At 43.3% G+C, this 288,358-nt stretch overlaps 7 protein-coding genes and 3 long non-coding RNA genes across 14 annotated transcripts; 7 read left to right on the top strand and 3 right to left on the bottom strand.

Annotated features, from left to right (window-relative positions):
* Positions 1-30,905: 30,905 nt before the first annotated feature.
* On the top strand, positions 30,906-41,140 carry mmp9 (matrix metallopeptidase 9). The gene is made up of 13 exons (XM_061257219.1): positions 30,906-31,252; positions 31,860-32,098; positions 32,526-32,674; positions 33,314-33,442; positions 34,017-34,190; positions 34,668-34,841; positions 35,962-36,135; positions 36,599-36,754; positions 37,232-37,427; positions 37,913-38,046; positions 38,626-38,776; positions 39,538-39,641; positions 39,997-41,140. The coding sequence occupies exons 1-13, from the start codon at positions 31,118-31,120 to the stop codon at positions 40,119-40,121; spliced, it is 2,040 nt and encodes a 679-aa protein (XP_061113203.1). The 5' UTR covers positions 30,906-31,117; the 3' UTR covers positions 40,122-41,140.
* Positions 41,141-57,120: 15,980 nt separating this feature from the next.
* LOC133138612 (polymeric immunoglobulin receptor-like) lies at positions 57,121-249,664 on the top strand. The gene is made up of 21 exons (XM_061257520.1): positions 57,121-57,246; positions 57,736-58,062; positions 58,392-58,655; positions 58,750-58,843; positions 62,257-62,351; positions 64,461-64,498; positions 65,026-65,220; positions 65,934-65,998; positions 73,606-73,688; positions 75,381-75,707; positions 76,113-76,424; positions 156,863-157,195; positions 157,312-157,408; positions 215,522-215,622; positions 240,120-240,157; positions 240,681-244,261; positions 244,353-244,661; positions 246,110-246,242; positions 247,053-247,162; positions 247,731-247,777; positions 248,897-249,664. Exons 1-16 carry the CDS (start codon positions 57,213-57,215, stop codon positions 240,882-240,884), a joined length of 2,607 nt encoding a protein of 868 aa, XP_061113504.1. The 5' UTR covers positions 57,121-57,212; the 3' UTR covers positions 240,885-244,261; positions 244,353-244,661; positions 246,110-246,242; positions 247,053-247,162; positions 247,731-247,777; positions 248,897-249,664.
* LOC133138753 (uncharacterized) lies at positions 78,280-81,672 on the top strand. The gene is made up of 3 exons (XR_009709761.1): positions 78,280-79,466; positions 81,007-81,044; positions 81,575-81,672. It is a non-coding gene; the product is annotated as an uncharacterized LOC133138753 (long non-coding RNA).
* Positions 96,465-104,245, top strand: LOC133138213 (uncharacterized). The gene is made up of 3 exons (XR_009709695.1): positions 96,465-96,555; positions 96,911-97,021; positions 104,068-104,245. It is a non-coding gene; the product is annotated as an uncharacterized LOC133138213 (long non-coding RNA).
* Positions 111,848-117,094, top strand: LOC133138227 (uncharacterized). The gene is made up of 3 exons (XR_009709697.1): positions 111,848-111,940; positions 116,395-116,432; positions 116,960-117,094. It is a non-coding gene; the product is annotated as an uncharacterized LOC133138227 (long non-coding RNA).
* On the top strand, positions 139,259-153,586 carry LOC133138752 (CMRF35-like molecule 5). 2 transcript variants are annotated; one of them, XM_061257765.1, is made up of 8 exons: positions 139,259-139,359; positions 139,853-140,179; positions 140,734-140,805; positions 141,182-141,296; positions 144,935-145,010; positions 145,786-145,977; positions 148,449-148,486; positions 149,031-153,586. In XM_061257765.1, exons 1-7 carry the CDS (start codon positions 139,326-139,328, stop codon positions 148,455-148,457), a joined length of 825 nt encoding a protein of 274 aa, XP_061113749.1. In that variant the 5' UTR covers positions 139,259-139,325; the 3' UTR covers positions 148,458-148,486; positions 149,031-153,586. The 2 variants fall into 2 exon arrangements, with proteins under 2 accessions (XP_061113749.1, XP_061113750.1); XM_061257766.1 differs by lacking the exon at positions 140,734-140,805.
* Positions 197,173-204,567, top strand: LOC133139442 (CMRF35-like molecule 1). Its single transcript, XM_061258992.1, has 6 exons — positions 197,173-197,304; positions 197,798-198,124; positions 198,651-198,722; positions 199,085-199,157; positions 199,586-199,696; positions 204,219-204,567. The coding sequence occupies exons 1-6, from the start codon at positions 197,271-197,273 to the stop codon at positions 204,232-204,234; spliced, it is 633 nt and encodes a 210-aa protein (XP_061114976.1). The 5' UTR covers positions 197,173-197,270; the 3' UTR covers positions 204,235-204,567.
* A 2,674-nt stretch (positions 249,665-252,338) lies between the features above and the next one.
* Positions 252,339-265,349, bottom strand: LOC133138329 (pepsin A-like). Of its 4 annotated transcripts, none has more exons than XM_061256972.1 (9): positions 265,280-265,349; positions 257,296-257,437; positions 256,454-256,571; positions 255,943-256,061; positions 255,335-255,531; positions 254,732-254,848; positions 254,222-254,366; positions 253,713-253,811; positions 252,339-252,595 (listed from the first exon to the last, which is right to left on the bottom strand). In XM_061256972.1, the coding sequence occupies exons 2-9, from the start codon at positions 257,434-257,436 to the stop codon at positions 252,461-252,463; spliced, it is 1,071 nt and encodes a 356-aa protein (XP_061112956.1). In that variant the 5' UTR covers position 257,437; positions 265,280-265,349; the 3' UTR covers positions 252,339-252,460. The 4 variants fall into 4 exon arrangements, with proteins under 4 accessions (XP_061112956.1, XP_061112957.1, XP_061112953.1 ...); XM_061256973.1 differs by lacking the exon at positions 265,280-265,349 and adding an exon at positions 259,984-260,205; XM_061256969.1 differs by lacking the exon at positions 265,280-265,349 and adding an exon at positions 259,218-259,946.
* Positions 265,350-266,032: 683 nt separating this feature from the next.
* LOC133138349 (pepsin A-like) lies at positions 266,033-271,645 on the bottom strand. Its single transcript, XM_061257003.1, has 9 exons — positions 271,509-271,645; positions 271,042-271,183; positions 270,563-270,680; positions 269,981-270,099; positions 269,278-269,477; positions 268,785-268,901; positions 267,899-268,043; positions 266,881-266,979; positions 266,033-266,360 (listed from the first exon to the last, which is right to left on the bottom strand). Exons 1-9 carry the CDS (start codon positions 271,598-271,600, stop codon positions 266,211-266,213), a joined length of 1,182 nt encoding a protein of 393 aa, XP_061112987.1. The 5' UTR covers positions 271,601-271,645; the 3' UTR covers positions 266,033-266,210.
* Positions 271,646-281,029: 9,384 nt separating this feature from the next.
* LOC133138354 (pepsin A-like) lies at positions 281,030-286,720 on the bottom strand. The gene is made up of 9 exons (XM_061257007.1): positions 286,584-286,720; positions 286,086-286,227; positions 285,611-285,728; positions 284,784-284,902; positions 284,091-284,290; positions 283,611-283,727; positions 282,725-282,869; positions 281,727-281,825; positions 281,030-281,179 (listed from the first exon to the last, which is right to left on the bottom strand). Exons 1-9 carry the CDS (start codon positions 286,673-286,675, stop codon positions 281,030-281,032), a joined length of 1,182 nt encoding a protein of 393 aa, XP_061112991.1. The 5' UTR covers positions 286,676-286,720.
* Positions 286,721-288,358: the final 1,638 nt, after the last annotated feature.

Raw genomic sequence — 288,358 nt, 5'->3', positions numbered from 1 at the left:
ACTTCACACCTAGTAAAGTTGATATGCACGGGCATTATTAACTGAGCACACGTCCTACTAGATTTCAGACAGCACTGCAGATTATAGGAGATAAAAATCTTATTTAATTTATTCATTAAATCTTAAATATTGAGGCTAATGCTGGATGGTGTAAAAACATCTCAGGAGTGACTGCGGTGCTGTGATTCAGGAAGTGCAAATGGATTCAGGTTGAGACCAATGCAGTTCTTTGCTTAATACAGGCCTATATAGGCCACTAGGCCTAGTACTAAACTGGGGGGGGGCATATCACGAAGCAGGATTATGGAGTTAGCTGCATAAATTCATCAAGTCAAGCCTGGAACCCTTCCAAAACTGAAACATGGACTTAAGTAAATGTTCAGCTGTTCTGAGTTTTACTCAGCAAATTTATCCTACTTAATAATCCTGCTTTGTGATAAAGCCCCTGTGGGTTTGTTGAAATAATACATTTAGACAATTTACAAGACAGGTTCAATGCACTTGCTAAATTGCGTACTTGCTTGAAAATAGATCATGCATGCAATATTCTTATTACTGCACAAAGTAGCCCATTACGTCTCTGTTTGAAAATAGAAAAGGCTCAGGTGACTTAAAAACATAAAAATACTAAGTAAACACATGTTTGTGTGATTGCAGCACAGCAGAATGAAATCATATTTGACACCCAGCTAAGCATGTGCACATGCATGAATAGTCACAATGACACACAAAAATCATAGGGTGATGGGGGAGGAATATGCTCCTGTCGGCTTCGATTCGATAATAATGGATATGTAGAAAACAGAATGTAAAAAAAAAAGGATGAAGGTCAGAAATCTAGGTCAGAAAGTGTGTGTGACTTGTGTTGTCTGTGGTGGCTAATTCTTTCCAAACGTTCTGCGCTATCAACAGCTCAGTCTCATCAGGACAGGATGGGCTGTTGGTGAGAGACTCAGCTGCGATAGAGCTTCACAAGCAATCACGTGCGGTTTCTCATGACCAGAGAAGATCCTCTTTCACTCATGGGTGGATTTGATTAATTACAAATCTATCCAGACGCATTAAAGTAATACAATTACAGTGAATAATAAAGTGACGTCAGACCACTGTTAGACAGATTTACTCTGAAACATGACCAATGCAATATACACTCACTGAGCACTTTATTAGGAACATTTTAACTTTATTAAACATACATATTCATGCAAATATATAATCGGCCAATTGTGTGGCAGCAGTGCAATGTATACAATCATGTAGATACGAGAGCTTCAGTTAATGTTCACATCAGCCATCAGAATAGGGAAAAAATTTGATCTAAGTGACTTTGACCGTGGAACGATAGTTGGTGCCAGACAGGGTGGTTTGAGTGTCTCAGAAACTGCTGATCTCCTGGGATTCTCACACAACAGCCTCTAGAGTTTGCAAAGAATGGGGCAAAAAAAAACAAACAAACCAGTGAGCAGCAGTTCTGCAGATAGAAACGCGTTGCTAATGAGAGACGTCAGAGAAGAATGGCCTGACTGGTCAAAGCTGACAGTAACACAAATAACCACACATTACAATAGTGGTATGCAGAAGAGCATCTCTAAACACACAGTAGAAGTCTAATAATGCTGCTCTTATCCAGAGTGATGTACAGTTGATTAGACTAAGCAGGAGACAATCCTCCCCTGGAGCAATGCAGGGTTAAGGACCTTGCTCAAGGGCCCAAAGGCCCAAAGGCCGTGCGGATCTTATTGTGGCTACACCGGGGATCGAACCACCGACCTTGCGTGTCCCAGTCATTTATCTTAACCACTACGCTACATGCCACGCCCTATGCTACATTCTTCTCCTTCGTGCGAACATGCGCCTGGCTATCCGAATGGTAGGTATTGCCTTAACAAGAGTATTTATATTTAAAAAATAAACCAAAGTGTGAACAAGGCAGACGTCATTAATCCAAACAGAGGAAAGGCAGGACTCACCCCGGCCAGCTAGCCGCTCCACGCCAGTAGTCTTCACTTCACTACACAAGGCCCCGGAAATATAAACAACAAGATACTAAAAGAAATATATATAAAAGAAAATAAATCATTCAGAAAGGGCAAAGTCACCGCAAAAACGGTAGACTTTCTACTGCTCCAAGGGAGTAGGCTATTACTACAACTGGTCTCTCAGCTTGGAAGTCACTCATAAATTGATATGATCCCAAAACAGAAGCTGAAAAGGTTTATTATGATGGAGGCACTAGTGGATAACAATTAGCCATATGCCGTAAAAGAATAACTAAGCATAGTCCTAAAAACTAAACGTAGGCTAAACCAAAATAAAAATTCCACGGAGAACTATACCCACAACGACATTTTGTATAAAGGCGTTGACATTACAGCGTCAAGGTCAACTTTAGTTAGCAACGGTGCCTTCAGACAGGTTTAATTTCCAAGTTTATATCATTACGTTGCATCTGGCAATAATAATTTATTTTCAGTTCAATAGAAGTCTATATATGTATATGATTAAGTCTCTCATCAACCATCCACAACCCTACATCATTAACCATAGGCTATGCCTAGGAATTCAGTGATAGTCCAGGCCAGTGGAAGTACCCTACACAAGCAGCTTATATCGTCCAGGGTTGCATGGTTAATCAGTGCATCCTGCCAGACATCTACAGGTCACTGGATCTCACTTGTGAAAGATCACTAATCACTAGATTAGATGCATGTTCTTTTAAGGGTCTCCAAGCTTGTAAAGATGACTGGCTTACAGTGTGGAAAATAATTGCAGGTCTCTCAGTCATGTCTTCAGTTGTATGGCTCTTATCAGAGTGAATTACTTTATTTTAAATACTTTAACCCAGATGCCTGTAAATGACTGCAGATTCTAAATAAAGTATGAGTAAAGTTTAAATTAAGCATCTATTTCCACAAATATTCAAGTCTATATTTGATATAGTTCTGGTGTGTGGAATTACCCCCTGATGTGCTGTCCTATACTTAGAACTATTTGTGGCAACAGGATATTATTACTCACAAAACAGCATCCAGTAGTCTTTAAGAGGAGAGGACTAGACTGAAGTATCACAAATAATATACTGCCTTGTAGAGTACTGTTGCATGAGAACGCTGATGTTGAGCTTCATATAAGCCTTGGCATTCACATTTGCTGCTCACATTTGAAAGCAAATGATTCAGCAAATGTTTTGGACAAGTTCCCAATCCACCACATCCCTTTACAAAGGGTCTGAAAACATTGTACACTAAATTGTAGCCTCCCAATACTGTAATTAAGAACCTTAGTGAAAGCAATTTATTACATTATACTAAACTGATGTCTGTGTTGAATCAGGCTATATTTAAAATGTATCTAATTCGGTTATTGGGCCTTGTAGCCCAGACAAATTCAATTAAAGTCTGTAATTGAAATCCTTTCCATTTAATTTATCATTTGCAAGCAAGCACTAGGCAGTGTTGTGCATTGTGCTGTGTGGTCGAGAATAACCGCATGATTTTAAGTGTGTGCATTACATTACATTATTGGCATTTGGCAGATGCTTATCCAGAGCAACGAACAGTTGATTAGACTAAGCAGGAGACAATCCTCCCCTGGAACAATGCAGGGTTAAGGGCCTTGCTCAAGGGCCCAACGGCTGTGCAGATTCTATCGCGGCTACACCGGGATTAGAACTACCGACCTTGCGTGTCCCAGTCATTTACCTTAACCACTACGCTACAGGCCGCCCTCTCAATTGTTGCACATTGCATGCCACAGGTAATACAGTAAAAATTTAACTAAACTAAAAAATAACTCCAAAGAAATGCAGGTTAGGCTGATTGGAGAGTCTAAATTGCCCATAGGTATGAGTGTGTGAGTGAATGGTGTGTGTACCCTGCGATGGACTGGCAACCTGTCCAGGGTGTATTCCTGCTTTTCGCCCAATGTATGCTGGGATAGGCTCCAGCCCCCCTGCGACCCTATTCAGGATAAGCAGGTTCAGATAATGGATGGATGGATAATGTGATTTCAGCATCAGTTCACGAATGACAACCTCAAACCTTGTTTCATTGCAATATACAGTTGATTCACTGTTCACTGCCAAGATGCTTTACAGAAATTAAAATATGAAAAAAATAGTTAAGGTGTTTATATACCAAACAACCTGAAAACTGAAGACTAAAACAGAGACAAGAGATAGAAGCTTGAAAAACCAGTTGTAACACACAGACATCCGGACATTTACAGGTTTTTGAAAAGCGTGTTTTGATAATAGTTCCTGGAGAAGCATTCGCTGAAGCATGTTTCTGAGGCTCCGGGCGTTTGCTGCTGACTTGCTCCGCAGGATGTGGTCACCTCAGAGGTCTTAGCAGGACAGGAAAACAGCTGGACACGACTAAAAATAAACCGTGCGCTGATTCAAAGAATACCGCTTTTAATCTGTGGAAACCTCTAGCTTTTGAATACTCATCCACCAGTGATTTGCTACTACTGGAAGGTAACAAAAAAACCCCACTTGCTACACAATATAAAGAGCCACTGCTGGGTAGTTATAGCAGGCAGGGCTGCCATTTCCCGTACACCTGCGCTTAGTTGCAGACCACAGATGTGTCTGTGTCCACATTCACGTTTATGTCACAACCAGAGTTCCCAACTCAGCGCAGGTCATTCGCCTTGACGGGAAATGTGGCCTCTTGGATTTACCGATTTCTGCAAACATTTCTCCCAGGAATAGACGCCCTTGACCAAAAGGGAAAGACAAAGGAACACACCGAACATAGGTGTGTAAGTGGGTCACCGGAATTACTTTTTGATTTAAAGCACAAAGGCATTCTGGGGGGGACAGGAGTAGCAGAATATTGTGGATAGCCACTTAAACACCCGGGTAAATGATTAAAGGTCCACTTCCTGTGGTAGGATCCCTGTGTTAATTATTCAAAAACACACAGGTCATGTCACGTTGGAAATTGCTAGAAAGACCCTAAAATATGAATACTTTTTTTGCAATGGCTGTTTTTTTGCTTCAAGTGTTTTACTTGAATCAGTAAGGTACAGAAATGAAATTCTCCAGGATGATATGAGTAGCTCAAAAACACGCAAAAAAAATATGCGCATTGGCCTTTAATGATAAGTTATTGAGCTATTCCATGTGTGTTTCTGGCTGTGAGTTTAATCATAATTTCTTTCAAGAAAGCCAGCAGGTATTTAGAATCCTTGTCCCAGTTCCAGTAGTATCCACCATTAATACATCAAGGATTATCTTTTATTGCCTTCCTGATATGCTGCTTTTATGTTTTATGTGTGTTGTCAATATAATTGTGTTGGAAGCTCAATTTTAACAATTCTGAATTATATAGTTACTGAGGTAACTATAGGTCTAAATCCCTGACACCTCAGTAACTGTATGTAATAACTGAATCTTTTCAACTAAATATACCATACCACTATTCATAACAGTGAAACCGCAAAAATCACCCTTGACCTACTTATGTGTTTGTGTTTTCCTTGCAATACAGCACAGCTACCACAAGAGGGCTTGTTTCATAGTTCAAAACACATGTTTGGCATCAAAGATATAACAGTGAAATGCTGACAGAAATGAAATATTTTTTCTTGACTGGTCTGGATTTTCCAGATTTCCAGTGGGGGTATACGAGGTGGTATCAACCGACTGGGCAGCGAAATAAACTCAGACTATCAATAAAGCCCATTTCACAAACTCTGAGGTTTGCGGCGTCAAAAGGTTTGTCTGATAAGTTTGTCTCGTGTAAACAGTTTTCACATAAACATTATTCCTCCTCTCTGTCGTGGGAGGAACACAGCTGTCTGTGGTCGTCTGCCATTCAGACGCAGAAGTACAGCCTAATTCCACAACAGCCACATACTGAAAACATTTGCAGAGCAATTGAGTGTATTTTCATTTTGTCTTGAAAGCCAGAAAGGGCTTTTATTTTTCTTTTGTTCTCAACTGCTCTGCCATTTACAAAATTGTAGAGCATTGCAATTACTGCAGTTAAATTGAATAGGCTACTTGATGCTAGTTAACCAAATGTGGCAATAATGAAAATGGTTTCTCGTAAAGAGTGGTTCTGGGAGTGAGGCAAAAGGCAAAAGTGACCTATAGCCCTACATGAACTGGACATGAAGAGGACACACAACCTCAATCTGGCATTTGTGGGAAGTGCTCGGTAACGAGAGTTTGAGCCATATACAGTAGCCAAAACTGCAAGGACACTTGCAAACTCAACGGAACACATTACAAGTGAAACTGTGCTTAGGACTTCAATAGAGGGCCTACAGGCTTCATTTGTTGTTGCTCATTGGATCGTGAAGACCAAACCTGGGCCTAAACCTCAGACAATCGGGGAGAACGATTTTCCTACCTTATGGCGAGATGGTTGTTTCCGTAGTATTTGGGGGCCCTGCAGATCTGTTCAGTACCAGAGGCCTACCGCTCCCAAGGGACATGATTTGCAGATGAAGCGATAGCATGGCTCACGGTGTTATAAGCCAGCTAATTGTTAAATATAAGGAAAGCCCATTTTCTTGCTATTCGACAAGAGGACGATCTCTTCTGATGCTCAGCTGTTGACATACATGATATGGTGGATTGCTTCAGGAGGATTTTTGTTTTGCCAAACCTTCAACTGGTTGTGTACTGGAGGGAAACTATTTGCAGCACTCGATTCATTTATTACTTGGACTGGCAGCTCTGTATGGGGATCTGTAGTGATGGGACATGTATGTAGACAGGAAAAAAAGGTTACATGGGTTCCTGAGCTGGTCTAACTGGGTATGAGCTGGTGAATTAGCTAGTACTGGTAGCTTGTCTGTGCTGCTGTTTCAAAACATAGTTTGAGCTGTTCAAACCATGTCAAGCTGGGAGATCTGAACTGATCAACCAGCAAAACCATGTCGAGATAGAAGCTCATCTGAACTGGTCAACCAGCTACTAGCAGTTTCAAAACCTTTTTTTTTCTGCAGGCGCATATTCCAACTGTGTGTGAGAAACCAGGCTCTCAACATAATCAGCTGTTTTAACACACTGAGATAAGCTGGCTGTCTCGGGGCAGAGTGCCAAGGCACCTTCTGTGAGAGGAAGTACACATTTTCTACAGTTGCCTGAGAAATTCACTGATCTTAAATGACTTGCCCAGCTGGCATACCAACAGTAGCTGATATCTTCGATCACGTCATTGCGTTAAATATGGGCCCACAAGGTCAGGACACCAACCTGTTTGGTCTCAAGGATACAATAGAGCAGTGTATTTAGCTGATGCTTTTATTCAAAGTGCCTTACAGTTGATTAAGCTAAACAGAGGCCAATCCCCCCCTGGAGCAATGTGGGGTTATGGGCCTTGCTGAGTGGCCCAACAGCTGCACTGATCTTATGGTGGCTACACTGGGGCTTGAACCACCAACCTTCTAGGCCTCAGGCAAGCATCTTAGCCACAAGGCTACAGGACAGAGCTACTCAACTCCTGCAGTGTCTGCAGGTATTTGCTCCGACCGTGTGCCACACCTTATTATTTTAGCTGCCAGATGAAAATGAAATAGCGAAATCAGGTGGTGTAGTGCATGGTTAAAGCAAATACCTGCAGACACTACGCTTCTATAGGCTGTCTCCCACAGCCACATAGACAGGCTCATGGAATAATTTCGGAAATATTTCACCACGAAAATCTGAAAAACAAGTAATTGGATACAAAATCCGATTGTTTCAGATAGAAATGGAACAGGCCTTCCTCTTGCTCTCTCGTTGATCTTTAATTTGAGGAATCGTTAAAGGCCAATTTCTCCAGGCACCTCTTATGATTCACGCACCTCGGCCGTGGGAAGCTGCAGGCCGGATATCATGTGTTTGCATTTGCTTTTATCAATCAGAGTGCAAAGAACAGACGATGAAGAAAGAGTTGAGCAAGCAACTTGGGGGCAGGGCAGGGAAGTGTTTATGTGTGTGTGGACATGGGGGGGGGGGGGGGGGTATTTCACATGTATATTTTGTAAAGACAAAGAAGAGTGGGAGGGGGGGGGGGCACCTGGCTCTTCCCATCACAAATGTAAGGCCAGCCAACATTAAAGGAAGTCTGGGGCTTGTTTCGCCATTCCGGCACATTCCGCAATGGGCTTGTTTGCGTAGCGACTGTGCCCTGGAGGTTATCGGAGGACAGACCGCCATCGGCGGGGGTGTCCCTACACACACAGATAAGCGCCGGGCCCCACAATTGCCAACTTTAACGAGTCTGAACAAGATCCGTACAGCAGAACACGCCGAGCACGGGCCCTGACTCACTTCCCCCCGACGCTGTCAGCTGCCAGATATTTCAGGAGTTTTGGAATTTCCCTGTTTCCTCTTTCTCCTTTTCTAAGCTTTGGATCTCGGGCCCTGTGTTGTCAAAACATTGCCCCCTTTAAAAAAACAAACAAACAGTGAATGTAGAATGTAGCTGGCTATTTTTGGCCAACTGGAGTGTTTCGTAACTGCCATTCAGTACTAAAAACTATGGAAATACTGTATACAGTCACCGAGCACTTTATTAGGAACATTTCTACTTTTTTACACCTACTTATTGATGTGATTATCTAATCAGCCAATTGTGTGGCAGCAGTGCATTGCATACAATCATGTAGATACGGATCAAGAGCTTCAGTTAATGTTCACATGAACCATCAGAATGGAGGAAAATGTGGTCTAAGTGACTTTGTCCATGGAATGATTGTTGGTGGCAGGGTGGTTTGAGTGTCTCAGAAAGTGCTGATCTCCTGGGATTTTCACACGCACTAGTTTCTAGAGTTTGCAAAGAATTGTACAAAAAACAACAAAAAAATCCAGTGAGCAGCAGAAACGCCTTCTTAATGAGAGACATCAGAGGAGAATGGCCAGACTGGTCAAAGCTGACAGGAAGGTGACATTAACGCAAATAACCACACATTATAACAGTGGTATGCAGAAGAGCATCTCTGAACACACAGAACATCATAACTCTTAGTGAATAGGCTACAGCAGTAGGAGTCTAAACAATAAGTCTAAAATACCTTGTGTTTTGAGTTTGCAAATAATCTTTGTGTGTAAATGCTATGTTCGTCTAACATGACAGATTTACAGATTATTTTATTTTCTCTAAAAATATGTAGATTAAGTTGCCTCAAAATTTAAATATGATGATAATCCTGAAAAGAGCCTACTCAGACCCGAGATATACAGAAGCAAAGCCAACCTTATTCCAAACCTCAGCAGTTAGACTTAGAGAATTCAGAGTTTGGTGCATGAATGATGTGCATTACATTACATTACATTACATTACATTACAAATGTGCAAATCAAGGAGAGCTATAGATGTGGATGGGGAATCTGTGATTGTGTCCCATTTTAGACTGAAATGAGCACATTCAGACAGATTTAAGTGTACTGCATTGTGCAGTGTACTCTCGAAAAGGTGAGCAAGTACATTAAAGGGACAATTTTTGTGTTAAAACATTGTTACAAGCCCATTGTAAATCCCTTCCTATCATTGAAAAAGGCTCACTGACATGTTGACTCACCCTCTGCCTGTGTTTATTCCATAAATTCTGGTTTCAAAATATGCAGTTTACGGCCCGACACTCTGTACCAAAACATTGCACAGCTGTATAATAATTCAAGCTCATTGGTTGAAAAATGGTTATAATTGCCACAGCCAATGGAATGGGAGCTTATTCTAATTATTTGCATGTAGCTGCCCAAATTGCACCGCAGACAAGCAATCACTGGAACTCTGTATACTATTGCTTATTATCCAAGTGAAGACTACCTATCTAGTTTTAAAACAGAATCAGTTCACTATCGGTAGCAAGAAGCAAATTAGCCATAGTTAACTTGAGAATTTACAAATATCCACCTGAGGCAATACGAACATAGTAGTGAGCATTGTTGCACATGCGTTGTGTCTCAGGTGGATATTTGTAAATTGGGCAAGCTAACTAATAGCTTATTTGCTTGTTGCGACCGATAACAAACTGGTATCGTTTTATAACTAGATAAGTATTTTTTCGCTTGGATAATACCCAAACCTTTATTTGTCTCAAACTGTAAGTTGCAGTTGTATCATTTGTGGTACACTATCATATCTTAGTTAGACTATATAGCCAGCTAGTTCCATAATAAGTTGCTCATAATGTAGTTGGTTAGCCAAAGTGAAAACATCTAAAAGATAAAACATATAGTGTTGTGCAGCACACTAAAGTCAACATTTAGTAAAGTCACCTGTTTGGCAAACATTTTCTTACTAGAACACTACGAAAACGCTTTCCGAAACAGTGCATGTTGTGGTTTGAGGGTGTTTGTAGCTGCAATTCCTCTCTTCACCGCTAGGAGTCCGAAATTACCTATTGTACCCTTAACTTTTTATATCTGCTCATCATGCAGAGCCCTTATTAATAAAGACATAGAATAATATGAAAAATAAAACTTTGAATTCATGAACCTTGTTCCGAATTCTGGTGGAATAGACTTTTCTTGAAGAAATTGTTTAGGCTGGTACTTGTATCTTTATCGAAAGAGTTGACATATCTTAAATTATTATTAGCTCCAGGCGTGGTATGATGAATATGTCTGTGTCAGCAGCAGTTCGATGAAACATAGCATGGTTAACCTAGCCAGCCAATAGCGGTTTGGAAGCTTGACAGCATACACAACAGCTGTCTGTGTTATGATCAGAAACAGACGTGCCCACAGGGCTATAAGACACACCGGGCAAGGCTACCTTCTTAGTAACATTGAGCAACAATACTCTACCCTGCACTTCATGATTCATTGGCTGTTAGGTAACAAATTTGACAGCATGAACATTACTTGCCACATAAATACCATGATGCTGTGCTTGTGTCCATAACCATAGATTAATTCTGTGTCAAAACAGCCCTTTTTACATACTGTATAACATAGCTTCAGCCTCAGGGCTGTACCATCCCACCACAGTCTGTTCTCAACAGCATAGCTTTAACTGGGTTATTGCTCATATAATTCCTGTTTGTCTGTGTTAGATGTCCAATCTAAAAAAAGATCTGTACTCCACTTCTTGTGTTAAACAGTTTTGAGAAATGTGACATTATATAATCTTTATAGTAAAATAAGGTGCACTTTGCATCTCATGGTTTCATACATGCCTATCTTGGCAACAGAATGGATATAGTAATATAATAATTACAAATTATAATATAATTTTGCAATGCACTATAATAGGTGATTCTGTCTTTAAGCAAGAACTCCTTAATGACAATGAGTTGTGACTGAGGGTGAGGAAAAGTTGCCAGAACTGAATTTCTGCAGGGTGAAAACAAACATAAAATAACCCTTTAAAAACATTATAGTCTCTACAAGTACCAAAAATAATATCAAATGCAATCAAAAGCCCCATCAATTCCCCTGTCTCAGTGGCCCTGGGCGTCACATCCTGGTGCAGAACCACAGCTCTTTCGCCAAGAACTCCCACTCCCTCTGCAAGCTGGCACTGCCCGGCGCTGTGCCCTCGAGAGGCACGCGAGACACCCCGGTCCGTCATCACGCCAAGCCGGCCAAGCTCCACATCTTCCAGGCCTCAGCAGGCTGCTCTTTCCCAGGCTACTGCTGAGAGTCCTGCCTGGTCAGGCCAGAGAGTCCTGCCTGGTCAGGCCAGAGAGTCCTGCCTGGTCAGGTCAGAGAGTCCTGCCTGCTCAGGCCAGAGAGTCCTGCCTGGTCAGGCCAGAGAGTCCTGCCTGCTCAGGCCAGAGAGTCCTGCCTGGTCAGGCCAGAGAGTCCTGCCTGGTCAGGCCAGAGAGTCCTGCCTGGTCAGGCCAGAGAGTCCTGCCTGGTCAGTCCAGAGAGTCCTGCCTGCTCAGGCCAGAGAGTCCTGCCTGGTCAGGCCAGAGAGCCCTGCCTGGTCAGGCCAGAGAGTCCTGCCTGCTCAGGCCAGTGAGCCCTGCCTGGTCAGGCCAGCCGCTACTCCTCCCAGCGACGTGCTGTTTACAAGCGTGGCTTTGTTCGGTCTGGCCTTACGACGCGCTCTGCGCCTTTCCCCTTTCAACAGAAGGAAAGCCCGATAGCTTTTAAAATTCGCTCATTATAAACAGTCCCTGTTTATGCATGCGAGTTGTTATTGCTATCGTGCGGTCAGTCTGCTAAAATCCTTGCGGATTCACTTCCTGCTGGCAGCCGTGTGGGGATGGGATTGGGGTGGGGGTTGGGGGTTAAGGGGGGGGCGTTGGGGGCTGTGGTTCCCGCTCGTGGAGCGCTGCTCTGTTTGGCCCTGTCTGCACTCAGCTTCACTGCTGTTGCGGCTGGCCGTCGTGAAGCTGCAGCAAACAGGGTGTAGTCAGGCTTTCCCCGCTGTGGGCGCTGTGGTGCCCCGCCGTGCCCTGGGCTCAGGTGGGTCACACAGCCTGTCCCGGTCAGGATGCTTGCCCCCTTGGTTTTGTGGATGTTTCCAGGAAAAGAGATCCTTACATCACCTTCCAGTCAACTGACACAGAAAAAAATACAAAGTTTAAAAACTTTAATAATAATAATACAACGGCAGCAAGTATAATTAATTTGACATATCTGATACCATTTAATTGTGTAAATTCTACTTTGTCTTCTGGTTTTGTGTCATGATGTTCATATACACTCACCGAGCACTTCATTATGAACATTTTTACTTTAGTACACCTACTTATTCATGCAATGATCTAATTAGCCAATTCTGTGGCAGCAGTGCAATGCATACAATCATGTAGATATGGGTCAGGAGCTTCTGCTAATGTTCACCATCAGAATGGGGAAAAATGTGATCTAAGTGACTTGGAATGATTGTCTCCTGGGATTTTCATGCACTAGTCTCTAGAGTTTGCAAAGAATGGAGCAAAAAAACGAAATTCCAGTGAGCAGCAGTTCTGCAGACAGAAAGGCCTAGTTAATGACAGACATCAGAGGAGAATGGCCAGACTGGTCAAAGCTGACAGGAAGGTGACAGTTACGCAAATAACCACACATCACAACAGAAGAGATTCTCTGAACACACCCATCATAACTCGTTGTGATGGGCAGCAGCAGTAGAAGTCTAAGAAATAAGTCTAATAAATACCTAATAAAGTGCTCGGTGAGCGAATGTACAAGAAGAAAGTACATAGTTAGCACATTAGCTAACATTAAAACATTAGGGGAGTGCTGACAGCTAACGTTAACTTTACATTAGCTAGCTAGATCACATTGCTAGACCACATCGCTGTTGTGACGTCATGCTAATTTGTCATACTTTTTTAAATTTGTCATTTTTGCTCCATATGGCCACATCTGCCAGTGTATAATTGTATATTCCGTGTGTCCCGTGGCTTGCAGTTGCATCATGTCTTGCATGATAGAGTCACTGGCTAACAGACAAGCTAACTTTTCACTGTTCATTTTCTCGTTTCCAGAAATATCAATTTTAATAACAACTGTAGCGCATCAAAACCTGCTTCTTGCAAAATGCACTAGTCCGTTTAAAAGTAGGACCTGCTCTAATTGGGTGAGAAGATGTACAACGCTATAAAAAAAAGTATTTAAAAAATGCTACAATTTTCACAAATCTTTTTAAGAAAAACTACCAAACAGATGTTTTTGAATTTTCAGGATTCATTTGAATAGCGTGTTTGCCTTACCAATGAGTTTTCATGTATATCCCAGAATGGTGATTTTTGTGTTTTGAATGAAGTGTAGTTTAGACATTATCCGTTAATATTACAGTATATTCCTTTGGTATAAAGGTGTATTGTGTGTTATTGAGTCATCTACTGGAAGGCTTGAGGACAACTGGGAATAATTAAACTTTGACCACTCTTGAACTTATTAAAACACTTATTAAAACATGTATTAAAATATTTATTAAATCACATATTAAAACACTTGTTTTTCAGGCAGTAATCTTGGCGGTACTATGCTTCCATTCGCACTACAAAACAGACACATTTGTGTCGTAACAGAGGTTTTTAAAAATGTGTATGTGTGACATCCAATGACGTTCTCACAGTGTGTCAGGAGCGTAATGCGTGGGAGAGATGGGGTGGAACAGAAACTAGACTCAAATAAACAAATACAAACACACTTACTGTGTGTGGAGAGCTTTTGAACCACAATCCAATGACTCACCTTTTCCAAACACTGAACAAAGTGCAATCTCGCACTATGTCTGCATAGTCTTCAAGCTTACCTTCACTGAACACATCACCGAGCATTCAAAAAGATGTTATTCATCGACTTGGCAAACACTTAAATATGGGATGACACATAGCATTCGTAGGCATAAAATTAGTCACCATTTTTTATAAATGCAATAAATGCAAATGTTTTCATTCTTCACAAATGCAGTTGATGAGTTAATTATGGCAATTCCATCAATCATGAAGTAAATTGGCAACAGCAAATAGAGCAAAGCTGAGTGATTGGTGGCCACTTTCTTCTGAATTCCTTGCAGGGTGAGACATCATGCCCATCGTATTCCTATCTGTTATACCTGGAAACAACTTTTTGATTGTTGAATGATTTATTGGTTCTAACCATGGAATTACTTGTGATGTCATCATACATTCTATGGTCAAAGTTTTTAAAGGATTTCCTTGATCCTGAGGATTGTGTCTGCTGAATCCTTGTACCCATTTCCCATCATACCCTGCAGGGTCATAACCACAACCTAAAAAATACCAAGGTCAAGAGACTCAGCTGGGGTGGGGTGGGTGAGGGGGTTAGTCTTTCTTCCCTTTAATTTAGTCATTTAAGGATTCATTTTAGGCTGAAAATTATGTACATAAGTCTCTAGATTAGGCCTAAATTTGAAAAATATTAAATGGCATTTATTCCTAAAATAATTGCAAGAGATATTCTCATAATAAATAATAAATCAATTATTTAGCCAAAGTGACTTACAGTCCATTACGCTAAGCAGGGGACAATCCCTCTTGGAGCAATGCTGGGTTATGGGCCTTACACAAGGGCCCAACAGCTGTGTGGATCATATAGTGCACGGGTATCAAACTCCAGTCCTGGAGGGCCGCTGTGTCTGCTGTTTTTATGGTTGTTCTTGGCACCTGTGGTTCTTTCAAGTCATTGATTGGCTAAAGAATCTACACACCTTTTTCTCAAGGCCTTAATTGAGCTAAAGCTTTTTTGAGGTGTGTGTGTGTGAGAGTGTGTGTGTGAATGTGTGTGTGTGTTTGTGTGTGTGGCTGGCTGGTGCCCTTCTGCTGCTGATATTCCACAGTTCATTTGGGGCCATTTGTTTAACGATAAGGAAAACTGTTTGGCATTCATGAATTACATTACATTACATTATTGGCATTTGGCAGACGCTCTTATCCAGAGCGACGTACAACAAAGTGCATACCCATAACCCGGGATAAGTTTGCTGAAAGACCCTAGAGGGAAGTACAATTTCAACTGCTACCTGTACAACAAAGATAAGGACGAGGGCCAATTTTTTTTTTTTTAATTTTTTAACAAAGAAACAAACAACAGAGCAAAAGTAACCAAAGTTAACTATCCAAACACTGCTTACCTAGCCAACTAAAAATACCGATACACAAAGCAACAACAATTAAGGTTCACAGGGAGGTAGGGAGGGATGGGGAGAGGTGCTTGAAGAGGTGTGTCTTCAGCTTGCGAGAGATTCTACAGTTCTGACCTCAACGGGGAGTTCGTTCCACCACCGTGGAGCCAGAACAGACAGTAGTCGTGAGCGTGAGGTGGAGGTTTGGAGAGGGGGAGGAGCCAAGCGGCCTGTGGAGGCTGAATGAAGAGGTCTGGCAGGGGTGTAGGGTCTGATGATTTTTTGTAGATAAGCTGGGGAAGACCCCTTAACTGCTCGGAAAGCTAGCACCTATGTTTTGAATTTGATGCAAGCCATGACAGGCAGCCAGTGGAGGGAAGTAAGCAGGGGGGTGACGTGTGAGTATTTGGGAAGGTTGAAGACCAGACGAGGTGCTGCATTCTGGATAAGTTGGAGGGGTCTGATGGCGGACGCTGGGAGGCCAGCCAAGAGGGAATTGCAGTAGTCCAGGCGGGATAGAACCATCGCTTGGACCAGGAGCTAGGTCGAGTAGGGGGTGAGAAAACTAATGAAAACAACAGGACAATGTTTTTAAAACCGGCCTGTCAAAACACACAAAAAATAGAAAATTAAGTAATTGTTGAAGTGCCTAAGGATTAATACGGTACAAATTTGCACAAAATAAGGACTGAGTTTTGACTTTATTCTCTCCGGGAGAATATTTACCACGCCACAGACAGTGTAGTGCAGAAATAACACAATTTCCTCCTGGTGCATGTAATCATCATGCCAATCAAGCTAAACTGGGCCTGTATTGTATTCAGGGTAGGAGTGTTGATAAATGTAGCTGATAATGAATAATGAATAAGATTAAAATATGTCGCCTTCAACAAATTATTGACCTGTTTTCAATCATTTTCCTTGATTAACAAGTTTTCCAATGATGAATTGGCAGTTAAACATATAGCATATTACCAATAATTTGTTTAAGGGGATATTTTCTGCCTCCTGGATATTGGGCTCAGGAGCCAGCTGTGAGATGTTTGTTGAATATAGGCCCTGCTCTAGGCTCAGATTTGTCTTGTGGCTTGTAATGGATTACTCTGAGACTAATACCTAAACACTGGCCTGAAGCCGTACAACAGAAGCATCCTGTCTCTTATACTTGACCTATCTCAGCTTTGGACTCAAGACATTTCTATAATACAGCCCCTGGATCACAGGTTCTCTTAAGGCAGTGCCTGTTCTTGTGGTTTACCAATACGAATGAGTGGCCCTCCTTGCTGGGTTCTGTTATAGGCTTTCTGGCAGTTTCTCGCTCTTGCCTGTCTCCCGGGACAGGAAATGAGCGAGGTGTTCCCGCCTGAGGAGGATGTGCTTGTGACATTTTGGGGCACAGCAGTTGTAAAATAATTTCAAAATAATTTAGTTTGCCAAAAAACATAACGCTGGACAAATACTCGATAGGAAACTCAACTATTACAAATATGTTAAATGCAAAACAGTTTATAGTAGTGTGTGCCTGTACCTCACATTCTATCAAACATTTCTTCCTCTCACAGAAAATTAGGGCGTCATATGGTGTACATTCCACTATCTGTTTATTGGCAAAAGGCTGTGAAAAAGATGTGTGTTCATCAAGTGTGAATAAGATATGAACAGCAGACCTGAAACAAATATGTACACAACCCTACAGATGCTAGTAAGATCTGAAAACACTTGAGTGTAAAAAAAACAAAATGTTTGGCAATTGATCATGTTACTATCCAAAATGTACAATCATATGAAAGATTTCGGAATAATGTTGAAATCTGATATTTTCCCCTTAATCAGCAAGAATGTTACTGCGTCAAAAAGATTAAAAGATTTATCTTGTAGGAATGCTTGTTGGTGCCAGATGTGCTGGTTTGAGTCTTTCTGTAACTGCTGATATCCTGGGATTTTTACGCAGAGAATGGTCCGAAAAACATAAACATGCAGTGAGCAGCAGTTCTGCGGGAAGAAATGCTTTGTTAATGAGAGAGGTCATAGGATAATGGCCACAGTGGTCAAAGCTGACAGGAAGGTGACAGTAACTGATCATAACCACACTTTACAAACAGTGGTATGCAGAAGAGCATCTCTGAACACACAACGCATCAAACCTCTAAGTGAATAGGCTACACCAGCAGAAGCCTAAAAAAAAGTCTATAATAAATACCTAATTAAGTGCTCACTGAGTGTACACTTCAGTAACAAATGTGTAGTAGTGTGTTTGACTCCGGCCTAGTGATCAGTAGTGCACTGGAAATGTTCCTGGGAAGCAGGATTTTCCAGACCGCATATTCCAAATGTTAGCACATCACACAGGGCACAAGCTCTGCCTTTAGGAGCCAGTTTTACAGACAGCCCTCAATACCCATTTACTGCAAAGCTATTTTCGGGCATACAGCCGTGGTTCCTCCTAATTTTGAGGTATAGACGGTGGGATTATGCTCTGGTCTGATGGATGTCTCTGGCATCACCGATCAGTGGAGAGACACATCGAGCACCACTCTGACATTTTCATGTACACAGTAATTCTGCTCTGCCACTAACCAAGGACAAGCACGTCCAAACCTCGCTCTGCTCCACCGGTTGCTCGTCATAAGTAGGAGTTGTGGTATCATCCCTGCACTTTGGGTCAGTGTGACGTGGGTCCTGATGTCACCAAGGGGGGAAGTAGCGGACAGGCACATAAACAAATATTTGAAATGAATGACATGTCACATTTACATAGAGAGTGTGCCCAGCCTATAGGGTAGAAAAGGACCCTGAAATAGCCCTGGGCTATAAAGCCATGTTTGTTAAGCGTTGGACGCCATGCCTAATTAAGCACAGATGTTTTCCAGCCGAAGGAGTGTGTGGCAAAAATGGCATTGGGTGTTTCTGAACGGCAAGGAAAGCTGTATTACAGTTTTTTACAATCGTTTTCACACTTGTCTCAATACCATGTCCACTTTTTCAAAACTCTTCACACAGTGTGCTTTTGAAACACGCACTTGAGCACATCAGTTAACCTTTGGTGCAAAATGCACTTAATATTTCACCCAAAAGTGACTCATGCTGCCATAACTATAGCATATGCTTTCTCCCATAAGACTACTTTGTCACTCAATGTTCAATGAACTGCAAAACACAAACAACATGGAGCATTGCTAAATACATATATTATGTGTTTCCCTTTCCTCTATTTTTGCATCCACAAATATTTCAAGCCAAGCAGCTAAAGAAACTTTTGATCTGTTGGTTTGCCTCTCATAATAGATGTCATGACTGAGTGTGGGAAATTTACAGTAAACTGTAAATGAATGAGTAAACTGTAAATGAATGAATGTTTTACTATATTGGAAACCCAGAATAACAATTTTTACTGTGTAATGTAAAACAATATATGATAAAGAAACAAATCACAAAAGCAACAGTATTCTTCAGAGGGTTTACAGTATTTCGACAGTGTACAACTGTTTCATCCTGATCTGATGTTTCTGTAACACTCTTGAAATGGTTGTAGTGCTTACACATCCCAACTATTGTATCCTCCTGTTGAGGTGTAAACATTCTTCCCCTTCCCCCTGTGTGACTGTGTGAGGTAACTGCTGGGTCCTGTAGTGAGTCAAAGACAAATGTGCACTGATACATCTGCTTTTTCTGGAGACTTCTCAAATCAAAGTACTGCTGTAATATACACATCAATTGAACTCCTTCAGTCAGAATGCTGTAAATACTGTATAGTACTTGTTGGTTTGCCTGAAAATCCTCACTATTGAAGCGACTGTGGATCTAGGCAAGTTTGGTTGAACCCTCAACCTGATTCCCTCAGGGACAGACCATGATTTACCATATGATCAATGACTGTGGCTCTGATTTCACCAGACACAACTGTTCTTGCTCTTCCACGATGTCTTCTTCCTCTACCTCTGGCTGCATCCATTTTCCCCACCAAGGCTAAAGAATGCAAATGCCAATTCAAAGGTGGCCCCTTTTGTATATGTGGTAACGGGGCACAAACAACAAACACCTGGGTAGGTTGTTCACTGAAATGACAGCCAGGTGTTTCAACAGTACATATACAGCAGTAATAGTGGAAAAATCTCTTCAGTGACAACTACATCTATATTTACCCTATATACATGCACATTTCAATGCAAGTATGATCACTTTTGTATAGATGGTAACAAGGCTGCAAACAAAAAAAATGAACAAACTGAATAAACTTTCTGCTCAAATCACAATGATCTGTCTTACGTATTTCAAGCATATAGTTTCATTTTTCCGCCAAAATGCAGCATATTTCCTTCCACAATGATCAGAATTGTATTGGGTTTTGAACTGAAAGTTAACTGTTTTGAACAGAGTATCTAAATGTCTGCAAAATCTGCTGTATTTGTACAAACATTTGCTGGTAGTGAACACTGACTGAGAGAGGTATTCATGAATTTTGGAAGAAGTGGTGATTGAATGCCTTTAGTATGAAAGCAATGCAAAAATATCCACAGTTTAGTTCACATAGTCTAATGATATGGTGAATGTGTTAAGTGTTTTGAAAAAGTGGACATGGAGTGAAAACGATTGTAAAAAACTGTAAATTAGACATTTAAATAAGTGGGAGGTCATCTGAAAGGTAATGCTGCCAGTTAGCCAACGGCAGGAACCGCTACACTATCTACTGTGTATGATGACTGTTACACATTATTACTTATGGGAATGTTCATCTTTACACCGCAGAGAAAATATTCTAGTCTTGTAATGAGACTCAAAATCTATTTTTTCTTTCTCTCAAGTAGGAAATATTAGCTTGTTTTAACCTTCCTGTCGTGTTCGGGTCAAATCTGACCGATTTACAACACTCATAAGTATTGTGTTTTACATCTGATTGCCTCAAGGCCTTATGATATCCTCCACACTATGCACTTGAACATATAAAAGTGATGATCACCACTTTCATTGAATTTTGAGTGTTTTAGTCAACCTTGTTACACCTGTGGTGTTCCCGGTCAAAAGTGACCGCCATAGGAAATGAATGGGTATCCAGACTATATTCATCCATCAGATCAGAAAACATCCACACACGTGTGTGTGTGTGTGTGTGGGTGTGTGGTGTGTGTGCGTGTGTGTGTGTGTGTGGGTGTGTGGTGTGTGTGTGTGTGTGGGTGTGTGGTGTGCGTGTGTGTGTGTGCGTGCGTGTGTGTGTGTGTGGGTGTGGGTGTGTGGTGTGTGTGTGTGTGTGTGTGTGTGTGTGTGTGGGGGTGTGGTGTGTGTGTGTGTGTGTGTGTGTGTGTGTGTGTGTGTGTGTGTGTGTGTGTGTGTGTGCGTGTTTTCAGGCTCCCTAGAGCCTGCAGTGCCGTGCCACATCAGACCCTAAACACTGTCAGCACAGAAATCCCCATGATTCAGCAGCCCAGTGCCCCCGGACCTTGCGTGGGGCCAGCTGCAGCAAGCTTTCAGGAACAAGTTTGTTTTTGTTTCTCACAATTGAGCCGAATCTCTACAAACGTTACCAAGGCCTATTTGCTCAGCGAGGGACTTTTTGAGGATTAATGACCCTGCTGAAAAAAAAAACAGCTCAAGGTAGTTTCTCAAACAGCTGGTAGCTGGTTGAACAGTTCAGAACAGCTCCCAGCTTGACATGATTTGATAAGCTCAAGCTATGTTTTCTAACAGCCGTCTGATGAGCTAGACCAGCGTTATGAACGGCTTGGCCATGCTGGTTGACCAGCTCATAACCAGCTCGAGCAGCTCAATATTCAAGCCGGCATAGCTGGATTTAACAGCAGGGGAGGCCAAAGGTTTGACGTTTTCATGCACACGTGTGTTCAAAACAAGCAAGCCGAGGCTTTGAGGAACCCTCCTTCTCTCTGGTTTCCGGGGGATAAACGGCGGACGGCGTCTCCCCGTTCAGAAACCCGCGACTGGCCCGACGCACGCTGAAATAAAGGCGCATGGGATGAAGACCGCGTTTTACACGGAAACAACCGCAGAGCAAGCGCCGTGGAGACACCCCCGCTGACACACACACGGACGTCCTCGGCAAATACACCCTGCGCTCTTCCACTGCGTAGCACGGCCAGATGGACCGATTGCACAAAATGAATAGAGATGATCGAGCAGGGCAATTATGGAGGTTGAAAGCAGGGGAATGAATCGCTAAATGCATGTTGTGCCCGTCCCCCCTTCCACCTTAGCTCTGGGAGATCAAGTGTTCTGGGTGAACAACGAAAGGCATCGCTTAATGATGACTGGAGCATCTCATGGTGTAAAATTATACTCACAAAATCATTGATCGAACTGTAGTTCCTTGTCTGATAATTAAAATCCAAGCAAGGAGTCCCTGGACATTGAAAGGGAGCAGGTTCCACTTAGTGAACCAAAAACATGTCCAATATACCGCGCGGCCTCCCCAGAGCTGTAAGCATAATGGAGCCACTGTGCCTTGAGCATTTTCAGAATACATACTTGTGGTGCGGTTGTGGGAAAAGAGCCAGAGACCACAATGTACAGTATAAACAGAAGATAAAATCTGTCTGGGCCATGACAATAAATTCCTTAACAATCTGGATTAAGTGAGAGGTCTGGAACCAATACTATTATTGTCAGGGGAAGGCCCAGATCACTTTAGGACATTACTGAGGAGAACATAAATGTGTGGAAGTTGTTTGTAGCCATAATGTTCAGCAGGAATATGACACTTTCTCACTTGGCAAAAATGCATGTCAACAGTATTCCAATTATTTAGTTATATAACACTTTTCTCCAAAGTAACTTACAGTTGATTAGACTCAGCAAGGGCCAATCCCCCCTGGAGCAATGTGGCCTTGCTAGTGGGCCAAGCACCTGCATTGCTTGTATTGTGACAACACTGGGGCTTGAACCAACAACCTTCCAGGGCCCAGTCAAGGACCTTAACCATAGGCATGTCAAGTTATTATTGGTGCTTCTGGTGCTGCCTTGGTGAAACCTAGGCACAAACTCGAAATAGATCTTCTTCAGCACCAGTGGACCATTTACCCTTTCCAGTAAACATCAGCCCACACCTCTGATGCACTCACATGAAAACATGTGACTATTTACAGGCCACAGAGTACTACATGAGAGCCGGTGACTATTTTACACCCTACATGCCACACAGAACACACAAGCCTGTGACTATTTTACACCCTACAGGCAACACAGAACAACACACATGTCTATGATTCAACACCGCTGAGTGCACTCAGTTCTGCATAAGAGCCTGTGAATATTTTACAAACTATAAGCCACACGGTACTACAGGAGAGCTACCAACACTTGAGAGCATGCAGATGCCTATTTGGCCTATTTTTGTAAGCACACAAACACTCACTCTCTCATGCTCATTGCCATCTATTGTGGACTTCTGTCTAATGAATCAGACCCACATGATTTTGCCAAAGAAGAGGAGTACTTCTCAGTTTTCCTTGGGACGGTTTACTCACGTATTAACCTTTCGCACAGAGCTTTAACCTGACATGATCTAGAGATGCAGAAATAAATAAATAAATAAATAATTAACCAGGCATCTCAGATTAATTTCAGATATGAGCAAATGCCCTGATAGGCTGGAAGAACAGCATTTTAGCATTCCTTTATTGATACAAAAATGAAGCATGCAACATAATAAACGAGTGCAAAATAGTCCTGGGTGTTACAGAATATCTGTGCGTTGTGTGATGTTTTTCAAAATTTCCGATTGTGGAATAATACAGGAACCACAAAGCCATTTTAGCAACCTATTGTGTACTATATGTCTGACAGGATATTGTATGTGGCATTGTGAGGAAGCTCTTCCTCTGTGGTTTTCTTTTGTAAATTGTAAGTCATAATGACTCAGTGTGAATGATAATCTATTGCTTCTAATGACATGATGAAGCAGCTTTTGCGGACGGTCCATTTTTAAAAAGGTTCTGCATTCCATCGGTGGTTCTCTGAAAATGGCTTACCGCAATGTCCATGTGTCCAGGTTCACACGAAATGCATTTCAGTTCACACTCACAGGGGACTGTGAGGTGTCGTGGGTTGGTGTTCAAAAATATGTCCGAGACCAGGCCCACAATCAAAGCTGACAGTTTGGGGATTTCTAACATATCATCATCACCAGCAGCACCCCCACCCCCACCCCCACCCCACCCCTCCACCATTTAGCCAATACCATCAGCGAGCTGTTCTCCAGCGGTCAGATATCTTCCTTTGATCTATTGCTGTCAACTCATTTCCTGCGGGACTTTTCCTGTCAATGATCTACTCTGATCTTACACATAACAAAGTTATGACTTTACATCTGCGCCGTAACAGAATTGAAGAAAATGCTGTTTGTAACAGCATACTAACCCATGTTTGTTTATTTTGTTATTTATTTATGAAGGAAAAAAAAACAAAAATGGAAGAACGTATTTTTCTTGTTGTCAATAATACAAATGCCTGGAGCATGATTTCTGCAATACCATACTTTACAAGTACTCAAATTTAGACAAATTACAACAGCATTCATGGTCTTTGGGACTTGTCATTATTATCTTTCAAAGTCATCTGTGTACCCATGTGTGGTTAAATGTGGCTAGGCTTTATAGGGTTGGATTGGTACTGCAGTAAATAAGTAGCAACATACGGATCAATTAATTGGGGTGAAATCTGTTGCTCTGTAAAATCCGTTAGAATGTTTTGGTAAAACTGAAATCAATGTCATTAGCTGGTGACCTGGCCAGGTGCACCAGGTGTGCAATTTAGTTAGTTCAAACTGACCAGCTCACCATTGTACAGTAGTACTGTAACATTAAGTTATCTATACTGTAGTATCCAAGCTAGATGTTTCTTAACCATGCGCTACACCACCTGATTTCGCTAATTAGCTTATTATCTGAACCAAGCAGGTAAAGTAATTAGCGAAATCAGGAAGTGTAGCGCACGGTAGGAGCAAATGCCTGCAGACTCAGTATGTAGAGTAGCGCTGACACAGCTAGTTATTCAGCTACGGACCCAGCTAGTTATTCAGCTACGTTAATAATGTTGACATGGAACAAAGTTTTAAAGTGCATACAGTTAGGCCAAACTTCTTAGCAGGGTCCTAGGCTCTGGGCTAGGCATGCAGGATGTAAAGACCAAGGAAAAGACCCCTTCCCTTTTTAGTCCAGGTCATTTGAACGCCACCCCTGTCTGGGTAGTCAGTTCTGCCATTGTGACTCTCCTGATGTGGACTGCAATGAAGCTGTGTGTTTTTTAAATGGTCTGTTTAATGTTTAATTTTAAACTCGACTGGTCAGGTCCCAAGCCCTGGCAGCACAGGGCCAGTTGAGTTGGCCCGGTTTTGGTGGGAGTGGAGATACAGCGCTGAGCTTCTGCTGTTCTGTGCCTCCTCACCGGGAGGAGAGAGGGATGAGAAAGCAGCGGAGGAAGAGGAGGAGGAGGAGGAGGAGGAGTGGAACCAAAACTGTGGAATCCCCGTCCGGGCTGTCCTCAGAAGTGCCCTCATTGCAGGAGGGGGAGAGGCCCTCTTCTGCAGATTTCGGTCTTTAATGTGGGACCAGCCCTCCAGTCACCTTCCCCCTCCGTGGCTGCTGCACCCTTACGCTGTGCCCGGGGCCACGCGGTGCTGGGAATCTTTCATGTGGGCAGCCTTGATTCCTGGAAGCCCTGTGCGAGCTCTGTGGTCCATAGATTCCCCCAGTACCCATGACCAGAACACACGCAACTCAGCATAGCGCAAAATAGTGAAAAAATAGAGGGAAACACAACAACACTCAAACACCCATACATTTTGTTGGGTATGAGCTGGTCAACCAACTAGTGCTAGTAGTTTGTCTGATTGAGATTGTCAAATTTTGGCAATCTTATCAAAGTTTTTCAGTCTCACATTCAAAGTATTTCAGTTTCACATTCAGTCAGCTGCTCCAAATTTCAGATTTTCATTATCCCACAGTGACCATCATCAGTTGCCACATCAATTTAAATGTGCCAGAGTTAGCTAATGGGCTCATTTTCATCTGTAGTCCCTAACCTGTAAGTCTTTGTTTTTTTTTTTGTTTTTTTATATTCCCGCCCCCTTTTTGGGAGGTCAACTTTATTTTTAATAATACAAAAACAAACATATATACATTGGTAAATTTCAGAGAGAGAGAGAGGGAGAGAGAGAGGGAGTGAAGGAAGAAAACAGTTGAGGGGAGGGTAAAACAAAAAAAACAGTATAACAATAAATGGGAAAAAAAGAAATAAAGAATAAGAATAAAAATAATAATAAAGTGTGGAAAGAGTGACTTGTGTATACATTACATTACATTATTGGCATTTGGCAGACACTCTTATCCAGAGCGACGTACAGTTGGTTAGGCTAAGCAGGAGACAATCCTCCCCTGGAGCAATGCAGGGTTAAGGGCCTTGCTCAGTGGGCCAACGGCTGTGCAGATCTTATTGTGGCTACACCAGGATTAGAACCACTGACGTTGTGTGTCCCAGTCATTTACCTTAACCACTACGCTACAGGCCGCCCGTATACATATGAACACGCAGACCAACGGGCAGATAGACAGGAGGATGAACAGACAAACAGGTGGACAAGTGGGTGGTTGTTGATCGGAGCCTTGAATGGATAGTATGGAAAAAGGGAGAGAAGAGGAGAAAAAGTAATAGTAATAAAAGTAACGATGGGGAAAAAATAAAATAAAGTAAAAATGGATGGGTTGGATTAGGATATGGCATTGCATGGACAGTGTTTCTAGAGTATGTGAGTGTATGTGTGTATGTTGGTTACGGTGGGGTTGGGGGGTTAGTCCACAGGCATATTGAATGATTTTATGAAAGGACCCCAAATGTTTGCCATGTGTGAGCTATCAACAAAGCAACTAGGAGTTGATTGACTTTCTCTTGGAAGAAAGATGTGATATTGCGCCTGCAGACTATACAATGGCGCATACAGGCAGTACTGGCCAAACATGGTTACGCAACATCCTAGTATGTGATGTTTCTTTTAAAACATTATTGCATTTACCACACAAAATAAGGGAAGTGTAGTCAGAGACTTGCATCACCAGTCGCAGTATTGTATGGGAAAATAGGCCTCCTTGTTGAAATACCTGGTCTAGGAAGTGTAATGTAAACTGGACCCAAGGCGGCATTCTGCGTGTATTTGTTTGACATTACGTATTGAAGATGACCCATCAATCTGCAGAATCAATCTTTTCGATATTGCAAGCTGGCAAATTGGCGACCTGAATATAAATGGAATGTTATGTTTTGTGAAAATGGAACTGAATTCATGACGATCTCCCATGCAAAATGAGTGATCTTTCTTCTTTTGCATCATCAAGCACAGGAACAGGATCTATGAATGGAGGGGGTGATGTCAGGAAATGTCTTGCATGGTTGTTTTCAATTAGCTTCTTGTGTATAGCATCCAGCTACTTTAGACCAAGCTTATACTGACGGCGATAATTTTGACAGTGATAGACATAGGCAGGATGTGCCTTTAAATAATTTCAGAAAGACCTGCTAAACCCCACATTCGTGTGAATCTCTGTGATTAATTCACACTGGTGACATCATCCCACGTCAAGTATTAATGTGTCCAACACTAGTTGGTCAACACTGGCAGACCACAAGCAGATAATGTATATTTAGTAAGAGTATTATGGGACAGAAAATGAGCAACTTAGTTTCATACCATCTTCCTCTTGCCATGAAATGACACCGTTACCGACCGAGAACTTCAATGAACTAAAATATTTGCGCAATTTTTATGGAGCCATTATCATCACTGACATCTCAAGCTAATATCCACCATGATTAACCAATATTAATAATAGACATGAGCAGAAATATGTTTCCTGACGAGGTTATGAATAACAACTGAAGGCAGCTAATCATCTGGTTGATACATGGGACTCTAATTGTTGGAGGCAAAAGCCTGCAGGAAGTGAAAACTTGCAAGCAAGGCTGTTGGTGATCTTGTCAAATATAAGCTCACCTCAGATATCCTGCCAGCGTAACGCAGGTGCTGCATTCATAGGCTGTTCCATCTGTGAGAGATTAACTTAAATCCTACAAAACTGCCTTTCAAAATGGAATGCAGCCCTGATGTTATGCCGCTCCGTTTAGAAGGAAACAGGGCAGAAGCATGTTGTTTGGGGAGGTTGCCTCTGCGTTTAGATGGAAATAGGGCAGAGGCATGTTTCAGAGTAGTGTTATGGTCCTGCTTTGTGCAAAACTTTCTTTTCATCGTATTTGCCAAATATGATCTTATTTAATCCTTTAATTCTCAAAGCAACGGCCAGTTCTGTTACAATCACATGTGATTGCATTTTCACCTGAACATGACTCAGGGTGCCTCAGGATGCAACACATCATGTTGCTAAACCTGTTAACAGTTTATTGCACATTCAGTGGCAAATAATACCAGCCCTTTTATCATAAGGCAAAATGCGACTTTGATATCTCTCCTTTTTAGGTAAGACTGCAAACCATAAAACAATATACCACAGACCACATTTTCAGCAGTTCAGCATCAGCAAACTGCTCCATTCCTGGCCACCACATCAGTTAGTAGCTGACCACATTCAGGTGAAACCAAGATCCCTCATACGGCTGGTATTTTCAGAAATATCAAAGTGCAGTAAAGCTATGTACATCTCGCTATGTTACTATGCATACATATACACAATCGCATAACATCACACACATACAGACAGGTGCAGTTCTTGAAGAAACAGGTGTTGCTGGCGTCCACTCCTCCTGGAGCTGTGAGGCGGTTGACATGGGGCTGGCTTTTGACAGTCGGACCAGCAAGCTGTCGTCTCGAGCAGTTGTCTTGCGCAGTCTGCCCAACCTGGGTCTTTCATGGACGTCGCCAGTCTCTTGGTAGCGCTTGCGAATCCTCTCCATATGCCGTTTAGACACATTGAAGATGTCTGCAACTTCAGCAGGAGACTTGGACTTGAGATTCTTGATGATCAGCACTTTGGTTTCTGGTTTGATCTTGGGCATGTTGACAGAAGCAATGTTGAGCATGAACTTGATGGCTTAAAGTGTTAAATTTCTGCTTTTATAGCTCAAAGTTACCTACAACTGACTAATCAAGCTTCCTTATTCCTTATTCACTGTGGCCTAGAAATTGGAGTTGGCCATTGCGACAAGACTTTTGTCCGGCCAAAACTGGCCTGTTGATTATTATCAAGCTGTAACATTTAGTAACAATTTTGAAATGTAATTTTGCTAGCTTCTAATAAACTTTAGATACTTATGATTAATTTGTGTTGTTTCCTAACTTTATTAGCTGATTAAGAGTTGGGTAATGAGCAATTATCACTTTTGTCCACTCATGCGACAAAACTTTTGGCCGGGACTGTATACGTACTCTAGGCACAGCCATCAACATTGACCTGAATGATCAGTAGAGCTATAGCTAACATTACTGGTTTTGAACAGTCTTAAATGATGCATAATGTTGCTTACATTTATGAATGTTACTTTTTTAACCCTTGTGTAGTATTAACGTTCTCTATACTCCCCTTGTCCTAAGGGTAAAAAATTACCCACCTTCACTAAACCCCTAAAATAAAGCAGCGTAATTGAATTAATTTAAACCCCAAATATATTTTGCATGATAAAACAACCTGTCATTTGATCACAAACTTTGTCATCAAATTTCAAGTAGAAAAAAGATCATTTAGGGGGTTTTCTCTGCTGTTAAACATAGTGGCGGGTCATTTTTGACACAAGGATTACTATGCTGCACATGTGTGTGGCTTCCACTGTAGCTGTTGCTGAGCATCTGCCAGCAGAATTTAGGCCTAATTAGCTTAAGTCACTCAGAGCAAAGTTAGCTGTGCTAGCTATCCGTAACTACCAGACCTTCGCCGGGGACCTCAAATGGGACCACAACGACGTAATTTACAGGTAGGCCACCCACCCACTACAGAACATTCACCCACTACATGATCAATGAATAGGTTTTGAATTCACATGTAACACCTTTCTAAGATTCTTGTTCAGTAATGCTATGCAATGACGTAGGCTATTTATAATGATTGCAACCGTTCAGTCTACAAAACATAGCTAATGCGCATCAAGACTCAGAGTCACTGTTGTCATAACAACTGGATAGCCACTTAATTAGCAGCTACGTAGCATTATGTTACTGCACATGGATTCAATATTGACCTAGTTTAATTGTAACATCACACTTAACCCTCCTATTATGTTTGGGGTCAATTTGACCCCATTCAGTGTTTAACATCGCTTAAAAACCAGTTAACCATTGTTTTATCTTGATAGTGCATAATTTTGTTAATTTTAAATAGTAATCATACAATTAAGTCCTGTACCAACTTTGCATGTGTTGTATGGGCTTATTTTAATCCTCTGTAACTGTACAAAATGACAGAAAATACAAATTAAAATAAATAAGTAAATAAATAAACAATTTGGTCCCAAACATAAAAAGGGTCCTAAACTCTTAACATAATAGGAGGGTTAAAAATAGGCAATCACCTGCGTTCAATCAAGCTGATTCATTTATACGACGTTATAACAACGTTATGTTGACAAACACGGGGATCTATAATTGAATGGTTTCAAAAATACTGTTCACTGTATTTTAGCTATGCACGCAGTTAGCTGGCTAGTCTCTATGCTAAAGCTGTTTTCATTGTAATGCAGTAGTTAGTGCTGCGACCAGTTTGTGTGTAAATCTGATGATGCGAAGAAACATTGCCCCATCTTCCTGGCACACTTTTGAACACTTCTGATATGGGAAAGAAAATGTTTTTGCCGTCCATTTCTGAAGCACATTGTGGTGTAACCCAAAAGTTCTGCAATCTGATATCCTAAATTACAATAATCCAGGAATGAGTCAATCGACATGCAAATCTATCGCTGTGTCATCATCTGTGCCAGATGACCAATGATGCCAGTCTGAGTGTTACCCGCACTACTGTGAATTTATTTACCTTTCATGTGAAAAAAAGAAGCAAAAAAACATACACTTGATTGACACACTTTGAACTGGAGAAAATGACTGTTCTCATACCCAACACTTACGTATACACATACACAGAACTATGTTATTGAATAGTTTGCAGTAATCTGATATGTTTATGAAGTGTTGCAACTTCTTATTGAGGTTTTGCCCCACCACCACCCCGGACAGCTCCAGGAACTATACCAAATAAGGCAGATATTTTGGAAACCCCCCTTTTTCCTTCACTTAAACAAAACTGAAAAAGGGGGGGAAAAAACACTTGTGTATGTAAGCATATATGCTTTCCACCCCCAGAAAACAGGAGCAGAGGTGGAGGGGTGATGCGTGCAGACTGGGCGTGTCAAAGTGACTAACGCATTTCAGAGCACATAAATACAGACTTCACAGCTGCAGGGACAGAGCACAAAAGGACCAAGACAGGAACACACCAAAACAGAAGCAGGAAGGAGAGAGAGAGAGACAAAACTTGAACTTTAAAACTGTATTAACTTCCAGACAATTTGAGAGATCTGGTGACAAGTTCTATACGTATGGTATCTCTTTAAAATCATCCTTTTCAGAGTGTTTTCCAGTCAAGCTTCGCATTATCGCACCAAAGACAACTGGGGACCAAGAAGTCGGGATGAGATCCACAGTCCTCGCTCTCCTTGTTTTGGGGACTTGTGCCCTGGGTGGGTGGAGTGCCCCGCTCAAATCCGTTTTTGTTACCTTCCCCGGAGACATACTCAAAAACAGGACTGATGCCGAGATGGCAGACGTGAGTTCTTCTCATCTGATATTCACTTTGTGCTTGCATAGGGTTGCAATAGTGTTGCTTAAGTTGTCTGCTTTTTTATATATTTGTTAACTGTTAATCTGCAGGCAAAAACCTTTTTTCTACAGTGCTTTTTCAGTCATAAAAATATAATTTAATCATTTGGAAATATAATGCCATGACAATAACTTATTCATTTTTTAAATACCTAATCTCTTGAGACATTGACAACATGTGTATAAACTGTCAGGGATCCTTGAGTTGCTTCTAAAATTGCCAGTAATCTGAAGCAATTGTAATGGTGTCTAAAAGGTTAAAACATATCAAATAGTAATTATGCCAGGTCTGATTCATGCTTTGCCTAGAAAAAGATTATAATTAGATTTCGACTGGATTCAATTTGATTAAAGTCAATTTGATTCTGTCAGATTTAAATATTTTTCTCGCTGCGAAATACAAATGTATTAGATTTAAGTGAATTTGGCTGTATATGAGCATAGTGATGCATATCAAATGCAGAAGGACTAGATTGCATTCGTTTACAGCAGATGAGACTGCATGAGATGAAAGTGATGTATCTCACCGGTGAAATGACCTTGTGTCCTTGTAGGATTACCTGCGGCGGTTCGGCTACATGAACGTGCAGCATCGTAGCGGCCTGCTGCCTGCCATGTCCACGTCCAAGGCCCTGAAGAGGCTCCAGAGGCAGCTGGGCCTGGAAGAGACCGGACAGCTGGACCAGCCCACGGTCACCGCCATGAAGCAGCCCCGCTGCGGAGTCCCTGACATCCGTAACTACCAGACCTTCGCCGGGGACCTCAAATGGGACCACAACGACGTTACTTACAGGTAGGCCCGTCCAATCACAAATAAGATCGGCTGACCCGATCGATGTCCTGCTATTGGCTCCATTGATGTTCCATTCTCCCCTTAATCCATTTGACCCATCCAGTCTCATTTTATAGATCCAGTTTTGTGGTGGTTCCCAAACAATAGGTTGGGAGGGGCTGAGGGGGTCTGGAAATCATTGTGAAAAAAAAGAAATTGCAACAAAAATTGTAATTAACACCTGGGTAAAATACATAATTTATTTGGATTCAAATACTTCTCTGTGCTCGATTGATCTGGAGCCAATCTAGAGGACCAGAAGGCATGGTTTGCACTTTTTGGGAGTATTCCATTGGTTCCAATACACCATGTAATGCGTAAAAGTATTTGAATCCCAAACTCTTACGTTTGAGGTGAACTGAACGTAGGCTGTGGTTTCGCTCCGCAGGATCATGAACTACTCCCCAGACATGGAAGCCTCTGTGACTGACGATGCGTTCGCACGGGCGTTCAAAGTGTGGAGCGAAGTCACCCCACTGACATTCACACGCCTCTACGACGGGACTGCTGACATCATGGTGTCATTCGGGAAAGCAGGTGAGCCAAGACGAGGCGCTGCTGTCGCACTGAGCCTGGGCAATAGTGGCCACTTTTACGTTTAAAGGTACAATAGGTCATTTCGGACAGTCGAGAGAGGAATTGCAACAACAAAACACCCTCAAACCACAACACTGTTTATCTCTCCCCCTTCTCTGTGAATGCCAATGTTTTAACACAAAAATCTTACCTATTGTACCTTTAAGGTTAAATTAGGACTTAGCCAAATCATTCCAGACACCAGGGTTGGGTTTCAATACCATTTCAGTGCAGTTAGTTCAGGAAGAGAGATTCAGGTTCCTGAATTAAGAAATTGGCCAGACAGGCTGAATTCATGTTGAAGCTACATCACAGATCTGAATGCGCCCAACCAATCAGCAGCCAAGCATCGACAGTTCCACAATTTTCCATTCAAGATCTCAATTTCAGTTAGGTTCTGCACAGACTGCACTGAATTGAAGTGGAACAGAACCTCCATTAAAGGCAGCAGTTTAAAACGAAAAAGAAACAGAACCGGTTTTAAGGCCGAGCCTCAGAGGAGACGGCAAATAAATATCTGTGTGTGTGCGGTGCATGATGGAAAATCACGCAGCAGGCGGAAGGATGAGAACGACGCGCAACATTGCTTTTTTGTTCCAGATCACGGAGACCCCTACCCTTTCGATGGCAAAGATGGACTGCTGGCTCATGCCTACCCCCCGGGCCAGGGGCTGCAGGGAGACGCCCATTTCGACGATGACGAATTCTGGACCCTGGGGAAAGGCCCAGGTGAGCACCAACATGAATACTGTACCTGATTCACTCATCCTGCTGTGGTTAACCAGCAATACCCAGCCTAATTTATTCTCTCTTATTTACTTACGCCATGTCGGGTACTGATTTATTCTTATACGTCTTATACCTGGATAAATCTGACAGGGCCGTCGCTCGTGGGTTGAAAAGTGGTGACAATTATAGAGGGCCCTCAAAAATTCCAGTAGGATGGGGGGCCCAGAGCAATATTCTCTCGGGGGGGCCCAGAATTCCTAGCTATGCCCCTGACACCTGATCCTGAATCCTGAGAATATGCAAAGCAGACCTCATCACAAATTATCACCTGACACTGACGGATCCACAAGCATGGTCCTTGTGTTTTGGCAACTTTACAAATGTTTGCCGGACATAGAAAGACATAGATAGAACGTAGAAATGTTCATACCTCGCACATGCTGAGCTAGCGTTGATTCCATTTTTTGCATTTTCAAGAATTTTAGAAGAACCTTTTTTTTTTTTTTAAAGTTAACATTAGAGCGCTCACCTCAAATGTTCTGAAGTTCATGAAAAAGTCGACATCTGTTTACAGTGGTGACGACCCGCTTTGGCAACGCTGAGGGTGCGATGTGTCACTTCCCGTTTGTGTTCGAGGGGAAGTCTTACTCCACCTGCACCACCGAGGGGCGCTCTGACAACATGCCCTGGTGTGCCACCACAGCGGACTACGGCAGGGACCAGAAATACGGCTTCTGTCCCAGTGAACGTGAGTTTGTTGTTGGCTTTGGTGAAATAAGAGTTGAAAGCTGAATTTCTGAATTAGCTTTAAGAGATTCGGCACTCTCAAAACAGACACGTTAAAAAACAACTGTGACGTGTAATTTTTTTTAACACACGTCAAGTTCAGGACAACACAGTTTCACAGTGTTAAAAGCCTTTCTTTGCAACAGAAATTGTATATTTGCAACACAAAAGTAGCGCGTTTGACACCAAATGTTGAATTTGTTGAAAGTAACACAAAAGTGGAACAGAACAGAACTTTCCATAAATAATGTGAAATGCAGTGATTTAAGTTTACATTTCTAAGTAAAGATTTTCCCTCTCTGTTGTTCTTGTTTTGGTCTTGGTTTTTCTGCATTATACCTGTGCAGCAGTGAAGTCTATCCATGTACGCACTCTAAAAGGTGTTTGTCATATTGCTAAAGGTTTGCATCTAAGTGTGAACCGCTTTCCCTCCCCGCAGTTCTGTACACGTTCGCCGGTAACAGCGACGGGGACAAGTGCGTGTTCCCCTTCGTGTTCCTGGGGGAAAGCTATGACAGCTGCACCACAGAAGGCCGCAGCGATGGGTACCGCTGGTGTGCCACCACCGACAACTTCGACCAGGACAAGAGATACGGCTTCTGCCCAAACCGAGGTGAGGCGGGTCAGGCGCGGGCTTGGGGAAAACAGGAACTTAACCACATAAAGACAGTTGTGGCTCCGTAATCAAGGGGGCATGTGTTCCCGATATGGTTTGGATGCACTCATACACTAGGCGAGGTCAGCCCTCACTTCCAGTAAGGTTGGCGATGGGAGTTTGAGGGTTCAGGATCCTTGTAGAGGGACGTTCTTTTTGGAGAAGTTGGTTGGAACTATAACTCAGCACACGTATCCGTCCGTCTTACGCTGGTTGAGCACAATGATCCGCGTACCTTCTGAAGGTAGAGCAACCACCTTCTTCACTGCGCTCAACCAACAGAGTCTTTATGCTAAGTTAACAAGGTATATTTCCAAAATGTTGGTATAGTCCTTTAATTCCCTAAATAGAAGTTCAACGAGATATCTGTGTTGAGGTGTGCTTTGTTGGAGTTGCAATGAAAACCTGTCAGTTACCACAGAGTTCTTCTGTGTGAAACCAATACATTGTGGTTTCTCATAACAGTGCCTGAGACAATCAACATAAAACAATCTGCACATAGCTTGTGATGTAAATCTCCCTTGACGAGGCTTCCAAGACAAATATTTTCACAATCCTAATAACAGACCTTTGTCAAATAATTATCCCAAAATATAATTAGCCCTTTAAGCAAGAGTAAAATAGGGAGGTAAAGCGGAAGTCACGTTGAATGGCATTTCCAGTGCCATTCATTTACTGCTAAGTGTTATGCTAGCAGATTTCATCAAAGACGGCAACAAAAACTTCATATAAGCAAATGAAGCATTAAATCGTTCTACAAAACAAAATTACAAGGCTCCAGTTATCCGCAAATAATGGCTATGCAGCTTTTCGTCGCTTTTGAAAAATGTTCAACATTACGTAGTTTGCTTGTATTTATCTTCGCTGCTATATTTAATAGGGAGCAGAATACCAGAAGTATCATTCCCGATACACCTGCTTTACCTCCCTATGCCTGCAGATTAACAACCAGTTTAAAAGGAAATTACTTATTTTTGAAAATATTTTGACTAGCAGTTAACTAGCATTTAAAAAGTACTTTAAAGATAATTTAACCCATAGAATAGTAATACTGACTGTGATGCTCTCCGTGTGGCAGATACGGCAGTGACAGGTGGGAACTCTGAGGGAGAGCCCTGCCAGTTCCCCTTCACATTCCTGGGAGCAAGATACGATTCCTGCACCAGCGAGGGCCGCGGAGACGGAAAACTGTGGTGCGCAACAACCAGCGACTACGACCGCGACAAGAAGTGGGGTTTCTGCCCCGACAAGGGTGAGCTCATCAACCTTCCTATGAGAACACGGACCACAGAAACTCTGAATACTTCGTCAGGTCCTCCTACAACACCAGGAATTCTTTCCAGCTACACAAATCACTTACAAACAGACCAGATGCTATCAAGCACTGTGTCAAGCCTGGAGTTGAACACACTTTGCCTCCATTACATAACTGGGAAGCTGTTCCACGCATTGACAACTCTCTTGGTGAAATGTTTCCTGATACCTTTGTAGTATGAAGCTTTAGCTTGTTTCCACTGCCCCCTTGGTCTTCTGACAGAACTCATTCTGAAATAGCATCTGTTGTCCACTTTGTTTATCACTTTTGATAATCTAAGAACTTCAGTCAGGTCGCATGCCAATACCCCTCAACCGAGATTTCACCAGATTCTCAAGATTAAATACAGTAAATACAGGTGAAGTGTGTGTGACAGTGTGTTTGTCCGATTGTCCCACAGGGTACAGCCTGTTCCTGGTGGCAGCTCATGAGTTTGGACACGCTTTGGGTCTGGAACATTCCAACATTCAGGAGGCACTCATGTTCCCCATGTACAGCTATGTGGAGAACTTTTCCCTCCATCAGGATGATGTTGATGGCATCCAGTATCTCTATGGTGAGCTACAAACTTTATTTCTAAAATGTAATAAAGCCATACAGTATTCACACTTTGAAGTAGGGGATGCATTTCCAAAGTCATTCCATTATCCCAGGGGTGCACAGCAAGGGCCGATCCGCTTCAGGGTTTTGTGCTAACTTCTGCTCTCAATTATTTAATTAGCTCAATAATGTCTTGATCAGACATTTTGTATATGCACCAGGTACAGCTGCAGACTGCAAGTGTATCCAAAAGATTTTACTGTGCTCAAGTACAGGAGTGAACCAGCATAATTTCTAGAGCTGTCAAGAAAATAATTTGAGGTAATTAGTTGAAAAAAAAAAAAAACCAGCTCGCAGACCAGCCCTCCAGGACCAGATCCGTGCACCCCTGCTTCATAAATATGAATATTTCTTGTTCCATTTTCTAAATTCCAGTGTTAATAAGGCATAAGCAGTTATGGTCTGATCTGAAATGCCCCATTCTTGCTTATAGGCCCAAAACCTGGCCCTGACCCTGGTCCTCCTAAGCCTACCAGCGTCGTCACTGACCCTACCCCCACCGAGGAGACGACACCCCAGACCACTACCTCTACACCCATTACTGTGAACCCATCCATGGACGCATGCCATATGGACAAATTTGATGCCATTACTCTGATCCAGCAGGAGCTGCACTTCTTCAAGGACGGGTAAGCTACGTAGCAGCACAGCAGAACACAAAGATCTTCCCCATCATACCTGCACACTGCATCCCCCAAATAAGAACCTACAATTGCACAATTTGCCATGGCAGGCCGTTAGTGTAACTGAAGAAGATGAATTGTATCATTAAACCTGTTTTGACACTTTCGCTTTAGGCCAAAGTATGGTCCGATGTTTCCTAGGTCATCCAGGAAGCAGGAAAACATATTTTTGGTTCAGACCTTTGGTTCAACACCTTTATGTGTCTGCTATAATCCAAATCAAAACTACAGTCTGAAGTCGGTTCTAGTCAGCAGCGGTGTGTGACAACTAGTTTCCTAATTGGTGCTAAACTTGGGATTGGCTGATTTAGTGGTTCACTGATTGGATAATTCGAGAAAAGATGACGAATCAGAAATTGATAGTGGTTGCTTCCCAGTGTTGGTAATGGTGACGTTCTCTAACGTTTGGGCTATCGCCTCGTCCTGTGCAGACATTACTGGAAGGCGTCCCCGAAGAACGGGATCAGGGGTCCTTTCCGCACCTCAGAGAGGTGGCCTGCCCTGCCCTCCACCATCGACTCCGCCTTCGAAGATCTGCTCACCAAGAAAGTCTACTTCTTCTCAGGTACATACATCTCCAAGGAAACAGCGCCGCATCGTGCCCTTTGACCTCAGTGCTTCAGCACATTTAGTTTTGACGGTAGTTGAGGGAATTACTTTTCTTACTGTAAATAAACCAGACCTGGTTCGCTTACTTTATTTGCCATTTAGACACCGGTCAAGTCAAACGGATTGCAGACGGTTTAGAAAGGAATATCTTTTTTTATTTATTCAGAAAGAAATCCTGGTCTATTATCCAGATATGACCAGCTTCCAGCTATTTCAAAGCATAGCTTTAGCTGGTGAAACCATGTTGAGTACGGAACTGGTCCACCAGCTACCAGCTGTTTCAACTGGAGCTGTTTTTTTTTCGTATTGTTTGATGTCTTGATTAATAGCACGTTTCATTGAGAATTCTCATAGATATGCAGAGGTGTCTTAAAATATTACCAGCATATCAAAGTTAAAAAAAACATATTGGACACAGGCCTGGTAGTGACACAGCGCATTAGCCCACCCTTAGCACAGACGTGGGGTGAGGGCACTGTCCCTGGAGGAGTATGGGCTCATGTGTAATTCAGGAAGACTCTGCTGCCCCCTGCAGGCCGCCGGGTGTGGGTGTACACTGGGAAAAGCGTGCTGGGGCCCCGCAGCCTGGAGAAGCTGGGCCTGCCAGGCAGCCTGGAGCGTGTGGAGGGATCCCTGCAGCGGGGGAAGGGCAAGGTTCTGCTCTTCAGCGGAGAGAACTACTGGAGGTGAGAGCCCACAGAATGGCGGCACTGCTAAGAGCTGGGTCAAAAGCGTCATCGTTTCAGATTCAAACACTTATACTCTTTACAGAGCTTGTCTAGTGTAGTCGCACCAATGAAATACTCTTGAAAAATGGCAAACCCCACCTTCTTGTCCTTACAGAAAAGTATTTGAATACAAAATGGTTACTGTAAGTGTTTTCTGAGTGCAATAATGTGGAGTAGCATCGAGTGTAGTGCAAGGGTCCTCTTTTAGCGGAATTAAAATCCGTTAGCAGACATTCGTGTGGCATCTTTACTACTACCAATGTATTCCACTGCATGAGAGCTGGGCTGAAACACATTCTGCCACGAGTGTTTTCCACTTCTAAACCAGGGCAGCTCAACTGCGGTCCTGGTGGGCCGATCTGCGTGCAGGTTTTTCGTTCCAAAAAATCACATTTCAGTTTTCTGACAATTTTATAAACTCTCGTACTTGAGCACCGTAAAATCTTTAGAATACATTAGCTGTAGCTGGCGCTCATAGAAATGTCAGATCAAGATATGACTGGGCTAATTAAGACATTAAAAGCAGAAGTTGGCACAAAATCCTGAAACAGATCGGCCATTGCTGTGCACCTCTGTTGTAAATCTATCAAACGTGCACGCTGGTTTCATGAGTGCAGCAGGCAATGTTTTCCTGAGGCATTCAAACAGCAGCCATTAATAGTGCATGACCTGTACCTCTGTAACCTGTACTCAAATGCTATCATGAACTGCCACTACAGGCTGGACGTAAAAGCGCAGACCATTGACAAGGGCTACCCGCGCTACGTGGACCAGGTCTTCGGAGGTGTACCCATCGACTCTCATGATGTCTTCCAGTATAAAGGTCAGCATTCAAGTCACAATGTAATGTTTCGAAGTTATGGTGAAAGTTATGGTGAAAGTCCACAAGATAATAATAATAATAATAATAATAATTTACACCCATATGAAGAAATACCATTCTTGTTTGACATTTGTTTCAGTTAGTAACACGATCAGTTGAAAATTCTATAGGACCTGCATAAGCCTCTTCACATTTAATGTCAGTTCAGGCCTAAAGAATTTCAAATGAGTTATCTGACGCCGATATGGCAGATATGTACACAGTACATGTATACAGAAAAGGCAGTAGAATGTAAAGAATATGTGTTAGCAGTGTATAGTTAACCACTTTAATGGTTCGCCGTTTCCCTCTGCAGGACACACCTACTTCTGCCGCGATCGTTTCTATTGGAGGCTGAACTCCCGAAGGCAGGTCGACCGGGTCGGCTATGTCAAGTATGACCTCCTGAAGTGTTCCGACCCGTCCCACCGCCGTTACTGAGGAACATTTCTTTGCAGACGTCCTCAGAATAATGAATTTGCGGCAAGCATTTTGTTACCCCTGTGGGATTTAACTCTTTTGTCGAAAAGAGTTACATTTTTCAGCTGAGAAGCCCGACGAGAGGGTTTGAGAAGGACACGTTGCACCTGCAATTCTGAAAGGTTTAATAATCGACTTTGATCATATGACATGGGGATATTTGTCCTCGTTCACAAGGCTCTTTCAGAACATAGCACTTGAATTTCGTAAAATGGTTTTTTAAAAAAAACTGTTCTATAAAAGTCTGTGCATGTGCCACTTTGAAAGTCTCAGTGACACACTAATACATAAATATTTTTTGCACAATGATGTACCACTGTGATGTACAACAGTGGGCCATTGCCAGAACAACCAGCCTCTTTGGCTGGTCATAAAAGCAATATGCTGTAATATAAGTGAATGAACTCTGTTCTCACATCCTACCTTATCTGATTTATCACAATAATTAATTATAAATTATGTAAGTGTCCAAATAAGTGTCTTTGGGTGAAACACAAAGACAAAAGAGTAACAAAACAAATCGCTTCAAATCTGTGAATAACAAATTTGCACTCATGTTGCAAATTATTGATCTTTCTGTCATGTGCATTTTCACCAGTGGTGAGAAAGTTAAATCAGCTGTGTAATAATTCAATACAAAAATGTGTGCCTACATATTGTTTAATAATTCCTGCTGAAATTAAAGTTTCTGATTTAGCAGACCGAATTATCGGTCTATTTTTTTTACTGCTTTTATCCCGTTTGCCTGGAGCAAACTCTAAGTAATTTGTGTCTGCTTTGAAAGCCTTGACTATTTAAATTGTTTATTTTTTATTTGAGTTTTAACATATGCATTTTTATTCTTGGTATGCTTATGAAAATGCCTCAATGCACTGGAAGGCATGTTAAAATCTCAGTCCAATATTAAGTTATTTCATAGCTCAAGGGAAATATTGTCAATTTGTAGAACTGCAATAAACAAACTATTACAATTCCTCATATGTTGTTTGCTCTGTGTCATATCTTTGTTCAATGATCAAAAATAATTAAGAAGAAATGCATAACTATAGGTAGTGAACAAAAAAACAACACCAATATAACTAATAAAACACTATCACAGAATGAGCACAAGCCTTTACTGTTGGAACACTGCTATCTTTACTCTCTCAATTTGAAATGCAACCAGTTTCCTTTATGAATGTCAAAATTGCTCAGTTATTGCATATTAGGTCAGGCGACTGGGACAATCCAAAGCCTGCAGTGACCCCATGAGGAATTAGAGGGTAATGCAGTTTGAAATCATTTTGGGTCACATGGCCTAGATTAGTGGCTCCCAAACTCAGTCCTGGAGTACCCTTGTGGAAGCTGTTTTTTGTTCCAACCCCAATTACCACTGCATACTTTTAACAAGCTGTTCATTCTTAATTAGGTGCTTTTCGTCTTAAGGTCAATTATTTACCTTAAACCACATTATGCCAGAAAAATGCCAGCTTTGCAATGCCATGAAAAATAAAATGACCACACTATTATGGTTCTTATTGAATCATCTTGCAAGCAATTACTAGTAATTATAATCTTTAAAATGGCTGACCAGATGTCAGCACTCACCAATTAGGAACCTACTGATTCACTCTTTTGATCAGTTAAAAATAATTTACCATGTTTTATGCAATTTGTCTGCAAAATGTATGCATTGTATGCAATATAGCACAATAAGCACAATATGAACATCCATCCATCCATCCATTATCTGAACCCGCTTATCCTGAACAGGGTCGCAGGGGGGCTGGAGCCTATCCCAGCATACATTGGGCGAAAGGCAGGAATACACCCTGGACAGGTCGCCAGTCCATCACAGGGCACACACACCATTCACTCACACACTCATACCTATGGGCAATTTAGACTCTCCAATCAGCCTAACCTGCATGTCTTTGGACTGTGGGAGGAAACCGGAGTACCCGGAGGAAACCCACGCAGACACGGGGAGAACATGCAAACTCCGCACAGAGAGGCCCCGGCCGACGGGGATTCGAACCCAGGACCTCCTTGCTGTGAGGCGGCAGTGCTACCCACTGCGCCATCCGTGCCGCCACACAATATGAACATGGGAATTTTATTCTTTCTGGTGTGCATTGCAATTTGACAACATGTCATTTAAGAGGGTAAGTAATCCCTCTAAATATGAAAACCACTCAATTAAAATGATAAGGGTTGCAATCATGGTTGGAAGTTGGGATGAAAACCAGCATACACAGGGGTACTCCAGGATCGAGTTGGGAACCACTGCCCTCGATAAACTGGTGTCTTTAGTTAAATTAATATTTCACTTCAAACCAAAAACATGGGACATAACATTATAAACTACCAGGCTGTGCACCTGGGAATAGATGGACTTCTATAAGGAATACTGGAAAGCTAGCAAAAGAGTTGGTTTTAGGAGTGCCATCTGCATTTGGTGTTGGTTGTTGTTATCTCTTAACATGAGGACCAAACTAGTGTTAATGCCAGTGTAACCCAACTTTATTGTTACTTTGACTCGCTAGGGTGAGGAGAGGTTTGGATACTCGGTCAATGAATGTTGAGGAAGGCGAGTAGGCGATACATTTATTTTGTTCATAGCTATCTAAACTAGCTGGCTAGCTATGAACAAAATAAATGCATAGCCTTCTCAGCTTTGAGCTTCTGATCAAATTTGCTGAGGAAACATTACTCCCAGCATTTGCAGACCTACCCAGCTGGTCACGTCAGCAAACAAACCACCACTGTTAGACACACACATATTTAAAAAGAAAAAGAAAACTTTAGATACCTAGGAGACCACAGAGGAATTATGCACATACACAACGACCACAGAAGGACACAATAGTCACCTTATGGTAGCTGGCTTACTTGTTTCGGGGACACATAAAAAATAGTTTCCCACATTTGAGAGCAGGAGCTGTGGAAGGAAAGTCTAAAAAAGACAGAAACTTACAAACTCACTTCACTGAATGTAGGCGTGTCATTTGATCCACAAGTTCAAATTCTACACTTCAAAAAACAATTTTACATTTGAGACTGGGTTATTGCGAAGAAAGATATTGGACACGTATTTTTGCTGTTCATAGAGTTACAAAGTATGAGGTATTTGTGCAAAAGGGAAAATATGTATTCATTTTTACAAATCAGTGCACATTAATTTAAATTGCAATTTCTAAGACACAGGTCCGTATCATGTTACACGCATTAGTTAATAATATCCTAATTTTGCTGTATTATAGGAAAATAAAAAACGACCATTCACATGCATAGGCACCGTAGCAAGTTCACAGAAAATATCTGCAAGGTATAATGCCACAAAAAAGAAACACGTTGGCGTGCCTAGTTGGAGCTAATTTTGGAGAAGGCAAATTTATTGCTTACTCACACAGTCGAGGCTTTGGAAAATGTTCAAGCGCCGTCACGTCCTCCGGTGATTGGAATCCACCTGCACATGACCGTCAATACAAAGTCCTCCAGAATTTGGTCTGTGATCCGTTCGATGGGTCAACGCTACAAATCCTGCAATTATTACAGATACTTATACTGTCCTTTAACTGGGCAACAAACTAGCTACGGATGTATTGAATGTTTTCACTTGACCAGAGTAACAGTATCGGCTTCTCGATCTTCCTGCCAGTCTTTCCCTCTCCAGCTCTCTTAAAAAAGCAAAATTTCATTTTTCTAACACGCCCTTTCACAGTGATTGGGAAAACAGTGAACATTTTAAATTCATAGATAGTACAATACGATACGATGAACTTTATTGTCCCGCTCAGGGAAATTTGTCTGGGTGAGGCAATTTACCATTAAAATACCTTGCTTTGCTGAACTCCCGCTGGTGCACATACAACAACACAGTTGAATTAAAACGTTGGTGAACTCTGGTCAACCAATAATCAATCCACATTTAACATGTGCTGTCTGCATTGGATAAAAATAACAGATCACAGAAAGGTTTCCCATTTTTTTTACCAAGCCTACTACTTCAGTACACTAAAACACCACCATACACCACGGGCGACATGGCTCAGGCAGTAACAGCAGTTGTCTGGCAGTCGCAGGGTTGCTGGTTCGATTCCCTGCCCAAGCTGTGTCGAAGTGTCCTTGAGCAAGACACCTAACCCCCAAATGTTCCTGACGAGCTGGTCGGTGCCTTGCATGGCATTACCGTCGGTGTGTGAGTGTGTGTATGAATGGGTGAATGAGAAGCATCAATTGTACAGCGCTTTGGATAAAGGCGCTATATAAATGCCAACCATTTACCATTTACATATTCCAGGGGCCCTACACCAGTAAAGCAGGCCATCATTAGGGTGAAAAAAAACAAAAAACTGTTTGGTACATTGTTAAGAAGCAATGGCGGTGAGCTCAGCAATGGTAAAGTACCTGGTTTAAAAACCTGTAGAGTTCTGGAACAAAGTGTCATGGACAGATGAGACAAAGATGAACCTGTACCAGAGTGATGGAGAAAGCAAACTGTGGAGGCTGAAATGAACTGCAAAAGAACCACAGGACCATGGTGGTTGGGGCGTTATAGTTTGGGCGTGTATGGCTGCCACAGGTGCTGGCTCACTTGTGTTCATTGATGATGTCGCTGCTGATGGCAGCAGCAGGTGAAGACTGAAGTATACAGAAACATCTTGTTCTTGTGTCCAAAATGACTCCATCCATCCATTATCTGAACCCGCTTATCCTGATCAGGGTCGCAGGGGGGCTGGAGCCTATCCCAGCATACATTGGGCGAAAGGCAGGAATACACCCAGGACAGGTCGCCAGTCTATCACAGGGCACACACACCATTCACTCACACACTCATACCTACGGGCAATTTAGACCCTCCAATCAGCCTAACCTGCATGTCTTTGGACTGTGGGAGGAAACCGGGCGGGACCCGAGAATTGTTTAGCTAAAACTCCCTAAACCGAAACCCATTCATTCTCAATGGTAGTCCTTAAATCACTACGGAGCTGTGGCGCTATTTTCCGTTTTTCGCCGCGGCCAATGAGAAGACGGGAAGTCCCTCTGAACCGTTGAGAGAGAAAGAGAGAGAGAGAGAGAGAGAGAGAAAGAGAGAAAGAGAGAAAAGCTACTTTTGAATAATGTTGATGGGAATAGTGCCGCGCCCTAAGCCAAGGGAATCTTAGAGACCAGGAATCCACCCGTAGGACGTTTTTGTTCTTTCTCATCGCCCCTTGCCCTTCACTGTTTTTGTGAAAATAAATGAACCTCAGTTTCCAATCAGCTTAACGTGCATTTCTTTGGACTGTGGGAGGAAACCCACGCAGACACGGGGAGAACATGCAAACTCTGCACAGAGAGGCCCCGGCCGACAGGGATTCGAACCCAGGACCTCCTTGCTGTGAGGCGGCAGTGCTACCCACTGCACCATCCGTGCCGCCTCCCCAAAATGACTCAGTATTCAAAAATGTAATTTTACTCACATTTTGAGGGCACTAGAAATATCCTTAAAATGTACTGTGAAATCTAGTGGTCACTAGAAAGGTGGATACAAACCATGAGCGGAGCTCCCCTGGCCCCCTCCTCCTGCAGCGCCTGTAAACCAGCTGGTGGCTCCAGTGTACAGGCGCGACACACCGAGGCACGGTGTGCAACCGACCCCCGTCTGCCCGTCTGTACAGCACTACGTGCAGCTAACCTGGGATAAGCCTTTCTCTACGAAAGCCCCGGTAGTGTCTTTTTCGCCTTTCACGGTGGTGTCAGGCCGACAAAAGCTTCAGACGGAGGGGGTTCCGCGACTCGAAGATTCCTTGGCTACTCATCTCCTCACCCCCACAGCAAGGTGGAGCACAAGGAAGCCTAACCTTCCCACTCGGTCTGGGCAGATATCAGCTGCCTTCTCTGAACGTTCGTTGATCTGCGGTTCCCAAGGCACCGATGCAACGAACAATCTTGCTATCCTAGCGATAGCACAGACGAACTTGATCGAGTCCCTTACTTCCACCCTCGCAGATGATGTTTCTGCCGAGCTGAGGAAGAACGCGGGCGCAATCCTGCACCTCACCCAGGGGTTGGCACAGGATTTTGGACGGATTATGGGCTGGAGTGTAGCCTCTCTCCGGCACTTATGGCTAGCGAACTCGGCACTCCCTGAAGCGGACAAGGTCCCCCTCCTCGATGCCCCAGTCTCTCTCGACGGTCTCTTCGGTCCAGCGGTGACCGAAGCGATAGCGAGGTTTAAGCGACTGGATGAGGAGAGACCCACTCTGCAGAAGCACCTGCCTCTTGCTTCAGATGCAAGACGCCAGGATCGCCGTTCGTGGTCTAAGACTCGCCGCACTCCTGTGTCGTCAGCCTGGCGCTCAATTGAGGAGCAGCCCGGTGGCCGTAGAGACTCTACCACTATTGCTAGCGGCAAGGCTTGGACGAAGCCGTTCAACCCTGCTGCACCCAGGGCTCACCCGCCTCAATCGAAAGCCCAGAAGCGTTCCTGAATCTCCGCGGGAGAGTGTCATAGAGGCGATCCGGTCGAGTGGACCGGACACCCCTCCTGTATCACTGACTTTACTAGCGCCTACTCGGGAGCGAGTTTCGCCCTTACAGTCACGAAGCACACTCCCCCTATTGTTACACAAACATTTCCCTTGCCCTCTGCCTCAAAGCTGGCATCAGCGCTTGGTGATTTCTCAGTCAAAAGGGGCCTTTTTCCCCGACATTCAGGCAGTATTGGAGTCCTCGCCGGCTCAGAATCGAAGCCGGCCAGGACTCTACGTCGGCCTATCACAGATAAGCACCAGGTCGCTGGCTCGAATTCGACCCCGCCCCCATTTAAGAGCCGGGCTTCTGCAGATTCAGAAGCCCGTGGTACAGTCTGCACTGCTTTCAACCAGGTCCGCGTTCAACCTTTGTGCTTGGACTCGGAAGTGCAAGCTGACGCCATGGCTCAGTACTGTAATCAGAGCGGGCTACGCGTTACAGTTCGCTGTCCCCCCTCCTCCTTTTGTAGGAGTAAGGGAAACAAATATATGCCCCTGCATCTAAACAGCGCACTTTCCCAAGAGATAGAGACTCTCTTGGCAAAAAGCGCGATCCGCCTAGTCCCCAAACACGACGAAATGCGAGGGTTTTATTCCCTTTATTTCCTTGTTCCAAAGAAAGACGGCGGTGTGAGACCAATACTGGACCTGCGAGCTCTGAACCGTCATTTGGTGAAACGACGTTTTCAGATGCTAACGCACAAGCGCGTAATGAGCTCAATCAGCCAAGGGGACTGTTTCACGCTCGTAGATTTAAAAGACGCTTACTTCCATGTGAACATTGTACAGCGCCATTGGCAGTACCTTCGTTTCGCTTTTCTGGGAAGAGCGTACGAATTTACCAAACTCCCATTTGGTCTGTCCCTGGCACCCCGCACCTTCGAAATGGTGGCGCGGGCTGCTATCGCCCCGTTGCGACAACAGGGCATACGTGTTTTAACGTATCTGGACGACTGGCTTGTGTTAGCCCCTTCCAGGGAGTTGGCTGCGAAACACACAGAGATGCTGATAACCCACATCGAAGGATTGGGTTTCACCATCAACCGCGACAAGAGTGTTTTCACCCCGAGCCAGTGTGTTCAGTACCTAGGGCTCCGGCTGAACTCATTGTCAATGACGGCGCGTCTCTCTCAGGAGAGAATTGCTTCCCTGAGAGGCCACGCTTGCCGATTTCTCCCAGGTCGCTGCATCAGTGGAATCACGATTATGCGCCTGTTGGGTTTAATGGCAGCAGCAATCGCCGTGGTTCCGTTGGGATTGCTACGCATGAGACCGGTGCAACTCTGGCTCAAGCGAATGCATTTCGATCCAATGAGAGACCGCGCAAAGCTGTTTCGCATTCCACAGTAGGTTGTGAGAGCACTCTCGCACTGGCGAAATGGGCGAATGCTGAGTGTCGGTGTGCCAATGGGCGCTATCTCCACTCATGTCCCTGTATACACAGACGCCTCCACCAAGGGGTGGGGGGCGGTCTGCAATGGAATGATGGCGAGCGGGTTGTGGAACCCTCCTCTGCCTCATATCAATGTGCTGGAGATCACAGCAGTATGGCTTGCATTACAACGTTTCGAACCCCTTCTTCGGGGCAGACACGTTCTAATCAGAAGCGACAACAAAGCGACAGTCGCTTACGTAAACCGACAGGGCGGCACCAAATGTCCACATCTACACCGGCTGGCGGTGAGGATCTGGACTTGGGCATACCCGCGAGTTCGCTCCTTACGGGCACTCTACGTCCCGGGGCAGCTGAACTGCGGCGCAGACCTCTTGTCTCGGGGCGGTCCCTCCCCCCTAGAGTGGTGTCTTCACCCACTCGTGGTAGCGGAGGTGTGGTCACGCTTTGGGAAAGCGAGAGTGGATTTATTCGCCTCCCGACAGAATGCGCATTGCCCATTATGGTTTGCGATGACAGCAACCGGCTCGCCCCCACTGGGAGTGGACGAGCTAGCCCATTGCTGGCCCAAGGGCCTCCTTTATGCCTTCCCTCCCTTTGGTCTGGTACCGCAGGTACTAGCCAAAGCGAGAGAGGAGAGGAAACCCCTGATTTTGATCGCGCCAGATTGGCCCCACAAACAGTGGATGGCCGATGTAGCCCTGCTGCTGACCGACGTCCCGTGGCGACTTCCCCAGCGCCGGGACCTCCTGTCTCAGGGGGCGGGGACCATTTTTCATCCCCACCCAAGCAGGCTGCGCCTCACGGCTTGGCCCCTGTTAGGAGCAGGCTCGTGAACATGAGATTGAGCGAGGCAGCTGTAAATACTATACAGCATGCTTGCGCTATCTCAACTACAATGGCTTATAAAGGCAGATGGGAGGCCTTCGAGACTACGTGCTCTGTCGATATACGCAGCCTATTCGACAAGCAGATCAGCTGTTTGTTTGTTATGGCGCTGCTGCTAAGGGAAAACCTGTTACGGCACAGAGATTTTCCCATTGGCTTACTGACGCAATCAACTGGGCGTATGAGTGTATGGGCTTGCCCCCTCTGTCGGGGGTTTGCGCCCACTCTACTCGAAGCATGGCAGCTTCTCGGGCACTTTTTAAAGGGGTCAGTGTGCAGGACATTTGTACAGCGGCGTCATGGAGTTCGCCATGCGCCTTTGTGCGTTTCTATCTGCTGGATGCATCGACACCGTCGGTGGCGCATGCAGTCCTGAGCTCAGCGTCCAATCGGACGTAGCTGCTGCTCAAACACATTATGTGCAATGCCTCTACGCGGTGGCTAGAGGCGTGCATGTTTATATTGGCCATCTCCCGGCTTGGGTATTCGGTAGCTGGTTTACATGAACCGAGCGCTGGGGATGGTTGTGGCTCCTCGGTTTATACAGTCCCCCTTTTTTTTCATGCATAAAAAAGGGCTGGCTATTGAGGGGAGCCCCTCTTGATTGGCTATCACTGCCATCGCCTGTTGTTCTGCATCAGGGGGCTGATGTTGACGACAGGGCGTGGGCTATAGGGTTCCCATAGAGCTTAAAGTGAAGCTAATAAAGAAATAGAACTTCCGGGTACAGTGGTACCCATTGTTCTATGAGTTATTAGCGAGCTTTAAGCTTCACAGGCCCTGTCTCTTTCCTTCGCTGAAAATTTGTCTCGAAGAAAGAATGACGGCCTGCGATGTCGCTTATATAGCCACCGTATGTAAATTTGGTCGCTAAAGCGCATCTTTGCCCTGATTGGCCATCAAGATGGCGTTGCGTAGATCGTTTTCAGTCTCGAGATTGGATAAAATCCAATTCCCATAGAGCTTAAAGCTCGCTAATAACTCATAGAACAATGGGTACCACTGTACCCGGAAGTTTTAAAGCCCTTGGCCTCATCACTCAACGCAGCCCATCTGTGCTTGAGGGGGTGTGGCCAGGAGCAGTTCGCCATCACCAGGTGTGCCTTGTTGGGTCCAGATGAGTTTCAATTATTCAATTATTGTCCTCTAAACTGGTACTCCGTTTCCCTTCAGGGTCCTAAAGCCCTCCAGCAACTCAGTAGGGAAATACCTTCCCCAGACCCAGAGGTATTCTTCAGCGGCAGGCCCTTGATGAGGGCCAGGTTAGCCCAGTGGTACTCTGAGGGAACCTCGGGGTGCCACACTCCCGCCCCCTCAACATCAGGCCCCCTCGGGTGGGGAGTGACCACAGGCATTCCGGTCTTCTGGACAGGGCATCTGCATTCCCATGTTGCTTCCCGGCTCTGTGCTTCACCTTAAACTTAAAGTTCTGTAAGTCAAGGAACCATCGGGTTATTCGGGAGTTCTTGTCCTTGTTCAGTGACATCCATGTTAGTGGTGCGTGATCAGTTATCAGTGTGAACTCTCTTCCAATCAATTAGTATTTTAGATGGTTTACAGCCCATTTTATGGCTAAGCACTCCTTTTCAACTGTCGCATAGTTGCGCTCGTGCTTGAGTAACTTACAGCTGATGTAGGTGACCCGGTGTTCCACTCCATCAGTTACCTGCGACAGCACGGTGCCCAAGCCAACCTCTGAAGCGTTGGTCTGGAGGACCAGGGGTAGGGAGAAATTCACGGTGGCCAGCACAGTTTCATGGCACAGGGCATCCCTCAGTCCCTGGAAAGCCTCCTCCGTCTCCACGGTCCAGCACCCTCTGTGTTTTCCCTCCTTCTTGGTGAGGTCAAATAGGGGAGCTGCTCGGGAGGCAAAGTTAGGCACAAACTGTCCCAAGAATGTCCTCACAGTTGGTAACAGTTGATCCCAATCTTTAGCATCACTCTCTATAAGCTTCCTCATCATTTGCTTTAGAGTTTTGTTGAATCGTTCCACAAGCCCGTCAGTCTGTGGGTGGTACACGGAGGTTCTAACCTGTTTGACCTTCATTAACTGGCACAGGGCCTGCATTACCTTCGACATAAAACAGGATCCCTAGACTGTCAGAATGTCTTGTGGTATTCCCACTCTACTACATAACAGGAACAGTTCTTTGGCCACCATCTTACCAGTTGCTGTCCTCAACGGGATGGCCTCCGGGTACCTGGTAGCATAGTCAAGGATGACTAAGATGTATCAATGTCCTCGACTGGTCTTTGGAAGGGGTCCAACGATATCCATCCCAATCCTTTTGAAGGGCACATCAATAATCGGTAGGGGTATTAGAGGGTAGCGATAGGTTACCTTTGGACTGTGCAGTTGACATTCTCTGCAGTGTCGGCAGTAGTCTTCCACCGCTCCCTTCACCCCTGGCCAGTAGAACCTCCTAGTCACCCTCTCATACGTCTTCTCAGACCCCAGGTGTGCCCCAAGAGGGTGGGAGTGAGCCAGGTAGAGCTCTGGGCACCAACAGCTGGTTAAAAACCTCTTCATTCTTTTTAGCCACCCGGTATAACAGCCCCTTGTTCACCATGAAATGAGGATAGACAGATGGACTCACCGAGGCTTGGGGGTTGGCGGTGGAGTGCCTCACGGCTCTCCAGGCTTGTGCTAGGTTGGGATCTTCATGCTGGGCCTGACCAAATTCAGTGGCGCCCCCTGGCGGGCCACTATGGATCTGCATTACCTCAGACCAGCACAGGTTATCCCCCCTTTCACCCCCTCCAGCAGGGGCCTCTTGCTCCTGTAATGTTGGTAGGGTGGATGTCTCTCTCCCGGCATGGTTAGCCCGGGGGCTATTGACTTCATCGGGGCTGGATTGTGATTCCTGTGATGGCGCTGAACACACCTGATGGGCCCGGGGTGGTTTCTTCGGCCTCGCACCTCTTGCCGGTTGTGGCCTCCCCCAGTACCTGGAGAACAAGCCACATTCTCTGCCGATCAGGACGGGCACCGGTAAGCCTGGGACGACCCCCACCTTTGTGGACACGGTGCCTTTGGGAGAGTGTATGGTGACCCTCTTGTGGGGTAGCTCTTGTCATCGCCATGGATACAGGACACCACCACTGGGTCACCTTGGGCCTCTTCCACAAACTCCAGTCGTATCAGGGTGATGCCACTCCCCGAATCCAACAGGGCCTCCGTGTCTCTGCCCTGGACCTTCACTGGGAACCAGGGGGCTGACTCACAGGACTCGACCCATCCAGCCGTCAGGTAGCCACATGGGAATGGGGAGGTGGCCGAACCAGCTGTCGGCATGGGCTCTGCCCTCTCAGGACAGCCCTGGGCCCAATGTCCCTCTTTCCCACAACCGAAGCAGCGTCTGTCGCCTGATGGTAAGGGGTTTCTTACAAGGGGTCTTCCCTCTCTATTCCCACGTGGTACTTCCATTCCCTTCCTGTAGGGGGGCCTATTACTGTTCCCGGTTTTCTCTGTCTTCGGGGGGCTGCTTGCGGCCTTCATCAGTTCCTGGATGACCTGGTGATTTTCCAGCAATGCAATTACCCTGTCGACCTCTAGGGCCCCCTGCTGGGATACATATCTCCTCGCCTCGGTAGGGAGTGCTCTTACACACATATCCAGTGTGACTCTCCACTGGGGAGGGTCCTTCCCCCTCGGTGAGCCACGTCTTCACCTGCCGCTGGAGCGCCTTCACCTGGGACCGCGCAGGCACTGCAGGGTCATAAGACCATCGGCAAACTCGTTGTGCTTTTGCAGGGAGGCTATATCCATACTGTGCGAGGACGGCTGATTTGAGCACATTATAATTGGCAGCGTCATCTGCTGCCAAATCTCTGCACGCCTGTTGGGCCTCCCCGCTCAAAAATGGTGTGAGGATATGAGCCCACTCTGCCCTCGGCCAACCCTCTCTGGTTGCGATTCGCTGAAATAGTTTGAGGTACGATTCCACATCATCTTCCGCCGTGATTTTGGTTAATACCTTCTAGGGCATCCTCTTTGCAGTCCTGCTGCAGAGCTCAGTCACTGCCCTTTGTTTGCTGTGTTTGTTGTGGGGCGGCTTGTAGCATAGTGGTTAAGGTACATGACTGGGAGCCACAACGTCAGTGGTTTGAATCCTGGTCGAGCCACAATAAAAATGATCCGCACAGCCGTTGGGCCCTTGAGCAAGGCTCTTAACCCCACATTGCTCCCTGGGCGCTGCACTGTGGCTGCCCACTGCTCCTAGGTAACTAGGATGGATCAAATGCAGAGGACAAATTACCCCACGGGGTTCAATAAAAAGAGTATCTTAGGACTGCGGTGAGCATCTCTCTCAGGGCTGGATCCATCTTCTTCTTTTTTTTCAGTTCAAGCTGGGTCACTGTGCCCGCATTCTCCACCACATGCGAGAACCTAGGTCACAAAACAGGCAGCAAAAGGTTTCAAGTGCAAAAACTGAGGTTCATTTATTTTTACAAAAACAGTGAAGGGCAAGGGGCGATGAGAAAGAACAAAAACACCGCCGTTTCAAAGGGTCCTACAGGTGGATTCCCAGTCTCTAAGCTTCCCTTGGCTTAGGGCGCGGCACTATTCCCATCAACATTATTCAAAAGTAGCTTTTCTCTCTTTCAATTTGTCTGTTCAGATCAAAGCAAATGCATTAAAACTGACTGGACAATACTTCATCATGTAGCAGGCCAATGATCGAAAACATACTGTACAGCCAAGCAACCAAAATTTTATTCGGGCCAAAAAGTTTATTGACTGGCCAAGACCAGACTGAAGACCAGACTGAAGGCAAATAGCCCCTGAAACAAGCAGGAGCTGAAGAGGCCTGCAATATAGATCTGGCAGAGAGTCAACAGGGAAGATATCCAGCATCTGGTGATGTCTATCGGTCATAGACTTAAGGCAGTCTTCGATTTGCAATGAATATCATGACATTTAACACAAACATTTCACTATGTGTTAATTTGTCCGATTACTTTTGGTCCCCTGAAATTGGGGGGACTATGTAGAAAAAGGAATTCCTACACGTTAATTCCAACACGATTTACCCACATGGATGTGAAAACCCTAGAATTAAAGCCTGCATTTTAACCGTAGTGATTGCTTTATTAAAACGGTTTGTCTGCTGGAGTAGAGTGTGGAGTAGGGTGTGTGTCACTGTCCTAATACTTATAGACTGTACTCTATTTAACAATACTGCCAAGAACCATTGAGCATAAGACTTCAAAGAGGAAGTGGTTTACCATCGCTTGGCCAGTTCTCTTTCTGAGAATAAAAATTGCAACACTGCTATTGTCACGTAGGCCACTTTCCGTAAAGACCTCAGCTCTGACAGCTAGTGCAATAACAGCCCGTATAATGGGAAAGACACACCACAGATTCTATAGACTCACCAGATTATTATATGTTCCTGCTACACTCACTTTCCTTAAACAAAGCAGAGTCTGTTTGGAGCCAGAAGTTTCAAGTGCTATTTTACAGTCATGAACATCCATTGTCACAGTATTTTATTTGTCCACTTGGTCACTGCAATTTATAATAACGGCAAAACTTTCTATGTTCAACAAGTTTCTGGTGAGACGATAAAATCTGTGGTTATACCTCATTTTGTCTGGTTATTATAAGAGGAGAACTCTCTCTGCGTCAAACTTTAAATGAAATAATACCTTTTATTTCTGAATATTAAAGGTATCACGGATAGGCTCATTGCCTCAATTTTTATAAAAAACTAAGACATCACAGGCTTTGTATTAATGAATACAAATGTATGAAGGGAAATGTTGAATGTTTATGGGGGGGGAATGTTCAAGCAGAAAAAAGAAAAAAAAAGAAATACCCGTGAAATATTCTGGATAAAGAACTATCAAAATAAAAATACTTTGGATAACAAAAAAAGTGAATGTTAATTCAAAAATAAAAAATAAAATTTCTTCATGTGTCTTACTGATGTACTGCACTAAGGTGTATTAAACAACAGCTGCAGTCCAAATTGAACAGAGTCATTAAAAACACTCTTGACTGAACAGACTTGACAGAGCCCAACTCTGTGCATTCTTAATTGTAATGAGCTTTTTCTGTTTTCTGAGCGAACCTTTATGTTTCTGTATCGCTCTCTCTCAGGCTCCTTCTCCCTCTCTCCCTTTCTCTCTCTCTCTCTCTCTCTCTCTCATTAGCAAGGCGTTCCTGCCTGCAGAACTGCTGCTCAAGTTGCAGGTTTGCTCCCGTCCTGGGTGTGTCCCTGAGCAAGACACCTAATCCCCAATTGCTCCTGATGAGCTGGTTGGTGCCTTGCATGGCAGCCAATCACCGTTGGTGTGTGAGTGTGTGTATGAATGGGTGCAGGAGAAGCATCAATTTGGATAAAGGTGCTATATATATGCCAACCATTTACCAAATGCAAGCCTGGTCTCCCATTAAGACCTACGTTAAGTTTTGTCAACGACTAATTTTTCCATTTGGTTACACAAAATACACAAGAGATCACAACAACAGCTGATTGACGTGTTGACACTTTGCTTGCTTTGTAGTCTCTCTGAAATTGAACCATGTGGGTTTGGCCTTGGAATGGAAGAAAAACCCATTGTTATGTATTGAACAGTGCTGGTGTAAAGAGTATTTTTGCCTGAATAAACACAATCCAAATGTATGGATTCTGGATTGCATGGCATTTCTGTTACCTGTTTGTGCTTGTGTCTTTTGTCCATCAGCTCATTCCGTAGGCCTCCCATTCATTCATTAGTTTCTGTTTGTCATTTTAGTTAATTCACCTATGTATTTATGCCCCTCTGTTTCCCATATTCCTTTTCCAGATTGTTATGTGCTTACCTCTGACTTTCCAACATTTCTCTGACTGCTTGACCTATATTCCGACCCGTTTTGTGTACCCCAACTTCTGTTTTCTGGTTTCTGATTCTGTCGCCGTTTTGATCTGGATTCTCCTTTGTACTGTTGCACAGTCGGACTGCTTTCTGGTTAATTCACTTTTATCTGTGATATCGACTCTGTTTTGGATTATCCTTATTACATCAGTTTGCTAGCCATTGACCCGTGCTTGCTTAACCTGCTTGGAAATGAATAAAACCTGCTATTCTGTGTATTTCCTGATTGCAATCGGTTCCCCAGCCCTGGACCTGATATGTCTAAGTCGAAATATGCTATTTCTATGCTACTAATTGGCTCTATTCACGAGGCTGGCTACTGATACAGTTGTGCTATTAAATGTGTTTGCCCTTGAACGGTTTTATCATTGATGCAACCAGACTCCAGTTCCTAAGCAGCACCAAATCCCCCTTCTTTGGAAGAAGGAAAAGAGCTGCCTGACTGCAGGAATCTGGCAGTGAACCCTGTTACTAATGCTCCAGCAGCCCCTCCTGAAAAATCAACCCCCAGCAGGCACCAGCAGTGTATTTGGAAGTAACCCATCACTGGCAGGAGAGGGGCCAGAATCTAACTGCCAAACCGCTGCAGTGAGCTCCTCCAGGCCCATGTCAGCATCCACAGCTGCCTGCTTCCCTGGTCCTGGCCCAGGAAGCCCCTGGAGCAGCTCTGCAGCACCCTCCTGAACACAGCTCTCCGCCCGATAGAGGCAGCGTAGAAGTCCACTGCATGCTGCCTCCATCTCCACCAGATCTACCCCACCCTCAGGAAGCAGAAGACAGACCGTCTGCTTCTTTTGGCCTGCTGAGAAAGAGAGAGGTGCAGAGGCATAAAGCCTCGCTTACCAAACCAAAAATGCTCACTACTATTGCGTCCACCAGACATTGAAACAGAATGTGCTACAGATTACTGGACATAGTGCAGATGATAGGGGAGAATCACAGAGAACCAATGATGAGTCCACGGGGGTGCCCACGTATTGCTCACTGCTAAGAAGTTACCAAGCAGCCATACACTCAGCACTGCATGTTATCTTCCACAACACGAGTCACACACACAAGTCACACACATGCACACACACATTTGTACATGGATCAATATATACACATCCAGCAATAGTGGTGAAGTATACATATAGATGATGTACAGTATACTATATTACATCATATATTACAATACATAATATATGTATTAATCATAAAATGGTCCATATGAACAGGTCAGTACCAGATTCGCAGTCCAAGTGGGGGCAGTATCCAAGAGCTTCACCCTTGCTGTATTTGCATGTAATTTCCTTTGCTCAGTTTATTACAACATACACTCAGCCAGAAGCGGAACGGACACATAAATAGTTTCTGTTTCTCTCAGACACAAGCTCCACTGAAGAACAGAAGCCTTCAGCTCCACCAGCAATGAGGCTAGCTTTTGTCTTATCCTTTCTCACAGGTAATCATCTTCCCATTGTTCTGTTAATATTTTAAACTGATTTTAATAGGCTGATATAATTCATTATTATAGTACAAGAAGTACTGTTAGTTTCTGCAATGCCAGAGTTTTAATGAACAACACATTTTATCCACACAATTACTGTCTAGCAGAAGTATGGAAACTAAAATAAAATGTTAATATCAGGCTTATAATGACCTCAAGTGTACATCAAAAGTAAGCTCTTGCAAATGTGTTCATGTAACATGTAAATTTTCTGTTATAGTTGAATTAAGTAATGTGCTTGTGGTAAGGGGCTGAATATGTTCTATGTAATAACTGGGACATCATTCACAGAGATCACATTCATGACAAATAAATGTTGTTTGAACACATGTACAGCATTAATGTAAACCATTTTTTTTTTACCATTTAGGCGACATTAAATAGTGCTAAAATGGATACAAGAGTTGAGCATTAACACCAAACACTTCTGTGCTTTTTCTTTAGGAGCCTACTCTGTAAGTGTATTAGGACCGGAGAGGGTGATAAGTAACACCAAAGGAAACGTAATGGTCCAGTGTAAATATGACGAATCTTACACCGACCATGTCAAATACTGGTGCAAAGTCAATCGGCTGATATCTTGTTATAAACTGGTCAGTACCAGTGAAGATACTCACAGCAGGATCACTATCAGAGATAATAAAACAGAGGGCGCATTTTACATCACTATGACGGACCTCACCAAGGATGATGAGGGGCAATACAAGTGTGGAATAGATATAGCACTTGGCTTCGATGAACAAGCCTTGGTGCATGTTCAAGTCAATGAAGGTATGGAGCGATCAAAACAGTGTTCTTTTCTTAACAGTGTAATGAATGTAAACCTTTAGTTCACATTGGCAACCAATCCAAACCAAAGTATCATTAGCAAATAGACCAAGGTGGGAAAATCAGTCAACAGTTTCACGCCAAGGACCTGGGTTTGATTCCCGGTCCTGCCAAAAGCCAATTATGCGGCTCTCGTGGAGCGGTATAATTGGCTCGCTGCTCCAGAGGGAGGGGCTTGTCAGGGTTAGCGGATTGCAGGGTTAGCGGCAGTAAAACAATCACAGGTCAGTATGCTGCAGATTACACAAAGAGTGTTAAATACTGGTGTAAAGATTCAGGTGCTGATGTCTGCAGCCCCGAGGTGAACACTAATGACAAAGAAAGAGAAGACATAACTCAGATCCGAGATGACCCTTCCAACAGAGAGCTTGTGATCACCATCAGAAACCTCACAGGAAACGACACAGGCTTGTACTATTGTGGAGTGAAGCAGTCTTCCTCCCACAAAGATAATCGGGTTCCAGTGAACCTGAATGTTGATGCAGGTCAGGTCATGGTCTGCATCATGGTCTGTGAAAGGATATTTGAAGATGGATGTAAGTCATTGGTGATACATATTTAATTTAATGCATATCATTTTAACCTTTCTTGAATATCTAGTCGATTCTAAAATGACAACCACATCCACAGCTCAAGTAGGACCAATTCCTGCATCCACAGCTGAAAAAGAGAATCGGATTTCAAAACAAAAACAAGAAGGATCAACATATCCAACAAATCATTTGTAAGTAAACAATAGCCATGCTGCATCATAATTGGGGTGACACAAAATAAAAAATGTAATTATACAGTACTGTACAAAAATAGAAATGTTAATAGTTTATTTTTATCAATTAAACCTGTTAAGCCCGATCGGCCTGCCGGCGGGCCGAAAAAAATACCGGCTTGATCCATCCACTAGAAAACATAATAAAACAGGGCAATGGTGTTTATTTTCAACTGTTGCTCAAAGTTTAGACCCTAATGTTCAAATGTTCGTCACAAAACACGATCGAAAATGTATTTTAGTGCATTTAGAAATGATTTTTAACCTTAAAACCGCAAATACACGATATTTACAAATGTCGGACAAGTAGAAAGAAATGGTTTTACCGTCGAACAGCCAGCTGCGGTGCGGCCATGTTTGTTGTCCTTTGAAAGGGGAGAAGCTACTGAATCGAATGAGATAAAACATTCTATAGACTACAATACCCAGCTGACCTCACATCCAGGCATAAAGATGTGCGTAAAAAACAAGCTAAAGGAAGTTTTTGGTGATTTAGAGAGTTTTATTTGACGCTGTGTTTCGACGCTGTGACGCTGTGAAAGTGTATAACGCCGACAAGGACATGGCCGAGATTTTAGCGGAGATTATGAGTCGGTCAGACTCGGCAACTATGAATTAAATCGCCTCAGAAGAGGAGGACCTGTTCGCACTACGCTGTCCCAGAAAGCCCAGGCCTAGGGGGAGGGGATGTTATTACAGTGGAACCTGAAACAGCCACGGAGTGCAGTGGGCAAACGCAAAGACTGTTCCTATTTACGTTATTTGAATGTGCAATAGTTGTTTTCAAGAGTACATTGTTTACACTAATTGTGATATTTTTGTTTTCTAATTGCACATTGACATTGATCACTTTATATTTGGTTATTCTATTATTGGAGTGGACATTTTATATTGCACATTGGCATTCGTTTTTACTTTATATTTGGATATTATATTATTGTATATCATATTTAGTTGGTACAATAAAACTACTCCATTTGGAGACAAAATGATACATTTTGTTGTTTTTTTATTGATATTATACTGTGCACAAGGCTGTGCAAGGTAAATGTAATATCCAAAAGCTCCAGGAGATGGAAATAGACTCCTGTAATGGACATAAGTTGTATTTTCCAGCCAGTTTCCATTGGAAGTGGAAAATAACCCAGTTGGCACACTTTGGTGCCAAATTGTGCCAAATTGTGCCAAATTGAGTGTCCGCCTGGTAGTATCCTTACTAAAACCTTTGTGGAGGCTTTGCCCTTTGCTCAAATTCTATCTAAATGTGGTACATTTGTAGTCAAGGACTTGCTGAAGGTGAACAATGGCATCGGTCTACATGGAATCATTGTTGGCATGGTGTTATCCTCTGTCAGATAGGGGGGGAAAACAGGCGAGGATAGAAATTTCACATTTCTCCTTTGGTTTATTCCAATTTACTCAGGCATAGTAACAGTCACAATCTTTTCACACATTGGGAATACATCTCTGAGGTCCCTAGATGTCCATAGACACCAAGAACATGCATATGAACCTTACTATTGTGGAGCAATTCTTCATTTACTTTGGGTATGTCTTTTTAGGCGTTTTTTCTGAAAATATGGCCAGGGCTTAAAAAATGCAAAGTGAGTGAACAGAAGAAAAATCAAAATCAAATCAATATTTGGTGTGACCACGCTTTGACATCAAACCAGAATTCATTCTTCTAGGTACACTTGCAGAAAGTCAGGGAATTTGTAAGGCATATAGTCAGATGTGTGATTAACAAATTATACCAGGAGCTAATGATCATCAGTTTAAGATGTAGGTTGAAACACAATCATTAATTAAAACAGAAACAGTTGTGTACGAGGGTTAAAACTGGGTGAGGAGCAGCCAAAGTCTGCTTCCAAGGTGAGGTTGCATGGCTGAAGACAGTTATGCTGCATCAGCAAGGGTTTCCAGATGTGCTGTCCAAGCTCTGTTGAAGAAGCACAAAGAAACGGGCAATGTTGAGGACCGTAAACACAGTGGTCGGCCAAGGAAACTTAGTGGAGCAGATGAAAGACACATCATGCTTACTTCCCTTGGCAATCGGAAGATGTCCAGCGGTGCCATCAGCTCAGAATTGGCAGAAAGCAGTGGGACCCAGGTACACCCATCTCTTGTGCAGAGAATTCTGGTCAGAAGTGGTCTTCATGGAAGAATTGCGGCTAAAAAGCCATACCTCTGACGTGGATACAAGACCAAGCGACTCAACTATGCACAAAAACACAGGAACTGGGGTGCAGAAAAATGGCAGCAGGTTCTCTGGACTGATGAGTCAAAATGTGAAATATTTGGCTGTAGCAGAAGGCAGTTTGTTCACCGAAGGGCTGGTGAGTGGTACAAGAATGAGTTTCTGCAGGCAACAGTGAAGCATGGTGGAGGTTCCTTGCAAGTTTGGGGCTGCATTTCAGCAAATGGAGTTGGTGATTTGGCCAGAAATAATGGTACTTATCCATCATGCAGTATCATCAGGGATTTATCTGAATAAATGTATTATACAGCAGGACAATGACCCCAAACTTACAGTCAATGTAATTAAGTCCTAGAAGTGATGGTATGGCCCCCACAGAGCCCTGATTTCAACATCATGGAGTCTGTCTGGGATTACATAAAGAGACAGAAGCATTTGAGGCTGCCTAAATACACAGAAGAACTGTGGCTAGTTCTCCAAGATGTTTGGAATAACCTACCTGCCGAGTTCCTTCAAAAACCTTGAGCAAGTATACGTAGAAGAATTGATGCTGTTTTGAAGGCAAAGCGTGGTCACACCAAATATTGATTTGATTTAGATATTTTTTCTGTTCATTCACTTCTTTTGTTCATGCATTTTGTTAATTGATAACTATTAACATTTCTATTTTTGAAAGCATTATTATTTTACAGCATTTTTTCACACCTGCCTAAAACTTTTGCACAGTACTGTATAACAATATATTACCAAGGTACCCTCAAAATAATTCAGTAAATGTTTTCTTAGAATCTCTGATAAACTTAATCATCAATATAGCCTTAGCTACATTATGGGCAAAATTGGCTCAAGAGGTAAGAGCAGTCCTCTGGCAGTTGGAGGTTTACCAATTGATCCGGTCTTTCGAAGATCGTGTTTCGAAGAGCAAGATGCCTAACCCCCAATTGCTCTTCACGAGCTAGTTGGTGCCTTGCATGGCAGCCAATCGCTGTTGATGTGTGTGTGTGAATGGGTAAAAGAGTAGCATCAATTGTACAGCGCTTTGGCTAAAGGCACGATGCCTACCATTTACCACTAGCACAGATGGATAACCTAGAACAAAGCACTCTCCATTAGTCACCAGTGTAAATAAATATGTTGACATAACCGATCATGTGAGTGTTTGTCTCGGTGATAGGAAGTCTCCGTCTATGTTGGTCCCACTCGCTGTTTCCTTTGGGGTTCTCCTCCTGCTCTGCTGTGTGGCTGCTCTTATCGTGTGCAAGATCAAACGTAAGTTCATCATTATATGACAGAAATTGTCTATTTTCTGTGTGGAAAAGCACTTGTGATTATTTTCCCCTTCCAGGTGGTATGATTATTATTGATGGCTGCTCACTTGCAGGGTAGTTTAGAATAAGAATACATGAAGTTTGGGCTCGCTGTTTGTTGGAGACTTTTCTCTACTGTTTGGAGATTGACTTCTTCAAGATTCACTTGTTCATTCTTTCTTTGAGGGAGTATGTATTGTGAATACCAAATACACCCTTGTGTAAATGTTGTTTCCTTGGTGACTGCACTTGTGGTTATCACATTGTGTGTGGTAAAGTCATGTTCTGGAGAGACATAAAGAAAAGGACAGAGTGAATCCCATGATGGCTGCTTCTGTGCAGAGCAGTCCATAAGTATTTGGACAGTGGTACAATTTCTGTTCCTTTGGCTCTGTACACCAGCAAATTGGATTTGAAATGAAACAATGAATATGAGGTTAAAGTGCAGAGGGGTGTTTATATATTACATTACATTACATTACATTAATGGCATTTGGCAGACGCTCTTATCCAGAGCAACGTACAACAGTGCAAACCCATAACCAGGGATAAGTGCGCTGAAAGACCTGAGAGGGAAGTACAATTTCAACTGCTACCTGCACAACAAAGATAAGGACCAGGGCTTATTTGATCATCTTTTTTTTTTATTTTGTTTTTCTTTCTTTTTTTAATTGTAATACCGCAACACGCAAATGGATGAACAAACCGCTACCTAGCCAAACACTGCTTACCTAGCCAAACTAAACAAACTTTCTGTTATCACAGAAAGACAACAATTAAGGTTTACAGGGAGGTAGGGAGGGACAGGGAGAGGTGCAGCTTGAAGAGGTGCGTCTTCAGTTTGCGCTTGAAGATGGAAAGAGATTCTACAGTTCTGACCTCCACTGGGAGTTCTTTCCACCACCATGGAGCCAGAACAACAGTAGTCGTGAGTGGGAGGTGGGAGTTCAGAGAGGGGGAGGTGCCAAGCGGCCTGTGGAGGCCAAACAAAAAGGTCTGGCAGGGGTGTAGGGTCTGATGATTTTTTGGAGGTAAGCTGGGGCAGACCCCTTAACTGCTTGGAAGGCTATCATATATTATATTATATTATTATATTGAATTTGATGCGAGATGACAGTGATAACAGGGCCAAGGGAACGAGTGTAAAGAGAGAAAAGAAGTGGGTCTAGGACTGAAGAATAGTCCAATAGTCCAGCTCCAGAAAGATCAAAGAAGATCTACAATAATCTACAATAATAAGTGCTGTTACAGTCAGAAGATGTTTAATCGAAGCTAAGCTATCAGCAAGAAGCCCCCGTAAAGCACCATTGTTGAAAAAACAACATGTGCAGAATCGGTTAAAATTTGGAACACATCGATTGGCCCAAAGAGGAATGGCATAACATTCTGTGGACTGATGAGAGTAAAATTGGTCTTTTCGGATCCAGTGGTCATTGATAGTACATCAGATGACCCCTGGGTACTGAATTCAAGCCACAGTACACTGTAAAGACAGTGAAGCATGGTGGCACAAAAATCATGGTATGGGAATTCATAGGAACTGTGGAATGTAGTTTGTTCATCCTGGGCTGAAATACCTGTTCCTAGGTGCCAGAAGTTGGTTGACTCAATGCAACGTAGATGCGCAGCAGTTATCAAAAACAATGGATGTGCAACTAAATATTAGTTCAGTAATTTAAAGTGAAGTTAAATCTTGAAAGATTTCTTCAGTTTATACAGTAAGTGTTTGAGTTTGAAGAGAAAAATGTTGACACTGCCATTTTTTGAACTGATTAATATTTCCATTTCTTTGCTTCCTGTAAAAGAATAATGCAGACTTGATACAATTTGTTAATGTTTTGATTTGGAATTGAATGTTTAATGTTTCCACGACATTTTAAATTTGAGTTCCTGGTGACACTGCAAAAAAACTTTTTTACCGTGTAAAATATATCACTGAAATGCTACGCTTCTTCAAACATTGCAGCCATAACTATTTATAATAAAACAATATTAATTTATTGTGGTACCACTGCTGCTGCTGTTTGAACATGTTTGCAGTCACATGAGTCTAAACTTCATTTCATTTCAGGAAACGTAAGACCAGATGTGGCAGACAAAGGGGGAAAGGTACTTTGATCTTTGATTTCGAGAACGTCTTCTTCGAAATTCCCAAGCAATCTATGATCTCCTTTAAAATATTCATGAACATTTCAAAGAAAATAATATCTGTGTTATATTTTTTACTTGCCTTGCATTGAATAACGTGGGTAGTGGTATTGTCACTTTTATAAAGTCTACAGTCATATGCATAATATAAGGAGTCTTAACTCTTGTGTTGTCTTAAGGGTAAAAAATACCAGCCACTATGTTTAACAGCAAAGAAATGAAAATAAATTTAAACTTGAAATTTGATGTCATAGTTTGTGATGAGTGACAGGTTGTTTCTTCATGCAAAATAGATTTGGGGTTTAAAATAACATTGAGCTGCTTTATTTTAGGAGTTTAGAGAGGGCGGGTCATTTCTGACCATTAGGACAAGGGGAGTATAAAGAATTTTAAGACTACACAAGGGTTAACACTTTCATTAATGTTTCTAAAGGCCTTTAGGAATGCCCCTAAAGTCGAGGCTTACCATCATTTCCGCCCTGTCACAGCCCCCAGCAGCCAATGAACCGACGTTACAGTCCCCAGCAGCCAATGAACTGACCTACGAAGAAGTGACCAATGACAGACCAATGAGCGAGGACAGTGCGCTGGAGCCGAGTGTCTGTTTGTACTCAGTAGTGGATTTACAGCAGCGCACACGGACGCCTCCAGCGGACCAAGTTCTGTACTCTACTATCAACACTGCAAGATAGGCCCTCGACTCTCACTGAACATGAAACACACCAAGATGTTCTTGTTTTTATTATTCACACCTGGGTCAAATTTATATGGGAACACTCTGACGTTCAGTCATCCGGATCTTCACCAAATGTTGCTCATCAAAATGTGTACTTGCATATGACATAATCATAATAAGAATGACATTTAATGAAAACTCAAAATTTTAAATTTCCCTCTGAATTTGGTAATAAAGATGCTTCTTTTTAAATTGACAATGGTCTGTACGAATCCAACTGTAATTTTTTTCAAATAATTTTTCCCTTTAACAATTCCCTTGTTTTCTCCGAATTTGGTAGCCAATTGTACCCTATCTTATCCAATTAGTGTTAGCTGGGGGATACACCGCCCACACCATCTTCATACTGATCCAAGAAGCCAGCTCAACCTGCCCAAAAATAATTAATCAAGCACCCTCTCCCCTTCTCCCTTTCTCTAACACCCTATACCTTGGCACCCCTATATACACCTACCTTGATTTCCCAGCCTTGTACATCAACCCCTTACTGCCCCAAGCAGACCCTCCCACCTGCCACACTGAAAAACAAAAACAGGCTCTCCACAGACCTCACCCACAGTTGTCTGTTCGTTGTGATGGTCCTGCGAATACTTTCACATAGGAGTTGTATATATTGGAATGTGTTCTGAGGGCAGCATCAGATGTGATTGGTTCTATCAGGTGCCCAATGAAGAAAGAGAGGAGGTGGGATCATTTGCAGTAGGAAGTGTGACATTGGCTGGGGGGTAAGTGTCATGTTTTGTTGGTTAGTTTATTCTGTGTGTTTGTAATTTATTATTTTTCATTTTCATGTCTGATTTTCTGTTTTCATTTATTAGTTTTTGCACTCGTCTTCCCCTGTGATGTCTGAGTCTTAATGTTTTCTCAGCCCGAGTCAGTTCCCTGTCTGCCTGCTTCACTTTCAGGTTTCGTCATTTTCCGGTTTCCCACAATTCCTTCTCAGTCTCAATTTTCTTTCTTCCTGCTTTGTCTCCATTTCATGTTTATAGATAGCACTAATATACTAATCCCAACTAATACAGAATTTGTACGGTACTAATTACATTAACACACTAATATGTTTGTCTAACTAACAAAGTAACATTCACTAGTTTTGGGATTTATAGTTTAATCACGGAACTAACATATTAATATTGTCTATTTCTGCACTGTTCTGTAGCTCCACCTCCTTGTTCTATCTGTGATTGTCTGCCTTGATTCAGCGAAGTTTTGCACCTGCTCTCCCCTATCACTATGTTCTTTAACTCTGTGCAATTGTCCACTCCCTAGTCCGGAGCCATTTGTATTTCATGTGTGTCTTTGTGAATCCAGTCCGCATCTTTTACATTACATTACATTACATTATTGGCATTTGGCAGACGCTCTTATCCAGAGCGACGTACAACAAAGTGCATATCCATAACCAGGGATAAGTTCGCTGAAAGACCCTAGAGGGAAGTACAATTTGAACTGCTACCTGTATAACAAAGATAAGGACGAGGGCCAATTTTTTTTTTTTTTTTTTTTTTTTTTTTAAACAAGAAACAAACAAACAGAGCAAAAGTGACCAAAGTTAACTATGAAAACACTGCTTACCTAGCCAACTAAAAAATACTGATACACAAAGCAAGTCACAGAGACAACAATTAAGGTTCACAGGGAGGTAGGGAGGGATGGGGAGAGGTGCTGCTTGAAGAGGTGTGTCTTCAGCTTGCGTTTGAAGGTGGGGAGAGATTCTACAGTTCTGACCTCAACGGGGAGTTCGTTCCACCACCGTGGAGCCAGAACAGACAGCAGTCGTGAGCGTGAGGTGGAGGTTCGGAGAGGGGGAGGTGCCAAGCGGCCTGTGGAGGCTGAACGAAGAGGTTTGGCAGGGGTGTAGGGTCTGATGATTTTTGTAGATTAGCTGGGGAAGACCCCTTAACTGCTTGGAAGGCTAGCACCAATGTTTTGAATTTGATGCGAGCCATGACAGGCAGCCAGTGGAGGGTAGTAAGCAGGGGGGTGACGTGCGAGTATTTGGGAAGGTTGAAGACCAGACGAGCTGCTGCCTTCTGGATAAGTTGGAGGGGTCTGATGGCGGATGCTGGGAGGCCAGCCAAGAGGGAATTGCAGTAGTCCAGGCGGGACAGAACCATCGCTTGGACCAGGAGCTGGGTCGAGTAGGGGGTGAGAAAGGGGCGGATTCTCCGTATGTTGTATAGGAAGAACCTGCATGACCGGGTCACCGCCGCAATGTTCTCGGAAAAGGGACAGTCTGCTGTCCATCACCACGCCGAGGTTCCTTGCACTGGGTGAGGGCGTGAGTGTGGTATCCCCGAGGGAAATGGAGAGATCCAGATGGGGAGAGGTATTAGCAGGGATGAATATCATTTCAGTCTTGCCTGGGTTGAGCTTTAGATGGTGGTTGTCCATCCAGCTCTGGATGTCCCTCAGGCAAGCAGAGATGCGGGCTGAAACCTGCGTATCAGACGGCGGGAACGAGACAAAGAGTTGGGTATCGTCCGCGTAGCAGTGATAGGATAGCCCATGTGCAGTGATCACAGGGCCAAGGGAGCGAGTGTAAAGAGAAAAAAGAAGCGGGCCTAGGACTGAGCCCTGGGGAACTCCTGTGGCGAGGGGCCGAGGTGTCGATACCGAACCAGCCCAGGCAACCTGGAAGGAGCGACCAGAGAGGTAGGACTCAATCCAGTCCAGGGCTGTGCCACAGATGCCCGTTGCTGACAGGGCAGACAGGAGGATGGAGTGATCCACAGTGTCGAAGGCAGCAGAGAGATCTAGAAGAATGAGGACAGAGGAGAGGGAGGCTGCTCGTGCGGCATGGAGTGACTGACGGAGAGGAGTGCAGTCTCTGTCGAGTGGCCGGATCTGAAGCCAGACTGATGGGGGTCTAGCAGGTTGTTGTTAGAAAAGAAAGAAGAAAGTTGAGTAGAAGCGGCTCGTTCTATAGTTTTAGAAAGGAAAGGAAGAAGAGATACTGGGCGGTAGTTCTGGATGATGGAGGGATCCAGAGTAGGCTTTTTTAGCAGCGGAGTGATGTGGGCCCTCTTGGAAGATGCCGGAAAACAGCCGGAAGACAGGGAGGAGTTGACAAGGGAGGTGACAAATGGGAGAATGTCAGGTGTGATAGTTTGGAGAAGAGAAGAGGGGATAGGGTCAAGGGCACAGGTTGTGGGGCGGTGGGAGAGCAGGAGTTGAGAAACATCAGAGTCTGTAAGGGGGGAGAAAGTAGAAAAAGAAGGGATGGGCCTAGAGGGGGGGAAGGGCACAGTGAGGGGGGCGGTGGTTGTAAAGGATCTGCGGATGACTGTGACCTTCTCATCGAAGAAATCAGCAAAGTCATCAGCAGCGAATGAGGACTGAGGAGGAGGAGCCGGTGCGTTGAGGAGAGAGGAGAAAATAGAGAAAAGTTTCCGGAGGTTAGAACCGGATGTAAAACCCCACAGCTAACCCAATGACGGAATTTAGCGGGGGCCGAAGGGGGATTTGCGTGCTTCTCCTTCTGGCGTTGCTGGGAGAACATTAGTTGGGTTAATTATTATCCTCCGTACAAGAACAGAGCACAATTATGTTTAAGAATATACTGGGTCCGTTGCCATGGGTCGGATATGGATTGACCTGCCCCATATCCCGTTTATAGCTGGCCAGAAACGGATCAGTACAATTCTTAATATTCTCCGTTCTCAAACGGGGCCGTATTGTACGCTTAGTGGTTACTATAGTTTTACTCGTTTATCTGACTCCATTTAAAATATAATTTAGAAATTTGGGTTTGCAACTTACGCGGACCTCGGGAGTGATTACATTCGACTTGTACCTGCGCCACCATTACTCAATAGATGCTCCCGGGATTAGCATTACTGCTGAAATCTCAGTTCGGTGGAGAACTCAGAGGCTGCCGGTCCAATCAACACAATACATGCAAACCTGCCATGATATTTGCGAGCCCAGGTCGGCGTAGCATTGTCTGGGCTCCTTAGAGCTAATTTGGCAGGAACCGGCGCTATCGTAACGCCCATGGGTTCCCTTCGCACCAGATTACAAGAGCCTTGCGTCGCCCGACCCTTTAAGGGACAGAAATTGCTGGCCTCACAACTTAGAACTATCACAGGTGTACCGCCCCGCCGATCGGTCAGTCTTTTGGCCACCATTTCCCCCTGAGTATTTCAGTTGTAATTTAGGCTGAAAAGGTACAAGATGAATTAGAGTCATGGAGATCACGCAAGTTACAAACAAAATAGTTTATTCGCAGACAGGTAGGTTATTAGCTTTAGAATATCACAATCAAGTATAAAATACACAAATTAAGAATAGAAATAGAGTAAATAATCATACCTAGCCTGCTTGGACTACACACAAACACAGAGTATAGAATATGCCGTATGGAAAGTCGAATACGATCTTCCTGATACTTACATACATACATACATACACAAGACATGTTGTGTGGGAAGTCGAATACGATCTTCCCAGATTGGTCTGTCTCCCTTGCTTTTATGCCAAATCATACGTTTGGAACCAGGCGGCAGTGCCATAAATCAACCCGGAGGGGTGGTCAAATCTGGAATTTAGACCCCCACCGTTGCGGGTTGTTGAGTAGGGAAAATGAGATGATTACCAGGAGAGGACGTGTAGGTTTTCCCTTGGGATACTGAAATTATAGTTTATTAAATTCCATTTGGTATGAAATGTATCTCATCCGATTCCTTGATTTTATCAGATCACATCCATACCAAACAGATTACCCTTATGTTTTATTATGTTGCAGTTATCATGAAACTTCCCTCCTGATTATCCATTTTACATGCAATTCCTGTTACCATTACATAAGACTTAATGCAATAATACAAGGATCACATGGGCAATGTTTTCAAGGTGTTACCGGGTCTATTTACTATCTTAATAGCAGTTTTGAATATTTAATCTAAGAGAGCAGTCACCGGTGTAATGACAGCAGTGCCCAAATGAGGGCACTGTGGCATTGTCCGGAGTCTTCCCCCTTGGAAGTGACCAGGTATGGGGTCACAGGGAGGTCACCAATGTTCGGGAGGATTCTTTTCCCATGACCCAACTGGCCTTGGACCACTCATACATCTTAACTCCCCAACAGGTAGTCTAAACAACATTGGAACCCCAGCTCTCAGGCCCCTCACACATGGCAGCCCTTCCTGACCTTAACCACCATGCTACAGGCCGCCCCATCATATCTATGAATGCTGTAGTTGGGAGTTTTCATGATAACTGCATTATGCTGTAAATATGTCTTTGTGCCTCTCATGGTAATATACCTTTTGGATAAACCTGATTTGGGTGAATGAAAGGAAAGGAGACATCCCAGACTGTTTGGTTTCGTCTCCTTATCTCCGAAATCCAGGCCTTAGAGTTCTTGACCCTAAAAGTGAGTCACCCATCTATAATTTACAGCCAGGCCCACCAGGCAGGGGGCTAACACATGGCTTCTACAGAGACAGCTCTTGCCCAGTTTCCCCTCGGCTCCTGAATGGTTATGATATCAAAGGTAGACTGTTACAAAAACTAGACCATTACACCAGTCGCACTGAACCAATCAGAATAACACCAAACATCACTATATTCTGACCTGGGATTATCATGAAACATCTTTATGCCCTCTCCAGTACTCCTGTACTCAAATCCTGTAGGAATGTGAGAAAAGGGGGGCCTCCAGGGCCCAAGAAGGCGCCTCTAAGAATCCTTCTCTAGCTCTCCCCCACAGGCATGTGTGCCAACGGTGGGGGCTAACAATGTATGCTCCAGGAGAGGGAGGTCAGCAAGCTGACCAGCGCATGAGACCAAATGTTACTTAGGACTGGCTTACACGGAGTTCTGAATTTGTGTTTGATAGTATTTAGCTTTGGCGGCAGTGACAGCGGAAGAGAATGCCGCCAGGAGAGACTGGTAAGTTGTTAGGTCTGAAGCGTCTCTGGATTTCCCCCACTTCCTCTCTGCTGCGCGGAGGCTGGCCCTGGAGGTACGGAGGGTGTCAGATATCCAAGGGGACGGGGGGGATGTGCGAGGCGGCTTTGAGACAGGGGGACAGAGGGAGTCAAAAGCAGAGGAGAGAGATGAAAGAAGGGCGGCAGATGCAGAGTCAGCGGGGAGTTTGGAGAAGGATTCGAGAGAGGGGAGTGAGGCGGTGACAGTGGTGGCAAAGGAAGAGGGTGAGAGGGAGCGGAGGTTACGGCGGGCTGAGGAAGGGTAGGTGGGAGGAGGGGGAGGAGGATGGGGAGGAAGAGGGAGGGAGAATGAGATGAAGTGGTGATCAGATGTATGCAGAGGGGTAACCGTGAAATCAGAGCATGAGCAGTTCCTCACAAAGACAAGGTCTAGGACATTGCCCGCCTTGTGGGTTGGAGGAGAGTGTTGCAGGGAGAGGCCGAAGGAGTGGAGTAGCGGTAGGAAGGCAGCAGCCTGGGAGGCTTCAAGGTGGATGTTGAAGTCTCCAAGGAGAATCAGCGGGGTGTCATCCTCAGGGAAGGAGCTGAGAAGGGTGTCTAGCTCATCAAGGAAGCTTCCCAGGGGCCCTGGAGGGCGATAGATAACTGCAATAAAAAGGTTAGTAGGGTAGGATACTGCAACAGAATGGAATTCAACCATTCAACCATCTTCGTGCGTGCCTCATTATTGTATTATTGCCCTTTTATGTGTCTCACCTGATGTTTATTAGTTAGACCGCCCTCACTCCCATGCCCCGCCTAGGTTGTCTCATTCCCCTGTGTATTTATACCTGTCCTTTTCAGCTGCACTTTGCTAGTTTCATGCTTTTGTACTTTCGCATATTTGCACTGATTACCTGTTTTTGTACCCAGCCTGCATTTTCATTATGCTCTGTCTGCCCCTTCATCTGCCTCTATTAAACCTGCCATTGTTTCCGCTACATCCCTCTGCGCATGGTTCCTCTGTTCCACCGTTGTGACAGTAAGAGCAGTCAGAGAGTTGCAGGTTTGAACCCATCCTGGGTATGTCCCTGAGCAACACACCTAATCCCCAATTGCTCCTGATGAGCTGGTTGGTGCCTTGCATGGCAGCCAATCGCCGTTGGTGTGTGAGTGTGTGTATGAATGGGTGAATGAGAAGCATCAATTTGGATAAAGGTGCTATATAAATGCCAACCGTTTACCAAGTGCAAGCCTGGTCTCCCATTAAGACCTATGTTAAGTTTGTTCAATGACTAATTTTTCCATTTAGTTACACAAAATACAAAAGATATCACAACTACAGCAAAGGCTGTCCTATCGTCCTCTCCAACCTCTCAACTGCCCCAAAATAATTTTCACTGACCGAAAGAGTCACTTTGAGTCCTACCTGATGCCAGCTGTCAGGTCAGCTTGAGTCACCTATGCACTATTTATAGGAGCACAAGGTTCACACCACGGCGTACCACCCCAAACGCTTCTCTCTTTGCTTTGTACGATCGGCCAAGAGTTTAATTCCCAATGGCCCTGTTAGCTCCCAACTCTAGTTCAGGTCTACAATAACACCACTCACAGTAGTACCGGTCTGTCCCCTCACTATGTGCTGTTCAGTCAACATGCACGACTACCAGCTGACCAGTGGTAACACAAGTACGGCCAGAACGGCTTGTCTGTGTCCAGAGGGCAAATATGGTCCTACTCCAGGTACCCCTGTGGTGCTTTCTGCTCCCTCATCCCCAGTTCCGGCTATCATCCGCTAGTTCTCTTTCCTTTAGTAAAAGGAAATAGTGGCACCCACTATTAATCCAGAGCCAGCTAGTTATTAGCCTGAGGAGGGCCTGCATCAATTGAACTGAATCCACAAGGGGGGCCTGCATCAATTGAACAGGAACCTCAACAGGTGCAGGAGCTAGCTGGGGGCCTTGAGCCACCAGAGGGGGTTGTGCTTAACCCAGAGGATGGAACAGACGAACCCGAGTTACGCTGCTATGAGCGGAGCACTCAAGGCAAAAGGCTCAGCCGCTGTCAGGACTGGGTGGTCTGGTTTACCACTAATAATGGACACCTCGCCTCGCTGTTCATAAACCATGAGGGCCGTTTGTTTTGGCACTTTTTTGTCCCTGTTCTCTCTTTCCCATCTTCCCCCTGATATCACTGCCAGCTTTATTGAATTATCACCATCAGTTGACTTGAGACTTGAGGAATGGGTCAGTCTCCCCACACAATCTGCCACCCGCCCGATGCTCCTACCGGTCTGTCGACTGCCACAACCTGGAGAGCCATTTTCTGCCTACTGATCCTGCCTAAAAGGGACGATCCATTTCCTGGCACTTTGGCTGCGTGAGCGATCTTGCAGCGTTTTTTCCAAACTGCTGTTGCTTGACCCGCTGTTTGTCTCTGTGTTTCTCTGTCACCGGGAGCTGTAGCGAGTGCTCCACGGTTGTCGACTTCGTGCTCAATCTCCACCAAAAAGGGATGATCGATGTTCTGGCAAAGTTTCCGAGTGAATGGGCTCCCAGCTGTGTGTGCTGATACTAAGATGGTGTATTGCTCTTTACTTCCTAGATTTCTGCTATCCTGTGGCAACAGGAGCAATTCCGGGCATGTGACGTCAAAACACCAAATCTGCTGCCTTACCCGGTAGTCAACCCAGAAACTACATTTAGATTACAACACTGTTCTGAAGTTCCTACCTACGCACTACTCGGAAGCAACCACAAACCTAAATTTACTTTGCATATCCTTTAAAATGAACTTTTCCTCTGGCTCTTGGGAATATAAATGTATTTGTGTTGCTTTATTTTAAAACTGTTCAAAATAATAATTATTAATCTATTTAATTTTAGAGTTTATTGAATATTGAATTGGTTTTGTTTATTTTGTTGGGGCTTTGTGCACCCCCAGATTATTTTAAATCTTCTTGTTTGTTGGTTCTTGTCTTATTTAAATGGAAATTGTATCCTCCTTGCAGTAGCCACACTTAACTTGTTCTTGTTCAGCTGCCTCCATCTCCGCCAGATGTGTGGTTACCCCGTCCTCAGAAAGCAGAAGAAAGTAGTTTCTGCTTCTTGTGGCCTGCTGAGAAACAGAGAGGTGCAGAGGCATAAAGCCTCGCTTACCAAACAGGAAATGCTTGCTACTATTGCGTCCACCAGACATTGAAACAGAATGTGCTACAGATTACTGGACATAGTGCAGATAATAGGGGAGAATCACAGAGAACCAATGATGAATCCATGGGGTGCCCACGTATTCCTCACTGCTATGAAGTTACCAATCAACCATACACTCAGCACTGCCTGTTATCTTCCACAACACGAGTCACACACACATGAGTCACATACATGCACACACACATTTGTACATGGATCAGTATATACACATCCAGCAATAGTGGTGAAGTATACATATAGATGATGTACAGTATACGATATGACATCATATATTACAATGCATAATATACGTATTAATCATAAAATGGTCCATATGAACAGGTCAGTACCAGAGTCAGTATCCTACAGCTACACTCTTGCTATATTTGCATGTAATTTCCTTTACTCAGTTTATAACTACATACACCCAGCCAGAAGAACATAAGACACAGAAATAGTTCCTGTTTCTCTCAGACACAATCTCCACTGAAGAACAGAAGCCTTCAGCTCCACCAGCAATGAGGCTAGCTTTTGTCCTATCTTTCCTCACAGGTAAACATGGACATCTTCCCATTGTTCTGCTCAAATTTTACACTGATGTTGAAAGGCTGATATAATTCATTATTTTAGTACAAGACAAAAGTACTAGTAGTTTCTGCAATGCCAGGGTTTTAATGAACTTCAAATTTTATCCACACAATTACTGTCTAGCAGAAGTATGGAAACTGAAAGAAAATAGTTTGCTTAAGATATGGCCTATAATTACCTCACGTGCATGTCAGTGGTAAGCTCTTGTATATGAGTTCATATAACCTGTAAATCTGTTATAGTTGCATTAAGTAATGTAATTGTGATAAGGTGCTGAATTATGGCCTCTGCAATTACTGTGCCATCATTCACTGAGAAAACATTCAGGACAAATCAATGTTGTTTGAGCAGATGTACAAAGTATCTATGGTAAAGTATCAATGTAAAACATTTTTGGCATAGTTATAAAATGGATACACATAAATACAAAACACTTGTTTGTGCTTTTTCTTTAGGTGCCTACTCTGTAGTTGTATGGGGTCCAGGGGAGGAGAGGGCCTTGGTGGGAGACAGCCTGACAGTCTCATGTAGATATACAAATTATGTTGAGAATGTGAAATACTGGTCCAGAGACAAGTGGGGTAAGGGGTCTTTGGTAAAGTCTGACGGCACAACCAACGACAACAGAATGACGATTACTGATAATAAAGCAGTGAAAGTCTTCACTGTAACTATGAAGGATCTCAAAGAGGATGACGATGGATGGTACCAGTGTGGAATATCTATCCCTGGTTGGTTTGTGTATGATCAAACAAGTGTGGTGCACATCAGTGTCAAAAAAGGTACTATTTTTCATAGAGATTTTTCATAGTGCTATTTATCACAGGAAATGGCTGTTGAGCTCAGAGCATTGAGACATGTTCTGGAGGTGCATGAGCAAATGATCACCCCAAAATGAAGTTCTCGGTAATTTCAGAAAATATTTATATAAAGCAGTATGTGCATGGTGAACAGTACCTTATTATTATTTTATTGAATATCAATTGCTTTGGTTTTTTTTACTTTTAAAGAGCTCCTAATGCATAAGCCTTTGGAAAGAGAGTTGCATTTTGGTATATTATATGAAAATGTGGTGTAAAAATAAAAAACAAGCAATGTTTTTGAGATATAGGGATCGATCTTGGACTCAGTGACCACATCCTTGAATATCTAATTCTGTATGTATTTCTTTCATTTTTCATTCTCAGTCCAGGCTCCGATGTACGTGATAAACCAAACCAAAGGAAAAGTAACAGTCCGGTGTAAATATCACAAATCGTACACTGACTCTGTCAAATACTGGTGCAAAGGCAAGCTGCTGCTTCCATGTTCTACCCTGGTGAAAACAGGTGGCACAGATACTCACGGCAAGATCTCTATCAGAGATAATAAAACAGAGGGCACATTTTACATCACTATGACAGACCTCACCAAGGATGATGAGGGGCAGTACAAGTGTGGAATAGAAATACCACGTGCCTTGGATGAACAAGTCTCGGTGCATGTTCATGTCAGTGAAGGTATGGAGCAATGTTCATTTCTAAGCAGTGTCATGAATGTAAACATTTAGTTCACATTGGCAACCAATCCAAACCAAAGTATCATTAGCAAATTGACCTAGGTGGGAAATATGCTATTTTACACTGGTCACATCTGAGTCATATAACTCCAGAGTACATATTACTGAGTGGGTATAAGTATGTGTTCCAGGGTATACTGCTTACTTTTTCATTCATTTATTTTCTTAGTACAGCATATCGCCCTCAGATTTTGCACACTCGTGATCAAAGTTTATGATTCAGGAAATTGATCCGTTTCACTGTTTACTCAATATTTCATTATTTCATCAATAGCACAAAGGGGATTCATTATTTCATGAAATCTACACAAAGGGGATTAACTGGCCGAACTACACAGTAATGGTCACACTTAGAAACTCTGTATAAATTATTAAGCATCGCGCATTGCTTTCTAATGAAGCTACAGTAGGACACAGAGTTGGTTGCTTGCTCTCATAGAACGTTGAATGTCAGAGCTAAGCAGCTGGCACCATGCCCACAGGCTTGCACAAAGGGGTTAAAGAAGCTTTTCAAAGGAACTTTTAAAGTTTTAAAACTTTTAACCTTCCTCTAGGTGATACCATGCCTGATCTCTGGGGGCCTGTGAGTGTAACTGGCATGGCATCCAGCAGTCAAACCATCACATGTCAGTATGCTGCAGATTACACAAAGAGTGTTAAATACTGGTGTAAAGACTCAGGTGCGGATGGCTGCAGGCCCGAGGTGAACACTCATGACAAAGAAAGAGAAGACAGAACTCAGATCAGAGATGACCCTTCCAACAGAGAGATTGTGATCACCATCAGAAACCTCACAGGAAACGACACTGGCTTGTACTATTGTGGAGTGAAGCAGTCTTCCTCCCACAAAGATAATCGGGTTCCAGTGAACCTGAATGTTGATGCAGGTAAGTGTACTGTCACTGCATCATGGTTTCAGAAAGGATACTTTAAGTCAAATGTAATTCAAATGTAATTTATTAATGATATGTATTTCATTTCATGCATATCATTTTAACTTTTTTTGCATGTCTAGTCAAGGCTCAAGTAGAACCAATTCCTGCATCCACAACAGAAAATGGAATCTGGAGTTCAATTAATCAAGAAGGATCAACATATCGAACAAACCATTCGTAAGTAAACCATAATAAAAAATTCTAAACAAAAATAACAAACATTAAACAGTACAAATTATTTTTCAGAGGTTACTGCAGGAAATATTTTCTTTGAATCTCTGATAAATGTAATCATCAATATAGCCATTAGCTTCATTATGGGCGACATAAGAGCTAAGAGCAGTCGTTTACCAGTTTGATCCGGCCTTGTGTGTTTCAAAGTGTCGCAGAGCAAGACACCTAACCCCCAAATGCTCCTCACGAGCTGGTTGGTGCCTTGCATGGCAGCCAATGTTGCTGTGTGTATGTGAATGGGTAAATGAGAAGCATCAATTGTACAGCGCTTTGGCTAAAGGTGCTATATAAATGCCTTCCATTTACCACTAGCACAGATGGATAACCTAGAACAAAGCACTCTCCATTAGTCACCAGTGTAAATGAATATGTTGACATAACCGATCATGTGAGTGTTTGTCTCAGTGATAGGAAGTCTCCGTCTATGTTGGTCCCACTCGCTGTTTCCTTTGGGGTTCTCCTCCTGCTCTGCTGTGTGGCTGCTCTTATCACGTGCAAGATCAAACGTAAGTTCATCATTATATGACAGAAATTGTCTATTTTCTGTGTGGAAAAGGTATGATTATTCTTGATGGCTGCTCACTTGCAGGGTAGTTTAGAATAAGAACACATAAAGTTTGGGCTCGCTGTTTATTGGAGACTTTTCTCTACGGTTTGGAGATTGACTTCTTCAAGCTTCACTTGTTCATTCTTTCTTTGAGGAAGTATGTATTGTGAATACCAAATACACCCATGTGTAAATGTTGTACCCTTGGTGACTGCACTTGTGGTTATCACATTGGGTGTGGTAAAGTCATGTTCTGGCGTGACCTAAAGAAAAGGACAGAGTGAACACCATGATGGCTGCTTCTGTGCAGAGCAGTCCATGAGTATTTGGACAGTGGTACAATTTCTGTTCCTTTGGCTCTGTACACCAGCAAATTGGATTTGAAATGAAACAATGAATATGAGGTTAAAGTGCAGATGGCCAGCTTTAATTTGAGGGTGTATATATATTACATTAAATTACATTAATGGCATTTGGCAGACGCTCTTATCCAGAGCAACGTACAACAGTGCAACCCCATAACCCGGGATAAGTGCGCTGAAAGACCCTAGAGGGAAGTACAATTTCAACTGCTACCTGCACAACAAAGATAAGGACCAGGGCTTATTTGATCATCTTTTTTTTCTTTTATTTTGTTTTTCTTTCTTTTTTTAATTGTAATACCGCAACACACAAATGTATGAACAAACCACTTACCTAGCCAAACACTGCTTACCTAGCCAAACTAAACATCCTGATACACAAGTAAATATCACAGAAAGACAACAATTAAGGTTTACAGGGAGGTAGCGAGGGACATGGAGAGGTGCAGCTTGAATCTTCAGTTTGCGCTTGAAGATGGAAAGAGATTCTACTGTTCTGACCTCCACTGGGAGTTCATTCCACCACCATGGAGCCAGAACAAACAGTAGTCGTGAGCGGGAGGTGGAAGTTCAGAGAGGGGGAGGCGCCAAGTGGCCTGTGGAGGCCGAACAAAGAGGTCTGGCAGGGGTGTAGGGTCTGATGATTTTTTGGAGGTAAGCTGGGGCAGACCCCTTAACTGCTTGGAAGGCTAGCACCAATGTTTTGAATTTGATGCGAGTGGAGGGAAGTAAGCAGGGGGATGACATGCAAGTGTTTGGGAAGGTTGAAGACCAGACAAGCTGCAGCATTCTGGATAAGTTGGAGGGGTCTGATGGCGGACGCTGGGAGGCCAGCCAAGAGGGAGTTGCAGTAGTCCAGACGGAACAAAACCATCGCTTGGACCAGGAGCTGGGTCAAGTAGGGGGTGAGAAAGGGGCGGATTCTCCGTATGTTGTTGAGGAATATCCTGCATGACCGGGTCACCGCCGCAATGTTCTCAGAGAGGGACAGTCTGCTGTCCATCACCACGCCAAGGTTCCTTGCACAGGGTGATGGCGTAAGTGCGGTATCTCCGAGGGAAATGGAGAGATCCAGATGGGGAGAGGAAATAGCAGGGATGAATATCATTTCAGTCTTACCTGGGTTGAGCTTTAGATGGTGGTTGTCCATCCAGCTCTGGATGTCACTCAGGCAAGCAGAGATACGGGCTGAAACCAATGTATCAGATGGTGGGAATGAGATGAAGAGTTGAGTATCGTCCGCATAGCAGTGGTAGGATAGACCATGTGCATTGATAACAGGAGCAAGGGAACAAGTGTAAAGAGAGAAAAGAAGTGGGTCTAGGACTGAAGAATAGTCCAAATGGCAAAGATTCAGCTCCAGAAAGATCAAAGATGATCTACAATAATCTGCAAGTGCTGTTACAGTCAGAAGACGTTTAATCGAAGCTAAGCTATCAGCAAGAAGCCCCCATAAAGCACCATTGTTGAAAAAACAACATAAACAACAGCAGAATCAGTTAAAATTTGGAACACATCGATTGGCCCAAAGAGAAATGGCGTAACATTCTGTGGACTGATAAGAGTAAAATTGGTCTTTTCGGATCTAGTGGTTGTTGATAGTACATCAGATGACCCCTGAATTCAAGCCACAGTACATTGTAAAGACAGTGAAGCATTGTGGCACAAAAATCATGGTATGGGAATTCATAGGAACTGTGGAATGTAGTTTGTTCATCCTGGGCTGAAATACCTAGTTTCTAGGTGCCAGAAGTTGGTTGACTCAATGCAATGCAGATGTGCAGCAGTTATCAACTAAGTATTAGTTCAGTAATTTAAAGTGAAGTTAAATCTTGAAAGAGTTCTTCAGTTTATACAGTAAGTGTTTGAGTTTGAAGAGAAAAATGTTGACACTGCCATTTTTTGAACAGTTCAATATTTCCATTTCTTTGCTTCCAGTAAAAGAATAATGCAGACTTGATACAATTTGTTCATGTTTTGATTTGGTATTGATTGTGTAATGTTTCCACGACATTTAAATTATGGACCTAAAAGCTGTTCAAAATATTAGCACTTTATTCACTTTTTTTAGCGCACTGCTATTTATTTGAATACAACTGTATTTAGTTTACTAATTCTCTTCCTCAGAATAAACAGCAACACAGCAACTGTCATGTGGGCTACTTAAGTTAGTATGCTTGCCACCCCTATGATAATAAAAATCAGAGTGGTCTCATGTACCACTTTGTCAAAAACAGAACTTTTAATGTTCAAAATTGAGTTTCTGGTGAGACTACAAAACATTTTTTTACCGTGTAAAATATATCACTGAAATGCTACGCTTCTTCAAACATTGTAGCCATAACTATTTATAATAAAACAATATTCATATAATTAAATGGTACCACTGCTGCTTAGTTTGTACATGTTTGCAGTCACATGAGTCTAAACTTCATTTCATTTCAGGTAACATAAGACCAGCTGTGGCAGACAAAGGGGAAAAGGTACTTTGATCTTTGATTTCGAGGACGTCTTCTTCGAAATTCCCAAGCAATCTATCATCCCCTTTAAAATATTCATGAACTTTTCAAAGAAAATAATATATTTTATATTTTTTACTTGCCTTGCATTGAATAACATGGGTAGTGGTTTTGTCACTTTTATAAAGTCTACAGCCATATGCATAATATAAGGAGTCTTAACCCTTGTGTTGTCTTAAGGGTCAAAAATGCCAGCCACTATGTTTAACAGCAAAGAAATGAAAATAAAATCAATTTAAACTTGAAATTTGATGTCATAGTTTGTGATGAGTGACAGGTTGTTTCTACATGCAAAATAGATTTGGGGTTTAAAATAACATTAAGCTGCTTTATTTTAGGGGTTTAGAGAGGGCGGGTCATTTTTGACCATTAGGACAAGGGGAGTATACAGAATGTTAAGGCTACACAAGGGTTAACACTTTCATTCATGTTTCTAAAGGCCTTTAGGAATGCTCCTAAAGTCAAGGCTTACCATCATTTCCGCCCTGTTACAGCCCCCAGCAGCCAATGAACCGACCTACGAAGAAGTGACCAATGGCAGACCAATGAGTGATGACAGTGCGCTGGAGCGGAGCGTCTGTTTGTACTCAGTAGTGAATTTACAGCAGTGCACACGGACACCTCCTCCAGCGGACCAAGTTCTGTACTCTACTATCAATTTCTCTACTACTGCAAGACAGCCCCTCGACTCTCACTGAACTCGACACACACCAAGATGTTCTTGTTTTTTTTATTCATACCTGGGTCAAATTTATATGGGAACGCTCTGACGTTCAGTCATTCGGATCTTCACCAAATGTTGCTCATCAAAATGTGTACTTGTGTAACCCTCATTAGTTTCACCTACTTAAAGTGAATAGTCCCTCACTTTAGCACTAGTATTAGTAGTTGGGTATTTGTAGACACTCCCTAAAACCCTACTCCTGAGGAGAAACAATCTTTTTTTTCTTTTTCCCACACTGACACCATCTACCCAGATACAGAGATTAGACAGAGGCATTTGATAAGATTTATGACAAATAGCTTATAATCACTTAGGTTAATACATACACAGAACTCGTAGAGTAAAGTAGAAGTTGACTGACATCTTGAAGATTTATAAGAAGAGCTGTTTTGGTTTATTTTGAACTTATCCTGGCTGGTTTCCCCCCTGATTTTTTTCCCCACAAGAGTGTGGTAGGACGGGACATGTTCTAATCATATGATCAGAACTTTCGAATTGAAACACGCAAAACCTTCCCCCCTACTACTCATCTCAGCTCAAGCTATTTTTTCTTTTTTCCATTTTTCTTCAATGAGATCTCCTATCAAAAAGACATTTATATATATTTTTTGGGGTTGTTGGATCCAACATAGGGTGATTTATATGATCTGAATTGATATTTCATGTTGTTCATTATAGGTGTGTGTAAGCCAGTCATAAGTAACATTTGGTCTCATGCGCTGGTCAGCTTGCTGACTTCCCCCTCCTGGAGCATACATTGTTAGCCCCCACCGTTGGCACACATGTCTGTGGGGGAGAGCTAGAGAAGGATTCTTAGAGGCACCTTCCTTTCTCACATTCCAGAACAGGAATATTGGAGATGGTATAAAGATGTTTCATGATACACAGTATCAGTCTACCTTTGATAGCATAACCATTCAGGAGCCGAGGGGAAACTGGGCAAAAGTTGTCTCTGTAGAAGCCATGTGTTTTAGCCCCCTGCCTGGTGGGCCTGGCTGTAAATTATAGATGGGTGACTCACTTTTAGGGTCAAGAACTAAGGCCTGGATTTCGGAGATAAGGAGAAGAAACCAAACAGTCTGGAATGTCTCCTTTCCTTTCATTCACCCAAATCAGGTTTATCCAAAAGGTATATTACCATGAGAGGCACAAAGACATATTTACAGCATAATGCAGTTATCATGAAAACTCCCAACTACAGCATTCATAGATATGATGGGGCGGCCTGTAGCATGGTGGTTAAGGTCAGGAAGGGCTGCCATGTGTGAGGGGCCTGAGAGCTGGGGTTTCAATGTTGTTTAGACTACCTGTTGGGGAGTTAAGATGTATGAGTGGTCCAAGGCCAGTTGGGTCATGGGAAAAGAATCCTCCCGAACATTGGTGACCTCCCTGTGACCCCATACCTGGTCACTTCCAAGGGGGAAGACTCCGGACAATGCCACAGTGCCCTCATTTGGGCACTGCTGTCATTACACCGGTGACTGCTCTCTTAGATTAAATATTCAAAACTGCTATTAAGATAGTAAATAGACCCGGTAACACCTTGAAAACATTGCCCATGTGATCCTTGTATTATTGCATTAAGTCTTATGTAATGGTAACAGGAATTGCATGTAAAATGGATAATCAGGAGGGAAGTTTCATGATAACTGCAACATAATAAAACATAAGGGTAATCTGTTTGGTATGGATGTGATCTGATAAAATCATGGAATCGGATGAGATACATTTCATACCAAATGGAATTTAATAAACTATAGTTTCAGTATCCCAAGGGAAAACCTACACGTCCTCTCCTGGTAATCATCTCATTTTCCCTACTCAACAACCCCCAAGGGTGGGGGTCTAAATTCCAGATTTGACCACCCCTCCGGGTTGATTTATGGCACTGCCGCCTGGTTCCAAACGTATGATTTGGCATAAAAGCAAGGGAGACAGACCAATCTGGGAAGATCGTATTCGACTTCCCACACAACATGTCTTGGGTATGTATGTATGTATGTATGTGTAGCAGTGGAAGCTCGTATTCGACTTCCCACACAGCATATTGTACATGTATGTAAGTATCAGGAAGATCGTATTCGACTTTCCATACGGCATATTCTATACTCTGTGTTTGTGTGTAGTCCAAGCAGGCTAGGTATGATTATTTACTCTATCTCTATTCTTAATTTGTATATTTTATACTTGATTGTGATATTCTAAAGCTAATAACCTACCTGTCTGCGAATAAACTATTTTGCTTGTAACTTGCGTGATCTCCATGACTCTAATTCATCTTGTACCTTTTCAGCCTAAATTACAACTGAAATACTCAGGGGGAAATGGTGGCCGAAGACCGACCGATCGGCGGGGCGGTACACCTGTGGTAGTTCTAAGCTGTGCGGCCAGCAATTTCTGTCCCTTAAAGGGTCGGGCGACGCACGGCTCTTGTAATCTGGTGCGAAGGGAACCCATGGGCGTTATAGCGCCGGTTCCTGCCAAATTAGCTCGAAGGAGCCCAGTTAATGCTACGCCGACCTGGGCTCGCAACTATCAGGGCAGGTTTGCAAGTATTGTGTTGACTGGACCGGCAGCCTCTGAGTTCTCCACCGAACTGAGATTTCAGCAGTAATGCTAATCCCGGGAGCATCTATTGAGTAATGGTGGCGCAGGTACAAGTCGAATGTAATCACTCCCGAGGTCCGCGTAAGTTGCAAACCCAAATTTCTAAATTATATTTTAAATGGAGTCGGATAAACGAGTAAAACTATAGTAACCACTAAGCGTACAATACGACCCCGTTTGAGAACGGAGAATATTAAGAATTGTACTGATCCGTTTCTGGCCAGCTATAAGCGGGATATGGGGCAGGTCAATCCATATCCGACCCATGGCAACGGACCCAGTATATTCTTAAACATAATTGTGCTCTGTTCTTGTACGGAGGATAATAATTAACCCAACTAATGTTCTCCCAGCAACGGACAAGCACGCAAAACCCCCTTCGGCCCCCGCTAAATTCCGTCATTGGGTTAGCTGTGGGGTTTTACAGTTGGTGACCCCGACGTGATCAAATTTTCATTCATATCTGATTTGTCCGACGTGATGGAAATTTTCATTCATATCAGATTTGTCCGACGTGATCAAATTTCATTACGTGATCAAATTTTCATTCATTTAAGATTTGTCTGCCGATGTGATCAAATTTCATGCATGTGTGTGAAATCTGGAGTTTTACAGTTGGTAAGCTCGACTTGAACAGCTTTCATCCATGTGAGATTCGTCTGCTGAGGCTTACAATGGGTGAGGTGTCTGAAGTTTGCTCCTTCTGGTGGTGTTGCATTCCGGCATGATACCCGTTACCGCGGGTGTGTGGTTTTTCTTCCATCTGGTTTTGCTGTCCTTGGTGTGGTGAGTAGCATAATTTCTTTCATATCGGCATATGTTAGGGAGAGTTGTGTTATTTTACTGCATGTATACTGTTTAGGGGATCGAAATATCCTGGACAGGGCTGGGACCGTAGAATCCAGTCATATTTGCAGGTTACTACCTCTCAGGGTATGTAACGTAATTATTGGAGGAGGTAAAGAGAGAAATGTTGATGTGCATGTTTTGTAACGGCGCTGTGTTGCTGTGGCTATTAGCTTAAAGAGCAAGTAGGCATCGGTAGCAACATGTTTGCAAACAAGCATGTCACAGAGAAGGTAAAAGTGTTTAGAACTGTGTGAAGGGATGAGTGGTTTATGAACTGGTAAGCTTTGAAAGTTGATTAATACATATATGTGTGCGGTCTGTTAGGATGTGCATATATAATATTAATTTTGGAGTAAGCTTGAGCTCCGTTAAAGGTGGCAAGTTTCTCCATTATAATTGCAGAAATTGTTATAAGTTGCAACTGGGTGCTGAATCAGGGGCATAGCCTAGGTTCTAGGTTCCAGACCTAGAAGCAGAGTCTGGAGAGTGCTGATACTGAACCCAGGGTGTCTGTGTTCCACGGCGGGTATACGTCTCAAGCCCTTTGACTGTGGTGGGTATAACAAGTATGGTGTTTATAACAAGACTTGAGACTATCGGGTATCCGTCCGTAGGGAGCAGCAGTTTTAAGTCTCAGTGATTGAGGCCTGTATCAGTGGTTGCGATATCTCTGTATACTAGGCCCGATGTTACGTCATAGGGCCGCTGGGTGCCACAGCAGATATAAGTCTCCACCCCTCTGATACGCTGCTACAAGGTTGGGGAATATTCTGCACGTGGTGCCTATGTCTAGACCTCTGAGACTGGGGGTCGGGTGTCGCCTCACAGAATTTCTGTCTTTCTGAGCTGCTGGAAACTGAGTCCTCTGGCATGTGCTACCTGTATTGGCAACAGTTGTATACTTATAATTAAATGCATAGGCAATAGTTTGTGAAATATTTGTTATAGACATATGTAAAATTAAATCTACTAAATGTTCTATAATAGATGTCACATAGGCTTTGCCCTAGTGGGGATACATTCTTAAATAAAAAGGATGAATTCCCGGATTACATCATTTGTCCTATCGGATAAATTAAATTATTTAGGCATAGGCAAAATGTATAGTGCATCTTGGTGTACCATATTAGTTTCCTCTGCTTCACTTTGTGTGCTCTAGTTGCACCACTGTGAATGCAGATAATTTATATTGTTATATACGGTATACTGCCTGTCTGTGCATGTCCTTTAAGAATTATTAGTTAATAATACTAATATACTTACTTGAATGCCAGTTAGATTAACTGAGGCATGTGTGTACCTAAATCTAATTGTATGTTTGTGTGGTTTCTCCCACTAACACAAACTATATATATATTAGAATATTTTCTAGACCTTAGATAAATCAGTTAATGCCATGAAATGAACCCTTTAAAGTTTTCACTGATTTACAGTGACCTGTGGCATCGGTGCCTATATGGTGAGATGTTTACAACAGGAGAGGTCTTTATAGCCCAATAACACTGAATTGTCTTATATTTTGGAAGGTGTTCCAAATGAAAAATGCTTAAGTAAATTTAAGAGTAAAGGAGAAGAAGCAATTCCTCCTCTTACATTTCTGGGCATAAAACCTAACAAGCGGGGGTCATTTTCTGGCAAGGACTGATTTATGGGTCATTCTACTCCCCCCACAGTTTCAAACTTCTCAGTTCCTCACTGCCCCCCCTCACAGCTCTCACTGCTCCCTTTGCCCTTGTCTCTCCTTCCCTAAGTGTTTGTCACGTGTGGTGTTTCTTGTTGTAAGAGCAGTGAACCTGCACTCTCAATGGTTTATCTTGAGAGAGTGTATGAATTGTTTTGTTTTGATGTTGTTTTTGATTAATTCTTTAATTTGATTACAGATTTATACAGACATTCACCCTGCATAAATGTGTATATTTTTATTGTTTTTAATCATTCTTTAATTTGACATATGGATTTATGCAGATATTCACCCTGCATAAATGTTTATATTTTGAAGCAAATAGCTGCGTTATACATCTTGTGTTTGGTATATGTTAGTTTTAACCGTCCCAGTATTCTGTTCTGCATGCGATATACTGCAATATAGTAGTATGCATGGCTACAGGCACAGCTCGATAATTTAGTTCCTGAATTCTTAGGCAGACGTGCCATCCAAATACTTATAGGATAATTAATTATCCTAAATTTCATCAAGTTTGGTAAACCAGATGATCACTGGTCTCAAACATATCATTCATAGTTTACAAAAAATATATTCACGGCTGTTAGATCTGAAGCGCAGGCGCTCCATTCTATTAGCCGTTCACTTGTCCATCAGACCCATACCATCGAGCGTGTCTTAGCCTGCAGAACATATGCCAAGGGTTGGTTTGCTGCTGCCAGCAAGATATTCTGGACTTTTGTCTGCACAAGAACCCTAGTCATGTCGTAAGGGAATTCATTGAGGCCTTAGGCTGGCATAGGTGGATTGTGTCAGAACAAAGATAAAATATTCTTTATCCACTTCATTAATGTGTCTATGTATTGTTTGTATGTTTACTATAAATAGTTGTACTGTCTATATTGGATTCTTGGTTTCTTTTTCTTTGATTCACCTAAAACAGGTCGATCTAAATTCCACTACCATACGCTCAACCTGCGTAGGAGTGAAGAATCAGGTATTTAAATTAGATCACCGTGTTGGTGCATATCTCTATAAGGGACATGAAGACCATATTGACTACTCGCACTGGTTGTCATGAAACATCTTGTCATTATTATATGTCTAACAATATTTTCCCATTTTGTGCCAAATGTATTGGTGTTCAGTTTTTGTCTGGCCATGCTGAGATCGTCCAGGTGTCTCACCCACAGTCGTACGTTATCAGCGAGATGAGCTCCTTCACGCATGAAGGTCTGACCTTTCCAGCGAGTCACTTGATTGACTGGAAGTGATTGAGGACTTCGTAATGGGTCAGATCTGCGTTCTGAGGAGAATTCCGCTGGAGGTGGACATCTCTCTGTGGTGGAAGGACACTATTTCTGGACAGTGTGCGTGGTCTCTGACTGACCTAATGGACCTGGTGCAACGGGTCGTCCAGGGCTAGCTCCTCTACCAGCTCTGCCCTGGATGCCTACATATGGTGGGACTGGTGGGACTGGGTATTCTGAGGGTCCGTCATCACCAGCCTCATTCCACTCCCTAAAATCTTCTACCCCTGCTGTTTCGGTGCTCAGCCCCCTGCAGGTGCCAACGCTGTCGGGATTGAGACCCCAAGCATCCGCAGGGAATTACATGTACAGCCACGGCTTTCACAGTGACCCCTTGGAACTGTGTTGTTTGTCCCTCGGGGCCATAGGGGGGAATCTGTAAGCCAGTCATAAGTAACATTTGGTCTCATGCGCTGGTCAGCTTGCTGACTTCCCCCTCCTGGAGTATACATTGTTAGCCCCCACCGTTGGCACACATGCCTGTGGGGGAGAGCTAGAGAAGGATTCTTAGAGGCGCCTTCTTGGGCCCTGGAGGCCCCCCTTTTCTCACATTCCAGAACAGGAATATTGGAGATGGTAGAAAGATGTTTCATGATAATCCCAGGTCATATGTTGATGTTTGGTGTTATTCTGATTGGTTCAGTGCGACTGGTGTAATGGTCTAGTTTTTGTAACAGTCTACCTTTGATATCACAACCATTCAGGAGCCGAGGGGAAACTGGGCAAAAGCTGTCTCTGTAGAAGCCATGTGTTTTAGGCCCCTGCCGGGTGGGCCTGGCTGTAAATTATAGATGGGTGACTCACTTTTTAGATCTAAGGCCTGGATTTCGGAGATAAGGAGAAGAAACCAAACAGTCTGGAATGTCTCCTTTCCTTTCATTCACCCAAATCAGGTTTATCCAAAAGGTATATTACCATGAGAGGCACAAAGACATATTTACAGCATAATGCAGTTATCATGAAAACTCCCAACTACAGCATTCATAGATATGATGGGGCGGCCTGTAGCATGGTGGTTAAGGTCAGGAAGGGCTGCCATGTGTGAGGGGCCTGAGAGCTGGGGTTTCAATGTTGTTTAGACTACCTGTTGGGGAGTTAAGATGTATGAGTGGTCCAAGGCCAGTTGGGTCATGGGAAAAGAATCCTCCCGAACATTGGTGACCTCCCTGTGACCCCATACCTGGTCACTTCCAAGGGGGAAGACTCCGGACAATGCCACAGTGCCCTCATTTGGGCACTGCTGTCATTACACCGGTGACTGCTCTCTTAGATTAAATATTCAAAACTGCTATTAAGATAGTAAATAGACCCGGTAACACCTTGAAAACATTGCCCATGTGATCCTTGTATTATTGCATTAAGTCTTATGTAATGGTAACAGGAATTGCATGTAAAATGGATAATCAGGAGGGAAGTTTCATGATAACTGCAACATAATAAAACATAAGGGTAATCTGTTTGGTATGGATGTGATCTGATAAAATCATGGAATCGGATGAGATACATTTCATACCAAATGGAATTTAATAAACTATAGTTTCAGTATCCCAAGGGAAAACCTACACGTCCTCTCCTGGTAATCATCTCATTTTCCCTACTCAACAACCCCCAAGGGTGGGGGTCTAAATTCCAGATTTGACCACCCCTCCGGGTTGATTTATGGCACTGCCGCCTGGTTCCAAACGTATGATTTGGCATAAAAGCAAGGGAGACAGACCAATCTGGGAAGATCGTATTCGACTTCCCACACAACATGTCTTGGGTATGTATGTATGTATGTATGTGTAGCAGTGGAAGATCGTATTCGACTTCCCACACAGCATATTGTACATGTATGTAAGTATCAGGAAGATCGTATTCGACTTTCCATACGGCATATTCTATACTCTGTGTTTGTGTGTAGTCCAAGCAGGCTAGGTATGATTATTTACTCTATCTCTATTCTTAATTTGTATATTTTATACTTGATTGTGATATTCTAAAGCTAATAACCTACCTGTCTGCGAATAAACTATTTTGCTTGTAACTTGCGTGATCTCCATGACTCTAATTCATCTTGTACCTTTTCAGCCTAAATTACAACTGAAATACTCAGGGGGAAATGGTGGCCGAAGACCGACCGATCGGCGGGGCGGTACACCTGTGGTAGTTCTAAGCTGTGCGGCCAGCAATTTCTGTCCCTTAAAGGGTCGGGCGACGCACGGCTCTTGTAATCTGGTGCGAAGGGAACCCATGGGCGTTATAGCGCCGGTTCCTGCCAAATTAGCTCGAAGGAGCCCAGTTAATGCTACGCCGACCTGGGCTCGCAACTATCAGGGCAGGTTTGCAAGTATTGTGTTGACTGGACCGGCAGCCTCTGAGTTCTCCACCGAACTGAGATTTCAGCAGTAATGCTAATCCCGGGAGCATCTATTGAGTAATGGTGGCGCAGGTACAAGTCGAATGTAATCACTCCCGAGGTCCGCGTAAGTTGCAAACCCAAATTTCTAAATTATATTTTAAATGGAGTCAGATAAACGAGTAAAACTATAGTAACCACTAAGCGTACAATACGACCCCGTTTGAGAACGGAGAATATTAAGAATTGTACTGATCCGTTTCTGGCCAGCTATAAGCGGGTTAGGGTTAGGGTTGCACCAAGGTTCACACCACCGCGTACCACCCCAAACGCTTCTCTCTTTGCTTTGTACGATCGGCCAAGAGTTTCATTCCCAATGGCCCTGTTAGCTCCCAACTCTAGTTCAGGTCTACAATAACACCACTCACTGTAGTACCGCTCTGTCCCCTCACTATGTGCTGTTCAGTCGACATGCACAACTACCAGCTGACCAGTGGTAACAGAAGTATGGCCAGAATGGCTTTTCTGTGTCCAGAGAGCAAAGATGGTCCTACTTGTATTTCGCACCGTAATAATTTGTGTGTCTGTCCTGCAAGGATTCCAGGTACCCCTGGGGTGCTTTCTGCTCCCTCATCCCCAGTTCCGGCTGTCATCCACTAGTTCTCTTTCCTTTAGTCCGCCTAACCCTGGCACCCACTATTAATCCAGAGCCAGCTAGTTATGAGCCAGAGGAGGGCCTGCACCAATTGAACTGAATCCACAAGGGGGGCCTGCATCAATTGAACAGGAACCTCAACGGGTGCAGGAGCTAGCTGGGGGCCTTGAGCCACCAGAGGGGGTTGTGCTTAACCCAGAGGATGGAACAGATGAACCCGAGTTACGCTGCTATGAGCGGAGCACTCAAGGCAAAAGGCTCAGCCGCTATCAGGACTGGGTGGTCTGGTTTACCACTAATAATGGACACCTTGCCTCGCTGTTTATAAGCCATGTGGGCCGTTTGTTTTGGTACTCTTTTGTCCCTGTTCTCTCTTTCCCATCTTCCCCCTGATATCACTGCAAGCTTTATTGAATTATCACCATCAGTTTGTCGTGAGCCACGGACCCCTTGCCGAGCTCAGACCTCACGTTCCCACGAGCAGTACCTCACAATGAGGTGTCTCGGGGACGAACTCAAGTACTCCGAACGTCCTGGAGCCCTGGTAAGTTCTACTGAACTTCCAGCCCAGTCTCGAAGTGAAGGGTGTGATGCAAATCTGGTAATCGATGTCCTGTATTCAATGTATTCCTCTAAAGAATCTTTATCACATATGATTATAGTAAGATGTACTTTATTATAATCAATCAAAAGAATAGAGTTATACAGATTACAGTGTACATATCATCTTTTGCAGTTTGCTAATCACATGCAAGTTACATATACCCCTCTTAGCTCTTTCTAAATTACCTTTCCACCACGATGTTTAAAAATCAAGGTACACCCTTCCTTTATCCATCCTCTTTGGCCTTAGCCTTATCCTATAGCTCCCCCTTCTTGACGTTTAAAAAGAAACTATTCCTATAATATTATATTTATCTAAATATGATAATTTCTCTACATTTTTCTACTTTATATAGTATCCTAATAAGAAATAAAAGATATATAAAAGTAAACTTATAATATGTTACTTTTCCTACTTCTACAAGTAATATAGATTATAATTACCACTCCAGCTTTGTTATAATTGTTCTGCGTGGCTCTTTCTTCACCTGAGTCCGCACCGCGTACGTCACTCCTCTCTCCATATCCATATCCTGGAGTGGCGCGCAGAGGGAGCGCGCCACTCCAGCTTGACTGTCTTGCGTTGCTCTCTCTTCAACAGCTCGTAGATATCTTCTGAAGCCAAATTCTGGGATCCTGCTCTAAGGTCTAAAAACTTATCCCTTATATATCTTTTTTGCATACAAAAGTGTACCTTTTTTGATAAGAAATGCCCCCATTATGTCAAGCGGGAAGACATTTATCTTTTATATAACCTGTTTTTTAATGACCATATTAATTATTTCTGTTTTTCCAATTGTCATTTTCTCATACCTCCAAAGAACCGTCCCCAATATTTTATTTCATGGGCCCCTCTGGTTTCCCCCATCTTAATATATGAGTGGAAAAACACTAGCCCTTATGTTGTTTTTAATGAACCTATTCATCACTGATGTCTGTGTCAGTTTCATAATCTCTCCTTGACTTCCTCCAAACTTTGATTTCATGTAAGCCAGACGTTAAAGCCTGCCACCATCCCAACACACTCTTCAGGTGCCCCTCTCCGCGGCGCCTTAAGGGATCTACAAAGGACATCCAGCTAATAGCTGAGTGTAAATCATCCGCCATTAATTATTAATTTTCTTTCGGTATTGACATCCCTTCCGTTTTCCTTATTTTTGTTTTTCTTTAGCCAGGCATTGTGCCCCTCCCCTGTAGGGTTGAGGTATTCTCAGTCAGAACTTTAACCTTGCTCCTTAAAACCCTAAATCTAAGTCCCCCGACTTCAGACTCCTCTACTGACAAGCATGGCTGCTCATTCTCTGAACCACATATTTTTCTTCTTACGGGCGTTCTTACTACCACCTCGATGGCGTGTGCGAGGGGTTAATAATGCATTCCTTTCTAACCCATCCCCCGTCAATCTCTCATCAGGGGGGCCTAGGGCCGGGTCCTCGACAAGTTGACTTGAGACTTGAGGAATGGGTCAGTCTCCCCACAAAATCTGCCACCCACCCGATGCTCCTACCGATGCTCCTGCCAACTGCCACAACCTGGAGAGTTATTTTCTGCCTACTGATCCTGCGTAAAAGGGACGATCCATTTCCTGGCACTTTGGCTGAGTGAGCGATCTTGCAGCGTTTTTTCCAAACCGCTGTTGCTTGACCCGCTGTTTGTCTCTGTGTTTCTTTGTCACCGGGAGCTGTAGCGAGTGCTCCACGGTAGTCGACTTCGTGCTCAATCTCCACCAAAAAGGGATGATCGATGTTCTGGAAAAGTTTCCGAGTGAATGGGCTCCCAGCTGTGTGTACTGATACTAAGACGGTGTATTGCTCTTTTCTTCCTAGATGTCTGCTATCCTGTGGCAACAGGAGCAATTCTGGGCATGTGACATCAAAATACCAAATCTGCTGCCTTACCCGGTAGTCAACCCAGAAACTACATTTAGATTACAACACCTTTGTGAAGTTCCTACCTACGCACTACTAGGAAGCAACCACAAACCTACATTTACTTTGCATATCCTTTAAAATCAACTTTTCCTCTGGCTCTTGGGAATATAAATGTATTTGGGTTGCTTTATTTTAAAACTGTTTAAAATAATAATTATTAATCTTGTTAATTTTAGAGTTTATTGAATTTGAGTTGGTTTTGTTTATTTTGTTGGGGCTTTGTGCACCCCCAGATGATTTTAAATCTTCTTGTTAGTTGGTTCTTGTCTTATTTAAATGGAAATTGTAGTCTCCTTGCTTGTTCTGTAACGTGCCTTGGAGTTAAGAATATGACCAACAAAGACTTAATCCTGTGAATGTAGTGATTTGCCCATACTTTAGCTCACTTTTGATTGACGTGTTGACACTTTGCTTGCTTTGTAGTCTCTCTGAAATTGAACCATGTGGGTTTGGCCTTGATGGAAGAAAACCCCATTGTTATGTATTGAACAGTGCTGGTGTAAAGAGTATTTTTGCCTGAATAAACACAACCCAAATGTATGGATTCTGGATTGAATGGCATTTCTGTTACCTGTTTTGTGCTTCTGTCTTTTGTCCATCAGCTCATTCTGTAGTCCTCCCGTTCATTCATTAGTTTCTGTTTGTCATTTTAGTTAATTCACCTATGTATTTATACCCCTCTGTTTCCCATATTCCTTTGCTATGTGCTTACCTCTGACTTTCCAACATTTTCTGACTGCTTGACCTATATTCCGACCCATTTTGTGTACCCCAACTGTTTTCTGGTTTCTGATGCTGTCGCCATTTTGATCTGGATTCTCCTTTCCTTTACTCAGTTCATGACAACATACACCCAGCCAGAAGCGCAAAGGATACAGAAATAGTTTCTGTTTCTCTCAAACACAAGCTCCACTGAAGAATGGAAGCCTTCAACTCCAAAAGCAATGAGGCTAGCTTTTGTCTTATCCTTCCTCACAGGTAAACATCTTCCCATTGTTCTGTTCAAATTTTACACTGATTTTAATAAGCTGATATAATTCATTATTTTAGTACAAGACGAAGTACTGTTAGTTTCTGCAATGCCAGAGTTTTAATGAACAACACATTTTATCCACACAATTACTGTCTAGCAGAAGTATGGAAACTAAAATAAAATGTTAATATATGGCTTATAATGACCTCAAGTGTACATCAAGAGTAAGCTCTTGCAAATGTGTTTATGTAACATGTAAATGTTCTGTTATAGTTGAATGAAGTAATGTGCGTGTGGTAAGGTGCTGAATATGTTCTATGTAATAACTGGGACATCATTCACAGAGATCACATTCATGACAAATAAATGTTGTTTGAACAGATGTACAGCATTAATGTAAACCATTTTTCCTTTGCCATTTTGGCATCATTATATCGTGCTAAAAAGAATATACTAAGAGTTTAGCATTAACACAAAACACCTCTGTGCTTTTTCTTTAGGAGCCTACTCTGTAAGTGTATCGGGACTGGAAAAGGTGATAAGTCACACCAAAGGAAATGTAACAGTCCAGTGTAAATATGACAAATCTTAAACCGACCATGTCAAATACTGGTGCAAAGTCAATAAGCTGCTTCCATGTACTAAACTGGTCAGTACCAGTGAAGATACTCACAGCAGGATCACTATCAGAGATAATAAAACAGAGGGCGCATTTTACATCACTATGACGGACCTCACCAAGGATGATGAGGGGCAATACAAGTGTGGAATAGAAATAGCACTTGCCTTGTATGAACAGGCCTTGGCGCATGTTGAAGTCAATGAAGGTATGGAGCAATCAAAACAGTGTTAATTTCTTAACAGTGTAATGAATGTAAACCTTTAGTTCACATTGGCAACCAATCCAAACCAAAGTATCATTCGCAAATAGACCAAGGTGGGAATATCAGTGAGCAGTTTCACACCGAGGAACTGCCAAAAGCCAATTATGCGGCTCTTGTGGAGCGGTATAATTGGCTCGCTGCTCCAGAGGGAGGGACTTGGCAGGGTTAGCGGATCGCCATTACCATAACAGCACCCCGGGCGCCTCGGAATCACGGTCACGAGCCTGAGACGAGACAGCTTGAAGAAGGCGTGCCGAGGGATGGGGTGTGGGCGGTGTATCCACCAGCTAACACTAATTGGATTAGATAGGGTTTAATTGGCTACCAAATTGGGAGAAAAAGGGAAACAAAACAAAGCTTTTCAAAGGAACTTTGCCATTTTATTCAGACTGTGGCAATCAATTGTTTCAAAATTGTACATTCCTCTAGATGATACCAGACCTGATCTCCATGGGCCTAGGAATCTGGCATGGCATCCAGCAGTCAAACCATCACATGTCAGTATGCTGCAGATTACACAAAGAGTGTTAAATACTGGTGTAAAGACTCGGGTGCGGACGTCTGCAGCCCCGAGGTGAACACTAATGACAAAAAAAGTGAAGACAGAACTCAGATCAGAGATGACCCTTCCAACAGAGAGTTTGTGATCACCATCAGAAACCTCACAGGAAACGACACAGGCTTGTACTATTGTGGAGTGAAGCAGTCTTCCTCCCACAAAGATAATTGGGTTCCAGTGAACCTGAATGTTGATGCATGTAAGTGTGCTGTCACTGTATCATGGTTTCAGAAAGGATACTTTAAGTAAATTCTAATATTACAACCACATCCAAGACTGAAGTACAATCAATGTCTGCATCCACAGCAGGGAAAACAGAAAAGGGGAATTGGATTTCAGCAGAAAAACCAGAAGGATCAAGAAACCCAAATAATCGCCCGTAAGTAAACCATAATCAAAAATAAATAACAAATATAATAAGTCACTGTAAGCGTTCAACAGTGACAACTATTTTCAAAGGCTACTGCAGGACATACAGCCATACTGCATTATAACAAAAAATTATCAAATTATATGTCAATATAATTCAGCAAATGTTTTCTTCAAATCTGTGATTAACTTAAAGATCAATGTAGCCAAGAGCACAGATGGATGACCCAAAATAAATCACTTTCCATTTATGAGGACTGCAAATGAATGTTTATCTGACAGAGCCTGTCTCTTTGAGAGTGTTTGTCCATCCATCCATCCATCCGTCCATCCGTCCATTATCTAACCTGCTTATTTCTGCTCAGGATCCCAGGGGAGTTAAAGCCTGCACCAGAATGCAATGGGCACAAGGTAGAAATACACACCAGACTGGTTGACAATCCATCCTATGAATGTTTTTGCATTCAAGATCAAAAGTAAGTTCATAATTATTATTTTATTCATTTTCTAATGTTTTGCTCAGTATATTAATTGTATACGACCCAAAGTAATTGGACAATTGGCTGCTAAAAATATTTCTTCGACAAGTGTATTAAGTTTCATCTTTAGTTCATGCATAAAAGAGCAAGCAAAAGAGTTGATTTTAGGAGAGCCATCTGCATTTGATGTCAATTGGTGAGGACCAAACTAGTTTGGCACCCACAAGATGAGATCAACTTTTACATGAATTACATTAATGCCATTTGGCAGACGCTCTTATCCAGAGTGACGTACAGACGTACAGTTTAGACTAAGCAGGAGACAGTCCTCCCCTGGAGCAATGCGGGGTTAAGGGCCTTGGTCAAGGGCCCAATGGCTGTGCGGATCTTATTGTGGCTACACTGGGATTCAAACTCCAAACCTTGTCTGTCCCAGTCATTTACCTTAACCATTACACTACAGGCCACCCTGTCACTTTCCTTTCTATTTGGATGGTTCACTTTGTGAGATTTTGCCAGAAACCTTTGCCATGCATGATGAGTAAGACCACTCCAATTTCTTAATCTTTACTCATTAAAATGTGAATGTGAAAGTTGATAATTATTATCTGGCAGGGGAGGGGCGAGAACAGCAACAGTAAAGCACGATACAATGACATACAGAAACATAGGATATTTACTTCTTTTGAGGTAAACATTTTTCATCAGGGAACATGTTTCATTACGGAAAATGGCACGGATGTCATGAGTAAGTGCATTTTGTCCGTGTCTACTGCAACTTCTCCAGCTTTCTTTCAGTATTCAGCAATATGCGTGTTTTTAATCCCCACACTCGAACCGTTGCATCTCAAATTAATACATACGTGATGTGTAGTGGTGTAGCCAGGATTCTAAAACTGGGTGTCCTCGCACAATCAATATTTGCATACTTTTTCTATGTTTGAGGAAAAAGCAGAAATAACTGAGCTAAACATACCAACTCCAAGAGCAAGTGTATTTCTTACGATATGTGTGCTGTATTGCAACTTCTCTTTGTGTTCGTGTGAATATCCAGTAATGCGCGTTTGTAAGTTACCAAAGAATGTGATGCCCCCTTGTGCGTGTAACTAAAAATGTTTTGAAAAATGGCACCTTTGTTTTGGCATCTTTAGTTGGGGAGGCCTGTAGCGTAGTGGTAAATGACTGGGACATGCAAGGTCAGTGGTTCTAATCCCGGTGTAGCCACAATAAGATCCGCACAGCCGTTGGGCCCTTGAGCAAGGCCCTTAACCCTGCATTGCTCTAGGGGAAGATTGTCTCCCGCTTAGCCTAATAAACTGTATGTCGCTCTGGATAAGAGCATCTGCCGAATGATTATTATAAAATGGCGGCTGTATTCACTAAACTGGACCTCCGGAATGCGTACAGTTTGGTGCGCATAAGGGAGGGCGATGAGTGGAAGACCGCCTTTAACACTCACTCCGGTCATTATGAATACTTAGTAATGCCACTTGGCCTCACCAACGCCCCCGCTGTATTCCAGGCGCTGGTAAACCATGTGCTCAGGGAGATGCTAGAGAAGTTTGTGTTCGTCTATCTAGATGATATTCTGATCTTCTCTGCCACTCTCTCTGAGCACATTCTTCATGTAAAGCAGGTTTTGACACGCCTATTGGAGGCTCGCCTGTTCATAAAGGCAGAGAAGTGCGTGTTCCACTCGGATTCGGTTTCCTTTCTGGGTTTTATTGTGTCTGCGGGCAAAATAGAAATGGATCCGAAGAAAATTAACGCCGTTAAAAATTGGCCCTCCCCGGAGTCTGTTAAGCAAGTGCAGAGATTCCTGGGGTTCACCAATTTTTATCGGCGTTTCATCCGGAATTTTAGTTCTGTGGTCATTACCATTACCGCGCTCACTAAGAAAAATGCGCCGGCACAATTTGTGTGGACACCTCGGGCGGAAGCAGCATTCGTGGAGGAGGTTCTGTTCAGAGCCTATTCTTATAACTCCAAACCCGTCGCTGCCGTTTATTGTGAAGGTAGACGCCTCAGAACTGGGGGTGGGGGCTGTTCTCTCACAGTGGTCTCCGAAAGATCAAAAAGTCCATCCCTGCGAGTATTTCTGTCCCAGGCTGACAGGAATTATGACGTAGGGGACAAGGAATTATTAGCGGTCAAATTAGCCCTGGAGGAGTGGCGTCACTGGTTGGAAGGGGCGGAACACCCTTTCACGGTGTGGACGGACCATAAAAATTTGGAGTACATCCAAACCGCAAAGACACGCAATTCGCGCCAGGCGCGCTGGGCGTTGTTCTTTGCGCGTTTTTTGTTCACCATGACGTACCATGGAGAGGGACGTCCGGGAGTTTTTGTCCGCCTGTCCGGTCTGCGCTCAGAGCAAGAACTCCCACCAGGCTCCCTCAGGGCTATTGCGTCCGCTACCCACCCCAGGAAGACCGTGGAGCCGTATCGCATTAGATTTCATCACGGGGTTGCCACCCTCTGATGGCAAGACGGTCATTCTGGTGGTGGTGGATCGCTTCTCTAAGGTGGCGCACTTTGTGGCGCTGCCCAAACTACCATCAGCAGCGGAGACTGCGCGGTTAGTTGTGGACCACGTGTTTAGAATACACGGTCTCCCCCAGGACGTGGTGTCTGACCGCGGATCGCAGTTTCCTTCGCGGTTCTGGCGTACGTTCTGCTCCCTGGTAGGCGCCTCAGTAAGTCTTTCATCGGGTTTTCACCCGGAGACCAATGGGCAGTCAGAACGTACGAACCAGACCTTGGAGAACACTCTCCGGTGTCTAGCCGCGGCCAACCCCCCTCAAGGGACTGACCGGGAGTTCCATAGGCGGGGGGCTGAAGGAGTGTCTGGGGCCACTCCTTAGTAGGGGGGTCCTGCATGGGGGAGGTAATTCCTATTGTGACCATCAGAGGACCGAGGAACACCTGTTCCTCATTTGTGCCAGGGGAATTACCTCCCATGAGAGCATTTAAAGCCAGTCCTGACTAGGCTTCAGTGCTTGAGTATTATCTGTTCGCTCTGACATTCAGCCGGTAAAAGCACAAGGTAGACTCTTGTCGTTCAGAGTCAGGTACTGTGCTGGTGTGTGTTATACCCAATTTACACAAACTACAATTTAAGGTAAGGAAGGCATGTGGTTAAGGTATTTTGTTACCAGCGCCTTCCTAAAAGGGTTTTCTTTTGTTTGGGCTCGTGTGAGCCGGGGTAGAGGGACGTTGTCCCTGGTATTTGTATTTTGGTTTGCCTTTTTGTCCCGAGCCGCGTCTCGTGGTTTTATTTTCTTGTCTAGCGGTTTTGTGCTAGATTGTACTTTCTTTTCAATACTCTTGGTTTACTCTGTGCTCGCCTTTAAGCACAGTTATCAGTTGGTATTCTCGTCCTGTGTTTTAAGGGTCGCTTTATTTTCTTCAGCCGTTTTTGTTGGCTTTATTTCTGTTTCCTTACTAAGAATCGCCAACGGGTTAGTTTTTGTTCCTCCCGTTGTTTGGGAGTAGGGATTATTTTCTGTTCTGTTTTGGTCTTGGAGTTGAGGGGCGATACGCTTTGTGGGTTCGCCCTCTCAGGACTAGTCTCAGTCGCGACTGGCTCTCCCCACTACCCCCACCCTTATAAAAACTACTATTTACAATTTGTGTGGTTCTTGATCAATTTACGACCAACATATGATTCTGACCTAATTACTGTTGCCATAATATAGTGGCTGATTTTGTGCTGAAAACAAAGATATGAAACACTTTGGAATCACTGTGTAGAAAGTTTGATAAAATGACACAAATGTCAGAGCGTGGCACAGTATTCCTCATTTTGTCCCCAGTCCCCAGTGAGTTAATGCCAGGGTAACCTGTCGTGAGCCACGGACCCCTTGCCGAGCTCAGACCTCACGTTCCCACGAGCAGTACCTCACCATGAGGTGTCTCGGGTACGAACTCAAGTACTCCGAACGTTCTGGAGCCCTGGTAAGTTCTACTGAACTTCCAGCCCAGTCTCGAAGTGAAGGGTGTGATGCAAATCTGGTATACAATGTCCTGTATTCAATGTATTCCTCTAAAAGAATCTTTATCACATATGATTATAGTAAGATATACTTTATTATAATCAATCAAAAGAACAGATTACAGTGTATATATCATCTTTCAGTTTGCTGATCACATGCAAGTTACATATACCCCTTTAGCTCTTTCTAATTTACCTTTCCACCATGATGTTTAAAAGTCAAGGTACACCCCTCAAATACCCATCATCCTCTTTGGCCTTTACCTTATCTTATGGCTCCCCCTTCATGGAGATAAAAGCTACTGAACTTCCATTAATACAATAGGTACGAACACCCCTAAAGTCTACTACTTATTTATATCGTATATAGTATCTTACTAAAAAATAAAAGACATAAAAATGAAAGGAAACTTATAACGTTGAGCTTCTATATACTACTTTTCCTACTTTTACAAGTAATATAGATATATATTAGATAGAATATTAGATAGAATATTATAATTACCACCCATGCCCTAAATATAGCCATATCGTTTTCTGCGGGATTTGATCCCTCCGCCTTGCTGTTGATGAGCTCTTTGAACAGCTGCATTGGTTTGGGAATCTGGGGCAGGATCAGGACCCAGACTTTCGAAAGACGTGACTTTGCACTTCCTACTTCTCCTGCCTGTTGTATGGGATGTGCACTGGTATGTCTTCGAACACGTCGGGGGTTTTGCAGTGCAGCCGCAGAATATGCCTCTCCTCACTGACACTGAGGTTAGGGGGGCAGGCTTCAGGTTCTTGCGTGGGTCCAGCAGGAAGGTGTTCTGTAGCGTGTACCCAATACTTTATCTCATGTGCCCCTCCGGTTGGGAATTTCCACCATCGCAATATACGAGTGGAAAAACACTAGCTCTTATGTAATTTTTTAATGAACCTATTCATCACTGGTATTAGTGCCCTCCACCATCTCAGCACACTCTTCAGGTGCCCCTCTCCGCGGCGCCTTAAGGGATCTACAAAGGACATCCAGCCAATAGCTGAGTGTAAATCATCCTTTAACTCCTCCACTGTTAGTCCTTTGAATCTATCCAATACATTATCAGATTATAATCAGGAAGGCCCTTAAAGCCTCTTAATATTCTTTCGGTATTGACATCCCTTCCGTTTTCCTTATCTTTTTGCTTTAGCCAGGCATTGTGCTCCTCCCCTGGAGGGTTGGGGTATTCCCTGACTGCTCGCTCAGCATGTTGAATCTCCTCCAAGGTTATGCTGGAACTCATTCTATGCATGGCCTCAGTCAGAACTTTAACCTTGCTCCTTAAAACCCTAAATCTAAGTCCCCCGACTTCAGACTCCTCCGCTGACAAGTATGGCTGCTCATTATCTCTGAACCACATATTTTTCCTCTTACGGGCGTGCTTGCTACCACCTCGATGGCGTGTGCGAGGGGTTAACAATGCATTCCTTCCTAATCCATCCCCCGTCAATCTCTCATCAGGGGGGCCTAGGGCCGGGTCCTCGACAACCCCCACTCAGTTATTGTTCCTTTAACTCGCTAGGGTGACGGGAGGTTTGAATACTCATTGTAACCGAACCTCTCATCACCAAAATAAAATGCCACCATACATATACCAGGGGCCCTACACCAGTAAACAGGCCATCATTAGGCTGTCAAAATCAACTGTTTGTTACATTGTTAAGAAGCAATGGCGGTGAGCTCAGCAATGGTAAAGTACCTGGTTTAGTTCTGGAACAAAGTGTCATGGACAGATGAGACAAAGATGAACCTGTACCAGAGTGATGGAAGGAGCTAAGTGTGGAGGCTGAAATGAACTGCAAAAGAACCACAGGACCATGGTGGTTGGGGTGTTATAGTTTGGGCGTGTATGGCTGCCACAGGTGCTGGCTCACTTGTGTTCATTGATGATGTCACTGCTGATGGCAGCAGCAGGTGAATATTGAAGTATACAGAAACATCTTGTTCTTGTGTCCAAAATGGCTCACTATTCACCAACTAGTAAACTACATTGCCTATCAGCCATCATGTTCTAGTGCCTGAATTCAAAAATCAAATTTTACTCACATTTTGAGGGCACTAGAAATATCCTTAAAATGTACTGTGAATTCTAGTGGTCACTAGAAAGGTGGATACAAACCACTTTGAATGCTCATTGAATGCTGTGAGAGATGATGGCGTGGTCCAGGAGCAATTCAAATTAAACAGCTCTTCTGGGTTTTTCCACGTTGATGTTTCCATTCAACATATAATAAAATGCACCTACCTAAAATAACCTAATATAGCTACTGCATTCTATGTAGAAAAAGGAATTCCTACGCGGTAATTCCAACACGATTTACCCAACATGGATGTAAAAACCCTAGAATTAAAGCCTGCATTTTAACCATAGTGATTGTTTTATTAAAACGGTTTGTCTGCTGGAGTAGAGTGTGTGTCACTGTCCTAATACTTATTGACTGTACTCTATTTAACAATACTGCCTAGAACCATTGAGCATAAGACTTCAAAGAGGAAGTGGTTTATCATCGCTTGGCCAGTTCTCTTTCTGAGAATAAAAATGGCAACACCACTACTGTCACGTGGGCCACTTTCCGTAAATACCTCATATACTTATGGACTGTACTCTATTTAACAATACTGTTATTGACAGCTAGTGCAATAACAGCCCGTATAATGGGAAAGACACACCACAGATTCTATAGACTCACCAGATTATTATATGTTCCTGCTAAACTCACTTTCCTTAAACAAAGCAGAGTCTGTTTGGAGCCAGAAGTTTCAAGTGCTATTTTACAGTCATGAACATCCATTGTCACAGTATTTTATTTGTCCACTTGGTCACTGCAATTAATGTTCAACAAGTTTCTGGTGAGACGATAAAATCTGTGGTTATATCCCTAAAGTATAGAGCTTCTTCAAACAATAGAACTTCTAACAATTTGAATGTGATTTTTTTTTTTAATATAATGTACATGCATGCATGTGTGTGCTCGTGTATGTGTGTGTGTGTGTTTGTGTGGTTCTCTCTCTCATATGCATTCCCAGGACTCCAGGTGGGTGAGCTTGGCACTTCCTTTATCCTCCCCGTTGCCATACTATGGAGGACCCGTGTCTGACGCCGTGTTCCCTTGGACTCAAAACTTATGTTAGATAAAGAGTAAATGCTGGCTCCAAACCATTTACTTTGTTTGTTACTTTGTTGTGACTATATACTAAGTTTATGTATAACTGAATATTAAAGGTATCACGGATAGGCTCATTGCCTCAATGTCCAAATTACATTTTTATAAAAAGCAAAGACGTCACAGGCTTTGTATTAATGAATACAAATGTATAAAGGGAAATGTTGAATGTTTATGGGGGGGGGATGTTTTGGCAGAAAGGAAAAAAAAAGAAATACCCGTTAAATATTCTGTATAAAGAACTATCAAAATAAAAAAACTTTGGATCACAAAAAATGTTAATGTGAGTTCAAAAATAAAAAATAACATTTCTTCAAGTGTCTAACTGATGTACTGCACATTAAACAACAGCTGCAGTCTAAATTGAACAGAGAGTCATGAAAAACACTCCCCACTGAACAGACTTGACAGAGCCCACCTCTGTGCTTTCTAAATTGTAGTGAGCTTTTTCTGTTTTCTGAGCGAACCTTTATGTCTCTTTATCTCTCTCTCTCAGGCTCCTTCTCTCTCTCCCTTTCTCTCACACTTCTCTTTCTCTCAGGCTCCTTCTCTCTCTCTATCTCTCTCTCTCTCTATCTATCTCTCTCTATCTCTCTCTATCTCTCTCTCTACCAACCCCACCACGGTCACCACTGTGGCCACATCCGTAACTTGTTGTCAGAAGTGTCTTTACAGAATGAGCTTGATGACTAATCTGCAAACAGAAATGTTACATACACAGCTACTAGCTATTTATTGTACTTTATTTTGTGTTGTGTGTTCAGAGATGCTCTTCTGCATACCACTGTTGTAATGTGTGGTTATATGCATTCAGCTTTGACCGGTCAGGCCATTCTCCTCTGACGTCTCTCATTAGCAAGGCGTTCCTGTCTGCAGAACTGCACCATTCTTTGCACTCTAGAGACTAGTGTGTGTGAAAATCGCAGGAGATCAGCAGTTTCTGAGATGCTCAAACCACCCAGTCACCAACCATCATTCCAGTCAAAGTCACTTCGATCACATTTTTCCCCATTTTGACAGTTGATGTGAACATTACCTGAAGCTCCACACCTGTATCTACATGATTGTATGCATTGCACTGCTGTCACACAATTGGCTGATTAGATAATAGCATGAATAAGTAGGTGTATTAAAGTGAAAATCTACCGAATAAAGTGCTCAGTGAGTGTATAAACACCCAGATGCAGCCTCCCATCAGCATGACACAGGGCCTAACCAATCCCCCACAATAACACAAATGTTGGTACATCATGCACAAGTGAGAGGGTATGAATGGAAATTTTATCAAGCACCCTCTCCCCTTCTCCCTTTCTCTAACACCCTATACATTGGCACCCCGAAATACACCTACCTTGATTTCCCAGGCTTGTACACCAACCCCTTACTGCCCCAAGCAGACCCTTCCACCTGCCACACTGAAAAACAAACAATTGTTTCAGGCTCTCCACAGACCTCTCCCACAGTTGTCTCCTCATTGTGATGGTCCTGCGAATACTTTCACATAGGAGTTATATTTATTGGAAAGAGGGCAGCATCAGATGTGATTGGTTCTATCAGGTGCCCAATGAAGAAAGAGAGGAGGTGGGATCATTTGCAGTAGGAAGTGTGACATTGGCTCAGGCGATAAGTGTCATGATCCTGAGTTTTGTTGGTTAGTTTATTCTGTGTTTTTGTTTTCATTTATTAGTTTTTGCACTTGTCGTCCCCTGTGATGTCTGTGTCTTAATGTTTTCTCAGCCCAAGTCACTTCCCTGTCTGCATGCTTCACTATTCAGGTGGTTTCGTCATTTTCCGGTTTCCCACAATTCCTTCTCAGTCTCCATTTTCTTACTTCCTGCTTTCTCTCCATTTCATGTTCATAGATAGCACTAATATACTAACCCCAACTAACACAGAATTTATACAGTCCTAATTACATTAACACACTATGTTTGTCTAACTAACAAAGTAACATTCACTAGTTTTGGGATTTATAGTTTAATCACGTAACATATTAATATTCTCTATTTCTGCACTGCTCTGTAGCTCCACCTCCCTGTTCTAACTGTGATTGTCTACCTTGATTCAGCGAATTTCATGTGTGTCTTTGTGAATCCAGTCCGCATCTTCATGCATGCCTTGTTATTGTATTATTGCCCTTTTATGTGTCTCACCTGATGTTTATTAGTTAGACCGCCCTCACTCCCATGCCCTGCCTATGGTTCCTCTGCTCCGCCGTTGTGACAGTAAGAGCAGTCAGAGAGTTGCAGGTTTGATCCCGTCCTGGGTGTGTCCCTGAGCAAGACACCTAATCCCCAATTGCTCCTGATGAGCTGGTTGGTGCCTTGCATGGCAGCCAATCACCGTTGGTGTGTGAGTGTGTGTATGAATGGGTGAATGAGAAGCATCAATTTGGATAAAGGTGCTATATGAATGCCAACCATTTACCAAGTGCAAGCCTGGTCTCCCATTAAGACCTACGTTAAGTTTTGTCAACGACTAATTTTTCCATTTGGTTACACAAAATGCACAAGATATCACAACAACAGCTGATTGACGTGTTGACACTTTGCTTGCTTTGTAGTCTCTCTGAAATTGAACCATGTGGGTTTGGCTTTAATGGAAGAAAAACCCATTGTTATGTATTGAACAGTGCTGGTGTAAAGAGTATTTTTGCCTGAATAAACACAATCCAAATGTATGGATTCTGGATTGCATGGCATTTCTGTTACCTGTTTTGTGCTTGTGTCTTTTGTCCATCAGCTCATTCCATAGTCCTCCCATTCATTCATTAGTTTCTGTTTGTCATTTTAGTTAATTCACCTATGTATTTATACCCCTTTGTTTCCCATATTCCTTTGCCAGATTGTTATGTGCTTACCTCTGACTTTCCAACGTTTTGATCTGGATTCTCCTTTGTACTGTTGCACAGTCGGACTGCTTTTTGGTTAATTAACTTTTGCCTGTGATATCGACTCTGTTTTGGATTATCCTTATTGTATCAGTTTGCTAGCGATTGACTTGTTTAACCTGCTTGGAAATGAATAAAACCTGCTATTCTGTGTATTTCCTGATTGCGTTCGGTTCCCCAGCCCTGGACCTGATATGTCTAAGTTGAAATATGCTATTTCTATGCTACTAATTGGCTCTATTAACTAGGCTGGCTACTGATACAGTTGTGCTATTAAATGTGTTTGCCCTTGAATGTTTTATCATTGATGCAACCAGACTCCAGTTCCTAAGCAGCACCAAATCCCCCTTCTTTGGAAGAAAGAAAAGAGCTGCCTGACTGCAGGAATCTGGCAGTGAACCCTGTTACTAATGCTCCAGCAGCCCCTCCTGAAAATCAACCCCCAGCAGGCACCAGCAGTGTATTTAGAAGTAACCCATCACTGGCAGGAGAGGGGCCAGAATCTAACTGCCAAACCGCTGCAGTGAGCTCCTCCAGGCCCATGTCAGCATCCACAGCTGCCTGCTTCCCTGGTCCTGGCCCAGGAAGCCCCTGGAGCAGCTCTGCAGCACCCTCCTGAACACAGCTCTCCGCCCGATAGAGGCAGCGTAGAAGTCCACTGCATGCTGCCTCCATCTCCGCCAGATGTGTGGTTACCCCGTCCTCAGAAAGCAGAAGACAGACCGTCTGCTTCTTGTGGCCTGCTGAGAAACAGAGAGGTGCAGAGGCATAAAGGCTCGCTTACCCAACAGGAAATGCTCACTACTATTGCCTCCACCAGACATTGAAACAGAATGTGCTACAGATTACTGGATATAGTGCAGATGATAGGGGAGAATCACAGAGAACCAATGATGAGTCCACTGGGTGCCCACGTATTGCTCACTGCTATGAAGTTACCAAGCAGCCATACACTCAGCACTGCCTGTTATCTTCTACAACACGAGTCACACACACGAGTCACACACATGCACACACACATTTGTACATGGATCAGTATATAAACATCCAGCAATAGTGATGAAGTATACATATAGATGATGTACAGTATACTATATTACATCATATATTACAATACATTAACTTAATCATAAAATGGTCCATATGAACAGGTCAATATCAATGAAAGTACCAGATTCGCAGTCCTAATGGGGGCAGAAACCTACAGCTTCACCCTTGCTATATTTGCATGTCATTTCCTTTACTCATACACCCAGCCAGAAGCGCGAAGGATACAGAAATAGTTCCTGTTTCTCTCAGACACAAGCTCCACTGAAGAACAGAAGCCTTCAGCTCCAAAAGCAATGAGGTTAGCTTTTGTCTTGTCCTTCCTTACAGGTAAATATCTTCCCATTGTTCAGTTCAAATTTTACACTGATTTTAATAGGCTGATATAATTCATTATTTTAGTACAAGACGAAGTACTGTTAGTTTCTGCAATACTGTGATGTATTAACAACACATTTTATCCACAAAATTACTGTCTAGCAGAAGTATGGAAACTAAAATAAAATGTTAATATAAGGCTTATAATGACCTCAAGTGTACATCAAGAGTAAGCTCTTGCAAATGTGTTCATGTAACATGTAAATGTTCTGTTATAGTTGAATTAAGTAATGTGCTTGTGGTAAGGTGCTGAATATGTTCTATGTAATAACTGGGACATGATTCACAGAGATCACATTCATGACAAATAAATGTTGTTTGAACAGATGTACAGCATTAATGTAAACCATTTTTTCTTTGCCATTTTCGCAACATTATATTGTCCTAAAAAGAATACACAAAGAGTTTAGCATTAACACAAAACACTTCTGTGCTTTTTCTTTAGGAGCCTACTCTGTAAGTGTATGGGGACCGGAGAAGGTGATAAGTCACACCAAAGGAAATGTAACAGTCCAGTGTAAATATGTCAAATCTTACACCAACCCTGTCAAATACTGGTGCAAAGTCAATATGCTGCTTCCATGTTCTAAACTGGTCAGTACCAGTGAAGATACTCACAGCAGGATCACTATCAGAGATAATAAAACAGAGGGCGCATTTTACATCACTATGACGGACCTCACCAAGGATGATGAGGGGCAATACAAGTGTGGAATAGAAATAGCATTTGCCTTGGATGAACAAGCCTTGGTGCATGTTCAAGTCAATGAAGGTATGGAGCAATCAAAACAGTGTTAATTTCTTAACAGTGTAATGAATGTAAACCTTTAGTTCACATTGGCAACCAATCCAAACCAAAGTATCATTCGCAAATAGACCAAGGTGGGAAAATCAGTGAGCAGTTTCACACCGAGGAACTGCCAAAAGCCAATTATGCGGCTCCCGTGGAGCGGCATAATTGGCTCGCTGCTCTAGAGCGAGGGACTTGGCAGGGTTAGCGGATCTTTACCATAACAGCACTCCGGGCGCCTCAGAATCACGGTCACGGTCACGAGCATGAGATGAGACGGCTTGAAGAAGGCGTGTTGTTCTCGGATCGCCAGATCCCTTCGGGCCGCCGAGGGACGGGGTGTGGGCGGTGTATCCCCCAGCTAACACTGATTGGATAAGATAGGGTACAATTGGCTACCAAATTGTGAGAAAAAGGGAAAAATCTGAAATAAAAAAAAACAAAGCTTGACAAAGGAACTTTGCCATTTTATTCAGACTGTGGCAATCAATTGTTTCAAAATTGTACATTCCTCTAGATGATACCAGACCTGATCTCCATGAGCCTGTGAGTGTAACTGGCATGGCATCCAGCAGTAAAACAACCACAGGTCAGTATGCTGCAGATTACACAAAGAGTGTTAAATACTGGTGTAAAGATTCAGGTGCGGACGTCTGCTGCCCCGAGGTGAACACTAATGACAAAAAAAGAGAAGACAGAACTCAGATCAGAGATGACCCTTCCAACAGAGAGCTTGTGGTCACCATCCGAAACCTCACAGGAAACGACACAGGCTTGTACTATTGTGGAGTGAAGCAGTCTTCCTCCCACAAAGATAATCGGGTTCCAGTGAAACTGAATGTTGATGCAGGTCAGGTCATGGTCTGCATCATGGTCTGTGAAAGGATATTTGAAGTTGAATGTAAGTCATTGATGATACATATTTAATTTAATGCATATAATTTTAACTTTTCTTGAATATCTAGTCGATTCTAAAATGACAACCACATCCACAGCTCAAGTAGAACCAATTCCTGCATCCACAGCTGAAAAGGAGAATGGGATTTCAAAACAAAAACAAGAAGGATCAACAAATCATTTGTAAGTAAACAATAGCCATGCTGCATCATAATTGGGGTGACACAAAATAAATAATGAAATTATACAGTACTGTACAAAAATAGAAATGTTAATAGTTTATTTTTATCAATTAACAAATTGCAAAGTGAGTGAACAAAAAAATCTAAATCAAATCAATATTTGGTGTGACCACGCTTTGACTTCAAACCATGATTAATTCTTCTTAGTACACTTGCAGAAAGTCAGGGATTTTGTAAGGCATGTAGTCAGATGTGTGATTAATAAATTATACCAAACAGGAGCTAATGATCATCAGTTTAATATGTAGGTTGAAACACAATCATTAATTGAAACAGAAACAGTTGTGTACGAGGGTTAAAACTGGGTGAGGAACAGCCAAACTCTGCTTCCAAAGTGAGGTTGCTGAAGACAGATAGTTATACTGCATCAGCAAGGGTTGCTGTCCAAGCTCTGTTGAAGAAGCACAAAGAAACGTGGAATGTTGAGGACCGTAAACACAGTGGTCAGCCTAGGAAACTTAGTGGAGCAGATGAAAGACACAACTTGCTTGCTTCCCTTGGCAATCTGAAGATGTCCAGCGGTGCCATCAGCTCAGAATTGGCAGAAAGCAGTGGGACCCAGGTACACCCATCTCTTGTGAGGAGAAGTCTGGTCAGAAGTGGTCTTCATGGAAGAATTGCGGCCAAAAAGCCATACCTCTGACGTGGATACAAGGCCAAGCGACTCAACTATGCACCTGGCTAGTTCTCCAAGATGTTTGGAACAACCTACCTGCCGCGTTCCTTCAAAAACCTTGTGCAAGTATACCTAGAAGAATTGATGCTGTTTTGAAGGCAAAGGGTGGTCACACCAAATATTGATTTGATTTAGATTTTCTTCTGTTCATTCAATTCTTCTGTTCATGCATTTTGTTCATTGATAACTATTAACATTTCTATTTTTGAAAGCATTATTATTTTACAGCATTTTTTCACACCTGCCTAAAACTTTTGCACAGTATCGTATAACAATATATTAGCAAGGTACCCTCAATTCAGTAAATGTTTTCTTTGAATCTCTGATAAACTTAATCATCAATGTAGCCAACATTAGCTACATTAAGGGCAAAATTGGCTCAGGAGATAAGAGCAGTCGTCTGGCAGTTGGAGGTTTACCAATTGATCTGGTCTTTCGAAGATCGTATTTCAAAGTGTCCCTGCGCAAGACGCCTTACCCCCAATTGCTCTTCACGAGCTGGTTGGTGCCTTGCATGGCAGCCAATCGCTGTTGCTGTGTGTGTGTATGTGAATGGGTAAATGAGTAGCATCAATTGTACAGCGCTTTGGCTAAAGGCACGATGCCTACCATTTACCACTAGCACAGATGGATAACCTAGAGCAAAGTACTCTCCATTAGTCACCAGTGTAAATGAATATGTTGACATAACCGATCATGTGAGTGTTTGTCTCAGTGATAGGAAGTCTCCGTCTATGTTGGTCCCACTCGCTGTTTCCTTTGGGGTTCTCCTCCTGCTCTGCTGTGTGGCTGCTCTTATCGTGTGCAAGATCAAACGTAAGTTCATCATTATATGACAGAAATTGTCTATTTTCTGTGTGGAAAAGCACTTGTGATTATTTTCCCCTTTCAGGTGGTAGGATTATTCTTGATGGCTGCTCACTTGCAGGGTAGTTTAGAATAAGAATACATGAAGTTTGGGCTCGCTGTTTATTGGAGACTTTTCTCTACTGTTTGGAGATTGACTTCTTCAAGATTCACTTGTTCATTCTTTCTTTGAGGAAGTATGTATTGTGAATACCAAATGCACCCATTGTTATGTTCCTGTGTTCTGTGTGTTAGTTTATCATTGTTTATTATCATCATTCTTGTAATTTATTATTTTTCATGTCTGGTGTTCTGTTTATATTCATTAGTCTTTGCACTCGTCTTCCCCTGTGATGTCTGAGTCTGAAAGTTTTCTCGCCCAGTCACTCCCTTGTCTGCGTGCCCCACTATTCAGGTGTTTACGGTAGTTCCGGGGTTCAACCTTCCTTCCAATCTTGCATTCCTTACTTCCTGCTTTCTCTCCATTTCATGTTTGTACATAGTACGAATATACTAATCCCAACTAACATGGAATTTGTACAGTACTAATTATACTAACACACTAATATGTTTGTCAAACTAACAAACCAACATTCACTAGTTTTGGGTAGTTCATTTTAAGTAATTTAGGTAATTTAAATCACTTAACTAATTTACTAACGCATCTCCAGTTTCAATTCTGTTCTGTAACTCCGCCTCCCGATTCTATCACTGATTACTTGCTTAGTTTCAGCAAAGTATTTGCACCTGTCTCTCTGTATCTCTGCACCTCCTGATTCTCTGCAATTGTCTACTCTCTAGTCCAGAGCCGTTTGTATTACATGTGTGTCTTTGTGAATCCAGTCCGCGTTTTCGTTTCCCCCTTGTTATTGTCCTATTACCCTTTCATGTGTCTCACCTGATGTTTATTTGTTAGACCACCCTCACTCCCATGCCCCGCCTAGTTTGTCTCATTCCCCTGTGTATTTATACCTGTCCTTTTCAGTTGCACGCTGCTAGTTTGTCTTGTCCTGTTTTCTTGTCCTGAGCCCTTGATTCCTTCCCCCAGTTCTAGCCTCCTTGTTTCCTTGCCCTTGCCCTTGCCCTTGCCCTTGCCCCTGTGCCCTTGTTTATCTGGTTTTCTGGTTTTGACCCCTGGCTGCTTCCATGGACTCTTCTTTGCTTTTTGGATATTTGTACCTCTGCCTTATTGGAATGACCTCCTGGTTTTTGACCCTGGCCTGCTTTTTGACGATGCTCTGTCTGCCCCTTCACCTGCTAGTAAACCTGACATTTTTCTCCACCACTGTCTGCTTTTGGTTCCTCTGTTCCCCCCGGCATAACACCCATGTGTAAATGTTGTACCCTTGGTGACTGCACTTGTGGTTATCACATTGTGTGTGGTAAAGTCATGTTCTGGAGAGACATAAAGAAAAGGACAGAGTGAATTCCATGATGGCTGCTTCTGTGCAGAGCAGTCCATAAGTATTTGGACAGTGGTACAATTTCTGTTCCTTTGGCTCTGTACACCAGCAAATTGGATTTGAAATGAAACAATGAATATGAGGTTAAAGTGCAGATGGCCAGCTTTAATTTGGGGGTGTATATATATATTACATTCAATAACATTAATGGCATTTGGCAGACACTCTTATCCAGAGCAACAAACAACAAACCCATAACCAGGGATAAGTGCGCTGAAAGACCCTAGAGGGAAGTACAATTTCAACTGCTACCTGCACAACAAAGATAAGATAAGATTAATTGTAATACCGCAACATGCAAATGTATGAACAAACCGCTTACCGAGTCAAACACTGCTTACCTAGCCAAACTAAACATCCTGATACACAAGTAAATATCAGAGAAAGACAACAATTAAGGTTTACAGGGAGGTAGGGAGGGACATGGAGAGGTGCAGCTTGAAGAGGTGCGTCTTCAGTTTGCGCTTGAAGACGGAAAGAGATTCTACAGTTCTGACCTCCACTGGGAGTTCATTCCACCACCATGGAGCCAGAACAACAGTAGTCGTGAGCGGGAGGTGGAAGTTCAGAAAGGGGGAAGCGCCAAGCGGCCTGTGGAGGCCGAACGAAGAGGTCTGACAGGGGTGTAGGGTCTGATGATTTTTTGGAGGTAAGCTGGGGCAGACCCCTTAACTGCTTGGAAGGCTAGCACCAATGTTTTGAATTTGATGCGAGCCATGACAGGCAGCCAGTGGAGGGAAGTAAGCAGGGGGGTGACATGCAAGTGTTTGGGAATGTTGAAGACCAGACGAGCTGCAGCATTCTGGATAAGTTGGAGGGGTCTGATGGCGCACGCTGGGAGGCCATCCAAGAGGGAGTTGCAGTAGTCCAGACGGAACAAAACCATCGCTTGGACCAGGAGCTTGGTCGAGTAGGGGGTGAGAAAGGAGCAGATTCTCTGTATGTTGTCGAGGAAGAACCTGCATGACCGGGTCACCACCGCAATGTTCTCAGAGAGGGAAAGTCTGCTGTCCATCACCACGCCGAGGTTCCTTGCACAGAGTGATGGCGTAAGTGTGGTATCTCCGATGGAAATGGAGAGATCCAGATGGGGAGAGGTAATGGCAGGGATGAATATCATTTCAGTCTTACCTGGGTTGAGCTTTAGATGGTGGTTGTCCATCCAGCTCTGGATGTCACTCAGGCAAGCAGAGATACGGGCTGAAACCGATGTATCAGATGGTGGGAATGAGATGAAGAGTTGGGTATCGTCCGCATAGCAGTGGGAGGATAGACCATGTGCATTGATAACAGGACCAAGGGAACGAGTGTAAAGAGAGAAAAGAAGTGGGTCTAGGACTGTAGAATAGTCCAAATGGCAAAGATTCAGCTCCAGAAAGATCAAAGATGATCTACAATAATCTGCAAGTGCTGTTACAGTCAGAAGACGTTTAATCGAAGCTAAGCTATCAGCAAGAAGCCCCCGTGAAGCACCATTGTTGAAAAAACAACATGTGCAGAATCGGTTAAAATTTGGAACACATCGATTGGCCCAAAGAGAAATGGCGTAACATTCTGTGGACTGATGAGAGTAAAATTGGTCTTTTCGGATCTAGTGGTCGTTGATAGTACGTCAGATGACCCCTGAATTCAAGCCACAGTACACTGTAAAGACAGTGAAGCATTGTGGCACAAAAATCATGGTATGGGAATTCATAGGAACTGTGGAATGTGGGCTGAAATACCTGTTTCTAGGTGGCAGAAGTTGGTTGACTCAATGCAACGCAGATGCGCAGAAGTTATCAAAAACAATGGTTATGCAACTAAATATTAGTTCAGTAATTTAAAGTGAAGTTAAATCTTGAAAGATTTCTTCAGTTTATACAGTAAGTGTTTGAGTTTGAAGAGAAAAATGTTGACACTGGCATTTCCATTTCTTTGCTTCCAGTAAAAGAATAATGCAGACTTGATACAATTTGTTCATGTTTTGATTTGGTATTGAATGTGTAATGTTTCCACGACATTTAAAGTATGGACCTAAAAGCTGTTCACTTTTTTTAGCGTACTGCTATTTATTTGAACGCAACTGGATTTAGTTTACTAATTCCCTTCCTCAGAATAAAAACAGCACAGCAACTGTCATGTGGGCTACTTTCCCAGGCCCGAGTTAGTATGCTTGCCACCCCTATGATAGTAAAAATCAGAGTGGTCTCATGTACCACTTTGTCAAAAACAGAACTTTTAATTCAAAATTGAGTTTCTGGTGAGACTACAAAACTTTTTTTTACTGTGTAAAATATATCACTGAAATGCTACGCTTCTTTTTTACATTACATTATTGGCATTTGGCAGACGCTCTTATCCAGAGCGACGTACAACAAAGTGCATACCCATAACCAGGGATAAGTTCGCTGAAAGACCCTAGAGGGAAGTACAATTTCAATTGCTACCTGTACAACAAAGATAAGGACGAGGGCCTTTTTTTTTTTTTTTTTTTTGAGAATAAAGAAACAAACAAACAGAGCAAAAGTGACCAAAGTTAACTATCCAAACACTGCTTACCTAGCCAACTAAGAATACCGATACACAAAGCAAGTCACAGAGACAACAATTAAGGTTCACAGGGAGGTAGGGAGGGATGGGGAGAGGTGCTGCTTGAAGAGGTGTGTCTTCAGCTTGCGCTTGAAGGTGGGGAGAGATTCTACAGTTCTGACCTCAATGGGGAGTTCGTTCCACCACCGAGGAGCCAGAACAGACAGTAGTCGTGAGCGTGATGTGGAGGTTCGGAGAGGGGGAGGTGCCAAGCGGCCTGTGGAGGCTGAACGAAGAGGTCTGGCAGGGGTGTAGGGTCTGATGATTTTTTTGTAGATTGCAGCCATAACTATTTATAATAAAACAATATTCATATAATTAAATGGTACCACTGCTGCTTAGTTTGTACATGTTTGCAGTCACATGAGTCTAAACTTCATTTCATTTCAGGTAACATAAGACCAGCTGTGGCAGACAAAGGGGAAAAGGTACTTTGATCTTTGATTTCGAGAACGTCTTCTTCAAAATTCCCAAGCAATCTATCATCCCCTTTAAAATATTCATGAACTTTTCAAAGAAAATAATATCTGTATTATATTTTTTACTTGCCTTGCATTGAATAACGTTGGTAGTGGTTTTGTCACTTTTATAAAGTCTACAGTCATAGGCATAATATAAGGAGTCTTAACCCTTGTGTTGTCTTAAGGGTCAAAAATGCCAGCCACTATGTTTAACAGCAAAGAAATGAAAATAAAATAAATTTAAACTTGAAATTTGATGTCATAGTTTGTGATGAGTGACAGGTTGTTTCTTCATGCAAAATAGATTTGGGGTTTAAAATAACATTGACCTGCTTTATTTTAGGGGTTTCGAGAGGGCGGGTCATTTTTTACCATTAGGACAAGGGGAGTATACAGAATGTTAACACAAGGGTTAACACTTTCATTAATGTTTCTAAAGGCCTTTAGGAAGGCGCCTAAAGTCGAGGCTTACCATCATTTCCGCCCTGTTACAGCCCCCAGCAGCCAATGAACCGACGTTACTGCCCCCAGCAGCCAATGAACCGACCTACGAAGAAGTGACCAATGACAGACCAATGAGCGACGCCAGTGCGCTGGAGCCGAGTGTCTGTTTGTACTCAGTAGTGGATTTACAGAGCACACGGACGCCTCCAGCGGACCAAGTTCTGTACTCTACTATCAACACTGCAAGATAGCCCCTCGACTCTCACTGAACTCCACACACACCAAGATGTTCTTGTTTTTTTTATTCATACCTGGGTCAAATTTATATGGGAACGCTCTGACGTTCAGTCATTCGGCTCTTCACCAAATATTGCTCATCAAAATGTATACTTGTGTAACCCTCATTAGTTTCACCTACTTAAAGTGAATAGTCCCTCACTTTAGCACTAGTATTAGTAGTTGGGTATTTGTAGACACTCCCTAAGACCCCCCCCCCCCCCCCCCAAGTGCCGTACATCGAAGTTGATTCGAAGTGTCGTCCGTCTACTATTAGCCTGCCTACCTTCGATGGACTGAGAGGTTTCCCTCGAGAGTAGGACGCCATCCCATGGACTGATTTTTTTCCCCACAAGAGTGTGGTAGGACGGGACATGTTCTAATCGGGACTGTATGATCAGAACTTTCGTATTGAAACACGCAAAACTTTCCCCCTTACTACTCATCTCAGCTCAAGCTATTTGTTCTTTTTTCCATTTTTCTTAAAAGAGATCTCATATCAAAAAGACATTTATATATATTTTTTGGGGTTGTTGGATCCAACATAGGGTGATTTCATATGATCTGAATTGATATTTCATGTTGTTCATTATATGTGTGCTACAATATAAGGTTGAACTTTTGTGTGCTACAAGATAAGGTTGAACTTTATGATCTGTATTGCTATTTCACATTGTACACAACACGTTCTACTAATGGTATTCTGAGATTCACATTGATATTTCATATTACACACCACACGTTCTACTCTTGGTACTCTGAGATTCACATTGATGTTTCATATACAACATACACACATACATGTTCATATTCATATTCAACATTTTTTTTCAAATTTGATGTGTCAATACTGTTAATACAATCTTATCTTTGACACATGAGCTGATTGGTCTGCTGTTGTTATTGTGGGTTTGGGTGAAATTCTTAATATTATTAAGCAATACTGCAATCCTCCTGTACGAATCTTAGATAAGATACCGCTTGAGTGAATCCAGTGAGAGATATTATAAACTTTACTTGATACTAGTGCCTACCCAGAGCATGTCTGGTAAACACAGTTACAGTTGTGTTCAAAATAATAGCAGTCCAATATGACTTACCAGATCAATCACTGTTTTTGGTAGAAAATATATTACTACCTGGCAAATAATTTACCAGTAGGTGTAGTAGAGTCATAGAAAACCAACAGACCCAACATTCATGATACACATGCTCCTGAGTCTGTGTAATTGAATAATTAATTGAAAGAGGCGTGTTCAAAATAATAGCAGTGTGGAGATCAATTAGTGAGGTCATTCATTCTGTGAAAAAACAGGTGTGAATCAGGTGGCCCTTATTTAAGGATGAAGCCAGCACATGGTTGCATGCATTTCTCTCTGAAAACCTGAGAAAAATGGGTTGTTCCAGACATTGTTCAAAAGAACAGCGTACTTTGATTAAAACGTTGATTGGAGAGGGAAAAACGTATAAAGAAGTGCAGAAAATAATAGGCTGCTCGGCTAAAATGATCTCCAATGCTTTAAAATGGAAAGCAAAACCAGAGAGACGTGGAAGAAAACGAAAGACTACCATTCGAACGGATCGAAGAATAGCCAGAATGGCAAAGTCTCAGCCAATGATCAGCTCCAGGATGATCAAAGACAGTCTGAAGTTACCGGTGAGTACTGTGACAATTAGAAGACGCCTGTGTGAAGCTAATCTATCGGCAAGAATAGAGAGAAATGGAGAAACATTTTGTGGACTGATGAAAGTAAGATTGTTCTTTTTGGGTCCAAGGGACGCAGGCAGTTTGTCAGACGACCACCAAACACTGAATTCAAGCCACAGTACACTCTGAAGACAGTGAAGCATGGTGGTGCAAGCATCATGATATGGGGACGTTTCTCTTACTATGGTGTCGGGCCTATTTATCGCATACAAGGGATCATGGATCAGTTTGCCTCTATCAAAATACTTGAAGAGGTCATGTTGCCTTATGCCGAAGAGGAAATGCCCTTGAAATGGGTGTTTCAACAAGACAACGACCCCAAACACACCAGTAAGCGAGCATCTTGGTTCCAGACCAACAAAATTTAAGTTATGGAGTGGCCAGCATTCATAGGAATGCTAAATCCTGAAGATTTTTCAGTTTATACAGTAAATATTTGAGTATGTAAAGAGAAATGCAGACACTGCTATTGTTTTGAACAGCCCAATATTCATTTTTCTTCATTTTCTGTAAAGTAATTAAAAAATTGACACATTTTTCTTCATGTTTCGATTTAGGATATAATGTGCAGTGTTCCCAATGCATCGAAATAAAAACTATTATAAGGATTTTGACCTTTACTCACGTTTTTAAACACACTGCTATTATTTTGAACACAACTGTACACTTGCATATGACATAATCGTAATAAGAATGACATTTAATGAAAACTCAAAATATATGAAAATAGCATGAATTTTCCTCTGAATTTGGTAATAAAGATGCTTCTTTTTAAATTGACAATGGTCTGTAGGAATTCTACTGTAATTTTTTTTTGAATAATTTTCCCCTTTAACAATTCCCTTTTTTTCTCCCAATTTGGAAGCCAATTGTACCCCATCTTATCCAATTAGTGTTAGCTGGGGGATACACCGCCCACACCCCGTCCCTCGGCGGCCTGAAGGGATCTGGTGATCCGAGAACAACACGCCTTCTTCAAGCCGTCTCGTCTCATGCTCGTGACTGTGATTCCCGGGGTGCTGTTATGGTAATGGCGATCCGCTAACCCTGACAAGTCCCTCCCTCTGGAGCAGCGAGCCAATTATGCTGCTCCATGAGAGCTGGCCCAACTTGGCTTCAGCCAGTCCTGGGAACCGAACCCCGGTCCTCGGTGTACAACTGCGATGAACTGCAACCGCAAGTCTGCTACATCTTAGCCTGTTGCGCCACCACGCCACCACCATGTAAAAACTGTTGTTTCAACATTTCTAAAGATGAAACGGTGCACAATTATTAATAGTGACACCTATATACTGCAGCCCGTCTTTCATTAGCAAGGCGTTCCTGCCTGCAGAACTGCTGCTCACTGGATTTGTTTTGTTTTTTGTACCATTCTTTGCACTCTAGTGACTAGTGTGCATGAAAATCGCAGGAGATCAGCAGTTTCTGAGATGGGTAGTGAGAGGGTATCAATGGGAATTGACAAATAATAAATTCAGCGCAGATATAAAAATGATACATTATAGTACAGCTTCTGCTTCAAAAGACCATGCACCAAGCCTCCGATTCTTCCTGCTGATCCAAGAAGCCAGCTCAACCTGCCCAAAAATAAAATTAATCAAGCACCCTCTCCCCTTCTCCCTTTCTCTAACACCCTATACCTTGGCACCCCTGTATACACCTACCTTGATTTCCCAGCCTTGTGCACCAGCCCCTTACTGCCCCAAGCAGACCCTCCCACCTACCACACTGAAAAACAAACAATTGTTTCAGGCTCTCCACAGACCTCCCCCACAGTTGTCTGTTCGTTGTGATGGTCCTGAGAATACTTTCACATAGAGTTATATTTATTGGAATGTGTTCTGAGGGCAGCATCAGATGTGATTGGTTCTATCAGGTGCCCAATGAAGAAAGAGAGGAGGTGGGATCATTTGCAGTAGGAAGTGTGACATTTGCTTGACAGTAAGTGTCATGATCCTGAGTTTTGTCGGTTAGTTTATTCTGTGTTTTTGTAATTTATTATTTTTCATATTCATGTCTGATTTTCAGTTTTCATTTATTCGTTTTTGCACTCGTCTTCCCCTGTGATGTCTGTGTCTTAATGTTTTCTCAGCCCGAGTCACTTCCCTGTCTGCATGCTTCACCATTCAGGTGGTTTCGTCATTTTCCGGTTTCCCACAATTCCTTCTCAGTCTCAATTTTCTTTCTTCCTGCTTTGTCTCCATTTCATGTTTATAGATAGCATTAATATACTAATCCCAACTAACACAGAATTTGTACAGTACTAATTACATTAACACAGTCATATGTTCGTCTAACTAACAAAGTAACATTCACTAGTTTTGGGATTTATAGTTTAATCACGTAACTAACATATTAATATTGTCTATTTCTGCAGTGCTCTGTAGCTCCACCTCCCTGTTCTATCTGTGATTGTCTGCCTTGATTCAGCGAAGTGTTTGCACCTGCTCCCCCCTATCACTACGTTCCTTAACTCTGTGCAATTGTCCACTCCCTAGTCCGGAGCCGTTTGTATTTCCTGTGTCTTTGTGAACCCAGTCCGCGTCTTCATGCATGCCTTATTGTATTATTGCCCTTTTATGTGTCTCACCTGATGTTTATTAGTTAGACCACCCTCACTCCCATGCCCCGCCTAGGTTGTCTCATTCCCCTGTGTATTTATACCTGTCCTTTTCAGTTGCACTTTGCTAGTTTTATGCTTTTGAACTTTCGCATATTTGCACTGGTTACCTGGTTTTTGTACCCACCCTGCATTTTCATTACGCTCTGTCTGCCCCTTCATCTGCCTCTATTAAACCTGCCATTTTTTCCGCTACATCCCTGTGCACATGGTTCCTCTGCTCCGCCGTTGTGACAGGAAGAGCAGTCGGAGAGTTGCAGGTTTGATCCTGTCCTGGGTGTGTCCCTGAGCAAGACACCTAATCCCCAATTGCTCCTGATGGGCTGGTTGGTGCCTTGCATGGCAGCCAATCACCGTTGGTGTGTGAGTGTGTGTATGAATGGGTGAATGAGAAGCATCAATTTGGATAAAGGTGCTATATAAATGCCAACCATTTGCCAAGTGCAAGCCTGGTCTCCCATTAAGACCTACGTTAAGTTTTGTCAACAACTAATTTTTCCATTTGGTTACACAAAATACACAAGATATCACAACAACAGCAAAGGCTGTCCTATCGTCCTTGATCCAACCTCTTGGCTGCACCGAAATAATGTTTCAGCTGTTAGGTCAGCTTGAGTCACCTATGCACTATTTATAGGAGCACAAGACCACCGCGTACCACCCCAAACACTTCTCTCTTTGCTTTGTACAATCGGCCAAGAGTTTCATTCCCAATGGCCCTGTTAGCTCCCAACTCTAGTTCAGGTCTACAATAACACCACTCACAGTAGTACCGGTCTGTCCCCTCACTATGTGCTGTTCAGTCGACATGCATGACTACCAGCTGACCAGTGGTAACACAAGTACGGCCAGAATGGCTTGTCTGTATCCAGAGGGCAAATATGGTCCCACTCCAGGTACCCCTGGGGTGCTTTCTGCTCCCTCATCCCCAGTTCCGGCTATCATCCACTAGTTCTCTTTCCTTTAGTCCACCTAACCCTGGCACCCACTAATAATCCAGAGCCAGCTAGTTATGAGCCAGAGGAGGGCCTGCACCAATTGAACTGAATCCACAAGGGGGGCCTGCATCAATTGAACAGGAACCTCAACGGGTGCAGGAGCTAGCTGGGGGCCTTGAGCCACCAGAGGGGGTTGTGCTTAACCCAGAGGATGGAACAGATGAACCCGAGTTACGCTGCTATGAGCGGAGCACTCAAGGCAAAAGGCTCAGCCGCTGTCAGGACTGGGTGGTCTGGTTTACCACTAATAATGGACACCTCGCCTTGCTGTTTATAAGCCATTTGGGCCGTTTGTTTTGGTACTCTTTTGTCCCTGTTCTCTCTTTCCCATCTTCCCCCTGATATCACTGCCAGCTTTATTGAATTATCACCATCAGTTGACTTGAGACTTGAGGAATGGGTCAGTCTCCCAGCACAATCTGCCACCCGCCCGATGCTCCTACCGGTCTGCCAACTGCCACAACCTGGAGAGCCATTTTCTGCCTACTGATCCTGCGTAAAAGGGATGATCCATTTCCTGGCACTTTGGCTGAGTGAGCGATCTTGCAGCGTTTTTTCCAAACCGCTGTTGCTTGACCCGCTGTTTGTCTCTGTGTTTCTCTGTCACCGGGAGCTGTAGCAAGTGCTCCACGGTAGTCGACTTCGTGCTCAATCTCCACCAAAAAGGGATGATCGATGTTCTGGCAAAGTTTCCGAGTGAATGGGCTCCCAGCTGTGTGTACTGATACTAAGACGGTGTATTGCTCTTTTCTTCCTAGATTTCTGCTATCCTGTGGCAACAGGAGCAATTCTGGGCATGTGACATCAAAATACCAAATCTGCTGCCTTACCCGGTAGTCAACCCAGAAACTACATTTAGATTACAACACCTTTGTGAAGTTCCTACCTACGCACTACTAGGAAGCAACCACAAACCTACATTTACTTTGCATATCCTTTAAAATCAACTTTTCCTCTGGCTCTTGGGAATATACATGTATTTGGGTTGCTTTATTTTAAAACTGTTTAAAATAATTATTATTAATCTTGTTAATTTCAGAGTTTATTGAATTTGAGTTGGTTTTGTTTATTTTGTTGGGGCTTTGTGCACCCCCAGATGATTTTAAATCTTCTTGTTAGTTGGTTCTTGTCTTATTTAAATGGAAATTGTAGTCTCCTTGCTTGTTCTGTAACGTGCCTTGGAGAATATGACCAACAAAGACTTAATCCTGTGAATGTAGTGATTTGCCCATACTTTAGCTCACTTTTGATTGACGTGTTGACACTTTGCTTGCTTTGTAGTCTCTCTGAAATTGAACCATGTGGGTTTGGCCTTGATGGAAGAAAACCCCATTGTTATGTATTGAACAGTGCTGGTGTAAAGAGTATTTTTGCCTGAATAAACACAACCCAAATGTATGGATTCTGGATTGCATGGCATTTCTGTTACCTGTTTTGTGCTTCTGTCTTTTGTCCATCAGCTCATTCTGTAGTCCTCCCGTTCATTCATTAGTTTCTGTTTGTCATTTTAGTTAATTCACCTATGTATTTATACCCCTCTGTTTCCCATATTCCTTTGCTATGTGCTTACCTCTGACTTTCCAACATTTTTCTGACTGCTTGACCTATATTCCGACCCATTTTGTGTACCCCAACTGTTTTCTGGTTTCTGATGCTGTCGCCATTTTGATCTGGATTCTCCTTTCCTTTACTCAGTTCATGACAACATACACCCAGCCAGAAGCGCAAAGGATACAGAAATAGTTTCTGTTTCTCTCAAACACAAGCTCCACTGAAGAATGGAAGCCTTCAACTCCAAAAGCAATGAGGCTAGCTTTTGTCTTATCCTTCCTCACAGGTAAACATCTTCCCATTGTTCTGTTCAAATTTTACACTGATTTTAATAAGCTGATATAATTCATTATTTTAGTACAAGACGAAGTACTGTTAGTTTCTGCAATGCCAGAGTTTTAATGAACAACACATTTTATCCACACAATTACTGTCTAGCAGAAGTATGGAAACTAAAATAAAATGTTAATATAAGGCTTATAATGACCTCAAGTGTACATCAAGAGTAAGCTCTTGCAAATGTGTTTATGTAACATGTAAATGTTCTGTTATAGTTGAATGAAGTAATGTGCGTGTGGTAAGGTGCTGAATATGTTCTATGTAATAACTGGGACATCATTCACAGAGATCACATTCATGACAAATAAATGTTGTTTGAACAGATGTACAGCATTAATGTAAACCATTTTTCCTTTGCCATTTTGGCATCATTATATCGTGCTAAAAAGAATACACTAAGAGTTTAGCATTAACACAAAACACTTCTGTGCTTTTTCTTTAGGAGCCTACTCTGTAAGTGTATGGGGACTGGAAAAGGTGATAAGTCACACCAAAGGAAATGTAACAGTCCAGTGTAAATATGACAAATCTTAAACCGACCATGTCAAATACTGGTGCAAAGTCAATATGCTGCTTCCATGTTCTAAACTGGTCAGTACCAGTGAAGATACTCACAGCAGGATCACTATCAGAGATAATAAAACAGAGGGCGCATTTTACATCACTATGACGGACCTCACCAAGGATGATGAGGGGCAATACAAGTGTGGAATAGAAATAGCACTTGCCTTGGATGAACAGGCCTTGGTGCATGTTCAAGTCAATGAAGGTATGGAGCAATCAAAACAGTGTTAATTTCTTAACAGTGTAATGAATGTAAACCTTTTGTTCACATTGGCAACCAATCCAAACCAAAGTATCATTCGCAAATAGACCAAGGTGGGAATATCAGTGAGCAGTTTCACACCGAGGAACTGCCAAAAGCCAATTATGCGGCTCTTGTGGAGCGGTATAATTGGCTCGCTGCTCCAGAGGGAGGGACTTGGCAGGGTTAGCGGATCGCCATTACCATAACAGCACCCCGGGCGCCTCGGAATCACGGTCACGAGCCTGAGACGAGACAGCTTGAAGAAGGCGTGCCGAGGGATGGGGTGTGGGCGGTGTATCCACCAGCTAACACTAATTGGATTAGATAGGGTTTAATTGGCTACCAAATTGGGAGAAAAAGGGAAACAAAACAAAGCTTTTCAAAGGAACTTTGCCATTTTATTCAGACTGTGGCAATCAATTGTTTCAAAATTGTACATTCCTCTAGATGATACCAGACCTGATCTCCATGAGCCTGTGAGTGTAACTGGCATGGCATCCAGCAGTAAAACAATCACAGGTCAGTATGCTGCAGATTACACAAAGAGTGTTAAATACTGGTGTAAAGACTCGGGTGCGGACGTCTGCAGCCCCGAGGTGAACACTCATGACAAAGAAAGAGAAGACAGAACTCAGATCAGAGATGACCCTTCCAATAGAGAGTTTGTGATCACCATCAGAAGCCTCACAGGAAACGACACAGGCTTGTACTATTGTGGAGTGAAGCAGTCTTCCTCCCACAAAGATAATCGGGTTCCAGTGAACCTGAATGTTGATGCATGTAAGTGTGCTGTCACTGTATCATGGTTTCAGAAAGGATACTTTAAGTAAATTCTAATATTACAACCACATCCAAGACTGAAGTACAATCAATGCCTGCATCCACAGCAGGGAAAACAGAAAAGGGGAATTGGATTTCAGCAGAAAAACCAGAAGGATCAAGAAACCCAAATAATCGCCCGTAAGTAAACCATAATCAAAAATAAATAACAAATATAATAAGTCACTGTAAGCGTTCAACAGTGACAACTATTTTCAAAGGCTACTGCAGGACATACAGCCATACTGCATTATAACAAAAAATTATCAAATTATATGTCAATATAATTCAGCAAATGTTTTCTTCAAATCTGTGATTAACTTAAAGATCAATGTAGCCAAGAGCACAGATGGATGACCCAAAATAAATCACTTTCCATTTATGAGGACTGCAAATGAATGTTTATCTGACAGAGCCTGTCTCTTTGAGAGTGTTTGTCCATCCATCCATCCATCCGTCCATCCGTCCATTATCTAACCTGCTTATTTCTGCTCAGGATCCCAGGGGAGTTAAAGCCTGCTCCAGAATGCAATGGGCACAAGGTAGAAATACACACCAGACTGGTTGACAATCCATCCTATGAATGTTTTTGCATTCAAGATCAAAAGTAAGTTCATAATTATTATTTTATTCATTTTCTAATGTTTTGCTCAGTATATTAATTGTATACGACCCAAAGTAATTGGACAATTGGCTGCTAAAAATATTTCTTCGACAAGTGTATTAAGTTTCATCTTTAGTTCATGCATAAAAGAGCAAGCAAAAGAGTTGATTTTAGGAGAGCCATCTGCATTTGATGTCAATTGGTGAGGACCAAACTAGTTTGGCACCCACAAGATGAGATCAACTTTTACATTAATTACATTAAAGCCATTTGGCAGACGCTCTTATCCAGAGCGACGTACAGACGTACAGTTTAGACTAAGCAGGAGACAGTCCTCCCCTGGAGCAATGCGGGGTTAAGGGCCTTGGTCAAGGGCCCAATGGCTGTGCGGATCTTATTGTGGCTACACTGGGATTCAAACTCCAAACCTTGCCTGTCCCAGTCATTTACCTTAACCATTACACTACAGGCCACCCTGTCACTTTCCTTTCTATTTGGATGGTTCACTTTGTGAGATTTTGCCAGAAACCTTTGCCATGCATGATGAGTAAGACCACTCCAATTTCTTAATCTTTACTCATTAAAATGTGAATGTGAAAGTTGATAATTATTATCTGGCAGGGGAGGGGCGAGAACAGCAACAGTAAAGCACGATACAATGACATACAGAAACATAGGATATTTACTTCTTTTGAGGTAAACATTTTTCATCAGGGAACATGTTTCATTACGGAAAATGGCACGGATGTCATGAGTAAGTGCATTTTGTCCGTGTCTACTGCAACTTCTCCAGCTTTCTTTCAGTATTCAGCAATATGCGTGTTTTTAATCCCCACACTCGAACCGTTGCATCTCAAATTAATACATACGTGATGTGTAGTGGTGTAGCCAGGATTCTAAAACTGGGTGTCCTCGCACAATCAATATTTGCATACTTTTTCTATGTTTGAGGAAAAAGCAGAAATAACTGAGCTAAACATACCAACTCCAAGAGCAAGTGTATTTCTTACGATATGTGTGCTGTATTGCAACTTCTCTTTGTGTTCGTGTGAATATCCAGTAATGCGCGTTTGTAAGTTACCAAAGAATGTGATGCCCCCTTGTGCAGGTAACTAAAAATGTTTTGAAAAATGGCACCTTTGTTTTGGCATCTTTAGTTGGGGAGGCCTGTAGCGTAGTGGTAAATGACTGGGACATGCAAGGTCAGTGGTTCTAATCCCGGTGTAGCCACAATAAGATCCGCACAGCCGTTGGGCCCTTGAGCAAGGCCCTTAACCCTGCATTGCTCTAGGGGAAGATTGTCTCCCGCTTAGCCTAATAAACTGTATGTCGCTCTGGATAAGAGCATCTGCCGAATGATTATTATAAAATGGCGGCTGTATTCACTAAACTGGACCTCCGGAATGCGTACAGTTTGGTGCGCATAAGGGAGGGCGATGAGTGGAAGACCGCCTTTAACACTCACTCCGGTCATTATGAATACTTAGTAATGCCACTTGGCCTCACCAACGCCCCCGCTGTATTCCAGGCGCTGGTAAACCATGTGCTCAGGGAGATGCTAGAGAAATTTGTGTTTGTCTATCTAGATGATATTCTGATCTTCTCTGCCACTCTCTCTGAGCACATTCTTCATGTAAAGCAGGTTTTGACACGCCTATTGGAGGCTCGCCTGTTCATAAAGGCAGAGAAGTGTGTGTTCCACTCGGATTCAGTTTCCTTTCTGGGTTTTATTGTGTCTGCGGGCAAAATAGAAATGGATCCGAAGAAAATTAACGCCGTTAAAAATTGGCCCTCCCCGGAGTCTGTTAAGCAAGTGCAGAGATTCCTGGGGTTCACCAATTTTTATCGGCGTTTCATCCGGAATTTTAGTTCTGTGGTCATTACCATTACCGCGCTCACTAAGAAAAATGCGCCGGCACAATTTGTGTGGACACCTCGGGCGGAAGCAGCATTCGTGGAGGAGGTTCTGTTCAGAGCCTATTCTTATAACTCCAAACCCGTCGCTGCCGTTTATTGTGAAGGTAGACGCCTCAGAACTGGGGGTGGGGGCTGTTCTCTCACAGTGGTCTCCGAAAGATCAAAAAGTCCATCCCTGCGAGTATTTCTGTCCCAGGCTGACAGGAATTATGACGTAGGGGACAAGGAATTATTAGCGGTCAAATTAGCCCTGGAGGAGTGGCGTCACTGGTTGGAAGGGGCGGAACACCCTTTCACGGTGTGGACGGACCATAAAAATTTGGAGTACATCCAAACCGCAAAGACACGCAATTCGCGCCAGGCGCGCTGGGCGTTGTTCTTTGCGCTTTTTTTGTTCACCATGACGTACCATGGAGAGGGACATCCGGGAGTTTTTGTCCGCCTGTCCGGTCTGCGCTCAGAGCAAGAACTCCCACCAGGCTCCCTCAGGGCTATTGCGTCCGCTACCCACCCCAGGAAGACCGTGGAGCCGTATCGCATTAGATTTCATCACGGGGTTGCCACCCTCTGATGGCAAGACGGTCATTCTGGTGGTGGTGGATCGCTTCTCTAAGGCGGCGCACTTTGTGGCGCTGCCCAAACTACCATCAGCAGCGGAGACTGCGTGGTTAGTTGTCGACCACGTGTTTAGAATACACGGTCTCCCCCAGGACGTGGTGTCTGACCGTGGATCGCAGTTTGCTTCACGGTTCTGGCGTACGTTCTGCTCCCTGGTAGGCGCCTCAGTAAGTCTTTCATCGGGTTTTCACCCGGAGACCAATGGGCAGTCAGAACGTACGAACCAGACCTTGGAGAACACTCTCTGGTGTCTAGCCGCGGCCAACCCCACGTCCTGGAGTCGACAACTCACGTGGGCAGAGTACGCACACAACTCGTTGCGCAATGCCTCCACGGGACTTTCGCCTTTCAAGGCACAGTTTGGATACGCGCCACCACTGTTCCTGGAATTAGAGCGGGGGGCAGAGGTGCCTTCGGCGGAAGCCTTCATACGGTGGTGCCGGACCACCTGGAGGAAGGTGAGAGCCGCGCTCTTGCGGGCCACCGCCACCCATAAAAGGCTGGCCGATAGGCACATCCTACAGGGTGGGGCAGCGGGTATGGTTATCCACTCGCAATCTGCCATTGCGGGTCGAATGCCGGAAACTCGCCCCTCGCTACGTGGGACCGTTCAAAATCATAAGGAAAATCAACCCAGTCATGGTGCGCCTCCAGTTACCCAGGTCCATGAGGATTCACCCCACCTTCCATGTCTCTCGCCTGAAACCCGTGCTTACTAGTGCGCTGGCCCTGGCGGAGGTTTCTCCACCACCTCCACGGCTCATTGACGGGGGCCCGGTCTACACCGTGCGCCGCATATTGGCGGAGCGCCGCATAGGCAGAGGCAGGCAGTACCTCATCGACTGGGAGGGTTTTGGTCCGGAGGAGCGCTGTTGGGTCCCCTCAAGGGACTGATCCGGGAGTTCCATAGGCAGGGGGCTGAAGGAGTGTCTGGGGCCACTCCTTAGTAGGGGGGTCCTGCATGGGGGAGGTAATTCCTATTGTGACCATCAGAGGACCGAGGAACACCTGTTCCTCATTTGTGCCAGGGGAATTACCTCCCATGACAGCATTTAAAGCCAGTCCTGACTAGGCTTCAGTGCTTGAGTATTATCTGTTCGCTCTGACATTCAGCCGGTAAAAGCACAAGGTAGACTCTTGTCGTTCAGAGTCAGGTACTGTGCTGGTGTGTGTTATACCCAATTTACACAAACAACAATTTAAGGTAAGGAAGGCATGTGGTTAAGGTATTTTGTTACCAGCGCCTTCCTAAAAGGGTTTTCTTTTGTTTGGGCTCGCGTGAGCCGGGGTAGAGGGACGTTGTCCCTGGTATTTGTATTTTGGTTTGCCTTTTTGTCCCGAGCCGCGTCTTGTGGTTTTATTTTCTTGTCTAGCGGTTTTGTGCTAGATTGTACTTTCTTTTCAATACTCTTGGTTTTCTCTGTGCTCGCCTTTAAGCACAGTTATCAGTTGGTATTCTCGTCCTGTGTTTTAAGGGTCGCTTTTTTTTCTTCAGCCGTTTTTGTTGGCTTTATTTCTGTTTCCTTACTAAGAATCGCCTACGGGTTAGTTTTTGTTCCTCCCGTTGTTTGGGAGTAGGGATTATTTTCTGTTCTGTTTTGGTCTTGGAGTTGAGGGGCGATACGCGTTGTGGGTTCGCCCTCTCAGGACTAGTCTCAGTCGCGACTGGCTCTCCCCACTACCCCCACCCTTATAAAAACTACTATTTACAATTTGTGTGGTTCTTGATCAATTTACGACCAACATATGATTCTGACCTAATTACTGTTGCCATAATATCGTGGCTGATTTTGTGCTGAAAACAAAGATATGAAACACTTTGGAATCACTGTGTAGAAAGTTTGATAAAATGACACAAATGTCAGAGCGTGGCACAGTATTCCTCATTTTGTCCCCAGTCCCCAGTGAGTTAATGCCAGGGTAACCTGTCGTGAGCCACGGACCCCTTGCCGAGCTCAGACCTCACGTTTCCACAAGCAGTACCTCACCATGAGGTGTCTCGGGTACGAACTCAAGTACTCCGAACGTTCTGGAGCCCTGGTAAGTTCTACTGAACTTCCAGCCCAGTCTCGAAGTGAAGGGTGTGATGCAAATCTGGTATACAATGTCCTGTATTCAATGTATTCCTCTAAAAGAATCTTTATCACATATGATTATAGTAAGATATACTTTATTATAATCAATCAAAAGAACAGATTACAGTGTATATATCATCTTTCAGTTTGCTGATCACATGCAAGTTACATATACCCCTTTAGCTCTTTCTAATTTACCTTTCCACCATGATGTTTAAAATTCAAGGTACACCCCTCAAATACCCATCATCCTCTTTGGCCTTTACCTTATCTTATGGCTCCCCCTTCATGGAGATAAAACTTCCATTAATACAATGGGTACGAACACCCCTAAAGTCTACTACTTATTTATATCGTATATAGTATCTTACTAAAAAATAAAAGACATAAAACTGAAGGGAAACTTATAACGTTGAGCTTCTATATACTACTTTTCCTACTTTTACAAGTAATATAGATATATATTAGATAGAATATTAGATAGAATATTATAATTACCACCCATGCCCTAAATATAGCCATCTCGTTTTCTGCGGGATTTGATCCCTCCGCCTTGCTGTTGATGAGCTCTTTGAACAGTTGCATTGGTTTGGGAATCTGGGGCAGGATCAGGACCCAGACTTTCGAAAGACGTGACTTTGCACTTCGTACTTCTCCTGCCTGTTGTATGGGATGTGCACTGGTATGTCTTCGAACACGTCGGGGGTTTTGCAGTGCAGCCGCAGAATATGCCTCTCCTCACTGACACTGAGGTTAGGGGGGCAGGCTTCAGGTTCTTGCGTGGGTCCAGCAGGAAGGTGTTCTGTAGCGTGGAGGAACCCCGCATCCCGTCTGTTGGCCTCCAGGTGCAGTTCACGGCTCCAAGCATGTCGTAAAAGCCCTTTAACTCTTTCACCAGCTTTTCTGTATGATGAGGGATGCGCATGAACACCTCTTCGACATCAGTCCCGCTGCCACAACTCTTGGGCTCAGTCCGCATCGCGTACGTCACTCCTCTCTCCATATCCATATCCTGGAGTGGCGCGCAGAGGGAGCGCGCCACTCCAGCTTGACTACAGCTGTCCTGCGTTGCTCTCTCTTCAACAGCCCATAGATATCTTCTCAAGCAAAATTCTAAGATGCTATCCTAAGGTCTAAAAGCTTATTCCTTAAATATCCTTTTTCCGTATAAGAGTGTACCTTTTTTTGATAAGAAATGTCCCCAATATATCGAGTGGGAAGACATTTATCTCTTATGCAACTTTTTAATGACCATATTCATTACTTCTGTTTGTCCTACTGTCATTTTCTCATACCTCAAAAGAAATTTCCCCAATACTTTATCTTATGTGCCCCTCCGGTTGGGAATTTCCACCATCTCAATATACGAGTGGAAAAACACTAGCTCTTATGTAATTTTTTAATGAACCTATTCATCACTGGTATTTGTCTCCCTGTCATAATCTCTCCTTGGACTCTCTCCAAACTTTGACTTCATACAAGCCAGAAGTTAGTGCCCTCCACCATCTCAACACACTCTTCAGGTGCCCCTCTCCGCGGCGCCTTAAGGGATCTACAAAGGACATCCAGCCAATAGCTGAGTGTAAATCATCCTTTAACTCCTCCACTGTTAGTCCTTTGAATCTATCCAATACATTATCAGATTATAATCAGGAAGGCCCTTAAAGCCTCTTAATATTCTTTCGGTATTGACATCCCTTCCGTTTTCCTTATCTTTTTGCTTTAGCCAGGCATCGTGCTCCTCCCCTGTCGGGTTGGGGTATTCCCTGACTGCTCGCTCAGCGTGTTGAATCTCCTCCAAGGTTATGCTGGAACTCATTCTATGCATGGCCTCAGTCAGAACTTTAACCTTGCTCCTTAAAACCCTAAATCTAAGTCCCCCGACTTCAGACTCCTCCGCTGACAAGTATGGCTGCTCATTATCTCTGAACCACATATTTTTCCTCTTACGGGCGTGCTTGCTACCACCTCGATGGCGTGTGCGAGGGGTTAACAATGCATTCCTTCCTAACCCATCCCCCGTCAATCTCTCATCAGGGGGGCCTAGGGCCGGGTCCTCGACAAACCCCACTCAGTTATTGTTCCTTAAACTCGCCAAGGTGACGGGAGGTTCGGATACTCATTGTAACCGAACCTCTCGTCAACAAAATAAAATGGCACCATACATATTCCAGGGGCCCTACACCAGTAAAGCAGGCCATCATTAGGCTGTCAAAATCAACTGTTTGGTACATTGTTAAGAAGCAATGGCGGTGAGCTCAGCAATGGTAAAGTACCTGGTTTAAAAACCTGTAGAGTTCTGGAACAAAGTGTCATGGACAGATGAGACAAAGATTAACCTGTACCAGAGTGATGGAGAAAGCAAACTGTGGAGGCTGAAATGAACTGCAAAAGAACCACAGGACCATGGTGGTTGAGGTGTTATAGTTTGGGCGTGTATGGCTGCCACAGGTGCTGGCTCACTTGTGTTCATTGATGATGTCACTGCTGATGGCAGCAGCAGGTGAATACTGAAGTATACAGAAACATCTTGTTCTTGTGTCCAAAATGGCTCACTATTCACCAACTAGTAAACTACATTGCCTATCAGCCATCATGTTCTAGTGCCTGAATTCAAAAATCAAATTTTACTCACATTTTGAGGGCACTAGAAATATCCTTAAAATGTACTGTGAATTCTAGTGGTCACTAGAAAGGTGGATACAAACCACTTTGAATGCTCATTGAATGCTGTGAGAGATGATGGCGTGGTCCAGGAGCAATTGAAATTAAACAGTTCTTCTGGGTTTTTCCACGTTGATGTTTCCATTCAACATATAATAAAATGCACCTACCTAAAATAACCTAATATAGCTACTGCATTCTATGTAGAAAAAGGAATTCCTACGCGGTAATTCCAACACGATTTACCCAACATGGATGTAAAAACCCTAGAATTAAAGCCTGCATTTTAACCATAGTGATTGTTTTATTAAAAAGGTTTGTCTGCTGGAGTAGAGTGTGTGTCACTGTCCTAATACCTATGGACTGTACTGTAACAATACTGCCTAGAACCATTGAGCATAAGACTTCAAAGAGGAAGTGGTTTATCATCGCTTGGCCAGTTCTCTTTCTGAGAATAAAAATGGCAACACCGCTACTGTCACGTGGGCCACTTTCCGTAAATACCTCATATACTTATGGACTGTACTCTATTTAACAATACTGTTATTGACAGCTAGTGCAATAACAGCCCGTATAATGGGAAAGACACACCACAGATTCTATAGACTCACCAGATTATTATATGTTCCTGCTAAACTCACTTTCCTTAAACAAAGCAGAGTCTGTTTGGAGCCAGAAGTTTCAAGTGCTATTTTACAGTCATGAACATCCATTGTCACAGTATTTTATTTGTCCACTTGGTCACTGCAATTAATGTTCAACAAGTTTCTGGTGAGACGATAAAATCTGTGGTTATATCCCTAAAGTATAGAGCTTCTTCAAACAATAGAACTTCTAACAATTTGAATGTGATTTTTTTTTTTAATATAATGTACATGCATGCATGTGTGTGTCTTTGTGTCTGTGTGTGTCTCTGTGTGTATAGGTGTCTGTGTCTGCGTGTCTGTGCATGTGTGTGCTCGTGTATGTGTGTGTGTGTGTGTGTGTGTGTGTGTGTGTGTGTTTGTGTGGTTCTCTCTCTCATATGCATTCCCAGGACTCCAGGTGGGTGAGCTTGGCACTTCCTTTATCCTCCCCGTTGCCATACCATGGAGGACCCGTGTCTGACGCCGTGTTCCCTTGGACTCAAAACTTATGTTAGATAAAGAGTAAATGCTGGCTCCAAACCATTTACTTTGTTTGTTACTTTGTTGTGACTATATACTAAGTTTATGTATAACTGAATATTAAAGGTATCACGGATAGGCTCATTGCCTCAATGTCCAAATTACATTTTTATAAAAAGCAAAGACGTCACAGGCTTTGTATTAATGAATACAAATGTATAAAGGGAAATGTTGAATGTTTATGGGGGGGGGATGTTTTGGCAGAAAGGAAAAAAAAAGAAATACCCGTTAAATATTCTGTATAAAGAACTATCAAAATAAAAAAACTTTGGATCACAAAAAATGTTAATGTGAGTTCAAAAATAAAAAATAACATTTCTTCAAGTGTCTAACTGATGTACTGCACATTAAACAACAGCTGCAGTCTAAATTGAACAGAGAGTCATGAAAAACACTCCCCACTGAACAGACTTGACAGAGCCCACCTCTGTGCTTTCTAAATTGTAGTGAGCTTTTTCTGTTTTCTGAGCGAACCTTTATGTCTCTTTATCTCTCTCTCTCAGGCTCCTTCTCTCTCTCCCTTTCTCTCACACTTCTCTTTCTCTCAGGCTCCTTCTCTCTCTCTATCTCTCTCTCTCTCTATCTATCTCTCTCTATCTCTCTCTATCTCTCTCTCTACCAACCCCACCACGGTCACCACTGTGGCCACATCCGTAACTTGTTGTCAGAAGTGTCTTTACAGAATGAGCTTGATGACTAATCTGCAAACAGAAATGTTACATACACAGCTACTAGCTATTTATTGTACTTTATTTTGTGTTGTGTGTTCAGAGATGCTCTTCTGCATACCACTGTTGTAATGTGTGGTTATATGCATTCAGCTTTGACCGGTCAGGCCATTCTCCTCTGACGTCTCTCATTAGCAAGGCGTTCCTGTCTGCAGAACTGCACCATTCTTTGCACTCTAGAGACTAGTGTGTGTGAAAATCGCAGGAGATCAGCAGTTTCTGAGATGCTCAAACCACCCAGTCACCAACCATCATTCCAGTCAAAGTCACTTCGATCACATTTTTCCCCATTTTGACAGTTGATGTGAACATTACCTGAAGCTCCACACCTGTATCTACATGATTGTATGCATTGCACTGCTGTCACACAATTGGCTGATTAGATAATAGCATGAATAAGTAGGTGTATTAAAGTGAAAATCTACCGAATAAAGTGCTCGGTGAGTGGATTAACACACAGATGCAGCCTCCCATCAGCATGACACAGGGCCTAACCAATCCCCCACAATAACACAAATGTTGGTACATCATGCACAAGTGAGAGGGTATGAATGGAAATTTTATCAAGCACCCTCTCCCCTTCTCCCTTTCTCTAACACCCTATACATTGGCACCCCGAAATACACCTACCTTGATTTCCCAGGCTTGTACACCAACCCCTTACTGCCCCAAGCAGACCCTCCCACCTGCCACACTGAAAAACAAACAATTGTTTCAGGCTCTCCACAGACCTCTCCCACAGTTGTCTCCTCATTGTGATGGTCCTGTGAATACTTTCACATAGGAGTTATATTTATTGGAAAGAGGGCAGCATCAGATGTGATTGGTTCTATCAGGTGCCCAATGAAGAAAGAGAGGAGGTGGGATCATTTGCAGTAGGAAGTGTGACATTGGCTCAGGCGATAAGTGTCATGATCCTGAGTTTTGTTGGTTAGTTTATTCTGTGTTTTTGTTTTCATTTATTAGTTTTTGCACTTGTCGTCCCCTGTGATGTCTGTGTCTTAATGTTTTCTCAGCCCAAGTCACTTCCCTGTCTGCATGCTTCACTATTCAGGTGGTTTCGTCATTTTCCGGTTTCCCACAATTCCTTCTCAGTCTCCATTTTCTTACTTCCTGCTTTCTCTCCATTTCATGTTCATAGATAGCACTAATATACTAACCCCAACTAACACAGAATTTATACAGTCCTAATTACATTAACACACTATGTTTGTCTAACTAACAAAGTAACATTCACTAGTTTTGGGATTTATAGTTTAATCACGTAACATATTAATATTCTCTATTTCTGCACTGCTCTGTAGCTCCACCTCCCTGTTCTAACTGTGATTGTCTACCTTGATTCAGCGAATTTCATGTGTGTCTTTGTGAATCCAGTCCGCATCTTCATGCATGCCTTGTTATTGTATTATTGCCCTTTTATGTGTCTCACCTGATGTTTATTAGTTAGACCGCCCTCACTCCCATGCCCTGCCTATGGTTCCTCTGCTCCGCCGTTGTGACAGTAAGAGCAGTCAGAGAGTTGCAGGTTTGATCCCATCCTGGGTGTGTCCCTGAGCAAGACACCTAATCCCCAATTGCTCCTGATGAGCTGGTTGGTGCCTTGCATGGCAGCCAATCACCGTTGGTGTGTGAGTGTGTGTATGAATGGGTGAATGAGAAGCATCAATTTGGATAAAGGTGCTATATGAATGCCAACCATTTACCAAGTGCAAGCCTGGTCTCCCATTAAGACCTACGTTAAGTTTTGTCAACGACTAATTTTTCCATTTGGTTACACAAAATGCACAAGATATCACAACAACAGCTGATTGACGTGTTGACACTTTGCTTGCTTTGTAGTCTCTCTGAAATTGAACCATGTGGGTTTGGCTTTAATGGAAGAAAAACCCATTGTTATGTATTGAACAGTGCTGGTGTAAAGAGTATTTTTGCCTGAATAAACACAATCCAAATGTATGGATTCTGGATTGCATGGCATTTCTGTTACCTGTTTTGTGCTTGTGTCTTTTGTCCATCAGCTCATTCCATAGTCCTCCCATTCATTCATTAGTTTCTGTTTGTCATTTTAGTTAATTCACCTATGTATTTATACCCCTTTGTTTCCCATATTCCTTTGCCAGATTGTTATGTGCTTACCTCTGACTTTCCAACGTTTTGATCTGGATTCTCCTTTGTACTGTTGCACAGTCGGACTGCTTTTTGGTTAATTAACTTTTGCCTGTGATATCGACTCTGTTTTGGATTATCCTTATTGTATCAGTTTGCTAGCGATTGACTTGTTTAACCTGCTTGGAAATGAATAAAACCTGCTATTCTGTGTATTTCCTGATTGCGTTCGGTTCCCCAGCCCTGGACCTGATATGTCTAAGTTGAAATATGCTATTTCTATGCTACTAATTGGCTCTATTAACTAGGCTGGCTACTGATACAGTTGTGCAATTAAATGTGTTTGCCCTTGAATGTTTTATCATTGATGCAACCAGACTCCAGTTCCTAAGCAGCACCAAATCCCCCTTCTTTGGAAGAAAGAAAAGAGCTGCCTGACTGCAGTAATCTGGCAGTGAACCCTGTTACTAATGCTCCAGCAGCACCTCCTGAAAATCAACCCCCAGCAGGCACCAGCAGTGTATTTAGAAGTAACCCATCACTGGCAGGAGAGGGGCCAGAATCTAACTGCCAAAGCGCTGCAGTGAGCTCCTCCAGGCCCATGTCAGCATCCACAGCTGCCTGCTTCCCTGGTCCTGGCCCAGGAAGCCCCTGAAGCAGCTCTGCAGCACCCTCCTGAACACAGCTCTCCGCCCGATAGAGGCAGCGTAGAAGTCCACTGCATGCTGCCTCCATCTCCGCCAGATGTGTGGTTACCCCGTCCTCAGAAAGCAGAAGACAGACCGTCTGCTTCTTGTGGCCTGCTGAGAAACAGAGAGGTGCAGAGGCATAAAGCCTCACTTACCCAACAGGAAATGCTCACTACTATTGCCTCCACCAGACATTGAAACAGAATGTGCTACAGATTACTGGACATAGTGCAGATGATAGGGGAGAATCACAGAGAACCAATGATGAGTCCACTGGGTGCCCACGTATTGCTCACTGCTATGAAGTTACCAAGCAGCCGTACACTCAGCACTGCCTGTTATCTTCTACAACACGAGTCACACACACGAGTCACACACATGCACACACACATTTGTACATGGATCAGTATATAAAGATCCAGCAATAGTGATGAAGTATACATATAGATGATGTACAGTATACTATATTACATCATATATTACAATACATTAACTTAATCATAAAATGGTCCATATGAACAGGTCAATATCAATGAAAGTACCAGATTCGCAGTCCTAATGGGGGCAGAAACCTACAGCCTCAACCTTGCTATATTTGCATGTCATTTCCTTTACTCAGTTTATGACAACATACACCCAGCCAGAAGCGCGAAGGATACAGAAATAGTTCCTGTTTCTCTCAGACACAAGCTCCACTGAAGAACAGAAGCCTTCAGCTCCAAAAGCAATGAGGTTAGCTTTTGTCTTGTCCTTCCTTACAGGTAAATGTCTTCCCATTGTTCAGTTCAAATTTTACACTGATTTTAATAGGCTGATATAATTCATTATTTTAGTACAAGACAAAGTACTGTTAGTTTTTGCAATACTGTGATGTATTAACAACACATTTTATCCACAAAATTACTGTCTAGCAGAAGTATGGAAACTAAAATAAAATGTTAATATAAGGCTTATAATGACCTCAAGTGTACATCAAGAGTAAGCTCTTGCAAATGTGTTCATGTAACATGTAAATGTTCTGTTATAGTTGAATTAAGTAATGTGCTTGTGGTAAGGTGCTGAATATGTTCTATGTAATAACTGGGACATGATTCACAGAGATCACATTCATGACAAATAAATGTTGTTTGAACAGATGTACAGCATTAATGTAAACCATTTTTTCTTTGCCATTTTCGCAACATTATATTGTGCTAAAAAGAATACACGAAGAGTTTAGCATTAACACAAAACACTTCTGTGCTTTTTCTTTAGGAGCCTACTCTGTAAGTGTATGGGGACCGGAGAAGGTGATAAGTCACACCAAAGGAAATGTAACAGTCCAGTGTAAATATGACAAATCTTACACCAACTCTGTCAAATACTGGTGCAAAGTCAATACGCTGCTTCCATGTTCTAAACTGGTTAGTACCAGTGAAGATACTCACAGCAGGATCACTATCAGAGATAATAAAACAGAGGGCGCATTTTACATCACTATGACGGACCTCACCAAGGATGATAAGGGGCAATACGACTGTGGAATAGAAAGATCATTTGCCTTGGATGAACAAGCCTTGGTGCATGTTCAAGTCAATGAAGGTATGGAGCAATCAAAACAGTGTTAATTTCTTAACAGTGTAATGAATGTAAACCTTTAGTTCACATTGGCAACCAATCCAAACCAAAGTATCATTCGCAAATAGACCAAGGTGGGAAAATCAGTCAGCAGTTTCACGCCAAGGACCGGGGTTCGATTCCCGGTCCTGCCAAAAGCCAATTATGCGGCTCCCGTGGAGCGGCATAATTGGCTCGCTGCTCCAGAGGGAGGGACTTGGCAGGGTTAGCGGATCTTTACCATAACAGCACTCCGGGCGCCTCAGAATCACGGTCACGGTCACGAGCATGAGATGAGACGGCTTGAAGAAGGCGTGTTGTTCTCGGATCGCCAGATCCCTTCGGGCCACCGAGGGACGGGGTGTGGGCGGTGTATCCCCCAGCTAACACTGATTGGATAAGATAGGGTACAATTGGCTACCAAATTGCGAGAAAAAGGGAAAAATCTGAAATAAAAAAAAACAAAGCTTGACAAAGGAACTTTGCCATTTTATTCAGACTGTGGCAATCATTTGTTTCAAAATTGTACATTCCTCTAGATGATACCAGACCTGATCTCCATGAGCCTGTGAGTGTAACTGGCATGGCATCCAGCAGTAAAACAACCACAGGTCAGTATGCTGCAGATTACACAAAGAGTGTTAAATACTGGTGTAAAGATTCAGGTGCGGAAGTCTGCTGCCCCGAGGTGAACACTAATGACAAAAAAAAAGAAGACAGAACTCAGATCAGAGATGACCCTTCCAACAGAGAGCTTGTTGTCACCATCAGAAACCTCACAGGAAACGACACAGGCTTGTACTATTGTGGAGTGAAGCAGTCTTCCTCCCACAAAGATAATCGGGTTCCAGTGAAACTGAATGTTGATGCAGGTCAGGTCATGGTCTGCATCATGGTCTGTGAAAGGATATTTGAAGTTGAATGTAAGTCATTGGTGATACATATTTAATTTAATGCATATCATTTTAACCTTTCTTGAATATCTAGTCGATTCTAAAATGACAACGACATCCACGGCTCAAGTAGAACCAATTCCTGCATCCACAGCTGAAAAGGAGAATGGGATTTCAAAACAAAAACAAGAAGGATCAACATATCATTTGTAAGTAAACAATAGCCATGCTGCATCATAATTGGGGTGACACAAAATAAATAATGAAATTATACAGTACTGTACAAAAATAGAAATGTTAATAGTTTATTTTTATCAATTAACAAATTGCAAAGTGAGTGAACAAAAAAAATCTAAATCAAATCAATATTTGGTGTGACCACGCTTTGAGGAGGGTTAAAACTGGGTGAGGAACAGCCAAACTCTGCTTCCAAAGTGAGGTTGCTGAAAACAGATAGTTATACTGCATCAGCAAGGGTTGCTGTCCAAGCTCTGTTGAAGAAGCACAAAGAAACTTGGAATGTTGAGGACCGTAAACCGGTCAGCCTAGGAAACTTAGTGGAGCAGATGAAAGACACATCATGCTTGCTTCCCTTGGCAATCTGAAGATGTCCAGCGGTGCCATCAGCTCAGAATTGGCAGAAAGCAGTGGGACGTACACCCATCTCTTGTGCGGAGAAGTCTGGTCAGAAGTGGTCTTCATGGAAGAATTGCGGCCAAAAAGCCATACCTCTGACGTGGATACAAGGCCAAGCGACTCAACTATGCACTTGGCTAGTTCTCCAAGATGTTTGGAACAACCTACCTGCCGAGTTCCTTCAAAAACCTTGTGCAAGTATACCTAGAAGAATTGCTGCTGTTTTGAAGGCAAAGGGTGGTCACACCAAATATTGATTTGATTTAGATTTTTCTTCTGTTCATTCAATTCTTCTGTTCATGCATTTTGTTCATTGATAACTATTAACATTTCTATTTTTGAAAGCATTATTATTTTACAGCATTTTTTCACACCTGCCTAAAACTTTTGCACAGTATCGTATAACAATATATTACCAAGGTACCCTCAGTTCAGTAAATGTTTTCTTTGAATCTCTGATAAACTTAATCATCAATGTAGCCAACATTAGCTACATTATGGGCAAAATTGGCTCAGGAGATAAGAGCAGTCGTCTGGCAGTTGGAGGTTTACCAATTGATCTGGTCTTTCGAAGATCGTATTTCGAAGTGTCCCTGCGCAAGACGCCTTACCCCCAATTGCTCTTCACGAGCTGGTTGGTGCCTTGCATGGCAGCCAATCGCTGTTGCTGTGTGTGTGTATGTGAATGGGTAAATGAGTAGCATCAATTGTACAGCGCTTTGGCTAAAGGCACGATGCCTACCATTTACCACTAGCACAGATGGATAACCTAGAACAAAGCACTCTCCATTAGTCACCAGTGTAAATGAATATGTTGACATAACCGATCATGTGAGTGTTTGTCTCGGTGATAGGAAGTCTCCGTCTATGTTGGTCCCACTCGCTGTTTCCTTTGGGGTTCTCCTCCTGCTCTGCTGTGTGGCTGCTCTTATCGCATGCAAGATCAAACGTAAGTTCATCATTATATGACAGAAATTGTTTATTTTCTGTGTGGAAAAGCACTTGTGATTATTTTCCCCTTCCAGGTGGTATGATTATTCTTGATGGCTGCTCACTCGCAGGGTAGTTTAGAATAAGAATGCATGAAGTTTGGGCTCGCTGTTTGTTGGAGACTTTTCTCTACTGTTTGGAGATTGACTTCTTCAAGATTCACTTGTTCATTCTTTCTTTGAGGGAGTATGTATTGTGAATACCAAATACACCCATGTGTAAATGTTGTACCCTTGGTGACTGCACTTGTGGTTATCACATTGTGTGTGGTAAAGTCATGTTCTGGAGAGACATAAAGAAAAGGACAGAGTGAATCCCATGATGGCTGCTTCTGTGCAGTGCAGTCAATAAGTATTTGGACAGTGGTACAATTTCTGTTCCTTTGGCTCTGTACACCAGCAAATTGGATTTGAAATGAAACAATGAATATGAGGGTAAAGTGCAGAGGGGTGTTTATATATTTCATTACATTACATTACATTAATGGCATTTGGCAGACGCTCTTATCCAGAGCGACGTACAACAAAGTGCAAACCCATAACCAGGGATAAGTGCGCTGAAAGACCCTAGAGGGATGTGCAATTTCAACTGCTACCTGCACAACGAAGATAAGGACCAGGGCTTATTTGATCATCTTTTTTTTCTTTTATTTTGTTTTCCTTTCTTTTTTAAATTGTAATACCGCAACACGCAAATGTATGAACAAACCGCTTACCTAGCCAAACACTGCTTACCTAGCCAAACTAAACATCCTGATACACAAATAAATATCACAGAAAGACAACAATTAAGGTTTACAGGGAGGTAGGGAGGGACAGGGAGAGGTGCAGCTTGAAGAAGTGCGTCTTCAGTTTGCGCTTGAAGATGGAAAGAGATTCTACTGTTCTGACCTCCACTGGGAGTTCTTTCCACCACCATGGAGCCAGAACAACAGTAGTCGTGAGCGGGAGGTGGAAGTTCAGAGAGGGGGAGGCGCCAAGCGGCCTGTGGAGGCCGAACGAAGAGGTCTGGCAGGGGTGTAGGGTCTGATGATTTTTTGTAGGTAAGCTGGAGCAGACCCCTTAACTGCTTGGAAGGTGTAATATCGTAATTAATGCCCAGACAACAGTGTTGCAGAGAACCAAGTTTACTGTAAACTCAACACAGCACTTCACGTGCTAACATTCTAAGTTCAACAACATGAGTCTCTCGTTCTCTCACTTCCGGGGTCAACCTTCCACTGGGGGCTTCCACTGGGAAAAGGCATATACTGCACCAACTACAACATTCCTCCCTCTCAAGTTTGTAACCCATCAAGTCTTAAACAAACCACTTCAAGACTCAATGGCTATGATTTGGTTACAAGTTCACCCTGTCAGGCGCTTTCCGTGGTCGTTCAGACCGACATTGGGGCTGTTCCATGCAGCCAGGCACCCTTGGCATTTCGGCAGTCTGGTTGTCCTCTCGAGCCTCTTGAATTTCAAAGCCTTGTGCAGTTCCATCTCCACCCACTATTGGAGTCCCTGTGGGGGTGTAGTCTTGGGGGTGCTCTCTAGTGTCTGTGGCACAGCGGGTGGAACTTCATCCTGGTTGGCACAGGCGCGCAGGTGATCTTGGTGCCGTCGGATTATGCGGCCATTATTGAGTTTGACTCTGAACAATATTGGACCTGACTTTTCAACCACTGAACCCCGAAGCCACTTTTCTCCACTTCCAAAGTTAAAGGCATATACGGGGTCCCCCTCCTGCAAGATTCTGGCCTTGGCATGCATGTCATGAGCTTGTTTTTGTGACTGTTGTGCTCTCAGCACCCGCTCCTTCAACCCTGGATGAACCAAGTCCAGGTGCGATTTGAGTTTCCTGCCCATTAAGAGCTCTGCTGGTGACACTCCAGTGGTCGCATGGGGTGCGATTCTGTATTTAAACAGGAAACGAGCCAGCTTAGTCTCCAGTGTGCCTCCGTCCATCTTTTTCAGTCCCTCTTTCACTGTCTGTACAGCCCTCTCCGCGAGCCCACTGGATGCAGGGTGGTAGGGGGAGACTGTTACATGTTGGAAACCATTGAGTCCTGCGAACTTCTGAAAGTCGTCGCTTGTGAATGTTGTGGCATTATCAGTGACCAACATATCCGGCAGGCTATGAGTGGAAAACGTGTGACGCAACCGCCCCACTGTGCTTCACATGTGCTTCGATCCATTTGGAGTGGGCATCCACAATGATTAATGACATCTTTCCCATAAAGGGACCGGCAAAGTCTACATGCAGACGTGACCAGGGGGTCGCAGGCCAACTCCACGGCTGTAATGGCGCTGCAGCTGGTAAGTGTCGGACTTTCTGACAGGCGTGACATTGGTTGACTGTTGCCTCAATAGCAGCGTCCATATTCGGCAACCACACTAAACTGCGTGCCCTACTCTTCATTCGTGACATACCTGGGTGCGCGGCATGAAGTTCGATAACCTTCTCCTTGCCCTGTGGCGGCACAATCACGGTGGTATTGCTTTGTTTTCCCTCAACAAACCCATAAGTGGCTTGTGGTCTGTAGTGACTGTGAAGTGGTGGCCATAAATATAGTGGTGAAATTTTATTACACCAAAGATAATTGCGAGGGCTTCCTTGTCCAATTGCGAATAGTTGCGCTCTGCTGGCGCTAGGCTGCGTGAAGCAAAGCTAATCGGCCTTTCTGTACCATCTTTCATGACATGAGATAATCCTGCTCCCACGCCGTACGGGGAGGCATCGCAAGCCACCACTAGGGGCTTCCGAGAGTCAAAATGGACCAGTAAGTTAGAGGACTGTAGTAAGCGCTTAGATTGAATTGAATGCAGCCTCTTGTTCTGCATTCCATCGCCTGGGAACATTTTTACACAGTAAGAGGTGTAAGGGAACTAACATTGTTGCTGCATTTGGCAGGAACTTGTGGTAATAATTTATCATTGCTAAGAATTACTTTAACTCAGTAGTATCTTGTGGCACAGGGGCATCAGCAATCGCCTGAACTTTAGTTGTGGTGGGATGCAACCCGTCCGATTCAATTCTATGCCCCAAGTATTCAACCTCCGGAGCCATAATGACACATTTTTCCCGCTTCAGCTTCAAGCCAGCCATGGAAAACTGCCGCAAAACCTCCTCCAGGTTCCGCAAATGCTCCGTGTTGCTCCGGCCTGTGATGAGTACATCGTCCAGATATATCAGCACATGTGGCAGGCCTTGGAGAAGAGTCTCCATTGTTCTCTGAAAAATTCCCGGGGCGGAGAATACCCCAAAAGCAAGATGATTGTAACGGTACAGGCCCCTGTGTGTGTTGACTGTTAAGTATTCCTTTGACTTATCGTCCAGTAACAGCTGTTGATATGCCTGACTCATGTCCAGCTTTGTAAAAGACTGACCCCCTGTTAATGTGGCAAAAAGGTCCTCTATTTTGGGGATTGGATACGCATCGAGTCTGGAGACCTGGTTTACTGTTAATTTGTAGTCCCCACAAATACCAGTATGTAAAATGTAAATTAACAGGTATTAGAGGGCGATGACGTAGCTCCCTGTATCTCGCTCGTGTGCAGCGCCGCCAATTCCATAGCTTGAGCTATTTCCAGCTCCTTCTTTAAATCCAATGTTTTTTCCGCCAGCAGCCGCCGCTGGATTGCATCACCCTTGATCCCGCACACTAATCTGTCCCTCAGCATCCGATCAAGTGCGTCTCCAAAGTCGCAATGTTCAGAAAAACATCTCAGTTGAGAAACAAAAGTAGCCACTGACTCCCCTGGCTGCCGAAATCGGCTGTGGAATTTGAATGACTAGGACCCGTGAAGGACCCGTGTATCCTCGTCGCCAAATGTAATATCATAATTAATGCCCAGACAACAGTGTTGCAGAGAACCAAGTTTACTGTAAACTCAACACATTCTAAGTTCAACAACATGAGTCTCTCCCTCTCTCACTTCCGGGGTCAACCTTCCACTGGGGGCTTCCACTGGGAAAAGGCAAATACTGCACCAACTACAACAGAAGGCTAGCACCAATGTTTTGAATTTGATACGAGATGACAGGCAGCCAGTGGAGGGAAGTAAGCAGGGGGGTGACATGCGAGTGTTTGGGAAGGTTGAGGACCAGATAAGCTGCAGCATTCTGGATAAGTTGGAGCGGTCTGATGGCGGACGCTGGGAGGCCAGCCTAGAGGGAGTTGCAGTAGTCCAGATGGAACAAAACCATTGCTTGGACCAGGAGCTGGGTCGAGTAGGGGGTGAGAAAGAAGCAGATTCTTCGTATGTTGTCGAGGAAGAACCTGCATGTCACCGCCGCAATGTTCTCAGAGAGGGACAGTCTGTTGTCCATCACCACGCCGAGGTTCCTTGCACAGGGTGATGGCGTAAGTGTGGTATCTCCGAGGGAAATGGAGAGATCCAGATGGGGAGAGGCAATGGCAGGGATAAATATCATTTCAGTCTTACCTGGGTTGAGCTTTAGATGGTGGTTGTCCATCCAGCTCTGGATGTCACTCAGAGATATGGGCTGAAACCTGTGTATCAGATGGTAGGAATGAGATGAAGAGTTGGGTATCGTCCGCATAGCAGTGCTAGGATAGACCATGTGCAGTGATAACAGGGCCAAGGGAACAAGTGTAAAGAGAGAAAAGAAGTGGGTCTAGGACTGAAGAATATTCCAAATGGCAAAGATTCAGCTCCAGAAAGATCAAAGATGATCTACAATAATCTGTAAGTGCTGTTACAGTCAGAAGACGTTTAATTGAAGCTACGCTATCAGCAAGAAGCCCCTGTAAAGCACCATTGTTGAAAAAACAACAGCAGAATCGGTTAAAATTTGGAACACATCGATTGGCCCAAAGATAAATGGCGTAACATTCTGTAGACTGATGAGAGTAAAATTGGTGTTTTCGGAACTAGTGGTCGTTGATAGTACGTCAGATGACCCCTGGGTACTGAATTCAAGCCAAAGTACACTGTAAAAAAAATTCATAGGAAGTGTGGAATGTAGTTTGTTCATCCTGGGCTGAAATACCTGTTTCTAGGTGCCAGAAGTTGGTTGACTCAATGCAACGCAGATGCACAGCAGTTATCAAAAACAATGGTTATGCAACTAAATATTAGTTCAGTAATTTAAAGTGAAGTTAAATCTTGAAAGATTTATTCAGTTTATACAGTAAGTGTTTGAGTTTGAAGAGAAATATGTTGACACTGCCATTTTTTGAACAGATTAATATTTCCATTTCTTTGCTTCCTGTAAAAGAATAATGCAGACTTGATACAATTTGTGAATGTTTTGATTTGGAATTGAATGTGTAATGTTTCCACGACATTTGAAATATGGACCTAAAAGCTGTTAAAAATATTAGCACTTTATTCACTTTTTTTAGCGCACTGCTATTTATTTGAACGCAACTGCATTTAGTTTACTAATTCTCTTCCTCAGAATAAAAACAGCAACACAGCAACTGTCATGTGGGCTACTTTCCCAGGCCCGAGTCAGTATGCTTGCCACCCCTATGATAGTAAAAATCAGAGTGGTTTCATGTACCACTTTGTCAAAAACAGAACTTTTAATGTAATTAAGTAGTTTCTGGTGAGACTACAAAAAATTTTTTTACCGTGTAAAATATATCACTGAAATGCTACGCTTCTTCAAACATTGCAGCCATAACTATTTATAATAAAACAATATTCATATAATTAAATGGTACCACTGCTGCTTAGTTTGTACATGTTTGCAGTCACATGAGTCTAAACTTCATTTCATTTCAGGTAACATAAGACCAGCTGTGGCAGACAAAGGGGAAAAGGTACTTTGATCTTTGATTTCGAGAACGTCTTCTTCGAAATTCCCAAGCAATCTATCATCCCCTTTAAAATATTCATGAACTTTTCAAAGAAAATAATATCTGTGTTATATTTTTTACTTTGCCTTGCATTGAATAACGTGGGTAGTGGTTTTGTCACTTTTATAAAGTCTACAGTCATATGCATAATATATGCATAATATAAGGAGTCTTAACCCTTGTGTTGTCTTAAGGGTCAAAAATGCCAGCCACGATGTTTAACAGCAAAGAAATGAAAATAAAATAAATTTAAACTTGAAATTTGATGTCATAGTTTGTGATGAGTGACAGGTTGTTTCTTCATGCAAAATAGATTTGGGGTTTAAAATAACATTAAGTTGCTTTATTTTAGGGGTTTAGAGAGGGCGGGTAATTTTTGACCATTAGGACAAGGGGAGTAGACAGAATGTTAAGACTACACAAGGGTTCACACTTTCATTAATGTTTCGAAAGGCCTTTAGGAATGCCCCTAAAGTCGAGGCTTACCATCATTTCCGCCCTGTTACAGCCCCCAGCAGCCAATGAACCGACGTTACTGCCCCCAGCAGCCAATGAACCGACCTACGAAGAAGTGACCAATGACAGACCAATGAGTGACGACAGTGCGCTGGAGCCGAGTGTCTGTTTGTACTCAGTAGTGAATTTACAGCAGCGCACACGGACACCTCCTCCAGCGGACCAAGTTCTGTACTCTACTATCAACACTGCAAGATAGCCCCTCGACTCTCACTGAACTCCACACACACCAAGATGTTCTTGTTTTTATTATTCACACCTGGGTCAAATTTATATGGGAACGCTCTGACGTTCAGTCATTCGGATCTTCACCAAATGTTGCTCATCAAAATGTACACTTGCATATGACATAATCATAATAAGAATGACATTTAATGAAAACTCAAAATATATGAAAATAGCATAAATTGGCAATGGTCTGTAGGAATTCTACTGTAATTTTTTTTCAAATAATTTTTCCCTTTAACAATTCCCTTTTTTTCTCGCAATGTGGTAGCCAATTGTACCCTATCTTATCCAATTAGTGTTAGCTGGGGGATACACCACCCACACCCTGTCCCTCGGCGGCCCGAAGGGATCTGGTGATCCGAGAATAACACGCCTTCTTCAAGCCGTCTCGTCTCATGCTTGTGACCGTGATTCTGAGGCGAACGGGGTGCTGTTATGGTAATGGAGATCCGCTAACCCTGCCAAGTCCCTCCCTCTGGAGCAGCGAGCCAATTATGCCACCACGCCACCACCATGTAAAAACTGTTGTTTCAACATTTCTAAAGATGAAACAGTGCACAATTATTAATAGTGACACCTATATACTGCAGCCTGTCTCTCACTGCCTCTCTCTCGTTCCTGCCTGCAGAACTGCTGCTCACTGGATTTTTTTAGTTTTTTGCACCATTCTTTACACTCTAGTGACTAGTATGCGTGAAAATCACAGGAGATCAGTAGTTTCTGAGATTCTCAAACCGCCCAGGCACCAACCATCATTCCACGGTCAAAGTCACTAAGATCACATTTTTCCCCATTTTGACAGTTGATGTGAACATTAACTGAAGCTCCAGACCTGTATCTACATGATTGTATGCATTGCACTGCTGTCACACAATTGGCTGATTAGATAATAGCATGAATAAGTAGGTGTAATAAAGTGAAAATCTACCTAATAAAGTGCTCGGTGAGTGTATAAACACCCAGATGCAGCCTCCCATCAGCATGACACAGGGCCTAACCAATCCCCCGCAATAACACAAATGTTGGTACACCATGCACAAGTGAGAGGGTATGAATGGAAATTGGCAAATAATAAATTCCACACAGATATAAAAATGATACATTATAGTACAGCTTCTGCTTCAAAAGACCATGTACCAAGCCTCCGATTTTTCATGCTGATCTAAGAAGCCAGCTCAACCTGCCCAAAAATTTTTTATCAAGCACCCTCTCCCCTTCTCCCTTTCTCTAACACCCTATACCTTGGCACCCCTATATATACCTACCTTGATTTGCCAGCCTTGTACACCAACCCCTTACTGCCCCAAGCAGACCCTCCCACCTGCCACACTGAAAAACAAACAGTTGTTTCAGGCTCTCCACAGACCTCCCCCACAGTTGTCTGTTCATTGTGATGGTCCTGAGAATACTTTCACATAGGAGTTATATTTATTGGAATGTGTTCTGAGGGCAGCATCAGATGTGATTGGTTCTATCAGGTGCCCAATGAAGAAAGAGAGGAGGTGGGATCATTTGCAGTGGGAAGTGTGACATTGGCTCAGGCGGTAAATGTCATGATCCTGAGTTTTGTTGCTTAGTGTTTTTGTAATTTATTATTTTTCATTTTCATGTCTGATTTTCTGTTTTCATTTATTAGTTTTTGCACTCGTCTTCCCCTGTGATGTCTGAGTCTTAATGTTTTCTCAGCCTGAGTCAGTTCCCTGTCTGCCTGCTTCACTTTCAGGTTTCGTCATTTTCCGGTTTCCCACAATTCCTTCTCAGTCTCAATTTTCTTTCTTCCTGCTGTGTCTCCATTTCATGTTTATAGATAGCACTAATATACTAATCCCAACCAATACAGAATTTGTACAGTACTAATTACATTAACACACTAATATGTTCGTCTCACAAACAAAGTAACATTCACTAGTTTTGGGATTTATAGTTTAATCACGTAGCTAACATATTAATATTCTCTATTTCTGCACTGCTCTGTAGCTCCACCTCCCTGTTCTATCTGTGATTGTCTGCCTTGATTCAGCGAAGTGTTCCTACCTGCTCCCCCGTATCGCTACGTTCCTTAACTCTGTGCAATTGTCCACTCCCTAGTCTGGAGCCGTTTGTATTTGATGTGTGTCTTTGTGAATCCAGTCCACATCTTCGTGCATGCCTCATTATTGTATTATTGCCCTTTTATGTGTCTCACCTGATGTTTATTAGTTAGACCGCCCTCACTCCCATGCCCCGTCTAGGTTGTCTCATTCCCCTGTGTATTTATACCTGTCCTTTTCAGCTGCACTTTGCTAGTTTCATTCTTTTGTACTTTCGCATATTTGCACTGATTACCTGTTTTTTGTACCCAGCCTGCATTTTCAATATGCTCTGTCTGCCCCTTCATCTGCCTCTATTAAACCTGCCATTGTTTCCGTTAGATCCCTCTGCGCATGGTTCCTCTGCTCCACCATTGTGACAGGAAGAGCAGTCGGAGAGTTGCACGTTTGATCCCGTCCTGGGTCCCTGAGCAACACACCTAATCCCCAATTGCTCCTGATGAGCTGCTGGTGCCTTGCATGGCAGCCAATCACCGTTGGTGTGTGAGTGTGTGTATGAATGGGTGAATGAGAAGCATCAATTTGGATAAAGGTGCGATATAAATGCCAACCATTTACCAAGTGCAAGCCTGGTTTCCCATTAAGACCTATGTTAAGTTTGTTCAATGACTAATTTTTCCATTTGGTTACACAAAATACATAAGATATCACAACAACAGCAAAGGCTCTCCTATCGTCCTCTCCAACCTCTCAGCTGCCCCAAAATAATTTTCACTGACCGAAAGAGTCACTTTGAGTCCTACCTGATGCCAGCTGTCAGGTCAGCTTGAGTCACCTATGCACTATTTATAGGAGCACAAGGTTCACACCACCGCGTACCACCCCAAACACTTCTCTCTTTGCTTTGTACGATCGGCCAAGAACGGCTTGTCTGTGTCCAGAGGGCAAATATGGTCCCACTCCAGGTACCCCTGGGGTGCTTTCTGCTCCCTCATCCCCAGTTCCGGCTATCATCCACTAGTTCTCTTTCCTTTAGTCCACCTAACCCTGGCACCCACTATTAATCCAGAGCCAGCTAGTTATGAGCCAGAGGAGGGCCTGCACCAATTGAACTGAATCCACAAGGGGGGTCTGCATCAATTGAACAGGAACCTCAACGGGTGCAGGAGCTAGCTGGGGGCCTTGAGCCACCAGAGGGGGTTGTGCTTAACCCAGAGGATGGAACAGACAAACCCGAGTTACGCTGCTATGAGCGGAGCACTCAAGGCAAAAGGCTCAGCTGCTGTCAGGACTGGGTGGTCTGGTTTACCACTAATAACGGACACCTCGCCTTGCTGTTTATAAGCCATGAGGGCCGTTTGTTTTGGTACTCTTTTGTCCCTGTTCTCTCTTTCCCATCTTCCCCCTGATATCACTGCCAGCTTTATTGAATTATCACCATCAGTTGACTTGAGACTTGAGGAATGGGTCAGTCTCCCCGCACAATCTGCCACCCGCCCGATGCTCCTACCGGTCTGCCAACTGCCACGACCTAGAGAGTTATTTTCTACCTACTGATCCTGCATAAAAGGGATGATCCATTTCCTGGCACTTTGGCTGAGTAAGCGATCTTGCAGTGTTTTTTCCAAACCGCTGTTTCTTGACCCGCTGTTTGTCTCTGTGTTTCTTTGTCACCGGAAGCGCCTCCCCTACACTGTTCTGTTTACATGTATGTGTCTGTTGGGTTGAACATGTAGGCAAGGGCTTTGGTCATCTCCCTAGGTTTTTTATTTTTATTTCATCTATTCTGAGAAGCATTTGTAATTTTAAGTTAAGCTTCTGTTCTGTTGAAGCATTATCACATTGACAGTTACCTTTAAGGCTGTATGGAGCTGCCTGCTCATTTTTTTGACATACCTCGCACTGCACATGTTGACTTGCTAAGGGCTTAAAAGGCAGGTGCTGTAAGTTGTTGAATGATGTTGCTGGTGTTACCCCCCTTGTGGTAATAGAAAACGATTGAATCTTTTACCATCTTGTAACGTCTTTATTTTATACACTAAATTACACGCCGTGGTATCGATAAGAGTATCGATAAATACCGGCACCGATAAGGAGTATTGGTATTGGTATCGGTATCGATAAAATCCTAACGATACACATCCCGAGTGTTGACACTTTGCTTGCTTTGTAGTCTCTCTGAAATTTAACCATGTGGGTTTGGCCTTGATGGAAGAAAAACCCATTGTTATGTTTTGAACAGTACTGGTGTAAAGAGTATTTTTGCCTGAATAAACACAACCCAAATGTATGGATTCTGGATTGTATGGACTCAGCATGAGCATTTTTGTTACCTGAGTCTTTTGTCCATCAGCTCATTCCGTAGTCCTCCTGTTCATTCATTAGTTTCTGTTTGTCATTTTAGTTCCTTCACCTATGTATTTATACCCCTCTGTTTCCCATATTCCTTTTCCTTGTTTTGTGCTTACCTCTGACTTTCCAACATTTTTCTGACTGCTTGACCTGTATTCCGACCCGTTTTGTGCACCCCAACTTCTGTTTTCTGTTTTCTGATTCTGTTGCCGTTTTGGTCTGGATTCTCCTTTGTACTGTTGCACAGTCGGACTGCTTTCTGGCAAATTAACTTTTACCTGTGATATCGACTCTGTTTTATCCTTATTACATCAGTTGGCTAGCGATTGACTTGTTTAACCTGCTTGGAAATGAATAAAACCTGCTATTCTGTGTATTTCCTGATTGCGATCGGTTCCTCAGCCCTGGACCTAAGTCGAAATATGCTATTTCTATGCTACTAATTGGCTCTATTCACTAGGCTGGCTACTGATACAGGTGTGCTATTAAATGTGTTTGCCCTTGAATGGTTTATATAGTGCAGATGATAGGGGAGAATCACAGAGAACCAATGATGAGTCCACGGGGGTGCCCACGTATTTCTCACTGCTAAGAAGTTACCAAGCAGCCATACACTCAGCACTACATGCTATCTTGCACAACACACAGTCTCCCACATGAGTCACACACATGCACACACACATTTGTACCTGGATCAATATAGACACATCCAGCAATAGTTGAATTGTTGAAGTATAGATAGAGATGATGTACAGTATACTATATTACATCATATATTACAATACATAATATACATATTAATCATAAAATGGTCCATATGAACAGGTCAGTACCAGATTCGCAGTCCAAGTGGGGGCAGTATCCTACAGCTTCACCCTTGCTTTATTTGCATGTCATTTCCTTTACTCAGTTCATGGCAACATACACCCAGCCAGAAGTGGAACGGATACAGAAATAGTTCCTGTTTCTCTCAGACACAAGATCCACTGAAGAACAGAAGCCTTCAGTTCCACCAGCAATGAGGCTAGCTTTTGTCTTATCCTTCCTCACAGGTAAACATGGACATCTTCCCATTGTTCTGCTAAAATTTTACACTGATGTTGAAAGGCTGATATAATTCATTATTTTAGAACAAGACAAAAGTACTGTTAGTTTCTGCAATGCCAGGGTTTTAATGAACTTCAAATTGTATCCACACAATTACTGTCGAGCAGAAGTATGGAAATAAAAAAAAAATAGTTTGCTGAAGATATGGCCTATAATTACCTCACGTGCATGTCAGTGGTAAGCTCTTGTATATGAGTTCATATAACCTGTAAATCTGTTATAGTTGCATTAAGTAATGTAATTGTGATAAGGTGCTGAATTATGGCCTCTACAATTACTGTGCTCTCATTCACTGAGAAAACATTCATGACAAATCAATGTTGTTTGAACAGATGTACAAAGTATCTATGGTAAAGTATCAATGTAAAACATTTTTGGCATAGATATAAAATGGATACACATAAATACAAAACACTTGTTTGTGCTTTTTCTTTAGGTGCCTACTCTGTAGTTGTATGGGGTCCAGTGGAGGAGAGGGCCTTGGTGGGAGACAGCCTGACAGTCTCATGTACATATACAAATTATGTTGAGAATGTGAAATACTGGTCCAGAGACAATATGTGGGGTAAGGGGTTTTTGGTGAAGACTGACGGCACAACCAACGACAACAGAATTTCGATTACTGATAATAAAGCAGGGAGAGTCTTCTCTGTAACTATGAAGGATCTCAAAGAGGACGACGATGGATGGTACCAGTGTGGAATATCTATCCCTGGTTGGTCTGTGTATGATCAAACAAGTCTGGTGCACATCAGTGTCAAAAAAGGTACTATTTTTCATCAAGATTTTTCATAGTGCTATTTATCACAGGAAATGGCTGTTGAGCTCAGAACATTGTGACATGTTCTGGGGGTGCATGAGCAAATGATCACCCAAAAATGACGCTCTCGGTAATTTCAGAAAATATTTATATAAAGCAGTATGTGCATGGTGAACAATGTATACAGTACCTTATTATTATTTTATTGAATATCAATTGCTTTGGTTTTGTTTTACTTTTAAAGAGCTCCTAATGCATAAGCCTTTGGAAATAGAGTTGCATTTTGGTAAGTTATATGAATATGTGGTGTAAAAATAAAAAAAACAAGCAACATTTTTGAGATATAAGGATCTTGGACTCACAGTGACCACATCCTTGAATATCTAATTCTGTAGGTATTTCTTTCATTTTTCATTCTCAGTCCAGGCTCCGAAGAACGTGATAAACCAAACCAAAGGAAAAGTAACAGTCCGGTGTAAATATCACAAATTGTACACCGACTCTGTCAAATACTGGTGCAAAGACAAGCTGCTGCTTCCATGTTCTACCCTGGTGAAAACAGGTGGCACAGATACTCACGGCAGGATCTCTATCAGAGATGATAAAAAAGAGGGCGCATTTTACATCACTATGACGGACCTCACCAAGGATGATGAGGGGCCATACAAGTGTGGAATAAAAATACCACTTGCCTTTGATGAAAAAGTCTCGGTGCATGTTCATGTCAATGAAGGTATGAAGCTGAACGCTGTTCATTTCTTAGCAGTGTAATGAATGTAAACCTTTAGTTCACATTGGCAAGCAATCCAAACCAAAGTATCATTAGCAAATCGAACTAGGTGGGAATATGCTATTTTACACTGGTCATATCTGAGTCATCTAACATGTACATATTACTGAGTGGGTATAATTATGTATACCAGGGTATACTGCTTACTTTTTTATTCATTTATTCTCTTAGTACAGCATATCGCCCTCAGATTTTGCACACTTGTGATCAAAGAGTTTATTGATCCGTTTCACTGTTTTAAATTTACTTACTCAATATTTCATTATTTCATCAACAGCACAAAGGGGATTCATTATTTCATGAAATCTGCATAAAGGGGATTAACTGGCCAAACTACACAGTAATGGTCACACTTAGAAACTCTGTATGAATGATTAAACCTTGCACATTGCTTTCTAATGAAGCTACAGTAGGACACAGAGTTTGTTGCTTGCTCTCATAGAACGTTGAATGTCAGAGCTAAGCAGCCGACACCATGCCCACAGGCTTGCACAAAGGGGTTAAAGAAGCTTTTCAAAGGAACTTTTAAAGTTTTAAAACTTTCAACCTTCCTCTAGGTGATACCATGCCTGATCTCTGGGGGCCTAGGAATGTATCTGGCATGGCATCCAGCAGTCAAACCATCACATGTCAGTATGCTGCAGATTACACAAAGAGTGTTAAATACTGGTGTAAAGACTCGGGTACGGACGTCTGCAGCCCCGAGGTGAACACTCATGACAAAGAAAGAGAAAACAGAACTCAGATCAGAGATGACCCTTCCAACAGAGAGTTTGTGATCACCATCAGAAACCTCACAGGAAACGACACAGGCTTGTACTATTGTGGAGTGAAGCAGTCTTCCTCCCACAAAGAGAATCGGGTTCCAGTGAACCTGAATGTTGATGCAGGTAAGTGTGCTGTCACTGCATCATGGTTTCAGAAAGGATACTTTAAGTCAAATGTAATTTATTGATGATATGTATTTCATTTCATGCATATCTTTTTTTTTTTTTTGCATGTCTAGTCAAGGCTCAAGTAGAACCAATTCCTGCATCCACAACAGAAAATGGAATCTGGAGTTCAATAAATCAAGAAGGATCAACACATCTAACAAACCATTCGTAAGTAAACCATAATAAAAAATTCTAAACAAAAATAACAAACATTAAACAGTACAGATGATTTTAAGAGGTTACTGCAGAAAATATTTTCTTTGAATCTCTGATAAACTTAATCATCAATATAGGCAGCATTAGCTACATTATGGGCGATATTGGCTTAGGAGGTAAGAGCAGTCGTTTACCAGTTTGATCGGGCCTTGTGAGTTTCAAAGTGTCCCAGAGCAAGACGCCTAACCCCCAAATGCTCCTTACGAGCTGGTTGGTGCCTTGCATGGCAATCACCATTGCTGTGTGTATGTGAATGGGTAAATGAGTAGCATCAATTGTACAGCGCTTTGGCTAAAGGCGCTATATAAATGCCTACCATTTACCACTAGCACAGATGGATAACCTCTCCATTAGTCACCGGTGTAAATGAATATGTTGACATAACCGATCATGTGAGTGTTTGTCTCGGTTTTAGGAAGTCTCCGTCTATGTTGGTCCCACTCGCTGTTTCCTTTGGGGTTCTCCTCCTGCTCTGCTGTGTGGCTGCTCTTATCACGAGCAAGATCAAACGTAAGTTCATCATTATATGACAGAAATTGTCTATTTTCTGCGTGGAAAAGCACTTGTGATTTTTTCCCCTTCCAGGTGGTATGATTATTCTTGATGGCTGCTCACTTGCAGGGTAATTTAGAATAAGAATACATGAAGTTTGGGCTCGCTGTTTATTGGAGACTTTTCTCTTCTGTCCATCATCACGCCGAGGTTCCTTGCACTGGGTGATGGCGTAAGTGTGGTATACCTGACGGAAATGGAGAGATCCAAATGGGGAGAGGTAATGGCAGGGATGAATATCATTTCAGTCTAACCTGGGTTGAGCTTTAGATGGTGGTTGTCCATCCAGCTCTGGATGTCACTCAGGCAAGCAGAGATACGGGCTGAAACCGATGTATCAGATGGTGGGAATGAGATGAAGATTTGGGTATCGTCTGCATAGCCGTGGTAGGATAGACCATGTCCAGTGATAACAGGACCAAGGGAACGAGTGTAAAGAGAGAAAAGAAGTGGGTCTAGGACTGAAGAATAGTCCAAATGGCAAAGATTCAGCTCCAGAAAGATCAAAGATGATCTACAATAATCTGTAAGTGCTGTTACAGTTAGGAGACGTTTAATCGAAGCTAAGCTATCAGCAAGAAGCCCCTGTAAAGCACCATTGTTGAAAAAACAACATGTGCAGAATCGGTTAAAATTTGGAACACATTGATTGGCCCAAAGAGAAATGGTGTAACATTCTGTGGACTGATGAGAGTAAAATTGGTCTTTTCGGATTTAGTGGTCGTTGATAGTACGTCAGATGACTCCTGGGTACTTAATTCAGGCCACAGTACACTGTAAAGACAGTGAAGCATGGTGGCACAAAAATCATGGTATGGGAATTCATAGGAACTGTGGAATGTAGTTTGTTCATCATGGGCTGAAATACCTGTTTCTAGGTGCCAGAAGTTGGTTGACTCAATGCAACGCAGATGCGCAGCAGTTATCAAAAACAATGGTTATGCAACTAAATATTAGTTCAGTAATTAAAGTGAAGTTAAATCTTGAAAGATTTCTTCAGTTTATACAGTAAGTGTTTGAGTTTGAAGAGAAAAATGTTGACACTGCCATTAATATTTCCATTTCTTTGCTTCCTGTAAAATAATAATGCAGACTTGATACAATTTGTTAATGTTTTGATTTGGAATTGAATGTGTAATGTTTCCATGACATTTGAAATATGGACCTAAAAGCTGTTAAAAATATTAGCCCTTTTTAGCGCACTGCTATTTATTTGAACGCAACTGTATCTAGTTTACTAATTCTCTTCATCAGAATAAAAACAGCAACACAGCAACTGTCATGTGGGCTCCTTTCTCAGGCCTGAGTTAGTATGCTTGCCATCCCTATGATAGTAAAAATCAGAGTGGTTTCATGTACCACTTTGTCAAAAACAGAACTTTTAATGTTCAAAATTGAGTTTCTGGTCAGACTACAAAAAAATGTTTTTACCGTGTAAAATATATCACTGAAATGCTACGCTTCTTCAAACATTGCAGCCATAACTATTTATAATAAAACAATATTCATATAATTAAATGGTACCACTGCTGCTTAGTTTGTACATGTTTGCAGTCACATGAGTCTAAACTTCATTTCATTTCAGGTAACATAAGACCAGCTGTGGCAGACAAAGGGGAAAAGGTACTTTGATCTTTGATTTCGAGAACGTCTTCTTCGAAATTCCCAAGCAATCTATCATCCCCTTTAAAATATTCATGAACTTTTCAAAGAAAATAATATCTGTGTCATAATTTTTACTTGCCTTGCATTGAATAACGTGGGTAGTGGTTTTGTCACTTTTATAAAGTCTACAGTCATATGCATAATATAAGGAGTCTTAACCCTTGTGTTGTCTTAAGGGTAAAAAATGCCAGCCACTATGTTTAACAGCAAAGAAAACCCCCTCAATGAAAATAAATTTAAACTTGAAATTTGATGTCATAGTTTGTGATGAGTGACAGGTTGTTTCTTCAGGCAAAATAGATTTGGGGTTTAAAATAACATTAAGCTGCTTCATTTTAGGGGTTTAGAGAGGGTGGGTCATTTTTGACCATTAGGACAAGGGGAGTATACAGAATGTTAAGAATACACGAGGGTTAACACTTTCATTAATGTTTCTAAAGGCCTTTAGGAAGGCCCCTAAAGTCGAGGCTTACCATCATTTCCGACCTGTTACAGCCCCCAGCAGCCAATGAACCGACGTTACTGCCCCCAGCAGCCAATGAACCGACCTACGAAGAAGTGACCAATGACAGACCAATGAGCGAGGACAGTGCGCTGGAGCCGAGTGTCTGTTTGTACTCAGTAGTGGATTTACAGCAGCGCACACAGACGCCTCCAGCGGACCAAGTTCTGTACTCTACTATCAACACTGCAAGATAGCCCCTCGACTCTCACTGAACTCCACACACACCGAGATGTTCTTGTTTTTTTATTCATACCTGGGTCAAATTTATATGGGAACGCTCTGACGTTCAGTCATTCGGATCTTCACCAAATGTTGCTCATCAAAATGTACACTTGCATATGACATAATCATAAGAATGACATTTAATGAAAACTCAAAATATATGGAAATAGCATACATTTTCCTCTCTATTTGGTAATAAAGATGCTTCTTTTTAAATTGACAATGGTCTGTCGGAATTCTACTGTAATTTTATTACAGCCAATCCCGTAATGGCGGGAGCAATACACTTTCCCGTATAAGAGCAAGACACGTTCTTGGGATCTCTCTCTTCTGCTTCTTCTTTTCTCTTTACTCTCTTCCCCCACTTCTTCGAGGCACCCTTTTTGGCCATTCGCTTCAGCTCATCTGCTCCGAGACTCGGACAGAGGCTGAATGCTGCACAGCGCACTACCAGGCCTACGGACACACCCAGTTACCTCGCTGTAACTTCGTGGCCTATAGCGAGTGGAAACTGGTGTACGCGGAACTGCAACTTTTCCACCCGGAAAAGGGACCAACGAACATCCTTCCAGCAACTGAGCGGACCAGACAACAACGCGCAGCTAAGACGCCCCAGCCTGCGCATCTCTCCAGTACATTCACATTACCATCGCCGCTTCTACAAGGACAGCACGTCTTTTAGATCCAGCAATGCGTATGGACTCAGTAAGACTTGCCCACGCCCACACACACGCTCGCGCTCTCATACCCAACTAAATTTCCTTACTAACTTCCCGTTAGTTTATCTGTTCTGTGTTTTACGTTTGTTTAATAAATATATTTTATTAAACCCTGGTGTCTGTTTTGGAATCACATAGACATGAGAGCCGAGTTAAAGCTAAAATTTCTGATAACAGTAATGTTATGAGACTGATTACTTTTTGCAGTTATACTGCTACATAACATTAACTGGCGCCCCGGTTTCGTAGAGAGTAAAATCCTTACGTTATTTGGTGGCTCGTGCGAGGACCCCTACATATATTGGTACCCCGTGTGAGGACCCCTACACACAAAATTGGCTGATTAGATAATAGCATGAATAAGTAGGTGTAATAAAGTGAAAATCTACCGAATAAAGTGCTCGGTGAGTGTATAAACACCCAGATGTAGCCTCCCATCAGCATGACACGGGGCCTAACCAATCCCCCACAATAACACAAATGTTGGTACATCATGCACAAGTGAGAGGCTATGAATGGAAATTGGCAAATAATAAATTCTGCGCAGATATAAAAATGATACATTATAGCACAGCTTCTGCTTCAAAAGACCATGCACCAAGCCTCCGATTCTTCATGCTGATCCAAGAAGCCAGCCCAAGCACCCTCTCCCCTTCTCCCTTTCTCTAACACCCTATACCTTGGCACCCCTGTATACACCTACCTTGATTTCCCAGCCTTGTGCACCAGCCCCTTACTGCCCCAAGCAGACCCTCCCACCTACCACACTGAAAAACAAACAATTGTTTCAGGCTCTCCACAGACCTCCCCCACAGTTGTCTGTTCGTTGTGATGGTCCTGAGAATACTTTCACATAGAGTTATATTTATTGGAATGTGTTCTGAGGGCAGCATCAGATGTGATTGGTTCTATCAGGTGCCCAATGAAGAAAGAGAGGAGGTGGGATCATTTGCAGTAGGAAGTGTGACATTGGCTCAGACAGTAAGTGTCCTGATCCTGAGTTTTGTTGGTTAGTTTATTGTGTTTTTGTAATTTATTATTTTTCATATTCATGTCTGATTTTCAGTTTTCATTTATTCGTTTTTGCACTCGTCTTCGCCTGTGATGTCTGTGTCTTAATGTTTTCTCAGCCCGAGTCACTTTTTGTCATTTTCCGGTTTCCCACAATTCCTTCTCAGTCTCAATTTTCTTTCTTCCTGCTTTGTCTCCATTTCATGTTTATAGATAGCATTAATATACTAATCCCAACTAACACAGAATTTGTACAGTACTAATTACATTAACACAGTCATATGTTCGTCTAACTAACAAAGTAACATTCACTAGTTTTGGGATTTATAGTTTAATCACGTAACTAACATATTAATATTCTCTATTTCTGCACTGCTCTGTAGCTCCACCTCCCTGTTCTATCTGTGATTGTCTGCCTTGATTCAGCGAAGTGTTTGCACCTGCTCCCCCCTATCACTACGTTCCTTAACTCTGTGCAATTGTCCACTCCCTAGTCCGGAGCCGTTTGTATTTCATGTGTGTCTTTGTGAACCCAGTCCGCGTCTTCCTGCATGCCTTGTTATTGTATTATTGCCCTTTTATGTGTCTCACCTGATGTTTATTAGTTAGACCGCCCTCACTCCCATGCCCCGCCTAGGTTGTCTCATTCCCCTGTGTATTTATACCTGTCCTTTTCAGTTGCACTTTGCTAGTTTTATGCTTTTGTACTTTCGCATATTTGCACTGGTTACCTGGTTTTTGTACCCACCCTGCATTTTCATTACGCTCTGTCTGCCCCTTCATCTGCCTCTATTAAACCTGCCATTTTTTCCGCTACATCCCTCTGCGCATGGTTCCTCTGCTCCGCCGTTGTGACAGGAAGAGCAGTCGGAGAGTTGCAGGATTGATCCCGTCCTGGGTGTGTCCCTGAGCAAGACACCTAATCCCCAATTGCTCCTGATGAGCTGGTTGGTGCCTTGCATGGCAGACAATCACCGTTGGTGAGTGAGTGTGTGTATGAATGGGTGAATGAGAAGCATCAATTTGGATAAAGGTGCTATATAAATGCCAACCATTTGCCAAGTGCAAGCCTGGTCTCCCATTAAGACCTACGTTAAGTTTTGTCAACAACTAATTTTTCCATTTGGTTACACAAAATACACAAGATATCACAACAACAGCAAAGGCTCTCCTATCGTCCTCTCCAACCTCTCAACTGCCCCAAAATAATTTTCACTGACCGAAAGAGTCACTTTGAGTCCTACCTGATGCCAGCTGTCAGGTCAGCTTGAGTCACCTATGCACTATTTATAGGAGCACCAAGGTTCACACCACCGCGGACCACCCCAAACACTTCTCTCTTTGCTTTGTACGATCGGCCAAGAGTTTCATTCCCAATGGCCCTGTTAGCTCCCAACTCAAGTTCAGGTCTACAATAACACCACTCACTGTAGTACCGGTCTGTCCCCTCACTATGTGCTGTTCAGTCGACATGCATGACTACCAGTTGACCAGTGGTAACACAAGTACGGCCAGAATGGCTTGTCTGTATCCAGAGGGCAAATATGGTCCCACTCCAGGTACCCCTGGGGTGCTTTCTGCTCCCTCATCCCCAGTTCCGGCTATCATCCACTAGTTCTCTTTCCTTTAGTCCACCTAACCCTGGCACCCACTAATAATCCAGAGCCAGCTAGTTATGAGCCAGAGGAGGGCCTGCACCAATTGAACTGAATCCACAAGGGGGGCCTGCATCAATTGAACAGGAACCTCAACAGGTGCAGGAGCTAGCTGGGGGCCTTGAGCCACCAGAGGGGGTTGTGCTTAACCCAGAGGATGGAACAGATGAACCAGAGTTACGCTGCTATGAGCGGAGCACTCAAGGCAAAAGGCTCAGCCGCTGTCAGGACTGGGTGGTCTGGTTTACCACTAATAATGGACACCTCGCCTCGCTGTTCATAAACCATGAGGGCCGTTTGTTTTGGCACTTTTTTGTCCCTGTTCTCTCTTTCCCATCTTCCCCCTGATATCAATGCCAGCTTTATTGAATTATCAGCATCAGTTGACTTGAGACTTGAGGAATGGGTCAGTCTCCCAGCACAATCTGCCACCCACCCGATGCTCCTACCGGTCTGCCAACTGCCACAACCTGGAGAGCCATTTTCTGCCTACTGATCCTGCGTAAAAGGGACGATCCATTTCCTGGCACTTTGGCTGAGTGAGCGATCTTGCAGCGTTTTTTCCAAACCGCTGTTGCTTGACCCACTGTTTGTCTCTGTGTTTCTCTGTCACCGGGAGCTGTAGCGAGTGCTCCACGGTAGTCGACTTCGTGCTCAATCTCCACCAAAAAGGGATGATCGATGTTCTGGCAAAGTTTCCGAGTGAATGGGCTCCCAGCTGTGTGTACTGATACTAAGACGGTGTATTGCTCTTTTCTTCCTAGATTTCTGCTATCCTGTGGCAACAGGAGCAATTCTGGGCATGTGACATCAAAATACCAAATCTGCTGCCTTACCCGGTAGTCAACCCAGAAACTACATTTAGATTACAACACCTTTGTGAAGTTCCTACCTACGCACTACTAGGAAGCAACCACAAACCTACATTTACTTTGCATATCCTTTAAAATCAACTTTTCCTCTGGCTCTTGGGAATATAAATGTATTTGGGTTGCTTTATTTTAAAACTGTTTAAAATAATTATTATTAATCTTGTTAATTTTAGAGTTTATTGAATTTGAGTTGGTTTTGTTTATTTTGTTGGGGCTTTGTGCACCCCCAGATGATTTTAAATCTTCTTGTTAGTTGGTTCTTGTCTTATTTAAATGGAAATTGTAGTCTCCTTGCTTGTTCTCTAACGTGCCTTGGAGTTAAGAATATGACCAACAAAGACTTAATCCTGTGAATGTAGTGATTTGCCCATACTTTAGCTCACTTTTGATTGACGTGTTGACACTTTGCTTGCTTTGTAGTCTCTCTGAAATTGAACCATGTGGGTTTGGCCTTGATGGAAGAAAACCCCATAGTTATGTATTGAACAGTGCTGGTGTAAAGAGTATTTTTGCCTGAATAAACACAACCCAAATGTATGGATTCTGGATTGCATGGCATTTCTGTTACCTGTTTTGTGCTTCTGTCTTTTGTCCATCAGCTCATTCTGTAGTCCTCCCGTTCATTCATTAGTTTCTGTTTGTCATTTTAGTTAATTCACCTATGTATTTATACCCCTCTGTTTCCCATATTCCTTTGCTATGTGCTTACCTCTGACTTTCCAACATTTTTCTGACTGCTTGACCTATATTCCGACCCATTTTGTGTACCCCAACTGTTTTCTGGTTTCTGATGCTGTCGCCATTTTGATCTGGATTCTCCTTTCCTTTACTCAGTTACATTACATTACATTATTGGCATTTGGCAGACGCTCTTATCCAGAGCGACGTACAACAAAGTGCATACCCATAACCAGGGATAAGTTCGCTGAAAGACCCTAGAGGTAAGTACAATTTCAACTGCTACCTGTACAACAAAGATAAGGACAAGGGCCATTTTTTTTTTTTTTTTTTTTTTGAACAAACAAACAAACAGAGCAAAAGTCACCAAAGTTAACTATCCAAACACTGCTTACCTAGCCAACTAAAATACTGATACACAAGTCACAGAGACAACAATTAAGGTTCACAGGGAGGTAGGGAGGGATGGGGAGAGGTGCTGTTTGAAGAGGTGTGTCTTCAGCTTGCGCTTGAAGGTGGGGAGGGATTCTATAGTTCTGACCTCAACGGGGAGTTCGTTCCACCACCGTGGAGCCAGAGCAGACAGTAGTCGTGAGCGTGAGGTGGAGGTTCTGAGAGGGGGAGGTGCCAAGCGGCCTGTGGAGGCTGAACGAAGAGGTCTGGCAGGGGTGTAGGGTCTGATGATTTTTTGCAGATAAGCTGGGGAAGACCCTTTAACTGCTTGGAAGGCTAGCACCAATGTTTTGAATTTGATGCGAGCCATGACAGGCAGCCAGTGGAGGGAAGTAAGCAGGGGGGTGACGTGTGAGTATTTGGGAAGGTTGAAGACCAGACGAGCTGCTGCATTCTGGATGAGTTGGAGGGGTCTGATGGCAGACGCTGGGAGGCCAGCCAAGAGGGAATTGCAGTAGTCCAGGCGGGACAGAACCATCGCTTGGACCAGGAGCTGGGTCGAGTAGGGGGTGAGAAAGGGGCGGATTCTCCGTATGTTGTATAGGAAGAACCTGCAAGACCGGGTCACCGCCGCAATGTTCTCGGAAAGGGACAGTCTGCTGTCCATCACCACGCCGAGGTTCCTTGCACTGGGTGACGGCGTGAGTGTGGTATCCCCGAGGGAAATGGAGAGATCCAGATGGGGAGAGGTATTAGCAGGGATGAATATCATTTCAGTTTTACCTGGGTTGAGCTTTAGATGGTGGTTGTCCATCCAGCTCTGGATGTCCCTCAGGCAAGCAGAGATACGGGCTGAAACCTGCGTATCAGACGGCGGGAACGAGACGAAGAGTTGGGTATCGTCCGCATAGCAGTGGTAGGATAGCCCATGTGCAGTGATCACAGGGCCAAGGGAGCGAGTGTAGAGAGAAAAAAGAAGCGGGCCAAGGACTGAGCCCTGGGGAACTCCTGTGGCGAGGGGCCGAGGTGTCGATACCGAACCAGCCCAGGCAACCTGGAAGGAGTGACCAGAGAGGTAGGACTCAATCCAGTCCAGGGCTGTGCCACAGATGCCCGTTGCTGACAGGGCAGACAGGAGGATGGAGTGATCCACAGTGTCGAAGGCAGCAGAGAGATCTAGAAGAATGAGGACAGAGGAGAGGGAGGCTGCTCGTGCGGCATGAAGTGACTCACTGACGGAGAGGAGTGCAGTCTCTGTCGAGTGGCCCGATCTGAAGCCAGACTGATGGGGGTCTAGCAGGTTGTTGTTAGAAAAGAAGGAAGAAAGTTGAGTAGAAGCGGCTCGTTCTATAGTTTTAGAAAGGAAAGGAAGAAGAGATACCGGGCAGTAGTTCTGGATGATGGAGGGGTCCAGGGTAGGCTTTTTTAGCAGCGGAGTGATGTGGGCCCTCTTGGAGGATGCCGGAAAACAGCCGGAAGACAGGGAGGAGTTGACAAGGGAGGTGACAAATGGGAGAATGTCAGGTGTGATAGTTTGGAGAAGAGAAGAGGGGATAGGGTCAAGGGCACAGGTTGTAGGGCGGTGGCAGAGCAGGAGTTGAGAAACATCAGAGTCTGTAAGGGGGGAGAAAGTGGAAAAGGAAGGGATGGGCCTAGAGGGGGGGAAGGGCACAGTGAGGGGGGCGGCGGTTGTAAAGGATCTGCGGATGACTGCGACCTTCTCATCGAAGAAATCAGCAAAGTCATCAGCAGCGAAGGAGGACTGAGGAGGAGGAGGCGGTGCGTTGAGGAGAGAGGAGAAAATGGAGAACAGTTTCCGGGGGTTAGAAGCAGAGTTCTGAATTTGCGTTTGATAGTATTTTGCTTTGGCGGCAGTGACATCGGAAGAGAATGCCGCCAGGAGAGACTGGTAAGTCATGAGGTCGGAAGCGTCTCTGGATTTCCCCCACTTCCTCTCCGCTGTGCGGAGGCTGGCCCTGGAGGTACGGAGGGTGTCAGATATCCAAGGACTGGGAGGGGATGTGCGAGGTGGCTTTGAGACAGGGGGACAGAGAGAGTCAAAGGCGGAGGAGAGAGATGAAAGGAGGGTGGCAGATGCAGAGTCAGCGGGGAGTTTGGAGAAGGATTCGAGAGGGGGGAGTGAGGCGGTGACGGTGCTGGCAAAGGAAGAGGGTGAGAGGGAGCGGAGGTTACGGCGGGCTGAGGAAGTGTGGGAGGGAGGAGGGAGAGGAGGATGGGGAGGAAGAGGGAGGGAGAATGAGATGAAGTGGTGATCAGATGTATGCAGAGGGGTAACCGTGAAATTGGAGCATGAGCAGTTCCTTACAAAGACAAGGTCTAGGACATTGCCCGCCTTGTGGGTCGGAGGAGAGTGTTGCAGGGAGAGGCCGAAGGAGTGGATTAGCGGTAGGAAGGCAGCAGACTGGGAGGCTTCTAGGTGGATGTTGAAGTCTCCAAGGAGAATCAGTGGGGTGCCATCCTCAGGGAAGGAGCTGAGAAGGGTGTCAAGCTCATCAAGGAAGTTTCCCAGGGGCCCTGGAGGACGGTAGATAACTGCAATGAAAAGGTTAGTAGGGTAGGATACTGCAACAGAATGGAATTCAAAAGTGGATATGGACAGGTCAGAGAGGGGGAGAACAGAGAATTTCCACGAGGGGGAAATTAAAAGACCAGTACCACCGCCACGGCCGGAAGGCCGGGGAGTGTGCGAGAAGGAGAAGGAGGATGAGAGGGCAGCGGGAGTGGCGGTGTTGTCAGGTGTGATCCAGGTCTCAGTTAGGGCAAGGAATTGTAGGGACTGGAGGGAGGCATACGCAGGGATGAAGTCAGCCTTCCGAGTGGCAGACTGGCAGTTCCATAGTCCCCCTGTGACAGCAAAGTCCTCACACGGGGTCAGCGGGGGATAGCTGAGGTTTGAGGGGTTCCGACGCCGTGGAGGCCCACGTCGCAGGGGGGGTCTTCGAGGGAGAGAGCAGACTGGGATGGGGAGAAACATAACATCACAAACGGGGACGGAGCGACGCTAGCGTCGCTCTGACACGCCTATTTAAATGGCCTACAATTGCTCGCAAGCAATACCAAATCAAAGCTAATCTACTGATAAATTCCACAGCTATTTCAGTTACTTAAGACAAATGTTCAATCACTCTACAGGTATGCAACCAGTAGAAGTGATTAACAGGTAATAGACAAACAACCTGGCTCAAGCCCTAACCCTTGCTGTTCAAATGAGCAATTTAAAAAAATCTACGTTACCGTGTCAAGAGGAAAACCCGCAGCGATACTAAACACCTGGTCAGAATGATGCACTTACTGACTAAGGACAACTTTCGCCAGTCTAATATACGCTAGCGTCGCTCTGACACGCCTATTTAAATGGCCTACAATTGCTCGCAAGCAATACCAAATCAAAGCTAATCTACTGATAAATTCCACAGCTATTTCAGTTACTTAAGACAAATGTTCAATCACTCTACAGGTATGCAACCAGTAGAAGTGATTAACAGGTAATAGACAAACAACCTGGCTCAAGCCCTAACCCTTGCTGTTCAAATGAGCAATTTAAAAAAATCTACGTTACCGTGTCAAGAGGAAAACCCGCAGCGATACTAAACACCTGGTCAGAATGATGCACTTACTGACTAAGGACAACTTTCGCCAGTCTAATATACGCTAGCGTCGCTCTGACACGCCTATTTAAATGGCCTACAATTGCTCGCAAGCAATACCAAATCAAAGCTAATCTACTGATAAATTCCACAGCTATTTCAGTTACTTAAGACAAATGTTCAATCACTCTACAGGTATGCAACCAGTAGAAGTGATTAACAGGTAATAGACAAACAACCTGGCTCAAGCCCTAACCCTTGCTGTTCAAATGAGCAATTTAAAAAAATCTACGTTACCGTGTCAAGAGGAAAACCCGCAGCGATACTAAACACCTGGTCAGAATGATGCACTTACTGACTAAGGACAACTTTCGCCAGTCTAATATACGCTAGCGTCGCTCTGACACGCCTATTTAAATGGCCTACAATTGCTCGCAAGCAATACCAAATCAAAGCTAATCTACTGATAAATTCCACAGCTATTTCAGTTACTTAAGACAAATGTTCAATCACTCTACAGGTATGCAACCAGTAGAAGTGATTAACAGGTAATAGACAAACAACCTGGCTCAAGCCCTAACCCTTGCTGTTCAAATGAGCAATTTAAAAAAATCTACGTTACCGTGTCAAGAGGAAAACCCGCAGCGATACTAAACACCTGGTCAGAATGATGCACTTACTGACTAAGGACAACTTTCGCCAGTCTAATATACGCTAGCGTCGCTCTGACACGCCTATTTAAATGGCCTACAATTGCTCGCAAGCAATACCAAATCAAAGCTAATCTACTGATAAATTCCACAGCTATTTCAGTTACTTAAGACAAATGTTCAATCACTCTACAGGTATGCAACCAGTAGAAGTGATTAACAGGTAATAGACAAACAACCTGGCTCAAGCCCTAACCCTTGCTGTTCAAATGAGCAATTTAAAAAAATCTACGTTACCGTGTCAAGAGGAAAACCCGCAGCGATACTAAACACCTGGTCAGAATGATGCACTTACTGACTAAGGACAACTTTCGCCAGTCTAATATACGCTAGCGTCGCTCTGACACGCCTATTTAAATGGCCTACAATTGCTCGCAAGCAATACCAAATCAAAGCTAATCTACTGATAAATTCCACAGCTATTTCAGTTACTTAAGACAAATGTTCAATCACTCTACAGGTATGCAACCAGTAGAAGTGATTAACAGGTAATAGACAAACAACCTGGCTCAAGCCCTAACCCTTGCTGTTCAAATGAGCAATTTAAAAAAATCTACGTTACCGTGTCAAGAGGAAAACCCGCAGCGATACTAAACACCTGGTCAGAATGATGCACTTACTGACTAAGGACAACTTTCGCCAGTCTAATATACGCTAGCGTCGCTCTGACACGCCTATTTAAATGGCCTACAATTGCTCGCAAGCAATACCAAATCAAAGCTAATCTACTGATAAATTCCACAGCTATTTCAGTTACTTAAGACAAATGTTCAATCACTCTACAGGTATGCAACCAGTAGAAGTGATTAACAGGTAATAGACAAACAACCTGGCTCAAGCCCTAACCCTTGCTGTTCAAATGAGCAATTTAAAAAAATCTACGTTACCGTGTCAAGAGGAAAACCCGCAGCGATACTAAACACCTGGTCAGAATGATGCACTTACTGACTAAGGACAACTTTCGCCAGTCTAATATACGCTAGCGTCGCTCTGACACGCCTATTTAAATGGCCTACAATTGCTCGCAAGCAATACCAAATCAAAGCTAATCTACTGATAAATTCCACAGCTATTTCAGTTACTTAAGACAAATGTTCAATCACTCTACAGGTATGCAACCAGTAGAAGTGATTAACAGGTAATAGACAAACAACCTGGCTCAAGCCCTAACCCTTGCTGTTCAAATGAGCAATTTAAAAAAATCTACGTTACCGTGTCAAGAGGAAAACCCGCAGCGATACTAAACACCTGGTCAGAATGATGCACTTACTGACTAAGGACAACTTTCGCCAGTCTAATATACGCTAGCGTCGCTCTGACACGCCTATTTAAATGGCCTACAATTGCTCGCAAGCAATACCAAATCAAAGCTAATCTACTGATAAATTCCACAGCTATTTCAGTTACTTAAGACAAATGTTCAATCACTCTACAGGTATGCAACCAGTAGAAGTGATTAACAGGTAATAGACAAACAACCTGGCTCAAGCCCTAACCCTTGCTGTTCAAATGAGCAATTTAAAAAAATCTACGTTACCGTGTCAAGAGGAAAACCCGCAGCGATACTAAACACCTGGTCAGAATGATGCACTTACTGACTAAGGACAACTTTCGCCAGTCTAATATACGCTAGCGTCGCTCTGACACGCCTATTTAAATGGCCTACAATTGCTCGCAAGCAATACCAAATCAAAGCTAATCTACTGATAAATTCCACAGCTATTTCAGTTACTTAAGACAAATGTTCAATCACTCTACAGGTATGCAACCAGTAGAAGTGATTAACAGGTAATAGACAAACAACCTGGCTCAAGCCCTAACCCTTGCTGTTCAAATGAGCAATTTAAAAAAATCTACGTTACCGTGTCAAGAGGAAAACCCGCAGCGATACTAAACACCTGGTCAGAATGATGCACTTACTGACTAAGGACAACTTTCGCCAGTCTAATATACGCTAGCGTCGCTCTGACACGCCTATTTAAATGGCCTACAATTGCTCGCAAGCAATACCAAATCAAAGCTAATCTACTGATAAATTCCACAGCTATTTCAGTTACTTAAGACAAATGTTCAATCACTCTACAGGTATGCAACCAGTAGAAGTGATTAACAGGTAATAGACAAACAACCTGGCTCAAGCCCTAACCCTTGCTGTTCAAATGAGCAATTTAAAAAAATCTACGTTACCGTGTCAAGAGGAAAACCCGCAGCGATACTAAACACCTGGTCAGAATGATGCACTTACTGACTAAGGACAACTTTCGCCAGTCTAATATACGCTAGCGTCGCTCTGACACGCCTATTTAAATGGCCTACAATTGCTCGCAAGCAATACCAAATCAAAGCTAATCTACTGATAAATTCCACAGCTATTTCAGTTACTTAAGACAAATGTTCAATCACTCTACAGGTATGCAACCAGTAGAAGTGATTAACAGGTAATAGACAAACAACCTGGCTCAAGCCCTAACCCTTGCTGTTCAAATGAGCAATTTAAAAAAATCTACGTTACCGTGTCAAGAGGAAAACCCGCAGCGATACTAAACACCTGGTCAGAATGATGCACTTACTGACTAAGGACAACTTTCGCCAGTCTAATATACGCTAGCGTCGCTCTGACACGCCTATTTAAATGGCCTACAATTGCTCGCAAGCAATACCAAATCAAAGCTAATCTACTGATAAATTCCACAGCTATTTCAGTTACTTAAGACAAATGTTCAATCACTCTACAGGTATGCAACCAGTAGAAGTGATTAACAGGTAATAGACAAACAACCTGGCTCAAGCCCTAACCCTTGCTGTTCAAATGAGCAATTTAAAAAAATCTACGTTACCGTGTCAAGAGGAAAACCCGCAGCGATACTAAACACCTGGTCAGAATGATGCACTTACTGACTAAGGACAACTTTCGCCAGTCTAATATACGCTAGCGTCGCTCTGACACGCCTATTTAAATGGCCTACAATTGCTCGCAAGCAATACCAAATCAAAGCTAATCTACTGATAAATTCCACAGCTATTTCAGTTACTTAAGACAAATGTTCAATCACTCTACAGGTATGCAACCAGTAGAAGTGATTAACAGGTAATAGACAAACAACCTGGCTCAAGCCCTAACCCTTGCTGTTCAAATGAGCAATTTAAAAAAATCTACGTTACCGTGTCAAGAGGAAAACCCGCAGCGATACTAAACACCTGGTCAGAATGATGCACTTACTGACTAAGGACAACTTTCGCCAGTCTAATATACGCTAGCGTCGCTCTGACACGCCTATTTAAATGGCCTACAATTGCTCGCAAGCAATACCAAATCAAAGCTAATCTACTGATAAATTCCACAGCTATTTCAGTTACTTAAGACAAATGTTCAATCACTCTACAGGTATGCAACCAGTAGAAGTGATTAACAGGTAATAGACAAACAACCTGGCTCAAGCCCTAACCCTTGCTGTTCAAATGAGCAATTTAAAAAAATCTACGTTACCGTGTCAAGAGGAAAACCCGCAGCGATACTAAACACCTGGTCAGAATGATGCACTTACTGACTAAGGACAACTTTCGCCAGTCTAATATACGCTAGCGTCGCTCTGACACGCCTATTTAAATGGCCTACAATTGCTCGCAAGCAATACCAAATCAAAGCTAATCTACTGATAAATTCCACAGCTATTTCAGTTACTTAAGACAAATGTTCAATCACTCTACAGGTATGCAACCAGTAGAAGTGATTAACAGGTAATAGACAAACAACCTGGCTCAAGCCCTAACCCTTGCTGTTCAAATGAGCAATTTAAAAAAATCTACGTTACCGTGTCAAGAGGAAAACCCGCAGCGATACTAAACACCTGGTCAGAATGATGCACTTACTGACTAAGGACAACTTTCGCCAGTCTAATATACGCTAGCGTCGCTCTGACACGCCTATTTAAATGGCCTACAATTGCTCGCAAGCAATACCAAATCAAAGCTAATCTACTGATAAATTCCACAGCTATTTCAGTTACTTAAGACAAATGTTCAATCACTCTACAGGTATGCAACCAGTAGAAGTGATTAACAGGTAATAGACAAACAACCTGGCTCAAGCCCTAACCCTTGCTGTTCAAATGAGCAATTTAAAAAAATCTACGTTACCGTGTCAAGAGGAAAACCCGCAGCGATACTAAACACCTGGTCAGAATGATGCACTTACTGACTAAGGACAACTTTCGCCAGTCTAATATACGCTAGCGTCGCTCTGACACGCCTATTTAAATGGCCTACAATTGCTCGCAAGCAATACCAAATCAAAGCTAATCTACTGATAAATTCCACAGCTATTTCAGTTACTTAAGACAAATGTTCAATCACTCTACAGGTATGCAACCAGTAGAAGTGATTAACAGGTAATAGACAAACAACCTGGCTCAAGCCCTAACCCTTGCTGTTCAAATGAGCAATTTAAAAAAATCTACGTTACCGTGTCAAGAGGAAAACCCGCAGCGATACTAAACACCTGGTCAGAATGATGCACTTACTGACTAAGGACAACTTTCGCCAGTCTAATATACGCTAGCGTCGCTCTGACACGCCTATTTAAATGGCCTACAATTGCTCGCAAGCAATACCAAATCAAAGCTAATCTACTGATAAATTCCACAGCTATTTCAGTTACTTAAGACAAATGTTCAATCACTCTACAGGTATGCAACCAGTAGAAGTGATTAACAGGTAATAGACAAACAACCTGGCTCAAGCCCTAACCCTTGCTGTTCAAATGAGCAATTTAAAAAAATCTACGTTACCGTGTCAAGAGGAAAACCCGCAGCGATACTAAACACCTGGTCAGAATGATGCACTTACTGACTAAGGACAACTTTCGCCAGTCTAATATACGCTAGCGTCGCTCTGACACGCCTATTTAAATGGCCTACAATTGCTCGCAAGCAATACCAAATCAAAGCTAATCTACTGATAAATTCCACAGCTATTTCAGTTACTTAAGACAAATGTTCAATCACTCTACAGGTATGCAACCAGTAGAAGTGATTAACAGGTAATAGACAAACAACCTGGCTCAAGCCCTAACCCTTGCTGTTCAAATGAGCAATTTAAAAAAATCTACGTTACCGTGTCAAGAGGAAAACCCGCAGCGATACTAAACACCTGGTCAGAATGATGCACTTACTGACTAAGGACAACTTTCGCCAGTCTAATATACGCTAGCGTCGCTCTGACACGCCTATTTAAATGGCCTACAATTGCTCGCAAGCAATACCAAATCAAAGCTAATCTACTGATAAATTCCACAGCTATTTCAGTTACTTAAGACAAATGTTCAATCACTCTACAGGTATGCAACCAGTAGAAGTGATTAACAGGTAATAGACAAACAACCTGGCTCAAGCCCTAACCCTTGCTGTTCAAATGAGCAATTTAAAAAAATCTACGTTACCGTGTCAAGAGGAAAACCCGCAGCGATACTAAACACCTGGTCAGAATGATGCACTTACTGACTAAGGACAACTTTCGCCAGTCTAATATACGCTAGCGTCGCTCTGACACGCCTATTTAAATGGCCTACAATTGCTCGCAAGCAATACCAAATCAAAGCTAATCTACTGATAAATTCCACAGCTATTTCAGTTACTTAAGACAAATGTTCAATCACTCTACAGGTATGCAACCAGTAGAAGTGATTAACAGGTAATAGACAAACAACCTGGCTCAAGCCCTAACCCTTGCTGTTCAAATGAGCAATTTAAAAAAATCTACGTTACCGTGTCAAGAGGAAAACCCGCAGCGATACTAAACACCTGGTCAGAATGATGCACTTACTGACTAAGGACAACTTTCGCCAGTCTAATATACGCTAGCGTCGCTCTGACACGCCTATTTAAATGGCCTACAATTGCTCGCAAGCAATACCAAATCAAAGCTAATCTACTGATAAATTCCACAGCTATTTCAGTTACTTAAGACAAATGTTCAATCACTCTACAGGTATGCAACCAGTAGAAGTGATTAACAGGTAATAGACAAACAACCTGGCTCAAGCCCTAACCCTTGCTGTTCAAATGAGCAATTTAAAAAAATCTACGTTACCGTGTCAAGAGGAAAACCCGCAGCGATACTAAACACCTGGTCAGAATGATGCACTTACTGACTAAGGACAACTTTCGCCAGTCTAATATACGCTAGCGTCGCTCTGACACGCCTATTTAAATGGCCTACAATTGCTCGCAAGCAATACCAAATCAAAGCTAATCTACTGATAAATTCCACAGCTATTTCAGTTACTTAAGACAAATGTTCAATCACTCTACAGGTATGCAACCAGTAGAAGTGATTAACAGGTAATAGACAAACAACCTGGCTCAAGCCCTAACCCTTGCTGTTCAAATGAGCAATTTAAAAAAATCTACGTTACCGTGTCAAGAGGAAAACCCGCAGCGATACTAAACACCTGGTCAGAATGATGCACTTACTGACTAAGGACAACTTTCGCCAGTCTAATATACGCTAGCGTCGCTCTGACACGCCTATTTAAATGGCCTACAATTGCTCGCAAGCAATACCAAATCAAAGCTAATCTACTGATAAATTCCACAGCTATTTCAGTTACTTAAGACAAATGTTCAATCACTCTACAGGTATGCAACCAGTAGAAGTGATTAACAGGTAATAGACAAACAACCTGGCTCAAGCCCTAACCCTTGCTGTTCAAATGAGCAATTTAAAAAAATCTACGTTACCGTGTCAAGAGGAAAACCCGCAGCGATACTAAACACCTGGTCAGAATGATGCACTTACTGACTAAGGACAACTTTCGCCAGTCTAATATACGCTAGCGTCGCTCTGACACGCCTATTTAAATGGCCTACAATTGCTCGCAAGCAATACCAAATCAAAGCTAATCTACTGATAAATTCCACAGCTATTTCAGTTACTTAAGACAAATGTTCAATCACTCTACAGGTATGCAACCAGTAGAAGTGATTAACAGGTAATAGACAAACAACCTGGCTCAAGCCCTAACCCTTGCTGTTCAAATGAGCAATTTAAAAAAATCTACGTTACCGTGTCAAGAGGAAAACCCGCAGCGATACTAAACACCTGGTCAGAATGATGCACTTACTGACTAAGGACAACTTTCGCCAGTCTAATATACGCTAGCGTCGCTCTGACACGCCTATTTAAATGGCCTACAATTGCTCGCAAGCAATACCAAATCAAAGCTAATCTACTGATAAATTCCACAGCTATTTCAGTTACTTAAGACAAATGTTCAATCACTCTACAGGTATGCAACCAGTAGAAGTGATTAACAGGTAATAGACAAACAACCTGGCTCAAGCCCTAACCCTTGCTGTTCAAATGAGCAATTTAAAAAAATCTACGTTACCGTGTCAAGAGGAAAACCCGCAGCGATACTAAACACCTGGTCAGAATGATGCACTTACTGACTAAGGACAACTTTCGCCAGTCTAATATACGCTAGCGTCGCTCTGACACGCCTATTTAAATGGCCTACAATTGCTCGCAAGCAATACCAAATCAAAGCTAATCTACTGATAAATTCCACAGCTATTTCAGTTACTTAAGACAAATGTTCAATCACTCTACAGGTATGCAACCAGTAGAAGTGATTAACAGGTAATAGACAAACAACCTGGCTCAAGCCCTAACCCTTGCTGTTCAAATGAGCAATTTAAAAAAATCTACGTTACCGTGTCAAGAGGAAAACCCGCAGCGATACTAAACACCTGGTCAGAATGATGCACTTACTGACTAAGGACAACTTTCGCCAGTCTAATATACGCTAGCGTCGCTCTGACACGCCTATTTAAATGGCCTACAATTGCTCGCAAGCAATACCAAATCAAAGCTAATCTACTGATAAATTCCACAGCTATTTCAGTTACTTAAGACAAATGTTCAATCACTCTACAGGTATGCAACCAGTAGAAGTGATTAACAGGTAATAGACAAACAACCTGGCTCAAGCCCTAACCCTTGCTGTTCAAATGAGCAATTTAAAAAAATCTACGTTACCGTGTCAAGAGGAAAACCCGCAGCGATACTAAACACCTGGTCAGAATGATGCACTTACTGACTAAGGACAACTTTCGCCAGTCTAATATACGCTAGCGTCGCTCTGACACGCCTATTTAAATGGCCTACAATTGCTCGCAAGCAATACCAAATCAAAGCTAATCTACTGATAAATTCCACAGCTATTTCAGTTACTTAAGACAAATGTTCAATCACTCTACAGGTATGCAACCAGTAGAAGTGATTAACAGGTAATAGACAAACAACCTGGCTCAAGCCCTAACCCTTGCTGTTCAAATGAGCAATTTAAAAAAATCTACGTTACCGTGTCAAGAGGAAAACCCGCAGCGATACTAAACACCTGGTCAGAATGATGCACTTACTGACTAAGGACAACTTTCGCCAGTCTAATATACGCTAGCGTCGCTCTGACACGCCTATTTAAATGGCCTACAATTGCTCGCAAGCAATACCAAATCAAAGCTATGTTCATGACAACATACACCCAGCCAGAAGCGCAAAGGATACAGAAATAGTTTCTGTTTCTCTCAAACACAAGCTCCACTGAAGAATGGAAGCCTTCAACTCCAAAAGCAATGAGGCTAGCTTTTGTCTTATCCTTCCTCACAGGTAAACATCTTCCCATTGTTCTGTTCAAATTTTACACTGATTTTAATAAGCTGATATAATTCATTATTTTAGTACAAGACGAAGTACTGTTAGTTTCTGCAATGCCAGAGTTTTAATGAACAACACATTTTATCCACACAATTACTGTCTAGCAGAAGTATGGAAACTAAAATAAAATGTTAATATAAGGCTTATAATGACCTCAAGTGTACATCAAGAGTAAGCTCTTGCAAATGTGTTTATGTAACATGTAAATGTTCTGTTATAGTTGAATGAAGTAATGTGCGTGTGGTAAGGTGCTGAATATGTTCTATGTAATAACTGGGACATCATTCACAGAGATCACATTCATGACAAATAAATGTTGTTTGAACACATGTACAGCATTAATGTAAACCATTTTTCCTTTGCCATTTTGGCATCATTATATCGTGCTGAAAAGAATACACTAAGAGTTTAGCATTAACACAAAACACTTCTGTGCTTTTTCTTTAGGAGCCTACTCTGTAAGTGTATTGGGACTGGAAAAGGTGATAAGTCACACCAAAGGAAATATAACAGTCCAGTGTAAATATGACAAATCTTACACCGACCATGTCAAATACTGGTGCAAAGTCAATATGCTGCTTCCATGTTCTAAACTGGTCAGTACCAGTGAAGATACTCACAGCAGGATCACCATCAGAGATAATAAAACAGAGGGCGCATTTTACATCACTATGACGGACCTCACCAAGGATGATGAGGGGCAATACAAGTGTGGAATAGAAATAGCACTTGCCTTGGATGAACAGGCCTTGGTGCATGTTGAAGTCAATGAAGGTATGGAGCAATCAAAACAGTGTTAATTTCTTAACAGTGTAATGAATGTAAACCTTTAGTTCACATTGGCAACCAATCCAAACCAAAGTATCATTCGCAAATAGACCAAGGTGGGAAAATCAGTGAGCAGTTTCACACCGAGGAACTGCCAAAAGCCAATTATGTGGCTCTTGTGGAGCGGTATAATTGGCTCGCTGCTCCAGAGGGAGGGACTTGGCAGGGTTAGCGGATCGCCATTACCATAACAGCACCCCGGGCGCCTCGGAATCACGGTCACGAGCCTGAGACGAGACAGCTTGAAGAAGGCGTGCCGAGGGATGGGGTGTGGGCGGTGTATCCACCAGCAAACACTAATTGGATTAGATAGGGTTTAATTGGCTACCAAATTGGGAGAAAAAGGGAAACAAAACAAAGCTTTTCAAAGGAACTTTGCCATTTTATTCAGACTGTGGCAATCAATTGTTTCAAAATTGTACATTCCTCTAGATGATACCATGCCTGATCTCTGGGGGCCTAGGAATGTATCTGGCATGGCATCCAGCAGTCAAACCATCACATGTCAGTATGCTGCAGATTACACAAAGAGTGTTAAATACTGGTGTAAAGACTCGGGTGCGGACGGCTGCAGCCCCGAGGTGAACACTCATGACAAAGAAAGAGAAGACAGAACTCAGATCAGAGATGACAATTCCAACAGAGAGTTTGTGATCACCATCAGAAACCTCACAGGAAACGACACAGGCTTGTACTATTGTGGAGTGAAGCAGTCTTCCTCCCACAAAGATAATTGGGTTCCAGTGAACCTGAATGTTGATGCATGTAAGTGTGCTGTCACTGCATCATGGTTTCAGAAAGGATACTTTAAGTAAATTCTAATATTACAACCACATCCAAGACTGAAGTACAATCAATGCCTGCATCCACAGCAGGGAAAACAGAAAAGGGGAATTGGATTTCAGCAGAAAAACCAGAAGGATCAAGAAACCCAAGTAATCGCCCGTAAGTAAACCATAATCAAAAATAAATAACAAATATAATAAGTCACTGTAAGCGTTCAACAGTGACAACTATTTTCAAAGGCTACTGCAGGACATACAGCCATACTGCATTATAACAAAAAATTATCAAATTATATGTCAATATAATTCAGCAAATGTTTTCTTCAAATCTGTGATTAACTTAAAGATCAATGTAGCCAAGAGCACAGATGGATGACCCAAAATAAATCACTTTCCATTTATGAGGACTGCAAATGAATGTTTATCTGACAGAGCCTGTCTCTTTGAGAGTGTTTGTCCATCCATCCATCCATCCGTCCATCCGTCCATTATCTAACCTGCTTATTTCTGCTCAGGATCCCAGGGGAGTTAAAGCCTGCACCAGAATGCAATGGGCACAAGGTAGAAATACACACCAGACTGGTTGACAATCCATCCTATGAATGTTTTTGCATTCAAGATCAAAAGTAAGTTCATAAGTATTATTTTATTCATTTTCTAATTATTTGCTCAGTATATTAATTGTATACGACCCAAAGTAATTGGACAATTGGCTGCTAAAAATATTTCTTCGACAAGTGTATTAAGTTTCATCTTTAGTTCATGCATAAAAGAGCAAGCAAAAGAGTTGATTTTAGGAGAGCCATCTGCATTTGATGTCAATTGGTGAGGACCAAACTAGTTTGGCACCCACAAGATGAGATCAACTTTTACATTAATTACATTAATGCCCTTTGGCAGACGCTCTTATCCAGAGCGACGTACAGTTGATTTAGACTAAGCAGGAGACAGTCCTCCCCTGGAGCAATGCAGGGTTAAGGGCCTTGGTCAAGGGCCCAATGGCTGTGCGGATCTTATTGTGGCTACACTGGGATTCGAACCCCAAACCTTGCCTGTCCCAGTCATTTACCTTAACCATTACACTACAGGCCACCCTGTCACTTTCCTTTCTATTTGGATGGTTCACTTTGTGAGATTTTGCCAGAAAACTTTGCCATGCATGATGAGTAAGACCACTCCAATTTCTTAATCTTTACTCATTAAAATGTGAATGTGAAAGTTGATAATTATTATCTGGCAGGGGAGGGGCGAGAACAGCAACAGTAAAGCACGATACAATGACATACAGAAACATAGGATATTTACTTCTTTTGAGGTAAACATTTTTCATCAGGGAACATGTTTCATTACGGAAAATGGCACGGATGTCATGAGTAAGTGCATTTTGTCCGTGTCTACTGCAACTTCTCCAGCTTTCTTTCAGTATTCAGCAATATGCGTGTTTTTAATCCCCACACTCGAACCGTTGCATCTCAAATTAATACTTACGTGATGTGCAGTGGTGTAGCCAGGATTCTAAAACTGGGTGTCCTCGCACAATCGATATTTGCATACTTTTTCTATGTTTGAGGAAAAAGCAGAAATAACTGAGCTAAACATACCAACTCCAAGAGCAAGTGTATTTCTTACGATATGTGTGCTGTATTGCAACTTCTCTTTGTGTTCGTGTGAATATCCAGTAATGCGCGTTTGTAAGTTACCAAAGAATGTGATGCCCCCTTGTGCGGGTAACTAAAAATGTTTTGAAAAATGGCACCTTTGTTTTGGCATCTTTAGTTGGGGAGGCCTGTAGCGTAGTGGTAAATGACTGGGACATGCAAGGTCAGTGGTTCTAATCCCGGTGTAGCCACAGCCGTTGGGCCCTTGAGCAAGGCCCTTAACCCTGCATTGCTCTAGGGGAAGATTGTCTCCCGCTTAGCCTAATAAACTGTATGTCGCTCTGGATAAGAGCATCTGCCGAATGATTATTATAAAATGGCGGCTGTATTCACTAAACTGGACCTCCGGAATGCGTACAGTTTGGTGCGCATAAGGGAGGGCGATGAGTGGAAGACCGCCTTTAACACTCACTCCGGTCATTATGAATACTTAGTAATGCCATTTGGCCTCACCAACGCCCCCGCTGTATTCCAGGCGCTGGTAAACCATGTGCTCAGGGAGATGCTAGAGAAGTTCGTGTTCGTCTATCTAGATGATATTCTGATCTTCTCTGCCACTCTCTCTGAGCACATTCTTCATGTAAAGCAGGTTTTGACACGCCTATTGGAGGCTCGCCTGTTCATAAAGGCAGAGAAGTGCGTGTTCCACTCGGATTCGGTTTCCTTTCTGGGTTTTATTGTGTCTGCGGGCAAAATAGAAATGGATCCGAAGAAAATTAACGCCGTTAAAAATTGGCCCTCCCCGGAGTCTGTTAAGCAAGTGCAGAGATTCCTGGGGTTCACCAATTTTTATCGGCGTTTCATCCGGAATTTTAGTTCTGTGGTCATTACCATTACCGCGCTCACTAAGAAAAATGCGCCGGCACAATTTGTGTGGACACCTCGGGCGGAAGCAGCATTCGTGGAGGAGGTTCTGTTCAGAGCCTATTCTTATAACTCCAAACCCGTCGCTGCCGTTTATCGTGAAGGTAGACGCCTCAGAACTGGGGGTGGGGGCTGTTCTCTCACAGCGGTCTCCGAAAGATCAAAAAGTCCATCCCTGCGAGTATTTCTGTCCCAGGCTGACAGGAATTATGACGTAGGGGACAAGGAATTATTAGCGGTCAAATTAGCCCTGGAGGAGTGGCGTCACTGGTTGGAAGGGGCGGAACACCCTTTCACGGTGTGGACGGACCATAAAAATTTGGAGTACATCCAAACCGTAAAGACACGCAATTCGCGCCAGGCGCGCTGGGCGTTGTTCTTTGCGCGTTTTTCGTTCACCATGACGTACCGGCCAGGGTCTAAAAATGTTAAATCTGACGCTCTGTCCCGAGTCTTTGAGAAGACAGACAGGGAGCACACCCATTCTTGCTAGGGCGCAGATCGTGGCGCCTGTTAGCTGGGAGATTGAGTCAGTGGTGCAGAGGGCGCTACGCCATGAGCCAGACCCGGGGGGGGGGCCATCTCACTGCCTCTTTGTACCGACTGGGGTCCGGTCGCAGGTGCTACAGTGGGGACATGCCTCACGGCTGGCGGGGCATCCAGGGGCGCACCGCACCAAAGACTTTTTGTCCCAGCGGTTCTGGTGGCCCGGTATGGAGAGGGACGTCCGGGAGTTTGTGTCCGCCTGTCCGGTCTGCGCTCAGAGCAAGAACTCCCACCAGGCTCCCTCAGGGCTATTGCGTCCGCTACCCACCCCAGGAAGACCGTGGAGCCGTATCGCATTAGATTTCATCACGGGGTTGCCACCCTCTGATGGCAAGACGGTCATTCTGGTGGTGGTGGATCGCTTCTCTAAGGCGGCGCACTTTGTGGCGCTGCCCAAACTACCATCAGCAGCGGAGACTGCGCGGTTAGTTGTCGACCACGTGTTTAGAATACACGGTCTCCCCCAGGACGTGGTGTCTGACCGCGGATCGCAGTTTCCTTCGCGGTTCTGGCGTACGTTCTGCTCCCTGGTAGGCGCCTCAGTAAGTCTTTCATCGGGTTTTCACCCGGAGACCAATGGGCAGTCAGAACGTACGAACCAGACCTTGGAGAACACTCTCCGGTGTCCCCTCAAGGGACTGACCGGGAGTTCCATAGGCGGAGGGCTGAAGGAGTGTCTGGGGCCACTCCTTAGTAGGGGGGTCCTGCATGGGGGAGGTAATTCCTATTGTGACCATCAGAGGACCGAGGAACACCTGTTCCTCATTTGTGCCAGGGGAATTACCTCCCATGAGAGCATTTAAAGCCAGTCCTGACTAGGCTTCAGTGCTTGAGTATTATCTGTTCGCTCTGACATTCAGCCGGTAAAAGCACAAGGTAGACTCTTGTCGTTCAGAGTCAGGTACTGTGCTGGTGTGTGTTATACCCAATTTACACAAACAACAATTTAAGGTAAGGAAGGCATGTGGTTAAGGTATTTTGTTACCAGCGCCTTCCTAAAAGGGTTTTCTTTTGTTTGGGCTCATGTGAGCCGGGGTAGAGGGACGTTGTCCCTGGTATTTGTATTTTGGTTTGCCTTTTTGTCCCGAGCCGCGTCTCGTGGTTTTATTTTCTTGTCTAGCGGTTTTGTGCTAGATTGTACTTTCTTTTCAATACTCTTGGTTTACTCTGTGCTCGCCTTTAAGCACAGTTATCAGTTGGTATTCTCGTCCTGTGTTTTAAGGGTCGCTTTATTTTCTTCAGCCGTTTTTGTTGGCTTTATTTCTGTTTCCTTACTAAGAATCGCCAACGGGTTAGTTTTTGTTCCTCCCGTTGTTTGGGAGTAGGGATTATTTTCTGTTCTGTTTTGGTCTTGGAGTTGAGGGGCGATACGCGTTGTGGGTTCGCCCTCTCAGGACTAGTCTCAGTCGCGACTGGCTCTCCCCACTACCCCCACCCTTATAAAAACTACTATTTACAATTTGTGTGGTTCTTGATCAATTTACGACCAACATATGATTCTGACCTAATTACTGTTGCCATAATATAGTGGCTGATTTTGTGCTGAAAACAAAGATATGAAACACTTTGGAATCACTGTGTAGAAAGTTTGATAAAATGACACAAATGTCAGAGCGTGGCACAGTATTCCTCATTTTGTCCCCAGTCCCCAGTGAGTTAATGCCAGGGTAACCTGTCGTGAGCCACGGACCCCTTGCCGAGCTCAGACCTCACGTTCCCACGAGCAGTACCTCACACATGAGGTGTCTCGGGTACGAACTCAAGTACTCCGAACGTTCTGGAGCCCTGGTAAGTTCTACTGAACTTCCAGCCCAGTCTCGAAGTGAAGGGTGTGATGCAAATCTGGTATACAATGTCCTGTATTCAATGTATTCCTCTAAAAGAATCTTTATCACATATGATTATAGTAAGATATACTTTATTATAATCAATCAAAAGAACAGATTACAGTGTATATATCATCTTTCAGTTTGCTGATCACATGCAAGTTACATATACCCCTTTAGCGCTTTCTAATTTACCTTTCCACCATGATGTTTAAAAGTCAAGGTACACCCCTCAAATACCCATCATCCTCTTTGGCCTTTACCTTATCTTATGGCTCCCCCTTCATGGAGATAAAAGCTACTGAACTTCCATTAATACAATGGGTACGAACACCCCTAAAGTCTACTACTTATTTATATCATATATAGTATCTTACTAAAAAATAAAAGACATAAAAATGAAAGGAAACTTATAACGTTGAGCTTCTATATACTACCTTTCCTACTTTTACAAGTAATATAGATATATATTAGATAGAATATTAGATAGAATATTATAATTACCACCCATGCCCTAAATATAGCCATATCGTTTTCTGCGGGATTTGATCCCTCCGCCTTGCTGTTGATGAGCTCTTTGAACAGCTGCATTGGTTTGGGAATCTGGGGCAGGATCAGGACCCAGACTTTCGAAAGACGTGACTTTGCACTTCGTACTTCTCCTGCCTGTTGTATGGGATGTGCACTGGTATGTCTTCGAACACGTCGGGGGTTTTGCAGTGCAGCCGCAGAATATGCCTCTCCTCACTGACACTGAGGTTAGGGGGGCAGGCTTCAGGTTCTTGCGTGGGTCCAGCAGGAAGGTGTTCTGTAGCGTGGAGGAACCCCGCATCCCGTCTGTTGGCCTCCAGGTGCAGTTCACGGCTCCAAGCATGTCGTAAAAGCCCTTTAACTCTTTCACCAGCTTTTCTGTATGATGAGGGATGCGCATGAACACCTCTTCGACATCAGTCCCGCTGCCACAACTCTTGGGCTCAGTCCGCACCGCGTACGTCACTCCTCTCTCCATATCCATATCCTGGAGTGGCGCACAGAGGGAGCGCGCCACTCCAGCTTGACTACAGCTGTCCTGCGTTGCTCTCTCTTCAACAGCCCATATCTGAAGCAAAATTCTAAGATGCTATCCTAAGGTCTAAAAGCTTATTCCTTAAATATCCTTTTTCCGTATAAGAGTGTACCTTTTTTTGATAAGAAATGTCCCCAATATATCGAGTGGGAAGACATTTATCTCTTATGCAACTTTTTAATGACCATATTCATTACTTCTGTTTGTCCTACTGTCATTTTCTCATACCTCAAAAGAAATTTCCCCAATACTTTATCTTATGTGCCCCTCCGGTTGGGAATTTCCACCATCGCAATATACGAGTGGAAAAACACTAGCTCTTATGTAATTTTTTAATGAACCTATTCATCACTGGTATTTGTCTCCCTGTCATAATCTCTCCTTGGACTCTCTCCAAACTTTGACTTCATACAAGCCAGAAGTTAGTGCCCTCCACCATCTCAACACACTCTTCAGGTGCCCCTCTCCGCGGCGCCTTAAGGGATCTACAAAGGACATCCAGCCAATAGCTGAGTGTAAATCATCCTTTAACTCCTCCACTGTTAGTCCTTTGAATCTATCCAATACATTATCAGATTATAATCAGGAAGGCCCTTAAAGCCTCTTAATATTCTTTCGGTATTGACATCCCTTCCGTTTTCCTTATCTTTTTGCTTTAGCCAGGCATTGTGCTCCTCCCCTGGAGGGTTGGGGTATTCCCTGACTGCTCGATCAGCATGTTGAATCTCCTCCAAGGTTATGCTGGAACTCATTCTATGCATGGCCTCAGTCAGAACTTTAACCTTGCTCCTTAAAACCCTAAATCTAAGTCCCCCGACTTCAGACTCCTCCGCTGACAAGTATGGCTGCTCATTATCTCTGAACCACATATTTTTCCTCTTACGGGCGTACTTGCTACCACCTCGATGGCGTGTGCGAGGGGTTAACAATGCATTCCTTCCTAACCCATCCCCCGTCAATCTCTCATCAGGGGGGCCTAGGGCCGGGTCCTCGACAAACCCCACTCAGTTATTGTTCCTTTAACTCGCTAGGGTGACGGGAGGTTTGAATACTCATTGTAACCGAACCTCTCATCACCAAAATAAAATACCACCATACATATACCAGGGGCCCTACACCAGTAAACAGGCCATCATTAGGCTGTCAAAATCAACTGTTTGTTACATTGTTAAGAAGCAATGGCGGTGAGCTCAGCAATGGTAAAGTACCTGGTTTAGTTCTGGAACAAAGTGTCATGGACAGATGAGACAAAGATTAACCTGTACCAGAGTGATGGAAAGAGCTAAGTGTGGAGGCTGAAATGAACTGCAAAAGAACCACAGGACCATGGTGGTTGGGGTGTTACAGTTTGGGCGTGTACGGCTGCCACAGGTGCTGGCTCACTTGTGTTCATTGATGATGTCACTGCTGATGGCAGCAGCAGGTGAATATTGAAGTATACAGAAACATCTTGTTCTTGTGTCCAAAATGGCTCACTATTCACCAACTAGTAAACTACATTGCCTATCAGCCATCATGTTCTAGTGCCTGAATTCAAAAATCAAATTTTACTCACATTTTGAGGGCACTAGAAATATCCTTAAAATGTACTGTGAATTCTAGTGGTCACTAGAAAGGTGGATACGAACCACTTTGAATGCTCATTGAATGCTGTGAGAGATGATGGCGTGGTCCAGGAGCAATTCAAATTAAACAGTTCTTCTGGGTTTTTCCACGTTGATGTTTCCATTCAACATATAATAAAATGCACCTACCTAAAATAACCTAATATAGCTACTGCATTCTATGTAGAAAAAGGAATTCCTACGCGGTAATTCCAACACGATTTACCCAACATGGATGTAAAAACCCTAGAATTAAAGCCTGCATTTTAACCATAGTGATTGTTTTATTAAAACGGTTTGTCTGCTGGAGTAGAGTGTGTGTCACTGTCCTGATACTTTTGGACTGTACTCTTTAACAATACTGCCTAGAACCATTGAGCATAAGACTTCAAAGAGGAAGTGGTTTATCATCGCTTGACCAGTTCTCTTTCTGAGAATAAAAATGGCAACACCACTACTGTCACGTGGGCCACTTTCCGTAAATACCTCATATACTTATGGACTGTACTCTATTTAACAATACTGTTATTGACAGCTAGTGCAATAACAGCCCGTATAATGGGAAAGACACACCACAGATTCTATAGACTCACCAGGTTATTATATGTTCCTGCTAAACTCACTTTCCTTAAACAAAGCAGAGTCTGTTTGGAGCCAGAAGTTTCAAGTGCTATTTTACAGTCATGAACATCCATTGTCACAGTATTTTATTTGTCCACTTGGTCACTGCAATTAATGTTCAACAAGTTTCTGGTGAGACGATAAAATCTGTGGTTATATCCCTAAAGTATAGAGCTTCTTCAAACAATAGAACTTCTAACAATTTGAATGTGATTTTTTTTTTTTATATAATGTACATGCATGCATGTGTGTGTCTCTGTGTCTGTGTGTGTCTCTGTGTGTATAGGTGTCTGTGTCTGCGTGTCTGTGCATGTGTGTGCTCGTGTATGTGTGTGTGTGTGTGTGTGTGTGTGTGTGTGTGTTTGTGTGGTTCTCTCTCTCATATGCATTCCCAGGACTCCAGGTGGGTGAGCTTGGAACTTCCTTTATCCTCCCCGTTGCCATACCATGGAGGACCCGTGTCTGACGCCGTGTTCCCTTGGACTCAAAACTTATGTTTGATAAAGAGTAAATGCTGGCTCCAAACCATTTACTTTGTTTGTTACTTTGTTGTGACTATATACTAAGCTTATGTATAACCCACAAGTTTAGACTGATGCATGTCCTTAATAAACCTAATCATGTGCTTGTACTATTCAATAATAAGAGGTAGGGACTGCCCCAGCTCTTCAGTTTGGGGTTGTCCACTTTGCTGTGTGTGCCTGACTCGTTCTGCTGAAATAAATCCCATCTCTCTTATGGCTATACTCCGTTTTGTCTGGTTATTATAAGAGGAGAACTCTCTCTGCGTCAAACTTTAAATGAAATAATACCTTTTATTTCTGAATATTAAAGGTATCACGGATAGGCTCATTGCCTCAATGTCCAAAAACAAAGACATCACAGGTTTCTATTAATGAATACAAATGTATGAAGGGAAATGTTGAATGTTTATGGGGGGGAATGTTTCACCAGAAAAAAAAGAAAAAAAAAACCTGTAAAATATTCTGTATAAAGAACTATCAAAAAAAAGAAAAAGAATGTGAGTTCAAAAATAAAAAAGTGTCTAACTAATGTAGTGCACTAAGGTGGATTAAACAACAGCTGCAGTCCAAATTGAACAGAGAGTCATTAAAAACATTCCCGACTGAACAAACTTGACAGAGCCCACCTCTGTGCTTTCTTAATTGTAGTGAGCTTTTTCTGTTTTCTGAGCGAACCTTTAAGTCTCTGTATCGCTCTCTCTCTCTCAGGCGCCTTCTCACTCTCTCCCTTTCTCTCTCACTTCTCTTTCTCTGAGGCTCCTTCTCACTCACCCTCTCTCTCCCTCTCTCTCTCTCTCTCTCCCTCTCTCTCTCTCTCTCTCTCTCTCCCTCTCTCTCTCTCTCTCTCTCTCTCTCTCTCTCCCTCTCTCTCTCTCTCTCTCTCTCTCTCTCTCTCTCTACCAACCCCACCACGGTCACCACTGTGGCCACATCCGTAGCTTCAGATATCAGAAGTGTCTTTACAGAATGAGCTTGATGACTAATCTGCAAACAGAAATGTTACATACACAGTTATTAGCTATTTACTGGACTTATCTTTTAGACTTCTAGTGCTGTAGCCTATCCACCTAAAGAGTTATAATGTGTTGTGTGTTCAGAGATGCTCTTCTGCATACCACTGCTGTAATGTGTGGTTATTTGCATTCAGCTTTGACCGGTCAGGCCATTCTCCTCTGACGTCTCTCATTAGAAAGGCGTTCCTGCCTACAGAACTGCTGCTCACTGGATTTTTTTAGTTTTTTGCACCATTGTTTGCACTCTAGAGACTAGTGTGCGTGAAAATCGCAGGAGATCAGCAGTTTCTGAGATGCTCAAACCACCCAGGCACCAACCATCATTCCAGTCAAAGTCACTTCGATCACATTTTTCCCCATTTTGACAGTTGATGTGAACACTACCTGAAGCTCCACACCTGTATCTACATGATTGTATGCATTGCACTGCTGTCACACAATTGGCTGATTAGATAATAGCATGAATAAGTAGGTGTATTCAAGTGAAAATCTACCCAATAAAGTGCTCAGTGAGTGTATAAACACCCAGATGCAGCCTCCCATCAGCATGACACAGGGCCTAACCAATCCCCCACAATAACACAAATGTTGGTACATCATGCACAAGTGAGAGGGTATGAATGGAAATTGGCCAATAATAAATTCCACGCAGATATAAAAATGATACATTATAGTACAGCTTCTGCTTCAAAAGACCATGCACCAAGCCTCCGATTCTTCATGTTGAACCAAGAAGCCAGCTCAACCTGCCCAAAATCTTTTTTATTGTAGGAGGGAGGCGAAGTGTGACTGCCATCTGTGAGGAGCCTGTGAGCTGGGGGTTGACTCTGCCATTTGTGAGGTGGGGGTTCTGGTGTGTGTCAAAAGGGACAAAGGACAATACTGTTTGTAGTACCTTTTGAGGAGTTCCAGACCAGTGACGCCAAGAAGATAAAGGATAGATATATGGTGGGTGGATGAGCGGTTCCCAGGCAATTAGGCCATGAGGGCCATTACAACTCCCGGGAAAAGAATGTGCCTAATATCTAATGACCCCACACCTGGTCACTTCCAGGGGGAAAGACTCCGGGCAGTACCACAGTGCCCTCCTTTGGGCACTGCTGTCATTACCCCAGGGACTACTCTCTTGGAGGAAAACCAAAAAACTGTTGTTGAGATGGTCAATAGACCCGGTAAAATATTGTAAACATTGCCCATGTGATCCTGGTTGTATTGCATTATGCCCAGTGTTGTAAGGAATTACATGTAAAATGGATACACAGGAGGGAGGTTTCATGATAACTGCACCATAACCAAACATTAGGATAATCTGTTTGGTATGGATGTGATCCAGTAAAATCAAGGAATCAGATGAGATACATTTCATACCAAATGGATTTTAATAAACCATAGTTTCAATAACTCAAGGGAAAACCTACACGTCCTCTCTTGGTAATCATCTAATTTTCCCTACGCAACAACCCCCAACGGTGGGGGTCTAAATTCCAGATTCGACAACCCCACCAGGCTAATTTATGGCACTGCCGCCTGGATCAAACACATGATTTGGCATAAAAGCCAGGGCGACAAGCCTATCAGGGAAGATCGTATTCGACTTCCCACACAGCATATTGTACGTGTATGTAAGTATCAGGGAGATCGCACTCGATTTCCCACACTGTGCATACTTTGTATATGTGTGTAGCAAAAGCAGGCTGGGTAAGATTTCACTCTATTCTATTTATCTTTAATTTGTCTATTGACTGTAATTGACTGTTTTATTCTACGCTAACTGCCTACCCGTCTGGAAATAAATTATTTTGTTTGTAACTTGCGTGATCTCCATGACTCTAATTCATCTTGTACCTTTTCAGCCTAAATTACAACTGAATATTGAGGGGGACAATGGGGACCAAGGACTGACCGATCGGCAGTCCCTTGGTACAGGTGATAGTTCTAAGCTGTGAGGCCAGCAAGTTTCTGCCAACATAAAGGGTCGGCTATGCAAGGCTCTTGTGGTTTGACGCGAAGGGAACCCCTGGGCGTTACGGCGCTGGTTCCTGTCAAATTATCTCTAAGGAGCCCAGTTAATGCTACGCCGACCTGGGCTCACAACTATCATGACTGTGTTGCATGTATTGTGTTGACTGGACCCTCAGCCTCTGAGTTCTACACCGAACTGAGAGCTTGGTACCCATGTGATAGTTCTAAGCTGTGAGGCCAGCAAGTTTCTGCCAACTTAAAGGGTCGGTTAGGCACGGCTCTTGTGATTTGACGCGAAGGGAACCCCTGGGCGTTACGGCGCTGGTTCCTGTCAAATTATCTCTAAGGAGCCCAGTTAATGCTACGCCGACCTGGGCTCGCAACTATCATGACTGTGTTGCATGTATTGTGTTGACTGGACCTCAGTCAGCCTCTGAGTTCTACACCGAACTGAGATATTCAGCAATAATGTTAATCGCGAGAACATATATTGAGTAATGGTGGCGCAGGTACGAGTTGAGTGTAATCACTCCCGAGGTTCGCGTAAATTTCAAACCCAAATTTCTAAATTATATATCTTAAATGGAGTCAGATAAACGAGTGGAACGAGAGTAACCACTAAGCTTTCAATACGGCCCCGTTTACGAACGGAGAATGTTAGGAATTTTACTGATCTGTTTCAGGCCAGTTGTAAGCGGGATATGGGGCAGGTCAATCCATATCCGACCCGTGGCAACAGACCCAGTATATTCCTAAACATAATTGTGCTCTGTTCGTGTGCGGAGGATGATAATTAAAATCTTTCATTCAACAGCCAGGAAAGAACACGTCGTCACTTCACCTCCAGCTATTCCCTCATTGGTCTAGCTGTGCCGGTTCTACATTATCAAGCACCCTCTCCCCTTCTCCCTTTCTCTAACACCCTATACCTTGGCACCCCGAAATACACCTACCTTGATTTCCCAGCCTTGTACACCAACCCCTTACTGCCCCAAGCAGACCCTCCCACCTGCCACACTGAAAAACAAACAATTGTTTCAGGCTCTCCACAGACCTCTCCCACAGTTGTCTGTTCGTTGTGATGGTCCTGAGAATACTTTCACATAGGAGTTATATTTATTGGAAAGTGTTCTGAGGGCAGCATCAGATGTGATTGGTTCTATCAGGTGCCGAATGAAGAAAGAGAGGAGGTGGGATCATTTGCAGTAGGAAGTGTGACATTGGCTCAGGCGATAAGTGTCATGATCCTGAGTTTTGTTGGTTAGTTTATTCTGTGTTTTTGTTTTCATTTATTAGTTTTTGCACTTGTCGTCCCCTGTGATGTCTGTGTCTTAATGTTTTCTCAGCCCAAGTCACTTCCCTGTCTGCATGCTTCACTATTCAGGTGGTTTCGTCATTTTCCGGTTTCCCACAATTCCTTCTCAGTCTCCATTTTCTTACTTCCTGCTTTCTCTCCATTTCATGTTTATAGATAGCACTAATATACTAATCCCAACTAATACAGAATTTGTACAGTCCTAATTACATTGTAAAACCCAACGCTAATCCAACGACGGAATTTAGCGAGGGCTGAAGGTATCAGCGTGCTCGTCCTTCTGGTGTTGCTGAAAGAATACTAATAGGGTTAAAAATTAGTGGCCCCTATACAGACAGTCTAGATCAGCCAATAAACAAACCACGATACAAAGGCAGTAGTACCACTCTGCCTTCCGCTCTTTACTGGTCCGGGCTGACCCAGAATCTCCACAATAGGGCCAACAGATTCACCTTCGTTTATCTGACTCCATTTTAGAATAATAATTTAGATTATTTATCCACATTAGTGGATGTCGTATTTATAATTTTGACTTGATCGCTATAGGAATCCTGTACTGAGAAGAACTCGCTGAACAATCCTCTGCTGGTACCACCGCATGTCACATCGCGCGTAATGTGCACGTCTTACATCCTCCCTAGACCAGTTCGAGGGGGTAAACCACGCATTCCCTGTGTAACATTAAGTGTCAGTAAGGAAAACCAAACAGATCAAGTTTTAACAATTTTATTTTACCAGGCAGGTTACATACACGTAATTGCATACTAGTTCCAAATAAAAAACATTACAATAGAAACCAAATTACGGAGTCTTAAAAGTCATACCTGGTAATAAAAGCTACATACGGGAGTCTGGCTACAGACACCCTGTACGTAGAAATTACGTGCACGGAGTGCACGGGAGGCTGATTGCATTCTCCCAGATTGCTTCGTTTGCCGTTCCAAAATCCAAAATCTGGCCTTTGATGTTAACCATCTGTCATTTGGAGCCACGCCTCCCCAGGAAGCACAGGGGGGTTGAGGCACATGGCTTTCACTGGGGCAGAGCTCCACACAGCTTCTCCTGGTTGGTTATGATGTACAGGGTTTGCTGTTGCAGAAATAAAACCATTGCACCAGTCGCACTGAAACAATCAGAATAATACCAAACATGAATATTATCTAAACTGACTTTGTCATGAAACATCCAATGCTGTACACATCATTTAGTGACTGAGTAAAAGAGGGAGAGAGCAATAAAGGGGGGTTTGAAGGGAATAATGGGCCCAACAGGCCGTACCCTCTGAAACCTTCCCGTGCCGTAAAGGATGTTGCCCCGTCGTAACGAGTTTTACGGCTGGAGGCCTGAGTCTTCCCCCACAGGCTCCTGCCCGTATGGGTGTGGAGATAAGGGGGGGGTTCATGATGCATGCTCCTAAATTACTTTACAGCCACATATTCCACAATACCAGAGGAAGCCAGCAAGCTGACCAGCCCTGAGTGATAATGCCAGATTTACGGACTTACAACATTAACACACTATGTTTGTCTAACTAACAAAGTAACATTCACTAGTTTTGGGATTTATAGTTTAATCACGTAACTAACATATTAATATTCTCTATTTCTGCACTGCTCTGTAGCTCCACCTCCCTGTTCTATCTGTGATTGTCTGCCTTGCTTCAGCAAAGTGTTCGCACCTGCTCTCCCCTATCACTACGTTCCTTAACTCTGTGCAATTGTCCACTCCCTAGTCCGGAGCCGTTTGTATTTCATGTCTTTGTGAATCCAGTCTGCGTCTTCATGCATGCCTCATTATTGTATTATTGCCCTTTTATGTGTCTCACCTGATGTTTATTAGTTAGACCGCCCTCACTCCCATGCCCCGCCTATGGTTCCTCTGCTCTGCCGTTGTGACAGTAAGAGCAGTCAGAGAGTTGCAGGTTTGATCCCGTCCTGGGTGTGTCCCTGAGCAAGACACCTAATCCCCAATTGCTCCTGATGAGCTGGTTGGTGCCTTGCATGGCAGCCAATCACCGTTGATGTGTGAGTGTGTGTATGAATGGGTGAATGAGAAGCATCAATTTGGATAAAGGTGTTATATAAATGCCAACCATTTACCAAGTGCAAGCCTGGTCTCCCATTAAGACCTACGTTAAGTTTTGTCAACGACTAATTTTTCCATTTGGTTACACAAAATGCACAAGATATCACAACAACAGCTGATTGACATGTTGACACTTTGCTTGCTTTGTCGTCTCTCTGAAATTGAACCATGTGGGTTTGGCCTTAATGGAAGAAAAACCCATTGTTATGTTTTGAACAGTGCTGGTGTAAAGAGTATTTTTTCCTGAATAAACACAATCCAAATGTATGGATTCTGGATTGCATGGCATTTCTGTTACCTGTTTTGTGCTTGTGTCTTTTGTCCATCAGCTCATTCCATAGTCCTCCCATTCATTCATTAGTTTCTGTTTGTCATTTTAGTTAATTCACCTATGTATTTATACCCCTCTGTTTCCCATATTCCTTTGCCAGATTGTTATGTGCTTACCTCTGACTTGCCAACGTTTTGATCTGGATTCTCCTTTGTACTGTTGCACAGTCGGACTGCTTTTTGGTTAATTAACTTTTGCCTGTGATATCGACTCTGTTTTGGATTATCCTTATTATATCAGTTTGCTAGCGATTGACTTGTTTAACCTGCTTGGAAATGAATAAAACCTGCTATTCTGTGTATTTCCTGATTGCGTTCGGTTCCCCAGCCCTGGACCTGATATGTCTAAGTCAAAATATGCTATTTCTATGCTACTAATTGGCTCTATTCACTAGGCTGGCTACTGATACAGTTGTGCAATTAAATGTGTTTGCCCGTGAATGTTTTATCATTGATGCAACCATACTCCAGTTCCTAAGCAGCACCAAATCCCCCTTCTCTGGAAGAAGGAAAAGAGCTGCCTGACTGCAGGAATCTGGCAGTGAACCCTGATACTAATGCTCCAGCAGCCCCTCCTGAAAATCAACCCCCAGCAGGCACCAGCAGTGTATTTAGAAGTAACCCATCACTAGAATCTAACTGCCAAACCGCTGCAGTGAGCTCCTCCAGGCCCATGTCAGCATCCACAGCTGCCTGCTTCCCTGGTCCTGGCCCAGGAAGCCCCTGAAGCAGCTCTGCAGTACCCTCCTGAACACAGCTCTCCGCCCGATAGAGGCAGCGTAGTCCATTGCATGCTGCCTCCATCTCCACCAGATGTGTGGTTACCCCGTCCTCAGAAAGCAGAAGACAGACCGTCTGCTTCTTGTGGCCTGCTGAGAAACAGAGAGGTGCAGAGGCATAAAGGCTCACTTACAAAACAGGAAATGCTCACTACTATTGACTCCACCAGACATTGAAACAGAATGTGCTACAGATTACTGGACATAGTGCAGATGATAGGGGAGAATCACAGAGAACCAATGATGACTCCACTGGGGTGCCCACCTATTGCTCACTGCTAAGAAGTTACCAAGCAGCCACTCAGCATCTTCTACAACATGAGTCACACACACGAGTCACACACATGCACACACATGCACACACACATTTGTACATGGATCAGTATATAAACATCCAGCAATAGTGATGAAGTATACATATAGATGATGTACAGTATACTATATTACATCATATATTACAATACATTAACTTAATCATAAAATGGTCCATATGAACAGGTCAATATCAATGAAAGTACCAGATTCGCAGTCCTAATGGGGGCAGAAACCTACAGCCTCACCCTTGCTATATTTGCATGTCATTTCCTTAACTCAGTTCATGACAACATACACCCAGCCAGAAGCGCAAAGGATACAGAAATAGTTCCTGTTTCTCTCAGACACAAGCTCCACTGAAGAACAGAAGCCTTCAGCTCCAAAAGCAATGAGGTTAGCTTTTGTCTTGTCCTTCCTTACAGGTAAATATCTTCCCATTGTTCAGTTCAAATTTTACACTGATTTTAATAGGCTGATATAATTCATTATTTTAGTACAAGACAAAGTACTGTTAGTTTCTGCAATACTGTGATGTATTAACAACACATTTTATCCACACAATTACTGTCTAGCAGAAGTATGGAAACTAAAATAAAATGTTAATATAAGGCTTATAATGACCTCAAGTGTACATCAAGAGTAAGCTCTTGCAAATGTGTTTATGTAACATGTAAATGTTCTGTTATAGTTGAATTAAGTAATGTGCTTGTGGAAAGGTGCTGAATATGTTCTATGTAATAACTGGGACATCATTCACAGAGATCACATTCATGACAAATAAATGTTGTTTGAACAGATGTACAGCATTAATGTAAACCATTTTTTCTTTGCCATTTTGGCAACGTTATATAGTGCTAAAAAGAATACACTAAGAGTTTAGCATTAACACAAAACACTTCTGTGCTTTTTCTTTAGGAGCCTACTCTGTAAGTGTATGGGGACCGGAGAAGGTGATAAGTCACACCAAAGGAAATGTAACAGTCCAGTGTAAATATGACAAATCTTACACCGACCATGTCAAATACTGGTGCAAAGTCAATAAGCTGATTCCATGTTCTAAACTGGTTAGTACCAGTGAAGATACTCACAGCAGGATCACTATCAGAGATAATAAAACAGAGGGCGCATTTTACATCACTATGACGGACCTCACCAAGGATGATGAGGGGCAATACTGCTGTGGAATCGAAAGATCATTTGCCTTGGATGAACAAGCCTTGGTGCATGTTCAAGTCAATGAAGGTATGGAGCAATCAAAACAGTGTTAATTTCTTAACAGTGTAATGAATGTAAACCTTTAGTTCACATTGGCAACCAATCCAAACCAAAGTATCATTCGCAAATAGACCAAGGTGGGAAAATCAGTCAGCAGTTTCACGCCGAGGACCGGGGTTTGATTCCCGGTCCTGTCAGAAGCCAATTATGCCGCTCCCGTGGAGCCGCATAATTGGCTCGCTGCTCCAGAGGGAGGGACTTGGCCCGGTTAGCGGATCCCCATTACCATAACAGCACTCCGGGCGCCTCAGAATCACGGTCACGAGCATGAGACGAGACGGCTTGAAGAAGGCGGATCGCCAGATCCCTTCGGGCCACCGAGGGACGGGGTGTGGGCGGTGTATCCCCCAGCTAACACTAATTGGATAAGATGGGGTACAATTGGCTTCCATATTGGGAGAAAAAGGGAAACAAAACAAAGCTTTTCAAAAGAACTCAGCCATTTTATTCAGACTGTGGCAATCAATTGTTTCAAAATTGTACATTCCTCTAGATGATACCAGACCTGATCTCCATGGGCCTGTGAGTGTAACTGGCATGGCATCCAACAGTAAAACAATCACAGGTCAGTATGCTGCAGATTACACAAACAGTGTTAAATACTGGTGTAAAGACTTGGGTGCGGACGTCTGAAGCCCCGAGGTGAACACTCATGACAAAGTGAAGACAGAACTCAGATCAGAGATGACCCTTCCAACAGAGTTTGTGATCACCATCAGAAACCTCACAGGAAATGACACAGGCTTGTACTATTGTGGAGTGAAGCAGTCTTCCTCCCACAAAGATAATTGGGTTCCAGTGAACCTGAATGTTGATGCAGGTAAGTGTGCTGTCACTGCATCATGGTTTCAGAAAGGATACTTTTAGTAAATTCTAATATTACAACCACATCCAAGACTGAAGTACAATCAATGCCTGCATCCACAGCAGGGAAAACAGAAAAGGGGAATTGGATTTCAGCAGAAAAACCAAAAGGATCAAGAAACCCAAATAATCGCCCGTAAGTAAACCATAATCAAAAATTTAAAAAAAATAGTCACTGTAAGCGTTCAACAGTGAGGACTATTTTCAAAGGCTACTGCAGGACATACAGCCATACTGCATTATAACTAAAAAGAATCAAATTATATGTCAATATCAGCACGGCACCGTCAATATAATTCAGCAAATGTTAAACTTAAAGATCAATGTAGCCAAGAGCACAGATGGATGACCCAAAACAAATCACTTTCCATTCATGACGACTGCAAATTAATGTTTATCTGACAGAGCCTGTCTCTTTGAGAGTGTTTGTCCATGACTCCCATTAGTTCTCATGTGTTCTCCTACTGCTCTGATGTGAGTCTACTGTGGCATTTGCATTTATTCATTAATTCATCCATCCATCCGTCCATCCGTCCATTATCTAACCTGTTTATTTCTGCTCAGGATCCCAGGGGAGTTAAAGCCTGCACCAGAATGCAATGGGCACAAGGTAGAAATACACACCAGACTGGTTGACAATCCATCCTATGACTGTTTTTGCATCCAAGATCAAAAGTAAGTTCATAATTATTATTTTATTCATTGTTTTGCTCAGTATATTAATTGTATACGACCCAAAGTATACAAATACTTCTTAGACAGGTGGATTAAGTTTCATCGTTAGTTCATGCATAAAAGAGCTAGCAAAAGAGTTGATTTTAGGAGTGCCATCTGCATTTGATGTCATTTGGTGAGGACACAAGATGAGATCAACTTTTACATGAATGGCATTTGGCAGACACTCTTATCCAGAGCGACGTACAGTTGATTTAGACTAAGCAGGAGACAATCCTCCCCTGGAGCATTGCAGGGTTATGGGCCTTGCTCAAGGACCCAATGGCTGTGCAGATCTTATTGTGGCTACACTGGGATTTAAACCCCAAACCTTGCCTGTCTCAGTCATTTACCTTAACCACTATGCTACAGGGCACCCTGTAACTTTCCTTTCTATTCGGATGGTTCACTTTGTGAAATTTTGCCATACAGACGGACATTTTGACAGAAACCTTAGAATCTTGACTTTGCCATGCATGATGAGTAAGACCACTTCGATTTCTTAATCTTTACTCATTAAAATGTGAATTTTGCCTTTTCATTCAAATTGAAGCAAGTTGATAATTATTATCTGGCAGGGGAGGGGCGAGAACAGCAACATTAAAGCACGATACAATGACACACAGAAACATAGGATATTTACTTCTTTTGAGGTAAACATTTTTCATCAGGGAACATGTTTCATTACGGAAAATGGCACGGATGACTGGATGTCATGAGTAAGTGCCTTTCGTCCGTGTCTACTGCAACTTTTCCAGCTTTCTTTCAATATTCAGCAATATGCGTGTTTTTAATCCCCACACTCTAACCGTTGCATCTCAAGTTAATACATACGTGATGTGTAGTGGTGTAGCCAGGATTCTGAAACTGGGTGTCCTCGCACAATCGATATTTGCCTACTTTTTCTATTTTCGAGGAAAAAGCAGAAATAACTCCAAGAGCAAGTGTATTTCTTACGATACGTGTGCTATATTGCAACTTCTCTCTGTGTTCGTGTGAATATCCAGTAATGCGCGTTTGTAAGTTACCAAAGAGTGTGATGCCCCCTTATGCTTGTAGCTAAAAATGTTTTGAAAAATGGCACCCAAAACATTGCCATCTACTGACATCTTCATTGTATGTCTTTGTGTGGTGATTTCAATGAATTACTGAATCAAAAAATGTATTTGTTTCTGTCTTCTAAATGGCTCACTGAGTATTGCTTTGTGGGAAGGCTTTGTCTTAGAGGTAGGGAGGGGTCAGGCCAGGTGTGAAAATCCTACTTACCTGGCAGGACCGCATACCACAAAAATATTCATTGAAGAAAGGCCATTAGCTCTCACATTGTCAACTGCTGCTGAAAAAGGTTTTTTTATTTGGATTGGATTTGCTACAATATTTTGTCATCTTTTGATATCCAAGACCTAGATTGGGGCGGCCTGTAGCGTAGTGGTAAATGACTGGGACATGCAAGGTCGGTGGTTCTAATCCCGGTGTAGCCACAATAAGATCCACACAACCGTTGGGCCCTTGAGCAAGGCCCTTAAACCTGCATTGCTCCTGGGGAGGATTGTCTCTTGCTTAGTCTAATCAACTGTTTGTCACTCTGGAGCATCTGCCAAATGCCAATAGTGTCATGTAATGTAACAAATTTCAGTGATCCAAAGATTTCATTACAATGGATTATGATGTGTTTTTACATTAATCCTGCATGTTCAAAACTACTATTTACAATTTGTGTGATTCTTGAGCAATTTACGACCAACATATGATTCTGACCTAATTACTGTTGCCATAATATAGTGCCTGATTTTGTGCTGAAAACAAAGATATGAAACACTTTGGAATCACTGTATAGAAAGTTTGTTAAAATGACACAAATGTCAGAGTGTGGCACAGTCTTCCTCATTTTGTCCCCAGTCCCCAGTGGGTTAATGCCAGGGTAACCCCACTCAGTTATTGTTCCTTTAACTCACTTTGGTGAGTTAACCAAAATAAAATGGCACCATACATATACCAGGGGCCCTACACCAGTAAAGCAGGCCATCATTGTGCTGTCAATGTTTGGTACATTGTTAAGAAGCAATGGCGGTGAGCTCAGCAATGGTAAAGTACCTGGTTTAAAAACCTGTAGAGTTCTGGAACAAAGTGTCATGGACAGATGAGACAAAGATTAACCTGTACCAGAGTGATGGAGAAAGCAAACTGTGGAGGCTGAAATGAACTGCAAAAGAACCACAGGACGTGGTGGTTGAGGTGTTATAGTTTGGGCGTGTATGGCTGCCACAGGTGCTGGCTCACTTGTGTTCATTGATGATGTCACTGCTGATGGCAGCAGCAGGTGAATATTGAAGTATACAGAAACATCTTGTTCTAGTGTCCAAAATGACTCACTATTCACCAACTAGTAAACTACATTGCCTATCAGTTCTAGTGTCCGAATTCAAAAATCTAATTTTACTCACATTTTGAGGGCACTAGAAGTATCCTTAAAATGTACTGTGAAATCTAGTGGTCACTGGAAAGGTTGATACAAACCACTCTGAATGCTCATTGAATGCTGTGAGAGATGATGGCGTGGTCCAGGAGCAATTCAAATTAAACAGCTCTTCTTGGTTTTTCCACGTTGATGTTTCCATTCAACATATAATAAAATGCAACTACCTAAAATAACCGAATATAGCTACTGCATTCATCATTCAATAATCCAAAACCTTGTTCGCACAGTAAGTGGCACTGTTTGTGAGTTAACTAAAACGCTACAATATCTTATAGTTGACATGAATGTTGTTTGAAAAAACGAATAGGTTGCATCCAGTCTATGGACTAAAAGTGCCAACAGCATTCTTCTAGACCTGTGTTCTGTTAGATTTCTGGATATAAATGTGTAGCGGGATGAATTACACGCGTTTACTCAGTGAAAATGTGTACTATTACATGTCCCACAAATAAAATAAGCCATGGCCATGTAGTTTCATGTTAGATTTTTCCACTAGAAAGGTGATTACGAATAATAATACTTTGCAACCAACATTTTTCCTTTAATAATTAACTTTATTATACACACAAACCTGTTTTCATTCTCATTGAATGCTGTGAGAGGCGATGGCGTGGTCCAGGAGCGATTCAAATTAAACTGCTCTTCTGGGTTTTGCTATGTGCAGCAGCTCGTAGCCTACATGACGACGCTGTTCGATTGCAAAAGACGACGTCTGCTGTCCGAATTCACTGTTTATTTAGTAAATTATAGTGAACAATATGGACTATATGGCAAATGCGTTAAAACTGACTGGACAATGCTTCATCATGCAGCAGGCCAATGATCCAAAACATAGTGTTCAGCCAAGCAACCAAAATTTTATTTGGGCCAAAAGGTTTATTGACTGGCCAAGTCAACTACCTGACTTCAATCCAATTCAGCATGTACTTCACTTGCTGAAGACCAGACTGAAGGCAAATAGCCCCTGAAACAAGCAGGAGCTGAAGAGGCCTGCAATATAGATCTGGCAGAGCGTCAACAGGGAAGATATCCAGCATCTGGTGATGTCTATCGGTCATGGACTTAAGGCAGTCTTCGATTTGCAATGAATATCATGACATTTAACACAAACATTTCACTATGTGTTAATTTGTCCGATTACTTTTGGTCCTCTGAAATTGGGGGGGCTATGTAGAAAAAGGAATTCCTACACGGTAATTCCAACACGATTTACCCAACATGGATGTAAAAACCCTATAATTAAAGCCTGCATTTTAACCATAGTGATTGTTTTATTAAAACGGTTTGTCTGCTGAAGTAGAGTGTGTCACTGTCCTAATACCTATGGACTGTACTCTATTTAACAATACTGCCTAGAACCGTTGAGCATAAGACTTCAAAGAGGAAGTGGTTTATCATCGCTTGGCCAGTTCTCTTTCTGAGAATAAAAATGGCAACACCGCTACTGTCACGTGGGCCACTTTCCGTAAATACCTCAGCTCTGACAGCTAGTGCAATAACAGCCCGTATAATGGGAAAGACAAACCACAGATTCTATAGACTCACCAAATTATTATATGTTCTTGCTACACTCACTTTCATTAAACTAAGCAGAGTCTGTTTGGAGCCAGAAGTTTCAAGTGCTATTTTACAGTCATGAACATCCATTGTCACAGTATTTTATTTGTCCACTTGGTCACTGCAATTAATGTTCAACAAGTTTCTGGTGAGACGATAAAATCTGTGGTTATATCCCTAAAGTATAGAGCTTCTTCAAACAATAGAACTTCTAACTATTTGAATGTGATTATTTTTTTAAGATAATGTACATGCATGTGTGTGTGTGTGTCTGTGTCTGTGTGTGTCTCTGTGTGTATGGGTGTCTGTGTCTGTGCATGTGTGTGCTCGTGTATGTGTGTGTGTGTGTGTGTGTTGTGTGTGTGCGTGTGTGTGTGCTCGTGCATGTGTGTGTGCGTGTGTGTGTGTGTGTGTTTGTGTGGTTCTCTCTCTCATATGCATTCCCAGGACTCCAGGTGGGTGAGCTTGGCACTTCCTTTATCCTCCCCGTTGCCATACCATGGAGGACCCGTGTCTGACGCCGTGTTCCCTTGGACTCTCAAAACTTATGTTAGATAAAGAGTAAATGCTGGCTCCAAACCATTTACTTTGTTTGTTACTTTGTTGTGACTATATACTAAGCTTATGTATAACCCACAAGTTTAGACTGATGCATGTCCTTAATAAAACTAATCATGTGCTTGTACTATTCAATAATAAGAGGTAGGGACTGCCCCAGCTCTTCAGTTTGGGGTTGTCCACTTTGCTGTGTGTAAGTGCCTGACTCGTTCTGCTGAAATAAATCCCATCTCTCATATGGCTATCCTCCATTTTGTCTGGTTATTATAAGAGGAGAACTCTCTCTGCGTCAAACTTTAAATGAAATAATACCTTTTATTTCTGAATATTAAAGGTATCACGGATAGGCTCATTGCCTCAATGTCCAAATTCCATTTTTATAAAAAGCAAAGACATCACAGGCTTTGTATTAATGAATACAAATGTATGAAGGGAAATGTTGAATGTTTATGGGGGGGAATGTTTCACCAGAAAAAAAAAAAAAAAAGAAATACCCGTAAAATATTCTGAATAAAGAACTATCAAAATAAAAAAAACTTTGGATCACAAAAAAAGTTAATGTGAGTTCAAAAATAAAAAATAACATTTCTTCAAGTGTCTAACTGATGTACTGCACATTAGACAACAGCTGCAGTCTAAATTTAACAGAGAGTCATGAAAAACACTCCTGACTGAACAGAGTCATTAAAAACACTCCTGACTGAACAGACTTGACAGAGCCCACCTCTGTGCTTTCTTAATTGTAATGAGCTTTTTCTGTTTTCTGAGCGAACCTTTATGTCTCTGTATCGCTCTCTCTCTCAGGCGCCTTCTCACTCTCTCCCTTTCTCTCTCACTTCTCTTTCTCTCAGGCTCCTTCTCACTCTCTCCCTCTCTCTCTCTCTCTCTCTCTCTCTCTCTCTCTCTCTCTCTCTCTCTCTACCAACCCCACCACGGTCACCACTGTGGCCACATCCGTAGCTTCAGATATCAGAAGTGTCTTTACAGAATGAGCTTGATGACTAATCTGCAAACAGAAATGTTACATACACAGCTACTCGCTATTCATTGGACTTTATTTTTACTTCTAGTGCTGTAGCGTATCTCTGCTTGCCTGAGGGACATCCAGAGCTGGATGGACAACCACCATCTAAAGCTCAACCCAGGCAAGACTGAAATTATATTCATCCCTACTAATACCTCTCCCCATCTGGATCTCTCCATTTCCCTCGGGGATACCACACTCACGCCTTCACCCAGTGTAAGGAACCTCGGCGTGGTGATGGACAGCAGACTGTCCCTTTCCGAGAACATTGCGGCGGTGACCCGGTCTTGCAGGTTCTTCCTACACAACATACGGAGAATCCGCCCCTTTCTCACCCCCTACTCGACCCAGCTCCTGGTCCAAGCGATGGTTCTGTCCCGCCTGGACTACTGCAATTCCCTCTTGGCTGGCCTCCCAGCGTCCGCCATCAGACCCCTCCAACTTATCCAGTATACAGCAGCTCGTCTGGTCTTCAACCTTCCCAAATACTTGCACGTCACCCCCCTGCTTACTACCCTCCACTAGCTGCCTGTCATGGCTCGCATCAAATTCAAAACATTTGTGCTAGCCTTCCAAGCAGTTAAGGGGTCTTCCCCAGCTTATCTACAAAAAATCATCAGACCCTACACCCCTGCCAGACCTCTTCGTTCAGCCTCCACAAGCCGCTTGGCACCTCCCCCTCTCCGAACCTCCACCTCACGCTCACGTCTGCTGTCTGTTCTGGCTCCACGGTGGTGGAACGAACTCCCCGTTGAGGTCAGAATTGTAGAATCTCTCCCCACCTTCAAACGCAAGCTGAAGACACACCTCTTCAAGCAGCACCTCTCCCCATCCCTCCCTACCTCCCTGTGAACCTTAATTGTTGTCTCTGTGACTTGCTTTGTGTATCGGTATTTTTTAGTTGGCTAGGTAAGCAGTGTTTTGATAGTTAACTTTGGTCACTTTTGCTCTTTGTTTCTTGTTTAAAAAAAAAAGAAAAATAAATAAATAAATAAATAAAATTGGCCCTCGTCCTTATCTTTTTTGTACAGGTAGCAGTTCAAATTGTACTTCCCTCTAGGGTCTTTCAGCTAACTTATCCCTGGTTATGGATATGCACTTTGTTGTACGTCGCTCTGGATAAGAGCGTCTGCCAAATGCCAATAATGTAATGTAATGTAATGTAATATCCACTTAAAGAGTTATAATGTGTTGTGTGTTCAGAGATGCTCTTCTGCATACCACTGTTGTAATGTGTGGTTATATGCATTCAGCTTTAACCGGTCAGGTCATTCTCCTCTGACGTCTCTCATTAGCAAGGCGTTCCTGCCTGCAGAACTGCTGTTCACTGGATTTTTTTAGTTTTTTGCACCATTCTTTGCACTCTAGGGACTAGTGTGCGTGAAAATCGCAGGATCTGAGATGCTCAAACCACCCAGTCACCAACCATCATTCCACGATCAAAGTCACTTTGATCACATTTTTCCCCATTTTGACAGTTGATGTGAACATTAACTGAAGCTCCAGACCTGTATTGACATGATTGTATGCATTGCACTGCTGCCACACAATTGGCTGATTAGATAATTGCATGAATTAGTAGGTGTAATAAAGTGAAAATCTACCTAATAAAGTGCTCGGTGAGTGTATAAACACACAGATGCAGCCTCCCATCAGCATGACACAGGGCCTAACCAATCCCCCACAATAACACACATGTTGGTACATCATGCACAAGTGAGAAGGTATGAATGGAAATTGGCAAATAATAAATTCCACACAGATATAAAAATGATACATTATAGTACATTATAGTACAGCTTCTGCTTCAAAAGTCCATGCACCAAGCCTCCGATTCTTCATGCTGATCCAAGAAGCCAGCTCAACCTGCCCCAAAACATTTTTTATCAAGCACCCTCTCCCCTTCTCCCTTTCTCTAACACCCTATACCTTGGCACCCGTATATACACACATACCTTGATTTCCCAGCCTTGTACACCAACTCCTTACTGCCCCAAGCAGACCCTCCCACCTGCCACACTCAAAAACAAACAGTTGTTTCAGGCTCTCCACAGACCTCCCCCACAGTTATCTGTTCGTTGTGATGGTCCTGCGAATACTTTCACATAGAGTTATATTTATTGGAATGTGTTCTGAGGGCAGCATCAGATGTGATTGGTTCTATCATGTGCCCAATGAAGAAAGAGAGGAGGTGGGATCATTTGCAGTAGGAAGTGTGACATTGGCTCAGGCGGTGTCATGATCCTGAGTTTTGTCGGTTAGTTTATTCTGTGTTTTTGTAATTTATTATTTTTCAAATTCATGTCTGATTTTCTGTTTTCATTCATTAGTTTTTGCACTCGTCTTCCCTGTGATGTCTGTGTCTTAATGTTTTCTCAGCCCGAGTCACTTCCCTATCTGCATGCTTCACTATTCAGGTGGTTTTGTCATTTTCCGGTTTCCCACGATTCCTTCTCAGTCTCAATCTTCTTACTTCCTGCTTTCTCTCCATTTCATGTTTATAGATAGCACTAAAATATTAGTCCAGAGCCGTTTGTATTTCATGTGTGTCTTTGTGAATCCTGTCCGCGTCTTCATGCAAGTCTCATTATTGTATTATTGCCCTTTTATGTGTCTCACCTGATGTTTATTAGTTAGACCGCCCTCACTCACATGCCCCGCCTAGGTTGTCTCATTCCCCTGTGTATTTATACCTGTCCTTTTCAGCTGCACTTTGCTAGTTTCATGCTTTTGTACTTTCGCCTATTTGCAGTGATTACCTGGTTTTTGTACCCACCCTGCATTTTCATTACCTTTCCGACTGCTTGACCTATATTCCGACCTGTTTTGTGTACCCCAACTTCTGTTTTCTGGTTTCTGATTCTGTCGTCGTTTTGTCTGGGTTCTCCTTTGTACAGTTGCACAGTCAGACTGCTTTCTGGTTGATTAACTTTTACCTGTGATATCGACTCTGTCTTGGATTATCCTTATTACATTAGCTTGCTAGCGATTGACTTGTTTAACCTGCTTGGAAATGAATAAAACCTGCTATTCTGTGTATTTCCTGATTGCGTTCGGTTCCTCAGCCCTGGACCTAAGTCGAAATATGCTATTTCTAAGCTACTAATTGGCTCTATTCCCTACGCTGGCTACTGATACAGTTGTGCTATTAAATGTGTTTGCCCTTGAATGGTTTTATCATTGATACAACCAGACTCCAGTTCCTAAGCAGCACCAAATCCCCCTTCTTTGGAAGAAGGAAAAGAGCTGCCTGACTGCAGGAATCTGGCAGTGAACCCTGTTACTAATACTCCAGTAGCCCCTCCTGAAAATCAACCCCCAGCAGGCACCAGCAGTGTATTTAGAAGTAACCCATCACTGGCAGGAGAGGGGCCAGAATCTAACTGCCAAAGCCCTGCAGTGAGCTCCTCCAGGCCCATGTCAGCATCCACAGCTGCCTCCTTCCCTGGTCCTGGCCCAGGAAGCCCCTGAAGCAGCTCTGCAGCACCCTCCTGAACACAGCTCTCCGCCCGATAGAGGCAGCGTAGAAGTCCACTGCATGCTGCCTCCATCTCCGCCAGATGTGTGGTTACCCCGTCCTCAGAAAGCAGAAGACAGACCGTCTGCTTCTTGTGGCCTGCTGAGAAACAGAGAGGTGCAGAGGCATAAAGCCTCCCTTACCCAACAGGAAATGCTCACTACTATTGCCTCCACCAGACATTGAAACAGAATGTGCTACAGATTACTGGATATAGTGCAGATGATAGGGGAGAATCACAGAGAACCAATGATGAGTCCACTGGGTGCCCACGTATTGCTCACTGCTATGAAGTTACCAAGCAGCCATACACTCAGCACTGCCTGTTATCTTCCACAACACGAGTCACACACACATGAGTCACACACATGCACACACACATTTGTACATGGATCAGTATATACACATCCAGCAATAGTGCTGAAGTATACATATAGATGATGTACAGTATAGTATATTACATCATATATTACAATGTATTGACTTAATCATAGAATGGTCCATATGAACATGTCAATATCAATGAAAGTACCAGATTCGCAGTCCTAGTGGGGGCAGAAACCTTACAGCTTCACCCTTGCTATATTTGCCTGTCCTTTCCTTTACTCAGTTCATGACAACATACACCCAGCAAGAAGCGCATAGGATACAGAAATTGTTTCTGTTTCTCTCAGACACAAGCTCCACTGAAGAACAGAAGCCTTCAGCTCCAAAAGCAATGAGGCTAGCTTTTGTCTTATCCTTATTCCTCACAGGTAAACATGGGCATCTTCCCATTGTTCTGCTCAAATTTTACACTGATGTTGAAAGGCTGATATAATTCATTATTTTAGTACAAGACAAAAGTACTGTTAGTTTCTGCAATGCCAGAGTTTTAATGAACTACAAATTTTATCCACAGCAGTGTGGAAACTGAAATAAAATAGTTTGTTTAAGATATGGCCTATAATTACCTGATGTGCACTGTCAGTGGTAAGCTCTTGTATATGAGTTCATATAACCTGTTAATCTGTTATAGTTGCATTAAGTAATGTAATTGTGATAAGGTACTGAATTATGGCCTCTGCAATTACTGTGCCATCATTCACTGAGAAAACATTCATGTCAAATCAATGTTGTTTGAACGGATGTACAAAGTATCTATGGTAAAGTATCAATGTAAAACATTTTTGGCATAGTTATAAAAATAGATACACATAAATACAAAACACTTGTTTGTGCTTTTTCTTTAGGTGCCTACTCTGTAGTTGTATGCGGTCCAGGGGAGGAGAGGGCCTTGGTGGGAGACAGCCTGACAGTCTCATGTAGATATACAAATTATGTTGAGAATGTGAAATACTGGTCCAGAGACAATATGTGGGGTAAGGGGTTTTTGGTGAAGACTGACGGCACAACCAACGACAACAGAATTTCGATTACTGATAATAAAGCAGCGAGAGTCTTCTCTGTAACTATGAAGGATCTCAAAGAGGATGACGATGGATGGTACCAGTGTGGAATATCTATCCCTGGTTGGTTTGTGTATGATCAAACAAGTCTGGTGCGCATCAGTGTCAAAAAAGGTACTATTTTTCATAGAGATTTTTCATAGTGCTATTTATCACAGGAAATGGCTGTTGAGCTCAGAGCATTGAGACATGTTCTGGGGGTGCATGAGCAAATGATCACCCAAAAATGACGCTCTCGGTAATTTCAGAAAATATCAATATAAAGCAGTATGTGCATGGTGAACAATGTATACAGTACCTTATTATTATTTTATTGAATATCAGTTGCTTTGGTTTATTTACTGTTAAAGAGCTCCTAATGCATAAGCCTTTGGAAATAGAGTTGGATTGTGGTATGTTATATGAATATGTGGTGTAAAAATAAAAAAACAAGCAACATTTTTGAGATATAAGGATCTTGGACTCACAGTGACCACATCCTTGAATATTTAATTCTGTATGTATTTCTTTCATTTTTCATTCTCAGTCCAGGCTCCAAAGAACGTGATAAACCAAATCAAAGGAAAAGTAACAGTCTGGTGTAAATATCACAAATCTTACACCGACCATGTCAAATACTGGTGCAAAGACAAGCTGGCCTGGTGTTCTACCCTGGTGAAAACAGGTGGCACAGATACTCACGGCAAGATCTCTATCAGAGATGATAAGAAAGAGGGCGCATTTTACATCACTATGACGGACCTCAAGAAGGATGATGAGGGGCAATACAAGTGTGGAATAAAAATACCACTTGCCTTTGATGAAAAAGTCTCGGTGCATGTTCATGTCAATGAAGGTATGGAGCTGAACGCTGTTCATTTCTTAGCAGTGTAATGAATGTAAACCTTTAGTTCACATTGGCAAGCAATCCAAACCAAAGTATCATAAGCAAATCGACCTAGGTGGGAATATGCTATTTTACACTGGTCATATCTGAGTCATCTAACATGTACATATTACTGAGTGGGTATAATTATGTATACAGGGTATACTGCTTACTTTTTTCGTCATTTATTCTCTTAGTACAGATTTTGCATACTCGTGATCAAAGAGTTTATTGATCCGTTTCACTGTTTTTCAATATTTCATTATTTCATCAATAGCACAACGGGAATTCATTATTTCATGAAATCTGCACAAAGGGGATTAACTGGCCGAACTACACAGTAATGGTCACACTTAGAGAAACTCTGTATGAATTATTAAGCATCGCACATTGCTTTCTAATGAAGCTACAGTAGGACACAGAGTTTGTTGCTTGCTCTCATAGAATGTTGAATGTCAGAGCTAAGCAGCTGGCACCATGCCCACAGGCTTGCACAAAGGGGTTAAAGAACCTAAAACCTTTTACATTCGTCTAGGTGATACCATGCCTGATCTCTGGGGGCCTAGGAATGTATCTGGCATGGCATCCAACAGTCAAACCATCACATGTCAGTATGCTGCAGATTACACAAAGAGTGTTAAATACTGGTGTAAAGACTCGGGTGCGGACGTCTGCAGCCCAGAGGTGAACACTCATGACAAAGAAAGAGAAGACAGAACTCAGATCAGAGATGACCCTTCCAACAGAGAGTTTGTGATCACCATCAGAAACCTCACAGGAAACGACACAGGCTTGTACTATTGTGGAGTGAAGCAGTCTTCCTCCCACAAAGATAATCGGGTTCCAGTGAACCTGCATGTTACTCAGTTTATGACAACATACACCCAGCCAGAAGCGCGAAGGATACAGAAATAGTTCCTGTTTCTCTCAGACACAAGCTCCACTGAAGAACAGAAGCCTTCAGCTCCAAAAGCAATGAGGTTAGCTTTTGTCTTGTCCTTCCTTACAGGTAAATATCTTCCCATTGTTCAGTTCAAATTTTACACTGATTTTAATAGGCTGATATAATTCATTATTTTAATACAAGACGAAGTACTGTTAGTTTCTGCAATACTGTGATGTATTAACAACACATTTTATCCACAAAATTACTGTCTAGCAGAAGTATGGAAACTAAAATAAAATGTTAATATAAGGCTTATAATGACCTCAAGTGTACATCAAGAGTAAGCTCTTGCAAATGTGTTCATGTAACATGTAAATGTTCTGTTATAGTTGAATTAAGTAATGTGCTTGTGGTAAGGTGCTGAATATGTTCTATGTAATAACTGAGATATGATTCACAGAGATCACATTCATGACAAATAAATGTTGTTTGAACAGATGTACAGCATTAATGTAAACCATTTTTTCTTTGCCATTTTCGCAACATTATATTGTGCTAAAAAGAATACACGAAGAGTTTAGCATTAACACAAAACACTTCTGTGCTTTTTCTTTAGGAGCCTACTCTGTAAGTGTATGGGGACCGGAGAAGGTGATAAGTCACACCAAAGGAAATGTAACAGTCCAGTGTAAATATGACAAATCTTAAACCGACCATGGCAAATACTGGTGCAAAGTCAATAAGCTGCTTCCATGTACTAAACTGGTCAGTACCAGTGAAGATACTCACAGCAGGATCACTATCAGAGATAATAAAACAGAGGGCGCATTTTACATCACTATGACGGACCTCACCAAGGATGATGTGGGGCAATACAAGTGTGGAATAGAAATAGCACTTGTCTTCGATGAACAAGCCTTGGTGCATGTTCAAGTCAATGAAGGTATGGAGCAATCAAAACAGTGTTAATTTCTTAACAGTGTAATGAATGTAAACCTTTAGTTCACATTGGCAACCAATCCAAACCAAAGTATCATTCGCAAATAGACCAAGGTGGGAAAATCAGTCAGCAGTTTCACGCCAAGGACCGGGGTTCGATTCCCGGTCCTGCCAAAAGCCAATTATGCGGCTCCCATGGAGCGGCATAATTGGCTCGCTGCTCCAGAGGGAGGGGCTTGGCAGGGTTAGTGGATCTTTACCATAACAGCACTCCGGGCGCCTCAGAATCACGGTCACGGTCACGAGCATGAGATGAGACGGCTTGAAGAAGGCGTGTTGTTCTCGGATCGCCAGATCCCTTTGGGCCGCCGAGGGACGGGGTGTGGGCGGTGTATCCCCCAGCTAACTGATTGGATAAGATAGGGTACAATTGGCTACCAAATTGCGAGAAAAAGGGAAAAATCTGAAATAAAAAAAAACAAAGCTTGACAAAGGAACTTTGCCATTTTATTCAGACTGTGGCAATCAATTGTTTCAAAATTGTACATTCCTCTAGATGATACCAGACCTGATCTCCATGAGCCTGTGAGTGTAACTGGCATGGCATCCAGCAGTAAAACAACCACAGGTCAGTATGCTGCAGATTACACAAAGAGTGTTAAATACTGGTGTAAAGATTCAGGTGCGGACGTCTGCTGCCCCGAGGTGAACACTAATGACAAAAAAAGAGAAGACAGAACTCAGATCAGAGATGACCCTTCCAACAGAGAGCTTGTGGTCACCATCAGAAACCTCACAGGAAACGACACAGGCTTGTACTATTGTGGAGTGAAGCAGTCTTCCTCCCACAAAGATAATCGGGTTCCAGTGAAACTGAATGTTGATGCAGGTCAGGTCATGGTCTGCATCATGGTCTGTGAAAGGATATTTGAAGTTGAATGTAAGTCATTGATGATACATATTTAATTTAATGCATATAATTTTAACTTTTCTTGAATATCTAGTCGATTCTAAAATGACAACCACATCCACGGCTCAAGTAGAACCAATTCCTGCATCCACAGCTGAAAAGGAGAATGGGATTTCAAAACAAAAACAAGAAGGATCAACATATTCAACAAATCATTTGTAAGTAAACAATAGCCATGCTGCATCATAATCGGGGTGACACAAAATAAATAATGAAATTATACTATACTGTACAAAAATTGAAATGTTCATAGTTTATTTTTTATCAATTAACAAATTGCAAAGTGAGTGAACAGAAAAAAAATCTAAATCAAATCAATATTTGGTGTGACCACGCTTTGACTTCAAACCATGATTAATTCTTCTTGGTACACTTGCAGAAAGTCAGGGATTTTGTAAGGCATATAGTCAGATGTGTGATTAATAAATTATACCAAACAGGAGCTAATGATCATCAGTTTAATATGTAGGTTGAAACACAATAATTAATTGAAACAGAAACAGTTGTGTAGGAGGGTTAAAACTGGGTGAGCTGTCCAAGCTCTGTTGAAGAAGCACAAAGAAACGGGCAATGTTGAGGACCGTAAACACAGTGGTCAGCCAAGGAAACTTAGTGGAGCAGATGAAAGACACATCATGCTTACTTCCCTTGGCAATCGGAAGATGTCCAGCGATGCCATCAGCTCAGAATTGGGAGAAAGCAGTGGGACCCAGGTACACCCATCTCTTGTGCGGAGAAGTCTGGTCAGAAGTGGTCTTCATGGAAGAATTGCGGCCAAAAAGCCATACCTCTGACGTGGATACAAGGCCAAGCGACTCAACTATGCACTTGGCTAGTTCTCCAAGATGTTTGGAACAACCTACCTGCCGAGTTCCTTCAAAAACCTTGTGCAAGTATACCTAGAAGAATTGATGCTGTTTTGAAGGCAAAGGGTGGTCACACCAAATATTGATTTGATTTAGATTTTTCTTCTGTTCATTCAATTCTTCTGTTCATGCATTTTGTTCATTGATAATTATTAACATTTCTATTTTTGAAAGCATTATTATTTTACAGCATTTTTTCACACCTGCCTAAAACTTTTGCACAGTACCGTAAAACAATATATTACCAAGGTACCCTCAATTCAGTAAATGTCTTCTTTGAATCTCTGATAAACTTAATCATCAATGTAGCCAACATTAGCTACATTATGGGCAAAATTGGCTCAGGAGATTAGAGCAGTCGTCTGGCAGTTGGAGGTTTACCAATTGATCCGGTCTTTTGAAGATCGTATTTCGAAGTGTCCCTGCGCAAGACGCCTTACCCCCAAATACTCTTCACGGGCTGGTTGGTGCCTTGCATGGCAGCCAATCGCTGTTGCTGTGTGTGTGTATGTGAATGGGTAAATGAGTAGCATCAATTGTACAGCGCTTTGGCTAAAGGCACGATGCCTACCATTTACCACTAGCACAGATGTATAACCTAGAACAAAGTACTCTCCATTAGTCACCAGTGTAAATTAATATGTTGACATAACCGATCATGTGAGTGTTTGTCTCGGTGATAGGAAGTCTCCGTCTATGTTGGTCCCACTCGCTGTTTCCTTTGGGGTTCTCCTCCTGCTCTGCTGTGTGGCTGCTCTTATCGTGTGCAAGATCAAACGTAAGTTCATCATTATATGACAGAAATTGTCTATTTTCTGTGTGGACAAGCACTTGTGGTTTTTTTCCCCTTTCAGGTGGTATGATTATTCTTGATGGCTGCTCACTTGCAGGGTAGTTTAGAATAAGAATACATGAAGTTTGGGCTCACTGTTTGTTGGAGATTTTTCTCTACTGTTGACTTCTTCAAGATTCACTTGTTCATTCTTTCTTTGAGGGAGTATGTATTGTGAATACCAAATGCACCCATGTGTAAATGTTGTTTCCTTGGTGACTGCACTTGTGGTTATCACATTGTGTGTGGTAAAGTCATGTTCTGGAGAGACATAAAGAAAAGGACAGAGTGAATCCCATGATGGCTGCTTCTGTGCAGAGCAGTCCATAAGTATTTGGACAGTACAATTTCTGTTCCTTTGGCTCTGTAGATCAGCACATTGGATTTGAAATGAAACAATGAATATGAGGTTAAAGTGCAGAGGGTTGTTTATTTATTTCATTATATTACATTAATGGCATTTGGCAGACGCTCTTATCCAGAGCAACGAACAACAATGCAAACCCATAACCAGGGATAAGTGCGCTGAAAGACCCAAGAGGGAAGTACAATTTCAACTGCTACCTGCACACCAAAGATAAGGACCAGGGCTTATTTGATCATCTTTTTTTAATTTTTTTTTTCCTTTCTTTTTTAAATTGTAATACCGCAACACGCAAATGTATGAACAAACCGCTTACCTAGCCAAACACTGCTTACCTAGCCAAACTAAACATCCTGATACACAAGTAAATATCACAGAAAGACAACAATTAAGGTTTACAGGGAGGTAGGGAGGGACAGGGAGAGGTACAGCTTGAAGAAGTGCGTCTTCAGTTTGCGCTTGAAGATGGAAAGAGATTCTACTGTTCTGACCTCCACTGGGAGTTCTTTCCACCACCATGGAGCCAGAACAACAGTAGTCGTGAGCGGGAGGTGGAAGTTCAGAGAGGGGGAGGCACCAAGTGGCCTGTGGAGTGTTACGTTCTCAGGCGTCCAGGGGTAGGAGGGAGTACGCAACAAAATTATAATGAAATAAAAATGACCGGGAGGATGTATTTGAGCGCTACTGGAGTAAAAATGATCGAACAAACCAGGTTTGAGGTGCAATAGGTGTATTTACAAAAATGTCCAGTGGCGGTGCTATTTACAGTTTTTAAACAAAAAAACTCACAAGACAAAGACACATCGGGTACGAGGCCAAGGGACCTGGGTGTTGCCAAATCAATTAAATGAACAAAGCCAAAGAGAGCTAAAAACAAAATACATACTAACTGTAACAAAATAATATCTCTACTCTATAATCAAAAGTACATAGGTGGCAATCACCCCTTTCCTAAGGTGTCTAAACAATGGTTCACCCTACGTGCAGCAACAGTGTATAGAGGCCTCTGTCTTACCTGCCCCAGGGCCTACACACGGACAACCACATTCACAGGAGTAGGAGAACGGAGGAACACGCATGCACACAACAGGGTTATGAAGGGAATGAATAGGCAAGTCAAGCATCGCCCCCTATAGGGCAGCCAACACAGTTTATATAAGCAGAGGGATGTGATTGGTGGAGGCGGGACCAGGGCAATGATGATGGACAGCAGGGACAGCGAATGGAAATGGTTGATGGCTTCATCTGTAGAGTTTAAGGGGGGGGGGGAAACAGACAGACATACATACGTGGAACGTAACACGCCCACCAACAAGAACAAATTTACCCCGTAAATTTGTTCATACCAAGAATGAAGAATACAATACTCTTTAAAGTATGATAGTTTTCTTTTCTTTTTTTGTTAACATAGGCCTACCCTATGTACGAGACAAAGCATCTGCTAAAACATTGTCCTTACCTTTTTTATGTTTTATTTCTAGGTTGTAACTCTGAATTATGAGTGACCAACGCATTAACCTCTGGTTTTGATTGTACATTCTAGATAAAAAAACTAATGGATTATGGTCTGTGTATATAACCACTGGGACAGAGCTGGATCCAACATACACTTCGAAATGTTGCAATGCCAAAAGTAAGGCCAGTGCTTCCTTCTCTATTGTAGAGTAGTTTAGCTGGGGCTTAGTGAACTTCCGCGAAAAGAAACAGATGGGGTGATCAATTCCGCCTGCATCTTCCTGCAGTAGCACAGCTCCAGCTCCCAAGGCGCTCGCGTCTACCTCTAACTTAAACGGCAGCGCGAACTCCGGGGCGGCGAGCACGGGAGCACTGCACAACAAGGCTTTGACGCTTTCAAATGCATGTTGACAATCTTGTGTCCAGATAAACTGTCTTGCCGAACTGAGCAAACTTGTCAGGGGAGCTAAGACTGAAGAAAAATTACGGCAAAAGCTACGGTAGTAGCCAGCCATTCCAATAAACCTACGCAACTCGCGTTTGGTCGTAGGTGCGGGAAAATTGGTAATGGCCATAATCTTTGCATTAACAGGCCGTACTTTACCCTGACCAACCTGCTTCCCTAAGTAGGTGACAGTTGCTTTCCCAAACTCGCATTTGGCAAGGTTGACAGTTAGCGAAGCAGATGTTAATCGGTCAAACACCATTTGGAGGAGTTGTACATGTTCTGTCCAAGTACTGGAATATACCACCAAATCATCCAGATACGCATTGCAGTTCGGAACACCGGATAAAACACTATTTACCAACCTTTGAAAGGTGGCCGGAGCATTTCTCATCCCAAAAGCCAAGACGTTGTACTGCAAAAAATCGTCAGGGGTCACAAATGCAGAGATTTCCGAAGCACGGGACGTCAAGGGGACCTGCCAATAACCTTTCAACAGGTCGAGTTTACTTACATATCGAGCGGAGCCAATGTTGTCAATGCAGTCCTCCATCCTTGGGAGAGGGTAAGAGTCGGGTACAGTAACTGCATTGACCTTCCGAAAGTCCGTACAAAACCGGAGTGTTCCATCTGGCTTGGGCACCAACAAACACGGCGAACTCCAAGGACTTGAACTAGGGCGGGCCAACTGATTGTCCAAGAGATACTGTACCTCTTTTTTCATGGCCGCCCGTTTGGCAGCATTCACTCGATATGGGTGCTGCCGGATTGGGGCAGAGTTATTCACCTCTACGTCGTGCTGTATCACTCATGTTTGTGTAGGAGTGTCATTAAAGAGCATAGGATACTCTGTGATTAGTTTGACCATATCGGAACTATGTTCTTTTGGCAAATGGGTAAGGTGGGAAGACAGATCCGCTAGTACTTCTGAATTTAGTAGCTTAGCGCACTGCTGTGGTGCGTTACGGAGCAGCAGACCGTCCTCATCCCCAGCCAGATCAGAAGTGACCACCGGGAACACCGAAGCTATAACCGAGACCGGTAAAACATTATCCTCCTCCAGTTTTGGAGTTCTGGCATGGTACATCTTTAACATGTTTACGTGACACATTCGGGACTGACGTCTGCATTAGTGTTCTGCAGTGGGTTGGTTGCATTTTCTCCTGGATTAGTTAAGTATTATTTGTTTGCTTGCTGATTCTAAATTCAGTTTAGTTGTCATTATAGTGTTCTGTTGTGTACTTGTTTGTTTGTTAGCTATTACAAGTGGTGTTTATTTAGATTCAGTGAAACTGGGTTAGGTGTTTGTTTCTCTCAGGTAAGCTAGGCTATTAAGTTAGGCTATTGTTTTACTGGCTGGCAGGCCACAGCTTTTGTTGTAGGAGGAGCCAATACTTTGCACCCTGCTCAGGGTATAATTACTGGCACACCTGAACTCACTTCAGTGTGCATTAGTGTTCTGCAGTGGGTTGGTTGCATTTTCTGTATTCAGCGTCAGTGTTATTTAAGCTGTTGTGTAGCGCACCAGCGGCAGCTGTGTGCGGCAGCCTCGGCTACTTGCCTCGGCGTACGAAGTCGCAGGTGTACAAAGTCGGGGGTGTCTATCTACGGGTGTCCATCGAGGCTGTCCGAGAGCCTGATGTTTGATTTTGTTTTTGCTGCCTGCCCTCATTCCACTGTGTAGTATTCCTCTTGTCCCCCCTAGTTCCCTCCATGTGTTTCCTTCCCATCCCTATCCTCTCTCCTCTCCCCAGGTCCCAGTCAGGTAGGAGGTTCGCCTCCCGCCAACATGGGCAGAATATCTCTAACCTCATCTTCCCTCCCAGATCCCCTGGTATTGATCTCTGTGTGGCTGGTGGCCTCTGGAACTGCCAGTCCGCCGTCCAGAAAGCAGACTTCATATCTGCCTATGCCTCCCACCTCAACCTTGACTTTCTTGCTTTAACTGAAACGTGGCTCTCACCTGAGAACACGGCCACCCCGGCTGCCCTTTCCTCTGCCTTCTCTTTTTCCCACACACCCAGATCCTCTGGCAGAGGAGGTGGCACAGGTCTCCTAATCTCATCCTCATGGAGATCTAGTGTCTTCTCCTCATCCCTCTCCTTCTCCTCTTTTGAATTTCATGCGGTTTCTGTTACTCTGCCGTGCAAACTGTTTATCATTGTTGTTTATCGCCCCCCGGGTCCTCTGGGGAACTTTTTGGATGAGATGGACATCCTCCTCAGCTCCTCACCTGTCAATGACACCCCCCTGATCCTTCTGGGTGACTTCAACCTCAACTCAGAGTCCACCCAGTCTACCTTTCTCTCCCTCCTCTCTTCTTTTGACCTTACCCTCACTCTTTCCCCTCCCACCCACAAAGCGGGCAACCTTCTTGACCTCATCTTCACAAGGAGCTGCACAACAACCAACCTCTCTGTAACACCACTCCATATATCTGACCACTCCTTCATCTCTTTCTCTCTTCCACTCTCCTCTAACACCCATCCATCTCTCCCACCATCCACTGTCACCTGTCGACGGAACCTACGCCACCTGTCTTCCTCCACCCTCTCATCTACAATCCTCTCCTCCCTACCATCTGCGGAGTCTTTCTCTCGACTGTCTACCGATGATGCGGCTACAACTCTCATGTCCTCCCTCTCATCTTCCTTTGACTCTCTGTGTCCCCTCACCACCAAACTAGCTCGGGCCTCCCCCCCCAGTCCCTGGCTTTCTGATGCTCTACGAGCTGTCCGAACCGAACTGCGGGCGGCGGAGAGAAAATGGAAAAGGTCCCGTCTCCCCAGTGATATGGCTTCCTTCCATGCCCTCTTATCATCTTTCCATTCCTCTGTCTCTCTAGCTAAATCTTCCTTCTTTCACTCGAAAATTAACGCGGCCGCCTCTAATCCCCGCAAACTGTTTTCAACTTTCTCCTCTCTTCTGGCCCCCCCTCCCCCCCCACCCCCCTCATCACTCACACCTGATGACTTTGTCTCCTTCTTTGAAAAGAAGGTCGATGCTATTCGCAATTCTTTCTCCCAACCCTCCACCCCTGCTGACCCTCCTACCCTCCCCAACTCCCTAACCTCCTTTTCTCCCCTCTCTGACGCCGACACGCTGAAACTCCTTACTTCCCACCGCCCAACCACCTGTCCTCTTGACCCCATCCCCTCTCCCCTCCTACAATCTATATCTGAGGACATTCTCCCTTTTCTCTCCTCTCTAATCAACACCTCCCTCTCTTCCGGCACCATGCCCTCTTCCCTGAAGAGGGCCAGAGTCACTCCCCTCCTCAAAAAACCTACTCTCGATCCCTCTGCCCTGAACAACTACCGGCCTGTCTCTCTTCTTCCCTTTCTCGCTAAAACCCTGGAACGGGCGGTCTGCTCCCAACTGTCCACTTATCTTCTCCACAACAATCTCCATGACCCCAACCAGTCTGGCTTCAAGAGTGGCCACTCCACTGAAACCGCCCTGCTCGCGGTCACTGAGGCACTCCACTCTGCTAAAGCAAAATCCCTCTCCTCTGTCCTCATCTTCCTCGACCTGTCGGTCGCCTTCGATACAGTCAACCATGAGATTCTGCTCTCATCGCTGTCTGGGATGGGTGTCACAGGTTCTGCACTCGCTTGGTTTTCCTCCTACCTCTCTGGTCGCTCCTACCAGGTGACTTGGAGGGGCGCACTCTCCGACCCTCAACCCCTACGAACTGGAGTCCCGCAGGGCTCGGTTCTTGGGCCTCTCCTCTTCTCGCTATACACCATGTCTCTTGGTTCTGTTATCTCTTCCCACGGCTTCTCTTATCACTCCTACGCTGATGACACCCAACTCTTCATTTCCTTCCCCCCTGACACCCAAATCACCACACAGATCTCTGCCTGCTTGGCTGATATCTCTGCATGGATGACTTCCCATCACCTGAAGCTCAACCTTGCCAAAACTGAGCTTCTCTACATCCCTGCTAAGTCCTCTCCGTCAATCGACCTCTCACTGACTGTGGAGGACTTTGTAGTTTCCTCCTCCCGTACGGCAAAGAATCTTGGGGTGACTCTTGATAACTGCCTCTCCCTGGCTCCACAAGTATCCTCCACCGCCAGAACCTGCAGGTTCTTTCTGTTTAATATACGCCGCATCCGTCATCTCCTGACGGAGAAAGCCACCCAGCTCCTAGTCCAGGCGCTCGTCATTTCCCGCCTGGATTACTGCAACTCCCTCCTAGCCGGTCTCCCAGCGTGCGCCATCAAGCCCCTCCAGCTGGTCCAGAATGCTGCAGCCCGCTTGATCACCAGTCAGCCCAGGTCGGCTCATGTCACCCCGCTTCTCATTGGCCTCCACTGGCTTCCTATTGCCGCACGCATCCGATTCAAGGCCCTAGTGTTGGCATTTCAGGCTGCTAAGGGGACTGCCCCACATTACATACAATCCCTGATCACTCCCTACTCCCCAGCTAGACCACTCCGGTCTGCCAGCTCTGGTCGCCTTACGATTCCCTCTCTACGGGCACCTGGCGGTCGAGCTGCACGTTCACGCCTGTTTTCCGTTCTGGTTCCTCAGTGGTGGAATGACTTGCCTACCACTGTCAGGACAGCAGAATCCCTCCCCCTATTTCGACGCAGACTCAAAACACACCTCTTCAAACTCTACCTTAGTCCCCCCTCCTGATTTACCCCGCCCCCCCCTTCTGATACCCCTATCCCTGTCTAACCCCCCCCCCCCCCCCCCCTCAAAAAAAAAAAAAAAAAAAAAAAATATTGCACTTATATGACGACTATATGTATAGAACAGCAGTCCAGGTGTATTTTTCTAGTTCTGGATGTGATGCTTTGACTTGTGGTAGAACCTATGCACTTGTAAGTCGCTTTGGATTAAAAGCGTCTGCCAAATGAATAAAATGTAAATGTAATGTCTACGGTCAGGAGTGCGAATGATATAGTCAGTATCACTTAACTTCTCTTCCACAGTGTAAGGACCTGAGAAGCGAGCAGACAGCGCAGAACCTTGAATAGGCAGCAAAACCAGCACCTGATCTCCGACACTAAAGGAGCGCACAACCGACTTCCGGTCATAACGCTTTTTCATAGCGCTCTGAGAAGTGGTAAGTGCTTCTTTTGCCATAGAGCAAGCCCGATGTAAGCGCTCTCGAAACTCACTTACATAGTCCAACACATTAGTGGACCTAACAGACGAGTCAGACATGATTTGTTCTTTAAGAACTTGCAGGGGCCCTCGTACTGTGTGACCGAAAACCAATTCGGCTGGGCTAAAGCCAAGGGACTCCTGCACAGTTTCTCTTAGGGCAAACAACGCAAAAGGCACTCCTTCGTCCCAGCTATTTCCAGTTTCCAGACAGTATTTTCGTAAAACTGATTTAAACGTCTGATGCCAGCGTTCGAGCGCACCTTGCGATTCGGGATGGTATGCGGAAGAGACCTTATGCTTTATTGCAAGGGAACTTAAAATCTGTTTAAATATCTTTGACAGAAAGTTAGATCCCTGATCGGTCTGAAGCGTCTTAGGGAAGCCAAAGGTTGAAAAGAACTTGGTTAAAGCCTTCACCACTGCTTTAGCAGTAATGGCACGGAGAGGAATCGCCTCCGGAAATCGTGTAGCTGCACACATGAGGGTAAGTAGAAATTTATTTCCGCTTTTACTTTTCGGTAACGGACCCACACAATCCGCTATCACTTGAGTGAATGGTTCACCCATAACAGGGATAGGACATAGAGGAGCAGGAGGAATTACCTGGTTGGGTTTTCCCGTCACCTGACAACTATGGCAGGTTCTGCAATATTCCGTAACCGTGGTCTTTAATTTGGGCCAGAAAAAATGTTGCAAAACCCGGTTATACGTTTTGGTTATTCCTAGGTGACCAGACCAAGGGTTCTCGTGTGCCAACGATAACACCTGCTGGCGATACGGTGTGGGTACAACTATTTGAGTTACCACACCCCAATCCATGCCAGCGGCAACAGGTAATGACCATTTCCTCATCAACAGATCCTTTTCCACGAAATAAGCTACTGGCCTATCTTTCACAGCTTCAAGGGTGACAGCAGATTTAAAACACTGCTTGAGTGATGTATCCGTTTTCTGAGCGTCAATAAGCTGCTCGCGTGTGACTGGCAGCTTCATCGAAAGTATCTCCCTTGACAAGTGTTTCTCCTTTACCTTTTTGGGCGATCTCTCGGGTACCGGAACATCGCTAGCGAACGGAGTGGCTAAGATAGAGTCTGACAAATTCACCTGCTCGCCCCATTTTCGTGCTTGTGCTCGGGTAAGCACACATGCAGGGTAAATGTCAGGGGGAGTTTTCGAAACCTCTGGCGTAGCGTGTGTCTCAGGGTTTTTCACAACCTCTAGTACAGGGTACACTTTTCCACCGGCAATATCGTTCCCCATAATGAGGTCTATCCCTGGAACTGGTAAAGAAGAACGCACGGCTACTTTAAAACAGCCAGACATTAAATCCGTGTTAACTTGCACCTTATGCAACGGAACACTAATAAAACCCATCTCGATTCCTTGCACTATGATGTCCGCCCCACAGGAGGACGTATCTGACAAGGGCAAGACCCCCGCCAGTAAGAAGGACTGGGATGCCCCAGTGTCCCTTAAAATTCGAACTGCCTTTTGGACATTCGGTTCCCCAACCAGAGACACAAATCCTTCAAATACGAATGGCGCGTAGCCAACGCTACCTTCTTCACTGGTACTGGGAAGTTTATGAGATACTGCTCTAACCAACCCGGTAGGTTTTGGGGTACTGGTATTTTTATTTTTTAATAAATAGCAATCTGCTATTACATGACCCTTCTTGTGGCAGTAAAAACACTCCCGCTCTTCCTTAGAGCGTGTAGGGGGACATTTAGGGGTTTTAACTGATGACGCAACCTCAGCTTCAGCAGTTTTCCCACTAGACGTCGCAAACACACCTGTATGTGTGAGGGTAAACTCATCGGCAAAGATTGCCGCCTCATTTAAGGACGTAACCTTTTGCTCATTCAAATATACTACACACCTCTCTGGCGTGCACTTCTTAAATTCTTCCAATAAAATTAATTCTCGGAGTGAATTATAGTCTGTGGATTTGCTAGCAGCACACCATTTATCGAACAGAGCTCCCTTCTCCCTAGCGAACTCAACAAAAGACTGAGTCGAGGTCTTTCGGTAGTCTCTGAACTTCTGCCTATAAGCCTCCGGCACCAACTCATAAGCACGGAGCACCGCAGCCTTAACGACTTCATAATTTAAACTATCGGCAAGCGACAAGGTAGCCACTGCATCCTGCGCTTTACCGGTCAGTTTACACTGCAGCAAGGTGGTCCAAATGTCTTTTGGCCAGTTAAGTGCAGTAGCAAGGCGCTCAAAAGTGCTAAAATAGGTATCCACCTCCGTCTCCCGAAAAGGGGGAATAGCTATGTGCCTTCGCACGTCATAGTGCGTAGAAAGTGGCGCGGGCATAACTGAGGCTGGTAACGTAGCAGCTTGCACAGCGGCGCTCTCCAACTCTCCGTCTCCGCCTCAATCTCCAGTGTCCGCATAGCTAATATATGCTCAAACTCAATTCTCTGAGCTCTTTCTATGGCCTCTCTGGCTTCCCGTTTCTCCCTGGCTTCTTGTTCTAGTTGCAGGCGGGCTAAACGAATTTTCAACCTCGCCCCAACCATCGACTCAGACGACGCCGACACCGGCGAGAGCCCTTCGAACCTCGGCAGAGTTACCGGCTGCGGCGGGGTAATCGGCAACGGCCTCTCCTTCTCCTCCGATCCGAAGGAAGCCGCAGCACCCTGCTCCAGCTCAGGTTGGACCGCAGGCAGGACAAAGATACCCAGCTCTACCAACTTATCCCATACCACAGACCGAATATTTTTTTTCAAAGACTGTGTTGTTACTGGGATGCCATAATGCTGTGCAATACGAATTAATTCTGCCTTACGACACTTGTCAAAACCAGAAAGGTTTTCTAATAAATGTTTCCACTTCAAACTCCGCGTGCTTGGTTTCAATGTTCTCCATTCTGAATACAGCAGTTTCTGTACAGCCTACGAAGCACACTCAATGGTTGACGATATTTACAAAACGCTCAATATCCCGGACGAGCCCCCATTTTTGTTACGTTCTCAGGCGTCCAGGGGTAGGAGGGAGTACGCAACAAAATTATAATGAAATAAAAATGACCGGGAGGATGTATTTGAGCGCTATTGGAGTAAAAATGATCGAACAAACCAGGTTTGAGGTGCAATAGGTGTATTTACAAAAATGTACAGTGGCGGTGCTATTTACAGTTTTCAAACAAAAAAACTCACAAGACAAAGACACATCGGGTACGAGGCCAAGGGACCTGGGTGTTGCCAAATCAATTAAATGAACAAAACCAAAGAGAGCTAAAAACAAAATACATACTAACTGTAACAAAATAATATCTCTACTCTATAATCAAAAGTACATAGGTGGCAATCACCCCTTTCCTAAGGTGTCTAAACAATGGTTCACCCTACGTGCAGCAACAGTGTATAGAGGCCTCTGTCTTACCTGCCCCAGGGCCTACACACGGACAACCACATTCACAGGAGTAGGAGAACGGAGGAACACGCATGCACACAACAGGGTTATGAAGGGAATGAATAGGCAAGTCAAGCATCGCCCCCTATAGGGCAGCCAACACAGTTTATATAAGCAAAGGGATGTGATTGGTGGAGGCGGGACCAGGGCAATGATGATGGACAGCAGGGACAGCGAATGGAAATGGTTGATGGCTTCATCTGTAGAGTTTAAGGGGGGGGGGGAAACAGACAGACATACATACGTGGAACGTAACATGGAGGCCGAACGAAGAGGTCTGGCAGGGGTGTAAGGTCTGATGATTTTTTGTAGGTAAGCTGGAGCAGACCCCTTAACTGCTTGGAAGGTGTAATATCGTAATTAATGCCCAAACAACAGTGTTGCAGAGAACCAAGTTTACTGTAAACTCAACACAGCACTTCACGTGCTAACATTCTAAGTTCAACAACATGAGTCTCTCGCTCTCTCACTTCCGGGGTCAACCTTCCACTGGGGGCTTCCACTGGGAAAAGGCATATACTGCACCAACTACAACATTCCTCCCCCTCAAGTTTGTAACCCATCAAGTCTTAAACAAAACACTTCAAGACTCAATGGCTATGAATTGGTTACAAGTTCATCCTGTCAGGCGCTTTCCGTGGTCGTTCAGACAAACATTGGGGCTGTTCCATGCAGCCAGGCACCCTTGGCATTTCGGCAGTCTGGTTGTCCTTTCGAGCCTCTTGAATTTCAAAGCCTTGTGCAGTTCCGTCTCCACCCATTTTGGAGTCCCCGTGGGGGTGTAGTCTTGGGGGTGCACTCTAGTGTCTGCGGCACAGCGGGTGGAACTTCATCCTGGTTGGCACAGGCGCGCAGGTGATCTTGGTGCCGTCGGATTATGCGGCCATTATTGAGTTTGACTCTGAACAATACTGGACCTGACTTTTCAACCACTGAACCCCGAAGCCACTTTTCTCCACTTCCAAAGTTAAAGGCATATACGGGGTCCCCCTCCTGCAAGATTCTGGCCTTGGCATGCATGTCATGAGCTTGTTTTTGTGACTGTTGTGCTCTCAGCACCCGCTCCTTCAACCCTGCGATTTGAGTTTCCTGCCCATTAAGAGCTCTGCTGGTGACACTCCAGTGGTCGCAAGGGGTGCGATTCTGTATTTCAACAGGAAACGAGCCAGCTTAGTCTCCAGTGTGCCTCCGTCCATCTTTTTCAGTCCCTCTTTCACTGTCTGTACAGCTCTCTCCGCGAGCCCATTGGATGCAGGGTGGTAGGGGGAGACTGTTACATGTTGGAAACCATTGAGTCCTGCAAACTTCTGAAAGTCGTCGCTTGTGAATGTTGTGGCATTATCAGTGACCAACATATCCGGCAGGCTATGAGTGGAAAACGTGTGACGCAACCACTCCCCGCAATCCCCATCACATGTGCTTTGATCCATTTGGAGTGGGCAGCCACAATGATTAATGACATCTTTCCCATAAAGGGACCGGCAAAGTCTACATGCAGACGTGACCAGGGGGTCGCAGGCCAACTCCACGGCTGAAATGGCGCTGCAGCTGGTAAGTGTCAGACTTTCTGACAGGCGTGACATTGGTTGACTGTTGCATCAATAGCAGCGTCCATATTCGGCAACCACACTAAACTGCGTGCCCTACTCTTCATTCGTGACATACCTGGGTGCGCGGCATGAAGTTCATCGATAACCTTCTCCTTGCCCTGTGGCGGCACAATCACGGTGGTATTGCTTTGTTTTCCCTCAACAAACCCATAAGTGGCTTGTGGTCTGTAGTGACTGTGAAGTGGTGGCCATAAATATAGTGGTGAAATTTCATTACACCAAAGATAATTGCGAACATTCCGCTCTGCTGGCGCTAGGCTTCGTGAAGCAAAGCTAATCGGCCTTTCTGTACCATCGTTCATGACATGAGATAATCCTGCTCCTACGCTGTACGGGGAGGCATCGCAAGCCACCACTAGGGGCTTCCGAGAGTCAAACTGGACCAGTAAGTTAGAGGACTGTAGTAAGCGCTTAGATTGAATTGAATGCAGCCTCTTGTTCTGCATTCCATCGCCTGGGAACATTTTTACACAGTAAGAGGTGTAAGGGAACTAACACTGTTGCTGCATTTGGCAGGAACTTGTGGTAATAATTTATCATTGCTAAGAATTACTTTAACTCAGTAGTATCTTGTGGCACAGGGGCATCAGCAATCGCCTGAACTTTAGTTGTGGTGGGATGCAACCCGTCCGAGTCAATTCTATGCCCCAAGTATTCAACCTCCGGAGCCATAATGACACATTTTTCCCGCTTCAGCTTCAAGCCAGCCATGGAAAACTGCCGCAAAACCTCCTCCAGGTTCCGCAAATGCTCCGTGTTGCTCCGGCCTGTGATGAGAACATCGTCCAGATATATCAGCACATATGGCAGGCCTTGGAGAAGAGTCTCCATTGTTCTCTGAAAAATTCCCGGGGCGGAGGATACCCCAAAAGCAAGATGATTGTAACGGTACAGGCCCCTGTGTGTGTTGACTGTTAAGTATTCCTTTGTCGGTTAGTTTATTCTGTGTTTTTGTAATTTATTATTTTTCATATTCATGTCTGATTTTCAGTTTTCATTTATTCGTTTTTGCACTCGTCTTCCCCTGTGATGTCTGTGTCTTAATGTTTTCTCAGCCCGAGTCAGTTCCCTGTCTGCCTGCTTCACTTTCAGGTTTCGTCATTTTCCGGTTTCCCACAATTCCTTCTCAGTCTCAATTTTCTTTCTTCCTGCTGTGTCTCCATTTCATGTTTATATATAGCACTGATATACTAATCCCAACTAATACAGAATTTGTACAGTACTAATTACATTAACACACTAATATGTTCGTCTCACAAACAAAGTAACATTCACTAGTTTTGGGATTTATAGTTTAATCACGTAGCTAACATATTAATATTCTCTATTTCTGCACTGCTCTGTAGCTCCACCTCCCTGTTCTATCTGTGATTGTCTGCCTTGATTCAGCGAAGTGTTCCTACCTGCTCCCCCCTATCGCTACGTTCCTTAACTCTGTGCAATTGTCCACTCCCTAGTCTGGAGTCGTTTGTATTTGATGTGTGTCTTTGTGAATCCAGTCCACATCTTCGTGCATGCCTCATTATTGTATTATTGCCCTTTTATGTGTCTCACCTGATGTTTATTAGTTAGACCGCCCTCACTCCCATGCCCCGCCTAGGTTGTCTCATTGCCCTGTGTATTTATACCTGTCCTTTTCAGCTGCACTTTGCTAGTTTCATTCTTTTGTACTTTCGCATATTTGCACTGATTACCTGTTTTTTGTACCCAGCCTGCATTTTCAATACGCTCTGTCTGCCCCTTCATCTGCCTCTATTAAACCTGCCATTGTTTCCGTTAGATCCCTCTGCGCATGGTTCCTCTGCTCCACCATTGTGACAGTAAGAGCAGTCGGAGAGTTGCAGGTTTGATCCCGTCCTGGGTATGTCCCTGAGCAAGACACCTAATCCCCAATTGCTCCTGATGAGCTGGTTGGTGCCTTGCATGGCAGCCAATCACCGTTGGTGTGTGAGTGTGTGTATGAATGGGTGAATGAGAAGCATCAATTTGGATAAAGGTGCGATATAAATGCCAACCATTTACCAAGTGCAAGCCTGGTTTCCCATTAAGACCTATGTTAAGTTTGTTCAATGACTAATTTTTCCATTTGGTTACACAAAATACATAAGATATCACAACAACAGCAAAGGCTCTCCTATCGTCCTCTCCAACCTCTCAGCTGCCCCAAAATAATTTTCACTGACCGAAAGAGTCACATTGAGTCCTACCTGATGCCAGCTGTCAGGTCAGCTTGAGTCACCTATGCACTATTTATAGGAGCACAAGGTTCACACCACCGCGTACCACCCCAAACGCTTCTCTTTGCTTTGTACGATCGGCCAAGAACGGCTTGTCTGTGTCCAGAGGGCAAATATGGTCCCACTCCAGGTACCCCTGGGGTGCTTTCTGCTCCCTCATCCCCAGTTCCGGCTATCATCCACTAGTTCTCTTTCCTTTAGTCCACCTAACCCTGGCACCCACTATTAATCCAGAGCCAGCTAGTTATGAGCCAGAGGAGGGCCTGCACCAATTGAACTGAATCCACAAGGGGGGTCTGCATCAATTGAACAGGAACCTCAACGGGTGCAGGAGCTAGCTGGGGGCCTTGAGCCACCAGAGGGGGTTGTGCTTAACCCAGAGGATGGAACAGACAAACCCGAGTTACGCTGCTATGAGCGGAGCACTCAAGGCAAAAGGCTCAGCTGCTGTCAGGACTGGGTGGTCTGGTTTACCACTAATAACGGACACCTCGCCTTGCTGTTTATAAGCCATGAGGGCCATTTGTTTTGGTACTCTTTTGTCCCTGTTCTCTCTTTCCCATCTTCCCCCTGATATCACTGCCAGCTTTATTGAATTATCACCATCAGTTGACTTGAGACTTGAGGAATGGATCAGTCTCCCCGCACAATCTGCCACCCGCCCGATGCTCCTACCGGTCTGCCAACTGCCACGACCTAGAGAGTTATTTTCTACCTACTGATCCTGCGTAAAAGGGATGATCCATTTCCTGGCACTTTGGCTGAGTGAGCGATCTTGCAGTGTTTTTTCCAAACCGCTGTTGCTTGACCCACTGTTTGTCTCTGTGTTTCTCTGTCACCGGAAGCGCCTCCCCTACACTGTTCTGTTTACATGTATGTGTCTGTTGGGTTGAACATGTAGGCAAGGGCTTTGGTCATCTCCCTAGGTTTTTTATTTTTATTTCATCTATTCTGAGAAGCATTTGTAATTTTAAGTTAAGCTTCTGTTCTGTTGAAGCATTATCACATTGACAGTTACCTTTAAGGCTGTATGGAGCTGCCTGCTCATTTTTTTGACATACCTCGCACTGCACATGTTGACTTGCTAAGGGCTTAAAAGGCAGGTGCTGTAAGTTGTTGAATGATGTTGCTGGTGTTACCCCCCTTGTGGTAATAGAAAACGATTGAATCTTTTACCATCTTGTAACGTCTTTATTTTATACACTAAATTACACGCCGTGGTATCGATAAGAGTATCGATAAATACCGGCACCGATAAGGAGTATTGGTATTGGTATCGGTATCGATAAAATCCTAACGATACACATCCCGAGTGTTGACACTTTGCTTGCTTTGTAGTCTCTCTGAAATTTAACCATGTGGGTTTGGCCTTGATGGAAGAAAAACCCATTGTTATGTTTTGAACAGTACTGGTGTAAAGAGTATTTTTGCCTGAATAAACACAACCCAAATGTATGGATTCTGGATTGTATGGACTCAGCATGAGCATTTTTGTTACCTGAGTCTTTTGTCCATCAGCTCATTCCGTAGTCCTCCTGTTCATTCATTAGTTTCTGTTTGTCATTTTAGTTCCTTCACCTATGTATTTATACCCCTCTGTTTCCCATATTCCTTTTCCTTGTTTTGTGCTTACCTCTGACTTTCCAACATTTTTCTGACTGCTTGACCTGTATTCCGACCCGTTTTGTGCACCCCAACTTCTGTTTTCTGTTTTCTGATTCTGTTGCCGTTTTGGTCTGGATTCTCCTTTGTACTGTTGCACAGTCGGACTGCTTTCTGGCAAATTAACTTTTACCTGTGATATCGACTCTGTTTTATCCTTATTACATCAGTTGGCTAGCGATTGACTTGTTTAACCTGCTTGGAAATGAATAAAACCTGCTATTCTGTGTATTTCCTGATTGCGATCGGTTCCTCAGCCCTGGACCTAAGTCGAAATATGCTATTTCTATGCTACTAATTGGCTCTATTCACTAGGCTGGCTACTGATACAGGTGTGCTATTAAATGTGTTTGCCCTTGAATGGTTTATATAGTGCAGATGATAGGGGAGAATCACAGAGAACCAATGATGAGTCCACGGGGGTGCCCACGTATTTCTCACTGCTAAGAAGTTACCAAGCAGCCATACACTCAGCACTACATGCTATCTTGCACAACACACAGTCTCCCACATGAGTCACACACATGCACACACACATTTGTACCTGGATCAATATAGACACATCCAGCAATAGTTGAATTGTTGAAGTATAGATAGAGATGATGTACAGTATACTATATTACATCATATATTACAATACATAATATACATATTAATCATAAAATGGTCCATATGAACAGGTCAGTACCAGATTCGCAGTCCAAGTGGGGGCAGTATCCTACAGCTTCACCCTTGCTTTATTTGCATGTCATTTCCTTTACTCAGTTCATGGCAACATACACCCAGCCAGAAGTGGAACGGATACAGAAATAGTTCCTGTTTCTCTCAGACACAAGATCCACTGAAGAACAGAAGCCTTCAGTTCCACCAGCAATGAGGCTAGCTTTTGTCTTATCCTTCCTCACAGGTAAACATGGACATCTTCCCATTGTTCTGCTAAAATTTTACACTGATGTTGAAAGGCTGATATAATTCATTATTTTAGAACAAGACAAAAGTACTGTTAGTTTCTGCAATGCCAGGGTTTTAATGAACTTCAAATTGTATCCACACAATTACTGTCGAGCAGAAGTATGGAAATAAAAAAAAAATAGTTTGCTGAAGATATGGCCTATAATTACCTCACGTGCATGTCAGTGGTAAGCTCTTGTATATGAGTTCATATAACCTGTAAATCTGTTATAGTTGCATTAAGTAATGTAATTGTGATAAGGTGCTGAATTATGGCCTCTACAATTACTGTGCTCTCATTCACTGAGAAAACATTCATGACAAATCAATGTTGTTTGAACAGATGTACAAAGTATCTATGGTAAAGTATCAATGTAAAACATTTTTGGTGTAGTTATGAAATGGACATAAATACAAAACACTTGTTTGTGCTTTTTCTTTAGGTGCCTACTCTGTAGTTGTATGGGGTCCAGGGGAGGAGAGGGCCTTGGTGGGAGACAGCCTGACAGTCTCATGTAGATATACAAATTATGTTGAGAATGTGAAATACTGGTCCAGAGAAAATATGTTGGGGAAAGGGTTTTTGGTGAAGACTGACGGCACAACCAACGACAACAGAATTTCGATTACTGATAATAAAGCAGAGAGAGTCTTCTCTGTAACTATGAAGGATCTCAAAGAGGACGACGATGGATGGTACCAGTGTGGAATATCTATCCCTGGTTGGTTTGAGTATGATGAAACAAGTCTGGTGCACATCAGTGTCAAAAAAGGTACTATTTTTTCATAGAGATTTTTCATAGTGCTATTTATCACAGGAAATGGCTGTTGAGCTCCGAGCATTGTGACATGTTCTGGGGGTGCGTGAGCAAATGATCACCCCAAAATGAAGCACTCAGTAATTTTAGAAAATATTAATATTAAGCAGTATGTTCATGGTGCACAATGTATACAGTACCTTATTATTATTTTATTGAATATCAATTGCTTTGGTTTATTTTATTTTTAAAGAGCCCCTAATGCATAAGCACTTGGAAAGAGAGTTGCATTTTGATATGTTCTATGAATATGTGGTGTAAAAATAAAAAACAAGCAACATTTTTGAGATATAGGGATCGATCTTGGACTCACAGTGATCACATCCTTGAAAATCTAATTCTGTATGTATTTCTTTCGTTTTTCTTTCTCAGTCCAGGCTCCGGAGTACGTGATGAACCAAACGAAAGGAAAAGCAACAGTCCGGTGTAAATATCACAAATCTTACACCGACCATGTCAAATACTGGTGCAAAGACAAGCTGCCCTGGTGTTCTACCCTGGTGAAAACAGGTGGCACAGATACTCACGGCAAGATCTCTATCAGAGATGATAAGAAAGAGGGCGCATTTTACATCACTATGACAGACCTCACCAAGGATGATGAGGGGCCATACAAGTGTGGAATATCACAATTTCCCTTTGATGAACAAGTCTTGGTGAATGTTCGTGTCAATGAAGGTATGGAGCAATCAAAACGCTGTTCATTTCTTAGCAGTGTAATGAATGTAAACATTTAGTTCACATTGGCAAGCAATCCAAACCAAAGTATCATTAGCAAATCGACCAAGGTGGGAAATATGCAATTTTACACTGGTCATATCTGAGTCATCTAACATGTACATATTACTGAGTGGGTATAATTATGTACACCAGGGTATACTGCTTACTTTTTTATTAATTTATTCTCTTAGTACAGCATATCGCCGTTTCACTGTTTTAAATTTACTTACTCAATATTTCATTATTTCAACAATAGCACAAAGGGGATTCATTATTTCATGAAATCTGCACATTACATTACATTACATGGCATTTAGCAGATACCTGTACAAGTAACAATATCTATACAATCTATACATAAGTGCCATTACAGTCTAAGGCTAATCATGGTGGTGAGTTGGGGAGGGAAAGGTGTAGCCTGATGAGATGGGTCTTCAGTCTGTGCTTGAAGGAGGTCAGAGACTCTGCCGTTCTGACATCCACCGGGAGGTCATTCTACCACCGTGGGACCAGGACAGACAGCAGTCGTGAGCGTGAAGTGCAGACCTGTGTGTCTGATGGGGGGCAGGAGAGAAAGAGTTGGGTGTCATCGGCATAACAATGATAGGAGATGCCATGAGCAGAGATAACAGGGCCAAGGAATCTCGTGTAGATGGAGAAGAGGAGGGGTCCGAGGACTGAGCCCTGGGGGACTCCTGTAACAAGGGGGCGAGGGGTTGACACTCCTCCAGCCCAGGACACCTGGGAGGACCGGGCAGAGAGATAAGATTTGATCCACTCTAAGGCTATGCCACAGATCCCTGTAGATGCCAGGGAGGCTAAGAGGATGGAGTGGGTGACCGTGTTGAACGCCGCACTGCTCACACGCAAAAAACACAGAAACAATACTTAAGTTCCCTGGAGGTACTACACACAGCTAGTGGAAAAAATGCACTTCTCTGCCGAATTGCAAACAATTCCACTGTTATATAGCATCGCTCTGAGCACGTCTATATAAACCGCTAATTACTAATGCAAACTAGCGATCTAATAATTATCCTAACAATTGCAGCGTCCAAAGTATCTAACTGATTCTGATCACCTAATCAGAATAACAGAACCGAGCGAAACTGCCGGCGGCTGGTGAAAAACACACGAGATTTGCTAACTAATAAAAAATGCAACACACCTGGTCTAACTAACGCAGCAAATTGACAACAAATCTACAACAGCTGATAGACTAACAAGGTTTCCTTATTACCTACTGCTCACACGCAAAAAACACAGAAACAATACTTAAGTTCCCTGGAGGTCTTCAACTACACACAGCTAGTGGAAAAAATGCACAAAGGGGATTGACTGGCCGAACTACACAGTAATGGTCACACTTAGAAACTCTGTATGAATTATTAAGCATCGCGCATTGCTTTCTAATGAAGCTACAGTAGGACACAGAGTTGGTTGCTTGCTCTCATAGAACGCTGAATGTCAGAGCTAAGCAGCTGGCACCATGCCCACAGGCTTGCACAAAGGGGTTAAAGAAGCTTTTGAAAGGAAATTTTAAAGTTTATAAAACTTTTTACATTCCTCTAGGTGATACCATGCCTGATCTCTGGGGGCCTAGGAATGTATCTGGCATGGCATCCAGCAGTCAAACCATCACATGTCAGTATGCTGCAGATTACACAAAGAGTGTTAAATACTGGTGTAAAGACTCGGGTGCGGACGTCTGCAGCCCCGAGGTGAACACTCATGACAAAGAAAGAGAAGACAGAACTCAGATCAGAGATGACCCTTCCAACAGAGAGTTTGTGATCACCATCAGAAACCTCACAGGAAACGACACAGGCTTGTACTATTGTGGAGTGAAGCAGTCTTCCTCCCACAAAGATAATCGGGTTCCAGTGAACCTGCATGTTGATGCAGGTAAGTGTGCTGTCACTGCATCATGGTTTCAGAAAGGATACTTTAAGTCAAATGTAATTCAAATGTAATTTATTGATGATATGTATTTCATTTCATGCATATCTTTTTTTTTTTTTGCATGTCTAGTCAAGTCTCAAGTAGAACCAATTCCTGCATCCACAACAGAAAAAGGATCAACATATGTAAAAAACCATTCGTAAGTAAACCATAATAAAATATTCTAAACAAAAATAACAAACATTAAACAGTACAGATGATTTTAAGAGGTTACTGCAGGAAATATTTTCTTTGAATCTCTGATAAACGTAATCATCAATATAGCCAGCATTAGCTACATTGGCTTAGGAGGTAAGAGCAGTCGTTTACCAGTTTGATCCGGCCTTGTGTGTTTCAAAGTGTCCCAGAGCAAGACACCTAACCCCCAAATGCTCCTCACGAGCTGGTTGGTGCCTTGCATCGCAGCCAATCACCGTTGCTGTGTGTATGTCAATGGGTAAATGAGTAGCATCAATTGTACAGCGCTTTGGCTAAAGGCACGATGCCTACCATTTACCACTAGCACAGATGGATAACCTAGAACAAAGCACTCTCCATTACTCACCGGTGTAAATGAATATGTTGACATAACCGATCATGTGAGTGTTTGTCTCAGTGATAGGAAGTCTCCGTCTATGTTGGTCCCACTCGCTGTTTCCTTTGGGGTTCTCCTGCTCTGCTGTGTGGCTGCTCTTATCGTGTGCAAGATCAAACGTAAGTTCATCATTATATGACAGAAATTGTCTATTTTCTGTGTGGAAAAGCACTTGTGATTATTTTCCCCTTCCAGGTGGTATGATTATTCTTGATGGCTGCTCACTTGCAGGGTAATTTAGAATAAGAATGCATGAAGTTTGGGCTCGCTGTTTGTTGGAGACTTTTCTCTACTGTTTGGAGATTGACTTCTTCAAGATTCACTTGTTCATTCTTTCTTTGAGGGAGTATGTATTGTGAATACCAAATACACCCATGTGTAAATGTTGTACCCTTGGTGACTGCACTTGTGGTTATCACATTGTGTGTGGTAAAGTCATGTTCTGGAGAGACATAAAGAAAAGGACAGAGTGAATCCCATGATGGCTGCTTCTGTGCAGTGCAGTCCATGAGTATTTGGACAGTGGTACAATTTCTGTTCCTTTGGCTCTGTACACCAGCACATTGGATTTGAAATGAAACAATGAATATGAGGTTAAAGTACAGAGGGGTGTTTATATATTTCATTACATTACATTACATTAATGGCATTTGGCAGACGCTCTTATCCAGAGCGACGTACAACAAAGTGCAAACCCATAACCAGGGATAAGTGCGCTGAAAGACCCAAGAGGGAAGTACAATTTCAACTGCTACCTGCACAACAAAGATAAGGACCAGGGCTCATTTGATCATCTTTTTTTAATTTTTTTTTTCCTTTCTTTTTTTAATTGTAATACCACAACACGCAAATGTATGAACAAACCGCTTACCTAGCCAAACACTGCTTACCTAGCCAAACTAAACATCCTGATACACAAGTAAATATCACAGAAAGACAACAATTGAGGTTTACAGGGACGTAGGGAGGGACAGGGAGAGGTGCAGCTTGAAGAAGTGCGTCTTCAGTTTGCGCTTGAAGATGGAAAGAGATTCTACTGTTCTGACCTCCACTGGGAGTTCTTTCCACCACCATGGAGCCAGAACAACAGTAGTCGTGAGTGGGAGGTGGAAGTTCAGAGAGGGGAGGCGCCAAGCGGCCTGTGGAGGCCGAACTAAGAGGTCTGGCAGGGGTGTAGGGTCTGATGATTTTTTGGAGGTAAGCTGGGGTAGACCCCTTAACTGCTTGGAAAGTGTAATATCGTAATTAATGCCCAGACAACAGTGTTGCAGAGAACCAAGTTTACTGTAAACTCAACACAGCACTTCACGTGCTAACATTCTAAGTTCAACAACATGAGTCTCTCGCTCTCTCACTTCCGGGGTCAACCTTCCACTGGGGGCTTCCACTGGGAAAAGGCATATACTGCACCAACTACAACAGAAGGCTAGCACCAATGTTTTGAATTTGATATGAGATGACAGGCAGCCAGTGGAGGGAAGTAAGCAGGGGGGTGACATGCGAGTGTTTGGGAAGGTTGAAGACCAGATGAGCTGCAGCATTCTGGATAAGTTGGAGTGGTCTGATGGCGGACGCTGGGAGGCCAGCCAAGAGGGAGTTGCAGTAGTCCAGATGGAACAAAACCATCGCTTGGACCAGGAGCTGGGTCGAGTAGGGGGTGAGAAAGAAGCAGATTCTCCGTATGTTGTCGAGGAAGAACCTGCATGTCACCGCCGCAATATTCTCAGAGAGGGACAGTCTGCTGTCCATCACCACGCCGAGGTTCCTTGCACAGGGTGATGGCGTAAGTGTGGTATCTCCGAGGGAAATGGAGAGATCCAGATGGGGAGAGGCAATGGCAGGGATGAATATCATTTCAGTCTTACCTGGGTTGAGCTTTAGATGGTGGTTGTCCATCCAGCTCTGGATGTCACTCAGGCAAGCAGAGATATGGGCTGAAACCTGTGTATCAGATGGTAGGAATGAGATGAAGAGTTGGGTATCGTCTGCATAGCAGTGCTAGGATAGACCATGTGCATTGATAACAGGGCCAAGGGAACAAGTGTAAAGAGAGAAAAGAAGTGGGTCTAGGACTGAAGAATATTCCAAATGGCAAAGATTCAGCTCCAGAAAGATCAAAGATGATCTACAATAATCTGTAAGTGCTGTTACAGTCAGAAGATGTTTAATTGAAGCTAAGCTATCAGCAAGAAGCCCCTGTAAAGCACCATTGTTGAAAAAACAACAGCAGAATCGGTTAAAGTTTGGAACACATCGATTGGCCCAAAGATAAATGGCGTAACATTCTGTAGACTGATGAGAGTAAAATTGGTGTTTTCGGAACTAGTGGTCGTTGATAGTACGTCAGATGACCCCTGGGTACTGAATTCAAGCCAAAGTACACTGTAAAAAAAATTCATAGGAAGTGTGGAATGTAGTTTGTTCATCCTGGGCTGAAATACCTGTTTCTAGGTGCCAGAAGTTGGTTGACTCAATGCAACGCAGATTTATTCAGTTTATACAGTAAGTGTTTGAGTTTGAAGAGAAAAATGTTGACAATGCCATTTTTTGAACAGATTAATATTTCCATTTCTTTGCTTCCTGTAAAAGAATAATGCAGACTTGATGCAATTTGTGAATGTTTTGATTTGGAATTGAATGCGTAATGTTTCCACGACATTTGAAATATGGACCTAAAAGCTGTTAAAAATATTAGCACTTTATTCACTTTTTTAAGCGCACTGCTATTTATTTGAACGCAACTGTATTTAGTTTACTAATTCTCTTCCTCAGAATAAAAACAGCAACACAGCAACTGTCATGTGGCCTACTTTCCCAGGCCCGAGTCAGTATGCTTGCCACCCCTATGATAGTAAAAATCAGAGTGGTTTCATGTACCACTTTGTCAAAAACAGAACTTTTAATGTAATAGAGTTTCTAGTGAGACTACAAAAACATTTTTTACCGTGTAAAATATATCACTGAAATGCTACGCTTCTTCAAACATTGCAGCCATAACTATTTATAATAAAACAATATTCATATAATTAAATGGTACCACTGCTGCTTAGTTTGTACATGTTTGCAGTCACATGAGTCTAAACTTCATTTCATTTCAGGTAACACAAGACCAGCTGTGGCAGACAAAGGGGAAAAGGTACTTTGATCTTTGATTTCGAGAACGTCTTCTTCGAAATTCCCAAGCAATTTATCATCCCCTTTAAAATACTTTTCAAAGAAAATAATATCTGTATTATATTTTTTACTTTGCCTTGCATTGAATAACGTGGGTAGTGGTTTTGTAACTTTTATAAAGTCTACAGTCATATGCATAATATAAGGAGTCTTAACCCTTGTGTTGTCTTAAGGGTCAAAAATGCCAGCCACAATGTTTAACAGCAAAGAAATGAAAATAAAATAAATTTAAACTTGAAATTTGATGTCATAGTTTGTGATGAGTGACAGGTTGTTTCTTCATGCAAAATAGATTTGATTTAAAATAACATTAAGTTGCTTTATTTTAGGGGTTTAGAGAGGGCGGGTAATTTTTGACCATTAGGACAAGGGGAGTATACAGAATGTTAAGACTACACGATGGTTCACACTTTCATTAATGTTTCTAAAGGCTTTTAGGAATGCCCCTAAAGTCGAGGCTTACCATCATTTCCGCCCTGTTACAGCCCCCAGCAGCCAATGAACCGACGTTACTGCCCCCAGCAGCCAATGAACCGACCTACGAAGAAGTGACCAATGACAGACCAATGAGCGAGGACAGTGCGCTGGAGCCGAGTGTCTGTTTGTACTCAGTAGTGGATTTACAGCAGCGCACACAGACGCCTCCAGCGGACCAAGTTCTGTACTCTACTATCAACACTGCAAGATAGGCCCTCGACTCTCACTGAACTCCACACACACCGAGATGTTCTTGTTTTTTTATTCATACCTGGGTCAAATTTATATGGGAACGCTCTGACATTCAGTCATTCGGATCTTCACCAAATGTTGCTCATCAAAATTTATACTTGCATATGACATAATCCTAATAAGAATGACATTTAATGAAAACTCAAAATATATGAAAATAGCATACATTTTCCTCTGAATTTGGTAATAAAGATGCTTCTTTTTAAATTGACAATGGTCTGTAGGAATTCTACTGTAATTTAATTTGTTCAAATTTTTCCCTTTAACAATTCCCTTTTTTTCTCCCAATGTGGTAGCCAATTAAACCCTATCTAATCCAATTAGTGTTAGCCGGGGGATACACCGCCCACACCCCGTCCCTCGGCAGCCCGAAGGGATCTGGTGATCCGAGAACAACACGCCTTCTTCAAGCCGTCTCGTCTCATGGTCGTGACTGTGATTCCCGGGGTGCTGTTATGGTAATGGCGATCCGTTAATCCTGCCAAGTCCCTCCCTCTGGAGCAGCGAGCCAATTATGCTGCTCCATGAGAGCTGGCCCAACTTCTAGCAGGACTGGGAATCGAACCCCGGTCCTCGGTGTGCAACTGCAATGAACTGCAACCGCAAGTCCGCTGCATCTTAACCTGTTGCGTGTAAAAACTGTTGTTTCAACATTTCTAAAGATGAAACGGTGCACAATTATTAATAGTGACACCTATATACTGCAGCCCGCCTGATCACCAGTCAGCCCAGGACTGCCCCACCTTACATACAATCCTCAATCGCTCCCCAGCTAGACCACTCCAGTCTGCCAGCTCTGGTCGCCTTATGGTTCCCTCACCACGAGCACCTGGCGGTCGATGCCTTGCCTACCACTGTCAGGACAGCAGAATCCCTCCCCCTATTTCCTGATTTACGCCCCCCCCCCCCCCCCCCCCCAAAAAAAAAAAGAAAAAAGACTTATTGCATTACTGGCATTCGGCAGACGCTCTTATCCAGAGCGACGTACAGTTGGTTTTGAATACAGCTATTTAACATGAGCTCTTCATAGTTGGAGATGAACTGTAAGATATACTTTGACATCTTAATAAAGATATGTATGAATTAATACCCCTTACTTCTTGGCTGTATTTAACTTAAAGAACAGTGGCATGAAGGATTGGAACTTGGTCAATTTCCCGTTTTCCAGTATGCTTTGATTTTTTTATGAGATTATTTTTAATTTTCATAAATAGACATGGGGTGTCACAGATGGTGTCATTTCCTCAATTTCCAAATACATTTTTTATGAAAATGCAGAAATAGCAGGTTTTGCGTTTTTGTAAAAATAACAGTTCTAAAACTGTCTAACTGATGTGTTGCATCTGTGCTACTTGAAATTTGGTTTTCATCTATTCTGGGTAAACGGCTGGGGTCAGACATTTTGTTTTTCTCTCAGTGCGTCCTCAGTGAAGTCACACATGAAATACACTCAAATTAAATACACAAGCTTACTGCGCATTTCCGTTGAAAGCTGGTGCACATGAAAGTATCGTACTTCCTTCTACAACCTTGTGCAAATATGATGGTCAGGAAGCCATTAAAGGTTGTAGCTAAAATGTCAGACCACATGAACGGCTGGGCTGATAAACCTGCGTAGCAATGAGGGGGAGAAAATAGTGCTTTCATGTTTTCTGTGGTTTTCAAGCGATCAGTGTTCAGTCCAGACCTGATCTGTTGAATAGCAATTGAAATAGACACATTACAAGGTGGAATTAACTTGAGTAAACTGTTGATGTAATTTAAAAATATACAGTACTGTGCAAAAGTCTTAGGCACATGTAAAATAAATTCAGTAAAGAAAATATTCTTAAAATAATTATTAAATCAACAGTTCAAATATCAAGAAATGTGCTATAAATAGCAATGAACAGTTAAAAAAAATCTAAATCTAAATCAAATCAAACCTTTAAAACCTTTAAATTCTGCATCAACTCAATCCTGCAGGCTTTCTATATGAAAATCAGCTGGTAGGTTGTACCAAACATATGGGAGAAATTCTTCAGTCTTTGACTGTCTCACTTGCTTCTGGCTCTCCAGATAGTCCCAGACAGCCTAGATCAAGTTTTTGTATCCCAGGGGATTCATTCATTCATTATCGTAACCTGCTTATCCTGAACAGGGTTGCAGGGGGGCTGGAGCCTATCCCAGCATACATTGGGCGAAAGGCAGGAATACACCCTGGACAGGTCGCCAGTCCATCACAGGGCACACACACCACTCACTCACACACTCAAACCTACGGGCAATTTAGACTCTCCAATCAGCCTAACCTGCATGTCTTTGGACTGTGGGAGGAAACCGGAGTACCCGGAGGAAACCCACGCAAACACGGGGAGAACATGCAAACGCCGCACGGAGAGGCCCCGGCCGACCAGGATTCGAACCCAGGACCTGCTGGCTGTGAGGCGGCAGTGCTACCCACTGCACCATCCATGCCACCATCCTATGAGAAATTATTATTTTTTATTCCCTTTCACCAATATCTCAACCCTTCTTTCTCATGAATGTGTATATACACTCACTGAGCACTTTATTAGGTATTTATTAGACCTCTTTTTTAGACTTCTACTGCTGTAGCCTTAGAGTTATGATGTGTTGGGTGTTCAGAGATGCTCTTCTGCATACCACCGTTGTAATGTGTGGTTATTTTTACATCACATTACATTACATTAACTGCATTTGGAATTATTTGAATCACTGTCACCTTCCTGTCAGAGTCTGGCCCTTCTCTACTGACCTTTCTCATTAACAAGGCGTTTCTGTCTACAGAACTGCTGTGCGTGAAAATCCCAGGAGACCAGCTACTCAAACCACCCTGTCTGCCACCAACAATCATTCCATGGTCAAAGACACTTTGATCACATTGTTTCCCCATTCTGATGGTTGATGTGAACATTAAGTGAAGCACCTGACCCGTATCTACATGATTGTATGCATTGCACTGCAGCCACACAATTGACTGATTAGATAATGACAAGAATAAGTAGGTGTAATAAAGTAAAAATGTTCCTAATAAAGTGCTCGGTGTATATTGTTTATGAAAATTCTCAGGGATGTGTATTTACAATTTTACCAAGCAAAGTCCAGCCCTTAAAACTTTATTTCCTGCTAAGCAGTAGGAGGAAATATTATCAAGGAATATGTTAAAAAGAAACAAAAGTAATAAAAAAAAGGAAAGAAAAAAAAGGAAAAGAAAGTGGGAAGTTCAGCACAGGAAATCCTATTTTGTCAGTGTTGTGAGACACTGAGGATCACCACGGTTAGATGTGTTTACTGACTATGGATCCAGCCATCTTCATCCTGCTTCTCTTTTTAGGTAATTTAACTGCCAATTACACATGTCTTAATGTAATTAAGTATTAATGATTAAGTAAGAAGATGAATCTCCTATATGCATTTTTTCACAGGTCACTTATCAAGAGGACAATACAGAGCAGACACATCAGGAGCCGTTTTGCTGCAATTGCCTTTTAATCCATATTTCAATAACTATGAAAAGGGCTGCTGCAAATTTTACCCGGATGTCTGTGTCCCTGTGGTGGACAACAGAAGATACTGCGCTGACTTATATAAGGGAAGAATATCTATAAACGAATACAGTGGACTTATGGTTGTGAGGATCTGGAACTTACAGAAGTCAGACGCTGGCCTGTACCGGTGTGCTGTAACGCAATCACCGTATCACATTTACATGGACTTCTCAGTTGAAATACGAGGTAAGGCCCATATTGCTGAATAGTGTATGCTAATTATTTTAATCTTAGAAAGTTCATTACAGGAGCCAATCGCAGTAATAATCTGTGTTCTCTCAGTCTCAGCACTATAGGAACTGTCGACAGAATCACTTCACTTCTGCCGGGATTCCTGTCCTAAACTGGCAGTTAATCTCACTTTTAAATAATTCAAATATTTTGATTTCAAATGTTAAAGAGAACATTATGTCTGTCTGTAACATAGCTAGAAAAGGGACAATCGATGTGAATGTTTTGATATTTTGTCTTGCTTGCTTTTCAATATAATTAATAGATTATACCGGCTATAATGGTGTCTTTCAATTAAAAACCCATTGATTTCTGTGAACTGTGACATAATTTTAGTTTTAACTCCATATTGGATTTGAAAGGAAACCATGAATATGAGGTTAAAGTGTAGACTGTCCATTCTAAATTGAGGGTATTTGTATCCATATCCAACATCTGACAGCATACCAACCCTTTAATCAATAAAGTTACGAGCCAGAGACAAAGTGTTGTGGATATTTTTGTTTTATTTTAGCCTTTTGTACAGCACCTGTGGTCTACACAGTCACTCAATCAATCTTGTAATAATATTAATTTGTTATTTAGCTTTTATCCAAAGTGACTCACAGTTGATTAGACTGTACAGGGAACAATCTCCCTTGGAGCAATACACGGTTAAGGCCCCAACAGCTGTGCAGATCTTATCATGGCTATACTAGGGCTTGAACCACCAACCCAGTCAAGTACCTTAGCCACTAGGCTACAGGCTGCCCCAGTCATGTACCTTAGCCACTAGGCTACAGGTTGCCCCAATAATGTACCTTAGCCACTAGGCTACAGGCTGCCCCAGTCATGTACCTTAGCCACTAGGCTACAGGCTGTCCCAGTCATGTGCCTTAGCCACTAGGCTACAGGCTGCCCCAGTCATGTACCTTAGCCACTAGGCTACATGCTGCCCCAGTCATGTACCTTAGCCACTAGGCTACAGGCTGCCCCAGTCATGTACTTTAGCCACTAGGCTACATGCTGCCCCAGTCATGTACCTTAGCCACTAGGCTACAGGCTGTCCCAGTCATGTACCTTAGCCACTAGGCTACAGGCTGCCCCAGTCATGTACCTTAGCCACTAGGCTACAGGTTGCCCCAGTCATGTACCTTAGCCACTAGGCTACAGGCTGTCCCAGTCATGTACCTTAGCCACTAGGCTACAGGCTGCCCCAGTCATGTACCTTAGCCACTAGGCTACAGGCTGCCCCAGTCATGTACCTTAGCCACTAGGCTACAGGCTAACCCCTGTAATACAATACAGAGGGTAGCCTATAATACACTGTAATGTACAATATTACTGAAAGCATAATAAGCAGCAATGGCAGCCAAAATTTGGACAGGATGTCACTAAAAACGGATGCTCGTGAAATTGAACAGACTCAGCGAATCGACAGAGCCCACCTCTGCCCTCGCTGATGTCAACCGCCAGGCCCGCCACAGTCAGTGTGGACACCACATCCGTCACACCCGTGGAGAGCCCCAACGAGTCTCAGAGCAATGGAAGCTTGAGGTAGAGATTCACACCCTTAAAAATAGGAGGACGGTGTTCAACTCTACTGAGAAATAAGGGCCATATAAAGGGCCCAGGCCGCAAACCTACAGTGCTCACTAGCTGGCCAGCATTTAGCAAAATGTCAGTACAGCTGTCCACTCTTAAGCAGCTGAGGAGAGGATCAATCGTTCAAAAATTCAGAGCAGTTAGCAATGAACAGCTGCTGCTAGAGTGGATTTGCAAAATGCTATCAAAATGAGGACTCTCAAGACACACACGTGTACACACACACACACGCACACACACACACACACACAGTCTCTCTCAAAACAGATGTTTAAAAAACACATCCCAGTTAAGGACAACACATCTTGCATTCCTTTCGACATAGTTAAAAAGTCTCCATTTGCTACACATAAATCATATTATTGTAACACAACAGTAGTCACTGTAACAAAATGTGTAACAGTAAATGTAAGAACACAAAAAGTGTGTCTGATATAAACACTTTTTTTATTTTTGAGAGTGTATTATGCAGATGAATATGTGCTTGCCTTATCACTTTTACACAAAGATTGACATAGTACTTCAAAATACATATAAAATTAGAATTTCTCAAGAAAGCAAAAGTCTAGCACAAGTCTAGCAATGAGCCTGTAGAATAAACCTTCACATAATTACTATGCAAGTCATGTAGGGCCTGTTTCACGGACACAGATTAAGCTTAAATCCTGGTCTAAATTAGTATGGAGTGTCTGAGAAACTGGCCCCTGATGTTCCGTACAAACTGCGATAATTCCCTCTCTACATTGCTGTGCTACTTTCCAGGTTTAAAACAGACATGTGGATATTGCTGGCTGCTGCCCTGAGTTTGCTGCTGATGCTCATTCTTATCATCTCAGTAACCATTGCGGTTCATCACAGGAAGAAATACAAAGGTATGTTTACTGCATGCTGGTCATAGACCCAGATTCATAATGGCCAAGTCTGTAACTGCCTTAGCCCAGAAGTATTCCAGAGTGAGACCAACATTGACTAACTGCCGAGTGATTTCATATACTGTGTGACATGGTATCCATTGTGTGTGTATACAATGCACTACTGCACATATGAATAAGACAAAGACTTAGAATAAGTGGTCCTGAAGAAATTAAAATGTAGTTTTTTGACGACTGTATGTTTCACACTCTGTGCCTATCATGTTTGTTATTACAGAAACATTCATGACTGCCTACAGTAAACACCAGAGCTAAACAGGGCTCTTTGTTTGTAATCTATTTTGGTGACTTGAAGTTTCAAATGAATCCATCAGATGTCATGTGGTAATAGGCTGAAATATCTGCCAGACATGTCTCAGAACCTTTATGAATCATAATTTGAAAAAATATATATTTTCAGTCACAATTTAAGAACAAGAATAACTTATTTCACACTCTGGAAACTGACCAGTATAAAAAGATATATGGCTGCATAAAAACAGTCTGGATGTTGCCTTTATTTCCATAGAGAAAAGTGGAACTGCTCCATGTGATAGCTCATCCTCCTCCATCTCAGTAAGTGCAATACAGGACCTTTTCTGTCTGACTCAGTGTGCAGTCCTGTTTGTTTGTTAAAGGGGCAGTTCACCCAAAAATGAAATGAGGGTATGTTTCCACCTACCCACAGTAGTAACCGTCCATCTAGATGAAATTAACAGCTCTTTCCGAATACAATCCAGAGGCAACAAAAGATCTTACGTTGTTAACTTTTTCACTGAGACCTACTTCTTCTTCCCAAACAAGGCAAACTGTGTTTATCCCCACAACGTGTCTACCAAAGCATAGCAGTATTCTCGGGCGAAGTGACATCATTGTTCTGATCAGTGTTCAGTTAACTGTGCTTAGCCGGCCTGCATATCAAAGTGTATGTGTGCTACAGTGACTGACAATACAGCATAGCTGCTGTGCTTCTACTCCTGTGTACTCCAGATTGATTAGGCATGGCTATGGAAAATACATTTCCATTTCCTCTTCTTATTCTGCTTTCAGGCCACAAGGCTAAGGCATATATTTTGCTTTACCGGAGTGAACTACAACAAAAATGTATAAAACACAATACATTTTGAAGTGTCCGTGAGCAAGACACCTAACCCCTAAATGCACCTGATAAGCTGGTTGGTGTCTTGCATGGCAATCGCCATTTGTGTGTGTGTGTGTGTGTGTGTGTGTGTGTGTGTGTGTGTGTGTGTGTGTGTGTGTGTGTGTGTGTGAATAGGAGAATCAATTGTACAGCGCTTTGGATAAAGGCGCTCTATAAATGCCAGCCATTTACCATTTAAATTTCAGCAATGTGATCTGGATCAACAGATACTACTGCGGGTGGTCGCATAACTTAATTGTATAGTTAATGGTTTTGAGTTGAATGTCCACAGGAAATGCCAACAGCTAAATGTCTCTCAGTGTAATGCCTACAGCTAAATGTCTCTCAGTGTAATGCCTACAGCTAAATGTCTCTCAGTGTAATGCCTACAGCTAAATGTCTCTCAGTGTAATGCATACAGCTAAATGTCTCTCAGTGTAATGCCTACAGCTAAATGTCTCTCAGTGTAATGCCTACAGCTAAATGTCTCTCAGTGTAATGCCTACAGCTAAATGTCTCTCAGTGTAATGCGTACAGTGTGATTTCTCATACAGGGCTCCACCTCCCAAGATGTGAACGCCATTGTCTACACCACAGTAAATTTCAAAACCTGTGAGGAGCCCACTGGACTGTATGCTAACCTCAATGTTCAGAAGAGCTCTGCTGCAAGATGCCCTCAATCCTATGGCCATCACGATTCCGGAGAGACCGTGGAGTACTCCACACTAGCAGTCAGGCAGAAGTAGTGTGTATGGGAATGTCTCTAGGAAGGGGTATCACAGACTCTTTAGACTCATTTAGTTACTCAGCCTTAGTGTTCCTCCAGTCTGTGCTGCTTAACTATGGAAGTCTACAATCTGGTAGCAGTCATTTCTTGTGTAATATTAGTGTGTTCAATATTAAGAATGTGGAGTACAGTACCTGGTATGTAAAGAATATCTAGTGGTATGTGCACTTGCCAAAGCAAATGTGTGCATTGCATAATCTTGATACTGTATACCTGCAAAACAATTGAAAGGTTACTGTAGGTGATCATTGAACTGCATAATTATGAAAATGCTTACATCTTACATAAATTAGCAAGACATGACAGAGCTTTAAATGATGTTGGCTAACAATGCTAGTTTCAAGCACACTGTGTCTGAGAAATAAGGTGACTAAATGTTACTTGGTTAAATTAAGGTTAGGAAAAATTAAAGATATACTGAAGACTCAGAAACCAGAAAATATGAATCTTGATTTAGACAAGGCGTTATTGGAAATGAGAGAAGATATTATGAATTTGTAAAACGCATCCTTGATTAAATTTAACCTGGCCTCTGCTGGATTATTCTGCAAGGTAACTAATAACTGACCCTGGCTCTCAGCTGCTCCCAGATTTCACTGAGGTTTTAAATAAATTAAAATGGATTAACAACCACAACTACAACTACAACTAAAGCAAGCTACAGAACATTTTTTACCCCTTTTTCAGCAAGGGGGCATAGCAAACCTCTCAAGTCTCACCCATTGACCTTGAGACACACGCATTTCAACCAGTTCACACGCTCACACGCCACACCTGTCTTTTCTCATGGTGAGTCGGCCGAGAAGGGATAAAACCCACTACACGGAAATAAACATGATTTAAAAAGCAGTCTCGTTGGAGCCACGGTTGGACACTTGAGGATCTTTTGACATTTTTTGGTGATCTTTACCCGTCTGGCCGGTAGGCGGGGTTACTGTGAGGATCTGCCGCGTTTGTCCCACTCTGCACCTGCACGCTCAGAAAGGCGGTGTGCTCTGATGGGTAGGTATACTGTGAACAACGCTCCAGTAAGTTAGTACGTTTTAAATAGTAAAATATTGTTTCAGTTGAAAACTTCGACATATTTCATGTGTCACGTCATTTTTTTCTATGAATTGTAGTGTTAACCTCCCATGTCCCAAGAATTTTATGCAAACTTAACTTTAGCTACTAGCTGCTATTAGCCTATGTTTGGGAACATTGCTTAAATATGTGCAAATAGTACCGTAAAATTTAATATCGGTTCATCCCTACCACACACACACACACACACACACACACTGTCAGTCACGCACACACATACACACTCAGTCACACACTCAGTCACACCCTCGCACAAATGCTCACAAAGATCACCTCTCCCAAACTATTACATTTTTTTCTTACATGTGTAAATTAATCAACTTATTTTATTCAGCTGAGTTTGTCATTGGTTTGGCCCGTCATTTTCGGTTCTATTTGTTTTATTTGTGCTGGTCAATTATAAACTTAATTATAAACTAAATTATAGTTTATATAGTTTATATAAACTCAATTATAAACTAAATTATAATTGGGAGGAGTGGATTCGGCCAAGGAGCCTCTGCGACCAAAACATACACAATGTCGATTTGCTCCAGCCCTGTTTTGCAATCTCACTCTGAGTTTTTCATGAAACTTGAGAGCCCTGGGCATAGATAGAGATCAAAGATAAATATACACTCACTGAGCAGTTTAGGAACACTATACTAATACTGGGTAGAGCCTCCCTTTGCTCTCAACACAACAATTCTTCATGGCATGGATTCCACAAGATGTTGATTTGTCAGCTGCAAATTCATGCTGCGAATCTTCTACCACATCCTAAAGGTGTTCTATTGGACTCAGACCCAGTGACTGGGAAGATCACTGAAGAACATTGAACTCATTGTCATGTTCACAAAGCCAGTTTGAGATTGCTTTTACTTTATGACATGGTGCATTATCATGTAGGAAGTAGCCATTAGACGAAGGGTACATTGTGGCCATGAAGTGATGCAATCCCCACACCATTATACCACCACCAGCAGCAGCCTGGACTGTTGACACAATGCAGGTTGGGTCCATGGATTCAGGCTGTTGGTGCCAAATTCTGGCCCTACCATTTGTAAACCACAGCAGCAATTTAGATTTATCAGACCAGGCTAAATTTTTCCAGTCTTCCACTGTCCAGTTTTGGTGAGCCTGTGCCCACTGCAGCCTCGGCGTTCTGTTCTTGGCTGACAGAAATGGAATCCCAGCCGTTCTGGCACCAAGAATCATGCCACAGTTGAAATCACCAAGATTTCACTGAGACGCTTTTTTCCCCATTCTGATGGTTCATTTGAACATTAACTGAAGCTACTGACCCGCATGTGCATGGTTTTATGCATTGCATTGCTGCCAGACAATTGGCTGATTAGATAATCACATGAATAAGTAGGTGTATATGTGTTCCTAATAACGTGATGAGTGAGTGTAAATATTTTGGTTGTTTTTCAGTAAACAGAGATACCAATATGTGGAACAGATTCCTGTCCCAATTAGCCGAGGCAGAGACCTTTGAACTTTAAAGTCCGAGCAGGATGCCTGGTTGGATACTCTGTACATGATCGGTAAAGGATGAGCCTAGATGGCCTGTTTTCATTGTTGTGTTCTTCTTCTGTTCTTAACTGAGCTGGCACTCCTTCAGCTGGTTTTCCCATTAGGTATTGGATATGTCCTCCAGCTTCTATGATCTATATTATGTACCAGCTGTCTCTTTCTCTGGACTTTACGTGTATAATGTACCCTAAGGGAACACATTTGTCTCTATGCTTGTCTGCATGCCGTTTACCCAGAATGAACATGAAGGGTGGTATCTGTTTCTGGGCTTCATGACGTCATCTTATATATTTAAGCAGCACAGCGATTTACACGATCTGACATTCTGGCTAATGTCTTGATCATCTCATGCATGACAGCTCAATAATGTTCTTGTGTCCCTATTCATTAATTTTACAAAAACCTGCATAAATACCAGCCATCTGGGGATAGAGATGCCTTGTATAGTCCCTGTAAGAATCCCAGCGTGGCTACTTTATTGAACTTGAGTTATCAAATCAAACATGTCTGTTTCAAAGCTCTAGCCACATGCAAAATATCACGACACAGAGAAAATATGTTATGCTTCAAAAATATTTTTATTTAGAAGTAGGGTGATCATTTCATGTGCCAGTTCACCTGCTTCTAATGGAGCTATTTAGCTGTTCAGCCACGGATTAACATGGAGCTCACTTCTGGAAAACTAGATATCTTTTCAGGGGGTTCAAATCTGCCACTGATCTGGGGTAGATTACACAGCCTTTGCCAGGCCGACAGAGTTGGTGCCTCTGTCAAAGATGGCGTAGTACTGCCTGATGAAGACATCACCCAGGATCCAGAGGTTGGAACCGCCGTTGCCGAAACCAGTGCGGCAGCTGTAGCCGGACTGGAGGGAGAAGATGGTGGTGCATCAGACATACAGCACTGTGCAGAAGTCTTAGGCACCCTAGACTTTATTATATATATATATGTTTATTTTTTTGTTAGTATTAAAGAACACATTTTTTCCAAATATTCATTTCCAAATATTCATTTTGCAAACATTTTTGTAACATATTACTGTAAGCAATTGACTACTTTTTGCATAAAAATCTGAGATCAGAAGCAAGGAGCCAACCAAATTCTGCAGAAGAACTGTGGCAAGTTCTCCAACATTGGAACAACCTCCCTGATTTTCGAATAGAACTGCAGGACAGCGTTGGCTATCTCAGAGAAGTGATGCAATTTTAACACCGAAGGGTGGTCACAAAAACTATTGATTTTATTCAGTTTTTAACTATTCTGCCAAATTAATAAAATGTCATGTAAAATGTACCGTACATTTATTTAGGACATTTCATTTAATTATTTTTGAAAGAATCTAATCTGTACAGAATGTTATACAGGTGCCTAAGACTTTTGCACAGTACTGTATTTCACAAAATGTTGATTTACAATCAAAAGCAGTAATGTAAATAAAAATAAAGTTAAAATGGCACTGGAGGGTATTTTAGCTTAAATGTAATCCACAAAAGGTCTGCATTAAGATATACTGGTGAAATGAAGGTTTACAGTATATTGAACACACATATTGTACGTGTATAACTTCTCAACATATGTCACATTTAACTGCATCCCTTTCAAAGGTTATAGGATTCATGAATAAAGGTTAATGGCTTCATGAATTCCTAAAGGTTTTTGATGTAGCCATTCATGAAAAACAGTGGCAGCAGCATCGAACCAAACAAGTAGGAAACATAATCGTTAGTGCGTTTGAGTGAAAAATATTTAGCTTGCTCAAGAATTCCCCTATCACTGAAAATACACAAATAGGCTTATATGGCAACACAAACTAAAAAGATGCAACTGCGTTTAGTATTGCTCTATTGAACCTGTGTTATTTGTTGGAGAAGTGTTGATAAAGTGGTTTTCAACCGAATTACACTATATAAAATGTACTTTTCTTACTGACATTTTTGCTGTGTAGTTTCTCTATTTCACATGAGTAGAAGAGGTGAACTCACTTGGGAAACATAGGCAGAAGCCGGGATGGTAAAGGAGTTTCCGTTGATGCTGAATGTCACCTCAGGCATGCTGCCAATGTTGTTGCAGGAAACAGTGGACTGTGGGGAAAGCGTGATCGTAAGATTTCACAACCATTGAACAGATAAGCTACAGGCCACTGGCCTCTCATTTGAGTTTTTCATCTTGTGAGCACAACATAAAAATCTAATGTGTTGAAAAGAATTGCAATATATTTCTTAAATATATAATAATATATGCATAATATAAAAAAATGAACTTTCATACATTTCTAAATGTAAGAAATATATTTGAGGAAGGATCAACATCATGTATATTGCTATATATGTATTGCCAAATGTATTGAAATATATGGCAATATTGTAAGCAGGACAAATGGCACAGGAAGTCAGTGTGTTCAGAGTGGCTTTCTCAAGGATCTCTTTGGTTAACGTTGAAATGTGAAACCTGAATCGTTTGACTTGACTTTGGGTAGATCAACTTTGCTTACATCTCCATACTGATTGGTGCTGGCTCCGACATAGTTGTTGATATTGGCAATGTCACTGTTTGGTCCAACGATGAGAGAGGTGCCAGTGTCTATAATAGCCTGGCAGCCTTGAGTACAGGCAACAGCTTGTCCGTTGATGGTAACACTATGCAAGCAATAAAATAATGAATTCCTAATAAATTAACTTGTATAATGAATTACATCATATATGGTTCACTTATTGCAAGCACATGTGACATGCATTCAGATAATAACTAAATAGGATTTGAATACAACATTTTCACTGTCAAAAACAGATGCATTGCATGACTGGGGTGATTCTGCTGCTTACAGTACTATTTCCACCTTGCTGTTCTTAAAGTTAAAGTTTAAGTTAAATACTATACAAATAATACTAAGGTCCTTCCAGTGACTCAGTGGCTGAAGACTAATGCTTCATAAGATCTAACAGAATCCTTGAGAAGCTGTTAGGGGGTTCCAGAAGGAGAGGGTGAAGAGCCTTGTGCGTACCTTTCCATGGTGATCTGCCAGTAGGTCTCAGAGGAGAGAGGGATCCAGGCGATGCTGCCGGTGTAGTGGTTTCCATCGATTCCGCCGAAGTCCACCTCACTGCCAGACTCGCTGTTGCTGAAGGGTGAAGCTTCGAGGTCACTTCACGTTCCACAGTAAATACTAAAACTTACACATAGTCACTGCTACAATTGACTGTGACAATTCCCTTTCATTTCAATTTGCTGTTAAACATTTTCTATAAAGAAAGTTGATACTCCAAAAACCACAGCCACATATTGTAAATGGCTGGCATTTATATAGCGCCTTACACTTGCAAACACTGTAAGCACTGTACAGTTGACGCTTCTCAATGTTGATTGCTTCTCAATGTTGCCCATTGTCATGCATGTATCTGCCTGCAGAAGGACTTTGCCTCAAAAATCAATCATGTCGGCCATTTTGGTTTTCTGTCGTTGAATTTTGTGAAAACCCTTTACAAAACATCTCCTCCAAGACTGTCTCACTCATCAATATGCTCAGTAAAGCATATAAAAGGATTTGAGTCCAAAACAATCATATATTTGACCCAGGTCCTTATGTTACTGCTACCTCCAGCCTTACCTGCTCAGGTAGACTGAGAACAGATTCTGGGACACCAGCCTCTCATTCATCATGTTGTCAAAGACGGGCGTAGCGTGGGAGGAGGAGATGGAGGGGAAGGCCAGGCCCAGGATACCGTCAGCCACCATGTAGGTCATGAAGGGGGCCTCATCGTGGCTCAGACCAAAGATCTGGTTTGCGACAGAGATGCCACCAACCTGCAAACGGAAAGGAGGGAAAATCCTTTAGCTGCTCTCAAAAAAACACATACGCATACAAGTGTGCCATCTCCTGCCATGTACAGTATATCTGGGGTCGATCATGCTAAACATTTGAAGAAATGCCATTTACTTCATGTACATTAAATGTGTGCAGTGCATTCTGGGAATAATAACACTGGCCATTAAAGGAATGCAGATTATGGATTTTGCCAGCAACTGCCAGTTTTTGGTTGGTAAAAAAAAGTATTGGGATTAGACTTCCATGCCACACTTGAAAGGACCTTGTCCAGAGCTTAATTTGTTTTTAAAATATTATACATGGAGCTGCAGTAGCTAACCTGGGATTGATCTGGCATGAACCTTTCACTTTACCACTACACCACTTCCTGGACTGTCTGGAAATCTCACCTCCACTGTGTCGTATCCCAGCCATCCAGTCATGCTGCCAGTGCCATACTGGATGGCCAGGGTCTGAGAGGTGTATTTGTAGGTAGAGGAACGCTGAGGGTTGAATTTAGCATGGTTCTCTGGAGATAACAGGAGAAGTACAGGATTAACGACAGTGTCCTTAAGCCAAACAGTTTTCAGTTCCATGCTGTTTGGACCCTGGTAATTACCGCTTGTGGTTGTTAATTGTTATATTTGCGCAGTGTCAGTATATTCCATTCCTGTGAGGTGTACACTGTGAATATGTATGTTGAGTGACAGAGAGGATGACTGTTGAGTGTGTACCTGTAGTATTTTCTCGTTGTTGTGGTCACCTACAGTGCAGCGGTGAATAGTGCATCTATGAAAACGGGTAATAAAGCTGTAGTTTGGTGTCATTTCCCTGGTACTGTGTCCTAAATAGGCCGGCACGGATGGTGCAGTGGGTAACACTGGATGGATGGATGGATGTGTCCTATATATCGTCACTCACGGCAGGCCTGGCTGGAGCAGTAGACGGAGGGCACCCACAGGTTGGAGGAGCCGGTGTCGAAGATGACCTTGAAGGACTGAGGGGGGTTTCCGATGGAGATGACGCCATAGTAGGACAGCTGTGGCAGGAGGAATGGGGGTGGGGGGCACACATTCAGCGTTTTAAGTTATAAAGATGTATATGCTTTCCGCATTAACAAGCCAGTATACTGTATTGCATTGCATTGCTGAACTCACAGATTCTGAATTCAGCATCTGAAATTCAAGTCCCATGCCCTCAACAGATGGAATTATTAAAAAAATAATTCTAAGCAGCATATTATTCAGATGCAGGTCTTTAAATGTATATATATAATATAAGGGAAAAAAGCTGAATGCTACAATCAGCACTTGGGTTGATCAGAATGGAAAAAATACATGGCCATAATAAATGCTGTTCACACAATGAAATGAAAAAACAATCTGCATTTATCACACCTTATTTAAAAAAAGGATGTGTCTGGGAATGGAACATTCACTCTGAGATACACATCAGAGTGCATCACTTATCATGATAACATGGCATGTTATCCTGCCAGGGTACATGTTTGGCATTTATATAGCACCTTTACAATTGATGCTTCTCTTTCACCAATACACCAACGGCAGTTGGCTGCCATGCAAGGCACCCACCAGCCCTTCAGGGGAATTTAGGGATTAGGTGTCCCGCTCAGAGACACTTCGACACAACCCAGGGCAGGATCAGGATCGAACAGGCATCCCTTAGACTGCCAGACGGCCGCTCTTACTGCCTGAGGCAATGTCGCCCCACAGCTAATTGACTAATTTGTGAGTTTGACCTACGTCGGCATCATTGGTCATGGACTCGGTGCCAGTCTGCATGAACTTGGCCATGGGGTTGTAGGGATGCTTCTGCCTGGTCTCTTCCCACAGGCCCTTCTCCTGCAGGGTGTCCCTCGCAGACTTGCCCTTGATCAGAGGCATCCTGAGAGGAGAGAGGAACCAATGGAGATGCACCAAACACACTGCCGAACACTGTCAAACTGGGCCACACCTGGGTTACCGCCATTTTGGAAATACTCCAGATCTACTCTTTTCATGCCGGTGAAGTTTGAAAAGGGACCACCGCGGACCCGGAAGACATTTCAAAAAGGAAGGCTACTGTACAAAGCAAAACATGATTGTATGAAAGAATATTCTGAATGTTGGTGAAATATATGTTTGAATGCTCTTGTATGTAGTTGGTCTAAAGACAAATACAAAACTTCACCATCACAAAACTTCACACAGACAAAGGCAAAGAAAAACCATGCGATCTGACAAAGCAGCTCACCAAGGGACAAAATGGACATTTACAGGTAAACAGCGCATTTTTACACTAAGCCCAACAAGTTTGTTGGCGCTGTTGAATTTTTATGTACTGCATTCTTATTTGCAAACAGATGACATACGCAACGTGAATTTAAAGAAATTCCATTCTAGCAAAACCACCGATCCACAATTTTAACCTACCACAACACAGTTAGGAAGCATCACATTCTCTTTTTCCTCCAAGACTAATACTTTTTAAATTAGAGTTCAAAGAACTTACTTGTGAAGACACTCAGAGAGAGCCACCAGGGCACACAGAACAACAGCCCACTTCATCTTGGTTTACACTGGTATGTTTCCCCTCAGACCTATTGAGTGACTGGAGGAAGCCGTCGCAGGTCCTTATATACTATACAGTCGGATGTTAGCCCACCTCCCTCCCCCATACTCTTTATCAACACGATAACAAAACACAGTATAATGGGTTATATAAAGATAAAAACAGTCGTCCCGTACGTATATGAATGTCCTTTAAACAAAGTCATTGAAGATGGCTGAATCTTTAGTCTTTGTACACTTATCATTCAAGCATTTAAATAACTGCAAAGGGACTGGGTTGCCTGAAGTGAGCTTTGTTTGTAACAGATAAGATATGTTTTTAATATTATGCCAGATGTCCAATCCAAATTAAAATGTCTCAGTGACCACATTTGTACAAACAATATTTTGAACAATAATTCTTATTCTGTTTAAAGTCCTATTCCAAAAAAATTGACTGCATGCATAACAAAATAATGTATACTGTATTACTGTATGCAGGATTGATATGTATAGTAATGTTCAATAGTGTTGAGAGTGGGGGATATCTACCTTGATTGTTTAAGTGTTTACATTTTTCTTTCAATCTATAATGAAATTTTATGAAAAAGTTAGCTGATAATAATCTTGTACAACACAGTTTAGAAATTAATATACTCATTATATAAATAATAATGAATAATGCATAAACACGCTTAAAGTATTTATATCCTCAAACATTTGTTTCTGTCATTTTATTTTATTTTGTATTTTAACAGGTATAGTAGATGTAAAAGAATAGCAAGGTTCCTAATTGTATTTACAATATAATACATTGACCAATTAAAAAGTGATTTAGATAAACACATTTGAAACATATCTTATCAAAGCCTTGAATTCCTTATCAAAATGTTACACACATAAGGCTTAGACTTACCTGCAGAGCATTTGAAAAGTATTCAGACCCCTTTTTTCCCATTTTGTTATGTTGTAGCCTCATGTTAAAATCGTTTAAATTCATTTTTTCACTCATCAGTCCACACTTAATACCCCATAATGACAAAGCAAAAACAGCCTTTGCTCAGTACTTAGTTGAAGCACCTTTGGCAACGATTACAGCCTCCAGACTTGGGTATGATGCGACAAGCTTTGCAAACCTGGATTTGGGGATTTTCTGCCATTCTTCTCTCCAGATCCTCTCAAGCTCTTTCAGGTTGGTTGGGGACCTTCTGAAGACAGCCATTTTCAGGTCTCTCCAGAGATTCAATTGGGGTCAAGTCTGGGCTCTGGCTGGGCCATTCAAGGACATTAACAGAGTTGTCCCGAAGTCACTCTTGGCTGTGTGCTTTGGGTCATTGTCCTGTTGGAAGGTGAACCTTTGGCCCAGGCTGAAGTCCGGAGCACTCTGGACCTCTACTTTGCTCAGTTCAGCTTTCCCTCGACCCTGACTAGTCCCCCAGGCCCTGCTTCTGAAAAACACCCCACAGCTTGATGCTGCCAGCACCCTGCTTCACCGCTGGGAAGGTATCGGGCCGGTGATGAGCAGTGCCTGGTTTTCTCTAGACATGATACTTTCCCCTAGAAATGAGGCCAAACAGTTCAATCTTGGTTTCATCAGACCAGATAATCTTGTTTCTCACAATCTGAGAGTCATTTTTCCAAACTCCAAGTGGGCTTTCATTGAAGAGGCTTCTGTCAGGCCAATCAGCCATAAAGCCCAGATCGGTGGAGTGTTACATTATTGGCATTTGGCAGACACTCTTATCCAGAGCAACGTACAGTTGATTAGACTAAGCAGGAGACAATCCTCCCCTGGAGCAATGCAGGGTTAAGGGCCTTGCTCAAGGGCCCAATGGCTGTGCGGATCTTATTGTGGCTACACCAGGATTAGAACCACCGACCTTGTGTGTCCCAGTCATTTACCTTAACCACTATGATTTCTGGAAGTTTCTTCCATCTCCACACAGGATCTCTGGAACTCAGCGACCATCAGGCAATCTATAGGAAGAGTTGGTCATTCCAAACTTCTTTCATTTAAGAATTATGGAGGCCACAGTGCTCTTGGGAACCTTCAATGCAGCATAACTTTTTCTGTAGCCTTCCTCAGATCTGCGCCTCAACACAATCCTGTCTCTGAGCACTTTGACCTCATGGCTTGGTTTTTGCATTGGCAGCTGTGAGACCTTATATAGACAGGTGTGTGCCTTTCCAAATCATGTCCGATCAATTGACATTACTCCAACCTAGGTGTAGAAACATCTCACAGATGATCAAGAGAAATGGGAGGCACCTGAGCTAAATCCTAAAGTGGCATAGCAAAGGGTCTGACTACTTAATGTCAATGTGATATTTCAGTTTTTCCTTTTTAATAAATTTGCAAACATTTCTAAAATTCTGTTTTTGTAGATTGTTAAAAATGAATTTAAACAATTTTAGCATAAGGCTACAACATAACAAGATGTGAAAATAGTGAAGGGTTCTGAATACTTTCTGAATGCACTGAATTTAAAGGTAAAACAATCTTATCAAGGTTATCCAGGATTCAAATAATTTAGCTCATAACCAAATTCATTTATATAGTCTCAAATGTGTTATGAAGAGAGAAGTTCTCATAATTCTAAACCAAAAAATTAGACCAGATTAAAAAAATTATATTTTTTGTCCTATAATAAAATCAAGAGCAGGTAGTCAGAACATTGAAAGCATTGAGAACAAAGGCACATTATCTTTAACCTCAACAGTTTACCTTTTATTATCATTCAGGAAATGCCATTTGTTTATCATTTTGTGATAAGCTCTATGAAAACAGGACTGTGAAAACTGCTCTTGTGTGCTGTACGAACTGTACATTTGCGAATCTGACAGAGGAAAATACCATTACTGTTTGATAAAGCATTAGCGCTGTTTGTTTGCTTGACATGGCGATAGTGCAAACTGCCATATTCTAAATGCGGTGGAATATGATTTTGGAAAACAATCAAAACTCATATTCATTCTTTTTTTAAGTACTACTTTAAATTACTTTATAGTGGTACAGAGGATAACTATGCAGATTATGCAGGATATTATGTTATATTAACATTATTTTAGAAGTTAATATGAATATTAATACTTCATGTTATGCACTTTTATTTTATTCATTTTATATTTTATTTTATACACTGTAGCTGCTCTGTCTTCCACTACAGTAAGTTCATCTACAGTACATTAAGTTCATATTGCATGTAGGTCCATGGTAACAGGCTAGTTATAGAATATCACTGGAGAGTGACTAGAATGCTTTCGAATTTAAATTTGTAGAAGAGTTACTGGTAAAAATCCCATGAATACTGTTTGCCCTGATAGTCTAATCATATCTGGTTATATCTTAAATAACTACACTGCACAATATTAATAGTTTGTAGATATTTTGGACAAGTGAATATATGTTTCCCAGAAAAGTAGTAAAATGTTATTGCAATATCTGAAAATGTCCATATATTGTTCTAAAATCTACTCTGATTATTTTAAATAATTTATTCATTTTTGTTTTATGTTCCAGTGAATGTGGACTGTTAGCATAACATAACATAAGGTATTGGTGAGAACAGGCCATTCAGCCCAGTAATGCTCACTTTTTCCTTTGTTGCTATTACATATTCATTAATAAATTATGCCAAAAAGAGAAAATGTACACAGGCTATGTTTTTACATACACTCCGTTTATACTGGCGGATATTTCGCTGAAGTGATTCAGGTTAAATACCTTACTCAATGGTGCACCAGTAGTGCCACAGCTGGGAATCAAACCTGCAACCATGGAGTTACAAGCCTATACCACACTGCCACCCCCATGTTAGTAACAATGCAACTATATACATCTAACAAGAGTTTCCACACAACAGATTAGGATAAAGAGAGTAAATAAACAAGACATTATTTGATTTCTTAATAGAACTTCATTTTCCACAAGATAATCTAGAAGATATGTATTATCACAAGACTTATCACCACAGTGATAACACGTGTGCCAGTGTTCTACAACAGGCTAATGAAACTTTTCCGATTTAACCCTCGGAAACCATTGAAATAGTTGGTGACAACTTTTTTCTTTCTTTTAAATCTGTTTCTAGGAACACTCTGATCAAGAAAATCACAACTTTTGTGCATTTTTTGTTTGAGTGAACAATGTTTTAACAATGTTGCAAAATGGGTTTTCATGGTTACAAAATGTATACATTATGATTGTAACAAACAAGTATTAATAGGTACTGTGCAAAAATAATAATATTTCTTTGCAACAGTGGATCTCTGAGGCTATGAGATTTTGTATGAAAAATGCTTGAATGTCTGTCCACATAAATATAGCATGGAAATTCACAAAGCAAAAAGATATACTAGGTATACTTGCTTTGTAAGCTTATACTCCTAAACATTACACTATTTTTTTTTTCATGCAGCTACCATTACAATTAATTTTGGGGAATAGCACATCCAGTATAAAAAAATGGATTTTGTTTTTCTTCATTAATTTGTCATAAAATGTGATCTCATCCTCGTCATCACAAGTATAGACACACAGAATGTCATGAAGCTAATAACACACAATGTCTTTATTGAACACACCCATTAAACATTCACAGTGCTGGTGGAAAAAGTAAGTGCATCCTTGGATTTAATAACTGATCGAACCTCCTTTGGCAGTAATAGGTCTGGGCTCTGACTGGGCTATTCCAAAAGCCGCATTCTATTTTTTAAAACCCATTCTGTCTTATATTTACTTCAATATTTAGGAGTCTCTTGGTGTTATCTCGGTTGACAAAACCCACAGTATCCATCCATCCATCCATTATCTTAACCCGCTTATCCTGAACAGGGTCGCAGGGGGGCTGGAGCTTATGCCAGCATACATTGGGCGAAAGGCAGGAATACACCCTGGACAGGTCACCAGTCCATCGCAGGGCACACACACCATTCACTCACACACTCATACCTATGGGCAATTTAGACTCTCCAATCAGCCTAACCTGCATGTCTTTGGACTGTGGGAGGAAACCGGAGTACCCGGAGGAAACCCACGCAGACACGGGGAGAACATGCAAACTCCACCCAGGACCTCCTTGCTGTGAGGCGGCAGTGCTACCCACTGCACCAACCAACAGTAACAATCGGAATTTGTTTTTGAATTTTTTGCTTCTTCTTCCACAAAACTGATGAGATCTTTGCCAAATTTGACAAAGAGCATGCCTGGTGTAACCAAAAAAAATGTAGTGAGGTGCGTGTAATAACGATCACGCAAATATTTTGATTCTTCTCCAGAGCACAAGGCGCACTTGGTTGTCTCATCTCCTTTCTCTCTTCCGCTTTCTATCCAGTCAAATATTTACCTGTTTGCCAGGAAGTGATTTACATCCATCTGCGCCAATGATGGAGTTAGGGAGGGTGCGCTGTCTAACAGGTGCGTAGAGCATTTAATATAGGACAAGTACACCCGCCTCTTTCTTGTCTCTTTCTTTGCATCCTCGCGCCTGGGCTGTAGGAGATTGTTTGGCGTGAGTGTGATACTCTAAAGCAGGGGTCACCAACCTTTTTGAAACTGAGAGCTACTTCATGGGTACTGAGTCATACTAAGGGCTACCAGTTTGTTTTGTCACGCGCACAATACTGACCTTTGAACTAGAGTAGGTCAGAGATCACCTAAACTTATCTAAACTTCATGTATAATAAACATATCTTTAAGATATTGTCATTTTTTAAAAAGTGTGATTAAAAAAAAATAGCAACAGAATAAAATTAAATTGTAGATGCAGCTCACTAGTGAGTTGTGCTATTTTTAGAACAGGCCTGCGGGCGACTCATGTGGTCCTTGGGGGCGACCTGCTGCCCGCGGGCACCGTGTCGGTGACCCCTGCTCTAAAGGATTTAAATCATGCGTGTTTATTGTCAGGTCAAAGTTAAGACGCAACTATCGGAAATAATCAAGCTCCGCTGTTGAATCAGGAAAGGGCCGTTCCGCTTGGAGTGCTCTATGGCCACTGTTTCTTTTCCCTCTAATATTGGTTTAGAAATTGGTTGAGCCACCTTTGTGGTTGTTTATTGATTTCTCACCTTTTTTGGATGGCCTGGTTTACATTAGGTGTTTTGTGATTTAAGTGTGTATTTCCTTTATTTGGTTCATTGTCCTTTTAGGTGCATGCCCATATAAGGCATCTACTGTTGTGCCCAGGTTTTGGGCCCTGGAGAACTTAGACCATTCTGGCTGGTAGATTGGCCCTCGGGCTACTAATTCCACCCCTATAATTTCAGAGTAGCTTTTGGTGCTGTGCAATGACTATTGTTTGCTGTTGAAATTGTGTATTTCTTTGTGAACAGTGTGTAGTGATCACAGATTGTGCTGTGCAACACATGGGTTTCGGACAATTGTGTCCTACTCTGAACGGTTTGGTGTGACTCAAACCCTAAGGGCTTACCCTAGCCACATGGTGGAAGTATGTACTGGCGCATAGGGTCAAGGGGTGCATCTATTTCTGAATTGTTGTATTTTTCTTTTGTGTATTTATTTAATCTAATCTATTTGGTGGGAAGACTACCTGTAACACTAAGGGCCAGTAGCTTGGTTGATGTGCTGGACTATGATACCAACTACTTTTTAAGAATAAATAAAAATAAAAGCTTTATTTTTATATTAACAGTGTTGCTTCTTATGTACCTAGCTGGGCTCCCCTACCCATTATAATCAGTATTAGCCTTCTGATGTTTTATTTCCTTACGTGTCATGTATATCTTTTCCATATATACGGTCACATATATATAATAGAAAGTTTGATACTGTGATATTGTGACGGTCTAGAGGACCGCACAGGAGAAATGCCCAACTCAGCTGCTACACTCACTCACCTTCACGCTACATACATGAAGGGTCTCACATATATACTGATATTACGTGATGCTCAAATTATGCGATTGCTCCAATGGATATGTGAAGACCCGATACACTTTACTGATAACACAAACGCATGGACTTGTGCCAACGGGAAGACGCACAAGCTACTGGTAAGAGCTATGCGGCTACCGCAACAACATCTGCACTCTATTCTGCGAGTTTGCACAAACGTCATGGACATTTTAACTTTTGTAAAGAACGAAAAAACTATGAAAGTACTTCAATGCATGTTGCACATTTATTTTGTTAGCTTAGGTCCACGCAATGCGCAAGTTAACAGAATAGGAAAATGTTTACCAGCTCCTGTCACGTTTGTCTCCTGTGTCGGCGGGCAAAGGGGGCCGATGAGCAACAGAGTTGTGTTTATTGGTTCCGTGCGTGATTGGATCCGCACCAACGTCACGTTTTATTATGGGGAGGTTTTCCGGGTAGAGTAGGCCTTGATCAAGCCGACTTTGAGGAATGTCTTTTCATACAGTAAATGTTGTAATATGAATATTGTATAGTAATGGTTGTGGGCAGGTGCAATACTTATATGTCTAGTCTCAGAGTGTTATTTGTTGTGTAATTGTTTGTTTAATGTTCCCCTGTGTGTTCATAATGGTGCTGGCCACCTGGTATATGTCTACACCCTGGTTTTTGTAGGGAAGGAGGGTCTGGTGATGTGTAGGGAGACACATGTGTGAAGCATGACTTGTGTCTCTGAGAGCTGTAGTCTGCACTGACTGAGGCTACAGCAGAACCGGCAATAGGTTGCTTTGGAACTGCCTGTAGTTCTTTATTATTATTTCTGTATTTTGTTTGCAAAACTTAATTTTGTCTACTTTTGCGTTTTCATCTTTTGGTCCGGAATTGCTTGTATGTTGCAAGCCTTCTTATTAAAGCATTGTCCAAAACTACTACTGCCTCTGCGTCCTTGGCCAAACCCTAAATTTTGTGTTTCGTAACCCGCTCGGTTCCGTCACAGATATATTATTCACAAGGTTTTATGGAAAAGTGACATTTCTTATAGCAGGAAACCATCTATCACTCAATTTCATCAATGTTCAATAGTGTTGCAATCTTTTTTTTTATTTGTAGAATATGCATTACTTAAAAGCTCTGGGATGTTGGGGTGTGGGGTGTGGAAAATAGGGAGTTCCCCCTTTGATATCTTTCAGAGGTGGCCTCAGCTGCTGACCACTCAGGCAGGGATCAAACGAAGGTTGGGATGGAGCGAGCGAGAGGCTCAGACGGCCTGGGCCAGCCCCACCCTGTTATTCCCGCGGTCGAAGATGGAGTAGTACTCCCTGATGAAGACATCTCCCAGGATCCACAGGTCTCCCTGGGCAGTGGGCAGGACCATAGACTGGAACCCACTGGAGCATTGTCCGTTCACCTGGGAGGAATGGGAAAACACGTATACTCAAGATTGGTAAAATAAATCTTTTTTTTTTTTCTTTTGCATCTTTCTATTTCTAAATCCTCACCACTGCAATCCCTTCTGTGGATTTGTAGCCCTGTGCGAGGATAATGATTTCCGCTTTCTCCACCAAAGCTATGTGGTGTTCTAAAATGGCTGCCATGCATATACATTAGTGGTGGTGAAGGTGAATTCCCCCTTCACTGCAAAGTGCTTTGAAATCATATGAAATGTAGAACATAGTAGTGTAATACTTCCATCCATTTGTGGAAAGGGCTGCGATGATATTGCAATCACAAGATAAAGCATATTTTAAATGTAAATAAGCTGCTTGAGTGTGTTTCTCACAACCCAATTTACTGCTACAAGCAAAATGGGACTGACAGTATAACATTGTAGAACTGACAGTCAAATTGAGTGAATTCCCCATAATTGAAGTACACTCCCTAAAATACAGAGGAAAAAGCTGCGTGTACAAGGGAGTCAGTGTCCATACCTGTCTGACATAGGCACTGGGTGGTACTTCGTACTGCACATTGTTGATGGTGAAGGTCACATCTGGCATGGAGCCTATGTTCTGGCAGTTAATGGTGTACTGAGAAGAGGAGAGGAACAAAGAGGTGACCATGGAAATTCTCACCAATCAGAAGCTATACAAAAGTGCTTAGATCTGATTGTCTAGAGCAGGGGAGCACAGACAGGGGCAATCTGGTGGGATTTCACGCCAACCTCTGCTCTTAAAGGTTTCCTTAAGCAAAAGCATAAATGACCTTGGTGAAAAACTTTTCCTGTTGTCTGTTATAGGACTGAGCAGTTGTATAGCTGTTGTACCGTAACAGGTGGGAAGAAACACGCATCCACACCAGCCTTTCAGGAGAAAATCCTGGAGATACAGGGTCAAAGCTCACAGAGGTGGGCAAAGAGGGCCGTGTCCATTTCTGGATTTCATACCAACTTCTGGCCTGAATTACATAATTAGCCCTAACATTTATGTCATCTGATATTTTAGCTACAGTACATTTCTTGATGAGTGACAGCCAAAGACTGCTCTTGTGTCCCCTCTTTTACTGTGATCTAATCTTCCAGTGAACCAGTTCACGCAGCCAATTAGTTCATTTAGCCAGGGTAACTGGTGGAAACAAAAACCTGCAACCTATCAATGTTAATTATAGTTACTGCCTCGTGTTCATTTATTTATTTTATTTATCCTTTATTTAACCATACAAGTCCCATTGAGATCGTTATCTCTTTTACAAGGGAGCCCTGGCCAAGGGAGGAGCAAGTAGAGATTATAAAGTAAAATTCAATACAATACAAAAGTAAAACACAAATTGCACATGAATACAATCTCAAGTAAAATAACTGCAGTCCTCAGTTTTTAATGTCAGAAGTAAACTTTTAAAATGACCCCCAGGGATGAAGTGATCCAGTTTGATATCTTTGTGGTATTATATTATATTATATTATATTATATTATATTATATTATATTATATTATATGTTAAAAATCCATACCTGGTGGTAGGAATTGACAGTTGCTCCAATTTGCTGCTGGATGGAAGCTATGTCGGAGGGAGGGCCGGCAATCAGAGACGTTCCAGAATCCACAATACCTGGGCAACCCTGAGCGCAGGCCACGACCTGACCATTTACCATCACGCTGTAGGATGAGAGCGCAGGGAAGCACAGTCAACTGACAAACATTTACCATCACGCTGTAGGACAAGAGCGCAGGGAAGCACGGTCAACTGACAAACATTTACCATCACGCTGTAGGACAAGAGCGCAGGGAAGCACGGTCAACTGACAAACATTTACTATCACGCTGTAGGATGAGAGCGCAGGGAAGCACAATCCACTGACAAACATTTACCATCACGCTGTAGGATGAGAGCGCAGGGAAGCACAGTCAACTGCCAAACATTTACCATCACGCTGTAGGACAAGAGCGCAGGGAAGCACGGTCAACTGACAAACATTTACCATCACGCTGTAGGACAAGAGCGCAGGGAAGCACGGTCAACTGACAAACATTTACTATCACGCTGTAGGATGAGAGCGCAGGGAAGCACAATCCACTGACAAACATTTACCATCACGCTGTAGGATGAGAGCGCAGGGAAGCACAGTCAACTGACAAACATTTACCATCACGCTGTAGGACAAGAGCGCAGGGAAGCACGGTCAACTGACAAACATTTACCATCACGCTGTAGGATGAGAGCGCAGGGAAGCACAGACAACTGACAAAGCCCTGCAGTGCTGCACAGCCAACAAGTTATCATATGGTCCTCTCAGATTTGCTTTCATTTTCTTAGAGGTTATAGCACTCACTAGAATTATGTCAATGTTTTGTGCTCTCAATTTGTGTCAATATCTAAGATGTGTGAATGGGACTTACTTTTCAATTGCAATCTGCCAGTAGCCCTCAACAGTGATGGGAACCCAGTTGATCTGTCCAGTGAAATAGGACGTGTCATATCCACCGAAGGTCACAACACTTCCTTGAGCCCCATTGCTGTGTACAAAGACAACACACTATAGTTCCAGGTCTGTCAACAAGGAAGCAAGGATTTATCCAACACAACAGAAAACAGAGGGAACATGGAAAGACATCCCAAACTGTGGGTTGAGACGGACTGGTGGGTTGGGAGTGAGATCACGGAACTGGTCACCCAATAAACATGGCAAAAAAATGTCTCCTGAACAGAATAGTCTTGCAATAATTTGTATTGTTTACACTTCCCCATGAAAGAAAGCTCTGGAACTAATCCAACTTATTCAAACCAATCAAAAGAAACAGTTATTGGCTCACATCAGTGAGCATATAATAGCTCCGCCCACTTTGAGCTTTGGCTCTATGATCGGCAGTGTGTGGCTTCTTCTGGAATTACCGGGTAAGGTAGATAGAGAACAGGTCCTGGGACACCAGACCCTGTCTCATCATGTTGTCAAAGACTGGGGTGGAATGAGAGGCAGAAATGTAAGGATAAGCCAGGCCCATGATGCCGTCGAAGGGGCTGTAGTACAGGAAAGACCCAGGCTCCGTCTGACTCAGGCCAAAAAGCTGGTTAGTGTCGACAATGCCTCCAACCTGCAGACACAACCAGCATGACGGTTAGGAACACTGATCACGCTTAGGTTCCCCAAACTAACATGTGTGTATAATGCGTTAATAACCTGACAAAGTAATATAAATAACTTGTCTTTTAATATCTATTCATGTTAACTAAGCTATTAGTGAAGGTGAGGTAGGAGCTAGAGTTCGAATAAGTAGGTTTCGTAGGTGTAAATGTATTATTCATGTAAGTGTTACAATGCATTTGCTACATTCGTGAACGATTTGTTCCTGTTAGGAAACACTAGTATTTCCTGTCAGTATATGAGACATTACTTTTGATGAGTCTTCACCTTGGAAGAAAATGGTACATGGTATAATAAAATGCCTTGTTCTTTCTTTGGTCAGATAAGTTAATGCATTAACTTATGTCAATTGATAGAACCTTATTGTAAGATGTTACCGGTGCATTTATAGATATTTATGGATTTCCTATGAATGTGTTGGCGCCCTGATCACATTTTGGGTGTGACTCTTACATTAACTGTGTCGTAACCCAGGAAACCAGTCATGCTTCCTGTTCCGTATTGGATGGACACGGGCGTGTTCTGAGCCCGATAGGTCGAGGACAGAGAAGGGTTGAATTTCCGATGGTTAGCTGAAGAGAGAATTCACAATTCACAAATGGATTTGTGTTTTTCATCTTCATTTGTAAGACATTGTGGAAATACAAGGACCACGTGACATTCATTTATCCTGAAAACAAGAACCCTGCAATACAATTAAATGAAGTAGAGGGCAACATGTCTTGAGTTGTTAAGATATTTCCATGACTGTACTGTAGTTTACAGGACCTCAATTGTTATGCAAAACAATTACAAATAAGATTGGCTTCTGCTAAAATACTGAAAACTTGAGCTTTTTGGCTATTCTGGAGCAGGGAATTCAGATTCTGCGGTGTTTCAGTCCATACGTGTCTAATACATCTCTTTAATTGGCTAAAGAGACAAAACATTTTGTTTCCTTCACTTAAACTGGCAGCTGATTAAACCCGTTTGTGAGGCCTGTGAAGAATGTGAGGTGGTGAGCAGTTTTAAAATGGCTGACATTGTTATACTCACAGCATGCCTGGCTGTTGCAGTAAATGGAGGGCACCCACAGGTTGGCAGATCCAGTGTCAGGGAGGATCCTGAATGACTGAGGTGGTGTTCCAATGGAGATGACGCTGACATATTCAATCTGGCAAATGCAGAGGCAGGTTCAGCATTCCCGTGCAAAAAAAAATTAAAAAATAAAATAATTTCCATTTTTTATATACCTTAAATTGCAATTTTGCTTTTGAAGCACTTTTATATTACATTTCCCGTCAGAAAATGCATTCAATAAATATTTATTTCAGAATTTGTTGAAAGCATTTGCTACATACATACACAATATGCACATTAATGTAGATATACACCTACAACGTATATCAATACTTCTACAATACGATATCAGTGCAGGCATACAATAACCATATGTTTGAAAAGCACTTTTTTTGATAGGGTCATAATATCATATCGTAGAGAACAACTGTGTGGATGGAAAAGGGAATGCTTACATCCAAGTAGTTGTACATGGGCAGGTCAGACATGAAGTTGTTGTATTTGGCAGACAGGTCGTTGTATTTCTGCAAAAACTCCTCCAGTTTGCCCTGCTCCATGAGAGACTGCCTCATAGACTTCCCCTTCATCAGAGGAACCCTGCAACACCACAGATAGCATTTTAGACACTGTTTACCTTACACAACAAAATTATACTTTTACTTTTTCATTAATTTATTATGTTTATAGCCTAGCATTTACTCCTTTTTGTGCATTTGCACTAAATATAGAAAAAAAGAAAGAGTTTAACTGTTTAGATACAAATACGATTTGAAACCCTATAGATTATTGCACATATTCATATTAAATGATCATTTTGATTGTATCTTTTCAATTCTTGGTATAATCTTTAGGAATCTACTTTGTGTCTAAAGAGGTACAAGCATTTCAAATAATCTTTTGACCCAAGTCCTGGAATGCTCACCTAACCAGGCACTCAGAAAGGGCCACCAGGCCCAGGAACACCAAAGCCCACTTCATTGCGATCTTCGTGCTTGGAAGTCTCCGGATCAGCATGCCCCGTTGCCCAACAAGAGGCTGCCTTTATACAGCCGTTTCACTATCACAGTCCGAATGTTCCACTAACAAACACAACAATGACACTTATGCCCGATAGCACTATGCTAACAAACGCGACAATAATACTTATGGCCGATAGCATTATGCTTACAAATGCAACATTGACACTTATTCCTGATAGCTTTTCTTGAACAAACTCAATATTGATAATATTATGTCTGATAATATGCAAACATTGTAAAGGGAACATGTCTTATCAAGATCTTGGTAAACAGGAAAGGGGTTGGTGTGAATCATGAATTGTGAATCACTATGAGTGTAGTACTGTTTCAAGTGCAGGTCTGAATTAATTTCATTAATTACATTCATAAAAGTCCAATATATCATATATTATGTTACTTGATGATACATTATCCCACTATATGTTGTCGAATTGTATGAGCTGTTCAAATAATATAAGTCTTTCCATGATTATTTTCATGGAAAAGCATAAATGCACACACTGAACAAGTCAAAGCTGCACTTTATTTTACGATTATGATATGAAGGGATAACTTAGCCCTCAGTTATGGCAATAACTATTAACAATACTAATACTAACTATGTATTAGGTTATTCTTCAGGCAACATCATAATGCATTTTTATATTATATAATATTCAGTAAAGGAAACTAATAGGTCGGTCAGGTGGTGAGCCTAACAAGCTGCAGGATTGGTGAGAGCACTTCTCTTGATTGGTAATTGGAAGCACGGATGGGAATGTGGACTGGGGTACTTAGTCTGCTTAGCACAGCCTGGTTGATTAACTCACACAGCTGCCACTGGTTTCCTCTGACACCGAGAAGGGATAAAAGAGCGGGGTTTGTGGCAGTGGGTGCAGCCAGGGAGAAAACAGTGGAAAGTGGAAAAGGGGTTTTGAAGTGGCATGTACTTGGCTTGTACTTATTTTGTGTTTGCATGGGGAAAATTGACTGCAGGAAAGCGGGGGAATCCCTGCCTGGGTTTCTTTCTGCTACCTGATCCCTGTCTCCTGGTTGTTCATGGTGGGTGGATTCTGCTACCTGATCCCTGTCTCCTGGTTGTTCATGGTGGGTGGAGTCTGCTACCTGATCCCTGTCTCCTGGTTGTTCATGGTGGGTGGATTCTGCTACCTGATCCCTGTCTCCTGGTTGTTCATGGTGGGCGGATTCTGCTACCTGATCCCTGTCTCCTGGTTGTTCATGGTGGGTGGATTCTGCTACCTGATCCCTGTCTCCTGGTTGTTCATGGTGGGTGGATTCTGCTACCTGATTTGAGGCAGAGGGCAAGGGAAATGTTTGTGTAACAATAGGGGGAGTGTGCTTTGTGACTGTAAGGGCGAAACTCGCTCCCAAGTAGGTGCTAGCAAAGTCTGTGATACAGGAGGGGTGTCCGGTGCACTCGACCGGATCGCCTCTATGACACTGTGCCGCCGAAATTCAGGAACGCTTCTGGGCTTTCGATTGAGGCGGGTGGGCCCTGGGTGCAGCAGGGTTGAACGGCTTTGTCCAAGCCTTGCCGCTAGCAATAGCAGTAGCGTCTCTACGGCCACCGGGCTGCTCCTGCCGGGATGACGACACAGGAGTGCGGCGAGTCTTAGACCATGAACGGCGATCCTGGCGTCTTGCTTCTGAAGCAAGAGGCAGGTGCTTCTGCAGAGTGGGTCTCTCCTCATCCAGTCGTTTAAACCTCGCTATCGCTTCGGTCACCGCCGGACCGAAGAGACTGTCGAGAGAGACTGGGGCATCAAGGAGGGGGACCTTGTCCGCTTCGGGGAGTGCCGAGTTCGCTAGCCATAAGTGCCGGAGAGATGCTACACTCCAGCCCATAATCCGTCCAAAATCCTGTGCCAACACCTGGGTGAGGTGCAGGATTGCGCCCGCGTTCTTCCTCAGCTCGGCAGAAACGTCATCTGCGAGGGAGGAAGTAAGGGACTCGATCAAGTTCGTCTGTGCTATCGCTAGGATAGCAAGATTGTTTGTTGCATCGGCACCTTGGGAACCGCAGATAAACAAACGTTCAGACAAGGCAGCTGATATCTGCCCACACCGAGTGGGAAGGTTAGGCTTCCTTGCGCTCCACCTTGCTGTGGGGTCGAGGAGATGAGTAGCTTTGAGTCGCGGAACCCCTTCCGTCTGAAGCTTTTGTCGGCCCGACACCACCGTGAAAGGCAAAAAAGACACTACCGGGGCTTTCGTAGAGAAAAGCTTGTCCCAGGTAAGCTGCACGTAGTGCTGTACAGACCAGCTGGTTTACAGGCGCTGCAGGAGGAGGGGGCCAGGGGAGCTCCGCTCTGGTCGCCGCCGCTTTCATCACGACCGGAAAGTCTTTCAACAGGGAGGGGTGGTGCTCCAACTCACCCGTCACCGTTGGGATAGCGACAGAGCCGGAAGGCTCCAAATTGTCGTCTGGAAGCATCTCCTGATCCCTAGAGTGGAGAAGGAGGTCGTCGTCCTCGTCCCCAGAGCTGTTAGTGAGGATTAGGAGTGCCTCTTCCTGCCATCGCGCAGGTTCGGTCTGTCCTCCTGAGAGTGCATGGCAAAAGGCTCCGGGAAGTCAGCCCAACTGGCGTCTTCGCGGGGCATGCTTGCCCGGCGCAGTAACTCTTGTTACGGTGCAGGTCACCTTAGATAAGGCCGCAAGAGCATGGGTCTCGCCAAGACACATAACGCAAGAAGTGCGTACCCTCCATGGCTGCGTCTTACCCTTGGCACTGCTTCATGGCAAAATCTTCGAGCTCGACGTCGTCTAGCGAGGGCCTTTGAGTCGGGAAAAAAAGCTCCTTCCTCACAGCGGCGCGTTTCTGCTCGCAGACGAAGAACTTCGGCGTGGTAGAAACGTAAGTCTCCAGCTAGGTTGCTAACCTTGCGCTGAAAATTTGAGAAGAAAGAACGACGGCCTGCGATGTCGCTTATATAGCCACCGTATGTAAATTTGGTCGCTAAAGTGCATCTTTGCCCTGACTGGCCATCAAGATGGCGTTGCGTGAATCGTTTTTCAGTCTCGAGATTGGATAAAATCCAATTCCCATTGTGGTGGCCCGATCAGGAATCGGTACACCACTGGAGTGGAACGGCCCGTGCGCCGGCGCCAAGCACTGGGAAAGGTCTTTAATCACGTGTATTTCCCCTGTTCGTATCTAGCAGAGCCGCACCGAGGAGAGAGAGCCGGCGGGGAGAATCAGCACCATGGCCAGCGACACGGAGAAAAGACGCGTGAGGAATGCGAGCTAGGAATGAATTAACATTTCTAATTGGACAGGCGCAGCCGGACTGACTCCAAGGAGGAACGAGAGGCCGTACAAAAGACGGGGCGCAACCACAGAGCGGGGCTGAGTACGGAGGGAGACGGAGGCAAAGCCCAGTGAGTTGGAAAAAACAGCAATTAGAAACAAGCAACGACACCACGGTGGAACCGCGGGTCTTCGGAGGCCCTACCGAAAGGCGAAGGCGGAACGGACCACCCACAGTCACCGACGGACCGGTGTACCTAATTTTTTGGCCGGTTATTTTTTTTCCCCGTTTTTTGAGAACTGTTTTGTTGGAACTTTGTGAAAGTGCCCTGAAGGCACGTGGGAAATAATTAAAACCAAATTTTTTGATCTACTCTTGCTCTCTCTGTCTCTCTCTCCCCACGGGGCGCCACATATGGTGGAGGATGCGGGCATAGAGACCCCAGCTATAAAAAGAGAGAGCAACTAAAAAAAAAATAATAATAAAATAAAAAAAAATGGAGGACGCCATCAACGCCTTGCTCCGATCACAAGGCGCCCTACAGAAGGCCGTGGCAGAACTGTGCCAAAAGTCCAGCACGGCGACAACCCACCGGACGCCCAAAGACGTATTGTTGAAGCAGACCCCTGATGACGAAATTGAGGCCTACCTCGAAACCTTCGAGCGGGCGGCGTACCTGGAGAAATGGCCTCAAGGCGCCTGGGGCTCCCTCCTGGCTCCATTCCTCAGCGGGGAGGCCCAGAAGGCTTACCGGGGGCTGCCTCCAGCCGAAGCCCACGACTACCCCACCCTAAAAGCTACCATCTTAGCCCAGTATGGCTACAGCCTCCCCGCCAGGGCACAGCGGTTCCACCAATGGGCCTATGACCCCGCCCTCCCGGCGCGAGGACAGGTGATGAGCCTGGGGAGGCTAACCAAAAGTTGGCTAGTCGAGGGCGACGGGCCGCCCCTGCTCGACCGGGTGGTGTTGGACCGCTGCGTCCGAGCCCTGGCCCCGGACGTCAGGAAATATGTGGCCCAGCAGGGGCCCCGCTCCATCGATGCCCTGGTCAACCTCCTGGAGAACCACCAGGTGGCACAAGAGATGACCAGGGGGACAAAAACGGAAAGCCCACGAAGAACCCCAATCGCTGTCCGACCAGAACCACAAACCAGGCCACGGTGGAGAGCGGACGACAGGGAGGAGGGCCTCAGACGGAGGGAGACCAGACGGTGCTTTGCCTGTGGCCGGGAGGGCCACCTGAGCCGGGATTGCCCAGGGAGGGAGGAGTCCATGGCCACTGCTCCTGAGACGGGCCGACCCTGCCACTACCTCACCACCTGCTGGGCCCACAAGGGCACTGCCGCCCCTAGGCTCCCCTTCCGGATCGCGGGTCAGGACGCGGAGGCCTTACTAGACTCGGGGAGCGCGATTACCTTGGTGAGGCCAACCCTAGCAGGGGGGAGAAGGGGAGAAGACATCGCCGTCACCTGTATCCACGGCGATGTACGGAGCTACCCCACCGCCGAGGTGACCATCATCACCCCTAGAGGCAAGTTCACGGGAAAGGTGGGAGTGGTCGAGAGCCTCCCAGTGGAGGTGCTGCTGGGAAGAGACTGCCCCCTCTTTCTCAGCTATTGGAATGAGAGGGCGACCCCTGAGAGGCCCGGCCCCAACCCCCGACCCCGCCGGAAGGGCCACAAGGAACCACACCCGGTTTGGGTAGCCCCCGCCAGGGAGAGTGAGGAGGAGGAGACCCCACCCCAAGGAGGGAGGAGACCGACAACGCAACCCCCTTCGGAGAGCACAGATACAGCCCCGGAGCGACCGGACCCACCACCACCCCGGGAGGGGGAAGGGGGTAGCACGGGGGGGTTTTCGGAGTTCCAGCCTGAACTCGAGAGGGCCCCAACGGACTTCGGCTCCGCCCAGCTGCAAGACCCCCTCCTCGCCCAGGCCTGGAGAGCCGCCGCATACATTGAGGGCGTCCCACAAGGAGGGGTGAGTAGACCGGCCTACCCATATTTTAAAGTAAAAAATAACTTGTTATATCGAACCTGCAACAGTGACCCGGGAGAGCTGGACCAGCTTCTAGTACCTCAGACCCACACCTCCAAGGTGCTCTACCTCGCCCACACCCACTTGTTGGGGGCCCACCTGGGAAGGGAGAAGACCTATGAGCGAATCCTATCTCGCTTTTACTGGCCGGGCATCAAACGGGCCGTGGAGGACTACTGCCGACAGTGCGCGGAGTGTCAACTTCACAGCCCCCGGGTGACGTATCGCAATCCACTAATCCCTCTCCCCATTATAGATGTGCCCTTCCGCCGAATTGCGATGGACATAGTGGGGCCCCTACCCAAGTCCAGCCGGGGTCACCGGTACATATTGGTGATCGTCGACTACGCCACCCGGTACCCGGAGGCCGTACCCTTACGGGCCGCGACGGGGAAGAGCATCGCGAGGGAGCTGTTCCTCCTCTTCAGCCGAGTGGGGATCGCGGAAGAGGTCCTGACGGACCAGGGGACGTGCTTCATGTCGGGCGTGATGAGGGAGATGTGCCGCCTGCTCCGGGTCCGGCAAGTGAAGACATCCGTCTACCACCCCCAGACTGACGGGCTGGTGGAAAGGTTTAACAAAACCCTCAAGTCGATGCTAAGAAAGATGATCACAACGGACGGTAAGGACTGGGACCGTTTATTACCTTACCTGTTATTCTCCATCCGTGAGGTTCCGCAGGCGTCCACGGGGTACGCACCCTTCGAGTTGCTGTATGGGAGACGTCCCCGAGGGCTACTGGACCTCGCCAAGGAGGCCTGGGAGCAGCAGCCATCCCGACAACGCACCCTCCTGGAGCATGTGGAGGCTATGGACCAGCGGATGGCAAGGATCTGGCCCATGGTCCGGGAACACATGCAACAGGCTCAAAAGGAGCAGGCTCGACTGTACAACAGGAAAGCCCAGGTGAGGGAATTCCAACCGGGGGATAAGGTCATGGTGCTGATCCCCACTAACGAGTGCAAGTTTCTGGCCAAATGGCATGGCCCCTACGAGGTCGTAGCCAAGGTCGGCCCCGTAAATTACACGGTAAGACAGGTGGGCCGGAGACACCAGCTCCAAAATTACCACATCAACCTGCTAAAGAGGTGGCACGAACCCGTGCACGACCCTGCTCCCCTCTGCTTAACCACAGGTGGCGTCACTGGAACCCCAGAAGTGGCCACTGGAGACCTGCTGACGGACCGACAACGACAAGACCTCCGCGAGCTGGTGAGCCAACACCGGGATGTGCTCTCCCACCTCCCGGGCCGGACTACAAAGGTCCACCACGACATCGTCACGGAGCCAGGGAGGAGGATTCGACTGCGGCCCTACCGGATCCCGGAGGCACGAAGGCAGACCATCCGGGAGGAGGTGGCGAGGATGCTAGACCTGGGGGTCATAGAGGAATCACAAAGCGCCTGGTCCAGCCCGATAGTGTTGGTCCCCAAACCGGACGGAAGCTGGCGGTTCTGCAACGACTTCCGGAGGTTAAATGAAATCTCCCGGTACGACGCCTACCCCGGGTGGACGAACTGATCGAGCGGCTGGGACCCGCTCGCTACATCAGCACCCTGGACCTCACCCGGGGGTACTGGCAGGTACCGCTGACCCCACAGGCGAGAGAGAAGACGGCCTTCGCCACCCCGGATGGCCTGTTCCAGTATCGGGTCTTGCCCTTCGGAGTACATGGAGCCCCCGCCACCTTCCAGAGGCTAATGGACAACCTACTGAGGCCCCACAGGGAGTATGCTGCCGCCTACCTGGATGATATTGTGATCCACAGCGCTGATTGGGAGAGCCACCTCAGGAGGCTGAAGGCAGTGCTCGGAGCGCTCCGGGAGGCCGGCCTGACAGCTAACCCGGCGAAGTGTCGCCTGGGCCTGGAGGAGGCCGACTACCTGGGCCACACTGTGGGACGAGGGTGCGTCCGACCCCAGAGCCAAAAGGTGAACGGAATAACAAACTGGCCCCGACCCATCACAAAAAGGCAAGTGCGCACATTCCTGGGCCTAGTGGGGTACTATAGGCAGTTCATACCTGACTTTGCCACCAGAGCGGCCCCCCTTCACGAGCTGACAAGGAAAGACCACCGGCACACGATAACATGGACCGAGGACGCCGACCGCGCCTTCCTAGACCTGAGAGCCGCCTTGGGGAATGAACCCGTATTAACCACCCCTAACTTCTCACAAAAATTTGTTTTACAGACCGACGCCTCCGAGACCGGACTCGGTGCCGTCCTCTCCCAAATCCAGGACGCAACAGAGCACCCAATTACCTACATCAGCAGGAAATTGTTGAAACATGAGAGGAACTATAGCACGGTGGAGAAGGAGTGCCTGGCTATAAGGTGGGCGGTGGGGAAACTTAAGTACTATCTTGTGGGGAGGGAGTTTATCCTTATAACCGACCATGCCCCACTACAATGGATGTACCGGTGTAAGGACACTGACGCCCGGGTGACCCGATGGTTTTTAGAACTCCAAAGTTTTAAATTCACGGTGGAACACCGAGCTGGGAGACTCCAAGGGAACGCAGACGCCCTGTCCCGAATGAACGAGGGGTTCTTTGGTGACGCTCCCGCCGAGGGCGTGGAGCTGAGGGGGAGGAAATGTGGTGGCCCGATCAGGAATCGGTACACCACTGGAGTGGAACGGCCTGTGCGCCGGCGCCAAGCACTGGGAAAGGTCTTTAATCACGTGTATTTCCCCTGTTCGTATCTAGCAGAGCCGCACCGAGGAGAGAGAGCCGGCGGGGAGAATCAGCACCATGGCCAGCGACACGGAGAAAAGACGCGTGAGGAATGCGAGCTAGGAATGAATTAACATTTCTAATTGGACAGGCGCAGCCGGACTGACTCCAAGGAGGAACGAGAGGCCGTACAAAAGACGGGGCGCAACCACAGAGCGGGGCTGAGTACGGAGGGAGACGGAGGCAAAGCCCAGTGAGTTGGAAAAAACAGCAATTAGAAACAAGCAACGACACCACGGTGGAACCGCGGGTCTTCGGAGGCCCTACCGAAAGGCGAAGGCGGAACGGACCACCCACAGTCACCGACGGACCGGTGTACCTAATTTTTTGGCCGGTTATTTTTTTCCCCCGTTTTTTGAGAACTGTTTTGTTGGAACTTTGTGAAAGTGCCCTGAAGGCACGTGGGAAATAATTAAAACCTTATTTTTTGATCTACTCTTGCTCTCTCTGTCTCTCTCTCCCCACGGGGCGCCACACCATACAGCTTAAAGTGAAGCTAATAAAGAAATAGAACTTAGACCATTCTGGCTGGTAGATTGGCCCTCGGGCTACTAATTCCACCCCTATTATTTCAGAGTAGCCTTTGGTGCTGTGCAATGACTATTGTTTGCTGTTGAAATTGTGTATTTCTTTGTGAACAGTGTGTAGTGATCACGGATTGTGCTGTGCAACACATGGGTTTCGGACAATTGTGTCCTACTCTGAACTGTTTGGTGTGACTCAAACCCTAAGGGCTTACCCTAGCCACATGGAAGTATGTACTGGCGCATAGGGTCAAGGGGTTCATCTATTTCTGAATTGTTGTATTTTTCTTTTGTGTATTTATTAATCTAACTATTTGGTGGGAAGACTACCTGTAACACCAAGGGCCAGTAGCTTGGTCGATGTGCTGGAGTATGATACCAAACCAACTACTTTTTAAGAATAAATAAAAATAAAAGCTTTATTTTTATATTAACAGTGTTGCTTCTTATGCTGTACCTAGCTGCGCTCCCCTACCCATTATAATCAGGGGTGGCGTAGTCACTCTTAGCCTTCTGATGTTTTATTTCCTTACCATACAGTCACATAAATATAATAGAAAGTTTTTAACAGGCTTTCTACACAAGGTTTATTTCACTGTGATATATTATTCACCAGGTTTTATGGAATAGTGACATTTCTTATAGCAGGAAACCATCCATCACTCAATTTCATTAAGCTTCAATAAATTGACTCAATGTTCAATAGTGTTGCAATCTTTTTTTTTATTTGTAGAATATGCATTACTTAAAAGCTCTGGGATGTTGGGGTGTGGGGTGTGGAAAATAGGGAGTTCCCCCTTTGATATCTTTCAGAGGTGGCCTCAGCTGCTGACCACTCAGGCAGGTTGGGAAGGTTGGGATGGAGCGAGCGAGAGGCTCAGACGGCCTGGGCCAGCCCCACCCTGTTATTCCCGCGGTCGAAGATGGAGTAGTACTCCCTGATGAAGACATCTCCCAGGATCCACAGGTCTCCCTGGGCAGTGGGCAGGACCATAGACTGGAACCCACTGGAGCATTGTCCGTTCACCTGGGAGGAATGGGAAAACACGTATACTCAAGATTGGTAAAATAAATCTTTTTTTTTTTTCTTTTGCAACGCCCTATTTCTAAATCCTCACCACTGCAATCCCTTCTGTGGATTTGTAGCCCTGTGCGAGGATAATGATTTCCGCTTTCTCCACCAAAGCTATGTGGTGTTCTAAAATGGCTGCCATGCATATACATTAGTGGTGGTGAAGGTGAATTCCCCCTTCACTGCAAAGTGCTTTGAAATCATATGAAATGTAGAACATAGTAGTGTAAATGCAATCTGCTGCTGGAGCCCATCCATACTTCCATCCATTTGTGGAAAGGGCTGCGATGATATTGCAATCACAAGATAAAGCATATTTTAAATGTAAATAAGCTGCTTGAGTGTGTTTCTCACAACCCAATTTACTGCTACAAGCAAAATGGGACTGACAGTATAACATTGTAGAACTGACAGTCAAATTGAGTGAATTCCCCATAATTGAAGTACACTCCCTAAAATACAGAGGAAAAAGCTGTGTGTACAAGGGAGTCAGTGTCCATACCTGTCTGACATAGGCACTGGGGGGTACATTGTACTGCACATTGTTGATGGTGAAGGTCACATCTGGCATGGAGCCTATGTTCTGGCAGTTAATGGTGTACTGAGAAGAGGAGAGGAACAAAGAGGTGACCATGGAAATCCTCACCAATCAGAAGCTATACAAAAGTGCTGAGATCTGATTGTCTAGAGCAGGGGAGCACAGACAGGGGCAATCTGGTGGGATTTCACGCCAACCTCTGCTCTTAAAGGTTTCCTGAAGCAAAAGCATAAATGACCTTGGTGAAAAGCTTTTCCTGTTGTCTGTTATAGGACTGAGCAGTTGTATAGCTGGTGTACCGTAACAGGTCTGAAGAAACACGCATCCACACCAGCCTTTCAGGAGAAAATCCTGGAGATACAGGGTCAAAGCTCACAGAGGTGGGCAAAGAGGGCCGTGTCCATTTCTGGATTTCATACCAACTTCTGGCCTTAATTACATAATTAGCCCTAACATTTATGCCATCTGACATTTTAGCTACAGTACATTTCTTGATGAATGACAGCCAAAGACTGCTCCAGTGTCCCCTGTTTTACTGTGATCTAATCTTTCAGTGAACCAGTTCACGCAGCCAATTAGTTCATTTAGCCAGGGTAACTGGGGGAAACAAAAACCTGCAACCTATCAATGTTAATTATAGTTACTGCCTCGTGTTCATTTATTTATTTTATTTATCCTTTATTTAACCATACAAGTCCCATTGAGATCGTTATCTCTTTTACAAGGGAGCCCTGGCCAAGGGAGGAGCAAGTAGAGATTATAAAGTAAAATTCAATACAATACAAAAGTAAAACACAAATTGCACATGAATACAATCTCAAGTAAAATAACTGCAGTCCTCAATTTTTAATGTCAGAAGTAAACTTTTAAAATGACCCCCAGGGATGAAGTGATCCAGTTTGATATCTTTGTGGTATTATATTATATTATATTATATTATATTATATGTTTAAAATCCATACCTGGTGGTAGGAATTGACAGTTGCTCCAATTTGCTGCTGGATGGAAGCGATGTCGGAGGGAGGGCCGGCAATCAGAGACGTTCCAGAATCCACAATACCTGGGCAACCCTGAGCGCAGGCCACGACCTGACCATTTACCATCACGCTGTAGGATGAGAACGCAGGGAAGCACAGTCAACTGACAAACATTTACCATCACGCTGTAGGATGAGAGCGCAGAGAAGCACAGTCAACTGGCAAACATTTACCATCACGCTGTAGGACAAGAGCGCAGGGAAGCACGGTCAACTGACAAACATTTACCATCACGCTGTAGGATGAGAGCGCAGGGAAGCACGGTCAACTGACAAACATTTACCATCACGCTGTAGGACAAGAGCGCAGGGAAGCACGGTCAACTGACAAACATTTACCATCACGCTGTAGGACAAGAGCGCAGGGAAGCACGGTCAACTGACAAACATTTACCATCACGCTGTAGGATGAGAGCGCAGGGAAGCACAGTCAACTGACAAACATTTACCATCACGCTGTAGGATGAGAGCGCAGGGAAGCACGGTCAACTGACAAACATTTACCATCACGCTGTAGGATGAGAGCGCAGGGAAGCACGGTCAACTGACAAACATTTACCATCACGCTGTAGGATGGGAGCGCAGGGAAGCACAGTCAACTGACAAACATTTACCATCACGCTGTAGGATGAGAGCGCAGGGAAGCACGGTCAACTGACAAAGCCCTGCAGTGCTGCACAGCCAACAAGTTATCATATGGTCCTCTCAGATTTGCTTTCATTTTCTTAGAGGTTATAGCACTCACTAGAATTATGTCAATGTTTTGTGCTCTCAATTTGTGTCATTATCTAAGATGTGTGAACGGGACTTACTTTTCAATTGCAATCTGCCAGTAGCCCTCAACAGTGATGGGAACCCAGTTGATCTGTCCAGTGAAATAGGACGTGTCATATCCACCGAAGGTCACAACACTTCCTTGAGCCCTATTGCTGTGTACAAAGACAACACACTATGGTTCCAGGTCTGTCAACAAGGAAGCAAGGATTTATCCAACACAACAGAAAACAGAGGGAACATGGAAAGACATCCCAAACTGTGGGTTGAGACCGACTGGTGGGTTGGGAGTGAGATCACGGAACTGGTCACCCAATAAACATGGCAAAAAAATGTCTCCTGAACAGAATAGTCTTGCAATAACTTCTATTGTTTACACTTCCCCATGAAACTAATCCAACTTATTCGAACCAATCAAAAGAAACAGTTATTGGCTCACATCAGTGAGCATATAATAGCTCCGCCAACTTTGAGCTTTGGCTCTATGATCGGCAGTGTGTGGCTTCTTCTGGAATTACCGGGTAAGGTAGATAGAGAACAGGTCCTGGGACACCAGACCCTGTCTCATCATGTTGTCAAAGACTGGGGTGGAATGAGAGGCAGAAATGTCAGGGTAAGCCAGGCCCATGATGCCGTCGAAGGGGCTGTAGTACAGGAAAGACCCAGGCTCCGTCTGACTCAGGCCAAAAAGCTGGTTAGTGTCGACAATGCCTCCAACCTGCAGACACAACCAGCACGACGGTTAGGAACACTGGTCACGCTTAGGTTCCCCAAACTAACATGTGTGTATAATGCGTTAATAACCTGACAAAGTAATATAAATAATTTGTCTTTTAATATCTATTCATGTTAACTAAGCTATTAGTGAAGGTGAGATAGGAGCTAGAGTTCGAGTAAGTAGGTTTCGTAGGTGTAAATGTATTATTCATGTAAGTGTTACAATGCATTTGCTACATTCGTGAACGATTTGTTCCTGTTAGGAAACACTAGTATTTCCTGTCAGTATATGAGACATTACTTTTGATGAGTCTTCACCTTGGAAGAAAATGGTACATGGTATAATAAAATGCCTTGTTCTTTCTTTGGTCAGATAAGTTAATGCATTAATGCATAGAACCTTATTGTAAGATGTTACCGGTGCATTTATAGATATTTATGGATTTCCTATGAATGTGTTGGTGCCCTGATCACATTTTGGGTGTGACTCTTACATTAACTGTGTCGTAACCCAGGAAACCAGTCATGCTTCCTGTTCCGTATTGGATGGACACGGGCGTGTTCTGAGCCCGATAGGTCGAGGACAGGGAAGGGTTGAATTTCCGATGGTTAGCTGAAGAGAGAATTCACAATTCACAAATGGATTTGTGTTTTTCACCTTCATTTGTAAGACATTGTGGAAATACAAAGCCCACGTGACATTCATTTATCCTGAAAACAAGAACCCTGCAATACAATTAAATGAAGTAGAGGGCAACATGTCTTGAGTTGTTAAGATATTTCCATGGCTGTACTGTAGTTTACAGAACCTCAATTGTTATGCTAATGTAACAGGTGAGTCCAAGGTAGGATTTGAACCCCGGCCTCTCACTTGTCCAAATTATTTGTTGAACGAACGCGTTACCAGTCAGCTAAAGACGAACTCGCCCCTAGCCAAGGGCAACAACGTTCTTTTGAATTTGAGGGTTACGACATCGGGGAGTGTTGTCACGGTAACCTGCTACCAGCCTTCGCTTTCACTGCACGATCCGTGCTTACTAGCGAACTAGCTGAGCTAACCATGTTACACTAAGCTTTCCAGTACAAATAAGATTGGCTTCTGCTAAAATACTGAAGAGCTTTTTGGCTATTCTGGAGCAGGGAATTCAGATTCTGCGGTGTTTCAGTCCATACATGTCTAATACATCTCTTTAATTGGCTAAAGAGACAAAACATTTTGTTTCCTTCACTTAAACTGGCAGCTGATTAAACCCGTTTGTGAGGCCTGTGAAGAATGTGAGGTGGTGAGCAGTTTTAAAATGGCTGACATTGTTATACTCACAGCATGCCTGGCTGTTGCAGTAAATGGAGGGCACCCACAGGTTGGCAGATCCAGTGTCAGGGAGGATCCTGAATGACTGAGGTGGTGTTCCAATGGTGATGATGCTGACATATTCAAGCTGGCAAATGCAGAGGCAGGTTCAGCATTCCCGTGCAAAAAAATATATATAATAATAATTATGATCATTTTTTATATACCTTAAATTGCAATTTTGCTTTTGAAGCACTTTTATATTACATTTCCCGTCAGAAAATGCATTCAATAAATATTGATTTCATAATTTCTTGAAAGCATTTTCTACATACATAATATGCACATTAATGTAGATATACACCTACAACGTATATCAATACTTCTACAATACGATATCAGTGCAGGCATACAATAACCATATGTTTGAAAAGCACTTATTTTGATAGGGTCATAATATCATATCCTAGAGAACAACTGTGTGGATGGAAAAGGGAATGCTTACATCCAAGTAGTTGTACATGGGCAGGTCAGACATGAAGTTGTTGTATTTGGCAGACAGGTCGTTGTATTTCTGCAAAAACTCCTCCAGTTTGCCCTGCTCCATGAGAGACTGCCTCATAGACTTCCCCTTCATCAGAGGAACCCTGCAACGCCACAGATAGCATTTTAGACACTGTTTACCTTACACAACAAAATTATACTTTTACTTTTTCATTAATTTATTATGTTTATAGCCTAGCATTTACTCCTTTATTATGTTTATAGCCTAGCATTTACTCCTTTTTGTGCATTTGCACTTAATATAGAAAAAAAGAAAGAGTTTAGCTGTTTAGATACAAATACAATTTGAAAACCTATAGATTATTGCACATATTCACATTAAATGATCATTTTGATTGTATCTTTTCAATTCTTGGTATAATCTTTGGGAATCTACTTTGTGTCTAAAGAGGTATAAGCATTTCAAATAATCTTTTGACCCAAGTCCTGGAATGCTCACCTAACCAGGCACTCAGAAAGGGCCACCAGGCCCAGGAACACCAAAGCCCACTTCATTGCGATCTTCGTGCTTGGAAGTCTCCGGATCAGCATGCCCCGTTGCCCAACAAGAGGCTGCCTTTATACAGCCGTTTCACTATCACAGTCCAAATGTTCCACTAACAAACACAACAATGACACTTACGCCCGATAGCACTATGCTAACAAACGCGACAATAATACTTATGCCCGATAGCATTATGCTTACAAACGCAACATTGACACTTATTCCTGATTGAACAAACTCAATATTGATAATATTATGTCTGATAATAGGCAAACATTGTAAAGGGAACATGTCTTATCAAGATCTTGGTAAACAGGAAAGGGGTTGGTGTAAATCATTATTAACATGAGTGTAGTACTGTTTCAAGTGCAGGTCTGAATTAATTTAATTAATTACATTCATAAAAGTCCAATATATCATATATTATGTTACTTGATGATACATTATCCCACTATATGTTGTCGAATTGTATGAGCTGTTCAAATAATATAAGTCTTTCCATGATTATTTTCATGGAAAAGCATAAATGCACACACTGAACAAGTCAAAGCTGCACTTTATTTTACGCTTATGATATGAAGGGATAACTTAGCCCTCAGCTATGGCAATAACTATTAACAATACTAATACAAACTATGTATTAGGTTATTGTTCAGGCAACATCATAATGCATTTTTATATTGTCACAAACTGTGACATTATATAATATTCTGTAATATTCTGTTTCCTCTGACACAGAGAAGGGATAAAAGAGCGGGGTTTGTGGCAGTGGGTGCAGCCAGGGAGAAAACAGGCTCAGAGCCAAGTGGAAAAGGGGTTTTGAAGTGGCATGTACTTGGTTTGTACTTCTTTTGTGTTTGCATGGGGAAAATTGACTGCAGGAAAGCGGGGCAATCCCTGCCTGGGTTTCTTTCTGCTACCTGATCCCTGTCTCCTGGTTGTTCATGGTGGGTGGATTCTGCTACCTGATCCCTGTCTCCTGGTTGTTCATGGTGGGTGGATTCTGCTACCTGATCCCTGTCTCCTGGTTGTTCATGGTGGGTGGATTCTGCTACCTGATCCCTGTCTCCTGGTTGTTCATGGTGGGTGGATTCTGCTACCTGATCCCTGTCTCCTGGTTGTTCGTGGTGGGTGGATTCTGCTACCTGATCCCTGTCTCCTGGTTGTTCATGGTGGGTGGATTCTGCTACCTGATCCCTGTCTCCTGGTTTTTCATGGTGGGTGGATTCTGCTACCTGATCCCTGTCTCCTGGTTGTTCATGATGGGCGGATTCTGCTACCTGATCCCTGTCTCCTGGTTGTTCATGGTGGGTGGATTCTGCTACCTGATCCCTGTCTCCTGGTTGTTCATGGTGGGTGGATTCTGCTACCTGATCCCTGTCTCCTGGTTGTTCATGGTGGGTGGATTCTGCTACCTGATCCCTGTCTCCTGGTTGTTCATGGTGGGTGGATTCTGCTACCTGATCCCTGTCTCCTGGTTGTTCATGGTGGGTGGATTCTGCTACCTGATCCCTGTCTCCTGGTTGTTCATGGTGGGTGGATTCTGCTACCTGATCCCTGTCTCCTGGTTGTTCATGGTGGGTGGATTCTGCTACCTGATCCCTGTCTCCTGGTTGTTCATGGTGGGTGGATTCTGCTACCTGATCCCTGTCTCCTGGTTGTTCATGGTGGGTGGATTCTGCTACCTGATCCCTGTCTCCTGGTTGTTCATGGTGGGTGGATTCTGCTAC

Source organism: Conger conger, chromosome 10 (assembly GCF_963514075.1).
Source record: "Conger conger chromosome 10, fConCon1.1, whole genome shotgun sequence".
NCBI lineage: Eukaryota > Metazoa > Chordata > Actinopteri > Anguilliformes > Congridae > Conger > Conger conger.
The sequence above is the reverse complement of the archived record's forward strand: the minus strand, read 5'-3'. Positions and strand labels throughout refer to the sequence as shown.

Excerpts from the sequence above, each read along its gene's own strand:
- mmp9 (XM_061257219.1), top strand. The coding sequence starts at position 31,118 with ATGAGATCCACAGTCCTCGCTCTCCTTGTTTTGGGGACTTGTGCCCTG. Across the intron at positions 31,253-31,859 it reads CTGATGCCGAGATGGCAGAC|GATTACCTGCGGCGGTTCGG; the intron begins GTGAGTTCTTCT and ends GTGTCCTTGTAG. Across the intron at positions 38,047-38,625 it reads GAAAGTCTACTTCTTCTCAG|GCCGCCGGGTGTGGGTGTAC; the intron begins GTACATACATCT and ends TGCCCCCTGCAG.
- LOC133138612 (XM_061257520.1), top strand. The coding sequence starts at position 57,213 with ATGAGGCTAGCTTTTGTCTTATCCTTTCTCACAG. Across the intron at positions 58,063-58,391 it reads GCATGTTCAAGTCAATGAAG|ATTCAGGTGCTGATGTCTGC; the intron begins GTATGGAGCGAT and ends ACTGGTGTAAAG. Across the intron at positions 157,409-215,521 it reads ACACATCTAACAAACCATTC|TGATAGGAAGTCTCCGTCTA; the intron begins GTAAGTAAACCA and ends TGTTTGTCTCGG.
- LOC133138752 (XM_061257765.1), top strand. The coding sequence starts at position 139,326 with ATGAGGTTAGCTTTTGTCTTGTCCTTCCTTACAG. Across the intron at positions 140,180-140,733 it reads GCATGTTCAAGTCAATGAAG|ATGATACCAGACCTGATCTC; the intron begins GTATGGAGCAAT and ends ACATTCCTCTAG. Across the intron at positions 140,806-141,181 it reads CAGCAGTAAAACAACCACAG|TCGATTCTAAAATGACAACG; the intron begins GTCAGTATGCTG and ends TTGAATATCTAG.
- LOC133139442 (XM_061258992.1), top strand. The coding sequence starts at position 197,271 with ATGAGGTTAGCTTTTGTCTTGTCCTTCCTTACAG. Across the intron at positions 197,305-197,797 it reads TGTCTTGTCCTTCCTTACAG|GAGCCTACTCTGTAAGTGTA; the intron begins GTAAATATCTTC and ends CTTTTTCTTTAG. Across the intron at positions 198,125-198,650 it reads GCATGTTCAAGTCAATGAAG|ATGATACCAGACCTGATCTC; the intron begins GTATGGAGCAAT and ends ACATTCCTCTAG.
- LOC133138329 (XM_061256969.1), bottom strand. The coding sequence starts at position 259,303 with ATGGCTGTCTTCAGAAGGTCCCCAACCAACCTGAAAGAGCTTGAGAGG. Across the intron at positions 257,438-259,217 it reads CAGAAAATCCCCAAATCCAG|GATGCCTCTGATCAAGGGCA; the intron begins GTTTGCAAAGCT and ends CTCTCCTCTCAG. Across the intron at positions 254,849-255,334 it reads TTCTCAGTCTACCTGAGCAG|CAACAGCGAGTCTGGCAGTG; the intron begins GTAAGGCTGGAG and ends TTCACCCTTCAG.
- LOC133138349 (XM_061257003.1), bottom strand. The coding sequence starts at position 271,600 with ATGCTGATCCGGAGACTTCCAAGCACGAAGATCGCAATGAAGTGGGCT. Across the intron at positions 270,100-270,562 it reads CTGCAACAGCCAGGCATGCT|CTAACCATCGGAAATTCAAC; the intron begins GTGAGTATAACA and ends TTCTCTCTTCAG. Across the intron at positions 268,044-268,784 it reads TGGCAGATTGCAATTGAAAA|CGTGATGGTAAATGGTCAGG; the intron begins GTAAGTCCCATT and ends CTCATCCTACAG.
- LOC133138354 (XM_061257007.1), bottom strand. The coding sequence starts at position 286,675 with ATGCTGATCCGGAGACTTCCAAGCACGAAGATCGCAATGAAGTGGGCT. Across the intron at positions 282,870-283,610 it reads TGGCAGATTGCAATTGAAAA|CGTGATGGTAAATGGTCAGG; the intron begins GTAAGTCCCGTT and ends CTCATCCTACAG. Across the intron at positions 281,826-282,724 it reads CTGTCAATTCCTACCACCAG|TACACCATTAACTGCCAGAA; the intron begins GTATGGATTTTA and ends TCCTCTTCTCAG.